The 288358-nt window shown below is 45.2% G+C and overlaps 1 protein-coding gene across 1 annotated transcript; it reads left to right on the top strand.

The window, feature by feature from the left end:
- The first annotated feature begins 70674 nt into the window (after nt 1-70674).
- LOC141088290 (inter-alpha-trypsin inhibitor heavy chain H3-like) lies at nt 70675-279023 on the top strand. Its single transcript, XM_073574304.1, has 22 exons — nt 70675-70773; nt 71768-71785; nt 73083-73249; nt 73810-73914; nt 87352-87514; nt 88278-88388; nt 88665-88790; nt 91507-91623; nt 105346-105514; nt 107191-107316; nt 178092-178273; nt 218743-218928; nt 219888-220027; nt 228222-228382; nt 228902-228940; nt 236034-236066; nt 250929-250961; nt 257069-257182; nt 258528-258732; nt 260263-260435; nt 275098-275209; nt 278744-279023. The coding sequence occupies exons 1-22, from the start codon at nt 70681-70683 to the stop codon at nt 278883-278885; spliced, it is 2715 nt and encodes a 904-aa protein (XP_073430405.1). The 5' UTR covers nt 70675-70680; the 3' UTR covers nt 278886-279023.
- Nucleotides 279024-288358: the final 9335 nt, after the last annotated feature.

Here is a 288358-nt window from a genome sequence, read left to right as displayed (position 1 = left end):
TAAAAACCACCATAAATAGTAAATCAAATCCCCCGTTATCACCCCCTTAGTAAGGGAAAATAATAAAATTAAAAGAAAATGTATTTATTTCCATTTTCCCATTACAGTTAGGGCTAGGGTTAGGGCTAGGGTTAGGCTAGGGTTAGGGCTGAGATCAGGGTTAGGGGTGTGTTGGGGTTAGGGTTGGAGTTAGAATTGGGGGTTTCCACTGTTTGGGCACATCAGGTGCTCTCCAAATGCAACATATGGCGTCTGATCTCAATTCCAGCCTATTCTGAGTTGAAAAAGTCAAATGGTGGTCCTTCCCTTTCAAGCTCTGCCATGCACCCAAACAGTGTTTTACCCCCACATATGGGGTATCAGCCTACTCAGGACAAATTGCAAAACAACTTTTGGGGTCCAACTTCTCCTGTTACCCTTAGGAAAATAAAAAATTGGCAAAAATATCATTTTTGTGGAAAAAAATTATCTTTTTATTTTCACGCCCGGGCGTTATAAACTTCTGTGAAGCACTTGGGGGTTCAAAGTGCTCACCACACATCTAGATAAGTTCCGTGGGGGGTCTAGTTTCCAAAATGGGGTCAATTGTGGGGAGTTTCAATAGTTTAGGTACATCAGGGGCTCTCCAAACGCACATGACACCCGCAGACCATTCCATCAAAGTCTGCATTCCAAAACGTCACTACTTCCCTTCCGAGACCCAACGTGTGCCCATACAGTAGTTTTCTCCCTTATATGGGGTATCAGCGTACTCAGGACAAATTGGACAACAACTTTGTCCAATTTCTCCTGTTACCCTTGGGAAAATAAAAAAATTGGGGACTAATTGATCATGTTTGTGGAAAAAATACGATTTTTTTATTTCCATGCCCGGGCATTATAAACTTCTGTGAAGCCCTTGGGGGTTCAAAGTGCTCACCACACATCTAGATAAGTTCCTTGGGGGGTCTAGTTTCCAAAATGGTGTCATTTGTGGGGGGTTTCCACTGTTTAGGTTCATTAGGGGCTCTCCAAATGCAACATGACACCCGCAGACCATTCCATCAAAGTCTGCATTCCAAGACGTCACTACTTCCCTTTCGAGCCCCGACGTGTGCCCATACAGTAGTTTTCTCCCACATGTGGGGTATCAGCATACTCAGGACAAATTGGACAACAACTTTTGGGGTCCAATTTCTCCTGGTACCCTTGGGAAAATAAAAAAATTGGTGACTAAAAGATCATGTTTGTGGAAAAAATACGATTTTTTTATTGTCATGCCCGGGCGTTATAAACTTCTGTGAAGCACTGGAGGGGTCAAAGTGCTCACCACACATCTAGAGAAGTTCCTTTGAGGGTCTAGTTTCCAAAATGGTGTCATTTTTGGAGGGTTTCCACTGTTTTGGTACATCAGGGGCTCTCCAGACGCGGCATGGTGTCCGATCTCAATTCCAGCCAAAGACGTCAAATGGCGCTGCTTCCCTTCCGAGCTCTGCCATGCGCCCAAATAGTGGTTTACCCCCACATATGGGGTATCAGCGTACTCAGGACAAATTGCACAATAACCTTTAGGGACCTGTTACCCTTGGAAAAATAAGAATTGAGGGTGAAAAGATCATTTTTGTGGAAAAAATATGATTTTTTAATTGTACGACTGTATGTTATAAACTTCTGTGAAGCCCTTGGGGGTTCAAAGTTCTCACCACACATCTAGATAAGTTCCTTGGGGGGGTCTAGTTTCCAAAATGGTGTCATTTGTGGGGGGTTTCCACTGTTTTGTTACATCAGGGGTTTTCCAATCGCGACATGGTGTCCGATCTCAATTCCAGCCAAAAACGTCAAATGGCGCTGCTTCCCTTCCGAGCTCTGCCATGCGCCCAAATAGTGGTTTACCCCCACATGTGGGGTATCAGCGTACTCAGGACAAATTGCACAATAACTCTTAGGGTCCTGTTACCCTTGGGAAAATAAAAATTGGGGGTGAAAAGATAATTTTTGTGGAAAAAATATGATTTTTTAATTGTACCGCTGTACGTTATAAACTTCTGTGAAGCCCTTGTGGGTTCAAAGTTCTCACCACATATCTAGATAAATTCCTTGGGGGGTCTAGTTTCCAAAATGGGGTCACTTGTGAGGGGTTTCCACTGTTTAGGTACATCAGGGGCTCTCCAAACATGACATGGCGTCCGATCAGAATTCCAGACAATTTTGCATTGAAAAAGTCAAACGGTGCTCCTTCCTTCTGAGCTCAGCCATGTGCCAAAACAGTAGTTCCCCCCACATATCAGGTATCAGCGTCCTCAGGACAAATTGCACAATAAATTTTGCAGTCCAATTTCTCCTGTTACCCTTGGTAAAATAAAAAAAATTGAACCTGAAGTATTTTTTTTTGGTGAAAAAAAGTTAAATGTTCATTTTTTTTAAATTCAAAAAATTCCTGTGATGCACCTAAAGGGTTAATAAACTTTTTGAATGTGGTTTTGAGCACCTTAAGGGGTGCAGTTTTTAGAATGGTGTCACTTTTGGGTATTTTCTATCATATAGACCCCTCAAAGTGGCTTCAAATGTGATGTGGTCCGTAAAAATAAAATGGTGTTGCAAAAATGAGAAATCGATGGTCAATTTTTAACCCTTATAACTTCCTAACAAAAAAAATTTTGGTTCCAAAATTGTGATGATGTAAAGTAAACATGTGGGAAATGTTACTTATCTAGTTTTTTGTGTGCTGTATCTCTGTGATTTAAGGTCATAAAAATTCAAAGTTGGAAAATTGCAAAATTTTCAAAATTTTTGCCAAATTTCCATTTTTTTCACAGATAAACGCAAGTTATATGAATGAAATTTTACCACTATCATGAAGTACAATATGTCACGAGAAAATAATGTCAGAATTACCAGGATCCATGGAAGCATTTCAGAGTTATTACCTCATAAAGGGACAGTGGTCAGAATTGTAAAAAATGGCCCGGTCATTAACGTGCAAACCACCCTTGGGGCTTAAGGGGTTAAGAGAATCGGCAAAGAAACTCCTAGAAAGGGCGTCTGCCTTAACATTCTTAGTGCCTGGAAGAAAAGAGACCACAAAATTAAAACGCGTGAAAAACAAGGCCCATGTAGCCTGTCTAGGATTCAAGCGTTTGGCCGAATCCAGATAAATCAAATTCTTGTGATCGGTGAGGACCACAACTTGATGTCTATCTCCCTCCAACCAATGTCTCCACTCCTCAAATGCCCATTTCATGGCCAACAATTCCCGATTCCCCACGTCATAGTTGCGTTCAGATGGGGAGAACTTTCGAGAAAAGAAGGCACAGGGATTCATCTTAGAAGTCACAGGGTCTTTTTGGGACAAAACAGCTCCTGCACCAAACTCAGAAGCATCTACCTCCACCTGAAATGGAAGTGAGACATCAGGTTGCCGTAAAACCGGAGCAGAAGTAAATCTCCGCTTAAGCTCCTGAAATGCTGAGACAGCCTCAGGAGACCAATTCAGCACATCAGCGCCCTTCTTGGTCAGATCAGTCAGTGGTTTGACAATACCAGAAAAATTACCTATAAATTTACGATAGAAATTAGCAAAACCCAAAAACTTCTGGAGAGCCTTCAAAGAAGTGGGCTGAACCCAAACATAAATGGCCTGTACCTTGGCCGGGTCCATTTCAATAGTCGACGGAGACAAAATAAATCCCAAAAATGAAATCCTCTGTACACCAAAAAGGCATTTTGATCCCTTAACAAACAGGGAATTCTCCCTCAAAATCCGGAACACAGTCCGAACATGTTCCACATGAGAATCCCAATCACTGGAAAAGATCAGAATATCATCCAAATAGATGATCAAAAACTTATCCACAAAGTCACGGAAAATATCATTCATAACGGACTGGAAGACAGAAGGGGCATTAGTGAGCCCAAAAGGCATCACCAGGTACTCAAAATGTCCCTCCGGAGTATTAAACGCCGTCTTCCATTCATCCCCGTGCTTGATGCGAATAAGATTATACGCCCCCCTGAGGCCAAGCTTAGGCTGGTTTCACATTTGCGTTTTTTTTCGCGGTAAATTAGCGCTAAATAGCGCATGCGTTTTTTTTCCCTATACTTTGCATGGGATGCGCTTATGTGCGCATACACATGCGTTTGTACGCGTTTTACCGCGCATGCGTTTTTTTGCGGTATGCGCTCAGGCGCACAAAATGCAACTTGTTGCATTTTTTGTGCGTCCGATTTGCCTCAAAAAAACGCATGCGCGCGCAATGCGTTTTTTTACAGCAAGACACCCATTATAAGTCTATGGTGAGCATATGTGCGCATTGGCATGCTTATGTATGCGTTTTTTTGCACATGCGTTTTTTTTTTTACCATTAGTTTAGACAATGGAATTTAGGGGTTTGGGTAAAGTTAGGGTTAGTTAAGGGGGTTTAGGGTTAGGGTTAGGGTCAGGGTTAGGGTTAGGGTTAGGTATGGTTTGGTTAAGGGTTAGGGTCAGGGTTAGGGTTAAGTATGGTTTGGTTAAGGGTTAGGGTCAGGGTTAGGGTTAGGGTCAGGGTTAGGGTCAGGGTTAGGGTTAAGTATGGTTTGGTTAAGGGTTAGGGTCAGGGTTAGGGTCAGGGTTAGGGTTAGGGTTAGGGTTAAGGTTAAGTATGGTTTGGTTAAGGGTTAGGGTCAGGGTTAGGGTTAGGGTCAGGGTTAGGGTTAAGTATGGTTTGGTTAAGGGTTAGGGTCAGGGTTAGGGTTAGGTTTAGGGTCAGGGTTAGGGTTAGGGTTAGGGTCAGGGTTAGGGTTAGGGTCAGGGTTAGGGTTAGGGTCAGGGTTGGGGTCAGGGTTAGGGTTAAGTATGGTTTGGTTAAGGGTTAGGGTTAGGGTCAGGGTTAGGGTTAAGTATGGTTTGGTTAAGGGTTAGGGTTAGGGTCAGGGTTAAGGTTAGGGTTAGGGTTAGGGTTAGGGTTAGTAAAGTCATGGTTTGGGTTAGTGTGAGTGGCCACCTAATGTTGGAAAAAACGCAAACGCGGTAAAAACGCACTAAAAACGCATACAAACGCTTAAAAACGCTGCGTTTTTTTCATGCATGCTCATAAAAATGCTTGAAAAAAACGCAGCAGTTGTATGCTTTTGTATGCGTTTTTCAATGCGTTTTTTTGCGGGAAAAACGCGCTGCAAAAAAAAGCAAGTGTGAAACAGGCCTTAGTAAACCAGCAGGCACCTTTAACTCTGGAAAATAAATCAGAAATCAGGGGTAACGGATACTGATATTTAACCGTAATCTTGTTAAGGGAACGATAGTCAATACAAGGCCTTAATTAACCATCTTTCTTAGCCACGAAAAAAAACCCAGCACCTAAGGGTGAAGAGGATGGTCTAATATGACCCTTCTCCAACGACTCCTTAATATAAGATCGCATAGCCTCGTGTTCAGGTACAGATAAGTTGAAAAGCCGACCCTTGGGAAATTTACACCCAGGCCTCAACTCAATTGCACAGTCATAACTCCTATGAGGAGGCAGGGACGCAGACTTACTCTCACTAAATACATCATAAAAATCAGCCAAATAGTCAGGAACATCATGTGACTGGGGAGAGGTGGAGAAAACAGGAGTGTCACCAAGAGCATACCGACAGCCCCAACTCACCACAGACACAGATTTCCAATCCAAAACTGGATTATGGATTTGCAACCAAGGAAAACCCAGAACAATAGTATCATGCAAATTATGTAGTACCAAAAATCTACAATTTTCTTTGTGGTCTGGGGCGACCCGCATTATCCCCTGGGTCCAAAACTGAGGATTATTCTCCGCCAAAGGAGTAGCATCAATACCCCTCAAAGGAATAGGCGTCCGCAGAGGTATCATGGGAAAACCACAACTTTTAGCAAAATCCAAATCCATCAAATTAAAAGCTGCTCCTGAATCCACAAAAGCCTTGGCGGAAAATGTGGATAAGGAGCAGATCAGAGTAATTGCCAAAAGAAACTTACGTTGTACGCCACCCACAGCAAATGTGTGTGCAAAACTTTTCTCTCGTTTAGGGCAGACAGAAATAATATGAGAGGCATCTCCACAGAAAAAACACAGCTTATTACGCCTTCTATACTCCTGACGTTGCACCCTAGACAAAACTCTATCACATTGCATAGGTTCAGACATTTGTTAAAAAGGTGGCAACACCTCTCGTGTAGTTTTATGTTCACGTAAACGCCAATCAACTTGAATGGCTAATGACATAGAATCGTCAAGACCAGAGGGAACAGGAAATCCCACCATAATATCTTTTACGGTTCCTGATAAACCCTTGCGAAAGAGAGCTGCCAAGGCACCATCATTCCATGTAGTAAGGGCCGCCCATTTTCGGAATTTTTGACAGTATAACTCTGCAGAATCCTGACCCTGGTTCAATGCCAATAGGGCTTTCTCAGCTTGATCAATAGTATTAGGTTCATCATACAACACCCCCAAGACTTGAAAAAATGCATCCACATTAGTCAGAATAGGATTTTCAGGTGTCAAAGAAAACGCCCAATCCTGGGGATCGCCGCACAGCAAGGAGATGACAATTTTAACCTGCTGTGCAGAGCTCCCCGATGAGTTAGACTTTAAGGCGGGGGGGGGAATGTCCGGCCCAAGGGCCGTAAACGGCCCGCCATATCCTTTGATCCGGCCCGCAGCCGCTCCAGAGCCGCGATCGGGTACTACCTTGATGCAGGAGCCAGAGGAGCAGAGGAGGACTCTTGCTCTGCTTCCTAGCCCCGCCCGCTGGATACCGCACACTGATACGTGCAGCCGCAGGCACTGACGGGGACTGAACACACCCCGCCGGACCCCAGCGGCCCCCGCGCACTGATACTAACCAGGACGAGTAACCGCGCGCCGCTACCCAGTGAGAGCTGCGCGGTCTGAGGCTTGCCTTCTTAGTCACCCCGGCCTGCCATCTTCATCATCCTGGTCACCGGTGCTGCTGTGTGTGCGGTGCGGACCACTCCAACACCAGGTCAGACATGTGCTGCCTATTGGGGACCTGTGCTGCCTAATGGAGACATGTGCTACCTAATGGGGACATGTGCTGCCTAATGGGACATGTGCTGCATATTGTGGACCTGTGCTGCCTATTGGGGACCTGTGCTGCCTAATGGGGACATGTGCTGCCTAATGGGGATCTGTGCTACTTAATGGGGACATGTGCTGCCTAATGGGGACATGTGCCACATATTGTTGACCTGTGCTGCCTATTGTGGACCTGTGCTGCCTATTGTGGACATGTGCTGCCTATTGAGGACCTGTGCTGCCTATTGGGGACCTGTGCTGCCTAATGAGGACATGTGCTGCCTATTGAGGACCTGTGCTGCCTATTGGGGACCTGTGCTGCCTAATGGGGACATGTGCTGCCTAATGGGGACCTGTGCTGCCTAATGGGGACATGTGCTGCCTAATGGGGACATGTGCTGCCTATTAGGGACCTGTGCTACCTATTGGGGACATGTGCTGCCTAATGGGGACATGTGCTGCATATTGTAGACCTGTGCTGCGTATTGGGGACCTGTGCTGCCTAATGGGGACATGTGCTGCCTATTGAGGACCTGTGCTGCCTATTGGGGACCTGTGCTGCCTAATGGGGACCTGTGCTGCCTAATGGGGACATGTGCTGCCTAGTGGGGACATGTGCTGCCTAATGGGGACATGTGCTGCCTATTGGGGACCTGTGCTACCTATTGGGGACATGTGCTGCCTAATGGGGACATGTGCTGCATATTGTGGACCTGTGCTGCCAATTGGGGACCTGTGCTGCCTAATGGGGACATGTGCTGCCTAATAGGGACATGTGCTGCCTATTGGGGACCTGTGCTGCCTATTGGGGACCTGTGCTGCCTAATGGGGACATGTGCTGCCTAATGCGGACCTGTGCTGCCCATTGGGGACCTGTGCTGCCTAATGGGGACATGTGCTGCCTAATGGGGACATGTGCTGCCTAATGGGGACATGTGCTGCCTAATGGGGACCTGTGCTGCCTATTGGGGACATGTGCTGCCTAATGGGGACCTGTGCTGCCTATTGGGGACATGTGCTGCCTAATGGGGACCTGTGCTGCCTAATGGGGACCTGTGCTGCCTAATGGGGACATCTGCTGCCTAATGGGGACCTGTGCTACCTAATGGGGACATGTGCTGCCTAATGGGGACATGTGCTGCATATTGTGGACCTGTGCTGCCTAATAGGGGCATGTGCTGCCTAATGGGGACCTGTGCTGCCTAATGGGGACCTGTGCTGCCTAAAGGGGACATGTGCTGCCTATTGGGGACCTGTGCTACCTAATGGGGACATGTGCTGCCTAATGGGGACATGTGCTGCCTAATGGGGACATGTGTTGCCTATTGGGGACCTGTGCTACCTAATGGGGACATGTACTGCCTAATGGGGACATGTGCTGCCTATTGGGGACTTGTGCTACCTAATGGGGACATGTGCTGCCTAATGGGGACATGTGCTGCATATTGTGGACCTGTGCTGCCTATTGGGGACCTGTGCTGCCTAATGGGGACATGTGCTGCCTAATAGGGACATGTGCTGCCTATTGGGGAACTGGGCTGCCTAATGGGGACATGTGCTGCCTAATGGGGACATGTGCTGCCTAATGGAGACATGTGCTGCCTATTAGGGACCTGTGCTACCTAATGGGGACATGTGCTGCCTAATGGGGACCTGTGCTGCCTAATGGGGACCTGTGCTGCCTAATGGGGACATGTGCTGCCTAATAGGGACATGTGCTGCCTATTGGGGACCTGTGCTGCCTATTGGGGACCTGTGCTGCCTAATGGGGACATGTGCTGCCTAATGCGGACCTGTGCTGCCCATTGGGGACCTGTGCTGCCTAATGGGGACATGTGCTGCCTAATGGGGACATGTGCTGCCTAATGGGGACATGTGCTGCCTAATGGGGACCTGTGCTGCCTATTGGGGACATGTGCTGCCTAATGGGGACCTGTGCTGCCTATTGGGGACATGTGCTGCCTAATGGGGACCTGTGCTGCCTAATGGGGACCTGTGCTGCCTAATGGGGACATCTGCTGCCTAATGGGGACCTGTGCTACCTAATGGGGACATGTGCTGCCTAATGGGGACATGTGCTGCATATTGTGGACCTGTGCTGCCTAATAGGGGCATGTGCTGCCTAATGGGGACCTGTGCTGCCTAATGGGGACCTGTGCTGCCTAAAGGGGACATGTGCTGCCTATTGGGGACCTGTGCTACCTAATGGGGACATGTGCTGCCTAATGGGGACATGTGCTGCCTAATGGGGACATGTGTTGCCTATTGGGGACCTGTGCTACCTAATGGGGACATGTACTGCCTAATGGGGACATGTGCTGCCTATTGGGGACTTGTGCTACCTAATGGGGACATGTGCTGCCTAATGGGGACATGTGCTGCATATTGTGGACCTGTGCTGCCTATTGGGGACCTGTGCTGCCTAATGGGGACATGTGCTGCCTAATAGGGACATGTGCTGCCTATTGGGGAACTGGGCTGCCTAATGGGGACATGTGCTGCCTAATGGGGACATGTGCTGCCTAATGGAGACATGTGCTGCCTATTAGGGACCTGTGCTACCTAATGGGGACATGTGCTGCCTAATGGGGACATGTGCTGCCTATTGGGGACATGTGCTACCTAATGGGGACATGTTCTGCCTAATGGGGACATGTGCTGCCTAATGGGGACCTGTGCTGCCTATTGGGGACCTGTGCTGCATATTGTGGACCTGTGCTGCCTAATGGGGACACGTGCTGCCTAATGGGGACCTGTGCTACCTAATGGGGACATGTGCTGCCTAATGGGGACATGTGCTGCATATTGTGGACCTGTGCTGCCTAATGGGGACATGTGCTGCCTAATGGGGACATGTGCTGCCTATTGGGGACCTGTGCTACCTAATGGGGACATGTGCTGCCTAATGGGGACATGTGCTGCCTATTGGGGACCTGTGCTACCTAATGGGGACATGTTCTGCCTAATGGGGACATGTGCTGCCTATTGGGGACCTGTGCTACCTAATGGGGACATGTGCTGCCTAATGGGGACATGTTCTGCATATTGTGGACCTGTGCTGCCTATTGGGGACCTGTGCTGCCTAATGGGGTCATGTGCTGCCTAATAGGAACATGTGCTGCCTATTAGGGACCTGTGCTGCCTATTGGGGACATGTGCTGCCTAATCGGGACCTGTGCTGCTTATTGGGGACCTGTGCTGCCTATTGGGGACCTGTGCTGCCTAATGGGGACATGTGCTGCCTATTGGGGACCTGTGCTACCTAATGGGGACCTGTGCTGCCTAATGGAGTCATGTGCTGCCTATTGGGGACCTGTGCTGCCTATTGGGGACATGTGCTGCCTAATGGGGACCTGTGCTGCCTAATGGGGACCTGTGCTGCCTAATGGGGACATGTGCTGCTTAATGGGGACCTGTGCTACCTAATGGGGACATGTGCTGCCTAATGGGGACATGTGCTGCATATTGTGGACCTGTGCTGCCTAATAGGGACATGTGCTGCCTAATGGGTACCTGTGCTGCCTAATGGGAACCTGTGCTGCCTAATGGGGACATGTGCTGCCTATTGGGGACCTGTGATACCTAATAGGGACATGTGCTGCCTAATGGGGACATGTGTTGCCTATTGGGGACCTGTGCTACCTAATGGGGACATGTGCTGCCTAATGGGGACATGTGCTGCCTATTGGGGACCTGTGCTACCTAATGGGGACATGTGCTGCCTAATGGGGACATGTGCTGCATATTGTGGACCTGTGCTGCCTATTGGGGACCTGTGCTGCCTAATGGGGACATGTGATGCCTAATAGGCACATGTGCTGCCTATTGGGGGCCTGTGCTGCCTAATGGGGACATGTGCTGCCTAATGGGGACCTGTGCTGCCTATTGGGGACCTGTGCTGCCTAATGGGGACATGTGCTGCCTAATGGGGACATGTGCTGCCTATTGGGGACCTGTGCTACCTAATGGGGATATGTGCTGCCTAATGGGGACATGTGCTGCCTATTGGGGATCTGTGCTACCTAATGGGGACATGTTCTGCCTAATGGGGACATGTGCTGCCTATTGGGGACCTGTGCTACCTAATGGGGACATGTGCTGCCTAATGGGGACATGTGCTGCCTATTGTGGACCTGTGCTGCCTATTGGGGACCTGTGCTGCCTAATGGGGACATGTGCTGCCTATTGGGGACCTGTGCTGCCTATTGGGGACCTGTGCTGCCTATTGGGGACCTGTGCTGCCTAATGGGGACCTGTGCTGCCTATTGGGGACCTGTGCTGCCTATTGTGGACCTGTGCTGCCTAATGGGGACATGTGCTGCCTAATGGGGACATGTGCTGCCTATTGGGGACCTGTGCTACCTAATGGGGACATGTGCTGCCTAATGGGGACATGTGCTACCTAATGGGGACATGTGCTGCCTAATGGGGACATGTGCTGCCTATTGGGGACCTGTGCTACCTAATGGGGACATGTTCTGCCTAATGGGGACATGTGCTGCCTAATGGGGACATGTGCTGCCTAATAGGGACATGTGCTGCCTATTGGGAACCTGTGCTGCCTAATGGGGACATGTGCTGCCTAATGGGGACCTGTGCTGCCTATTGGGGACCTGTGCTGCCTAATGGGAACATGTGCTGCCTAATGGGGACATGTGCTGCCTATTGGGGACCTGTGCTACCTAATGGGGACATGTTCTGCCTAATGGGGACATGTGCTGCCTATTGGGGACCTGTGCTACCTAATGGGGACATGTTCTGCCTAATGGGGACATGTGCTGCCTATTGGGGACCTGTGCTACCTAATGGGAACATGTGCTGCCTAATGGGGACATGTGCTGCATATTGTGGACCTGTGCTGCATATTAGGGACATGTGGTGCCTAATAGGGACATGTGCTGCCTATTGGGGACCTGTGCTGCCTAATGGGAACCTGTGCTGCCTAATGGGGACATGTGCTGCCTAATGGGGGCATGTGCTGCCTAATGGGGACATGTGCTGCCTATTGGGGACCTGTGCTACCTAATGGGGACATGTTCTGCCTAATGGGGACATGTGCTGCCTATTGGGGACCTGTGCTACCTAATGGGAACATGTGCTGCCTAATGGGGACATGTGCTGCATATTGTGGACCTGTGCTGCATATTGGGGACATGTGGTGCCTAATAGGGACATGTGCTGCCTATTGGGGACCTGTGCTGCCTATTGGGGACCTGTGCTGCCTATTGTGGACCTGTGCTGCCTAATGGGGACATGTGCTGCCTAATGGGGACATGTGCTGCCTATTGGGGACCTGTGCTACCTAATGGGGACATGTGCTGCCTAATGGGGACATGTGCTACCTAATGGGGACATGTGCTGCCTAATGGGGACATGTGCTGCCTATTGGGGACCTGTGCTGCCTAATAGGGACATGTGCTGCCTAATGGGGACCTGTGCTGCCTAATGGGGACCTGAGCTGCCTAATGGGGACATGTGCTGCCTATTGGGGACCTGTGCTACCTAATGGGGACATGTGCTGCCTAATGGGGACATGTGCTGCATATTGTGGACCTGTGATGCCTATTGGGGACCTGTGCTGCCTAATGGGGACATGTGCTGCCTAATAGGGACATGTGCTGCCTATTGGGAACCTGTGCTGCCTAATGGGGACATGTGCTGCCTAATGGGGACCTGTGCTGCCTATTGGGGACCTGTGCTGCCTAATGGGAACATGTGCTGCCTAATGGGGACATGTGCTGCCTATTGGGGACCTGTGCTACCTAATGGGGACATGTTCTGCCTAATGGGGACATGTGCTGCCTATTGGGGACCTGTGCTACCTAATGGGGACATGTTCTGCCTAATGGGGACATGTGCTGCCTATTGGGGACCTGTGCTACCTAATGGGAACATGTGCTGCCTAATGGGGACATGTGCTGCATATTGTGGACCTGTGCTGCATATTGGGGACATGTGGTGCCTAATAGGGACATGTGCTGCCTATTGGGGACCTGTGCTGCCTAATGGGAACCTGTGCTGCCTAATGGGGACATGTGCTGCCTAATGGGGGCATGTGCTGCCTAATGGGGACATGTGCTGCCTATTGGGGACCTGTGCTACCTAATGGGGACATGTTCTGCCTAATGGGGACATGTGCTGCCTATTGGGGACCTGTGCTACCTAATGGGAACATGTGCTGCCTAATGGGGACATGTGCTGCATATTGTGGACCTGTGCTGCATATTGGGGACATGTGGTGCCTAATAGGGACATGTGCTGCCTATTGGGGACCTGTGCTGCCTAATGGGAACCTGTGCTGCCTAATGGGGACATGTGCTGCCTAATGGGGGCATGTGCTGCCTAATGGGGACATGTGCTGCCTATTGGGGACCTGTGCTACCTAATGGGGACATGTGCTGCCTAATGCGGACATGTGCTGCCTAATGGGGACATGTGCTGCCTATTGGGGACCTGTGCTGCCTAATGGGGACATGTGCTGCCTAATGGGGACATGTGCTGCCTATTGGGGACCTGTGCTACCTAATGGGGACATGTGCTGCCTAATGCGGACATGTGCTGCCTAATGGGGACATGTGCTGCCTATTGGGGACCTGTGCTGCCTAATGGGGACATGTGCTGCCTAATGGGGACATGTGCTGCCTATTGGGGACCTGTGCTGCCTAATGGGGACATGTGCTGCCTAATGGGGACATGTGCTGCCTAATGGGGACATGTGCTGCCTATTGGGGACCTGTGCTGCCTAATGGGGACATGTGCTGCCTAATGGGGGCATGTGCTGCCTAATGGGGGCATGTGCTGCCTATTGGGGACCTGTGCTACCTAATGGGGACATGTGCTGCCTAATGCGGACATGTGCTGCCTAATGGGGACATTTGCTGCCTATTGGGGACCTGTGCTGCCTAATGGGGACATGTGCTGCCTATTGGGGACCTGTGCTGCCTAATGGGGACATGTGCTGCCTAATGGGGACATGTGCTGCCTAATGGCTTTCCCGAGCATGCTCGGGTGTCCTCCGAGTATTTTGGCGTGCTCAGAGATTTCGTTTTCGTCGCCTCAGCTGCATGATTTATGGCTGCTGGACAGCCTGAATGCATGTGAGGAATGCCTGTTTGTTAAGAAATCTCCACATGTATTCAGCCTGTCCAGCAGCTGCAAATCATGCAAATGCGTCCACAGAAACTAAATCTCCGAGCAAGCCAAAATACTCAGATGACACCTGAGCATGCTTGGGAAAACCCGAGCAACGAGTATACTCGCTCATCATTATTAATAATTTTATGCGGCCCCTGAACGCTATTATAAAATTCCAAATGGCCCTCGGCAGAAAAAAGGTTCCCCACCCCTGCTTTAAGGCAAGAAATAATTTACAATTATTCTTAAAATTCAAAAATTTAGACCGATCCCCAGAAAACACATCAGGAGTAGGGATTTTTGGTTCAACAGCATGTGATTGAGCGAGATAGGCGGAAATTCCCCACACTTCAGCAGCGAGCTGCTCCACACGATCAGACAATTGCTTAATCTCCATTAAGGAAAAAAATCCTCCTACGGCCCCAGAGAAAAAGAGGAAAAAATACATATAAAAAAAAAAATTCTGATACTTTTTATTTACTTTTTTTTTTTCCTGCTATTGAGTACCCTGGAATCTGCGATATGGCTGGTGATTCTGTTATGAATGAGTCACCGAGGAGGAAAAACAAAAACAAGCTAAGCCACAGAAAACCAGAGAGGTTGGTAGCTAAGCGGATTGCAGACCCCTGATCCTATCCACACAACTAGCAGTAGCCGTGGAGCGTGCCTATGATGATCCTAGACGCCTCGTCACAGCCGGAGAACTAAATAAGCCTAAAGCAAGAAAAGGGGAAATCTAAACTGCCCCAGAGCACACCCCAAAGCAATAGACCGCCCCCAAACATGTATTGTCGGTGAGACAAGATGAAAACACAAACACAAATAGAAAGATAGGCTGAGCAAAAGATGGGGCCCACACTAACTAGTGTAAAATAATGCGGACTCTTGTAAAATACTTAGGACTAGTTACCAGATAAAAATGTAGTGGTTTATTTGGTTTCTTCCATCAAAGAAAAGATCATTACAGAAAAACATAAAAATAGGTGCATGATTATAAAGAGATTGTCCATTTGTTCATAGCAAAACTTATATCCTTCTTTCTCTGGGATCTCACATGGCAAATGGCGTTTGTCTCTCTTAGGCTTCTTACGTAGTAAAGTTACATACCAGCTGTTCAGCTATGTCATGTCCGAGCAAGGGTGACTCCTCGAATGTGTTTCATGGTGATAGGGAAGGAGCGAGCGACCTCTACAGTTAGCCATGAATTATATGCGTCTCTTAAGGCACGTGATCTCTGTATATATGGAGTCGAACTTTTACCATGAGCTAATCTTACATATGTAGAGGAGTTGACATTTACCACTTGCTAAAAGAGCACATGCAGTGTCAGTGGAAGGCAATGTCCAGTACAGAACTGAGTGTAATAAGAATACAACTCCATAACTAATATATAAATCCATAACTAATAATATTTAACAATTCCCCCTTTTGAGGGAGACAGACATTAATTGGAACCCTCAAAATATAACAAGATCTTCTTTCTTCTTTTCTTCTTCTTTGACAAAATAATTTAATATCAATAATAATAATAATAATAGATTATTGTTATAAGTACTCAATGATGTAAATTAATGTTATGGTAAGCCGTGAACAATATTCATATAAAATATGTATAATTATACTTCCCTAAGTCTAAATTGAAGCATCTCAGGTCCAGTCATCATCATCTGATGTCATCTGGTCTTCATTTTGATGTCTTCTGTCTTCTTCTTGATTCTTTTAAAAACACAGTCTTTCTATAGCATATAGATGTTGTAGAAATCGTGTTGTGTATAAAATCAAAGTCCATAAATTCAAATGTTGATGAGAAAACAAAGTCTATAGATGAAATGCAGCTTTAATATCTGTGCAATGTCACCTTTAAAAACCTGGGCTTACATTGGCTCGCCTTGGATATTTCTGGAATCCTCCATCGGCACTGGTCTTTGAACAGGTGTGACGTCTTTGGTCAGCAAAGCAAGGGTTAAAATGACTCTTCCTTGCTAAACATAGCACCATAACCAGTCCTTAGTCCTAATGCACAGGACATATGTCAGGGTTGTAGCTTCCTGACAATTACCTTATCGTTCACCAGCTTTACAGGTGATTGGAAACCTCTGGAACTTGATAAGAACATGATAACACAGTTCATCTCAGCATCATAGGATCATCGTCCTCTGGTTGTCAGGTTAGACACTTTAATTGTGATCAGTGGTGGATACTGCACTTGTAATTGACAGTGGTGAATTCTGCATTTGTAAGTAACACAGTCTTACTCAGTAATCATAGCTTGGTTACCTTCTGGGACTTCTGGATAGCGGCATTCAGTGGCGTAGCAACTGTTTGTGGCGCCCGGGGCGGTCGAAAAATTTGCCGCCCCTTTGGTCGTTGATAATCCGGAAGCATCCGAAGAGCCCACACTACACTCAGAGATCTAATTTTTAGTCTGCTACTAACTCTGCTGTTATTATTTCTAAATTTCAAGACTTTCATCTTCTTGCAGTTCTCTCTCTCTCTCTCTCTCTCTCTCTATATATATATGTATTAGCTTGATGATGCTGGATGAAGACCTAGTGGCTTTTTTAATAATAATTTTTAATAATGTGACAGAAAAAAAACAGAAAGTACAAATTATTTTCGAAACTTGGGTAAAGTTGTTTTATTATCTTAGCTCAACCCAGGTCGATTACTGGTGTCCGCCAGAGCGGTGCTGCGCACACTTGCACGCTATATCTGTAGTGCATCTACTGCTGGCCTTGCAGTTGAGGCGCCGCTCGCTTTGCAGGTCTAGAGGGACTCTAAGCCCATGTCCTTGGGGCTGAGTTCTGTGACCATTTGCAGAGCGCTAATCATTGCCGAGCTCTGTGAGCTTGAACAGGCTTCAGCATTTATGTTTACCGGTAGTGTGGCTCTGTGAGGTAACAGAGCCCGCTTTTGTACACACCGGGTCAGCGGTTAACCCGCCGGTGTCTAGTTAGTACAACACCATATAGTTTCCGCCATTACTGAGCAACATTACTCTGCACGGTGGAACCCGGGCTGCGAACGCACCTTATACCATCTTTATTATTTGGTGTGTTCCGCCAGCCCCTAACACCATCAGCTGCTACCTGATCTCACTGTTATTAGCGGTAGATGTAGACTTATGGGAGGAGTAGTCCCGTCAGTCACACCTGCTCTCGCTATTATCAGTTCAAAGCAACTATCAGCATTCTCCCTTGCTAGTGCTGATCGGCAGCAGAGCAGGGGAGACTGATGAGAGCGGTCGTCAGCACCTGGCACCAGGGAACAGCGAAAACAGTACTGCTGCTTCCCAGGCACTGGTACGTGTAACACTGATGTAGCACACGGGTGGTGCATGTATTACACACACACACGTACACTGATATCTCTGGTACTGTTATTTCTGGTACCTGAACTGTGAGGATGTGTGGAAGATCCCTTAGACTGGTTCTGCAGCATTTCGATAAAGACTTGAGAGAATCAGAGTATCAAACGTCCTTTTATTGTCACCAGAAGCACTGAAATATTCTGTCTTATCCATGTGATGTACTTGTTGTACTTAAAAATATTCTTCATGACTGAATGAATTCAGAAATTTATAGTGAAGTTTGAACCATCACAAGTCAACAATGACACCTTATTTGCCTCAATATGCGGACACTAGCAGGTGCATGAAGGAAACACATTTTTCCCTAAAGCGTTTTCCAATACACATTTATGACCTTCCTACAGGATAAATTCTAATATGATTGCGGGGGGGGGGGGGGGTCTAACTTTAAGGATCCCCACTAATCTCAAGAATAAGAGTCCCAAAATCACCAGTGTGAATGTCAGGGCAGCTGAGACATAGATTTCTCTGATAATGATGCTGCAGTTAACCTTGAAGTGAAGAAAAAAAAATATTTCGGCATCGATTGACGACTGCCAGTGGATGTGAGATGTTCAGAGAAAGGATTAAAAGTTTTATTGAAGCAATGCCTTTTGGAGCTGATCCAACTCCTTCATCATGTACATTTAAACAGGATGACACCTCTGCCCTTTATCAATACATGTTATATAAATACTTATTTCTAAATCAGAGCTGACATTCTGTTTAATGTAACCTGATAAAGGAGTTAGATCAACTCCAAAACGTGTCGTTTCAATAAAATTAATTTTTTAACGAGTCTCTGGACACATTACACCCACTGACAGTGCAAGTCTATGCAGCAAGGCTGTCTTCTTCACTTAGCAGTATACCTTCAGCTCCAACACTTACGAGCCATGGAACTAGTGGTCGTAGTGGTTGGAGCTGCATTGTGGATCCAGTGTTGTGCCTGTACCACACAGACAAATTAGGTTAGCGGTGCACAATGATTCACCCCACGTGCACATTCATGGGCAACGCCGAGCCACGCACGGGGCACTTACCGTTTATTTTCATTAGATGACGCTGCAGTGGCACAAGCGGGAAAATGTACATTTGCAGAATGATGGAATCACACAACATGAATATATACAGGGAATGGTGTGAACATCATATCTACTAAGGTCCAAAGGAAAAGGCAGAGTAAGCCCCACTGGGTGAAACCCTTATATTATGCCACTCGCCCCCAGACTGAAGACCACTCAGCCAGCACACCAGCCCCCCTAATACCACACACACTGCTGCCCAGAATGCACATCTGCCAGTGCAATGTAAGTACATGGCAAAACTGCTAGCAAGACAGGGCACAAGCCTGGGGCATACGGGCACCCTGACTCTAAGTACCGGGAACAGGCCCAGCTACTACAACAAGAGCCCAAACTGCATCTTCAGCTTCCCACTGACGGCTGCAAACCTCCCTAATACATCACTTGCTGGGAATATACCCTAAACCAGGGAGCCCCGGACCCACTTACCGGAAAAAGCAGCTATCGGTGCTCTTGTTATTCCCTGTCCCATGCTGTACACAGATCCAGACGTGAGCAATCGAGCTGAATCAAGCAGGCGCGTGTAAACGAAGGCAGAGCAATCGATAAAGCAGCTCTCGCATTGTGATGAAGAGACAGGACGCTTAGTAGATCACAGCAGCTCTGTGCTGGAGCAACGGTACCGGCTGCTGGGGGTCAGTGCTATACATATTATACATGTGCTCCTGCCGCGCCGCCCCCACACACGTGCCGCCTGGGGCGGACCGCCCCCCCGCCCCTACGCCACTGGCGGCATTCTTCTTCTTGCAGCTGATAAGAATCAATAAAGTTTAGAAATATAAAAAGAAATATAAAAAGTCTTTATTAACGTAATTTCAGTATCTTGCTTGAAGTCTTCTTTCCCTATTCTATACCAAATCTGGTAATTTTCCTAACCTATAATATCACAGTGTACCATAGCAATCAGTAATATCCATATAATTATTATCAGAATTTGTACCATATATGGATTTCAATGATTGAAATAATAAACCAATAATAAGTGATAATACATTATTATCCATATTCTTCATGTGATAGAACATTTTTTTTATGTCATAGGTGTAATTACCTTTTTCAACCCATAGGTGTCAGTGTGTTTTATGTAACCAGTGTTTTCATCTTTATTAATAAGGAATATATTTATTATACTAATAATATGTAGGAATGTATAGCCATGAACCAAAATAAGAATATATGAGTGAGCGAATGAATGAATGGATGAATGAAAAAATTGTTGCATATAACTCAGAAGTGAAACATTTTCCTTTGTAATAGAACCATATCATCACTATATTTAATGAAGCAATATTCTATAGTTATAGTAGATATTACTTTATTAACCCCTTCCTGACATCAGACGTACTATCCCGTCCATGGGACCCGGGCCCCTATGCCCATGGACGGGATAGTACGTCTACCGCGATCAGCGGCGCCCACGTGGTGAGCGCCGCTGATCGTGGCCGAGTGTCAGCTGATTATCACAGCTGACACCCGGCACAATGTGTCAGGGGCGGTCACGGACCGCCCCGACACGTTAACCCCTTGCACACCGCGATCAAACACGATCGCGGTGTATCGGGGGTTAAAGGGAAGCATCGGCAGGGAGGGGGCTCCCTCCGTGCTTCCCTGAGCCCCCCACGGCAGCGCAATGTGCAGCGCTGCTGCGGGGGACTCCTTTCCTGCAGGCCCCCAAATCCAAGATGGTGACGGGGGCCTTCGGGGGCCTGCAGGAAGCTGGCTTCCTCAGTGCCTGCAAAGCGCAGGCATGAGGAAGCCTTCTGCACTGCCTGTGACAGATCGCTGTCTGTCACAGTGATCTGTGATGTGACAGATCAGCGATCTGTCACATGACAGTGAAGTCCCACCTGGGACTATTTAATAAAGTAAAAAAAAAATTAAAAAAAGTGTTAAAATAATTTTAAAAAAATCGCCAAATAAATTAGAAAAAAAAAAATATTCCCCCAAATAAATCCATTTATTGGAAATAAAAAACAAAAAACAAAAGTACACATATTAGGTATCGCCGCGTCCGTAACGACCCGCCCTATAAAACTGTCCCATTAGTTAACCCCTTTAGCGAACCCCTTAAAAAATAAAAATAAAAAACGAAGCAAAAAATAATGATTTATTATCAAACCGCCAAACAAAAAGTGTAATAACGCGCGATCAAAAAGACACATATAAATATCCATGGTACCGCTGAAAACGTCATCTTGTCCCGCAAAAAATGAGCTGCCACACAGCATCATCAGCAAAAAAATAAAAAGTTATAGCTCGCAGAATAAAGCGATGCAAAAATAATTATTATACTGACCCAAAGAATAAAACCGCTTTATCAATTTTACCGCACGCGGAACGGTGTAAACGCACCCCCCCAAAAGAAATTCATGAAACGCTGGTTTTTGTTCATTCTGCGTCCCAAAAATCGGAATAAAAAGCGATCAAAAAATGTCACGTGCCCGAAAATGGTACCAATAAAAACAGCAACTTGTCCCGCAAAAAATAAGACCTCACATGACTCGGTGGGTCAAAATACGGAAAAATTATAGCTCTCAATATGTGGTTATGCAAAAACTATTTTTACAATAAAAAGCGTCTTTTAGCGTGCGACAGCTGCCAAATATAAAAACCGCCATAAATAGTAAATCAAACCCCCCGTTATCACCCCCTTAGTTACGGAAAAATAATAAAATAAAAAAAGTATTTATTTCCATTTTTCCATTAGGGTTAGGGTTAGGGCTAGGGTTAGGGTAGGGTAGGGTTAGGGCTAGGGTTAGGGTTAGGCCAAGGGCTAGGGTTAGGGTTAGGGTTAGGGCTGAGATTAGGGTTATGGGTGTGTTGAGGTTCGGGTTGGAGTTAGAATTGGGGGTTTCCACTGTTTGGGCACATCAGGGGCTCTCCAAATGCAACATGGCGTCTGATCTCAATTCCAGCCAATTCTGAGTTGAAAAAGTCAAATGGTGCTCCTTCCCTTCCAAGCTCTGCCATGCGCCCAAACAGTGTTTTACCCTCACATGTAGGTTATCAGCCTACTCAGGACAAATTGCAAAACAATTTTTGGGGTCCAATTTCTCCTGTTACCCTTAGGAAAATAAAAAATTTGGGGCAAAAAAATAATTTTTGTGGACAAAAATGATTTTTTTATTTTCACGTCCGAGCGTTATAAACTTCTGTGAAGCACTTGGGGGTTCAAAGTGCTCACCACACATCTAGATAAGTTCCGTGGGGGGTCTAGTGTCCAAAATGGGGTCACTTGTGGGGAGTTTCAATAGTTTAGGTACATCAGGGGCTCTCCAAACGCACATGACACCCGCAGACCATTCCATCAAAGTCTGCATTCCAAAACGTCACTGCTTCCCTTCCAAGCCCCGATTTGTGTCCATACAGTAGTTTTCTCCCACATATGGGGTGTCAGCGTACTCAGGACAAATTGGACAACAACTTTTGGGGTCCAATTTCTCCTGTTACCCTTGGGAAAATGAAAAAATTGGGGACTAATTGATCATGTTTGTGGAAAAAATACGATTTTTTTATTTTCACGCCCGGGCGTTATAAACTTCTGTGAAGTACTGGGGGGTTCAAAGTGCTCACCACACATCTAGATAAGTTCCTTGGGGGGTCTAGTTTTCAAAATGGTGTCATTTGTGGGGGGTTTCCACTGTTTTGATACATCAGGGGTTTTCCAATCGCGACATGGTGTCCGATCTCAATTCCAGCCAAAAACGTCAAATGGCGCTGCTTCCCTTCCGAGCTCTGCCATGCGCCCAAATAGTGGTTTACCCCCACATGTGGGGTATCAGCGTACTCAGGACAAATTGCACAATAGCTTTTAGGGTCCTGGTACCCTTGGAAAAATAAGAATTGAGGGTGAAAAGATCATTTTTGTGGAAAAAATATGATTTTTTAATTGTACGGCTTTATTTTATAAACTTCTGTGAAGCCCTTGGGGGTTCAAAGTTCTCACCACACATCTAGATAAGTTCCTTAGGGTGTCTAGTTTCCAAAATGGTGTCATTTGTGGGGGGTTTCCACTGTTTTGGTACATCAGGGGTTTTCCAATCGCGACATGATGTCCGATCTCAATTCCAGCCAAAACCGTCAAATGGCGCTGCTTCCCTTCCGAGCTCTGCCATGCGCCCAAATAGTGGTTTACCCCCACATGTGGGGTATCAGCGTACTCAGGACAAATTACACAATAACTTTTAGGGTCCTGTTACCCTTGGGAAAATAAAAATTGGGGTGAAAAGATCATTTTTGTGGAAAAAATATGATTTTTTAATTGTACCGCTGTACGTTATAAACTTCTGTAAAGCCCTTGTGGGTTCAAAGTTCTCACCACATATCTAGATAAGTTCCTTGGGGGGTCTAGTTTCCAAAATGGGGTCACTTGTAGGGGGTTTCCACTGTTTAGGTACATCAGGGACTCTCCAAACGTGACATGGCGTCCGATCTGAATTCCAGCCAATTTTGCATTGAAAAAGTCAAACGGCGCTCCTTCCATTCTGAGCTCTGCCATGCGCCGAAACAGTCGTTCCCCCCCACATATCAGGTATCAGTGTACTCAGGACAAATTGCACAATAACTTTTGCAGTCCAATTTCTCCTGTTACCCTTGGTAAAATAAAAAAATTGAACCTGAAATTTTTTTTTTGTGAAAAAAAGTTAGATGTTCATTTTTTTTTAAATATTCAAAAAAATTCCTATGACGCACCTAAAGGGTTAATAAACTTTTTGAATGTGGTTTTGAGCACCTTAAGGGGTGCAGTTTTTAGAATGGTGTCACTTTTGGGTATTTTCTATCATATAGACCCCTCAAAGTGGCTTCAAATGTGATGTGGTCCTAAAAATAAAATGGTGTTGTAAAAATGAGAAATCGCTGGTCAACTTTTAACCCTTATAACTTCCTAACAAAAAAAAATTTTGGTTCCAAAATTGTGCTGATGTAAAGTAAACATGTGGGAAATGTTTGTTATCAAGTTTTTTGTGTGCCGTATCTCTGGGATTTAAGGGCATAAAAATTCAAAGTTGGAAAATTGCGAAATTTTCAAAATTTTCGCCAAATTTCCATTTTTCTCACAAATAAACGCAAGTTATAGGAATGAAATTTTACCACTAACATGAAGTACAATATGTCACGAGAAAACAATGTCAGAATCACCGGGATCCATGGAAGCGTTCCAGAGTTATGACCTCATAAAGGTACAGTTGTCAGAATTGTAAAAATTGGCCCGTCATGAACGTGCAAACCACCCTTGGGGGTGAAGGGGTTAAATATTGATTGACAGAAAAAATAAAAATTTAAGAATTAAAATAAAAATAGATTAAAAAATTGAAAATTAAAATTAAGAATAAAAATAAGGCCTTTATGTTGATGCAGAGTAGTTATGTCTTCAGTAACATATACCCTTAATATTTCCATGATCTGGATTATTTCATAATTGTCATAAACTTGTGTTACCAAAATATTCAAATTATGCAACTTTGCATATAATACTTCTCTGTTGTGAGTTCATTTTCCCCTTTGTCACTGAGGTCTGGGGAACTCCCTATTCTGGTAAAGGAAGGTAATGAGCCTGATTATCAGGCACCTGAGTCTAATGAGGATGACTGGTTGAGTGGAGTCACGGACTGGATATAAGGCTGCCGACGCCCTTCTGCCCTGTGGGTGATTTCTCTGTGGACTTCTAGGACACCAGTCTGATTCCTGCTTCCCTAAAGCTAAGTTTCTGCTTTGCCTGTTTGCATTTATGTTTTGTGTTTGTTTTCCTTGCTTTTCTGGATTCTGCCATTCCCTGCTGAGATGAGCTGAATCTCCTTTTGCCTGTTGCTCTGTCTTCAGAATATTCCTGAGTACTGACATAGCTTTTTTGAAGCCTAGCGTCTTCAGGGCCTTTTTCACTGTCAGTCTGTTGGCTCTTATTTTCTTAGGGTTTTTCACGGCTTGCAGACAGCAGCCTTCCTGTCCTTTCCTATCTAGGTAGTTTTGGGCCCCGTCTTTGCTCAGTCTATCTTTCTGTCTGTGTTAGTGTTTTCATCTTGCTTCACCGTCATTATATGTTGGGGGCTGCCTATTGCTTTGGGGTCTGCTCTGGGGCAGTTTAGATTTCCCCTTTCTTTCTTTAGGCCTATTTAATTCTCCGGCTGTGATTGAGGGGTCTAGGGCATCGTAGGAACCCCCCACGGCTACTGTTAGTTGTTGTGATAGGACCAGGGGTCTGCAATCCGATAGCTGCCAACCTCTCTGGTTTTCTGGACTTAGCTAGCATTTTTGCTTTTGCCTCCTATGGTGACTCAATCATAACACTATTCTTAGTGTAAAGAAATGACTCTTTATAATACTTAATGTTATTATACCCAATACTTATACCATTGTACCTTATTAATATTTGTTCTTTATTAAAATGTGTGAAGAAGAGGTATTAATCAAATGTGATGATGTAGTCAGAATCAAAAACACATTTTCCCCCTTAATACCGAAAAATATTGTTTCATGAAATAATTCATTTATCAAAACCAAAATTAAAAATAATTTATAAATTGTGTAAATATTATACTTGCTTATACCATTATTTGTCTGAAGATGTGTGACCATTAAAATTAATTTGAATGTCATAAAATTATCCTTTGTAAAATTAATTTAAATGTAGATTTTCTGCATAAACCATTTTGATGTGCGATTAAACTTTGCACTTATCACAATTAACTAAATCAAGAAATTACTAAAGAACTATAGACATATAGAAATATATGTTGTGTAGATATTTCATTATATCTTAATATTCTAATAATTTAACTGATCTGCATATTTCTCCTAAAAATAAAGGCTTTTGGTTTTTTTTTCCTCTCTTGCATTCAGAATCCTGAGACCTCACATACAACAAACGTATCACATTACTCGCTCAGCAGCTGCTCATACACGCATCTGTCACTGTCATTCAGACTGTGTCACATATAAGTTTAAACCAAATTACCCCACATACGAAGGTGTGATGAATACACGTATTTTAACCCAAATTATAGTATCCTAATTATCAATGCATTGTAAACTATTACATTTAGTGTCTTAATATTTCTTTGAATATTCCCCAAATACACATAGCATAAATATATATTGTATAGCTATACTTGAAACTTTAGGCCTGGAAAAAATTCCTTTGATTTGCAAAAATTGAGACACCTTGAAAATTATTTTCCTAAAGAACAGGGACATAGTATACTGGCATACTTATTATTAGAACAAGGTTCAAATTTTACAGCTGTAGTTGTCATTCATGCCATGCAGTAAAGGCACACACACAGATTTTAAATTGTTAGCTATATGCATATTATTTAAGTGTTAAATATATAAAATCATGCAATTATTGCAACTTCCTGTGTAAATAAAGGCATAAATCCTTGTAAGAGAATTTTTCCCGATTAAGTCCTGCTTTGAAATGAAAATTCTAAGGAAAAATAAAAGATAAGGTTAATATCATATTCATAATTCTAAATATTATTACTGATTTAGATTTTAATTTTCACTAAAAAATACACTTCTACAATCTCTACTTCTACAAACACTCTATATATACTGTATGAATATGTATATCTACAAAACTATAGAACTACAGAATTATACTCTATATAATAATTACATATAACTGACTAATTGTATAACACTGTTACACAACATATAATTACTTTTTTAGCCAATTCCTAAACCCAAACTTATTTCTCTGCAAAAAATATCCTGAAAAGTTCTTGCGACTTTGAATCTGATAGATTCTTGGAGCAGAGTATTCAGTTTACAGGCCATGATGTCACTCACCACCTGCTTCTGTCTGTCAAATTCAGCCATCTTTTTTACAGAAGGAAGATCAGAACTCTTAATTTTTCCTTAACTGTGTGTTTTTGGGGTGATCCTTTGCATCATTCCATAGAGCTTATAACAAGTATGTGATTTTCTTCGTTCTTCATAGATTTGATTTTGGGGAAAACTCATTTTAGAAGGCTTTGCTAATACAGGCTTCTGATAAGATTTTACTCTGCCTGTCTTCACAAAATTAGCACGATTTACTTTCCTTTCACGATTATCGTGTTTTCTGGCAAAATCAAGGGATTGCGCACATTCCAATAAAAAATCTTTTTGTGACGCAATAACACGAGATGCAGGATTTAGAAACCCAAATTTGCTTACAAAAGTCTTTATGAGGGACTGTGTTTTGACATTCTCCATGACCGTTCTATACAAGCGGTGAAATATGGACATGAATGTGTAGGTACATTCCTTCCGACCAATCCTTAATTTTTGAAGAATATCAATATCTGGATAAAATTTGATGCACAAAAAAATCAGAATTTTTAATCTGTCTTTATCATTTAAGTTCTCATGTGTTTCACCAGATAACTTTAAAGATAATCTCCTAGCAAAATTTACAGGGATCCACATTTTGAACAGCTGATTCTTCTCCTCGTTGTAATGATCAACGTGTGACTGGACACAGCGCCTCCAGCAGGGCGAATTTATGACACACGTGACCCTGGATACAGCGCCTCCAGCGGGGCGAATTTAAATAATACCGGAACGTGCAGCCGGATACACCGCCTCCAGCTGGCGAATTTAAAAAGTACACGTAAAACTGGATACCCCGCCTCCAGCTGGCGAATTTAAATAATAAGGTGAAACACAGGAACAATTACAGTGGTGGGCCCTGTAATAGGAAATAGGGAAGTGGAGACCTCCTAAGCTCCCCTGAGGAAGCGTCCCTGCACTCCTTACGTTCCCTATACAGGCTCCGCACCTGTCGCCGCACGCGAAACTTATGCCCTGACTCGCCCTGAACCTAGTCCCTTGCTAGGGCATTGGCCGGTGCGGAAACTAATCCCACCACTGCACTAGATCACACATAAGGAAAGTCACAAACAGGGGAAATAGAAAACTTAGCTCTCTCTGTGCAAATGCTCCAGCACAGAGTCCAGCAACCGACTGCAGCCTTCCTCCTGAATAGCTGCCACCAAGTTCAGTAAGCGCTGCAAAGAACTCCCTTCGGTGACTCCTTCCACATCAGGACTCAGATTGAGCTGAGCAATCTCCCCAGCTCCTTCCACCACCAAGGTTGTTGCAAATGAACAACTATCACCAACAATGATTGAATACCCTGAGACTCATTTATAGAGCCTCACACCTGATTTATAATTACAATTAAACCTACCACTAAGGTGCGATACCACTCCCCACCACCGGACAACTTAGAATGAAAGACACCACGTGTGATAATTCCAATGGCCACCGGGGGCAATCACGTCACACATTGCACTTGACAAAGTAAAAAAAATTCACTTTGTCCAATTTAAAACTGTCAGATCATGACACTCGTTAGATAAATCAAATTTGTCAACACAGCTTTCAAAAACCTCAGAGTTTCTACAAACATGGATTTTGTTATCATATGCAGGAATGATTTTGCATATTTGTAACAAATTTTTTCTTACTTTACTTCGGAGTTGGGCCTGTGAGTCGTCTATTTTTAGTGGTATGTCTTTCCCTTGTACGTCCTCTACGTCAGTTCTGAAGTCTCCTCCTATTTCTCCATCTTGTTCCACGTCTGCAAAGTCACCTTGAATGGCTGCTACAGACACTTGATTACAGTCAATCTCCCTAACTTTACAGCCAATCTCGAGAACATCACTACAATCATTTTTGGATTTCTCTGACACAGATCTATGGTATATATACACCTTCTGTAGAATAGTTTTTAATCTCTCTCCTTCTCTATTGAAAAGCTTAGAATCTAACTTCTGATTTTCCACTTCACATTCTGCATATAAGCTGAGCCATAGTACTTCTAAATTAGACTCGTCTACAGACTTAAATTTCAGTTTACTCTGCTTAGAAAAACAATTAATGACATCCATTTCTCTTACCTTGAAATGTCTCAGCTTGTTCCTTTGATGGACAACGCTGGGCTTTTGTCTTCACACGTCTGGCTTCAGCACGTCTGGCACTTGTAGTACTTCTCAATCCATCTGGCAATTCTTAGTCCTCACTTCTAGGTTCTGTCTGATTCTTGTGAGTAGTGGAGTTCCTGATAACTTGCACATATGACTGACGTTAGCAAAGTTCAACCCCCTTTTGGGCAAGTTGAGGGAAATCCGCAAAAAAGTACAAAAATTCAGATCTGGCTGGCTCTCCAATGTAAAATAATGCGTACTCTTGTAAAATACTTAGGACTAGTTACCAGATAAAAATGTAGTGGTTTATTTGGTTTCTTCCATCAAAGAAAAGATCATTACAGAAAAACATAAAAATAGGTGCATGATTATAAAGAGATTGTCCATTGTTCATAGCAAAACTTATATCCTTCTTTCTCTGGGATCTCACACAGCAAATGGCGTTTGTCTCTCTTAGGCTTCTTACGTAGTAAAGTTACATACCAGCTGTTCCGCTATGTCATGTCCGAGCAAGGGTGACTCCTCGAATGTGTTTCATGGTGATAGGGAAGAAGCGAGCGACCGCTACAGTTAGCCATGAATTATATACGTCTCTTAAGGCACGTGATCTCTGTATATATGGAGTCGAACTTTTACCATGAGCTAATCTTACATATGTAGAGGAGTTGACATTTACCACTTGCTAAAATAGCACATGCAGTGTCAGTGGAAGGCAATGTCCAGTACAGAACTGAGTGTAATAAGAATACAACTCCATAACTAATATATAAATCCATAACTAATAATATTTAACACTAGAAAGGACAGGAAAGGAAAGATGCTGTCTGCAATCACGCACAAAAACCCTGCCAAAAATGTCCTACACTTTCTGATAACAAAAACCCTGAAGTCGCTAGACTTCAATTCCCTATATCAGCGCTCTGGTATATTCTGAAGACAGAGCAAAAAGAGACCAATCTGATCAGGGACAAAAAACAAACTGGCAAAAACAGAGACAGAAGAATGGAAATTCAGCACAGCCCCAGTAGGGGCTGGCTGACCACAAAAACTGAGTAAACCAGACCAAATCTCATGAGAAAAATAGCAGAGCACACTTAGCTTGGCAAGGCAGGAACAGAGCTGGAAAACAGAACCTCAGGGCAGGAAAAAATCACCAGCACAAAATTAGGGAGTCGGCTGTCTTAAATCCAGTCAGAGACTCCTGATGTCCACTCACAGTCCTCCTCCTCAGGTGGCAGGTCTCTGCCATTTAGATCAGCTTCATTACCTACAGTTACCACCAGAGGGAGCCCGGATGGAGAACTCACAACTCCTTTGTCAACACAGCCAGCTCCAGCACCCTCACCAGAAGCCAGAGGTAAACCAGAAAATGAGTTCACAACAGTCAACACCTGGTTCGTCACCTGCATACTTTTACTAAATTTTCACATCTTTATTCGTGTATTATAAAACATTCTCTATATCTCTTTCTCAATTGGACCCTATAAAATCTGTCATTAATACTGTTACTATAACACTTTCTAGTTTCCTGTTCAAAAATACTAAGCATTATTCATAAGTGTAAAGAATAGACATTGGTGCGGCCATCATGTCTGGAAATGTCCTTATAACGAGGTAGTCCTTGTTCAAGGGAAGGTTCCTATGTAAAACCAAGAGAAAGCACCTAAAGAGGTGTAAACTATTTACAATGACAGTTCCGAATCACTCAGCGTCCATGATCTCCACAGTTCCAGTATGCAAAACGCTGCCAATAAAACTGGGCAAGAACGGGATCAACAAATAAACATCATAATCAAAAATAGAAAAAATGTTAGAAAAACTGAAAAACAGGCACAATGGTGCAAATACCCTCCTGGGCAACAAAGTTAGTTTACTTTAAGTTACTAGTGGTGGTCCCCTCCTGGGGTTCTGGAAGCTGATTGCTTGGGCTGCTTCCAGGGGAGATGCTCTGGGTGCTCTCATCTGGCATGGCTGCTGCCTGAGGTACAGCAGGGGTGGTGATATCAATGGTGGCTGAGTGCAGTAGAAGTAACAGCTGATACTAATGGATACTGTTCCTCCTGTGCGGGTGGTACTGCTGCTCTGGGGCGGGGCCTGACATCTTGGGATGCCGTGGCCTGTTGGCGTTGGTAGGCAGCCACACGGGGACTTTGTGGCCAAGGGATTTCGATATCCTCAAGCAGCCAGGATTCCTCCCAGCCCCGAAGGTGTCGAATCGTGCGCGCCTGCCACAGCCGGACCCTTCTCAGTAGGGACCTCTTCCACCTCCCCATTTCCGACAGCCTGCTGCCCCTGGATGGCTCGTACAACATCCCCATTTCAAGCTCCCGCAGGCCAGCCTCCAACAATGTAAATTCAAGGGGTAACCCGTTAGGAGGGCCCGGATCTATACCTGGTGCCTCCCGGCGGCGTTGTCTCGGGTCCGGTACAGGTGCGATGGGGTTCCCGGTGGCAGCGGCGATGGTCATGGCGGCCCGGGCAAATACCAGAGGCGGCGATGGGACAACTGGCGGCCCCCGGTCTGCGGGAGTCTCCAGTGGGGTCTGCGCAGCCGCGTCAGGTCCAGGCGGGAGCTCCTCTTCCTCCGCTTCAGCTCCCTTGGCAACATGGAGCGGCAGGGAGATGCCCACAGACGCTGCCGGGGTCATTGCAGCTGTCTCAGGTGCTACCGGGCCTTCCTGGGGGAGATCCGGTGCAGCGGTGACAGGTACCGGTGTTGTGGGTACCGCAGGTGCAGGCCCCTCCTGGGCGCGTTGCGGGTTCAATGTCCATAGCGCTTCCTGCCTCAGTCGCAGGCCGCACATCAGCTGGGTTATCTCGTCCTCCAGCTGTTGGCGGTTCATCCCGGAGACAGGGTTGGAGCCTTCAGCCATGGCGCCGGGGACATCCAACTCAACCTCCGTGCGCTCCGCAGGTCTCCTCCCTTCTCCTTCCAAAATGTCGTTCTGGCATTCTTCCTCCTTCCTTTGTTCTTTTCCCGCCACTGGCCCTCTCTCCTCCTTCTGAGGGCGGCGTCTTCTTCCAACTCCTCCATACCAAGCCAATATACGAACCCCTCGGGGGGTGGGCCATGTTGCTGTCGCATAGAAGTTCAGACAGGGGAGGCCCAGGACAGTCCGCGCTCTTTTCCTAGGACCACCCATATTATCACGCCCCTCTTCATCGCACCGACGGCCATCTCTAACATTCATTTCACAGTCTATTAAATTGGGTCTTCTGCACATTTTCAAAAGATTTGAGTCTTAGGCACACAGAACCCGATGGCATCGGGTCTCGTCATCCTGTTCGTGACGCCAAGATGGGACGCCCTCACACCCAGGGCTGTGGGGTACTCGGTACCGGGCCCGATAAGCTTCAATAGGAGAAGTCACGGCAGCTGTGACACGGCCCGTGGCCCTGAGCGCCCATTGTAAAAGGGGTTGTTTCAGTGTGTTTGTGGTGATGAAAGTTTATAAGTGATTCGTGACGCCACCTGTGGTGTTTGGCAATGAAGATATAAGCCGGCGCTGCAGACAGATCCTCTGGGACAGATGGTGTGGTGCAGCAGTGATGGTATAGCCCTCCACAGGCAGGGCTGTAGTCCCAGGGCAGAGTAAATGGAGTGACACGTAGATGGTGCAGTGTCAGATGCAAGGGATGTAGCTGTGCGGGGCAACTTGGAGCAGGAATAAGTGGAGGACACCAGGGCATATAGTTCCAAAGCTTTACTCACAGTGTGTTGTACAAACAGGTGCCTGCCTCCGTACCGTGTCCTCCGGGTCAGGGACTCAGTCAACCTCCAGGCTGGATGGAATACTCCTTTCCAACACTCCACCAACATGTACCTTTCTGAACATCTCCTCTTATAGCGCCTTTAGGTGAAGTACTCCTAGTACTGAGTTACACTGGAGTTCCACCTGTCCGATGTTCTTACGAACTTTACTTGTATGGCAGACAGCTGTAGCCTGCTTCGGGGACTCCTTGCTACTAAGTCCCGGCTCACTATTATGTTGCTGTTGTGCCCCCAAGTCTTGTGTGGGAATAAAGTGGTCACTACTTCTATTCCTCCGGTGTCTGCTGCAGGACCATTAGTATCCGTACAACCTCGGGGACCGGGCCCCGGCCTTGCGCTTAGAACTTCTAGGAAGGGTTCTCTGTTCTCTTTTTCTCCTCACGCTCCTCACTGATCTTCCTCTCTATGGGGAGTCAGGCTTCCAGTCTACGTTGCTCTCTCTTCCTTTCCTGTGCCAGCAGACCCAGGTCACTGGGATCTGCTGCAGCACTTCCATCCATCTATCCCTCTCTCCGGGGATCTTCTTCTCTCCAACTCTCGAACCAACTGACTCACTAAATCTAAACTCTTCTTGCTCTTTGTAATGTCATCTAACTCCACCCACCTCCCAGCACGTTTCGTGTTCCAAGCAGGGAGCCACCAATGGGTGCTTTGCTATACTCCAAGCAGGGAGCCGCCGAAGGTGCTTTGCTATACTACTTTGTGGTGTGGGGTGCAGTTGTTGGAGCGTGGTCAGGAGTCTCCACCTTACCTGGATGGTGGGATATCACACCTCAGGAGGAGGTGCAGTACCTCTGTGGCGACTGAGCCTCAGGGGCGCCACATATATCTATTGCTGGAATCACTTTGTGTCCTTAGGCGGATCAATACCGCTATTTTGGAATGTGTGAGTTCTAATGTTTGGAGTGTCCAGCACTCTCATATTGCACATTGGACATTTGTGTTGAATTACTTAGTAGAATATCCCAACCCCCTCACTAGCCAAATCTGACCAAACATCAACCCCGTGACCTATGCTCCCTGGCTCAACTACCTGACTCTCACCCAACCCCCGAGACATCAGAATCTGAGGAAACCGACAAGACATGGAGTCATACTCACCAGGCTGCAAGGAGCTGTGACCCCTCCAGCCGGAAATCTACAATTCGATCTCCGTCAGGTCAGGTGGACACACTACCTGGGGAAGTGACAGGGCTGATAACCCTGAACGTAGGGACATACTGCCCGCCGGCGAATCCTCCGTTCCCATACAACTGTCAATCACCGCTGATGGGGTAGGTTGCCCAACAGGAGCATCGCTGTGGCGACCCACCATGATGTGTTATGAATGAGTCACCGGAGGAGGAAAAAACAAAAATGCAAGCTAAGTCCAGAAAACAGGAGAGGTTGGTAGCTAGCAGATTGCAGACCCCTGATCCTATTCACAACAACTAACAGTAGCCGTGGAGCGTTCCTACGGTGGTCCTAGACGCCGCTTCACAGCCGGAGAACTAAATAAGCCTAAAGAAAGAAAGGGGAAATCTAAACTGCCCCAGAGCAGACCCCAACGCAATATACAGCCCCCAACATGTATTGTCGGTGAAAACAGATGAAAACACAAACACAGACAGAAAGACAGGCAGAGCAAACAATGGGGCCCAACTAACTAGATAGGAAAGGACAGAAAAGATGCTGGCTGCAATCCGCAAAAACCCTACCAAAAAAGTCCCAACACGTCTGATAGGAAAAACGGCCCTGAAGTCACTAGACTTCAAAATCCCTATATCAGCACTCCGATATATTCTGAAGACAGAGCAAAAGAGATTTAACCGATCAGGGACAAAAATGGAAATTCAGCAGAGCCCCAGCCGGGGCTGGCAGAACACAAAACTAAGCAAATCAGACAAAATCTCATGGAACAATAACAGAGCAAAACTTAGCTTTAGAAGACAGGAACTGTACTGGAGGCCAGAGCTCAGAGCAGAGAAATCACCAGCAACCCTAAAGGGCGTCGGCTGCCTTATATCCACTCAGAGATTCCGGATGTCCAATCGCAATCAACCTGTTCAGGTGACAGGTTTCTTCCATCCAAATCAGTTTCACCACCTCCTTTCACCAGCAGAGGGAGTTCATCGGACATCAAAGGTGAACGAGAAAATGAGCTCACAACAGTGATGTCACTCCTCCCATGATGCCCATGATGTCACTCCTCCCATGATGCAGGCCCCGCCCCAACACAGGCTTAGGCTGGGGCCTGCTGACCGCCGCTGAACCCGGCCTGGCAGGTGGGTTCCTCCTAGACTGGGGCCTGCTGACAAGCTTTCTTCCCAGCACCCGGCCTGGAAGGCCCCCGGAAGGGCTCCTGCGCCTGCGCTGGGTCCATGGAGCCGCATCTGGCGATAGCCGCTCCGGAGGCCTCACCCGACAGGGACGCCGCTCACGTGGGGGCTTCCCCTCCACCATCCCTGCTCCCCAACCGATAATGCTTGCCACTTGCCTCTCCAACCAGCCAGGAGGCTGCGACAGCGCCGCAACCCTGAGGCTCTCCAGGATCTGCTCCACAGCTGCCATGATAAGGTGTAATATGGGGAGACTATTCTTGACCCCTTGTGAGCAGGAACTGAGGGGGCCCCACCCCTGACCTGGCCATATAACTGACCCCTCACAATAGCCTCCCCTAATATGATGCCCCCACCCCTTCCAACTCATTTCCATGCTGGCCTACGCCCACGCCATGGGGGGCAGCTCTGCTCCAGCCTTTACTTTCAGGGGACAGCCGTAACCGCATATCTGTTAGATCACAACCAGCAGCACTGAGGACATGTTCTGATAGAACGCTGACTGCCGGGCATGACAAAACCGCCAAGGCCTGACAGGTAAACTCAGGCCACTCTTCCAAAAAGGTCCAAAATCCCCCCTGATGGCACTGAAATTGAGATTGAGATACTCCTGCATCATCCTCTCCAGTCATTCACTTTGTGTCAGACTTGTACTCTGTTCTGCTGTGATGGTCTAAAAAATGTATGAAACGACTCATAGAAATTGCTTCTGCCACTTACACTGCTGCTGCTATTGTTTTTGCGTTGACGACTTGATGTTCCCACGGTTGGAAGTTTATATCTGCAATGCAGGTTTTGTGCCTGACTGCTGTCTTGGGTTAAACCACTCTTAAGACTGTGTACAAATGTGTTCAGATACTCTATCATGCCCGTGTCCATTGTCAGGAGGGGTGAAGCATCTGGCAAAATTTACTCTTCTACTGTGGATCTAACTGTGACGTGTGCTGTGATAACAAATAGGTCACGTCCGAGAGTGGACCCTCTGGATCGCGGCACTGGAGCTCCCAGGGGTGAGCGCACCAGGTGGTGCCGACCCCTATACAGGGGCCGTTAGGGGCAGACCCTAGGAAGACAGATGCCGCGACTGCTAGAACCAAGAGGGGCGGCTCGAAGGACTGAGAGGAGGGTGCCGGACTGAGAACTGGAGTATAGGACTGGGCACTGGAGTACAGGACGGAGACACGGAGTGCAGGACGGAGACACGAAGCACAGGACTGGGCAGTGGAGTGTAGGACTGGGCACTGGAGCACAGGACGGAGGCACGGAGTACAGGAGGGAGGCACGGAGTACAGGACTGGGCAGAGGAGTGTAGGACTGGGCACTGGAGCACAGGATGGAGGCACGGAGTACAGGAGGGAGGCACGGAGTACAGGAGGGAGGCACGGAGTACAGGACTGGGCAGAGGAGTGTAGGACTGGGCACTGGAGCACAGGACGGAGGCACGGAGTACAGGAGGGAGGCATGGAGTACAGGACTGGGCAGAGGAGTGTAGGACTGGCACTGGAGCACAGGACGGAGGCTCGGAGTACAGGACTGGGCAGAGGAGTGTAGGGAGTGAGAAGGGGAGAAACCCCTAAACACCCAGGCCAGGATACCGTACGGGAAGTCCACACGATAATCAGGCGTCTCCACCACGTTGGAGATGACTGATATATCCTGTGCTGCCGGCTGATTGGGCGCCTAGGCTTCTGGGCGGGCGCTCCAGGGTTAAGAGACCTGGAGAGCGTGCGCCCGCGGCCTAAGGCGCCCGCAGGAAGCAGGCACGCGCCGGACAGGGAAGAAGGAGGAGGAGGCGGGCACCGAGCGGGGAGGCGAGCGCCGGTAAGTATAGGCGGCGGCAGACCCCGCCGCTTCTGGGGCGGCGGCGGCTACCACCGCCGACGTGACAGTACCCCCCCTTTACATCTCCCTCTCCTGAGGTTAGACAAAAATCTCTTTAATAAAAGAGGAGCATTAATATTCTCCCTGGGTTCCCAGGACCTCTCCTCGGGACCAAAACCCTTCCAATCAATGAGGTAGAGGGTACGCCCCCGAACTTTTTTCACGGCAAAAATCTCTTTCACCTCAAAGACATCATCGGCCCCTACTGGCTGAGGAGAAGAAGGGGGAACTGAGCAGTACCGATTCAGCACAACAGGTTTAAGGAGCGAGACATGGAAGGCGTTAGGGACCCGAAGCGAAGCCGGCAACTTCAATTTATAAGCCACGTTATTAATGCGTCCCAAGACCTGGAACGGGCCGATGTACCGAGGACCCAGTTTGTAAGAAGGCAACTTCAAACGGATATACTTAGTTGACAGCCAAACTTTGTCGCCAGGTTGGTAAGGTGGAAGGTCCCTGCGCCTCTTGTCTGCATGTCTTTTAATTCGGATACTGGATTTTTCAAGAGCTTCTCTGGTCTCCTTCCAGACTTGAGAAAATTCGGTGGCGAGGGCATCTGCTGCGGGAACACCAGAAGGCGTAGAGAGAGGTAGTGGAACACCAGGGTTCTGGCCGGAAACCACGAAGAACGGCGTTTTGGTGGTGGACTCACTGGGATGGTTGTTGTGGGCAAACTCTGCCCACGGCAGAAGAGACACCCAGTTGTCTTGATGGGCGTTAGAGAAGTGACGCAGGTAGGTTGTTAATACCTGATTGATTCGCTCAACTTGCCCATTGGACTGAGGGTGATAAGCAGAGGAGAAGTCCAGAGATATACCCATGAGCTTGCTGAGTGCTCTCCAGAAACGGGAGGTAAATTGGACTCCGCGATCGGAGACAATTCGTTGAGGGAGTCCGTGAAGCCTAAAGATCTGGTGTATGAAGACCTTGGCCAGCTCAGATGCCGTGGGTAGTCCAGGCAGAGGGATGAAATGGGCCATTTTGGAGAACCGATCGACCACTACTAAGATGGTAGTACATCCGGAAGAACGTGGAAGATCGGTGATGAAATCCATACCAATTTGTCGCCAAGGGGCTTCAGGAGGAGGCAAAGGATGGAGCAAGCCGGACGGCAGACTTCTTGGTACCTTGTTCAGAGCACAAGCCGTACAGGAGGCTATAAAATCAGTCACATCTTGGCGAAGGGATGGCCACCAGTAGTAGCGCGAAAGAAGGCTGAGGGTTTTCTTGACCCCGACGTGACCCGCAACCTTGGAAGAATGCCCCCAATCCAGGACCTCAGCCCTCTTATTCTGAGGAACGAAGGTCTTGCCTGGCGGAATGGGAGAAAGCGTCACGGGCGCCACGGTGACAACCTTGGCAGGCTCAATGATGTGAGATGAACCTTCCTCAACCTCAGGTGACTGTAGGGACCTGGACAGAGCATCTGCCTTGATGTTTCGGTTCCCAGGTCGAAAATGGAGTTTGAAGTCAAACCGGGAGAAATATAGCGACCACCTGGCTTGCCTGGAGTTGAGCCTTTGCGCGGACTGAAGATATGCCAAATTCTTGTGATCCGTGAAGATTATGAATGGATGAACTGCCCCTTCCAAAAGATACCGCCACTCCTCCAGGGCCATCTTAATGGCCAGTAATTCCCGGTCCCCAATGGCATAATTGCATTCTGCGGGAGAGAACGACCTAGAGAAGAATCCACAAGGTACCACTTGACCAGAAGTCGTCCGCTGAGAAAGCACCGCTCCTGCACCAGTAGAAGAGGCATCCACTTCTAGGATGAAGGGCCTATTGACCAACGGTCGATGTAAAATCGGGGCGGTAGCAAAGGACTGCTTCAAAGCAAGAAAGGCCTCTTCAGCCTCTGGAGTCCAGGCATTTGGTTTGGTCCCCTTCCTGGTCAGAGCAGAGATGGGCTTGGTTACTGAGGATAAGAAGGGAACGAACTGTCTGTAATAGTTCGCAAAACCCAGGAACCGCTGGATGGCTTTTACCCCAACCGGACGTGGCCACTTGAGCACGGCAGCCAATTTTTCGGGATCCATCATTATTCCGGAGTCCGTGATGTTATACCCTAGGAAGGGCAATGAGGACTGCTCGAACAGACACTTTTCTTGTTTGGCGTAGAGTCTGTTCTCCCGTAGACGTTTCAGAACTAGCCGAACGCTTTTTCTGGGCGTGGATAAGTCGGGGGAAAAGAAGAGTATGTCATCTAAGTATACCACGACAGAAGAGTAGAGTTGGTCTCGAAAGATCTCATTAACGAATTCCTGGAAAACCGCCGGGGCATTACAGAGACCAAAGGGCATAACCAAATACTCGTAATGGCCGTCCCGAGTATTGAAGGCCGTCTTCCACTCATCCCCGGAGCGGATTCGGATCAAGTTATAGGCTCCCCGCAGATCCAATTTGGTGAAGATCCAGGCCCCTCTCAAACGGTCAAAGAGTTCTGGGATTAGCGGCAGGGGATACCTATTCTTGACTGTGATACTGTTCAGGCCCCGGTAGTCAATACATGGCCGAAGGGATCCGTCTTTTTTCCGGACGAAAAAGAATCCTGCTCCAGCAGGGGAAGATGACTTCCGAATAAAACCCCGAGCCAAGTTCTCCTGGACATATTCAGACATGGCCGCGGTTTCTGCTGGCCATAGGGGATAAATTCTTCCCCTGGGGGGTATTGCTCCTGGCAACAGCTCAATTGGGCAGTCATAGGCACGATGCGGCGGTAGTATCTCAGCCTCCTTTTTACTGAAGACGTCGGCAAACGAGTGGTAAGCCGTAGGAAGCCCAGGAATATCGATAGGAGCCTGCTGCGGACTGGGGCGAGATACCGGCAACAGACAGCGTTTATGGCAGAAGTGTCCCCAACGGAGGATCTCCCCGGAATGCCAGCCGAGAACGGGCTCGTGTAGACGAAGCCAGGGTAAGCCGAGGAGCACGGCATGAGACAAACTGGGTAAAACATAAAAGGCGATTTTTTCCCGGTGAAGAGCTCCCACTTGTATCTCCACCTCAAGGGTGACCATGGTGATAGTTTCAGGTAGCGGTTTGCCATCCACGGAAGTGATGGAGCGCGGACTCTCTAACGTCACAACCGGAATTCGCAGCTGGTCCACTTCCTTGAGCCGGATTAAGTTACCAGCCGCACCCGAGTCCACATACGCCTCCACAGATCTGCGCTCCCGACCTAAAACAATTAAAGCCGAAATAGTAAGGGGCAGAGAGGAATCAGTGTCACCTAGGGAGGCCTCACTTACCTGGCCTAGGCGGAGGCGTTTCCCGGCCGCACTGGGCACGTGCGCACAAAATGGTTAGCCCCGCCACAATAAAGGCAAAGGCCCTGTGTCCTTCTCTCCCTGCGTTCCTGCTCTGACAACCTTACACGGTCTACTTGCATGGGCTCAGGAGTGGAATTACTGGAAGACGCTGGGGAGCGGGGAATGGGCGCCTGGTATAGCCGAAAAGATCTCTTCTCCCTAACTGACTCTCGGGAGCGTTCCTGGAACCGTAAATCAATACGGGTAGCTAGGGATATGAGATCTTCCAGAGTGGTAGGGGTGTCCCGGCCAGCCAGCTCATCCTTTATTTTACCCGAGAATCCCCTCCAAAAGGCCCCAACCAAAGCCTCGTTATTCCACCCCAGTTCAGAGGCCAAGGTCCGGAAGCAGATGGCATATTGACCTACGGTGAGGGAGCCTTGGCGAAGATTGAAAAGAGCCTCCGTGGAGGAGGCCACACGGCCAGGCTCATCAAATACCCTGCGGAAAGTATCCAGGAAGTTGTGGATGCTAGATACCACCGGGTCATCTCTCTCCCAGAGGGGATTTACCCAAGCTAAGGCCTCTCCCTCTAAATGGGACACAATGAAAGCTACCTTGGCCCGATCTGAGGGGTATTGCTCGAGTGCAGGAGCTCGAAGTGCAAACGGCACTGGTTCAAAAACCCCCGACACAACTTGGGGTCACCGCTAAACCTGGGAGGTTTCCCCCAGCGTGGTGGAGGATGGGATAGGGAATCCCGAGGTAGGGCAGAAGCGGCAGCGGAGGACTGTAGCGATTGGAGTCGGTCGTCCACGGACGCCATGTAGCTAAGAATGTGGGATTGGGCGTCCCACTGCTGCGTGAGCTCCTGCTGGAGTCCTGCTAGCAACGGGGCGTTCCCCCGGGTCGGTGGTTTGTAAGGCGGAAAGGCGGGTGTCCATGGACTTCATAAAAGACATTATTCTGGTCTGATTTTCCCGCAAAAAGAGCAATTCTTTTTGGGTGGCCGCTGAGGCGCTAGCAGGGTCCATGGCCTGATTATGCTGTGACGTGTGCTGTGATAACAAATAGGTCACGTCCGAGAGTGGACCCTCTGGATCGCGGCACTGGAGCTCCCAGGGGTGAGCGCGCCAGGTGGTGCCGACCCCTATACAGGGGCCGTTAGGGGCAGACCCTAGGAAGACAGATGCCGCGACTGCTAGAACCAAGAGGGGCGGCTCGAAGGACTGAGAGGAGGGTGCCGGACTGAGAACTGGAGTATAGGACTGGGCACTGGAGTACAGGACGGAGACACGGAGTGCAGGATGGAGACACGAAGCACAGGACTGGGCAATGGAGTGTAGGACTGGGCACTGGAGCACAGGACGGAGGCATGGAGTACAGGAGGGAGGCACGGAGTACAGGACTGGGCAGAGGAGTGTAGGGAGTGAGAAGGGGAGAAACCCCTAAACACCCAGGCCAGGATACTGTACGGGAAGTCCACACAATAATCAGGCGTCTCCACCACGTTGGAGACGCCTGATATACCCTGTGCTGCCGGCTGATTGGGCGCCTAGGCTTCTGGGCGGGCGCTCCAGGGTTAAGAGACCTGGAGAGCGCGCGCCCGCGGCCTAAGGCGCCTGCAGGAAGCAGGCACGCGCCGGACAGGGAAGAAGGAGGAGGAGGCGGGCACCGAGCGGGGAGGCGAGCGCCGGTAAGTATAGGCGGCGGCAGGCCCCGCCGCTGCTGGGGCGGCGGCGGCTACCGCCGCCGACGTGACGCTAGCAAACTGGCAACACAGTAGTCAGCACTATTTCTAATCCTAACAATAAGGGCATCATGTTGCAGATAGTGCACCAAGAAGGCGCTCATGTGCTGGACGCTTTCGTATGGTACAAGTCCATTGTGTATTGGTGGCAGGGTAATGAAGCGCCCCAGGGGCCGTGGGTTACTCGGTACCGGGCCAGTGGTAAAGGGGAATTGTCGCGGCGGCAGTGACCCGATCCATGGCCCCAAGTGTTCATGTAATAATAAGGAATTGAATAGGAATAAAGTTTGGGTGTATAAGTTTGTGATGCCACCTGTGGTATCTGGTCAGAAGGGGACCAGTGCTGCCACTCCTAGTAACTGGAGCTGCTCTAGACACGTCTTGTCTCCTTCCCTCCCTCTGAGGGAACTCTCCTCACATCCTACAATTCTCCTGCTCTCAAGCTAAACTCCGCCCACCTCCCAACACACCCTTCGTGTACCAAGCAGGGGCCATAAAGGGTGCTCTGCTATTCTATGGGTGTGTGGGATGCAGGTATGGAATGTGTTCTGGTGTCTCCATCTTACCTGGTCGTGGGATACCACACCTCTGGGTGAGGTGCAGCACCTCTGTGGCGACTGAACCTTCAGGGGCGCCACAGTAACACAAAAGATTGCTTCCTACATCCCCTCCCGCCAACCATCGACAACAGAGAAGGGATCATAATCCTCCTCATCTCCTGACTGTGGCGTGCCCATAACCTCATCCTCCTCCTTTTGTTCCTCGGCTCCTGAAGCTTCACTAAAAGTTTGTTACCATGAACCTCTCCCCCAATTGCTGTAATCCACCTTCCCATGGCATCCACTTGTACGACAACAGTCCAGAACCTTGAGATTTTGTTATCCCTTCCACATCCTTCCCTGCTTCCTCCTCTTCCTCTGGGACCACCACCTCTTCCCACAGACTATTCAAAGTGTGCTCCAGCATGTAGATGTCTGGAATAGTGATGCTGATGATGGCATCTTCAGCACTAACAATCTTAGTAGCCATTTTAATACTGTGCAGAAGAGTGCAGAGGTCCATCATTTGTGCCCAGTTATTTGCACCACATCCATACTGCATTGTCCCAAGCTATGCAAAAGGACATACTGCATCAGGGATTGTCGCTGCTGCCATAGACTTCCAATGTGTTGACACATCGCATATCAACCTGTTTAACGGTAGGCCGAAAAACCTCTGTAGCGATGCAAGTCGATAACCCACGGGGTGCGAACGGTGGATATGAGCACACAGCAACCGTGCTTTCTGTAGCAGCTCAGCCAGGCCAGGACAGTGGCTGAGAAATTGTTATATCACTAGGTTGAGGATGTGAGCCATGCAAAGCAAGTTGTGAGGTTTCCCCAGCGTAGGGCCGCCACCAGGTTTGCACCAGTATCACACCGGCCCTTCCCTGCATCCAGGCTCTGTGGAGACAGTCATTTCTCAATCTTGAACCAAAAAGAAGTCACAGAATTTTTTTTATGTAATAACACTTTTATTAAAACATAATTACACAACAAAAAAGAATAAAAATAATTGCACCAGATATGAATTATACAAAAAATTGAAGAGGATAAATGTATCTTTGTGAGTACTAAATCAAAAAAGGGTAACTCCATACAATCTGTAAATTTATATTGAAAACCAAAGAAAAAGAAAAGTGCATAATGCAATGGGTACAATAACAGTTGCAGAAGCAGCAATCTCCACAAACAATTTCATTAAAAATAAATCATGATAGCAATTGAATACCAACCACAGTGACACACCGCTGCCTCCTCACAGCACTCCAATGCGCATATCGCTGTCGCTTTGTACCTGCTCAATTATGCTATTTATCAACAAATCCTTACAACAGAGTATATAGTACAGAAGTAAATCAGGCCCTATGCCTAGAAGTTGAAAGGACTAAGGTAATAAAGGACACTCCCATTTATACTAAACCCAGAAAAAAAGATGGAGAAATATTGTCCAAAATCAATTATAACAAAGTTTATTAAAGTATATACAGACTAAGCATAAAACATGAGGCTAACAATAATATTGATAAAGAGAATAGTAGGACACAGGCATAAAACACACTGTCCATAGCAAAATCATTTGTGGATGGGAAGGCTAATGGACAGCAGCAATTGAAATAAAGTGCCATTGCTTACAAGGTTAGTACCCCACTCATATCTTTCCAGCAAAGTGAAAAACTAATGCCTATTCATCCATTATTGGTAATCTACGGTAGTTATTAAGGCAAAGAATAAAGTGGCCAATCAAAAATAAAGAGGTATGTATCACTTTAAGGAAACGTGAATTTCAAGGAAAATAATACTCCATTAAGTCTTACCCATTCTTCCCACTCAGGACAGTGCATCAGCAGCCATACTGGTCCATTTTGTTGGAAACATATATTAGTGGGATATTAACCTTGTAAGTGCTGGCACTTTATTTCATTTGCTGATATCCATTAGCCTTCCCATCCACTAATGATTTTGCCGCGGACTGTGTTTTATCACAAAATCTATTATCACTATTATTGGGCCATATTAGATACTTACAGGTGCTTCTCACAAGATTAGAATATCATCAAAAAGTTAACTAATTTCAGTTTATCAATACAAAAAGTGAAGCTCATCTATTATATAGCGTCATTACAAACAGAGTGATCTATTTCAAGTGTTTATTTCTGTTAATGTTGATGATTATGGCTTCCAGACAATGAAAGACCAAAAGTCATTATCTCAATAAATTAGAATACTTTATAACACCAGCTTGAAAAATGATTTTAAAATCCGGAATGTTGACCTACTGAAATGTATGTTCAGTAAATGTGCTGTCACAGGAAGGGTTGCAAGTAAACTCACCGGTGCAATCGCCCAGAAGACAGGTTCAGAAGACATCCTCAGGCTCCAAGGAGTGCGGGGTGAGCAGGATAGAAGAGAAATTGCTTCAAGCCAGATAGGACCTGAAGCACCTGATTGTTGGGGGCCTGGCTTAAGCTCCAGAGACCTAGGAGCTGAAGAAAAACTCCTAGAAAGGTAACTGCGAGACAAAGTTACCCAGGGGCATAGACAGGGACGTAAACCAGATCAGACCAGGGTCAAAGCACGAGATAGCATGACAGTACCAAAGGATAAGACAGAACGGATAGTCGGGGCCAGGCAGAGGTCAATACCAAACGGACAGAGAAGGTACAGAAGCAGAATCCAACAAGCAGTATCCAGAGATCAGACCAAGTCAAAAACCAAAGTATCAGGCAAACCAGCACACGGCACAAAACACACTCAGGGGTCAACACACTCAGCCAAGGGCGAACATATCAGGACAAGGGAAATTCCCAAAAGGAGGCCAGAAAAAGTCCACCCAGGGTCAGAGTGAGGCTACAGGTATTAACCCTAGAGTATCCGTGGCAGAAAAACCATGACATGTGCTCAATACTTGGTCGGGGCTTCTTTTGCATCAATTATTGCAGAAATGTGGCATAGCATGGAGGCGATCAGCCTGTGGCACTCCTGAGGTGTTATGGAAGCCCAGGTTGTTTGATAGCATCCTTCAGCTCATCTGCATAATTGGGTCAGGTGTCTCTCATCTTCCTCTTGACAATACCCCATAGATTCTCTATGGGGTTAAGGTCAGACGAGTTTGCTGGCCAATCAAGCACAGTGGCCCTGTTATTTTTAAACCAGGTATGGTACTTTTAGCAGTGTAGACAGGTGCCAAGTCCTGCTGGAGAATGAAATTTCCATCTCCAAAAAGCTTGTTGGCAGAGGGAAGCATGAAGTGCTCTAAAATTTCCTGGTAGATGGCTGCGCTGACTTTGGTCTTGATAAAACAGAGTGGACCTACACCAGCAGATGACATGGCTCCCCAAACCATCACTGATTGTGGAAACTTCACACTAGACCTCCAGCAGCTTGGATTGTGGCCTCTCCACTCTTCCTCCAGACTCTGGGATCTTGATTTCCAAATGAAATGCAAAATTTACTTTCATCTAAAAACAACACCTTGGACCACTGAGCAACAGTCCAGTTCTTTTTCTCCTTGGCGCCCAGGTAAGACGCCAAGGAGAAAAGGGCTTGACAGAAGGAATGCGACACTTGTAGCCCATGTCCTGAATACAGTGGGGAAAAAAAGTATTTAGTCAGTCGCCAATTGTGCAAGTTCTCCCACTTAAAAAAGATGAGAGAGGCCTGTAATTGACATCATAGGTAGACCGCAACTATGAGAGTCAAAATGAGAAAACAAATCCAGAAAATCACCTTGTCTGATTTGACAAGATTTATTTTTCAAATTATGGTGGAAAATAAGTATTTGGTCATTACAAAAGTTCACCTCAATATTTTGTTATATATCCTTTCAATATTTTGTTATATATCCTTTGCTGGCAATGACACAGGTCAAACATTTTCTGCAAGTCTTCACAAGGCTGGCACATGTAATGAGGTGGTGGAGAGCGTCATTGTCTCCTCTCTCTCCTACGGGCTGGTCCCGTGCACTTTATGCGGTACTCGGATGGTGTACCTGTATGTTAACATATTAATGTTGTGTACCACTTATGCCATGTAACTGTTATGGATTAATGTGCTGTGCTTGCAATGTTTCCTATATGTGTTAATGCCATATGTGCTATCCCTTTTATTCTGCACTGTCTTAACCTGTATTGTATTACTGTGTGTTTAGTTTAAGGACAGCAAAAGGTTAACTTTGTGAGATGAGCCTGCTTCCTGGCAGGAGCCGAGCAAGTGTGCCCGTGGCATGATGTGCTCCCCTGTTGGGAGCTAGCCTGACCCCTGGAGGGAACAGAGAGTGCTGCCCCAGACCTACGGGCAGTGAAGTGGGCACAGGACTGTTTGGTGAACCCGCTGAGCACTATAAGCACTCAGAAGTTGGACTGGGAACTGTCACTATTGCTGCCGCCATTGCTATCGCTGATATGGTGGTGAAGAGTAATAGGGACAGAGCAGGAAGTTTTACCAGATTTGCTGCAACCACTTTTTCTACCTTGTTTATTACAAAATAAATAGTTTCCCTGTTGGATTATAACTGTGTTCCTGGATCCTGTTTGCCTGGACTGCAGTGACTGTGGAGAAGAGGTAACTCGCCTGGGGGCTGCATCTGTCCTGTCTGTGTTTTATGTGCAAGGAGCCGGGGTCTGGACTGACTCTGCCGCAGTAGACTCGCCCTCGACTACCACCCAGTGCCACCTTATTACACACACACTGTTGGTAGTATGTTGGCCCATTCCTCCATGCAGATCTCCTCTAGAGTATTGATCTTTTGGGCCTGTCGCTGGTCAACACTGATTTTCAACTCCCTCCACAGGTTTTCCATGGGGTTGAGATCTGGAGACTGGCTAGGCCACTCCAGGACCTTCATATGCTTCTTATGAAGCCACTCCTTTGTTGCCCTGGCAGTGTACTTGGGATTGTTATCATGCTGAAAGGCCCATCCACGTTTCATCTTCAGTGCCCTTGCTGATGGAAGGAGGTTTGCACTCAAAATGTCACGATACATGGCCCCATTCACTCTTTCATGTACATGGATCAGTCGTCCTGGTCCCTTTGCAGAGAAACAGCCCCAAAGCATGATGTTGCCACCTTCATGCTTCATAGTAGGAATGGTGTTCTTTGGATGTAACTCAGCATTTTGTCTCCTCCAAACACGACGAGTTTTGTTTCTCCCAAACAGTTCTACTTTGGTTTCATCAGACCATATGACTTCCTCCCAATACTCTTCTGGATAATCCAAATGCTCTATAGCCAACTTCAGACAGGCCTGGACATGTACTGGCTTAAGCAACAGGACACATCTGGCACTTCAGGATCTGAGTCCCTGGCGGCGTAGTGTGTTACTCATGGTAGCCTTTGTTACGGTTGTCCCAGCTCTATGCAGGTCATTCACTAGGTCCCCCCGTGTGGTTCTGGGATTTTTGCTCTCCGTTCTTGTGATCATTTTGACCCCACAGGGTGAGATCTTGCGTGGAGCCCCAGATCGAGGGAGATTATCAGTGGTCTTGTATGTCTTCCACTATGTTATTGCTCCCACAGTTGATTTCATTACACCAAGCTGCTTGCCTATTGCAGATTCAGTCTTCCCAGCGTGGTGCAGGGCTACAATTTTGTTTCTGGAGTCCTTCAACAGCTCTTTGGTCTTCACCATAGTGGAGTTTGGAGTGTGACTGTTTGAGGTTGTGGACCGGTGTCTTTTATACTGATAACAAGTTCAAACAGATGCCATTATTACAGGTAATGAGTGGAGGACAGAGGAGTCTCTTAAAGAAGAAGTTACAGGTCTGTGAGAGGCAGAATACTTGCATGTTTTTAGGTGACCAAATACTTATTTTCCACCATAATTTGAAAAATAAATCTTGCCAAATCAGACAAGGTGATTTTCTGGATTTGTTTTCTCATTTTGACTCTCATAGTTGTGGTCTACCTATGATGTCTATTTCAGACCCCTCTCATCTTTTTAAGTGGGAGAACTTGCACAATTGGTGGCTGACTAAATACTTTTTTTCCCCACTGCATGCCTATGTGTGGCAGCTCTTGAAGCAATGACTCCAGCAGCAGTCCACAACTTGTGAATCTCCCCCAAACTTTTGAATGGCGTTTTCTTAACAATCCTTTCAAGGCTGTAGTTATCCCAGTTTATTGTGCATGGGATACCTACAGCCTTGTAGTTAATTTATTTCAGTTCTTCAATACAAAAAAGTGAAACTCATATTATATAGAGTCATTAAAACAGAGATATCTATTTCAAGTTTTTATTTCTGTTAATGTTGATGATTATGGCTTACAGTCAATGAAAACCCAAAAGTCATTATCACATTAAATTAAAATAATTAACAAGAAACAACCGGCATAGGCTTCCTATGCGTTAAATTGAATGAGATAATGACTTTTGGGTTATCCCAGTTTATTGTGCATCTTTTTCTACCACACTTTTTCCTTCCACTCAACTTTCCATAAATATGCTTGGATACAGCACTCTGTGAACAGCCAGCTTAGCAATGACCTTTTGTGGCTTACCCTCAGGGGTGGGCTGGGCAGGCAGCTTTCTCTGAGCTGTGCATAGCTGTCTTAAGATGGTTTCACATTAGCGTTTCAGGGCGCAGCGACGGCCTGCGCACGGCCGCTGCTAAGCCCCGCCCCCTGCCACGCCTCCTCCGGTAGCTCCGCCTGCGGGCGCATGACACTGCATGCGTCCTGCGTCCCCTATCTTTATCACAGGGGACGCAGGCCGTGCGCAGTATGCGTTTGGCGGCGCATGCTTCCTTTTGACGGTGCGCCGAGCACAACCAAATTGCAACAGATTGCGTTTGGCACTGGTCGGCGCACCGTCAAAAGGACGCATGCGCCGCCAAACGCATACTGCGCACAGCCTGCGTCCCTAGTGATAAAGATAGGGGACGCAGGATGCATGCAGCGTCATGCGCCTGTAGGCGGAGCTACCGGAGGAGGTGTGGCAGGGGGCGGGGCTTATCGGCGGCCGTGCACAGGCCGTCACTGCGCCCTGAAACACTAATGTGAAACCACCAGCTCTGACTCTCCCTCCGCCCTCCCTGGACTTCTGGTCATGTGACATGGCTGTAGCTAGAATGTAGGGGCTCCTTGCAGGTCCTGACTACAGCCTATACAGTCTAGCTGTCTCAGTAGTGAATGTGCTAGGCTGTATGGGCTGCAGTCAGTTCCTCTCAGCAGCCCATACAGTCTGGCTGATTCACTGCTGAAAATGATACAATGTATGGCGGGCTCCTTCCAGGTACAGCGTCTACCATGACAAGAGGAGCTGCGCCTGCTGGGGATCACTTGTGACTTAAGTATGAAAAACGTTATTTTTTTCTTTATAAAATGAATTAAATGGGTGAGGGGGGCTGAAAATGATGAAAGGGGGGCTGGAAATGATGAAAGGGGGGCTGGAAATGATGGAAGGGGGGCTGCCAATGATGGAAGGGGGGCAGGAAATGATGGAAGGGGGGCTGCCAATGATGAAGGAGGCCTGCAAATGATGGAGGGTATGCTGGAAATGATGGAGGAGGTGCTGGAAATGATGGAGGGGGCTGGAAATGATGAAGGAGGTGCTGGAAATGATGGAGGGGGCTGCAAATGATGGAGGAGGTGCTGGAAATGATGGAGGGGGCTGGAGATGATGGAGGGGTGCTGGAAATGATGGAGGTGGCTGCAAATGATGGAGGAGGTGCTGGAAATGATGGAGGGGGCTGCAAATGATGGAGCGGGCTGCAAATGATGGAGGGGTGCTAGAAATGTTGAAAGGGGGGCTGGAAATTATGAAAGGGGGGCTGCTAATGATGAAGGGGGGATGCCAATGATGAAGGAGGCCTGCAAATGATGGAGGGGGCTGCAAATGATGGAGGGTGTGCTGGAAATGATGGAGGGTGTGCTGGAAATGATGGAGGGGGCTGGAAATGATGAAGGAGGTGCTGGAAATGATGGAGGGGGCTGCAAATGATGGAGGAGGTGCTGGAAATGATGGAGGGGGCTGGAAATGATGGATGGGCTGCAAATGATGGAGGAGGTGCTGGAAATGATGGAGGGGGCTGCAAATGATGGAGGGGGCTGCAAATGATGGAGAGGGCCTGCAAATGATGGAGGAGGTGCTGGAAATGGTGGAGAGGGTGCTGGAATTGATGGAGCGGGTGCTGGAAATGGTGGAGGGGGTGCTGGAAATGATGGAGGGTCCTGCAAATGATGGAGGGGGGCTGCAGTCTAAATGATGGAGGGGGCTGCCAATGATGGAGGGGGTGCTTCAGTGCAAATGATGGAGGGGGTACTGCAAATGATGGAGCTGGGCTACAAATGATGGAGCGGGCTGCAAATGATGGAGGGTGTGCTGGGAATGATGGAGGGTGTGCTGGAAATGATGGAGGGGGGCTGGAAATGATGGAGGGGAGCTGGAAATGATAAAGGGGGTGCTGGAAATGATGGAGGGGAGCTGGAAATGATAAAGTGGGGCTGCAAATGATGGAGGGGGTGCTGCCAATGATGACAGCTGGGCTGCCAATGATGAAGGGGGGCTACAAATGATGAAGAGGGTGCTGAAAATGATGAAAGGGGGGACGCAAATGATGGAGGGGGGTGCTGCAATTTGCAAATTATGGAATGGGGCCTGCAAATGTTGGAAGGGGCTGCAAATGATGGAGGGGGGCTGCATATGATGATGTGAGGGAGGGGATAGGGGACTGCACATGAACGAAAGGGGACTTTACATGATGAAGTGGGGGAGAATGGGGGACTGCAAATGATGAGGAGAGGGGGGAAGGGGGACAGCGAATGATGACGTGAGGGGGACTGCAAATGATGAAATGAGGGACGAGGACAGGAGCTGAATTGAAGGTGGGCGATGGGGAGAACAAATGAGGACCTGGGGGAGAGCAATTAATGAATTTTCAGGGTGATGGGTGTAAATGATGTATTGAATGTGGGGGGAGAGCAGTTGATAATGAATAGAGGGTGGGAGAGAAAGACATGACAATGAATTGGGGTGGAAGGGGCATATAAATATAATTAATTGGGGGAGCGGGAGGCACATAGTGGGGGACATTGAGGATGCAGTGACTGGTAGTGAATTGGAGGAAGAGTACAGGGGCTAATTAATGTATATATTTATTAGGTGGGGAAATTGTTATTTATTGTTGGTGGGGGCGCAGTGGTGAATTATAATTTATATTTGGAAGGGTGGATTATTATATATTAATGGTGGGTGCACGTCTGTATTTAGATGTGTTGTGTAGAAGAAAGGGGAAAAATGGGGAATGTGCTCTGGAAGCAGGGTTCTAGGTAACTTTGTGCTATTTTATGCAGAGACGAGTCCTGGCTGAAAGAAATGATGGCGGTCTGCGCTGCATAAAAAAGAAAAGCAAAGATGAGGGACTTCAGCGGGAGATGTCACTGGTGAGTCAGTGTGCTACCTGTACACTGACAATATACACTATAACCTGTTCAATATATACAGAGCTTCTGTGTATAATGTCACAGGTAATCACTGTATTACCTGGACACTGACACTATATACAGAGCTCCTGTGTATAATGTCACTGGTGATCACTGCATTACCTGTACACTATACACTATATGCAGAGCTCCTGTGTATAATGTCACTGGTGATCACTGTATTACCTGTACACTGACACTACATACGGAGCTCCTGTGTATAATGTCACTGGTGAGCTCTGTATTACCTGTACACTATATACAAAGCTCCAATGTATAATGGCATTAGTGTTGTGTTTTTTTATTAATAATCTGTATTGTAGTATTCGTCACTATATGGTGGTAGTATGTGATCTGGTTATGGTGTGGTGGTATTTCTCCCTGTATGTGGTATTATTTGGCACTATGTGATGGTAATATGTGGTCTGGTCATGGTATGGAGGTATTTGTTCCTTATATATGGTATTATTCGGTCGCTATGTGGTGGTAATATATGGTCTGGTCATGGTCTGACGGTTTTTGTCCCTTGTATGTGGTATTAATGGTCATTCTAAAAAAAATATGCAGCTCATTCCCTTAAAGAAAAATAAATAAAAATAAACCTAAAAAGAGTATTGGATATTTTAGGAAATGTTTAATAAGTAAGAGTAGAATATGGCCCGGCCAAAAGAGTCTACCTTGTTGTGGTGCTGGCTTAAAAATTATTTTGGCCAAAAGAAAAGCTGCTGGTTATGTATGTGATCTGGTGTTTGCTGGGAACTGTTAATAGATTGATGATGATGTGGTGTAGAAGATGAGTTTTTCCAAGAGCGGGCAGTGGGACTGTGGAAGGCTCGAGGTGTGGAGGCAGAACTGGGGTGGAGCCTGGGTGGAGTCTCAAGGGCTCCCGAAAATTTTGCCAGTATGGGGCCCAGAACTTCCTAGTGGCAGCCGTGACTGTAATCATGTGTGTGTTCTGCAGGACTGGTATCTACCAATATATGGTTCCTGTAAGGTGGGACTAGTGCTCTTTTTAGTAGCTTTTGTTTTTTTTATTTATTTAGTAACACCTTAATGTGTTTCGGTAATTATGTAGTAAAAGGTGTATGGTGGTGCCATTGGTCTGATTAGAGTGTTTTGTTATGTAGAGGTAATGGTCATATTATATTATGTATTCGCGGTGTGGTGGTGATGGTAGTGGGCATTGTTCAGACGTATTGTTTTGGCCTTTGATAGTAGTAATATTGATCATATTGGTCTTTGCATTGTGTGTTTTTGGGTAGCAACAGTGGTATACTGTAATTATATATACATGCTATTTTAAATGGCTAAAGTTTGGTCTTATGGGGAGACATGCACTTTGGGGCTTGGGCCCTTGAGCTTTAAGGACCCTGGCAATGCCCCTGCCATATTGTGTGTTTAAATGTCCATGTTTCTGGAGTTGTATGTTTGTAACTAAGCTCAGTTATGGTACCATATCTAAGCAGTAACCTTGGTTCTGATACTGTATTGATGTAGTAATCTAGATTCTGGTACAATATGTATGCCATAAGCTTGGTTCTGTATCTTGTAGTAGACATAGTAAGCTCTGTTCTGCTTCCTTATTTCTGTAGTAAGCTCAGTTCTGTTCCCATATACCTGTAGTAAGCTCTGTTCTGCTTCCTTATCTCTCTATTAAGCTCAGTTCTGTTCCCATATCTCTGGAGTAAGCTCGGTTCTGTTCCCATATCTCTGGAGTAAGCTCCATTCTGCTCCCATGTCTCTGAAGTAAGCTTGGTTAAGCTCCCATATCTCTGTAGTAAGCTCGGTTCTGCTCCCATATCTCTGGAGTAAACTCGGTTCTGCCCCCATATCTCTGTAGTAAGCTCGGTTCTGCTCCCTTATCTCTGTAGTAAGCTCGGTTCTGCCCCCATATCTCTGTAGTAAGCTCGGTTCTGCTCCCTTATCTCTGTTGTAAACTCGGTTCTGCTCCCTTATCTCTGTAGTAAGCTCTATTCTACTCCTTTATTTCTGTTGTAAGCTCTGTTCTGCTCCCATATCTCTGTAGTAAGCTCGGTTCTACTCCTTTATTTCTGTAGTAAGCTTGGTTCTGCTCCCTTATCTCTGTTGTAAACTCGGTTCTGTTCCCATATCTCTGTAGTAAGCTTGGTTCTACTCCTTTATTTCTGTAGTAAGCTCTGTTCTGCTCCCATATCTCTGTAGTAAGCTTGATTCTGCTCCCTTATCTCTGTTGTAAACTCGGTTCTGCTCCCTTATCTCTGTAGTAAGCTCGGTTCTACTCCTTTATATCTGTAGTAAGCTTGGTTCTGCTTCCATAGCTCTGTAGTAAGCTCCATTCTGTTCCCATATCTCTGTAGTAAGCTCGGTTCTGCTTCCATATCTCTGTAGTCAGCTTGCTTCTGCTGCAGTATCTATGTAGGCAGCAAGCTTGATTCTGCTCCCTTATCTCTGTAGTAAGCTCTCTTGTGCTCCCATATCTCTGTAATAAGCTTGGTTCTGTGCCCATATCTCTGTAGTAAGCTTGGTTCTGCTCCCATATCTCTGTAGTATGCTCAGTTCTGCTCCCAAATCTCTGTAGTAAGCTCCTTTCTGTTCCCATATCTCTGTAGTAAGCTCCGTTCTTTTCCCATATCTCAGTAGTAAGCTTGGTTCTGCTCCCATATCTCTGGAGTAAGCTCTGTTCTGCTCCCATATCTCTGTAGTAAGCTCGGTTCTGCTCCTATATCTCTGTAGTAAGCTCCGCTCTGTTCCCATATCTCTGTAGTAAGCTCCGTTCTTTTCCCATATCTCTGCAGTAAGCTCGGTTCTGCTCCCTTATCTCTGTAGTAAGCTTGGTTCTGCTCCCATATCTCTGTAGTAAGCTTGGTTCTGCTCCCATATCTCTGTAGTAAGCTCCTTTCTGTTCCCATATCTCTGTAGTAAGCTCCTTTCTGTTCCCATATCTCTGTAGTAAGCTCCGTTCTTTTCCCATATTGTTCTAGTAAGCTTGGTTCTACTCCCATATCTCTGTAGTAAGCTTGCTTCTGCTCCCATATCTCTGGAGTAAGCTCTGTTCTGCTCCCATATCTCTGTAGTAAGCTCGGTTCTGCTCCTATATCTCTGTAGTAAGCTCCGCTCTGTTCCCATATCTCTGTAGAAAGCTCCGTTCTTTTCCCATATCTCTGTAGTAAGCTCGGTTCTGCTCCCATATCTCTGTAGTAAGCTTAGCTCTGCTCCCATATCTCTGTAGTAAGCTCGATTCTGCTCCCATATCTCTGTAGTAAGCTCCTTTCTGTTCCCATATCTCTGTAGTAAGCTCCGTTGTTTTCCCATATCTCTGTAGTAAGCTTGGTTCTGCTCCCATATCTCTGTAGTAAGCTTGGTTCTGCTCCCATATCTCTGGAGTAAGCTCTGTTCAGCTCCAATATCTCTGTAGTAAGCTTGGTTCTGCTCCTACATCTCTGTAGTAAGCTCCGCTCTGTTCCCATATCTCTGCAGTAAGCTCCATTCTTTTCCCATATCTCTGTAGTAAGCTCGGTTCTGCTCCCATATCTCTGTAGTAAGCTTGGTTCTGCTCCCATATCTCTGCAGTAAGCTACAGTTAGTTTCCTTATCTACGTAGCAATCTTGATTCCGGTCTCGTGTCTATATAGTCAGCTTGCTTCTGTTACAGTATCTATGTAGGCAGCAAACTTGGTTCTGCTCCCATATATATGAAGCTAGCTCTGTTCTGTTCCCATATCTATGTACCAGCCTGTTATTAAAGCCTGTTATCTCTGCTGCTTTAATGCAGCGGCCAGAGATAAGCAGGGCAAAAGCACCGCAACTGGAGGGCCACTGCCTTGTGATTGCCCCCCAGGCTGAAAAGTGCCAGCCAGCCCCTGCTTACCCTCCTTGTGGAGTGTGTCAGTGACTGCCTTCTGGACGTCTGCCAAGTCAGCAGTTTTCCCCATGATTGTGGAGCCTACTAAAACAGACTGAGGGACCTTTTTAAATGCTTAGGAAGCCTTTGCAGGTGTTTTTTGTTAATTATTCTAATTTAATGAGATAATGACTTTTGGGTTTTCATTGACTGTAAGCCATAATTATCAAAATTAACAGAAATAAACACTTGAAATAGATATCTCTGTTTTAACCCCTTCCTGACATCTGACGTCCTATCCCGTCCATGGGACCCGGGCCCCAATGCCCATGGACGGGATAGTATGTCTACCGCGATCAGCGGCGCCCACGTGGTGAGCGCCGCTGATCGCGGCCGGGTGTCAGCTGATTATCACAGCTGACACCCGGCACAATGTGTCAGGGGCGGTCACGGACCGCCCCCGACACGTTAACCCCTTGCACACCGCGATCAAACATGATCGCGGTGTACCAGGGGTTAAAGGGAAGCATCGGCAGGGAGGGGGCTCCCTCCGTGCTTCCCTGAGCCCCCCACGGCAGCGCAATGTGCAGCGCTGCTGCCGGGGGCTCCTTTCCTGCAGGCCCCCGAATCCAAGATGGCGACGGGGGCCTTCGGGGGCCTGCAGGAAGCTGGCTTCCTCAGTGCCTGCAAAGCGCAGGCATGAGGAAGCCTTGTGCACTGCCTGTGACAGATCGCTGATCTGTCACAGTGATCTGTGATGTGACAGATCAGCGATCTGTCACAGAACAGTGATGTCCCACCTGGGACTATTTAATAAAGTAAAAAAAAATAAAAATAAAGTGTTAAAATAATTTAAAAAAAATCGCCAAATAAATTACAAAAAAAAAAAAATATTCCCCCAAATAAATCCATTTTTTGAAAATAAAAAAAAAACAATAAAAGTACACATATTAGGTATCACCGCATCCGTAATGACCCGCCCTATAAAACTGTCCCATTAGTTAACCCCTTTAGCGAACCCCTTAAAAAATAAAAATAAAAAACGAAGCAAAAAATAATGATTTATTATCATACCGCCAAACAAAAAGTGTAATAACGCGTGATCAAAAAGATGCATATAAATATCCATGGTACCGCTGAAAACGTCATCTTGTCCCGCAAAAAACGAGCTGCCACACAGCATCATCAGCAAAAATATAAAAAAGTTATAGCTCGCAGAATAAAGCGATGCAAAAATAATTATTTTTTATATAAAATAGTTTTCATTGCATAAAACCGACAAAACATAAAAAAAGACCTAAATGAGGTATCGCTGTAACCGTACTGACCCGAAGAATAAAACCTCTTTATCAATTTTACTGCATGCAGAACGGTGTAAACGCACCCCCCCAAAAGAAATTCATGAAACGCTGGTTTTTGTTCATTCTGCGTCCCAAAAATCGGAATAAAAAGCGATCAAAAAATGTCACGTGCCCGAAAATGGTACCAATAAAAATGTCAACTCGTCCCGCAAGAAATAAGACCTCACATGACTCGGTGGATCAAAATACGGAAAAATTATAGCTCTCAATATGTGGTGATGCAAAAACTATTTTTACAATAAAAAGCGTCTTTTAGCGTGCGACAGCTGCCAAATATAAAAACCGCCATAAATAGTATATCAAACCCCCCGATATCACCCCCTTAGTTAGGGAAAAATAATAAAATAAAAAAAATGTATTTATTTCCATTTTTCCATTACGGTTAGGGTTAGGGTTAGGGCTAGGGTTAGGGCTAGGGCTGAGATTAGGGTTAGGGGTGTGTTGGGGTTCGGGTTGGAGTTAGAATTGGGGGTTTCCACTGTTTGGGCACATCAGGGGCTCTCCAAATGCAACATGGCGTCTGATCTCAATTCCAGCCAATTCTGAGTTGAAAAAGTCAAATGGTGCTCCTTCCCTTCCAAGCTCTGACATGCGCCCAAACAGTGTTTTACCCCCACATGTAGGGTATCAGCCTACTCAGGACAAATTGCAAAACAATTTTTGGGGTCCAATTTCTCCTGTTACCCTTAGGAAAATAAAAAATTGGGGGCAAAAATATCATTTTTGTGGAAAAAAATGATTTTTTTATTTTCACGTCAGAGCGTTATAAAATTCTGTGAAGCACTTGGGGGTTCAAAGTGCTCACCACACATCTAGATAAGTTCCTTAGGGGGTCTAGTTTTCAAAATAGGGTCACTTGTAGGGGGTTTCCACTGTTTAGGTACATCAGGGACTCTCCAAACGTGACATGGCGTCCGATCTGAATTCCAGACAATTTTGCATTGAAAAAGTCAAACGGTGCTCCTTCCCTTCTGAGCTCTGCCATGCGCCGAAACAGTCGTTCCCCCCCACATATCAGGTATCAGCGTACTCAGGACAAATTGCAAAACAATTTTTGTGGTCCAATTTCTCCTGTTACCCTTAGGAAAATAAAAAATTGGGGGCAAAAATATCATTTTTGTGGAAAAAAATGATTTTTTTATTTTCACGTCAGAGCGTTATAAAATTCTGTGAAGCACTTGGGGGTTCAAAGTGCTCACCTCACATCTAGATAAGTTCCTTAGGGGGTCTAGTTTTCAAAATAGGGTCACTTGTAGGGGGTTTCCACTGTTTAGGTACATCAGGGACTCTCCAAACGTGACATGGCGTCCGATCTGAATTCCAGACAATTTTGCATTGAAAAAGTCAAACGGCGCTCCTTCCCTTCTGAGCTCTGCCATGCGCCGAAACAGTCGTTCCCCCCCACATATCAGGTATCAGCGTACTCAGGACAAATTGCACAATAACTTTTGCAGTCCAATTTCTCCTGTTACCCTTGGTAAAATAAAAAAAATTGAACCTGAAGTACTTTTTTTGTGAAAAAAAAGTTAGATGTTCATTTTTTTTTAAATATTCAAAAAAATTCCTGTGACGCACCTAAAGGGTTAATAAACTTCTTGAATGTGGTTTTGAGCACCTTGAGGGGTGCAGTTTTTAGAATGGTGTCACTTTTGGGTATTTTCTATCATATAGACCCCTCAAAGTGGCTTCAAATGTGATGTGGTCCGTAAAAATAAAATGGTGTTGTAAAAATGAGAAATCGCTGGTCAACTTTTAACCCTTATAACTTCCTAACAAAAAAAAATTTTGGTTCCAAAATTGTGCTGATGTAAAGTAAACATGTGGGAAATGTTAGTTATCAAGTTTTTTGGGTGCCATATCTCTGTGATTTAAGGGCATAAAAATTCAAAATTGGAAAATTGCGAAATTTTCAAAATTTTCGCCAAATTTCCGTTTTTCTCACAAATAAACGCAAGTTATTTGAATGAAATTTTACCACTAACATGAAGTACAATATGTCACGAGAAAACAATGTCAGAATCACCGGGATCCATGGAAGCGTTCCAGAGTTATGACCTCATAAAGGTACAGTGGTCAGAATTGTAAAAATTGGCCCGGTCATGAACGTGCAAACCACCCTTGGGGGTGAAGGGATTAATGACTTGTTGTGAACTATCTCGATTTGACTTCAGAGTCAGGGCTCCCTCTGGTGGTTACTGTGGGTAGTGGAGCTGGCCAAAGTCTGCGACCTGACAACGATGATTGGAGATCAGGGGTTACTGACTGGAGTATATAAGTGAGAAGGCTTCCTTCAGTGGCTGCTGGTGACTAGTTTCTTCCTGTGTATTCTGAGGTCTGCTCTCTCCTGCCTGATCCTGCATTTTTTAGTTAAGTTGTTCATTTGCTAATCCTTTGCATCTGATCTGATTTTGACTCTTTCTGCTTTGCTGTCAGTTTGTTCAGTCCCCTGTTATATTAGTCTCTTTTGCTTTGCTGCCAGTTCACACCAGAAGTTATAAACCTAGCACTCAACTTTAGGATATTCAGAGGAATATTTATTGTAGTACGTAAAAAAAAAGTTTCAGTCAAATTTTGACCTTCTTCAGTTACATACTGTACCAAATACGTGGTAATAGGTAATAAACCTATTGTGAAGATTCATGTGCTCTTAATTGGGGTGGTCTGTCCCACTGCCTGTTGTAGTATGCTTATAGAAGCCAGTAGATGGGGCAAAATATGCGCGTATGCTGTTCACTGGGGAGATCCATCCTACAGCCTTGTGTTAGCCAGTAAATGGGGCAGGACGTGCCTCCAGACACAGTATCCACAGTATCCACTACGTAACTGAAGAAGGTCAAAATTTGACAAAAAAGTTTTTTGCTTTTTTTTTTTTTTTTTTTATGTACTACAATAAATATTCTTCTGCATATATCCTAAAGCTGAGTGCTAGGTTTATAACTTATAACTATTTGGTTTGGGAACCTAACCTTTAGCACCAGTACTTAAGTTGTGCTCACGGTGTTTTTCCTTCTAGTTCACACCAGCAGGCTGATATAGTGGGGGAGAGGTCGTGAGACCTCAGTGTTTTTTGTACATCAGACGTGTTGGATTTTTCAGTGTTTTTGCGTGATTGCAGACAGTCTTTCCTTTCCTATCCTATCTAGTCAGTTTGGGCCCCATCATTTGCTCAGTCTGTTTTCTGCCTGCGTTTGTGTCTCATCTTGTCTCACCAACAATATATGTTTGGGGGCTATCTATTCCTTTGCGGGTTCTACTCCGGGGCAGTTTAGATTTCACCTTTCTTGCTTTAGGCTTAGTTAGTTCTCCAGCTGTGCCAAGTCGTCTAGAATCATCGTAGGTACGCTCCACGGCTACTGCTAGTTGTGTTGTTAGGATTAGGGGTCTGCAATCCGCTAAGTTACCAACCTTTCTGGTTTCCTGGTGGCCTAGCCTATTCCTGCCATCCTCCTCGGTGACCAGTTCATAACAGACTCTATATAATATATGAGTTTCACTTTTTGTATTGAAGAACTGAAATAAATTAACTTTTTGATGATATTCTAATTTTGTGAGAAGCTCCTGTATATATTCAGCACTAGAGAAGCATGAAAATCGCCCCCTCGAGAATTCTCACGTGGGGCTAGTGATAAAATGATGTAGGTATAAATAGCAGTTTATAGAGTATTTTGTGTATTTACGTAATAATAATAGTTAGATTAGTGATTGGTGGAAGTAAGTGCAATATTTGAAATAATGACATTGTAGCTCAGCACTGATTACTTGAATCTGGAGGCAATGCCAGACAAGATTTTTTTTTTTGTTATTTTTCATAGACCTTTTTTAACTTTTCGGGGTGAGACCCACGTATAGTAATCATCAGCAATTTTTCTGTGCAGTTATTGAAAGGAAAATGTTCATAATCTGTGTGTTAGAGACAGACTGCATATAGCATTTTGGGATCAATGATCTCGGTGACAGGTCATGAATGGGTTATCAGCAATGCAAACAGCAAAGGTTCTGTAGGATAACTTACTATTTACTTCTTGAGAACCAGCACTGCACGTGCTATTAGGAGCGGGACAACATTTAATACACAGCCTCAGCTCCACTTTAATGGTGGAGATGAGAGGAAATTCTTATATTTGCTGTTTAAATTTTTTAATGCCACAATCTACACTAACTGCAGCATTTAAAGGGAGAGAATGAGGCAGGGTCCGGCCCGTCTTGGCATGGGCAGACAGCCCGGGTTCCTTGAGAATGGCTATTACACAGTGTACAGAGCTGAAATATTACAGCTCACTACAGAGTGTACGTCCAGTAGCCATGAGACATGCTAATAGCTGATCAAGGGGTGCTGGGTGATGGACCCCCACCAATAGGATATTGATGACGCATCCTAAGGATATTTCATAAACAGTGTATAGAGCCAGGACAGCACAGTTCCGTACTCTGGGTAATGGCCATTTTTGGACACTGATGCTCAATTCTAATTGAAGTGAATGGGAGCTGAGTTGACGTACCCCAGTATGACCACTACACAGTGTACAGAGCAGTGGTTTTCTGGTTCTTTACACTATGTACTTTCAGTGGTTGTAGCTTATCCTTATTTCAGCACCCTGTAATAATATTAACTATTATCATCAATATAATCATGCGCGCACTCCTACAATCCCACTAAAGCTTCAGGATTTGGAGAAAACTCTGTGTCATGAACATTCATAATAAACCCTCCTCCCAAGACCCCCTTCCCGCTCATGACACTGTACTAGGGGTGGAGGGCATGATGGCTTTTATCAGTATATCAGAATGCACATACTTTGGGACCAGGAAAAGGTTCTCAGAACTGTCTTTTGTATAAGCCTTTTAAAGCATACCAATGAAGATGTTAACTTGAGCTTGAGCAGATTCCTATGCTCAGGCACAATATACAGATATGTGGGTCGCCCTCACACCCAGGGCTGTGGGATACTCGGTACCGGGCCGGTGTCAGGGGGGATGTGTCACAGCAGCGGTGACCCGGTCCGTGGCCCAGGGCGCCCAATCAATGGGGAGATGTAGTTAATGGAATAGTTTGTGACGCCACCCGTGGTGTTTGGCAAGTATGGTGTTAGGCCAACGCTGCATACAGATCCGCTGGGACTGATGGTAGGGCGCAGCAAAGATGTAAAAGCTCCCCACAGGTGGAGCTGTAGTCCCAGGGCAGTGTAGATGTAACCGGCATGGGGATGTAGCAGTGCTGGAAGCGTAGGGAACAGACAAGACACAGCGGTTGCAGTTTCTGTACCGTTACTTAGTATATGCAGTCCAGGGTCCTGATCACAGATGGTATTGGGGCAGGTTAGCCTGGAAGCAGATCAGGATTCTCTCTCAGCAGAAGGGCTGTGCAGTCTCCTTCCTAGCGCTTTGTAGTGTGAAGCATTCTAGTACTTAGTTACTCTGAAATGCCTCTCTTCAGATGTTCCTAGAACTATACTTGTATGACAGACAGCTGTAGCCTCTCTCGGGGACTCCTCTCTTCAGTCCTGGCTCTCTATTCAATTGCTGTTGTGTCCCAAGTCTTTGCTGGGAGCAGGGCATTTACAGCCTCCTACTCCTCTGGTATCTGTGGCAGGACCGTCAGTATCCATACCACCGTGGAGACCAGGCTCCAGTTCTGTGCGCTCTCAAGCTGAGGGAGCTCGCCTTCTGCAGCTCGACCTCCAGCTTTCCACCTCACGTCTGCACACTTCACCCTCCGCAGACTATCTGACCCTTCTTCCTCCTGGCCCTCAGAGGACACTCCTCTCAGAATCCTGGTTCAGAGTTCCCCCTGCTGGCCCGGAGTGGAACTGTGTTGCATGCATTAGGTTAACTGCTGGAGAGACCCATCACTGCTTCCAAGCCTGGCATTTACCCTCCCCTGGAGGAAGGCAAAGCCATTGTGGCGACCATACCCCTGGGGGCGCCACATATGCATAAATATTAGAGATGATCGGATTGATACACGGAGAATTGACTTTGAATCAAATGTCCTGAAATTTTCAGATCCCCAAGAAGTCAAACTGTTTGAGATTTAACTATCACTGCCAGTATAAAAGAAGAGGACGAGCCAAGCAGCACCATTTTATGATTTTAGAGTGTCGGGATAGGAGGTCAGAGTGCACCGCTCATTCCACATTTGGGGGGTAGAGGAAATTGGATGTATAATTATGTGCTTAATTGTAAAACACTGGGCAAAACTGTCACTGAAAAAGACCTGGGTGTATGGGTGGATGACAAATTCACATTTAGTGGCCATTGTCAGGCAGCTGCTGCAAAGGCAAATAAAATAATGGGATGCATTAAAAGAGGCATAGATGCTCATGAGGAGAACATAATTTTACCTCTATATAAGTCACTAGTGCGACCACACTTAGAATACTGTGTACAGTTCTGGTCTCTGGTGTATAAGAAAGACATAGCTGAACTGGAGCGGGTGCAGAGAAGAGCGACCAAGGTTATTAGGGAACTAGGGGGTCTGCAATACCAAGACAGGTTATTACACTTGGGGTTATTTAGTTTGAAAAATGTAGGCTTAGGGGTGATCTTATTACAATGTATAAATATATGTGGGGACAGTACAAAGACCTTTCTAATGATCTTTTTACGCTTAGACCTGTGACGGGGACAAGGGGGCATCCTCTACGTCTGGAGGAAAGAAGGTTTAAGCATACTCACAGACGCGGATTCTTTACTGTAAGAGCAGTGAGACTATGGAACGCTCTGCCATATGATGTTGTAATGAGTGATTCCCTACTAAAATTTAAGAAGGGACTGGATGCCTTTCTTGAAAAGTATAATATTACAGGTTATATACACTTGATAGGGCATTGATCCAGAGAACTAGTCTGATTCCTGTATGTGCAGTTGGGAAGGAATTTTTTTCCCCAATGTGAAGCTTACTGTTTGCCACATGGGTTTTTTTTTTCCTTCCTCTGGATCAACATGTTAGGGCAGGTTAGGATAGGATATGGGTTGAACTAGATGGACTTAAAGTCTTCCTTCGACCTTAATAACTATGTTACTGTGTTACATAGGAACGGAAAATGTCAAAATTGGGTTCTGTTGTACTAGTGCCATAGTGCTGAAGCAACATTGAAAATGGGAGTGGTTGTCAATATGTCAATAATGTGAGATAGGGAGGTGCTGCAGCTGCATTGTCAGTGGGACTGTAGGTTAATTGATCTGTGTGATCTTCTGCAGTAACAACAATGAATAACATATTTTTTAATCTTCATTCACAGCAATTGTAATCCAAGGAGGCAGTTTAATACCCTGTGTCCTAATTTTGCTACCAAAGAATCCTGAACCCTAGACTTGTGTGTCACAGGCAGGGAAGACTGTTTATTAAATAAGAATCACAAGTCTTCAGAATCAAAAAAATTACAGTCTACCTCACAAAGTATAGGTGTTATTAACATTTTCATTTTAATTATTTTTGCTTATTTTATGTTGTAATAGTCCAATATTAGATCTGTACACACCACCTGTATGCAGCTGCTGGTATCCTCTGTTTTCACTAAGCCAGACAGGTTAAGAAAGATCACTTTGAATTTGACATTAATAAAGCTGTGTGTGCATTAACCCCTTCCTGACATCCGACGTACTATCCCGTCCACGGTACCCGGGCCCGTATGACCGTGGACGGGATAGTACGTCTACCGCGTTCAGCGGCGCCCACGTGGTGAGCGCCGCTGATCGCGGCCGGGTGTCAGCTGATTATCACAGCTGACACCCGGCACAATGTGTCAGGGGCGGTCACGGACCGCCCCCGACACGTTAACCCCTTGCACACCGCGATCAAACATGATCGCGGTGTACCGGGAGTTAAAGGGAAGCATCGGCAGGGAGGGAGCTCCCTCCGTGCTTCCCTGAGCCCCCCACGGCAGCGCAATGTGCAGCGCTGCTGCGGGGGGCTCCTATCCTCCAGGCCGCAGAATCCAAGATGGCGACGGGGGCCTTCGGGGACCTGAGGAAGCTGGCTTCCTCAGTGCCTGCAAAGCGCAGGCATGAGGAAGCCTTCGGCACTGCCTGTGACAGATCGCTGATCTGTCACAGTGATCTGTGATGTGACAGATCAGCGATCTGTCACAGGACAGTGATGTCCCACCTGGGACTATGTAATAAAGTAAAAAAAAAATTAAAAAAAAATGTAAAAATAAATTTAAAAAAATCGCCAAATAAATTAGTAAAAAAAAAAAAAAATATTCCCCAATAAATTCATTTTTTGAAAATAATAAAAAAAAACAATAAAAGTACACATATTAGGTATCGCCGCGTCCGTAACGACCTGCCCTATAAAACTGTCCCATTAGTTAACCCCTTTAGCGAACCCCTTAAAAAATAAAAATAAAAAACGAAGCAGAAAATAATGATTTATTATCATACCGCCAAACAAAAAGTGTAATAATGCGCGATCAAAAAGACGCATATAAATATCCATGGAACCGCTGAAAACGTCATCTTGTCCCGCAAAAAACGAGCCACCACACAGCATCATCAGCGAAAAAATAAAAAAGTTATAGCTCGCAGAATAAAGCGATGCAAAAATAATTATTTTTTATATAAAATAGTTTTCATTGCATAAAACCGACAAAACATAAAAAAACTACCTAAATGAGGTATCGCTGTAACCGTACTGACCCAAAGAATAAAACCGCTTTATCAATTTTACCGCACGCGGAACGGTGTAAACGCACCCCCCCAAAAGAAATTCATGAAACGCTGGTTTTTGTTCATTCTGCGTCCCAAAAATCGGAATAAAAAGTGATCAAAAAATGTCACGTGCCCGAAAATGGTACCGATAAAAACGTCAACTCGTCTCGCAAAAAAGAAGACCTCACATGACTAGGTGGGTCAAAATACGGAAAAATTATAGCTCTCAATATGTGGTGATGCAAAAACTATTTTTACAATAAAAAGCGTCTTTTAGCGTGCGACAGCTGCCAAATATAAAAACCGCCATAAATAGTAAATCAAACCCCCCATTATCACCCCCTTAGTTAGGGAAAAATAATAAAATAAAAAAAGATGTATTTATTTCCATTTTTCCATTAGGGCTAGGGTTAGGGTTAGGGTTAGGGCTAGGGTTAGGGCTAGGGTTAGGGTTAGGGCTAGGGTTAGGGTTAGGGCTAGGGTTAGGGCTTGGGTTAGGGCTAAGGTTAGGGTTAGGCCTGAGATTAGGGTTAGGGGTGTGTTGGGGTTCGGGTTGGAGTTAGAATTGGGGGTTTCCACTGTTTGGGCACATCAGGGGCTCTCCAAATGCAACATTGCGTCTGATCTCAATTTCAGCCAATTCTGAGTTGAAAAAGTCATATGGTGCTCCTTCCCTTCCAAGCTCTGCCTTGCGCCCAAACAGTGTTTTACCCCCACATGTAGGGTATCAGCCTACTCAGTACAAATTGCAAAACAATTTTTGGGGTCCAATTTCTCCTGTTACCCTTAGGAAAATAAAATTTTGGGGGCAAAAATATCATTTTTGTGGAAAAAAATGATTTTTTTATTTTCACGTCCGAGCGTTATAAACTTCTATGAAGCACTTGGGGGTTCAAAGTGCTCACCACACATCTAGATAAGTTCCGTGAGGGGGTCTAGTGTCCAAAATGGGGTCACTTGTGGGGAGTTTCAATAGTTTAGGTACATCAGGGGCTCTCCAAACGCACATGACACCCGCAGACCATTCCATCAAAGTCTGCATTCCAAAACGTCACTGCTTCCCTTCCGAGCCCCGACGTGTGTCCATACAGTAGTTTTCTCCCACATATGGGGTGTCAGTGTACTCATGACAAATTGGACAACAACTTTTGGGGTCCAATTTCTCCTGTTACCCTTGGGAAAATGAAAAAATTGGGGACTAATTGATCATGTTTGTGGAAAAAATACGATTTTTTTATTTTCATGCCCGGGCATTATAAACTTCTGTGAAGCCCTTGGGGGTTCAAAGTGCTCACCTCACATCTAGATAAGTTCATTAGAGGGTCTAGTTTCCAAAATGGGGTCATTTGTGGGGGGTTTCCACTGTTTAGGTACATTAGGGGCTCTCCAAAGGCAACATGACACCTGCAGACCATTCCATCAATGTCTGCATTCCAAAACGTCACTACTTCCCTTCCGAGCCCTGACGTGTGTCCATACAGTAGTTTTCTCCCACATATGGGGTGTCAGCGTACTCAGGACAAATTGGACAACAACTTTTGGGGTCCAATTTCTCCTGTTACCCTTGGGAAAATAAAAAAATGGTGACTAAAAGATCATGTTTGTGGAAAAAATACAAATTTTTTATTTTCATGCCCCGGGCATTATAAACTTCTGTGAAGCACTGGGGGGTTCAAAGTACTCACCACACATCTAGATAAATTCCTTGGGGGGTCTAGTTTACAAAATGGTGTAATTTGTGGGGGGTTTCCACTGTTTAGGTACATCAGGGGTTTTCCAATCGCGACATGGTGTCCGATCTCAATTCCAGCCAAAAACGTCAAATGGCGCTGCTTCCCTTCCGAGCTCTGCCATGCGCCCAAATAGTGGTTTACCCCCACATGTGGGGTATCAGCGTACTCAGGACAAATTGCACAATAACTTTTAGGGTGCTGTTACCCTTGGAAAAATAAGAATTGAGGGTGAAAAGATCATTTTTGTGAAAAAAATATGATTTTTTAATTGTACGGCTTTATGTTATAAACTTCTGTGAAGCCCTTGGGGGTTCAAAGTTCTCACCACACATCTAGATAAGTTCCTTGGGGGGGGTCTAGTTTCCAAAATGGTGTAATTTGTGGGGGGTTTCCACTGTTTTGGTACATCAGGGGTTTTCCAATCGCGACATGATGTCCGATCTCAATTCCAGCCAAAAACGTCAAATGGCGCTGCTTCCCTTCCGAGCTCTGCCATGCGCCCAAATAGTGGTTTACCCCCACATGTGGGGTATCAGCATACTCAGGACAAATTGCACAATAACTTTTAGGGTCCTGTTACCCTTGGGAAAATAAAAATTGGGGTGAAAAGATCATTTTTGTGGAAAAAATATGATTTTTTAATTGTACAGCTGTACGTTATAAACTTCTGTAAAGCCCTTGTGGGTTCAAAGTTCTCACCACATATCTAGATAAGTTCCTTGGGGGGTCTAGTTTCCAAAATGGGGTCACTTGTAGGGGGTTTCCACTGTTTAGGTACATCAGGGACTCTCCAAACATGACATGGCGTCCGATCTGAATTCCAGCCAATTTTGCATTGAAAAAGTCAAACGGCGCTCCTTCCATTCTGAGCTCTGCCATGCGCCGAAACAGTCGTTCCCCCCCACAAATCAGGTATCAGCGTACTCAGGACAAATTGCACAATAACTTTTGCAGTCCAATTTCTCCTGTTACCCTTGGTAAAATAAAAAAAATTGAACCTGAAGTATTTTTTTTGTGAAAAAAAGTTAGATGTTCATTTCTTTTTAAATATTCAAAAAAATTCCTGTGACTCACCTAATGGGTTAATAAACTTCTTGAATGTGGTTTTGAGCACCTTGAGGGGTTCAGTTTTTAGAATGGTGTCACTTTTGGGTATTTTCTATCATATAGACCCCTCAAAGTGGCTTCAAATGTGATGTGGTCCTAAAAATAAAATGGGTTGTAAAAATGAGAAATCGCTGGTCAACTTTTAACCCTTATAACTTCCTAACAAAAAAAAATTTTGGTTCCAAAATTGTGCTGATGTAAAGTAAACATGTGGGAAATGTTACTTATCAAGTTTTTTGTGTGCCGTATCTCTGTGATTTAAGGGCATAAAAATTCAAATTTGGAAAATTGCGAAATTTTCAAAATTTTTGCCAAATTTCCATTTTTTTCACAAATAAACGCAAGTTATTTGAATGAAATTTTACCACTAACATGAAGTACAATATGTCACGAGAAAACAATGTCAGAATCACCGGGATCCATGGTAGCGTTCCAGTGTTATGACCTCATAAAGGTACAGTGGTCAGAATTGTAAAAATTGGCCCGGTCATGAACGTGCAAACCACCCTTGGGGGTGAAGGGGTTAAAGAGCTTAAAAGGGTTCAGTACCATCTTAGAAGATCTTAGGATATTATCCACCTATTTTCAGGGCAGTTGATCATCTCTAATAAAAATACCATTATATTGTGATAAGAAAAAGTGTTAATTCAGTGTCTCTTTATGTGATAAAAATGTAGGTATTGCTAAAAAAAAGTTTTATTAAAAAAAGCAAATCAATGTTTTAAATTAAAGCTGTGTCCATAAAAAATGCAGATGGCGTCATATGAGACGCAAAAGTTGTGAACAGGGACAGCATACCGAATGGTGCACAGGTACCCAAGACCGGAGGGTAACCCCCGACCTGCGTTTTGTGCTCAAACCGGGTGCTTTCTCAAGGTTATAGAGGCTGAATGAGAAAGAAGGACCTTTTGTATCTATGGTAACAGTCAAGTGCATAGTCACGTAATATGTATGAGCCAATCAGAGCGGCCGCAGCGGCACATGCGCCGCGTCACCGCCAGGTCCTCAGACATGAAAGCAGGCGTCAGGCATCAGAGTGCATGCGCGGGGTGAGACCCCCGCGCTTGTGTCCGATTGGCTCGTACACATCACGTGACTAAGCTGTCCCTGTTCACATCTTTTGCGTCTCATATGACGCCATCTGCATTTTTTATGGACACAGCTTACCGCCATTGCTATTAGTGCCTCTTTTCACACTGGCATATCTGTCCTTAGGTAATACTCTTAAGCCTATTATGGCCTCACTATGAATTTATATAGGCACTTAGGTCTGCCACTGTTGATGTTTGTGCATTTTATATGCTGTTCTGGCTTGGGCTATTGGTGCATTTGGCCCTTTTATTTCCCCTTCCCAGTCTCTCCTGATTTTGGTGTCAATTTTTCACTGCAATTTTGCTATTTTTATATACTTGTAATAATTTTTTATATACTGTCTGGATCCATTACCCCTATTTTTCTCCTTGCCTCATATGGTTTAACATAGAAGCACCATGGACTATGGAATCAACCCTGCTCTAAGGGTCTATAATACAGTCTTCCTACTGCAAAAGCAAATCGAACCCTAATTGCAGCTAGGAGGAGTATTAGATAATAGAATCAATTGGAATTAGCCCTAAAAAGGCCTGTTGGTGTAATCTTGCACCAGCAGCTAGATAAACGCTATAGAACACACTGTCCCTTCTACAGCAGCGACTCTCCCTGCACTACAGTATGCCTAGGTACAATGTGCCCAAGATGGCGTTTTCGGGACTTTTGTAGCTATGCGGCTGGATACAGCTATGTGGTCATCCAATCACAATAATTCCAGTAGCAAACATGGCTACGGCGTTATCTTGATTGGCAGGCAATCCCTGCATGCTTAGTGGCATAAGACCAGGCGCTGAACATGAGGGATGGCGAGAGAGTACCCGGATGCTCGATCGAGTGCCGAGCTCCTCGAGCACAAAGATGCCCGATTGAGCATGAGTAGTGATGAGCGAGTATACTTGTTGCTCGGGTTTTCCCAAGCATGCTTGGGTGTCCTCCGAGTATTTTGGTGTGCTCGGAGATTTACTGTTTGTCGACGCAGCTGCATGATTTGCAGCTGTTGGACAGCCTGAATACATGTGTGAAATTCCTAACAAACAGGCAACCCCCACATGTATTCAGTCTGTCTAGCAGCCGCAAATCATGCAGCTGCGTCAACAAACACTAAATCTCCGAGCACGCCAAAATACTCGGCGATCACCCGAGCAACGAGTATACTCGCTCATTACTAGCACTGAGCAGTGCCGAGCATGCTCGCCCATCACTACTTCTATGTATTTCACTTTTCCATTTACTAGAATGATTTTGTTCACACCCTTGTTTAGCATCTGGTAAACTCCTGTGTAAGCTGGCACCCTGATTTTCCAAATTCATGTTCCACTGCTATCATTTTTAATATTTTTCTAAACTTATACTGTTAGATAAAATCGATACCTCTGTGTATATTTGACAGGATGGTAATGTGCTGAATTTACCTTGCTGTTACTTATTAACATGGTTTCTCATTGAGTATGATAAAAGTTTGCTTTCTATAAGACAAAAATTCACTTGCAAAATGGGTCGCCTTCTGCTGAGCTTTACTTTGCTCTTTTACACCTTTTCCCCAATAAACAGTGACTTTGTGATTGAAGGCATAAGAAATATACAGGTTTGTATATATAATGTGTTTTATAATTGATTGGTATCTTACTTTCTGTTGATAAGGTAAATTTAAGAAAATACTATTATATATTGACCATTAGGTTAATTCCTTTCTGGTACATTGACTTGGAGGAATTTTAGCCTATTCCTCCCTACCAAACAGCTTCAACTGTGTTCTATTGGTGTTTTATTTTTCCATGAACTGCTCGTATCAGGTCCTTCCACAACATTTCTATAGGCATAATATCAGGAGTATGACTTGGCCATTCCAAAACTTTACTTTTCTTCTTATTTAACCATTCTTTTCTAGAACGATTTGTGTGCTTTGAGTCATTGTCTTGCTGTATGACCTACGTTCCCTTGAGATTCAGCTCATGGACAGATGTCCTGATATTATATTTTAGAATTTGTGGCAATAATTCAGAATTCATTGAATCACTGAGCCAACTCCTCCCAGATACAGGCAAACAGGCCCAAACCATTATATTACCACCACTGTGTTTCACAGATGGTATGAAGTTTTTATGTTGTATTCTAGTATTTGAAGTTTCAAATTTTTGTAGCATTTCTGCCCCTATTATATAAATTAGGATACTTGTTTTTTTTTTCATTGCCTTTTTTCAGGGATTTTTTTTTTACATTTCTATTGCTTTATTGATACCTAATTTTTGTGTCTTTTTTCTTGGTCATGTTTCTAAATTAAGCTGTTTTGTTTTTCATACTTCCTAGTGTTTGGCTTTAACAAAAGTTGATTGATACAGTCATATGTGGATTACACAGGTTTTTAGTGCATTTTCACAGTGACCATACAAATTTAAAATTTAACAGTAAGCATCTTTCTAATATGCATTGTGACAATGAAAAGTGTTCATATTTTAAATGCTTCAGTTTGGATTTTTTTAAATTATGATTGTCTGCAAATCTTTACGATTGATTCACACCCCTAAATGAAAAGTATTTTGCACAGTTTAATTTTTTGTTATTCTTTTTTTGCTTTACAGAAAAGAAGCACTGGAAAGGTAAGATGTTTCAACAAATCATACATGCAGAGTTTCCAATATTACTTTCTACATGTACAGCGTCCATAAAGAGGTCTGGAAACTGGTAATTCACTTTATGCAATCTGTACTAAAAATAATCATAGGTGTGTCGATCCCTTTATTTTTGGGGGGGTTTCAGCTGCAACCAAGAATTATTCTTTCCTGAGCATTCTATATGGTGCGCAGAAGGATACAATTTACCTTCTTAGGGCTCATTCAGATGTTTGTTTTTTAACGCATGCAAAAAATGGTACGAGTCTCATCAGTGTTATGGATCCAAGTTTCATCAGTGTTTGGCCCATGTGTCAGTTTTTTTGCCACCAGCGTTTCTGATCCTAGTTTCATCAGTGTTTGGCCCATGTGTCAGTTTTTTGCCACCAGCGTTTCTGATCCTAGTTTCATCAGTGTTTGGCCCATGTGTCAGTTTTTTGCCACCAGCGTTTCTGATCCTAGTTTCATCAGTGTTTGGCCCATGTGTCAGTTTTTTGCCATCAGTGTTTCTGATCCTAGTTTCATCAGTGTTTGGCCCATGTGTCAGTTTTTTGCCACCAGCATTTCTGATCCTAGTTTCATCAGTGTTTGGCCCATGTGTCAGTTTTTTGCCACCAGCCTTTCTGATCCTAGTTTCATCAGTGTTTGGCCCATGTGTCAGTTTTTTCCACCAGCCTTTCTGATCCTAGTTTCATCAGTGTTTGGCCCATGTGTCAGTTTTTTGTCACCAGCATTTCTGATCCTAGTTTCATCAGTGTTTGGCCCATGTGTCAGGTTTTTGCCACCAGCATTTCTGATCCTAGTTTCATCAGTGTTTGGCCCATGTGTCAGTTTTTTGCCACCAGATTTTTTGATCCTAGTTTCATCAGTGTTTGGCCCATGTGTCAGTTTTTTGCCACCAGCATTTCTGATCATAGTTTCATCAGTGTTTGGCCCATGTGTCAGTTTTTACCATCAGTGATCTTCACGTATGGAAAAAAAATGCAATGATTTTTGTAAACAGCACACAGACTGTATACTAAAGCGATCTGTGTGTTGTTCATGATTTTCACGTACCCATAGACTTCTATTGATACTTTTGATCTGTGATGCTTGAGAAAGCCAGACATGTGAACAGCCCCCTAGAATATAATGGGTATGTGCTCTATCCATGAAAATCATGAATAAAACACAAAAGTCTGAATGAGGCCTTTTAGCAGCAGATGAAATAACTCAGAAAGTTCTATACAATCATTTATGGATTCAATAATAACTTAGGCACATCCATACATTTTATGTCCTGCAGTCGGTGAACGATATAGAAGTCTACAGTGTAATTATCAGCAGTCAGGTGACATCTCGCTTTGCCCATAATGTCATCACAAGCAGAGCAGTCAATCGAGCTGACACATCAAAAGAGGCCATCTTTAATGTGGATCTGCCCAAAACAGCCTTTATTACAAATTTCAGCATGTAAGTGCAACATTTTTCATGTTTTTCTTTCCTCCAAATAAATACAATTGTACAATTTATTTAGGGTAGGCAAATGTCAATAATTAGGTGTCAAGCAAATGTCTTCTTTTTGTTGTCCTTCTTGTTCTCCTTTTTCTTCTTGTTCTCGTTCTTCTTGTTCTCACTCTTCTTCTTGTTGTTTTTCGTGTTCTTGTTTGTTCTTCTTGTTCTTCCTAATCTTGCCTGGAAATTGAGATTTCCAGAACACGTATGCTTTGCCACTTGGTAATGTTACCAATATGTTTCTGATAATTCACTTCTTTATTCTTGGGGTCTCTTTTTTTGGAAAAAATGGTTGTGTCTTTGCTGAAAATGGAAAGTAGGGATCTGCTTGCTTTGTGCTTGACAGTCATAGGTGTTGATCACAATCAGATCCCCAATGATTTGGCACGTCAAGTCAATTTTTTTATAAGATGCCCTTTAGGAGAAGGTGTTATTAGGAATTAATTTAAAAGTTGCAGACTTTATCTAATAATCAGCAACCCAATAATGTAGATACTAATTGGAATTGGGTATTTCAGGATAATTGATGGAGTAACCTATCCAGGAGAAATTAAAGAAAAGGAAGCTGCTAAAAAACAGTATGATAAAGCTGTATCCAGGGGCCAAACAGCCGGACTTGTCAGGTAAATGCTAATCATTGTGTCGAGTGGAAAGCAAAGGAAAATAAGGATTACATCCAACATGGTTGGACCATCAAAAAGTTTTGTGCTTAATATTTTAATAAGTTGTTTTCTTTAATGCAAATAACTGAAATGTATTTACAGTAAAGAGCAATTTTACACAAATTTCTATAAGTGCCTTAGGCTTAAGTTCGTTCTCAAAAGATGCCGTATTAGAGTTCTTAGTTCTGCTGTATTTCTGTATTTTTATTTTAATCCCTTATTTAGCACCGTCATATTCCACACGGCTTTACATACATCATTACTGTCCCCAATGGGGCTCACACTTTAAATTATCTATCAGTATGTCTTTGGAGTGTGGGAGGAAACCAGAGAACCTGGAATAAAACCATGCGAACACGGGGAGAACATACAAACTCCTTGCAGATGTTGTCCTTGCTGCACTACAAAGTAACAGTGCTAACCACCGACCTGCCCCTAGTCTACATATACAAATTGGCTATCAGAGTAAACAGTTAATTAGTAGTGATGAGCGAGTATACTCGTTGCTCGGGTTTTCCCGAGCATGCTCGGGTGTCCTCCGAGTAGTTTGGCGTGCTCAGAGATTTTGTTTGTGGAGGTTGCCTATTTGTTACGAAATCCCCACATGTATTCAGGCTGTCTAGCAGCCGCAAATCATTCAGCTACGGCGACAGAAACTAAATCTCCGAGCACGCCAAAATACTCAGAGGACACCCGAGCATGCTCGGGAAAACCCGAGGAACGAGCATATTCACTCATCACTATTAATTAGCTTGACATAGGGCTAAAATGTTATAATATACACAAGAAAGAATAATGTGAAAGTATGGAAAGTGACTAGCTATTAATTTTGCAGCTAAATGTTTAAGCTTAGTGCTACAAGTATGCAGTGACATGTTAAATGCAAAAACAGGCAAATACTTTTTCACAAGAATTTATATTATTGTACATTATTTTTTTTACAATCACTGGGATCCCCACAAATCCTGAGAATGGGAATGCATAAACCTTCATCTCAATGTAGTTGAGGTCCAGCATGCACATCTCCACTTCATTAATTCTCTAGATATCTAGATAAATAGATGCTACTGCTCAGGCACCAGCGCAGTTTTGCTAAAGAAAAAAAATTGGCTGCAGTAAAATGGCGGCGGTGCCTGTACAGTAGCATCTATTGCGTTCTGATAGATGCTACTGCGAAAGAGCTGCCAGTGCTGTTTTGCTAGAGAAAAAAAATTGGCTGCAGTAAAATAGCATCAGCTTGCATAAAAGAAGTCTGAGGGCACCACAAAATAATACTAGGGATCACTAGCCCCACACTTAAAACATGACTATGTTAATGCTCAAGGAAAAAGAAGTGTGTACAATTTTTTGTACACACTTCTTTTTTCTTGAGTATTAACAAAATAGCGTCAGTGGCGGAGCTTGTGCAGTAGCATCTATCATAATGTGAGAGATGTTACTGTGCATGCTTCCCCTCTGGCGCCAATTTGAGGAAAGCAATTGTTTTTTTACCTGGCAATATTACAGGCATAATGCTTTACATGCTTCTGCAAAGGTGCCACTGCTGCCATTTTGCTCAATGTAAATTTATTTTTTCAAAACCCACCATAGTATATGCAGTATGTAAAATAGGAGTCAGGTCACAGAAGCATCAGTGACCTGTCATAAGCCGATACAGATGAATATGCAGAACACCACATAAAGACCCGCTCACAGACCTACCCGAAGCACGAGAATCTTATTAACTAAAGACAACAAATCAGATTAAATAACAACCACAAGAGGGATTTCATCAACTCAGGTGTCGGTATAATCAGTACAGTGTCTGTAGTTTATTAAGTAAAGTCCTGCTGACGGGTTCTGTCATGACTCTGTTGTTGGGTGTCCTGGGACCAGGGGCCTCTTCCCTGTCCATAACGCTAGGGGCACCCTAGCTCGACCTGTTCCCTGGATTACCGTATATACTCCATATAAGCCGAGATTTTCAGCCCATTGTTTTGGGCTGAAAGTCCCCCTCGGCTTATACGTGAGTTTCATATGCCAGGGGGTCAGCGGGGGAGGGGGAGCAGGGGTGTCAAATCATACTTATCCCCCGGCGCGTCTCTGCAGTCCCCCCTGCTTCTCCCACGGTCTCAGGCGCCTTCCTTCAGCGGTCACGTGGTACCGCTCATTAAAGTAATGAATATGCGCATAGTCCTGACTTTACTGAGCAGTATCATGTGACCGCTGAAGGAAGGAATAGCTGCTGGACACCGTGGGAGAAGCGGGGCTGCAGGGACCGTGCCAGGAGGGGGTAAGTATATGCAATATTCACCTGTCCCCGTTCCATCTCTGTGCGCCGCTCTGTCCTTTGCGTCCTCTGGCTGTGATGTTCAGGTCAGAGGGCGCAATGACATGGTTAGTGCATGCCCTCTGCCTGAACAGTCACTGACAGAGGATCCGGGAGACAGAGCGGCGCGCAGCGATTGAGCGGGGATATTTAAATATCGCCAGTGCCGGGGTCCTGAGCCAGCGGTGATACCGGCACCTGTCCCCCATAGCGTGCCGGTGTCCCCGCCTGCTCAGGACACTGGCACCTGGCCCCCAGCGACGAGAGGTGAGTATGTCATTTTTTTTATTTGCAGCAGCAGCATATGGGGGCATAATCTAATGAGCATCTTATGGGGCAGCATATGGGGGCATAATCTATGGACCATCTTATGGAGCATCATATGGGGGCATAATCTATGGAGCATCTTATGGGGAATAATCTATGAAGCATCTTATGGGGCATAATCTATGGAGCATCTTATGGGGCATAATCTATGGAGCACCCCCTCTGGGGCATAATCTATGGAGCATTTTTATGGGGCATAATCTATAGAGCATTTTATGGGGCCATTATTATCCTTTGTGCAGCATTATATGGGGTGTATTTTGTATGGAGCATCTTATGGGGCCATCATGAACTGTATGGATAATTATATGGGGCTCCTGATTCAATATGGATATTGAAAAACATTTAACCTACTGATGTCTCAATTAATTTTACTTTTATTAGTATCTATTTTTATTTTTGAAATTTACCAGTAGCTGCTGCATTTTCCACCCTAGGCTTATATGCGAGTCAATAAGTTTTCCCAGTTTTTTGTGGCAATATTAGGGGGGTCAGCTAATACTCGGGTTGGCGTATACACGAGTATATACGGTACTTTTAATGGTGAAGATGCCGGAGCTACATACCTTGCCTTAGCTTCTGAATCCGCCCTAAGTCTGTACCCATCCCCACCCAAGGGATGAGGGGAGTAGTAGTTTACCGTAATACACCAGCCAGACTAACAAGGCAATACGAACAGGGACAATCAAAAATTCCAATCATACAAATATACTCACACAAACAACAGAGGAATGCGTCGGGGAGTAGAGGATGAAGTTATACCAAAGTAGGAGAAAAAGGGGAATTATCACACACACAAAACCTAGTAAGAGTCACAGATAAATCCACCAAATGCCTTCTCATATAACAACCACCAAGAACCATCAGCCATGCAGTAGAAGCACTCTGACAATGAGTGCTAGTCGGGGGCCCAGATTATACAGACGATAGTAGTGGCTAAAAGGGAACAGCTGAGAGCCTTACCCAGGAAAGCTTCCAGGAGCTATCAACTGAGCAGATTAACCCCTGCACTGTTAAAAGAAACGTGCCCCATTTAATATGAAGGTAAAGTGCTTCTAGTCAGTGCAGGAGTAGGAGAAATCTGAGTCGGCAGTCTTCTGGCTCCTCTCTGTTGCGGTAAATCCATGAATCAGATAGAGCAAGTGGTTTCCAAATAATTGTTAGACTTTGGAAACCTCAAACTAGCTAGAGACCTCACAAAGGAAAACTAACCCTTCTCCAAATGTGCAATCTGGCTCCAGACTGTGGTGATTGTGTTATTAATTGTAAAGTCACCTCATCAGGCTGTGACTGAACACCATGGCCAGGAGACCATATCATCAGTAAACCTCAACAAGAAATGAAGAAAATAGACAAGGAAAATATTTGCAGAGCTTCGTCAATAATGGAGCACAGTACCAATATAGGTGGTGTGTAGTGATGAAATTAGATAATTAGATTTCCTTTTTGTGCTAGAAAAATAAATAATTTTTTGTTGACTACCTCCACATCCTCATTGTCTACATTGTTGGATCTAAGTAACCTGTTCACACACTATACTGTAAGTGCACACTACTAGTGCTGAGTGAATGTGCTTGGATAAGGCATTATCAGAGCATGCCTGGGTACTAACTGAATGCCTTCGGCGTGCTTGAATAATATAATCGAATTCCGCTGCTGCATACCTCGTGGCTGTTAGACAGCTGCAAAACGTGCAGGGATTGCCTGTTTGTTATGCAATCTCTGCATGTGTTGCTGCTGTCTAACAGCCTTGAGGCATGCAGCCTCGGGGACTCGTACATATTTTTTAAGCATGCCAAAGACACTCGGTTAGCACACAATCATACTCGGATAACTCCTTATCCAAGCACATTCACTCAGCACTAGTAGTGTGCACTTACAGTGTAGGATGTGAACAGGTTACTTGGATCCAACAATGCAGACAATGAGGATGTGGAGGTAGTCAACAAAAAATATACAGTATATACAGCTCTGGCAAAAATTAAGAGGCCACTGCAAAATTTTCAGTTTGTCTGATTTTTCTCTTTATGGGTATATTTTTGAGTAAAATGTAAATTGCTCATTTATTTTATAAACTACTGACAACATGGCTCCGAATTTCCAAGCACTAAATTTTGTATTTATTTTCTACAAATGAGAAATGGTCAAAATTAAATAAAAGAACCAGTGCTTTCAGAGCTCAAATAATGCAAAGAAAACAAGCTCATAATCATTTATAAACAACAATACTAATGTTGTAACTCAGGGAGAGTTCAGAAATCATTACCGTATATACTCGTGTATAAGCCGAGATTTTCAGCCCCTTTTTTTGGGCTGAAAGTCCCTCTCTCGGCTTATACACAAGTCATATACCTGGGGGTCAGCGGGGGAGGGGGGGGTGTCACAGATCATACTCACCCATCCTGGCACTCTCTGCAGCCTTGCTTCTCCACTGTCTCCCTTCCTGTCTTCAGTGGTCATGTGGTACCGCTCATTACACTCATGAATATGCGCATATTCATGAGTGGTAATGAGCGGTATCACGTGACCGCTGAAGGCAGGAAGGGAGACAGTGGAGAAGCGAGGCTGCAGAGACGTTTCAGGACTGGTGAGTACAGCGATATTCACCTGTCCTCGTTCCCACGCTGCTCACCGCCGTCTGCTGCTTCCTGTGTCCGTGATGTTTAGCCAGCAGGGGGCACGGTGACGTGGTTAGTGCGCGCCATGCCCTCTGCTGGCTGAACAGTCACTGACAGAGGATGCGCAGACAGTGGTGAGCAGCAATGGAACCCGGACAGGTGAATATCTCTGGTGCCAGGGCCTGAGCAGGAGAGGTGTGTATGGCATTATTTTTTTGCAGCATATGGGGGCATAATCTATGGAGCAGCATATGGGGGCATATTCTATGGAGCAGCATATGGGGGCATATTATATGGGGCAGCATATGGGGGCATATTATATGGGGCAGCATATGGGGGCATATTCTATGGAGCAGCATATGGGGGCGTATTCTATGGGGCATTTTATGGGGGCATAATCTATGGAGCATTTTATGGGAGCATAATCTATGGAGCATCTTATGGGGGCATAATCTATGGAGCAGCATATGGGGGCATAATCTATGGAGCAGCATATGGGGGCATATTCTATGGAGCAGCATATGGGGGCATATTCTATGGGGCAGCATATGGGGGCATATTCTATGGAGCAGCATATGGGGGCATATTCTATGGAGCAGCATATGGGGGCATAGTCTATGGAGCAGCATATGGGGGCATATTCTATGGGGAAGCATATGGGAGCATATTACATGGAGCAGCATATGGGGGCATATTCAATGGAGCAGCATATGGGGGCATATTCTATGGGCAGCATATGGGGGCGTATTCTATGGGGCATTTTATGGGGGCATAATCTATGGAGCATTTTATGGGAGCATAATCTATGGAGCATCTTATGGGGGCTTAATCTATGGAGCATCTTATGGGGGCATAATCTATGGAGCATCTTATGGGGCCATAACCTTTATGGAGCATTATATGGGGCATATTATTCTATGGAGCATCTTATGGAGCCATTATTAACCTTTGTGCAGCATTATATGGGGTGTATTTTGTATGGAGCATTATATGGGGCTCCTGATTCAATATGGATATTCAAAAACATTTAACCTACTGATGTCTCAATTAATTTTACTTTTATTGGTATCTATTTTTATTTTTGAAATGTACCAGTAGCTGCTGCATTTTCCACCCTAGGCTTATACACGAGTCAATAAGTTTTCCCAGTTTTTTGTGGTAAAATTAGGGGGGTTGGCTTATACACGGATCAGCTTATACAGGAGTATATATGTTATTTTGTGGAATAACCATGATTTTTAATCACAGCTTTCATGCGTCTTGGCATGCTTTCCACCAGTCTTTGACACTGCTTTTGGGTGACCTTATGCCACTCCTGGTACAAAAATTTAAGCAGTTCTTCTTTGTTTGATGGCTTGTGACTATCCATCTTCCTCTTGATTACATTCCAGAGGTTTTCAATGGGGTTCAGGTCTGGAGGTTGGGCTGGCGATGACAGGGATTTGATCTGGTGGTTCTTCATCCACACATTGATTGACCTAGCTGTGTGGCATGGCGCATTGTATTGCTGGAAACACCAGTCCTCAGAGATGGGGAACATTGCCTGAGCAGAAGGAATCAACTGTGTTTCCAGAATAACCTTGTATGCGGCTTGAGTCATACGTCCTTCATTAAGATTAACCTGCCCAATTTCAGCCTTGCTTAAACATTCCCAGATCATCACCAATTGTCCATCAAATTTCACAGTGGATGCAAGACACTGTGGCTTGTACACCTCTCCAGGTCTCCGTCTAGCCATTAGACGACCAGGTGTTGGGCAAAGCTGAAAATTAGACTCATCAGAGAAGATTTCCTTACTCCAGTCCTCTAAGGTCCAATCCTTATGGTCTTTGGCAAACTTCAGCCTGGCTCTCCTTTGCTTCTCATTGATAAAAGGCTCTTTTCTAGCTTTACATGACTTGAACCCAGCCTCTAGGAGCCTGTTACAAACTGTTCTTACCATGCACTTCACCCGAGCTGCTATTTGCCATTCCTTTTGTAGGTCACTTGATGTCATCCTGCGGTTGCTGAGTGACATTCGTATAAGATGAGGGTCATCCCGGTCAGTGGAGAGTTGTTTTTGCCCTCTGCCGACCTGTAGCTTTGTTGTCCCCAATGTCTGCTGCTTGACCTTGTTGTAACGGACTGCTGTCTTAGAACTTTTAAGGATGGAGGCATCATGACACTCACTGTATCTATCTGCTAGTAAAGCCAGAATTGAGCCCTTCTTTTCCTCACTCAAGACTTTTCTTTTCAACTCCTTTAGCATGGCATGGCTAAAAGTTATTTTTTCATTCCTATTACTTTTGGGATATTACTAGCACTTGTTTTTCCATCCAGCTTGTCCTATAGCAAGAGGATTGTGAACACCACAGCAAGTTTTTTTTTATACTTTCCTTCATTAAATAACATTTGGTTCAGGTGATCACTTAATCAGAAGCACATTAAGTAGAATGAGTATTCTGGTTGGAATTCAACTGACATTGGCATGGAATTTTTATAAAACTCTGCAGTGGTCTCTTAATTTTTGCCAGAGCTGTATATGCATACAGTGGATACAGAAATTATTCAGACCCCTTTAAATTTTTCACTCTTTGCTTCATTGCAGCCATTTGGTAAATTCAAAAAAGTTCATTTTTTCTCATTAATGTACACTCTGCACACCATCTTGACTGAAAAAAACAGAAATGTAGACATTTTTGCAAATTTTTAAAAAAAGAAAAACTGAAATATCACATGGTCATAAGTATTCAGACCCTTTGCTCAATATTGAATAGAAGCACCATTTTGAGTTAGTACAGCCATGAGTCTTCATGGGAATGATGCTACAAGTTTTTAACACCTGGATTTGGGTATCCTCTGCCTTTCTTCCTTACAGATCCTCTCCAGTTCCGTCAGCTTGGATGGTGAACGTTGGTGGACAGCCATTTTCAGGTCTCTCTAGAGATGCTCATTTGGGTTTAGGTCATGGCTCTGGCTGGACTAGTCAAGAATGGTCGCAGAGTTGTTTCAAACCACTCCTTTGTTATTTTAGCTGTGTGCTTAGGGTCATTATCTTGTTGTAAGGTGAACCTTCGGCCAAGTCTGAGGTTCATAGCACTCTGGAAGAGGTTTTCATCCAGGATATCTCTGTACTTGGCCGCATTCATATTTCCTTCAATTGCAACTAGTGTCTTGTCCCTGCAGCTTAAAAACACCCCCATACCATGATGCTGCCACCACCAAATTTCACTGTTGGGATTTTATTGGGCAGGTGAGGAGTAGTGCCTGGTTTTCTCCACACATACCGCTTAGAATTATCACCAATATGGTCTATCTTATTTCTCATAGTCTTGGAGTCCTTCATGTGTTTTTTAGCAAACTCTATGCTGGTTTTCATAAGTCTTGCACTGAGGAAAGGCTTCCGTTGGGCCACTCTGCCATAAAGGCCTGACTGGTGGAGGGTTGCAGTGATGGTTGACTTTGTGGAACTTTCTCTCATCTCACTACTGCATCTGTGGAGCTCAGCCACAGTGATCATGGGGTTCTTCTTTACCTCTCACACCAAGGCTCTTCTCCCATGATGGCTTAGTTTGGCTGGACGGACAGGTCTAGGAAGACTTCTGGTGGTCCTAAATTTCTTCCATTTAAGGATTATGGAGGCCACTGTGCTCTTAGGAACCTTGCGTACTGCAGAAGTTCTTTTTTAACCTTGGCCAGATCTATGCCTTGCCACAATTGTGTCTCTGAGCTCCTTGGCCAATTCCTTTGACCTCATGATTTTCATTTGGTCTGACATGCACTGTGAGCTGTGAGGTCTGATAAAGACAGTTGTGTGCCTTTACAAATCAAGTCCTATCAGTTTAATTAATCACAGCAGGACTCCAATGAAGGACTAGAACCATCTCAAGGAGGATCACAATGAAATGGACAGCATGTGACTTAAATAAATGAGTGTCTGAGCAAAGGGTCTGAATACTTTTGACCATGTGATATTTCGGTTCTTCTTTTTTAATAAATTAGCAAAAATGTCTACATTTTTTTTCCCGTCAAGATGGGGTGCAGAGTGTACATTAATGAGAAAAAAAATGAACTATTTTGAATTTACCAAATGGCTGGAATGAAACAAAGAGTGAAAAATTTAAAGGGGTCTGAATACTTTCCGTACCCACAGCATCAGCCAGGATCATATTCCTCGCCAGTCGTTACACCGATGCCTCTACCTTTTGCCAGTCATTACACTGGCTACCCATCCACTCCAGAATCCAGTACAAATTTATTACCCTCACCCACAAAGCTCTTCATGGCTCAGCACCACCCTACATCTCCTCCCTTATTTCAGTATACCACCCTACCCGCACCCTCCATTCTGCTGATGACCTGAGGTTAGCATCCTCAATAATCAGAATCTCCCACTCCCATCTCCAAGACTTTACACGTGCTGCGCCAATTCTTTGGAATGCACTTCCCAGGTCATTACGATTAGTCCCCAATCCCCACAATTTTAAGCCTGCCCTGAAAACGCACTTATTCAGACTGGCCTACCACTTCAACTCATTAACCTAATCTATCACTGTGTGGCACAGCCAAAAGTTTTTAACATAACCAGGTTCCCCACATCATATTCCCACATGCTTTATGCATCCATTAGCCCTCTGAGTCTGTACCATTACACACTTAACATTATGGCTGGTCCATACAATCAGGGCAATTGTTACCACCTGGGTCGCCCTCCTAGGGCTGTGGGGTACTCAGTACCGGGCCGGTGTCAGGGCATGTGTCACAGCGGCGGTGACCCGGTCCGTGGCCCTGGGCACCCAATATACGTGGTGGTGATGTGATAGTTTATATGGATGGTTCGTGACGCCACCTGTTATGAATGGGTCACCGAGGAGAAAAAAGCGCAACAAGCTAAGTCACAGAAAACCAGAGAGGTTGGTAACTATGCAGATTGCAGATCCCTGATCTTACAACACAACTAGCAGTAGCCGTGGAGCGTGCCTACGATGTTCCTAGACGCCTCGTCACGGCCGGAGGACTAAATAAGCCTAAAGCAAGAAAAGGGAAAACTAACTGCCCCAGAGCAGACCCCAAAGGAATAGATAGCCCCCACACATGTATTGACGGTGAAACAAGATGAAGGCACAAACACAGGCAGGAAAATAGGCTGAGCAAATGATGGGGCCCAAACTAACTAGACAGGAAAGGAAAGGAAAGACACTGTGTGCAACCTGCAAAAAACCCTACAAAAATCATGGTCAACACTTCTGATAGCAAAATTAACCCTGAAGTCACTAGACTTCTCCCACTATATCAGCACTCTGAAATATTCTGAGACAGAGCAAAAAGAGACCGAACTAGTAAGGGACAACAAGCCAATTGGCAAAATACTAATAAATAAGAGTGGAAATTCAGCACAGCCCCCAGCAGGGGCTGGCTGACCACACCAAAAAACTGAATAGACCAACAAAATCAAGTGTGAACATTAGCAGAAAAACTTAGCTTTAGATGACTGGAACAGAGCTGAAAACCAAGAGCTGACAAACCAGAAGGAATCACAAGCAACTGAATAGGGCGTTGGCTGTCTTAAATCCAATCTGAGACTCCTGAGATCCAATCGTCATCCTCATTCTCAGGTGGCAGATTTCCACCGATCAAATCAGCCTCTCTACCTCCTGTTACCACCAGAGGGAGTCTGGAAGGAGAACTCATAACTGGTGAACCAGAGAATGAACTCACAACAGCCACCCGTGGTGTTTGTCAAGAAAGATGTTCAGCCAACGCTGCACGCAGATCCACTGAGACTGATGGTGTGGTGCAGGAAAGATGGTGTAGCTCCCCACAGGTGGAGCTGTAGTCCCAGGGCAGTGTAGGTGCAATGGATGAGGAGAGGCGCAGAATGGTATAGATGCTGGTACCCAGATGTAGCGGGGCTGAAGGTGTTAGCGGTGAATGAATGGAGGACACCAGGGCTTGCAGTTTCAAAGCTTTACTTACAGTTCGTGGTACCCACTGGTGCCTGCCTCCGTGCCGTGTCCTCCGGGGTAGAGACTCGATCAACCTCCCGGGCAAGTCAGGGTTCTCATCTCCAACACTCCGCCAACATGTGCCTTTCCTGAACGACTCCTCCAATGCGCCTTTTAGGGCGAAGCACTCCAGTACTTAGTTACCCTGGAATGCCCCTCTCTAGGTGTTCCTAGTCACTACTTGTATGACAGACAGCTGTAGCCTCTATCGGGGACTCCCTTCTCAGAAGTACTGGCTCTCTATCCAGTTGCTGTTGTGTCCCAAGTCTTTGATGGGAGTAGTGCATTTACAGCCAATTACTCCACCGGTGTCTGCTGCAGAACCATAAGTGTCCATACAACCTCGGGGACCGGGCCCTGGCCTTGCGCTGAGAACCTATAGATAGGGTTCCTCTTCCAACCCACAACTCCTCTCTGTTCTCCTACTCCTTCGTTCCGCGCTGTTCCTTCTCTCTCTTCTGGAAGCTTAGGTTGCAGTTCTACGTCTTTCTCCTTCTCTTCTCTTTCCCGTGCCAGCTGACTCAGATCACTGAGGCAGCTGCAGCACTCCTTCTAAACTGAACTCAAACTGAACTTAAAACTAACTTTAGAACTGAACTACTCTCGCCTGACCTCCTGTCAGACTGACCTTCTTCTCTGGGACTCCCCCAGACTGACCTGCAATTCTAAACCTTCCCCCTCTTTTTTATGGATCCCAACTCCACCCACCTCCCAGCACATCTCGTGTTACGAAGCAGGGTTCCACGAAAGGTGCTCTGCTACCCCCAGCCTGAAGCTGCTATGTGGACCTACTGAACTATCCTGTGTGTGGGATGCAGGTGTGGAATGCGGAAAGCAGTTCCCAACTTACCTAGGCGGTGGGGCACTACACCTTAGGAGAAGGTGCAGTACCTCTGTGGCGACTGAGCCTCAGGGGCGCCACACACCCATCTTTCGTGTCTACCTTTTTTCCTCATAGACTGTAAGCTTGCGAGCAGGGCCCTCATTCCTCTTGGTATCTGTTATGATCTATGTGATTATTGTTATGCTGTAATGTCTATTGTCTGTACAAGTCCCCTCTGAAATGCAAAGTGCTGCGGAATATGTCGGTGCTATAGAAATAAAATGTATTATTATTATTATTATTATTATTATAATATACAAGTATATGCAGGTAAACACATATTTGGAGTAATAACAATAAGAGCAGTACTGTACTTTACGACACTTACTAAACTAAATGCAATATCTTATTCAACGCTTTATTTTTATACACTGCCTTTATTATTCAACAGTTAAATGAATATTGACACCTTTCTGTCTTAGCTCAGCGGGCGTCACTTTCAACACTAGTCCTGTCGTTGTCTTGTTCTCTACAAATGCCTTTGTTTGTTACACTGGCACCAACGAAGGTCACCGGTACTTACCGCCAAGTCGCAAGTCCCCTCAGTGTGCTCATTGTACTAGACGTCTACGTTTCCTGAAGTATGGCCATGGCCCACACTCTGTACTGTATTCTGGAAGTAATGGCCCAGTTCACTCGGGACTTCTCATTAGAAGACCTCCTTTGATGCTTAACCTGCGGAGTCAGGAAGTCAGGTCTTGTCTGGCGAGGTCTGGGCTTCTGATCTTGACCATCGAAGTCTGGGACCTGAGTCTTGACCAACGAAGTCTAGGCTTCGGTGCTTGACCAACTACGTTTTGCCTGCTCAGGTATCAAGCCACTCTCGGACACAAGTTACAGTAGTTACACTGTTCACATGTTCCCTTCTTCTCACATGCTGGCGCTGACTCAGTTTCCACCTAGCCATCCTGAACTTTTATATTTAACAACTGTGCCACAGTTATAACCTGATCCAGCTTTTCTTTCAAGTTCTTCCCTCTGGAAATGCTTTTCCCATCTTACATGTGTGTCATATTCCTCAAGACAATGTATGGGGAGTGAAGAATATAATACAGTTCCAGAACTACACTAGTTTATATCTGTTGTTGTTCATCATCATCATCATCATCATCATCATCATCATCATCATCAACTCTTTTCTGCTCAGATTTGATAATTTTTTATGATATGCATGAGTTATGTTATTTTGAAAGAATGTATTGTAAATTATACTACATGTAAAGTTTCATATACTGTACTAGCTGTACTAATATAAAGTAATTATCACTGGTTTTACAGGGCCTCTGGCAGGAAGACTGAGAAATTTACTGTGTCAGTTAATGTGGCTCCAGAAAGTAAAGTAACATTTGAGTTAGTCTATGAAGAAATGCTGAAACGTCACCTAGGAAAATATGAAATGTTCATCAAAGTTCAACCAAAAACTCTTATCAGAAAATACCAGGTACACTTCCTGCAGTGACATTTTAATATTAAATATATATATATTTTTTAACTAGTTAACGACCGAGCACTGTAAATCAGTGGTGAACACTGATAGAAAAAGGTCCCTTATATATATATATAACAGTGTATGTGTATATATATATATATATATATATATATACTGTATATACTTTGCTTTACAATAGTTCCGACTATGAGAGAAGCTGCTTGCTTATTTGGAGGTGATTGGGGTCCCCTCACCTCTTGGGCCCCTGTGCACAAATGATATGTCCAACCCTGCTGCAAATATGTGGCATTTAAAAAAAATAAAGTTTAGTTACTCTTTAAATTAACTTTGTGAAAGTATAGTGTGGGTTTACAATTTCTACTTGTGCCAGCACGAACAGGTCTGGACAGCCACAAATCCTTAACAAACACAAAAATGCATTATTTTTGTTGTCTCGTTTAAAGCATACACAGTAGTTATTAAGTATTGGACCCCATGATCACATGATTTCTGATTGAATTCCCTGCATGGGAGGGCTACCGGTTCATCACAACAGAGAGCATTTTTTGTTTACTTCAAAGTCCAGTGCTTTACTGAACTTCAATGGAAGGTTCTCAAGTTTGTAAGTTGTCCTCTATCCATTGTATCGTTGTGGGTCCATCCACTGAGACTCCCATCGATCACGATAACAGGAGCGCTGAAGTGTGAAGTGTTTGTTGAACCAAGTTCAACAAATATATGTTAAACTGGTAATTTTTTATTCTTTGCGTTTCAGATTGAAGTAAACATACATGAACCTCAAGGTATCAGCTTTCTAGATACCCAAGCATCTTTTCTAACAAATAATCTGAAACCTGCGATTGAAAAATCTTTCTCTGGAGAAAAGGTAATCATTCATATACCTAACTGCAAAAGTTGTGAAATACATGTATGGATAGATGCAAATCTCACATGTACAGTACTGAGCCTGCTTGGATAATATATTGTGTAAGTATAGATGCTTGATTTTGTTAAAAAAGCTTAGAGAATAGCATGATCTGTAACTAGAGGTCTCTGTGTTGGGTAGCTACTGTATAAAGTGAGATCATCATTTAGCTAGTCATATGTGTTGTTATATAGTCACATAGAATCTTAATATAATTTATATCTTTGGTATCTTCAGGGTCATGTCTCTTTTAAACCCACCATAGACCAGCAGCGCTCATGTGCCAACTGTACAAGCACTTTACTGGATGGAGATTTTACGGTGACCTATGATGTTAATAGAGAAACTCCTGGAAACATACAGGTGACGTATAATAATTAGAATTCACACTGGAGCAAACTTGGGTTATTAAAAGTTGTCATACCAATTTCATATATTGTTGCCGATCTATCGGATAGGGGTTGACTTTTTAATTGCAGAGTCTGACGACAGGAACTCCCACAGATTCTTGGCTATCTCTGGAAGTCCACTGGAGAATGAATTTAGCAGAGGTGCCTGTTCTTGTGAGTCTGTGGGTATCCCAATGGTCAGACCCCCTTTAACAGTAAGTCAGGGGGAGACATACCATTGGTGCAGCCAGTGTAGCCAAACGGGCCAAAGAGATAATGGGGCTCATTTCCATCTTCAAAGCCGGGAACATTGTGCATTATGATGAACTATTGTACTACAAAGGGCCCATATATAGTTTTTACACAGGGGTATATTCTGACTCCATAACTGGGCTGCGAGTGTGTTGCTCTTGAGACAGCATTTCTATGGATGTCTGTATAGAACTAGTACTCACACAAAGGGACTTCATCAGATAGCTTAACTTGACTGCAGAGGCATGCATGAAGATTTCAGTAGAAGTTTTATTCTCAAGATGAATTCTTGGATTATGCAGAATAGCAACAGCAGAAACTGCAACAACTGCAATAGGCAAAAAGACAATTCTGAACCAGAGATGAACCTCAGACAAAGATAGATGATGAACACTGACACAGGAGGAAGAAAGGAGGGATTTACTTTCATCAGAGCTGGGCTACAGGGAGAGACACAGGACAAACTTCTAAAAGGGGCATAGCAGTGTAACAACAACAATACAGTGATACTACACTACAGTATTATTCCCAGGTCGTGGGACATGACAGGGTCCCTCTTATGTTTAGGTCTGCCCCTGCAATTAGTTAGCCCTTATTCTGTTGATAGGGAATAACCTATTAACTTAATTTAATGTGTATTTTAGTATGAACTGTTATTTTGAAAAGCTGAAAAACTTTAGGATTTAGGGTATGTTTAAACAGCTCTTTTTTGCAGCTTTTTTTCTGTATTAAAAATGCTGCATCCATTACACACATTTTTGATGGGTTTTGATCAAAGAATGCAAGGAAAAAGCAAAGAAAAAAAGCCCGTAGAGTGTGCAAAAAGAGTTGTATAATCCTCTGTGCAGCTAACTTTCCCTAATAGTGACTGCAAGCAAACAGCATTTTAGCAGGTAAGCTTTTTAAAGCTGGATAATCATTTTAAGGAAAATAACAAAAGACTAGCACTTCCAGATAGGTTCCCAGTGTAAGGGGTGAAGCACAGGAAGAGTCAGAATGGGGTTACCTCCTCTGCTTCGTGGCCGGAACCAGTTAGCTGTACAGCAGGTTTCCTGGGGGGAAGACTTTCGGACCGGGACAGGAAGCAAGACAGGCGGAGGGCGGGAAAGCCGGGTGCGCGGAGCTCAGAGCAGCATGTTCAGCAGACAGAGCATGTCGCAGCCGTGCCTAGGAGAAGAGAGAGAACTCCTGGTCAGAAGGCAAGGACAGGAGGATGTGACATAAAGATTGCTGTCTGTGAGTACGTGGTAGCGGAGTCCTCAGTGACTAGAGAGGTGTGCGGTACTGACCGTGCAGAGACATTGACCAGTGTAGAGACGGTGACCCACGTGCGCAGCCCCAGTACCCGCGGTGGTAGCACAGAGCCCCTGATTCCTGCTGTGAGACTTATAAAGAGACTGAACACCGTACCTGCAGAGAGACTGTTAGTGTTAAAGCAAAGACTCAGAGCAGGGGAGACCCAGTCTGCCTCACGTCCCCCCTGCCTTCCGCATTAACCCCCGAAACCCCTGCTGTGGGTTAATAGAGACTGCATAGCCTACAGAGAGACGACAAGTGCCGCTGCTGACTGCACCTACGTTGGAGAAGACGACCCTACAAGCAAGATTTCTTCAGAACTGATAAGTTACAGGAATACCCGTTCATTACCATTATGCTGCTTGACTGATTGATTACTTGTCTTAGTGCCTATATACTGTTAAAAACCAGTTTACCCCCTCACTACTTTCTCCCAGCGAGGAGAATCTTATCCCTGTAAATAAACCCTTCAACGTTTGATCTGTCTCTGTTCCGTGGTGACATACCCAGCACCTGCACGTTATTACACCAGCAAACCGGAGAGTGCCTTGCTATTGGTTGTTGAGCACGCATGAATTGGCCAAATTATGTGCTAAGTATCTCCATTTTTTCTTATTTTCTAAAGCAGTAATGCTATTCATGTTTCATGGTTACATGCTTTAGCATTACAGAGTGCAACTTCATTTGTCAGGTCACTTACCGTATTTTCATGGCTTTGCATCTTTGGAAACCTTATGCGATTAATAGACAATCAAAAGACTGAGCATATGATCAGCAAGTCGCTTTTAGGCCGGGGTCACACTTGCGAGAAACTCCCACGAGTCTCGCGTCTCAATACCCTGCACTCGGGACCAGAGTGTGTGGCTGCCTGTATTTCTATGCAGCTGAGCGCTCCGGTACGAGTGCCGGCGGCAGTGGCAGGTATTGAGGCACGAGACTCGTGCTAATTTCTCGCAAGTGTGACCCCGGTCTTACACTGCAAACCATAAATTCCTTCATTTTGGTGTTTATTTAGCATGTGCACATACCCTTATATGCCTTACCAATGTAAGACAATCTGTGGTTGCCTATTAGTGTAGATTCACTTTTGGTATAAAAAAAAAAAAAAAAAAAGAAATAATTTTTCTTTGTTTGCATTTCAGGTTGTGAATGGATATTTTGTTCACTTTTTTGCTCCCCCTAAATTGACTTGTGTTCCAAAAAATGTAATTTATGTCATAGACAGAAGTGGATCAATGTGGGGTAGAAAAATGGACCAGGTAAGATATTCTGTACATCATTTTGTAGTGCATGTGTTGCAATAGCTTTCTATTTTTTTGCTTTACATTTACTTACTCTGTACATCTGTTAGGAGTGACAATATCTATAACCAAATTAAAAAATTTAATATCCAGCTCCTAAAGGACACAAGTAATACTATATCTCCAAGCAAAATAACGTACCGCCAACAGTCCTTTTACTAAAAGCCTTTATTCACACTTACGTATTTATCTAATATGGATCACTTCTGATTTTGTCTCCACATTGTTTTAATATTTGATATATACTATGTTCTGAGTGGTCTGTTTTTTATCCATATTTGTTCAGATTTTCTGAATTTTCCATTTTTTCTTAATGTTTTTACAATGTTTCAGAAAAACCCAGCACAGAAAATGGAACAACACGAGCGTAAATTATGCAACTGTTTTTAATCTCAATTAATTGATTTATTTGGGCTAAGAACACCCATATTGGAAGTTGATCCATATAAAAAGCACAAAATATTTTAAAAAATGAAGCGTGGTATACCTTTTAAGTATATTGACAGTGAAAAAATGGAATTCATATGAATCCTTAATATGCAAGTGTGGATGACCCCTAAAGTTACAAAAAGAATATTTTAGATGGTAAAAGAAAATGTCCTATTTGTGCATAGATAGTTACTGAAAAGGCACGAATGACAAGTTATACCACTTTCTATATCAATTGCTAAAAGCTGTTTACTCCTATGGAATAAAAATCTTTCCAAGGTTACGTGTTGATCACACAGGCGCACAACTTGTTAGAGGTTGGAGCAAAGACCCCCATGCTGTGAGGGGCTGACATGATGGGTGGATTCTCTAAGCTTCAGGTCAGGGTGAGAAACAAACGGAAGGCGATGGCACATTGGGCAGGGCATCAGGCAAATAAGAGGAGTAGGAAACACCAGAAAACACAGAGCTGGGAGTGTAAATATACAAAGGATGTGTAGATGTTTATTCAGTCTAGGACTTGCAGCAAGCAAATGGTTAAAACCAGAGTTGTATGAAATCAGCAGACAGATGGTCTTTGGTAGGGACATAGACAGCACTGATGAACAACTGAATAGTTACTTTTAGAGAAGATATTTACTTTTGCAGCAATGTTTGCACTTTTGCAGCAATGTTTGCAGTGTGAAAAGCACCAAAGAAGAGTTCTTTATGCTTGCAGCAGATGAAGAGTCAACTGGAAGTCTAGGCCAGGAAGTAAATGCAGATAATAGCTAAATAAACAGTTTGCTGAAGAGAGAATAAGGGGTACTTCACACTAAGCGAGATCGTTAGCGAGATCGCTGAAACGTCAATGATTTTGTGTCGCGCCAGCGATCTCGCTATGTGTGACACATAGCGGCGACCGCCCCCCCTGCTGCAATCTCGCTGATCGTGCTCGAATGTCCCTGGCCATTTTTTGATCGTTGGTGTCCCACTGGCCAGCATGCATCTCTGTGTTTGACAGGGACAACGACGAGCGACCTCGTTCGATGCAGAACTCACGCTTATGGAGGTCTGAGTCGTCAGAATAACTGCTGTGTGACAAGGTCCCAACGACCACCGAGGTCGTTATATGGATCGCCATATCGTTGCTGCGTCGTTGAGGAGATCTGCCTGTTTGGCAGCTCACTAGCGACCATGTAGCGACGCACCAGCGATCCTTACCAGGTCGTATCGGTGTCGGGATCACTGGTGGGTCGCTATGTGTAACAGGACCCTTAGTCAGCTAAGAGAAATGGAAGGTGAAACAAACTGAAGAACACAGTAACTTAATAGCAAGCGCTTACTGAATACTCTGACATACATAGCTATCTGAGAGGGTAGTGATGTCACAAGAGTCTGCCTGGCTACATGAGAACCTTTTCTTGGACCATAGCAAAGGAAGGCAGCCATAGGAGGAGGGTTATATAGAGAACTGATAGATCTGCAGCCGATAAAACTGTGATTTTATCAATATGACATAGTGCAGACAAGTAAGTGACACATCGCTGGAAATAAGGTCTCTTTCCGTGCATTATGCTGCTCTCAGATTACATAACAGAGTCCTGGTGACATACTCCACTTCACTGTGTGATTGCCCCACAAAGTGTATGTTACAAAATATAGATTTTTTGCACACTGGTTTTATTATTGAAATCTGACATATCTACACGTCACACTTATGCTGTGGCCTGTTTCGCTGGTTTTTTTTGGCATGTAACAAACTTTTGGTTTATCCTTTTTGGAAAATGAGGAATTGTGTTAAAAAAATACAGAAAAAGAAAGAAATACAGACATTTGACTGTGTTACTGCCTCACAAGGAGCTTGCATCCCAAACTATTGAATTGTTTGCACTATGACTTATTTTGTGCACATCCAATATATTACTCCAATCTGTCGCACTTAATTACTGTTGCCATAGGAGGCTCTACAGCGGCTTAGGCCGGGGTCACACTAACCAACGCAAAATACGGTCAGTATTTTACATGCGTAATACAGATGAATGGCCCCGAAACAGTGATCCGTATGTCATCCGTAATCAAGGTGCGGTCGCGTATTTTGCGCATGTAAGCATCCGTATGTAATCCGTATGTAATCCGTATGGCATCCGTATGGCGAGATTTTCTCGCAGGCTTGCAAAATGGACATATAATGGAGCCCTATGGCAGGGTTTCTAACAGAAACCAAAGAATAGATATAGACACATAGAATGCATATATATATATATATATATATATTCTATGTGTATATATCTATTCTTTCGTTTCTTTATTAAACCTGTCAGTGTGAGATTACTGTATAGCGCACTGAATTTCCGGCTTTGCTAAAAGACACCTGGTGCGTATTTCTCACAAGTCACATGTGTGGTCCGTGTGTAATCCGTATTTTTTGCGCACCCATAGACTTGCATTGGCGTACTACGGCCGTAGTACACTGACAATCGCAGCATGCTGCGATTGGCACCGACCGTAGAATACGGATGAGAAATATACGGCTGGTACGAGTGACCCCATAGGCAATCATTGGTCCGTGTCTAATGCGTGCTTTTAGCGCCTCTCACTCGGCCGTATTCCTCGCCAGTGTGACCCCGGCCTAAAAGTCCTGATTGTGGTGTTGGTCATCTGAAGTGTAGGAATTAATTTCTCTGTTACCTTAGGAACAATCTATGACAGTGTGCAGTGTCTGCAGCCACAAACAAGCCAGGGGCATCATGGCACAAATCAACAAAGAACTATGGTTCCGATTGATTTATTCTGGTTTCGCACACAGAATGCATGTACTTCTGTGACTGCAACTTAAGCGCCATTTCCCCCACCTATTCAGGCCAATACTTTTTTGCGGTATAACTGAATTGAGACCCAATTTTAATTTTTTTCTATGCGGCCCCATGTTTTATTTGTATGGCCCTGGGGGTAATCCTAATTTAAAAATGCATCTGTTCATTATCTAGATACAGGTTTATTACTGGATGCATGTCACACACTAGAAGCAGGATACATACACACATCAGTCACACGCTAGACGCAGAACACATACACACATCAGTCACACGCTAGACGCAGGATACATACACACCAGTCACACACTAGACGCAGGATACATACACACCAGTCACACACTAAATGCAGGATACATACACACCAGTCACACACTAGACGCAGGATACATACACACCAGTCACACACTAGACGCAGGATACATACACACCAGTCACACACTAGACGCAGGATACATACACACCAGTCACACACTAGACGCAGGATACATACACACCAGTCACACACTAGACGCAGGATACATACACATCAGTCACACACTAGACTCAGGATACATACACATCAGTCACACACTAGTCACAGGATACATACACACCAGTCACACACTAGACGCAGGATACATACACATCAGTCACACACTAGACTCAGGATACATACACACCAGTCACACACTAGACGAAAAAAACATACATATCAGTCACACACTAGACTCAGGATACATACACACCAGACACACACTAGACACAGGATACATACACACCAGTCACACACTAGACACAGGATACATACACATCAGTCACACACTAGACGCAGGATACATGCACACCAGTCACACACTAGACACAGGATACATGCACACCAGTCACACACTAGACGCAGGATACATACACATCAGTCACACACTAGACTCAGGATACATGCACACCAGTCACACACTAGACGCAGGATACATACACATCAGTCACACACTAGACTCAGGATACATACACACCAGTCACACACTAGACACAGGATACATACACATCAGTCACACACTAGACTCAGGATACATACACACCAGTCACACACTATACGCAGAACACATACACACCAGTCACACACTAGACGCAGCATACACACCAGGATACATACACACCAGTCACACACTAGACTCAGGATACATACACACCAGTCACACACTAAACTCAGGATACATACACACCAGTCACACACTAGACACAGGATACATACACACCAGGCACACACTAGGCGCAGGATACATCCACACCAGTCACACACCAGTCACAGGATACAAACAATCCAGTCACACACTAGAGACAGGATACATACAAACCAGTCACATACTAGACACAGGATACATTTAAACCAGACACAGGATACATACAAACCAGTCACACACTGGACGCAGAGTACATCCACACCAGTCACAGGATACAAACAATCCAGTCACACACTTGAGAGAGGATACATACAAACCAGTCACAAACTAGACACAGTAGACAAACAAACCAGTAAAACACTAGACACAGGATACATACACACCAGCCATATACTAGACGCAGGATACATACACACCAATCACACACTGGACACATGACTATAGACACATGATACATACAAACCAGTCGCACACTAGACACATGATACTGTAGAGGTGCTGGGGCGAGCTGGGGGGTGGTCCCTCTCCTTAACGCGACGAGACGTACAGAGACAAGTAGAAGTCATTTTCGGGTACAACAGGTCCAAGTTTATTCGTGCTCTCGCCGTCCGACTGACGGCCCTCACATTACAGCACAGTACCTCACTCAGGCCCCTCCGTGTCCAGGGCCGCTTCACACACCGTGTTTTTCGCCTGGGACGTATATATATGTCCTGTCCCTTTTTCCTTGCTGACGCACTGACAGCTTCCGACACTGTGGCTGCCATAGGCCTAATCACCGACAGTCCTTTCACTGGTCAAACGTCGCTCTTAACACGGTATGCGTACTCTCTTTAACTCGTCTCTGTTGCGGTATTCCTGTCAGGACCACCCCCCTGATGTTCTCTCTCCTCAGTCCCCCTGGTTTGGATTCTCCTCACAGCGCACAGACTGTCACAGTCCTCCTGTCACTGGAGCTCCCCCTGGGGACTGGAACTTTCTGGAACCCTCCCTCAGTATTTATAGCACTCCCAATCCCCTGTCACTGTAACTCCTCCCCCCATGACCAACGGTTTCTAAAGCCCTAAGCTGATGTCAAGTCCTTTGCTCACACTCCTCCCTGCCATCTAATGGTCAACCCAAGGTACTGCACGTCCACTACACTTTCCTAGCTGTTTCCTCATTGTAGTAACTGACACCTGTCTAAACTGTGCAAACTTATCTTTCTCTATTCTGACACGACCGTCCATCCGTTAGGTCACCTTCCCTACACTCCCCCTTCCTTTGTCCATTGTCGTCCTCGACAATCGTCATCCCTGCCTTCGTCGTTCTGAAGCTTCACCTACACTCTGTTGTCTGACCAGCTGTTGGGCCAAACCCACTACCTGCGGGGGCCGAACCATACTGGGAGCACTATGCTCTGAGCAGCCTACTGCTACTCACCAGCGCGCACGCCACATGACAATGTCTTTCAAATTGGGCTAGGTACACCCATATTCTCTCTATGGCGTGTACCTTCCCCTACTCTCCCCTACTGTCACCTTCCACTATTCGGTACGCCATGATCGAGGTATCACACGTACCAGATCATTACCAGCGCCCGCCTTCCTCCTTCTGGGGTGTCCGTGGTGTTGGGGACCTGACCTAGGACGGCTGTCTCTCTCACGTCTTCCAACTCTTTTACCCTTCTTTCAGTTACATGTCATGGTCGGCGTCTCGGTCTCCCAGACCCTCTTCACACATAGACCCCTCTTCGGATCTCACACTTCCCATTGGTCCCACAGACCTTCCCTTACCCGGACCTGTTGCATTTTTCTTTGGCATATTATACATTAAACAACTTTATAATAGCACAAGTACCCATTTTTATATTTTTTTTTTTCATTTTCTTTTGCTTCTAAAACCAACATATAACACAAACATTGCATGTCTTCTTCCCCCCCCCTTCCTTGGACATGGACACTCCCTCTCTTCTACGTATCCCCGCTCTGTCAGGCTAACAAGTAAACATGGACTATCCTGTAAGAGGAGCATAGAAAAACAGAAATAAAAATCACAGATAAACATTTTTTTTTTTTTTTTTTAAATCTGACCGCGAACTGTCCTTTTGACCTGCACAACAGTGCAACGAACTCCTGACACTTCAATCCACCTTCTGGTGGTCAGTAGTAAGGGCCCCACAGCCGTGGAACCCCTGGGGAAAACAAGAGTGTCCATACAAGTCCTTTTCACGGGGGTTCGCTTTCCTCAGACTCTGCCAGTACTGCCACCGCGTAATATCCACGGGGGCAGTATTTTTTATAGTAGGAGACGGAGTCCCCTTCTTTCAGGGCCCGGCCATGACGTATAGAGGCTACATTCACATACACTTTTTGGCCAGACTGGTCACGAATAAAACCGTACCCCCTGTCCGTGTTGATGTACACCAGCCGTCCCCGGGATCTTTCCACCGCCATGCCAGCCTCCCCTTTTGAGTGAAGCAGGCTCCATACCTCCCGCTCCCGGATCTTCTTCTGTTTTATCACCTCCGCAACCCAAACGGAGGGTGTCGCGCCAGTCCCAGAGTCCGGTGGGCGGGACCTTGCCGAGAAAGGGCGTGGGACAGAAGCGGCCAATGGTTTCTGCGGCCCATCAGCCGCTGGGGCCGGGTGGCGGATGGGAGCAGCCATGTTTCCAGAGGACTGGTGCACAGGGCCTGTTCTAACGCTGGCATAACCGCGGCCGCAGGGTAGGCCGCATCCAAAACTTCCAGCAGAGCCGGAGTGACGGCCGGTTCTGGTGATGGAGCTTTTTCCGGCCGAGGGAGCACAGCCGTGTCTTCTGCAAACGAGCTCCGCCCTGGTGACTCCGGGTGGGATGGCTCAGGGACGGGGGCAGGGGCCTCGCTCAACTCCGCATATACCATAGGGTCCTCTGCAGCTAGACCTTCCGGTACGCTGGAGACTGCTTGCTGTGGCAGAATGATAGGGGCCGCTTGTGAAGCCGCCGGCAGAACTCTTACCTTCCCTGGCGCCGCGGTCTCCGTAACGTCACCACGCGGCTCCTCCCGCAGTCTCCGCTCTCCAACTCGGTGTTCAGTGGGCCTAGCCTCCAGGCTCAGGAGCTCCATGGGGAAGTTCTCCGCCAGTATCAATGGCGGCCGCTTCTTCTGGCTCCGCACGGGCTCCGCACCAGCTCCGCTTCTTGTCCAGGGACCCGAGGATGACGTGTTCTGGCGCAGTTCATTCTCTCGCCGCCATTGCCACTCCAGGCGGCCAATGCCCCAACACCCGCAGCGTCTCATACCGACCGGTGGGCAGCAATCAAATGGCACCAAGCAGCCGCACCCCAGCTTTTCCTTGGGGTCACTCCCTCTGTGGGGTGGGGCGTCGGCAGGCCTCTCCACCCACCTGTCGGGGTCCAATACATGGAAGCGTCGGTCTCTGGGCACAGTCTGCTTCCCTTTGGGCTATGTTGGAGGGGGTCCCAGTCCATTCTGAACAACTGCAAACACCCGGACCTCTCCTCTGTGCTGAAGCGACACCGCCATACTGCACAGTACCCGGTACCGCCCCAGATCCTCTGCTGACCATGCAGATCAGTCGCAGCGCTTCCAATCCATATTTCACAGGTCAGTTATTTGTAATCCACTGGTGTCTTTATTCCAAGCAGCACAGTCCAAATCTCTTTCCATTACTTGAGGCAGGCTTGCCGCAGAAGATGGGGTATTAGCGGCAGCGATCCTGCCGACTACGCCAAATGTAGAGGTGCTGGGGCGAGCTGGGGGGTGGTCCCTCTCCTTACCATGACGAGATGTACAGAGACAAGTAGAAGTCATTTTCGGGTACAACAGGTCTAAGTTTATTCGTGCTCTCGCCGTCCAACTGACGGCCCTCACATTACAGCACAGTACCTCACTCAGGCCCCTCCGTGTCCAGGGCCGCTTCACACACCGTGTTTTTCGCCTGGGACGTATATATACGTCCTGTCCCTTTTTCCTTGCTGACGCACTGACAGCTTCCGACACTGTGGCTGCCATAGGCCTAATCACCGACAGTCCTTTCACTGGTCAAACGTCGTCCTTAACACGGTATGCGTACTCTCTTTAACTCATCTCTGTTGCGGTATTCCTGTCAGCACCACCCCCCTGACGTTCTCTCTCCTCAGTCCCCCTGGTTTGGATTCTCCTCACAGCGCACAGACTGTCGCGGTCCTCCTGTCACTGGAGCTCCCCCTGGGGAATGGAACTTTCTGGAACCCTCCCTCAGTATTTATAGCACTCCCGGTCCCCTGTCACTGTAACTCCGCCCCCCATGACCAACGGTTTCTAAAGCCCTAAGCTGATGTCAAGTCCTTTGCTCACACTCCTCCCTGCCATCTAATGGTCAACCCAAGGTACTGCATGTCCACTACACTTTCCTAGTTGTTTCCCCACTGTAGTAACTGACACCTGTCTAAACTGTGCAAACCTATCTTTCTCTATTCTGACACGTCCGTCAGGTCACCTTCCCTACAATACATACAATCCAGTCACACACCAGTCTCAGCATACATACACACCAGTCACACACTAGACACATGATACACACACCAGTCACACACTAGACACAGGATTAGAGATGGGCGGACCCCCTGGATGTTCAGGTCTGGCCTAAAGGGGGTTTTGCACATAGCAATATCACTAGCAATATCGCTAAAGCATCACCGATTTGGTGACGCAGCGATATCGCTATGTGTGATACTTACCTCCAACTGGCTCCCCCGCTGTCCATCGCTGATCGCGCAGCTCCATTTCTTGTCGGGCGCTTCCTGCTGGGCTTCCTGTGGCGCCGACGAGCGACGCGTGGACGCAGACGGGAGGACGTCAGGATCGCCGCGTCTGAAAGGTAAGTAACGACCGCTCTATCGCTGCTATGTCGCTGTGAGATCTGCCTGTGTGGCAGCTCACTAGCGACTATTTAGCAATGCACCAGCGATACTGACCGCGTCATATCGCTGTTCGGGTTCGCTGGTGCATCGCTAAATGTAAAGGGGCCTTAACAGATAAAAAAAAGTTTGGGTGTGGGTACTAGAACAGTATCCAGACACCATTCACTTGAATGGGGGGCCCGAACATCCAGTATTTGCCACACTGTCATGTGCATCACATTATGGCAAATGCTGCTTCTGATCGGCGGTTAAATCATTACCGCCGGTCAGACAGCGTGAGCCCACAGCTGTGATCAGAGGTATGATGTTCACCTCCGGTCACTAGCGTGGGCAGATGTGACTACTGCTCCCATCAGCCTACGCCTGCTGCCACTAATAACAGCGATAGCAGGAGCAGCTGATGGAAGTATTCATCAGCTAGCCCCTGCGCTTTAAATAAATATATTTATTTTTGATAACCAGCCAGACAAAACTGACAGCTGGGGGCTGCAAACCTCAGCTGTCAGCGTTAGCAAGGCTGGTTTTCAGGAATACAGTTGTCCCCATGCTGGTTTTTAAATTATTATTATTATTATTATTTATTATTATAGCGCCATTTATTCCATGGCGCTTTACATGTGAGGAGGGGTATACATAATACGTACAAGTACAGTAATCTTAAACAATACAAGTCACGACTGGTACAGGATGAGAGAGGACCCTGCCCGCGAGGGCTCACAATCTACAACGGGATGGGTGAGGATACAGTAGGCGAGGGTAGAGCTGGTCGTGCAGCGGTTTGGTGGATCGGTGGTTACTGCAAGTTGTAGGCTTGTCGGAAGAGGTAGGTCTTCAAGTTCTTTTTGAAGGTTTCCATGGTAGGCGAGAGTCTGATATGTCGTGGTAGAGAGTTCCAGAGTAGGGGGGATGCGCGGGAGAAATCTTGTATGCGATTGTGGAAAGAGGAGATAAGAGGGGAGTACAGAAGGAGATCTTGTGAGGATCGGAGGTTTCGTGCAGGTAAGTACCGGGAGACTAGGTCACAGATATACGGAGGACTCAGGTTGTGGATGGCTTTGTATGTCATGGTTAGGGTTTTGAAAAACGACCTGGGTTCCCATCACATTTTTGACAACCAGCCTTGATAAAGCTGACAGCTGGGGTCTGGTATTCTCAGGCTGGTAAGGGGCCATTGATATTGACCCCCCAGCCTAAAAACAGCAGCCCACAGCCACACAGAAAATGTGGATCTATTAGATGTGCCAATTCTGGCGCTTTGCCCAGTTCTTCCCACTTGCCCTGTAGCGGTGGAAAGTGGAGTTCATGTATATGGGGTTGATGTCACTTTTGTATTTCCGGTGACATGAAGCCCACAGCTTAGTAATGGAGAGGTGTCTATTAAACGCCTATCCATTACTAATCCTATAGTTATATTGTAAATAAACATACAGCCAGTATAAAGTCCTTCAGTTGAAAAAACGACACAGACACCTTTAATGATTCTAATTTAAACCATATTTACGTCATCGCCCATTCCATTGAAGCCATAATCTCCTGTAATAAAACAAGAATAAAAAAACAACCATATCCCTCACCTGTCCATTGTTCTGTCCCACACCATAAACCACATTTGCGAATAAACAGTTTTCAACCTGGATGGTGCCAAAATGCGACTGTCCAGGCAGAGAACCATTGGGAGAAAGAGCTGCTACAATCACATCGTCAGTGAGCAGCGGTGACGTTACCAGGTTTACCACAGGTCACTGAGGCTGTGTTCCCAGCCAGGCCCCTGAACTGCGGTGACCTCGGTGCGATCCCTGCTAGCACAGTGAGAAAGTCTCATGGTGCAGCGCTAAGCTCAGAGAGTTAACCTCAGCTCAACTGAGAAATTTCTCCAGATGAACTGCGATGAACTCACCGCTGCACTGAGAGGCTTTTTCTCAGTCCCCCCTTCTCGACACAACCCCTCATCATCCCTCCCTTTTCCACACAGCAACTCATCACCCCCCTTTTTCACACATCTTATCATCCCCCCTTCTACCCACAGACCCTCCTCATACCCCCTTCTTCCCACAACCCCTCAACATCCCCCCTTCACCACACAGCCCCTCCTTTTCCACGCAGCCCCTAATCATCCCCCATTTTCCACACCGCCTCATCATCAACCCCCTTCTCCCCACAGCCCCTCATTATGTCCCTTCTCCATCCAGCCCCTCATCATGCCCCTTCTCCCCACAGCCCCTTATCATCATCCCCCTTCTTCCCACAGCCCCACATCATAATCTCCCCTTCTTCCTACAACCCCTCATCATCAACCCCCCTTCTCCTCACAGCCCCTCATTATGCCCCTTCTCCACCCAGCCCCTTATCATCATCCCCCTTCTTCCCACGGCCCCTCATCATCAACCCCCCTTCGTCCCACATCCCCTCATCATCATGCCCTCTTTTCCACACAGTCCCTCATCATTGTCCCTTCTCCACACAGCCTCTCATCATGAACCCCACTTCTCCACACAGCCCCTCATCATCACTTTCTCTATGCAGCACCTCTCAAGTAACATCAACTCTTTCCAAAATACATTTTCAGAGCACTCACACTGAGTCATGGCCCTGCTTCCTGTTATTGGGTCTACACTGGACTGAAGGAGACCCTGCCCCTTCTGGTGACACCATTCCCTGAAAAAAAGTGTGTGTATGTGTGTGTAGAACAAAAGGAAAGAGGAAGACTACAATTATAGATCAAGTGACTTGTGAGTCACTGTATTTGAAGGAAACCTGACAGCTGATACAAGCTGCTTGATCAATGGGCAGCATGTATCAGGCACTGGCTGCGTGATCTCAGCCAGGAATGTTTGACTGTGAAATGCTGTGTGGTTTCAGAGAAAAACACAATTTAAAATCTGCCAAAAACCAAGCCACATGGGAGATTAGTCAGACAGGTGGATCCCAAACAAATTCTTCCCACCCACTGCCAATGACTGACAGGTCTCTACCTTTACACCCATGCAAAGAGAGACCTATCAAACAAGTGGAACAGGTGGGGAGAAGCCACCAGGATCCAAACCACATGGAAGACTAGTTGGAAAGGCAGCTTTCAAAGTATGTTTTTCTCTGAAATGCCTCCAAGTTAAACACACATGGCTGATATCATACTGTCAGTGATTAATACATGCTGCTGTTTGGTGGAGGTGTCAGGTGTTGGACCTCTGCAGATTTGATATTTTTGACACGTCTTAAAGATAGGTCTTTGATATGTTGCGAGGTGCTTGGACATCTACTTTAATTTTCCCTACTTAGATATAGAATTGAATAAAGTTTTTTTCCCACACTTACCTTACCAATTATCACTTTGCTTCTAACATTGCTAGATCCTCCGCCAGTCATGTCACTGACATGTGACTGGGGCCAGTGATTGGCTGCAGTGCCCAAATATCCATATTATTTTGTTATAGACCCTATTGCATGTCTTTTTTAACAGGAGTGACAACATGAATCAGTCACTGTCTGCTCAATTGCAAGCAGGTATGTTTCACTATGAAATTCTTCAATGTTTTAGAGATTGCATATTTTGAAAAGTCAGCCAGAGACTACATGTTTGGTGTGTGCATAGGGAGAGTCCTGTCAGGTAACTGGAGTGTGGCAGGTAAAAGGCAACTGACAGGTCTCTTCCTATTTGTGGACATAGGGAAAGAGTTGTCAGTCTAGAGGAGTGAGGCAGGGAAAAGCTACTAGGGACCTGCCTCTTGAACTAAACATCTGCCAACAAAATTCCAGATTACTGACTTTTTGCAATTTTCCTCAGTGCTGTTCACATCTTAGTGTCAGTTATCAAGGTAATGCAAGCAAGTTACCAATTTGCCAGTACAGTTCTACTATTTACATGTGTCCCACATCTCTGTAAGCAAGTTACTAGTTTGCCAATACATTATCCTGTGGTTAACCATATCCTGATTTCATATGTTTCTTCTATTAATCATATCTCTGCTACAAGTTCCAGACTCCATGTACTAGTTCTCTCTTATCCGTGTGCTGAGCTTTTCCACTCCATCATGGCCTGCAGTCTATGCTAACTCACCCCGACCTATGGCTTAGAGAATCCACCTTACCGGGTGAGGACATAAAACCCAAGAGGCTTTTCAAAGTATGTAATGATTTTCATAATTTCAGTGTAAAACATACCTGGCTGCATAATTTCATAATATGACTATAAAACACACCTGGGTACTTTTGCGCAGTCAGGCTATAATTCATACTGCCCGTCGTTTGGACAGTATGAATCTATTTTCACATGTATCTATTGTCACTATATAAAATTATGTAATCACCAATAATTTTCCATGCAGAGTTGTTTTTAATTTCAGGCCAGAAAGTATGTATTTTTCTCTGAAAGTAATACATTGTACATCTACTTAAAAAATATATCTACACAGACAAAAGATGCCCTTTACCAGATTCTGAAAGACACTTCAGAGCATGATCACTTCAATTTCATAGTGTTTGACAATAATATTATTCAGTGGAAGGATTCTTTAGTCAAAGCAACTCCAGAAAATCTAGAAGACGCTAGAAAATTTGTCCGATCAATTTTCCCCAGAGGCTGTAAGTACATATTAAGTTACAAAAAAAATGTATTCACAAAGTTTTCACAAGGGTAGATGTCATTCTACTTCTGGAAATATTTGTATTTTTTTCCAGTGTTCATCATTCTAGTAATCATTTCCAGCAATCCTCTAAATTATTCCCAAAAACATGATTGCAAATTGCAACTTTGTGTTTTTTTTTTTTTTTTTTTAATCTTTGAAAATATAGTTTCTAAAGAGCATCTATCTTACATGGATATTTTACACAAGCAGGGAGGAGGCTTACATAAATATGGCTTGACTGGGTCATTAAGGTACATGCAGTCTTGTATTAAATTTGCCATTTATAAATAGTCCACCAAAGTACAAAGAGATCCTTGAGTGGACTCTGGTCCATAAGCTTCTGAAAAAGACAACCACATTTTTAACTTCAAGCAAAAAAAAGAGCTGATTATATTTATTCGTTTGGGTGATATATATAAATCCTTGATCCTCTAAATGAGTATCTTAGTGACATGAATTTATAATTTATCCACAGGATATTGTAGTATAGGCCTGACTGCTGAGACTCCTTATGATCTCCAGAAGTGAGCTCTTTTGCACTCCATATGAATTTAGTGGCATGCTCGTCTGCTGTTCTATTCATTCTCTATATTGGACTGCCAGAGATTGCTAGATGAAGTGCTTGACTACCTTTGGCAGTCACATGGAGAATGAATGGAGCAATGGTCCAGCATGTGTACTTCTGTTGAACACTGGGGTCTCAGTAGTCATCACCGCACAATCCAGAAGTTTTCACCTATCCCAGGAAAACTTGATATACTCAAGTTACTGGAATATTTTTTTTTAAAGGAAACCTGTCACTAGGTCAAAATTGGCTGTTTTTTGCTATTATTCTACTCCCATTGCTCCCATGAGTATGCAATTTTAAATCAATTTTTAAAGCAACCATATAGTTTCAAAGATATTGTCCTTTTTACTTAGCTCTTAATGTGCTATTTTTTATGGTCTTTTCAAGGGGACATTGATCACAGGATTCTCTAGTAGTGTGTTAGTAGGCTGCACTGTATAATTACCCTTTGAGCAACACCCCCTTGGTAAAGACCACTTTTTGTTTGTTTTATTTTGAACCATCGTACAGTTCCAGAGATAGAGGCCTTTTTATTTAGTGTTGCTTTTATGTTCTTTACCAAGAGAGCGTTGCTTTTATGGTCACAGGTAATATTGTAGAGCAGCCTAAAGATGAGTTCCCAGAGAATCCTGTGAGCCGCACCCCTTTGGTAAAAACCATAAAAATGATCACTAAATATAAAGGCCCATATCTCTGGAACTGCATGGCTGATTAAACAAAATTAAACAGCATATTTAGAGGAGTAGTGAGAATGAAATAATAGCAAAGTTGGCCGCTTTTTTATCTGGTGACAGAACCCAAATAAGTCAAATTATTTGACATGTGCAGTATTCTCTTACCGTATATTTACAATTTCGTTTCAGTAACTTTTGTGCTCTACTGTGAACAATTATTAAACACACTAAGCATAAAACAGATGCTGGACAGACATCTATCTGAGATGGTTTAGTGAATCCTTGAGCAGGGGGTAGGACACGAAAATCCTCAAGGTTCCTTCCAACTCTAACATTCTATAATTCTATGATTCTATGATGGAAGACTATTAAAATATTTTTTCTTCATAGGGACGAACATCAATGACCCTGTGCTGAAAGCTGTTGATTTATTGAATAAAGCACATGAGAATAAAACTGTTCCTGAGAGAAGTGTTTCCTTAATTGTCCTTCTCACAGATGGTGAAGCCAATTCAGGTAGGTAAAACAAGCAGTAAAACAGTTTGATTGTTTTGTATATTTTCTAAAAAAAAACCCTGCAAAACAAAATATTTTTTAGTTTATAATAGTTTTCTTGCATACTGTATTGTTACTCAACTATGAACAAAAATGGCGGCACAACGAGCTAGAAATGAGTAACATCATATATGAATAATCATAAATGAAAATAATACGGTAAAGTAATACCCCAGCTCATTGTAGCACAGTGCAGGACACACTGTAAACATGAAATTAAATCAGAAGGAAAAACCAGTGCAAAGACATCCAGGATAAGATGTGGTAAAAATCACAAATCTTTATTAAAGACCCAGGTAAAAATTACAATTTGTGGCTACAAAAGTGACAGAAGATAAAACCGCAGGGTGATGGTAAACAGTGCACCTCAATGGATAGCAAAATAATATAACATACAGCCCGGTTATGTAAATAGGTATAAATAACATATGGTCACAGGAAGAAGGGCGCCAGGGGTTAATAGTAAGTGGATGGCCAGCATAGAAAAGTAAAGGAAAAATCCAAAGCTGATCACCCAGGTAGAAAATGTAACTCCATGACAACTTTGTGGCCAAAAACATAATAAATCCAACACATACCAGGGAGAGGAGACACTGAGCACCACACACTGCCAGCCCCAACGCGCGTTTCGGAAAAAGTTCCTTCCTCAGGGGATGTGTTACCATATGTTATTTATACCTATTTACATAACCGGGCTGTATGTTATATTATTTTGTTATCTATTGAGGTGCACTGTTTACCATCACCCTGCGTTTTTTTCTTGTGTCACTTTTGTAGCCAAAAATTGTCATTTTTACCTGGGCCTTTAATAAAGATTTGTGATTTTTACCACATCTTATTCTGGGCGTCTTTGCACTGGTTTTTCCTTCTGATTTAATTGTTACTCAACTGTTGCTTCTCCAGTGTGGGGCTTGGCTTCTTCCTTCCTGTATGGCTGCTACTGCACATTGGGTTTCTATAATAATGCTGCATGTACCAATAATGTCATCATCCAAGACCTTTTAAGGTCAGCTCAGAAGGTTCTGCACAGGCTAAATATTCAGTTAGCAAGTGCAGACTGACACTATTATTTTCCAGGAGTCTAGTCACACTTCCCTCTTGGCTGTGCTACACCCAGGTGCCTGATATCTGTCTATTTTCATCTGCCACTCAGTGCTATCCACACATCCAGCTCTCCTACAACATTCCCTACAGCTGGTAATTATCTGTTCTAGTGCTTCTTAACTCGACACGCAACTCGAATGTCATCAAAGGCTTGTAAATGTCTGAAAGCTCATGGAGGTTGTGCATCCAGGTTGTGTGCACTTGTTAGCTGAATACCTAGGTGGTATGAGTCGCCCTCGCTTCACCCAGGGCTGTGGGGTACTCGGTACCGGGCCGGTGTCAGGGGGATGATGTGTCACAGCAGCGGTGACCCGGTCCGTGGCCCTGGGCCCCAATATCAATGGCGGTGGTGTTTGTTTGTAATTTAAAGTTCGTGACGCCACCCGCGTGCAGATCCGCTGGGGCTGATGGTGTGTCGCAGCTTACATGGTGTAGCTCCCCACAGGAGAAGCTGTAACCCCAGGGCAGTGTATAAGTGATGGGCACAGGGATGTAGCAGTGCCGACAGGTTAGGAAGCAGACACAACACAGCGGGGTGCAATTTCTGTACCTTTACTTGGTAACTGCAGTCCAGGGTCCTGATCACAGATGGTATTGGAGCAGGCTAGCCTGGAAGCAACTCAGGGATTCTCTCTCTCAGGCGGGCTGTGCAGTCTCCCTAATAGCGCTGTGTGTGTGAGACGCACTCCAGTCCTTAGTTACTCTGAAGTTCCTCCTGTCAAATGTTCCTAGACTTCCACTTGCACGGCAGACAGCTGTAGCCTCTCTCTCTGGGACTCCTCTCACTCTCCGAATCCCCGGCTCTCTATCCATTTTGCTGTTGTGCCTCAAGTCTTCTAGGGGAGCAGGGCATCTACAGCCTCCTACTCCTCGGGTATCTGTGGCAGGGCCGTTAGTACCCGTACCACCGTGGAGACCCGACTCCAGTTCTGTGCGCTCTCAAGCTGAGGGAGCTCGCCTGCTGCAGCTCAACCTCCAGCTTCGCATTCCCCCGTCTGCACACTTCACCCTCCGCAGACTAACTGCCCTCACTTCCTCCTGGCCCTCAGGGATCACTCCTCCCCTCAATCCTGGGTCAGAGCTCCCCCTACTGGTCAGGAGGGTAACTGTGTTGTATGCATAGATTGACTGTGAGAGAGTCCCATCATTGCCTCCAAGCCTGGCATTACCCTCCCCTGGAGGAAGGCAAAGCCAGTGTGGTGACCGTACTCCTGGGGGCGCCACAGGTACGTGGGACTAAGCAGCAGCTAATGAGTGCTAGTCACACAGCCAGCTCTCCTACAACTAGTTGCCAATGTAAGGGAGTGAAGTGCAGGAAGAGCCGGGGGAGGGCTGCCTCCGCTGCTCCATGCCCGGAACCATTGAGCAGGGCAGCAGGTTCCCCTGGGGACAGGGAAGGGGCTGAGCACAGAAAGCCAGCAGAGCAGAGAGCGGGAAAAGAGCGCGCACTTTCTTCAGTGCAGCATGGGCAGCAGACGGGGGAGGACGCTGACGCAGACTGGGAGAGAGACAGAGCTCCCGGTCACAGAGTAAAGACCGGGGTACCGCGCACAGAGACGGCAGACCGGAGCAGCCTGGGCAGCAGACGGGGGAGGACGCTGATGCAGACTGGGAGAGAGACAGAGCTCCCGGTCACAGAGTAAAGACCGGGGTACCGCGCACAGAGACGGCAGACTGTGAGTATGTGGCACTGTGTACTGCAGAGACAGCAAAGGTGCGCCCTGATCCCTGTGGAAAGACTGAGACCCGCAGAGAAGGGGAGGCCTGTTTAGAGACTGAGGCCAGAGCAGAGACCGTAGCCCGTGACTACGTGAAGCTGGAGTCTGCAGTGACAGATGAGATGTGTGCTGACCCCCTTGTGAAGTCTGTGTCCAGTGCAAAGACAGCAACTAATGCAAAGACAGCAGGTAGTGTGGAGACAGCAGCTATTGTGGAGACAGCAGCACGTGTAGTCAGTGATCCGTGCTGAGAGATCTAACAGGGGCGGAGTGTTGTTTCCCCTGGGAGAGGCTGTTGTGCTTAGACAAAAGACTCAGAGCAGAGGGGACCCCGTTTGCCCAGTACCCCCTCTGCTTCCAGCATTAACCCTTGAGACCCCAGTGGAATACAGACGGCAAGCGCTGCTGGTGATTCAGCGCCAACGTGGGAGAAGAGTGACCCTTCAATAAAGACCCCTTCAGACTAAGTTCCTCTATAGGAAAACTACACTTTATACTGTTTAATACTGTTGATTCTTTTTGTGTGCTTGCTTAACTCGTTCTCATAATATTCATATTTGCACTGTTAATTTTGTCAGTGTTATCCGCTGTAAATAAACCTCCCTTTAACTGTTGGTCCGTCTGTTCTGTGGTGACATACTCCTCTCCTGCACCTTATTACACCTGATTGTTTGCTCAGCACTGCTGTTGCTGAGTGCCTTACACACATCCAGCTCTAATATAACTCATTAGTGATGAGCGAGCACTAAAATGATTGGGTGCTCGTTGCTTGGGTTGAGCAAATTGGATACTCGGGTACTCGAACAGAACAACGAGCCCAATGTAAGTCTATGGGAGACCCGAGCATTTTTACCACGATGCCCCCCAGGGGTCCTTTTAAGGTCTAAAAACGTCTGAAAATGATGGAAACACTGCTCAAATGACACAGGGACATCATGGGGATCGCTCCTGGAAGCATTCCTGACTCCTAGTTCACAGCTTTCAGCAATGTTGTCAGAGTTTCATGCCATTTTTACCGGTGCACCTAAAAACACACCAAAACTAAACCAGAACGGATTTTGCTGGGAAATATGTTAAGGTTCATCCTTTCCAGGTAATGACTTGTATATAAAGCAAAATAATTAACCCCAGACCAAAATGTTCCTCCACCACTTGGGCTGTGTTCAGATGCAGCGTTTTTGAAGCATTTTTCAACTTTAACATTGCTTTCAACTAATACAAATGCATTCACTGGGAAATGTCATTGTAAGGGTATGTGCACACGTTGCGGATTCTGCTGCGGATCCATAGCAGATTGTCCTGCGGTGTACATTACCCTTAAAGTCAATGTAAAATGAAAAACGCTGTGCACATGCTGCGGATTTTTCCCGGCAGACTTTCTCCTGTTTTGAATCCGCAGCAAGGTCAATTTTGTGTGTGTATTCCTCAGCATTTTTACACTTCTTCCATTATAGGTATCCGCAGATGTAAAAACGCAGGTGAAATCTGCACAAAAACTGCAGAAAATCCGCAGTAAATCACAAGTAATTTTACCTGCGGATTTAGCAAAATCCACACAGAAAAATCCGCAGGGTAATCCGTAACGTGTGCACTTACCCTTACATTTAACAACCCTAGCTGGCCATGTGGTGTGTGACACATAAGCTGATACATCTTGTTTCATTTATGAAGGAGGGACTCTTAAGGTCACAGAGCCTATTTTTACTGGACTTTAGGCAGCATTAATCTTCTTAAAGGGCCAATATTAAACAGTGGGTCTCCTAAACGGTTATTGCCTATGCACTAAGTGCATGGGCTGCCAAGAATAACGACACACCCCAATACCCCTTTCACGAGAGGTCCAGGAGGGCTTCCAGAAAAAATGTTGCATTGAATGCAAGGCCTAGCTTGCCTCAAAGTTACATGCACCCCAATAATCTATTCAAGCCACGTACTGGATGGCCACTGGAAAATCCACTTCACATTATTCATTTCGGAATCCCAAACTCTTTTCTTATACATTTACTGCAAGGCCTGCCCTGCTACCAAGTCATATGCACCCAAATAACCCCAATGCCCCCTTGGAAGAAACATGGAGGAGGGCCTCTTAGCAAAAAATTTCCCATTAAAAAGGAGCTGGTTTCCTAGACTTGTAATGCCCATACACTAAGTGTATTGGGCTGGCAAACATTTTCCCCTGTGGGGTACATCTCAACCTTTTCCATAACAAGTATTTAACGCCCAGCCCACCCTAGTTCGGAATACGACACTTGCTGTAGCAGCACGGAACACGTTAACGCTGGTGATCTAGTGGTGGCGGATGATGAGACGTGGGGGAAAGCCTGATTAAAAACTGTGCCCAATTTAAAGGAGCGGGTCTCCTAGACTTGGAATGCCCATACACTGTGTGTTGGCTGTCAAACATATTCCCCTGTGGGGTACACCTCAACCTTTTCCATAACAAGTATTTAACGCCGGGCAAAAACCCCCACCCTTGTTAGGATTTCGACAATGGCTGTAACAGCACGGAACACGTTAACGCTGGTGATCTAGTGGCGGCGGATGATGAGACGTAGAGGAAAACCTGATTAAAAACTGTGCCCAATTTAAAGGAGCGAGTCTCATAGACTTGGAATGCCCATACACTAAGTGAATGGGCTGTCAAACATTTCCCCCTGAGGGTAGATATCCACATAATGTGGCCTTTTTTTTGGGGGGGGTTGTGAATTCCCTTGCTCAAACTTCTGAGCGGGAGCTCCCTCTGGTGGTTACTGGGAGTAGTGGAGCTGGCCAGTCTGATGGAAGTTTGCCACCTGACGAAGATGATTGGGAATTTGGGATTCTTGGCTGGGAGCATATAAGTGAGCAGGCTTCCCTGTTATGAATGGGTCACCAAGGAGGAGAGCAGGTCCAGGCTAAGCCACATAAAGCCAGAGAGGTTGGTACCTAAGTGGATTGCAGATCCCTGATCCTATCCACACGACTAGCAGTAGCCATGGAGCGTACCTACGATGATCCTAGACGCCTCGGCACAGCCGGATAGCTAACTTACCCTAAAGCAAGAAAGGGGAAATCTAAACTGCCCCAGAGCAGACCCCAAAGGAATAGATATCCCCCAAACATATATTGTCGGTGAGACAAGATGAAAACACAAACACAGGCAGGAAAATAGACTGAGCAAATGATGGGGCCCACACTGACTAGACAGGACAGGAAAGGAAAGACACTGTCTGCAATCACATAAAAAACCCTGCAAAAGGTCCAACACGTCTGATGCAAAAAACACTGAAGTCACACGATTTCGCCCCCCACTATATCAGCACTCTGGTATATTCTGAAAGCAGAGCAAAAAGAGACCAATCTAACAGGGGATAAAACAAACTGGCACAAGCAGTAACATATGGGCGGTGATTCAGCACAGCCCCAGCTGGAGCTGGCTGACCCGCGCCAAGAAGAGATAGACAAAACCAGATCAAATGCAAACAGAATAGCAAATAAACCACTTAGCTGAACATGCAGGGACAGGGCTGGAGAAATCAGACCTCAGGAGGAACAGGAAGCAAAACACCAGCAAGGATAGAGGGAGTCGGCTGTCTTAAATCCCAATCTGAAACCCCAGATCTCGAATCGTCATCATCATTATCAGGTGGCAAGCCTCTGTCAATCAGATCAGCTCCATTACCTCCAGTTACCACCAGAGGGAGCCCAGAAAGAGAACTCGCAACCCCTCTGTCGATCTGACCAGCTCCACTACCTTCAGTAATAACCAGAGGGAGGCCAGAAAGCGAATTCACAACATTTCCTTTAGTGGTTGCTGGTGATTTCCTCCTTGTGCATTTTGAGCTCTTCAGTCTCCTGCCTGATCTGCATGGTTCAGTTAAGTGATTCTTTTGCTAATCCTTTGCATCTTATCTGGTTGTGCTTTTTTTTTTGCTTTGTGCTTTGTTGCGAGAGTTCAGCGTACTCCCTGCTGGGGGCAGCGCTGGGCCCCGCTGTCATTATCTGCTGAGTTCATGGGATCAAGTAGTTTAGAGGTTAATCTGGACAGCCTCACGCTGAGATTCTGGGAGGCTTTTTATAGCCTCATTGTGGGTTCACTCCTTGTCACTTATACTCAGACCCTTGGCCGAGTGTGTGACCCTGGTGTGCTTTGTGACTGTGATACTTTATGCTTGCTTGGTTTTGATCCGGTTCTGTCCCTGTTACGAGTTCTGCCTGTTCCTTTTGTACTGCTCTGCTATTCCCATGTATGACTCTTTTGCCTTGGACCTGACTACTTTCTGACTGCCTCCCTTGTACTGCGTTGCTATCTCTGTGTGTGATTCATTGCTTACGTTTTGACTATTCTCTGCTTGTCCCTCTGGTACCGCGCTGTCCTCCCCGTGTATGACCCCCGCTTGTCTGACCTGAGTTTCCCTAGCCTTTGCTCCAGGATTCCTGTAATAGAACCCTATCCTGCAGCAGGACGCTAAGCCATGCCCCCTGTGGTCACATGATCATAGGTCTTTGCACTGCTAAACTACTTTCAGTGTCGCAGGTCCTGTGTCTGAACTTTCCCTGCAGTATCGGACCCCGGGTCCTCCTGTAGTCTGGGTGAGTTACCCTGTTCAGCCGCAGCAGCCTGCCGGTGCTGACAGGATCCTGATACCCGCTCCATATGTTACAGCTTGTGCTAGTTTGTTCAGTCCCCTGTTTTGTTAGTATCTTTTGCTTTGCTCCCAGTTCACACCAGAGTGCTGATCTAGCGGGGGTGAAGTCGTGTGGCCTCAGGTTTTTTGTGTATCAGATGTGTTGGATTTTTTAGGGTTTTTGTGTGATTGCAGACAGTATCTTTTCTGTCCTGTCCTATCTAGACAGTTTGGGCCCCATCACTTGCTCAGCCTATTTTCTGCCTGTGTTTGTGTTTCATCTTGTCTTACCGACAATATATGTTTGGGGGCTGTCTTTTCCTTTGGGGATCTGCTCCAGGGCAGTTTAGATTTCACCTTTCTGGCTTTAGGCTTAGTTAGTTCTCCGGCTGTGCCGAGGCATCTAGGACATCGTAGGAACGCTCCATGGCTACTGCTAGTTGTGTTGTTAGGATCAGGGGTCTGCAGTCCGCTGAGTTACCAACCTCTCTGGTTTCCAGGTGGCTTAGCCTGTTCCTGCCATCCTCCTCGGTGACCCATTCATAACAGGGGGGCATCATAAACACTTTGCAAAACTGTAACGTGGTTACATACACAGTTGCTGCTGGGAAGGTGCAGGTTTTAGTAAAAAAATGGCGGACGAATCGTTGCATGAAGTGATCTGGGAAAGGGTCATGGTGATGACAGGAATGGGAAAGTACATGATTAATAACAGCAGTGGCTATGGGAGGTATGAGATCCAGGATGCAGCTAACAATGATTCGTCGTTTATCCACCATCAATTACCATAATCGGTTTCACGCCCATCATAAGATTGATGTACCAGATGCGCGGGTGAGACTCGTCCTAAGAAATCCCCATCCAAAATATGTTGCTAAACACGCACGTGTCTGTATAAAGGGCAAAGTGCAACATGTTCGTGAGATGTTGAATTATACAAAGCAGATCAGTGTAGGAGGAAAACCAAACAAACTGATGGATGCTCGTGAAAAACTAAGTTTAAAGAGGAGTGCACCGTCCGTAACTATAAACACACCCGTGCAACAAGCTTCTTCATCTTCACCCATACATATTACCAATAATATACAAATGTCACAGTCTAAAAATAATTGTCCGAGTGTAACCAACACTGTTAAAGGAATGCCAGAAAACGTAAATAACCATGACCCATTGAAAAACCTGATTTCCTCTTTACAACATATGGACGATGATGGTATTGATGACGACTTAGAAAATTTCCACATCCACACCAAGAAGGTGAAGATCACAGCTGCAAAAAATGTTCGAAAAAGGCAGTGAATGTCTGGAAAATCATTTTCTCTAGGGCAAAGTTTACCTCTTATTAAAGTGGTACTGAATGAGACATACACACCTCTCTGGTGTACTCAGCGTGAGATGCTTGACAGATGATGTATTCCGATTTGTCCATGTCCACTTTTTGAAAGAGAGCTGAAAAGAAGTATGATTATGCGGGAAGACATGTGATTTTGGTCAGTAAGGAGGTGATGTCAGGTACAGATAGGTAGATCTGCGTGTCATCGACGTAGTGATGATATTGCAAACCCTGCCATTACATCAGTTGGACCAGGCTGAAGGTGTAGATGGTGAAAAGTAGGGGTCCTAGAACAGAGCCTTGTGGACCAACGAAAAACAGGTGTCAAGGTGAGGAGGTGGTGTGGTAGAGGGAGACAATGAATGTCCCCCTACCAGTCTTCTTTTTTTTTTTAAGGACTCTGCTGATAACACCAAAAAAGGACATTTGCACGACCGACCATGGCCGCATCTGCAGGGGTAGTAAAACTACCAGCCTTACCACCACCAGCATGGTCAGGCACATGGCAGCAAAGCAACAGACTTTGTAGGGTGAATGCCAGGCTCCATGAACAGTGTCTGCGGGTGATACCACTGCTTTTTCCGCCTGCTTTATTCGCTATTGTGTGTGCAAACCAATCCCCTGTCCACGGTGCATGTGAAGATGTCTCCTGCCCTGCACCTGTCGTTGACCACAGTCAAATTGCACCATCATCAAGCAGGTCCACGTCCTTGTCCCAGCGCAGCCTTCAGTTGTCCATACCCTAGTCATTGGACCGTAAGCGGAAAGACGCAGCCAACGCCCCACAGGCCACAGTACTAAATTCACTAATTTCTCCTCTGCTTGTGCTTGAAATGTTGCATTCTAGGCTCGTGGGAAATGGACGCTTTCCACAACCTGATGGCAGTGACTGTAACAAGGTACTTGGTCCCCACCCGGCATGTTTTCTCCTGGTCTGCCGTCACGACATTAGACAAGCAAGCACGTGTCCCACAACATTACCCGGGCCATCAGCAATGCTGGTACACGTAAAGTGCACCTAACCATGGACACGTGCACAAATGCTTGTGGGCAGGGATGGTACATTTTGCTGACGGCACACTGTGTTTGCGTAGAAAAAATCATGACCCAGTCGGACACTGGGAGACAATGTCACAGATATATGGAGGAGACAGTTTGGGGAAGGCTTTGTATGTCATATTTATGGTTTTCAAGTGTAGCCTATGGGCAATAGGAAGGCATTGAAGGGCACGGCAGAGAGGAGAGGCTGTGGAATAATGGAGGGACAGTTGGATTACTCTGGCAGCAGAGTTTTGGATAGATTTGAGTGGTGCAACAGTTCAAGAGGGGAGGCTACAGAGTATAAGCAGAAAAAGAGGAAAAAATATTCAGCCTACCGTACATCAGTGTCCATATAGTCCATAAGCGGTCTGATGCCAGGAGATGTCCAGTGCGGTTCAACTGGCGCTATAAATCCAAATCCAAAGGAAAAAAACATATTACAACTTACGTGTTTCAGACAGATCTGTCTGAAACGCGTAGGGTAGCCTTGCCTGTCATGGTGGCTTATTAATATGATTTTAAAACCTTTCTAATAAATGTGAGTTTTATCTTTTTTCACTAATTTTGGTGCTGGAGACCCCCTGTTTTTTTTCTGTGGATTACAGAGTATAAGGTTGCAATACTCACCCTCTGTTTTTTAACTGGTACGTCTGAACCCGCTTAATCCAGAATACCCACTGCACCCCTGAACCCCCATGCATTCCTCACCCTCTGTTTCTTAACTGGTACGTCTGTACTGTTTTTTTCCCCTTACTTTAATTCCATGTATCATACTTCAAACTTACTGTATGCATATTGATATGCCCATGCTCCACACACCTAGTATTATCCTTCCATCTTATTCTGCCTCTTTCTCCAGCTTTGATGCTAGTCAAATGTCCTATTAACTGCAATCTGTTAATTGCTCCCTGCTGTGAACTGTCCTCCACCCCCCTTCTCCTCCTCCCTTTCTCACTCACCTGGCTTCATTTCATGGACACTTGAATGGTATAAGTTGAACAGAGCAGGTCAGATATGACCTTGGTAAGATGCGACATCATTTGAAGTGTGACTAGGGATGGGCGGACCCTGAAATACTCAGAATCGCTAGACTCTAACGAGTCCGACTCGGAAACTCGCTACTCGTTGCGAGTCTAGCGAGTCCAATGTTAATGAATGGGGATGCGAGTATTGCAGCGATTCCTGTGCTGCCATTTTTTTGTTCCGCTTACTTCCCGCATGTGGCTGTGCACACCATGCGGAAAGTAAGCAGAACAATCGCGGATGGTACCCACGGTCCGGAGGAGAGGAGACTGTCCTCCGGGCTTTGGGTACCATATCCCTGTAAAAAATAGAATTTAAAAATAAAAAATATTGTTATTCTCACCTTCCGGCATCCCGTGCAGCCTTCCCGCCTCTCCACGCATCCGTTCCCAGTAGTCCTTTGCGAAAATGCCCGTGATGGCGTCCGTTCTCGCGGGATTGCGAAGTCTCGCGGTCATTCGCGCGACGTCATCGCGAATTACCGCGAGACATCGCGATCCCGCGAGAACGGACGTCATCGCGGGCATTTTCGCAAAGGATTACTGGGAACGGATGCGTGGAGAGGCGGGAAGGCTGCGCGGGACGTCGGAGGGTAAGAAAAAATGTAAAAAAAAAAAAATATATTGTTATTCTTACCCTCCGATGTCCCGCGCAGCCTTCCCGCCTCTCTCCACGCATCCGTTCCCAGTAATCCTTTGCGAAAATGCCCGCGATGATGTCCGTTCTCGCGGGATCGCGATGTCTCGCGGTAATTCGCGATGACGTCGCGCGAATGACCGCGAGACTTCGCGATCCCGCAAGAACGGACGCCATCGCGGGCATTTTCGCAAAGGACTACTGGGAACGGATGCGTGGAGAGAGGCGGGAAGGCTGCGCGGGACATCGGAGGGTAAGAATAACAATATTTTTTATTTTTTTTTACATTTTATCTTTTACTACTGATGCTGCATAGGCAGCCTCAGTAGTAAAAAGTTGGTCACACTTGTCAAACACTATGTTTGACGAGTGTGACCAACCTGTCAATCAGTTCTCCAAGCGATGCTACAGATCGCTTGGAAAACGCTAGCATTTGCATTGGACTCGTTACTGTGCGAGTAATCGCTTGGAAACTCGCAGAGTACCGACTCCTGCGAGTCCCCTACTACTCGCAGAGTAACGAGTCCTAACGAGTAGATTCGCCCATCCCTAAGTGTGACATCTTTTAAAGTGTTACATCAGAAATATACCAGAAATCGGTCAGAAGGTAAGAAGAACCACTGCTTTCTAATTTTAATTGCCTTTCTTTTCTTACCCTGCTCCTTAACCATACTCACATTTGCCATCACCATTTTTGCTTCACTAATCTTCACTCTCCTTCGCTATCCCCAAACCCCTGCACCCTTGAACTAAATAACTCCCTCACCCTCTCTCTTACCCCCCACCTCGCTTCATCTGCAGACATATTCCTTAACCTCAGACCTATCCTACTAAAATACAATACAAGACGATCACTCTCCCTCACCCACCTGCTTTCCCTTTCTCTGCTTATTCTCATTGCTGGTGACATATCCCCCAATCCTGGCCCCCCTGCCTCATACATCCCACTAATCCTCACCCCTATCTATCTCACACTAAGAGAAACTGCTGCAATTCCTCACACTTAAAACCTGTGCCACTATCCCCCACCCTCCCGCACCCTCTCTCTGGAGCACTTTGGAATGCTCACTCCATCTGCAACAAGCTCCACCTGATCCACGACCTCTTTACCTCCCGCAACCTTTCCTTCCTAGCCCTAACTGAGACCTGGCTGACACCCCCTGACACAGCCTCCCCGGCCGCACTGAGTTATGGTGGCCTCCACTTTACCTGCACTCCTCGCCCTGGCAACAGACATGGTGGAGGAGTGGGTTTCCTCCTTTCTAAAAACTGCTCCTTCAACCCTATCCAACCCCCACCCTCCCTTCTTTCGAGGTTCACTCTGTCCATATCTACGCTCCCTCTAATCTCCAAATGGCTGTCATATACCGACCACCGGGCTCAGTCACTGCCTTCATCGACCAATTCTCTACCTGGCTCCTCCACTTTCTCTCTGTTGACATCCCCACCATTATCATGGGGGACTTCAACATCCCCATTGACACCCACCAGCCAGCAGCCTCCAAACTCCTGTCACTTACCTCATCCTTTGGACTTACTCAGTGGTTCTCCACAGCCACCCACACAGACGGATATATATTAGACCTCATCTTCACCCGCCTCTGTTCCCTATCCAATCTCACAACCTCTCCCTTCCCCTTATCTGACCACCATCTACTCACCTTCTCATTCTTCTCCTTCTCACCTGCCCTCCATGTCCAGCCACTAGCACATCCTAGCAGAAACCTCGCACACCTACCTAGACATTCACAGACTCTCAGACTCTCTTCTACCTCTGTCCTCCATATCTTCACTCCACAACACGGACTGTGCCACCGCTTTCTACAATGCCACCCTCACATCAGCCATAGACTCAGTCATCCCTCTCATGCATGGCAAAGTGCGACAAATCAATAGGCAACCCTGGCACAACAACCTCACCAAAAAACTTCGACAAGCATCCAGGGTCGCAGAGCAGCGTTGGAAGAAAACACGCCTGCCAGACGACTTCACTGCTTTCAAACAAGCTACCCTTGCCTTCAAATCAGCCCTCACCTCTGCTAAAGAGACCTATTCACAAACCTTGTATCTTCATTATCCCATAACCCAAAACAACTGTTCAGCACATTTAACTCTCTCCTCCTCCTACAACTGCCACCTCCAACTCCCCTCATTTCTGCTGAGGACTTTGCCACCTACTTCAAAAACAAGATCGACCAAACAAGGCAAACCTTTACTGTTCCACCACCCCAACCACTCCACATACCAAACATCTGCCCTTCCCTAATAACCTCCCTCTCCAACATCACTGAAGGAGAACTTACTCGTCTCCTTTCCAAATCACACCTCACCTGTGCACTTGACCCCATCCCTTCCCACCTGCTCCCCAGTCTCACTTACATAATCATTCCTGCCCTAACCCATCTCTTCAACCTATCCCTATCTTCTGGTACTTTCCCCTCTGCCTTCAAACATGCCACCAAAACACCCATCCTCAAAAAATCAAACCTTGACCCAACTGCTATGCCCAGCTTTCACCCCATATCACTGCTCCTGTTTGCTTCCAAACTCCTTGAACAGCATGTCCATGCTCAACTTTCCTCCCACCTCTCATCTAATTCCCTCCTTGACATCCTCCAATCTGGCTTCCGCCCCCACCACTCCACTGAAACTGCCCTGACCAAAATTACTAATGACTTACTCACAGCCAAAGCTAACAGACAGTTCTCCATCCTAACATAGTAACATAGTAACATAGTAATTAAGGTTGAAGGGAGACTTTAAGTCCATCTAGTTCAACCCATATCCTATCCTAACTTGCCCTAACATGTTAATCCAGAGGAAGGCAAAAAAAACCCATGTGGCAAACAGTAAGCTTCACATTGGGGAAAAAAATTCCTTCCCGACTCCACATACGGCAATCAGACTAGCTCCCTGGATCAATGCAACACTAAGGAAACTAGTGTATATACCCTGTAATATTATTCACTTATACTTTTCAAGAAAGGCATCCAGTCCCTTCTTAAATTTTAGTAGGGAATCACTCATTACAACATCATATGGCAGAGAGTTCCATAGTCTCACTGCTCTCACAGTAAAGAATCCGCGTCTGTGATTATGCTTAAACCTTCTTTCCTCCAGACGTAGAGGATGCCCCCTTGTCCCTGTCACAGGTCTAAGAGTAAAAAGATCATTAGAAAGGTCTTTGTATTGTCCCCGCATATATTTATACATTGTAATAAGATCACCCCTAAGCCTTCGATTCTCCAAACTAAATAACCCCAAGTGTAGTAACCTGTCTTGGTATTGCAGACCCCCCAGTTCCCTAATAACCTTGGTCGCTCTTCTCTGCACCTGCTCCAGTTCAGCTATGTCTTTCTTATACACCGGAGACCAGAACTGTACGCAGTATTCTAAGTGTGGTCGCACTAGTGACTTATATAGAGGTAAAATTATATTCTCCTCATGAGCATCTATGCCTCTTTTAATGCATCCCATTATTTTATTTGCCTTTGCAGCAGCTGCCTGACACTGGACACTAAATGTGAGTTTGTCATCCACCCAAACACCCAGGTCTTTTTCAGTGACAGTTTTGCCCAGTGTTTTACAATTAAGCACATAATTATACATCTTGTTCGTTCTACCCAAGTGCATGACCTTACATTTATCCCCATTAAAGCTCATTTGCCATTTATCAGCCCAAGCTTCTAGTTTACATAAATCCTCCTGTAATATAAAATTGTCCTCCTCTGAATTGATTACCCTGCAGAATTTAGTGTCATCTGCAAATATTGAAATTCTACTCTCTATGCCCCTTACAAGGTCATTAATAAATATGTTAAAAAGAACCGGGCCCAAAACTGACCCCTGTGGTACCCCACTGCTAACCATGACCCAGTCCGAGTGTGCTAAATTAATAACCACCCTTTGTTTCCTATCCCTGAGCCAGTTCTTAAACCACCTACACATATTTTCCCCTATCCCCATTGTTCTCATTTTATGTATCAACCTTTTGTGTGGCACCGTATCAAAAGCTTTTGAAAAGTCCATGTACACCACGTCCACTGCATTCCCTTGGTCCAGTCCGGAACTTACCTCTTCATAAAAGCTTATCAGATTAGTCTGACAGGAACGGTCCCTTGTAAACCCATGTTGATATTGGGTCATAAGTTTATTCTTCTCCAGATACTCCAGTATAGTATCTCTTAGAAAACCCTCCAGGATTTTACCCACAGTTGAGGTTAAACTCACTGGCCTATAATTTCCAAGTTCAGATTTGTCCCCTTTTTGAATATTGGCACCACATTTGCTATATGCCAGTCCTGTGGTACAGGTCCTTCTTGACCTGTCCTCTGCCTTCGACACAGTCGACCACTGTCTATTGCTACAGATTCTTTCTTCCCTTGGCATCAAAGACCTTGCCCTGTCCTGGATTGCCTCATACCTTTCTGACCGCACATTCAGCATTTCCCACTCCCTCACTACCTCGTCATCCCGCCCTCTCTCTGTTGGAGTCCCCCAAGGCTCTGTCCTGGGGCCCCTACTTTTTTCCATCTATACCCTTGGCCTAGGACAACTCATTAAATCCCATGGCTTCCAGTACCACCTGTATGCGGACGACACTCAGATCTACCTCTCTAGCCCAGATGTCACCTCTCTGCTGTCCAGAATCCCGGAGTGTCTATCAGTCATATCCTCCTTTTTCACCTCTCGCTTTCTAAAACTCAATGTAGACAAAACTGAACTCATTATTTTTCCTCCATTTCACGTATCTTCCCTACGCGATCTATTATGGTAAATGGTATCACGCTCTCTCCCGCACCTGAAATCTGCTGCCTCGGAGTAACTCTCGACTCTGCCCTGTCCTTCAAACCACACGTCCAAACTCTTGCCACCTCCTGTCGCCTCCAACTCAAAAATATTTCCAGAATCCGTCCCTTCCTCAGCCCTCAATCTACTAAAACTCTTGTACATGCCCTCATTATCTCCCACCTTGACTACTGTAGCACTCTTCTCTGTGGCCTCCCTGCTGACTCTCTTGCACCACTCCAGTCTGTCCTCAACTCGGCTGCCCGACTAATCCACCTCTCTCCTCGCTACTCCCCTGTCTCTCCCCTCTGCAAATCCCTCCACTGGCTCCCAATTCACCAACAAATCCAGTTCAAACTACTAACACTGACCTACAAAGCCATCCACAACCTATCCCCTCCCTATATCTCTGAACTAATCTCCCAATATCTTCCCTCACGTAATCTTCGATCCTCCCAAGACCTCCTATTCTCCTCCACACTTATTCGTTCCTCACGCAACCGCCTCCAAGATTTCTCCCGAATATGCCCTGTCCTCTGGAATTCCATGCCTCAACACGTCCGATTATCCACCACTCTTGGATCCTTCAAACGGAACATGAAAACCCATCTTTTCAGGAAAGCTTACAGCCTGCAATAACCATTCTGCTGCCTCACCACTGCCCGAGCCGCCGCATCAAAACCACCAGAGCTGCTGCACCCCCGACCTTCTGTCTCTTCCCCACTATCCCATAGAATGTAAGTCCGCAAGGACAGGGTCCTCTCCACTCTGTACCCGTCTGTCACTGTAAATTTGTTTACTGTTAACGATATTTATAACTTTGTATGTAACCCCCTTCTCATGTACAGCACCATGGAATTAATGGTGCTGTATAAATAATAATAATAATACTCGAGGCGAGAGATCATGAGGGCATGCACAAACATTTTTTAAGTTTCTTGTAATGTACGGATCCAGGAAATGTTTTTGAGTTGTAATGGACAGGAGGAGGCAAGGGCTTTGATATGTAGCTTGAAAGAGAGGGCAGAGTCGAGGATCACCCTGAGACCATGAACTTGCGGGAATATTTGTCCCGGTGTGCCGTCCCAGCATTACACAGGCATGTGTCCCACAATATTACCCGTGCCCTCCACAATGCTGTTACTTGGAAAGTCCACCTAATCACAAACATGTGGACAAGTGCTTGTGGTCAGGGATGGTACATCTCACTGAGGGTACCCTGGGTTAACATAGTGAAAGCCGGGATCCACTCCGTCCTTGGTATGGTGCCCATCCTCCCAAACACTGAGTATTGCATGCCCTACGTCAATCTGGGTTGCCCCCACCGTGTACAGCTCCTGCACCTCCTCCTTCGCCTCCTCTTCAGCCTCCAGCTACAAAAGTAGCACATCAGTCTCAGGCTGGAAGCACTGCAGCACTGACTTATCAAAGCGGGAAGAGGCTGTGCTGAAGCTAATATGCTTAGGTGACAAACCCCACAATGTTGAGGAGTTGAGGACCACTATGAAAGAGCAGGCAGATTGGTGGCTGAGAACACTGAACCCACAGCCAGGCATGGTTGTGTGTGACAATGGCTGGAACCTGGTGACTCCTCTGTGGCGAGGCGAGCTCACACACATGCCATGCCTGGCTCATGCGCTTAACCTAATTGGTCAACATTTTTTGAAAAGCGACACGGAGCTGGCAGATCTGCTAGGAAAAGTACAATGCTCTGCATAATTTTGGAAAGTGAGCTACAGCTTCAACCACCCTTGCTGTTATTCAGCAGCGTTTGCATCTTCTGGCTCACCGACTGGTGTGTGTTGCCCCCAGGCGTTGGAACTCTACACTGCAGATGTTGGAAAGGATTTGTGAGCAGAAGAGGGCAGTTGGTCACTAGTCTACCAGCATCAACAAGGTTGTCATTATTCAGTTCTGTCTTCACACATAACATCTGAGGAGTGGACATGGATGTCTGACATAAGTAGCATCCTCCAAAACTTTGAGGAATCCACCAAGAGGGTGAGCGTCAATGACACCATAATTAACGTCTCCATCCTGCTTATCTGTGTTCTAATTTGAAGATTGATAGTTATTATAGAGAGAAAACATATTTACAGTTTAACAGTTTCAAACACAACAGTCATTAGTAACAACGATAACAATAATACAATAATTAAACCAAAATAAAACGACCCTGCTGGTGACAGCTTACAATCTACACTAAAGGCCCCGTTACATTTAGCGATGCACCAGCGATCCCGACCATGATAAGACCCGGTCAGGATCGCTGGTGCATCGCTAAATGGTCGCTAGTGAGCTGCGAAACAGGCAGATCTCACTAGCGATGCAGCAGCGGTCGGCGGTCGTTACTTACCTGTCAGACGCGGCGAGGGTGACCGTCTTCCGCCTGCGTCCATGGCTCGCTCGTCGGCGCCAGCAGGAAGCCGATGACGAGAAATGGACCAGGCCGATCTCGCGCAATCAGCGATAGCCAGCGGGGGAGCCGGTTGGAGGTGAGTATCACATGTAGTGATATCGCTAGTGATATCGCTGCTGCGTCACAAAATCGGTGATGCTTTAGTGATATCGCTAGCGATATCGCTATGTGTAAAGGGCCCTTAAGTAATAGCAATAACAATAACACTGGTCAACAGCATTTTTGGTGCCAAAGATATTTCATCGAATTTAGGGTATTTTTGGGGTGCTGATTCTGAATATGTCATCAGTTTTGCCAGATTGGCTCAAGTTTTTGAGATTTTTGGTATCTTATTTATAGCACTTGTTGGTAAATGCGACGCATCATCTCATTAATTTCTTTGGATTAGTACTTGAACTGAGCAGTTCTCAATATAGTTTTGTGTTAATTAGTGTTCTAAAAGTTTGTTCATAGCTTGATTTTTGCACTAACTTTATGTTGTTGTCTGTTTTCCAGTGAAAAGCATGAACTCATCATGAAGAAGTTGTCTTAACGATCCAGACTCATTCTGTTACATTTGTGGTGAATATACACTGCCAAAACATAGAAGAAACATAACACACTTCGTAAAAAAAGTGTATTTTGCCTATTTTGGGGTTATGCTTGGGGACCAAGACAAGTTTTGGGCACCACACATAGTGTGCAAAGCATGTATCGAATTATTACGAAAATGGAGCAAAGGACAAAGAAAAAGCTTCAAATTTGGTGTTCCAATGGTGTGGAGAGAGCCAAAAAATCATCATGATGACTGTTATTTATGGTAAACACAGGTACAGGCACATCTTCACAATGAGGGACAGGCCTTCTTGCAGATTCCATGTTACTCCCATTTTCGTTTCTTATGCTTATTGAATCCTTGCACTTGCACTGCACAGAAATAACAGTCATCATGATGATTTTTTGGCTCTCTCCACACCATTGGAACACCAAATTTGAAGCTTTTTCTTTGTCCTTTGCTCCATTTTCGTAATAATTCGATACATGCTTTGCACACTATGTGTGGTGCCCAAAACTTGTCTTGGTCCCCAAGCATAACCCCAAAATAGGCAAAATACACTTTTTTTACGAAGTGTGTTATGTTTCTTCTATGTTTTGGCAGTGTATATTCACCACAAATGTAACAGAATGAGTCTGGATCGTTAAGACAACTTCTTCATGATGAGTTCATGCTTTTCACTGGAAAACAGACAACAACATAAAGTTAGTGCAAAAATCAAGCTATGAACAAACTTTTAGAACACTAATTAACACAAAACTATATTGAGAACTGCTCAGTTCAAGTACTAATCCAAAGAAATTAATGAGATGATGCGTCGCATTTACCAACAAGTGCTATAAATAAGATACCAAAAATCTCAAAAACTTGAGCCAATCTGGCAAAACTGATGACATATTCAGAATCAGCACCCCAAAAATACCCCAAATTCATTAAAATATTTTGGACACCAGAAAAAAAATTTTTTTTCGTTGACCTGTGTAATTAAACCCAAACAAAACAATCCTGCTCGTGACAACTTACAATCTACAATGAGGTGGGTGAGATAAAAACTACAGGGGTGTATTTACAAAAATGTATTTACAATGATGTTTGTACAATGATATTACTGAGGTTAGTTCAAAGTCGTGGAGGCCTGAGGACAAGAAGGAGGAGGAGAGCATGATCAGTCGTCCTCTTGGTGAGGACACGGAAGTATTGACTGTTAGCAGTCTTGCACGCATGGCTGAGTTTATGTTATGCTGCTTTTCCCGTCACCCTCGTATTATCAAAATTTTGGGTGATGGGCAATACTTATTGGTGACACTTCTAGAAACCACTGGAGCCATAGGTGGAGGAGGACATGACTTGGGGATGGGTGGACCTTTACTCCTGCAGCTTTTTTTTGGTATAGTGGTGTAGATTTTAAGCACAAGTGATGTTGCTTTCAGAGTAAGAAGCACAGTATGTTTGTGCCTGGGCGGTTACTGAGGGTGGGGCTTATATAGAACAGGAAATCTGTGTCTCTCCCTCTTTCTTACACAGGATGAACGGGAGGAAGCATGTCTGCAGTTTCAGGGAGTATAATACTGGGGTTATCACCTCACATGACAGATGATAGGAGCACATTCACCTCAGACATCATGTGCTAGTGTAGTATCAGCTCCTACATTATGTATGGGATTAATATTACCTCAGCAATTCATGTAGCTGCCATGTCCCTCATGTGCATGCTACATTTTCCTCACAGACTGTGAGACAACTTCTGGGTGACCTCCCTGCAGACATGTTTGATATACTACTCTGCATTCACCTCAGACATTGTGTAGTGTGTACTAGGGTAGTTTCAGCTCCTACATCATATCTGCGATCAAGATTACCTCAGAAATTCATGTAGCTGCCATGTCCCCTCACTTATTGCAGAGGCAGCTTTTGTGTGACCTCCCTGCAGACATTTCTGATATACCACATTACTGCTGTATTATACAGAGTCTTCATGAGTTCTGGGTTTATGTATGATAGGACAGAGCAGGGACACATACAGTGTCTGCCATTACTATGGTGGAGCTGGGCAGTCACATGTATTAGAGACACTGGTGAGAGGAGCAGTCGGGGGATGGTATATGTATGATGATGAGAGGCTGCACTTCATGTTAGTGCACTGTATACTGACCCTGCTGTGTGCGGATTATCCCCCCTTCCCAGTTATGGAGTCTGATGATCTGTATGTGACCTCCTCTCTGTTACATACTGTGATGCTGGGTGTGCTGATCCTGTGTAACCAGGTTACTCACTATATGTGGTATCTGTGTAAAGGCTCTATTCCTGTGCTGTATACTTAGCCCGTACCACAGGTCTGTATACATGATATCACTCCTCACTCTGCTATATGCGGATCATGATGGGTATAGATATCCTGTGTCTCCAGGTCATTTTCCTGGCTGTACATATAATCTGGACATATGACTTCCAGCTTAGTGCTTAATTTCTGTAGCTATTGCTGCCTTTAGTCCTCCCCCTCGTATGTGGCATGATCAGAGTATACCCACCAAGAGCTTATTTTATATTACCTAAGATGGTGGAGAGCACAGGCCTGAATGGATTATGTTTTATCATGTGTAAAATAAATAATCGTGGAGTAACTCGGCACATTTGAGTGGGTACTAATAACTCAGCACATGGCGGGCAGTGAGTGGGCACTAATAACTCAGCACATGGCGGGCAGTGAGTGGGCACTAATAACTCAGCACATGGCGGGCAGTGAGGGGGCACTAATAACTCAGCACATGGCTGGCAGTGAGTGGGCACTAATAACTCAGCACATGGCTGGCAGTGAGGGGGCACTAATAACTCAGCACATGGCGGGCAGTGAGTGGGCACTCCTAGTGTGATGCTGCACATTGCTCTGGAAAACACATCATGGGCCCAGTTTTCAGCCCTGTCTCTCATCTATTGTAATTGTATGTAGTAGAGTGACTGGGATACAGAACTTGCAGTTTTCTGCTCACACACCTATGGCTGCAGGCAGCTTATGTTAGACCTACATATTTCTTACCATTTATGTGCAGCTGGTGATTAGAGTCTGTAACTGCTGTAGAGGAGCAGGTGGCTTCTCATTTATTGTTACAGCATATAACACAGCATTGCCCATCTCTGTCTATTTCTGGACCTTACGATGGGATATTTTCCATTATTAACCTGTTGTATACCTTGGTTGTAAACCTGCATGGTTTTCACCCTCACTTATCTCACATCTTGTGCGGTTGGAGGGGTCCTTGAAGTTGGTTAAATATGGTCTGGGGGATCCAATGGGATATGGTCTCCTCCTTTTGGAATTTAATATGGTTCTGGATCTGGTGAAAGGTGGGGGGGAGTTTCGGCAAGCCGGGTTTGTCGGATCCCTTGCAAATTCAAGTGAACATTGGAACCCTTGTGGTTATGGTGCTCCCGAACTAAAGGGGCAACGGCTGGGAGTAATTGTTGGTACATTTTATGTTCACTTTATGTTTGGTAATCACCGGATTTTGGGAGCTTCAAGGACTCCTACCAGTGTGTTAATATTATTTATGCTTTGATGTTTTATTGTGTGTTTGTTTTAATAAAGGCGTGAATAATAATAATAAAAAAAAAAAGAGGGATCGGTGTATACCCACCAAGTGCTTATTTTATATTACTTAAGATGGAGGATAGCACAGGCCTGAGTGGATTACCTGGAGCCTGGTGGTTGGAGGGTCCTTGAAGTTGGTTAGAAATTGGTCTGGGGGATCCATTGGAATATGGATTCCTATTTTTGGAAGTTAATTTGGTTCTGGACCTGGTGAAAGGTGGAGGGGAGTTTCGGCAAGAGTTTGTCGGATCCCCAGGAAATTCAAGTGAACATTGGAACCCTTGTGACTATGGTGCTCCCGAGCTAGTGGGGTAACGGCTGGGAGTAATTGTTGGTACATTTTATGTTTGGTAATCAACAGATTTGGGAGCTTCAAGGACTCCCCCCAGCGTGTTAAAGTTATTTATGCTTTGATGTTTATTTTATGTTTATTTTAATAAGAACATGAATTAAAAATTTAAAAAACGAAAAACAAAACAGTTATTTGTTTTCCTTTTAGTGGGTCCTTGAAGTTATTTATAAATTGGTCCGTAGGGGTAACCATATTAAGTATGGACCTCTAGGGTGGGGTTCTTGGAGTTGACGCTGAATCAGTGAAAAGGAATTGAAAGTTAAAATTCTGGACAGTTAAAAATTGTTTAGGATCTGGCTTTTGGTTGCGGCTCTGGACGGGATTTTACCCGGGAGCTTTTGGTGGTTGGACTTCCCGGAATGGGATGTTTGGTGCCCTCGGCTGAGGGTAACGTGGAGTTTTAAGTTCTTGTGCTTTTGCCAAATATTTAGCCAGAATTTTGGGGGCTCCAAGAACCCCCCCCTCATGTCGTATAAGATTGTGTATTTAATACTTATTGTAAATGTTTGTTATTTGTTAATAAACTGGCCGCTGACCCCCCTGGGTTTGGAAGGGTAACCATTTCAGGTATGGCACCCTGGTTTTGAGGGGTAATCATCTCAGGTGTGGCCCCCTGGTGTGGAGGGTAACCATCTCGTGTATGGCCACCTGGTGTGGAGGGGGTAACCATCTCGGGTATGGCCCCCTGGTATGGAGGGGTGACCATCACGGTATGGCCCCCTGGTCTCCAGAAGCATTTATATTTTATAGGACCCTGTTAGGGTAAAGTCCCTGGGGTCATGGCAATCATATTTTGCATGCCTACAGAATAAATTGGCTCCTCTGAGCCAGGAACAGCGGCTGGAGGGGAGAAGAGAACAAGGTTGTCGTCTGGACAATGCAGTTATCTAGTGCATGAAACTGAAGAGCAATGCACCTAATCTGTGTGCCCTTGAGCTGGTGGGAGCAGCTAAGGGTATAATCTAGTGCACTAACAGAAAGGGCAGTATGCCTATTCCTGATGCCCTTGAGCCAATGGGAGCGGCTAAGGGTATAATCAAGTGCATTAACACAAAGGGCAGTAAGCCTACTCCCGGTGCCCTTGAGCCAGTGGGAGCGGCTAAGGGTAAAGTAATCAAGTGCATTAACACGAAGGGCAATATGCCTATTCCCAATGCCTTTGACCCAGTTGGAGAGGTCAACAGTAAATGTTATCAAGTGCATGAAAAACAATTAACAATGGCGTGGCAGGTTTATTAATAATGCCTTTGTAGACTTTTTCTGCTTTAGGTTTATTTAAATTACTACTTCCAGATATTCTGAACTTTATTTTATGGTCGGTTATAATGTTGATGTTATATTGTGTATAGATTTTAATTACTCCCTATTTATAATATCTTTCTATTGATATGTTCATCACTTTTCGGGTAGTGATAGTAAGTGGGTTTAAGAAATTTTACTGCACAGCTACTGTAAATAATGGTGGTTTCTAGAACTAAAATCTGTGAATTGGTGAATTATTCGAGCTGGCTACAATACATGCGGTATAATAGTTTTTTGAGGCATGACAGATGTCATTATACAGGTATTCATATTGTGGCTGCGACCTTAATTATGGTTTACTTTCCACATTCCCCTTTATGGGATCCTCATTGCAGGATGTTTAGCAACTGTTATTTTGCTGTAGTTACCGTATTATCGATCATAACTTGGTAGCATGGCATTGATAAAATTAATCTGTCTGAGCTCTGGAATTTTAATTTTTATTACTTGTGTGCACAGTCTTTCCATAGCATGTAGAAATGGTTGATGGCTTTATTAGGCATGGTTGATGGGGGTCGAGTCCATTTAAGGTGTCAAATGGCCTCTCTGGTGGCAGTTTAGGAGTCAGGTGGAAGTTGCAGGCAAGTTAAGGTGGACTCATTTTAACTAATAGAGGATGTAAAACCTCATGGTGGTGAACAGGCTCGGCTTTGGTGGCCAGCCTCAAGGATGTTGTAATGGTAACTTCAATCAGGGGCGGGCACAGTGGTTAAGCACAGGAGTGAGGATAATAGGGTCATTGGTGCCCTGAAAGTTTACTGGCTCTGCTTGAATGGCAAGCCAGTGCGTGCCACCCCTTTATGGCTGTCTGTCCTGGTTCTGTATGTCAGACAGCTGGGGATATCACAGTACTTGTGAATTCCAATGTACTAGCACTTCACCTGACTCCTACTGTGATTGTTTTAATCCTGTGATTTAAATAAAGCTGTGGCCATTTTGACAACCAAAATAATGTGTTGTGTATTTATTCTAGTGCCTAGGTTTACTGTAGTTATGGTGGTTTTAAGATGGAGTGGGGGTCCGTCCCATATCCATAAGTCAAGACCCACGCTACAAGGCGAATGTTACATCTCTAATTTCAGAGGCAGACAGGCGTACTAAAATGTTGGAGGACCAGAGGGCCCTTCTTGCGGAATTAATAAAAAAATTCACATCTGAAAACGCTGGCAGCAGAGGTCACAGTTTGTTGGCCAAGTAATGATTTCTCTGAGAGAGACACAACTCCAAGCCAGCAAAGACAGTGGAACACTGGCAAAGTTTGGGGAGAGTTTTCTCATACCATCCCATCACCCTGGCCCTGAGGCGCGGGGGACAAGGAGTGCAAAGTTTGGGAAAATGCTGAGGGAGTACCTTGCTGACCGTACCAACGTCCTCTGTCATTCCTCTGTGCCTTTTAATTATTGGTTATCCATGCTGAACACGTGGCATGAACTGGCTCTCTCTACTGTGCACGTGTGCTGTACTCACGGTCAGGGAGCGCACGGCGCCTCGCTCTCTGGCGGTCACTGAGCACACAGCGCCTTGCTAAATGGCAGTACCGCTTTTAGTGGCAGGAGACAACGGGAACAGTCCTTTGCAGTGCCACTGCTTTAAGGACGGATCACGCTACTCAGCCTCCTATGCGCTGCTTGTCCACGCCAAAAATCTTTGCTGGCGTGGCCACTTTGTCATAAGCTGGCCCCTGCCTCTAGGTCACCGGGTCTGTCTGTCTGCTGTATTTCGCTGCAGCATCGGCACTTCAGGTGCATAGTGCATTGCCCCCCTTGCTGCTCACACGCTCACAGCTGAGGACTCACTTCTGTATTGCTTTTTTTTCCCTCAGCTTCCGGCCAGGTTCCCTGTCTAAACACGACCCCTTTTTCAGTGTATTGGGGCCTGTCCATTCCCCTATTCCTTCTGCCGGGAAACAGGGGACACAGCCTTGACAGTTCCTGACACGGCACAGCCTGGTCATCCTGACTCCGTACATATCTGGCCAATCAGTTCTTTAATGCAAGCAAAGACCTCAAAAAAGATATTCAGGGTTCGAGAATCAAAGATGAAGACCAGAGAGCACCAAAACAAAAAAAAACCTTTAAAATTTAGCTTTTAATAGAATCATTAAAACAGCCCATTTAATTGGACATATCCAGATACCAGGGGGTCAAAGATCAGTCACTAATATAGACAGTTAGGGTTATATATGTATAAAAGGGTAAAAAAATCTAAGATGCCCTAGTAGGCCCTAAAATGACCCTTCCTAACTGCGGAGGATGGCACCCTAATTGTAGACGATATGGCGCCCCCGCTCAACATCGGCGTCCCTAATTACGCCCTAGACCACCCTATGTATACAAAAAGGGACACAAAAAGAAAAACACACACTCACACCTATGGTGCCGAAAAACAAAAGTGAAGAGACAATAGGTCTCATATAAAAGTGCTATAGTGCTGTAAATCTTATCTCGTAGTTTAAATGCAGTCTTATCTCGAAGTTTAAACAAAAAATGAAAAAATGCAGCTTAAATATAACTTATCTCGTAGTCAAAAAAGACAAAAAGCTGCAATAGACAAACACTTGGGCTTAATACCCAATTCAAGAAGTAGGCCCTAAAATGACCCTTCCTAACTGCGGAGGATGGCACCCTAATTGTAGACGATATGGCGCCCCCGCTCAACATCGGCGTCCCTAATTACGCCCTAGACCACCCTATGTATACAAAAAGGGACACAAAAAGAAAAACACACTCACACCTATGGTACCGAAAAACAAAAGTGAAGAGACAATAGGTCTCATATAAAAGTGCTATAGTGCTGTAAATCTTATCTCGTAGTTTAAATGCAGTCTTATCTCGAAGTTTAAACAAAAAATGAAAAAATGCAGCTTAAATATAACTTATCTCGTAGTCAAAAAAGACAAAAAGCTGCAATAGACAAACACTTGGGCTTAATACCCAATTCAAGAAGTAGGCCCTAAAATGACCCTTCCTAACTGCGGAGGATGGCACCCTAATTGTAGACGATATGGCGCCCCCGCTCAACATCGGCGTCCCTAATTACGCCCTAGACCACCCTATGTATACAAAAAGGGACACAAAAAGAAAAACACACTCACACCTATGGTACCGAAAAACAAAAGTGCAGAGACAATAGGTCTCATATAAAAGTGCTATAGTGCTGTAAATCTTATCTCGTAGTTTAAATGCAGTCTTATCTCAAAGTTTAAACAAAAAATGAAAAAATGCAGCTTAAATATAACTTATCTCGCAGTCAAAAAAGACAAAAAGCTGCAATAGACAAACACTTGGGCTTAATACCCAATTCAAGAAGTAGGCCCTAAAATGACCCTTCCTAACTGCGGAGGATGGCACCCTAATTGTAGACGATATGGCGCCCCTGCTCAACATCGGCGTCCCTAATTACGCCCTAGACCACCCTATGTATACAAAAAGGGACACAAAAAGAAAAACACACTCACACCTATGGTACCGAAAAACAAAAGTGAAGAGACAATAGGTCTCATATAAAAGTGCTTTAGTGCTGTAAATCTTATCTCGTAGTTTAAATGCAGTCTTATCTCGAAGTTTAAACAAAAAATGAAAAAATGCAGCTTAAATATAACTTATCTCGTAGTCAAAAAAGACAAAAAGCTGCAATAGACAAACACTTGGGCTTAATACCCAATTCAAGAAGTAGGCCCTAAAATGACCCTTCCTAACTGCGGAGGATGGCACCCTAATTGTAGACGATATGGCGCTCCCGCTCAACATCGGCGTCCCTAATTACGCCCTAGACCACCCTATGTATACAAAAAGGGACACAAAAAGAAAAACACACTCACACCTATGGTACCGAAAAACAAAAGTGAAGAGACAATAGGTCTCATATAAAAGTGCTTTAGTGCTGTAAATCTTATCTCGTAGTTTAAATGCAGTCTTATCTCGAAGTTTAAACAAAAAATGAAAAAATGCAGCTTATATATAACTTATCTCGTAGTCAAAAAAGACAAAAAGCTGCAATAGACAAACACTTGGGCTTAATACCCAATTCAAGAAGTAGGCCCTAAAATGACCCTTCCTAACTGCGGAGGATGGCACCCTAATTGTAGACGATATGGCGCCCCCGCTCAACATCGGCGTCCCTAATTACGCCCTAGACCACCCTATGTATACAAAAAGGGACACAAAAAGAAAAACACACTCACACCTATGGTACCGAAAAACAAAAGTGAAGAGACAATAGGTCTCATATAAAAGTGCTTTAGTGCTGTAAATCTTATCTCGTAGTTTAAATGCAGTCTTATCTCGAAGTTTAAACAAAAAATGAAAAAATGCAGCTTAAATATAACTTATCTCGTAGTCAAAAAAGACAAAAAGCTGCAATAGACAAACACTTGGGCTTAATACCCAATTCAAGAATTTTGAAAAGAAAGTGTCTATATAGGGGTTATGTGTAACGGGGACATGACGATGTCCCAGCGATCCCACCAACGATCCGACATGATGGGATCGCTATGACATCGTTAGGCTGATCGCTGGTGAGCTGTCACATAGACAGCCCCTCCAGCGATCAGGAGCCGCGACTCCTGGATACCCGCTGTTAACATTAGCGATGCGCGCTGCCCAGCGGGAGACCAGCGATCGAAAAACGGCCCTGGCCGATGCTGCACGATCAGCGATAACCGGCAGGGGGGGGGCGGTCGCTGATCCCCGTCACACACAGCGATCTCGCTGGCGAGATCGCTGATGTGTCACAAAATCAGCGATCTCGCTAGCAAGATCGCTGTGTGTGACGGGGCCTTTAGGCTGAAATACTAAAGAATGCAGCTTCAATAGAACTTATCTCGTAGTAAAAGAATTGACATGCTGCAATAGCCAAATATCTGAATATAATCCCCCCATTCACAGATTTGAAAAAAAGACTGAGATACTCAGCGGCACATATAACACAAGCGTACCAATAACAGGACGCACGTTTGAGCCGGAATACACTGCACAATTCAAATGACAGAAATAGTCGCTGGGGTATTCACATAAATACGCTCTCTGCGCAATGTCAATTACAGAAAAAAGGCAGAGATATGAAATCACCCATGATTCTATGCAACAAAAAAGAGGGTAGCAATAAGCAATGGCCCCAAAAATACTATCCCCGACAAATATTGGCAAAAGCAGAGACAGACATAATATTGTGCATAAACTGTGCAGTAATTCTTGCAGCAAAAAACAGGGTTATCAATACACCTGTTTACCATGAGGCACACAAGTTCACCTCCACGTCCATTAACCCCTTAGCGACAGAGCCAGTTTGCAGCTTAATGACCAGGCCAATTTTTACAATTCTGACCACTGTCACTTTATGAGGTTATAACTCTGGAATGCTTTAATGGATCCCGCTGATTCTGAGATTGTTTTTTCGTGACATATTGTACTTCATGTTAGTGGTAAAATTTCTTTGATATGTCTTGTGTTTATTTATGAAAAAAACGGAAATATGGCGAAAATTTTGAAAATTTTGCAACTTTAAAACTTTAAATTTTTATGCCCTTTAATCAGAGAGATGTGTCACACAAATTTCTTAATAAATAACATTTCCCACATGCCTTCTTTACATCAGCACAATTTTGGAAGCAAATTTTTTTTTTTTGTTAGGAAGTTATAAGGGTTAAAAGTTGACCAGCGATTTCTCATTTTTACAACAAAATTTACAAAACCATTTTTTTAGGGACCACATCATATTTAAAGTCATTTTGAGGGGTGTACATGACAGAAAATACCCAAAAGTGGCACCATTCTAAAAACTAGACCCCTCAAGGTGCTCAAAACCACATTAAAGAAGTTTATTAACCCTTTACGTGCTTCACAGGAACTAAAGCAATGTGGATGGAAAAAATTAACATTTAACTTTTTTTTGCAAAAAATTTACTTCAGAGCCAATTTTTTTTATTTTCACAAGTTTTAAAAGAGAAAATCAACCACAAAATTTGTTGTACAATTTCTCCTTAATACGCCGATACCCCATATGTGGGGGCAAATCACTTTTTCAGCACACGGCAGAGCTCGCAAGGGATGGAGCGCCGTTTGACTTTTTCAACGCAGCATTGGCTGGAATTCAGATCGGATGCCATGTTGCGTTCGGAGAGCCCTTAATGTGCCTAAACAGTGGAAACCTCCAACAAGTGCCCCTATTTTGGAAACTAGACCCCTTAAGGAACGTATCTAGATATGTGGTGAGCACTTTGAACCTTCAAGTGCTTCACAGAAGTTTATAAAGTAGAGCCGTGAAAATAAAAAATCCATTTTTTTTCCACAAAAATGATCTTTTTGCCCCCTAATTTTTATTTTTACAAGGGTAACAGGAGAACTCATACCCCCACAGTTGTTGTGTGATTTGTCCTGAGTACGCTGATACCCCATATGTGGGGGGAACCACTGTTTGGCCGCATGGGAGAGCTTGGAAGGGAAGGAGTGCCATTTTGGGATGCAAACTTTGATGGAATGGTCTGGGGGCGTCATGTTGCGTTTGCGGAGCCCCTGATGGACCTAAACAGTGGAAACCCCCCACAAGTGACCCCATTTTGGAAATTAGACCCCCCAAGGAGCTTATCTAGATGTGTGGTGAGCACTTAGAACCACCAAGCGCTTCACAGAAGTTTATAAATGCAGAGCCGTGAAAATAAAAAGTCTTTTTTATTTCCACAAAAGTGATTTTTTAGACCACAATTTTTAGCCCCCCAAAGTTGGTAAATAGTGGAAACCCCTCAATTCTTGCTCCAACCCTAACCCCAACACACCCCTAACCCTAATCCCAACCCTAACCCTAATCCCAACCCTAATCCCTAATCCTAATTCTAACCCTAATCCTAGTTTGCCCTAACCCTAATTCTAGCCCTAGCCCTAACCATAGCCCTAGCCCTAACCCTAGCCCTAACCCTAGCCCTAGCCCTAACCCTAACTTTAGCCCTAACCCTAGCCCTAACCTTAGCCCTAACCCTAACCCTAGCCCTAACCCTAGCCTGTTGTGAGTTCATTCTCCCCTTCACCTCGATGTCTGATGAACTCCCTCTGCTGGTGAAGAGAGGTAGTGATAGTGATTGGGATGGGAGAACCTGTCATCTGAACAGGCGGTGTGTGATTGGACATCTGGAATTTCTGAGTGGATATAAGGCAGCCGACGCCCTGCAGGGCTATTTGTGATCCATTCTGCTCTGAACTCTTGCATCCAGCTTAGTTCCTGTCTACTAAAAGCTAAGTTTTTGCCCTGCTATTATTCCATGAGATTTTGTCTGGTTTCCTTAGTGTTTGTATTCAGCCAGTCCAGGTTGGGACTGGCTGAATGCCATTTTTGTCTCTGATCAGTTGATCTCTTTGCTCTGTTTTCAGAATATACCTGAGTGCTGATATAGTGATTTTGAAGTCTAGCGACTTCAGGGCCTTTTTCCCTATCAGACGGTTGGGACATTTTTGGTAGGGTTTTTTGCGGATTGCAGCCAGCATCTTTTCTGTCCTGTCCTATCTAGTTAGTTGGGCCCCATCATTTGCTCAGCCTGTCTTTCTGTCTGTGTTTGTGTTTTCATCTGTTTTTCACCAACAATACATGTTGGGGGCTGTCTATTGCTTTGGGGTCTGCTCTGGGGCAGTTTAGATTTCCCCTTTCCTTCTTTAGGCTTATGTAGTTCTCCGGCTGTGACGAGGGGTCTAGGGCACCGTAGGAACCCCCCACGGCTACTGTTAGTTGTGGTGTATAGGATCAGGGGTCTGCAATCCGATAGCTACCAACCTCTCTGGTTTTCTGGACTTAGCTTGTATTTTTGTTTTCTCCTCCTCCGGTGACTCATTCATAACAGAATCACCAGCCATACCGCAGATTCTAGGGTGCTCAATAGCAGGAAAGAATTGTAAAAAAAAAGTGTCAGAATTTTTTTTTTTTTGGTGTATATTTTTACCTCTATTTCTCTGAGGCCGTAGGGGGAATTTTTTCTCAATGGAGATTAAGCAATTGTCTGATCGTGTGGAGCAGCTTACTGCTGAAGTGTGGGGATTTTCCGCCTATCTTGCTCATTCACATGCTGCTGAACCAAAGATCCCTACTCCTGATGTGTTTTTTGGGGTTCGGTCTAAATTTCTGAATTTTAAGAATAATTGTAAATTATTTTTTGCCTTGAAGCCTAGCTCATCGGGGAGCTCCGCGCAGCAGGTTAAAATTGTCATCTCTTTGCTGCGCGGCGATCCCCAGGATTGGGCGTTTTCTTTGAAACCTGATGATCCTATTCTGACTGATGTGAACGCATTTTTTCAGGCCTTGGGGTTGTTGTATGATGAACCTAATGCTATTGATCAGGCTGAAAAGGCCCTGTTGGCATTGAGCCAGGGTCAGGATTCTGCAGAGTTGTACTGTCAAAAATTCCGAAAGTGGGCGGTCCTTACTACCTGGAATGATGGTGCCTTGGCAGCTCTCTTTCAGAAGGGTTTGTCAGAAACTGTAAAAGATACTATGGTGGGATTTCCTGTTCCCTCTGGTCTTGACGATTCTATGTCATTAGCCATTCAGGTTGATCGGCGTTTGCGTGAACGCAAAACTGCACGAGAGGTGTTGCCACCTGTTGAACAAATGTCTGAACCTATGCAATGTGATAGAGTTTTGTCTAGGGCGCAACATCAGGAGTTCAGAAGGCGTAATAAGCTGTATTTTTTCTGTGGAGATGCCTCTCATATTATTTCTGTCTGCCCTAAACGAGAGAAACGTTTTGCACACACATTTGCTGTGGGTGGTGTTCAAACTAAGTTTCTTCTGGCAATTACTCTGATCTGCTCCCTCTCCACATTTTCCGCTAAGGCTTTTGTGGATTCGCGAGCAGCTCTGAACCTGATGGACTTGGATTTTGCTAAACATTGTGGGTTTCATATGACACCTCTGCGGACGCCTATCCCTTTGAGGGGTATTGATGCTACTCCTTTGGCGAAGAATAAACCTCAGTTTTGGACCCAGGTGGTAATGCGGGTCGCCCCAGACCATCAAGAAAATTGCAGATTTTTGGTGTTGCATAATTTGCATGATACCATCGTTCTGGGTTTCCCTGGTTGCAAATCCATAATCCAGTTTTGGATTGGAAATCTGTGTCTGTGGTGAGTTGGGGTTGTCGGTGTGCCCTTAGTGACGCTCCTATTTTCTCCACCTCTCCCCAGTCGCATGATGTTCCTGACTATTTGGCTGATTTTTATGATGTATTTAGTGAGAGTGAGTCTGCGTCTTTGCCTCCTCATAGGAGTTATGACTGTGCAATTGAGCTGAGCCCTGGGTGTAAATTTCCCAAGGGTCGACTTTTCAATTTATCTGTACCCGAGCACGAGGCTATGCGATCCTATATTAAGGAGTCGTTGGAGAAGGGTCATATTAGACCATCCTCTTCACCCTTAGGTGCTGTTTTTTTTTTTTGTGGCCAAGAAACATGGTTCATTAAGGCCTTGTATTGACTATCATTCCCTCAACAAAATTACTGTTAAATATCAGTATCTGTTATCCCTGATTTCTGATCTATTCTCCAGAGTTAAAGGTGCTTGCTGGTTTACCAAGCTTGACCTCAGGGGGGCGTATAATCTTATTCGCATTAAGCAGGGGGATGAATGGAAGACGGCGTTTAATACTCCGGACGGACATTTTGAGTACCTGGTGATGCCTTTTGGGCTCACTAATGCCCCTTCTGTCTTCCAGTGCTTCATGAACGATATTTTCCGAGACTTTGTGGATAAATTTTTGATTATCTATCTGGATGATATTTTGATCTTTTCCAAGGATTGGGACTCTCATGTGGAACATGTTCGGATTGTGTTCCGGATTTTGAGGGAGAATTCCCTGTATGTCAAGGGATCAAAATGCCTTTTTGGTGTACAGAGGATTTCATTTTTGGGATTTATTTTGTCTCCGTCAACTATTGAAATGGACCCGGCCAAGGTACAGGCCATTTATGATTGGGTTCAGCCCACTTCTTTGAAGGCCCTCCAGAAGTTTTTGGGTTTTGCTAATTTTTATCGTAAATTTATAGCTAATTTTTCTGGTATTGCCAAACCATTGACTGATTTGACTAAGAAGGGGGCTGATGTGCTGAATTGGTCTCCGGAGGCTGTTTCTTCTTTTCAGGAGCTGAAGCGAAGGTTCACTTCTGCTCCGGTCTTGCGGCAACCTGATGTCTCACTCCCGTTTCAGGTAGAGGTGGACACTTCTGAGATTGGTGCAGGAGCTGTTTTGTCCCAAAAGATCCTGTAACATCTAAAATGAATCCCTGTGCTTTCTTTTCCCGAAAGTTCTCCCCATCCGAACGTAACTATGTGTCACGCTCGCGCCTTGGCTGACTGGCGCGAGTCGGGGGGTTGTGGCCCCACTGTGCCACAAACCAGACTACCCTGGAAGGGGCGTGACTACGACAGCTACCTCGGTCTTCACTGGAGCCTCTGATGGTGAGGTCAGGCTTGTGCGGCAGATAGCTGTCGGGTGCCACTCCAGGGTGGTGTCTGGCTGTGGCTGCTGATCCCACTCGGGGACAAGTCACTTGGACAGGTGTGACTAACAGGCAAGCTGAGACACTGGGCAAGCAGGCACGGCTTGGAGACACTGGGCAAGCGGGCACGGCTTGGAGACACTGGGCAAGCGGGCATGGCTTGGAGACACTGGGCAAGCGGGCACAGCTTGGAGACACTGGGCAAGCAGGCACGGCTTGGAGACTCTGGGCAAGCGGGCACGGCTTGGAGACACTGGGCAAGCGGGCACGGCTTGGAGACACTGGGCAAGCGGGCACGGCTTGGAGACACTGGGCAAGCGGGCACGGCTTGGAGACACAGAGCAGGTAGGTGACGGCTTGAGACACAGGATAGGCGGGCGTGGTATGAGAAGGGACAGGTAAGGACCTGTTCACACAGCAGGTGTAGGCAGGATAGAGTGGTGTATGTTGGAACAGGATTTGGACCTGTTCACACAGGAGGTGTAGGCAGGGATAAAGGCTGGAGTGTGGCGTAGGCAGAGCCGCAGAGCAGGCTGGGCTTCAAGGGGGCCGTGCAGGCAGAGCGACTAGGGAGCCGTGCAGGCAGAGCGGCTAGGGAGCCGTGCAGGCAGAGGGGCTAGGGAGCCAAACAGGCAGAGCGGCTAGGGAGCCAAACAGGCAGAGCGGCTAAGGAGCCAAACAGGCAGAGCGGCTAAGGAGCCAAGCAGGCAGAGCGGCTAGGGAGCTGAGCAGGCAGAGCGGCTAAGGGACCGAGCAGGCAGAGCGGCTAGGGAGCCGAACAGGCAGAGCGGCTAGGGAGCCGAACAGGCAGAGCTGCGAGGGTGCGGATGCACAGACAGAGAGGACACAAGGAAAGACACAGCAGGGAAGGAAGCCACGGACAAGGAGACTGACAGACAGAGGTAAGACTGAGTTCAGACAGAGACACAGGGACAAAGACACAAGGACCAGGATATTCTGCCTCCTGTCAGGCGGACAGAGAACAGACAAGGCACTGGGAATAAGACTCAAGGGCCAGGATATTCTGCCTCCTGGCAGGCGGACAAGGTGCAAAGCTAGACTAAGAGTATTCCTAAAGAGAAGGAGATACACAGAACAGGGCCTGGCTTCCTCAGCAGCAAGATACTAACTGAGTATAGACATTGCACAGGCCAAGGTCAGTGGGTGTGGCGAAACTAAATAGTCAAGGGCTCTAGGTGATTGGTAAGGGACACATTACACAGGTGCACCCTGACTGCATAAGAACCAGAGAGTTCAGGCGCCGCCCCCCTATACACACAGTCAGGAAACATGGAGAGCAAGCAGGAAAACAAGAGGCATAGCACCTGGAGCTCAGGGCTGGCAACAGACAGAGTTCACAGCATGGCTTGAAGCAGAAGGTAAGTTGGTGTGTGGGGAATGGAAGGCCATGCAGTGATGCCAGCAGGGTTGTTACAGTACCCCCCCTTTACGGCCCCTCTTCCTCAAGCCTGCCAGAATGACCAGAAGAAGGAGTATGGGACCACACACAGTCAAGGTTGACACGACATCCTTCAGGTAGGGTGGAGTATGTGTGCCATCAGGAATCCCAGATTGCCCAGTTTCTTGGTGCCCAAGGGAGTCAGTTTCCAACACAGAGGGTACAAAGACTTCTTCCTCCAAATTGGTAAAAGGCGGGGACCAGGCAGCTTCAGACTTCGCCCCTACATCCGCCGGCCAGCTAGAAACAGATGACACCTTCACTGAGTCCGACTTCAGCCCGACATGCCAGAAAAATTGGACCTCCTCCTCCCGGTTGGTGAGAAATGGAGATACGTGCGTCACTGTTCCAACCTCTTCACCCACCTGCCAGATGGAAGCTGGAGGCATACATACAGGGAGCCACTTCAGCCTGTTACCCTGAAAAAACTGGGCCTCCTCTACCCGGTTAGAGGGTGAGAAAATCTCTGTCTCAGTATCTTCACTCACTGGCCACACGGAGGTTGAAGGCATATATTTAGGACCCCTCTTCAGCCCGTAATCCAGGGGAGGACAATCAAGAGACAGGGATGCTCCTGGGAGCAGATCACTGGTATAGTCGCTGGAGACGTGTGAGGAGACTGACACCGCTTCCCTTCTTTGGAGACGTCATCACCCCTTGACTCGACGACTAGCAGACCAGATGAAGAAGGTGACCTTGCTGACCGACTCTGCTGCAAGGGAACCAGACACCTCTTTTCACTTGATTGTTTCATGTGCGGTGCCCTGCTAGGTTTCCAGACATAAATGGGTGTTATGAATGAGTCACCGTAGGAGGCAAAAACAGAAATACTAGCTATGTCCAGAAAACCAGAGAAGTTGGCAACTATCGGATTGCAGACCCCTGAACCTATCAACAACAACTAGCAGTAGCCGTGGGGGGTTCCTACGGTGCCCTAGACCCCTCAATCACAGCTGGAGAACTACATAGCCTAACGACAGAAAGAGAAATCTAAACTGCCCCAGAGCAGACCCCAAAGCAATAGGCAGCCCCCAACATATAATGACAGTGAAGCAAGACGAAAAAACACTCACACAGATAGAAAGATAGGCTGAGCAAACGATGGGGCCCAAGCTAACTAGATAGGACAGGATAGAAAAGCTGCTGTCTGTAATCCGCCAAAATCCTATCAAAACAAGAGCCAACAGCTGATAGGGAAAAAAGCCCTAAAGACGCTAGGCTTCAAAAAGACTATATCAGCACTCAGGTATCTTCTGAAGACAGAGCAAAAAGGAATTCAGCTCACCCCAGCAGGGAATAGCAGAAATCAAGGAAAACAATGCAAAACAAAAACCAAAACACAAATGCAAAAGCAGAGCAGAAAAAACTTAGCTTTTGAGGAGCATGAATCAGACTGGTCTCCTAGAATCCTTCAGAGAGATCACCAGCAAGGCAGAAGGGCGTCGGCTGTCTTATATCCAGTCAGCAATTCCCGTCACCCAGTCATCATCATCATACCCAGGTGTTTGGCAATCAGCCTCACTACCTTCCTTCACCAGAAGAGGGAATTCATCAGACCTCAATGGTGAAGGGGTAAATTAATTCACAACAGTACCCCCCCTTGAGGAGGGGTCACCGAACCCTCATCCACGCCACGAGGGCGATCAGGGTGAGCCCGATGAAAGGCACGCACCAATCTTTTGGCATGAATATCAGAGGCAGAGACCCAGGAATTATCCTCCTGACCATAACCCTTCCACTTAACCAAGTACTGGAGTCTCCGTCTAGCCAGACGGGAATCCAGTATCTTCTCTACCTCATATTCCATGTTACCTTCAACCAATACAGGGTCCGGAGGTGCCACCCCAGGAACAACGGGTTCAACAAACCTCTTCAACAAAGACTTATGAAACACATTATGGATTTTAAATGTGACAGGAAGAGCCAAACGAAAAGAGACCGGATTAATAATCTCCAAAATCTTGTAAGGTCCAATAAATCTAGGCTTAAACTTAGGAGAAGCCACCTTCATAGCGATATTTTTTGATGATAACCAAACCATATCACCAATCTTAAACTGGGGACCAATGGTCCTATGTCAGTTGGAAAACCGCTGGGCCTTTTCCTGGGAGAGAGATAACTTATCCACCACTTGGTCCCAGATCTGGTGCATTCTCTCCACCACAGTGTCAACACCTTGGCAGGCAGAAGGCTCCACCTGCCCTGAAGAAAATCGAGGATGAAACCCAAAGTTACAAAAAAAAGGTGACATCAAAGTGGCAGAACTAGCTCTATTATTTAAAGCAAATTGGGCCAAGGGCAAAAATGAAACCCAATCATCCTGATCAGCGGAAATAAAACATCTCAAATATGACTCCAAGGTCTGGTTTGTTCTCTCCGTCTGCCCATTGGTCTGAGGGTGAAAAGCAGAGGAGAAGGACAACTGAATTCCCAGCTTGGAACAGAAAGTCCTCCAAAATCTAGACACAAACTGAACTCCTCTGTCAGATACAATGTTCTCAGGAATCCCGTGCAAACGAACCACCTGTTGCAAAAACAGGGGCACCAACTCAGAGGAAGATGGCAACTTAGGGAGTGGTACAAGATGAACCATCTTAGAGAACCTATCACAAATCACCCAAATAACAGTCATTCTCTGAGAGACAGGCATATCAGAGATGAAATCCATTGAAATATGGGTCCATGGCCTCCTGGGGACCGGCAAAGGCATCAACAACCCACTAGAGCGAGAACAAGGTTTAGACCGGGAGCAAGTCCCACAGGACTGCACAAAATTCCTGACATCACGAGACAAGGCGGGCCACCAAAAAGACCGACTCACCAGATCTCTAGTACCAAAAATACCTGGATGACCAGCCAATGTAGAGCAATGAACTTCAGACATCACTCTCCTCTTCCACTGGTCAGGAACATACAACTTTCCACTGGGACAACGCTCAGGTTTGTCCTCCTGGAACTCTTCCAGAGCACGTCTCAAATCGGGCGAGATGGCAGAAAGAAGTACCCCTTCGCCTAAGATGGTAGCAGGCTTGGTCACCACAGGAGAATCAGCAAAGAAGCTCCTAGAGAGAGCGTCAGCCTTGACATTCTTAGTGCCAGGAAGAAAAGAGACCACAAAATCAAAACGTGTAAAAAACAAGGCCCACCTAGCCTGTCTAGGGTTCAAGCGTTTGGCCGACTCCAGGTAAATCAAATTCTTGTGGTCAGTGAGGACCACTACTTGATGTTTAGCTCCCTCCAACCAATGTCTCCACTCCTCAAATGCCCATTTCATGGCTAACAGTTCCCGATTCCCCACATCATAGTTACGTTCAGATGGAGAGAACTTACGGGAAAAGAAAGCACAGGGATTCATTTTAGATGTTACAGGATCCTTTTGGGACAAAACAGCTCCTGCACCAATCTCAGAAGCGTCCACCTCTACCTGGAACGGGAGTGAGACATCAGGTTGCTGCAAAACCAGGGCAGAAGTGAATCTTCACTTCAGCTCCTGAAAGGAAGAAACAGCCTCCGGAGACCAATTCAACACATCAGCACCCTTCTTAGTCAGATCAGTCAATGGCTTGGCAATACTAGAAAATTTTGCTATAAATTTCCGATAAAAATTAGCAAAACCCAAAAACTTCTGGAGGGCCTTCAAAGAAGTGGCCTGAACCCAATCATAAATGGCCTGTACCTTGGCCGGGTCCATCTCAATAGTTGACGGAGACAAAATAAATCCCAAAAAAGAAATCCTCTGTACCCCAAAAAGGCATTTCGATCCTTTGACATACAGGGAATTCTCCCTCAAGATCCGGAACACAGTCCGAACATGTTCCACATGAGAATCCCAATCCTTGGAGAAGATCAAAATATCATCCAGATAGATAATCAAAAATGTATCCACAAAGTCTCGGAAAATGTCGTTCATGAAGCACTGGAAGACAGAAGGGGCATTAGTGAGCCCAAAAGGCATCACCAGGTACTCAAAATGTCCCTCCGGAGTATTAAACGCCGTCTTCCATTCATCCCCATGCTTAATGCGGATAAGATTATATGCCCCCCTGAGGTCAAGCTTGGTAAACCAGCAAGCACCTTTAACTCTGGAGAATAGATCCGAAATCAGGGGTAACGGATACTGATATTTAATAGTAATTTTGTTGAGGGCACGATAATCAATACAAGGCCTTAATGAACCATCCTTTTTGGCCACGAAAAAAAAACTAGCACCTAAGGGTGACGAGGATAGTCTAATATGACCCTTCTCCAACACCTCCTTAATATAGGATCGCATAGCCTCGTGCTTGGGTACAGATAAATTGAAGAGCCGACCCTTGGGAAATTTACACCCGGGCTTAGTTCGATAGCACAGTCATAACTCCTATGAGGAGGCAAGGACGCAGACTCATTCTCACTAAATACATCATAAAAGTCCGCCAAATAGTCAGGAACATCATGCGACTGAGGAGAGGTGGAAAAAACCAGAGCCTCACTAAGGGCACACCGACAACCCCAACTCACCACAGACACAGATTTCCAATCCAAAACTGGATTATGAATTTGCAACCAGGGAAACCCCCCAAAAAATGGTATCATGCAAATTATGCAACACCAAAAATCTTGCCATTTTCTTGATGGTCTGGGGCGACCCGCATTACCACCTGGGTCCAAAACTGAGGTTTATTTTTCGCCAAAGGTGTGGCATCAATCCCTCTCAAAGGGATAGGCGTCCGCAGAGGTGTCATCGGAAATCCACAACGTTTAGCAAAATCCAAGTCCATTAGGTTCAGGGCTGCTCCCGAATCCACAAAAGCCTTGGCGGAAAATGTGGACAGGGAGCAGATCAGAGTAATTGCCAGAAGAAACTTAGGTTGAACACCACCCACAGAAAACGTGTGTGCAAAACGTTTCTCTCATTTAGGACAGACAGAAATAATATGCGAGGCATCTCCACAAAAAAAACACAGCTTATTACGCCTTCTGAACTCCTGACGTTGCTCCCTGGACAAAACTCTATCACATTGCATAGGTTCAGACACTTGTTCAACAGGTGGCAACACCTCTTGTGCAGTCCTGCGTTCACGTAAATGCCGATCAACCTGAATGGCTAATGACATAGAATCGTCAAGACCAGAGGGAACAGGAAATCCCACCATAGTATCTTTTACGGCTTCTGACAAACCCTTCCGAAAGAGAGCTGCCAAGGCATTATCATTCCAGGTAGTAAGGACCGCCCACTTTCGGAATTTTTTTTTTATCATAAAGGTTTTTATTGAGTTTTCAGAAAAAATACAAACTTCTCATACAAAAACATCAAGAACAGGAGCAATGAGTAGCAAGAGGTGGAATAACCTCGAGCCATTATTAGAATATCAATCTGGGACATTAAATACCCCTTCCAACAACAACTTGAACATAGAAGCGGGGAGAGGGGGGGGGGAGGGGGAAGGGGAAGCAGCTCTACATGCATGGCATTCTTAGGCACAATCAATTTATTTATGGTGTAGGTGTCTGTATCTGGGGGAGGGCCGTTGCATAAAGGGAAGTGGCCCACGGATGCCATTGTTTAAGTCTCACCGTTCTCTTCTCTAGATTGGGGGTCAAGTTGGTTTCGTATAGCCAGTGTAGGTTGGTCCTCTCAATTAGTTCTGTTTTTGTAGGGGGGCTCACCGACCTCCACTTGTTTGCCACACAGTACCTGCCGGCTATGAGAATGTGAGAAATGATATTTTTTAAAAGATCCGGGATCCCATCTAGGCCAATGTGTAGCACCGCTAAGGTTGGGTTTGGGGAAAGACGGAGACTAGTAACCTCATGGATTAGATTGAACACCTCCTGCCAGAAGTTAGATAACTTAGGGCAAAACCACCACATATGACACAAGGTGCCCCTGTGGTTGCATCCCCTCCAGCACAAAGGTGACATATGTGGGGAAAAAGAAGCCAGTTTAGTAGGGGAGTTGTACCACCGCAGATGAACCTTTTTTAATTGCTCTATGTGATTGAGACATGAAGAGAATTTGTGGATCCATTTTGAGGCCGCGAACCATTCTTGCGACGGAAGCTGAGAGGCTAGATCTTTTTCCCATTTGAGCATATACGGCAATTGGTTGTCCGGTTCCGGGGAGTTTAGCAGGTTATGGATGTATGAAAGGCCTTTGATTTTGCTATTTTGAAAGAATTTTTTAATTGCGGCGTGGTCGGCTGTTGTGGGAACCGGTAGGTGAGGAGCGGACTGAAGGAAGTGACGTCTTTGAAAAAACTGTAATAAACTGTGTCGGGGGAGGTTAAATTTAACACACATTTCTGAGTACGGGAGTAGGACGCCTTCTCTATAGAGATCTTCTAGGGTAATTGGACCTCCACGTGTCCAGGCGGCAAGATTCAAATTCGGAATGAAGGCTTCCAGCGATCTAAGGGGAAGGCTGGGACCTAGAGCCTGTGACACTGGCTTGCTCCATAAGGACCAAGCTTTCTTTAGAGCTGCTGTGGTGGGTAGAAGATCGCTGGGAGGCGAAGGGGTTAGGAGCAGGGAGTCTATGAATTGTTTAGGGGAGTGGGCCTGTGCCCAGGTGTACTCAATCTGTAACCATCTCAAGTCTGAATCATTCTTCCACCAATCTCGAGCCGGTTCCAGGATAGCAGCTCTGTGATATGTTAGAATATTAGGAATACCTATTCCTCCACCACTGAACGGGGCATGCATACATCTCAGGGCTATTCTAGGTTTTTTCCCAGCCCATATAAATTTACTCATTAGCGAATGAATTTTGGTGAGATACCGTTGCGGAATTGTTAGGGGCAGGCACCGAAGTAAGTAGATAATTTTTGGGAGGCAGATCATTTTAAAAGTCTGCATTCTCGCCACCCAAGAGAGCGGGAGAAGAGAAAGGCGAGTAAGTTCTTTATCCAATGAGGTGTGCAGGGTCAGCAGATTTTTCCGGATCACGGAGTGTAGCGGGGCCAGTATAATACCCAGGTAGGGGATTCCCTCGTCTTCCCATTTGAAAGGGTAAAGATGAGAAAGAGTGGCTCTGGTAGAGGCTGGCAAGAAGAGCGGAAAAATTAAGGACTTGGTAATATTAAGCTTGTAATACGAGACTTGAGCGAAGGAGGACAGGATCTCCATTACGTGTTGTAGGGACACCTCTACATTAGTGCAAGATAAAATCACGTCATCTGCATATAGACTGACCACATGATTTATACTCCCCACTCGAATCCCCAAGATCCGAGGGCATTCACGGATAGTCTGCGCCAGAGGCTCTATAGCAAAGGCATAGATGATAGGGGAGAGCGGACACCCTTGGCGTGTCCCATTGGTTAATTCAAAACTCCGAGATATAAATCCGGATGCCAGAACTTTGGCGTTAGGGTTAGAGTACAGCGCCATTATGGCATTAAGTATGAGGCCTTTGAAACCAAACTTGGCCAGAACAGATTTCAGATATCCCCAGTGCACCCTGTCGAACGCCTTCTCTGCGTCCAGGGACAGGAATACACTGGGGATTTTCCTCCCCTCAGCCACCGCAATCAGATCCAGCATACGTCTCGTCCCATCTTTCGCCTACCTCCCCGCCACAAACCCCACTTGATCCGGGGAAATCAGTGATGGAAGAACTTTATGTATTCTAGCTGAGATTATTTTGGCGTACAATTTTAAGTCGCAGTTTAGGAGGGATATTGGCCTGAAGTTTCCTGGTGAAATAGGGGGTTTTCCTGGTTTTGGCAGGGTAGTTATAATGGCCTCTAGATTATTTGGTGAAATATCTGCTGTGGCTCGCCAAGAGGAGAAAAGTCTCAGGAGGAAAGGAGACAGGGTTTCAGTGAATTGCCTATAATAGGAGTTAGTGAGGCCGTCTGGGCCTGGAGCTGAATTTCTTTTGGCTGTGGTCACCGCCTGGCGAACCTCTTCCAGAGAAAAAGGGGAATTTAGTTGCTCCAGCTGTACTGCAGATAACCGAGGAAGATTAATATTGTTTAAGAAGGAATTAATTGCCGTTTGGGTAGGCTTTGGGGCAGTGGGGTCATTTTTAAGGTTGTAGAGAGACTGGTAAAAGTCAGCGAATGCGTTGGCTATTTCCGTTGGGTTGCGTATTGTGGCATTAGAACCCGTCACGAGGTATTCAATTTTATTTTGCATTTCTCGTTTTTTAACCCTCCTGGCTAGTAAGGCACCCGCCCTGTCACCCATCACATAGTACCGCTGTTTGAGGGATCTTAAGTTTTTCTCATAGTCTGCCATCAACACCTGGCGGAGCTGTGTTCTTAGTTTCCTGAGTTCGTCAGATGTCGACAAGTTTGGGGCAGATTTATTGTGGGCTTCCAAAAGTACTATGTGGGACAGTAGAGCTTTGTAAGTTGCCTGACGCCTCCTTTTCTCCCTAGTGGCAATTTTGATGAATGACCCCCTAATATAGGCCTTCTGTGCAGACCAAAGCGTTTCCTCTGTCACCTCCTTGTTATCATTAAAGTTAAAAAACTCTGCGAGGTCGGCCTGCAACTCCTCAGAGATTTGTCTACAGGCTAGGAGGGAGTCATTCATGCGCCACCGGGCAAAAACAGGTGCGCGATTTTGCTCCTGAACTGTCAGGTATATGGGGGCGTGGTCCGATCAAGCTATAAGTCCAATTTTTGAATCTGAGCAATCCATAATAAGTGAGCTATCAACCAGAAAGTAGTCCAATCTGCTGTAAGAGGTGAACCGAGGCGAGAAGAATGTGTAGTCCCTCTCATTTGCATGTTGGTATCTCCATATATCATGGAGATGCCTTTCTGTAATTATTGTGCTCATCTCCTTCCTCTTTACAGCAGTATTGGAGCAATCCAGAGTGCTGGACATTACCATGTTAAAATCCCAGCAGATTATTTGCTTACCCTCTTTAACGGATGAAAGCTTGGAAAGAAACCTCCGCAAAAAGCTGATCTGACCAGAGTTGGGGGCGTAAACGGTTGCAATAGTATACTTAGATCGGTTCCATGACAATTGTGTACAAGATAATTGTGTACGGACAATTGTGTACAGAAAATTGTGTACAGGCCAATTGTGTCCAAGGACAATTGTGTACAAGGACTATTGTGTACAGGGCAATCGCCTTGTACACAATTGCCTTGTACACAATTGTCATTGTACACAATTGGCCTGTACACAATTGTCTGGAGCAATTAATAATGGCGTATCTACCGTCAGGGTCTAAATGTTGTGAATGTAGTGTGAACGCAACAGTATTTTTTACACAAATGAATACTCCAGCCTTTTTTTTTTTCCACAAGCCAGCAGTATGAAAGGAAATTTAGCATTATTTAACCTGTGCGAGTCCCCTTGGAGGAGATGAGACTCCTGACCACATATTACATCACATTTGGATTTAACCACTTCCCGCCAAAACATGGATCTCTTGGCTGGCGAGTTCAGACCCCTAACATTTATAGACATACAGTTCAGTACCATTGTACATGAAAAAAAAGTCTCTTGCCTAGAGCTGCAGGGGGAAAAGGAAGGTTAGGCAGGAAAGAGATAACACTAACAATATTGACATCACTAACATTACTGATGTAGGGAGCATCAGTCCACAAAGAAAAAAGCCCAAAAAAGGGGCCTGCGGTATGGTGGAAATTTACCGCCATGGGGGTTCAGGGTCCTGGTTGAACAGAACCAGCGGACCTTAAAAGTAGCAACTAAGTCTCAGCCGCGACTCAAACATATCACATAACTCACACGACGGACCAATCTTCATTCACTTTATCCTGTTGGGATGATCCTGTAGCTCTTGGAGATCTGGCCGGGAGATTTGCCAAGTTCCATGAGGATAGGAGCTTTGCCAACTGCTGTGGGGAATGGCAGGCGTGGGTATTTCCTGCTCGGAAAAGCAGGATCTTTACAGGGAAACCCCATCTATAGGATATAGCTTCATCCCTGAGAACTTTGGTATAAGGAGCAAATTCCCTCCTTTTTGCCAGGGTTTCTGCAGACAGATCTGGAAAAATGGACAGGTGCCGGAATTGCTCAGACAGAGGGGGTCTCTTTCTCAGGGCTTGCAGCAGGGCTTCTTTGGTCTTGTAAAAGTGCAGGCGAGCTAAAGTGTCCCGAGGGACATCAGCACTGAGGGATTTAGGCTTAGGGACTCTGTGTATTCTGTCCACCAGGAAATCAGTTGCAGTCAGGTCTGGGAGCAGCTCCTGCAGCAAGGAGCCCAGAAAACTCTGCAGCCCCTTGTCTGGTATGGCCTCTGGAATTCCTCTGATTCTTATATTATTTCGGCGGGACCTGTCCTCTAAATCCAAGACCTTGGTATGGAGCTTTTGCACTTGTTCCTCCAGTGCTGCATTGGCATCAATGAGGCTATTGTGTGACTTTGTCAGCTCCCCCATTTTAGATTCAATATGTGCTGTACGGCTGCCTATGGCAGTGATATCTCCCCTCAGCTCAGCCACCATATCTTTCCAATCCTGCTGCAGTGATGAGCGGAGGGCACTGAGCAGTTTCTGCATTGTACCTTTGGTAAGCGGTATATCTGCAGCGTCTGTGTCCAAGTCTGGGCCTGCTGTGGATCCCCTCCTGGATGAGTGTGAGGAAGCTGTGGAGGAGGATGCTGCCGCCATTTTCCCTCGCCCCGTGCTGGAGAAGAAGTCTGTAACTTTCGCCGGGGACGGCTTCTTCTGGGATTTTCCCCTTGGCATGCTACGATCCTGGATACCTCCGCAGCACTCCCCCCCCGTGTGCAGAGAGATTGGTGCAGCTGGCGAGCCGCAATGAGCCGATTAGGAGTCGAAGTGGCTGGAGCTCAGCAGCTAAGTGACCGGTGCCATTAGCAAGCAGGCCACGCCCCCCCACTTTCGGAATTTTTGACAGTACAATTCTGCAGAATCTCGACCCTGGTTCAATGCCAACAGGGTCTTTTCAGCCTGATCAATAGCATTAGGTTCGTCATACAACAATCCCAAGGCTTGAAAAAATGCGTTCACATTAGTCAGAATAGGATCATCTGGTTTCAAAGAAAACGCCCAATCCTGGGGATCGCCACACAGCAAAGAGATGACAATTTTAACCTGCTGCGCGGAGCTCCCTGACGAGTTAGGCTTCAAGGCAAAAAATAATTTACAAACATTTTTGAAATTCAAAAATTTAGACCGATCCCCAAAAAACACATCAGGAGTAGGGATCTTTGGTTCAGCAGCATGTGAATGAGCAAGGTATGTGGAAATTCCCCGCACTTCCGCAGCGAGCTGCTCCACACGATCAGACAATTGCTTTATCTCCATTGAGAGAAAAAAAAATTCCCCCTACGGCCTCAGAGATATAGAGGAAAAAATATACACACTTTTTTTTTTTTGACAATTCTTTCCTGCTATTGAGTACCCTAGGATCTGCGGTATGGCTGGTGATTCTGTTATGAATGAGTCACCGTAGGAGGCAAAAACAGAAATACCAGCTATGTCCAGAAAACCAGAGAAGTTGGCAGCTATCGGATTGCAGACCCCTGAACCTATCAACAACAACTAGCAGTAGCCGTGGGGGGTTCCTACGGTGCCCTAGACCCCTCGATCACAGCCGGAGAACTACATAGCCTAAAGACAGAAAGAGAAATCTAAACTGCCCCAGAGCAGACCCCAAAGCAATAGGCAGCCCCCAACATATAATGACGGTGAAGCAAGACGAAAAAACACTCACACAGATAGAAAGATAGGCTGAGCAAACGATGGGGCCCAAGCTAACTAGATAGGACAGGATAGAAAAGTTGCTGTCTGTAATCCGCCAAAATCCTATCAAAACAAGAGCCAACAGCTGATAGGAAAAAAAGCCCTGAAGACGCTAGGCTTCAAAAAGACTATATCAGCACTCAGGTATCTTCTGAAGACAGAGCAAAAAGGAATTCAGCTCACCCCAGCAGGGAATGGCAGAAATCAAGGAAAACAATGCAAAACAAAAACCAAAACACAAATGCAAAAGCAGAGCAGAAAAAACTTAGCTTTTGAGGAGCAGGAATCAGACTGGTCTCCTAGAATCCTTCAGAGAGATCACCAGCAAGGCAGAAGGGCGTCGGCTGTCTTATATCCAGTCAGCAATTCCCGTCACCCAGTCATCATCATCATACCCAGGTGTTTGGTAATCAGCCTCACTGCCTTCCTTCACCAGAAGAGGGAGTTCATCAGACCTCAATGGTGAAGGGGAAAATGAACTCACAACAAACGGGTATTAGAATCTCTGGATCAGAATGACCCATGGGCATACCAAACAGCAAGTGGAAGATGAACTTCTTCGTATACAAAGCTCCGACCTGGAGCTGTAGTTGTCCTTGCAGGACTAGACTGTTCTCAAGTAGGGCTCGGCCACCTCGAGACAACGCCCATGCCGGCTTCGGGAGCTGTATGACAGAGACCAGACACTGAGTCAGTCTGACTGGCGACTTAAACACATCAAAGCTCCCTGAAGGCAGAGAAACAGTCAAAGAGTTTAATGGAGAGGGAGTACTCTCACCAGGGACAGCCTCTCCTACTGGTCCAGGGTTCTGGAGTACAGGCTTCACAGGGCAGAGACCAGACTCCGGCTGCAACTTGGCCCGCTTCTTCTTTTTAGACCTCTTGGATCTTGCACGGGAGGTCGCATCGGCAGACTTGGGAACAGATGATGGCTGGACGGTCGTAGGTGGTTGAGATGTTTCACCCAGAGGTTCCTCTTGTCTGGTCTGTCTCTGGAAGCTTGGAGGGGAAGACTTTTCAGGAGCAGCTGGACGAGGCACATCAAAGACTTTACGGAAGGCCACCAGGAAGGCCCCTAGGTTCATGACGATAGGATCCCCTGCTTCCCAGAGGGGACAGATCCAGATCAAGGCATCACCAGCTAGGTAGGACATGATGTATCCCACCTTGACCCGGTCAGAGGGGAAACAAGCTGCATTCTGCAGGATGTAGTGCAGGCACTTTATCAGGAACCCTTGGCATTCTTTAGGGTCCCCATAGAACCTAGGCGGGTCGGCTGGGTCGTGCTCTTCATAGGCCAGGAGCTGATTGTACAGGGCATTGGAGACGATGATTGGTTCAGAGGTCTCCACAATCGGAACCACGCAGGGCGGAACAAATTCTTCTGATTGCTCATACTGGCAGGACAAAAGTTCATGACGCTCTGTGAGCGGAAGGACATGGGACTCAGCGGGGACCTTGGCCTGTGCAAACTGTCACGCTCACGCCTTGGCTGACTGGCGCGAGATGGGAGGTTGTGGCCCCACTGTGCCACAAACCAGACTACCCTGGAAGGGGCGTGACTACGACAGCTACCTCGTTCTTCACTGGAGCCTCTGATGGTGAGGTCAGGCTTGTGCGGCAGATAGCTGTCGAGAGCCACTCCAAGGTGCTGTCTGGCTGTGGCTGCTGATCCCACTCGGGGACAAGTCACTTGGACAGGTGTGACTAACAGGCAAGCTGAGACACTGGGCAAGCAGGCAAGGCTTGGAGACACTGGGCAAGCGGGCACGGCTTGGAGACACAGAGCAGGTAGGTGACGGCTTGAGACACAGGACAGGCGGGCGTGGTATGAGAAGGGACAGGTAAGGACCTGTTCACACAGCAGGTGTAGGCAGGATAGAGTGGTGTATGTTGGAACAGGATTTGGACCTGTTCACACAGGAGGTGTAGGCAGGGATATAGGCTGGAGTGTGGAGTAGGCAGAGCCACAGAGCAGGCTGGGCTGCAAGGGGGCCATGCAGGCAGAGCGGCTAGGGAGCCGTGCAGGCAGAACGGCTAGGGAGCCGTGCAGGCAGAGCGGCTAGGGAGCCAAACAGGCAGAGCAGCTAGGGAGCCAAACAGGCAGAGCGGCTATGGAGCCAAACAGGCAGAGCGGCTAAGGAGCCAAACAGGCAGAGCGGCTAAGGAGCCAAGCAGGCAGAGTGGCTAGGGAGCCGAACAGGCAGAGCGGCTAGGGAGCTGAGCAGGCAGAGCGGCTAAAGGGCCGAGCAGGCAGAGCGGCTAAGGGGCCGAGCAGGCAGAGCAGCTAGGGAGCCGAACAGGCAGAGCGGCTAGGGAGCTGAGCAGGCAGAGCGGCTAAGGGGCCGAGCAGGCAGAGCGGCTAAGGGGCCGAGCAGGCAGAGCTGCGAGGGTGCGGATGCACAGACAGAGAGGACACAAGGAAAGACATAGCAGGGAAGGAAGCCACGGACAAGGAGACTGTCAGACAGAGGTAAGACTGAGTTCAGACAGAGACACAGGGACAAAGACACAAGGACCAGGATATTCTGCCTCCTGTCAGGCGGACAGAGAACAGACAAGGCACTGGGAACAAGTCTCAAGGGCCAGGATATTCTGCCTCCTGGCAGGTGGACAAGGTACAAAGCAAGACTAAGAGTATTCCTAAAGAGAAGGAGATACACAGAACAGGGCCTGGCTTCCTCAGCAGCAAGATACTAACTGAGTATAGATATTGCACAGGCCAAGGTCAGTGGGTGTGGCGAAACTAAATAGTCAAGGGCTCTAGGTGATTGGTAAGGGACACATTACACAGGTGAAACCTGACTGCATAAGAACCAGAGAGTTCAGGCGCCGCCCCCCTATACACACAGTCAGGAAACATGGAGAGCAAGCAGGAAAACAAGAGGCATAGCACCTGGAGCTCAGGGCTGGCAACAGACAGAGTTCACAGCATGGCTTGAAGCAGAAGGTAAGTTGATGTGCGGGGAATGGAAGGCCATGCAGTGATGCCAGCAGGGCTGTTACACTATGATGTGGGGAATCGGGAACTGTTAGCCATGAAATGGGCATTTGAGGAGTGGAGACATTGGTTGGAGGGAGCTAAACATCAAGTCGTGGTCCTTACTGACCACAAGAATTTGATTTACCTGGAGTCGGCCAAACGCTTGAATCCTAGACAGGCTAGGTGGGCCTTGTTTTTCACACGTTTTGATTTTGTGGTCTCTTTTCTTCCGGGCACTAAGAATGTCAAGACAGACGCCCTCTCTAGGAGTTTCTTTGCTGATTCTCCTATTGTGACCAAGCCTGCTACCATCTTAGGTGAGGGGGTAGTTCTTTCTGCCATCTCGCCCGATTTGAGACGTGTTCTGGAAGAGTTTCAGGAGGACAAACTTGAGCGTTGTCCCATTGGAAAATTGCATGTTCCTGACCAGTGGAGGAAGAGAGTGATGTCTGAGGTTCATTGCTCCGCATTGGCTGGTCATCCAGGTATTTTTGGTACTAGAGATTTGGTGAGTCCGTCTTTTTGGTGGCCCGACTTGTCTCATGATGTCAGGAATTTTGTGCAGTCCTGTGGGACTTGCTCCCGGTCTAAACCTTGTTCTCACTCTAGTGGGTTGTTGCTGCCTTTGCCGGTGCCCAGGAGGCCATGGACCCATATTTCAATGGATTTTATCTCTGATATGCCTGTCTCTCAGAGAATGACTGTTATTTGGGTGATTTGTGATAGATTCTCTAAGATGGTCCATCTTGTACCACTCCCTAAGTTGCCATCTTCCTCAGAGTTGGTGCCCTTGTATTTGCAACAGGTGGTTCGCTTGCACGGGATTCCTGAGAACATTGTATCTGACAGAGGAGTTCAGTTTGTTTCTAGATTTTGGAGGACTTTCTGTTCCAAGCTGTGAATTCAGTTGTCTTTCTCCTCTGCGTTTCACCCTCAGACCAATGGGCAGACGGAGAGAACAAACCAGACTTTTGAGTCGTATTTGAGATGTTTTATTTCTGCTGATCAGGATGATTGGGTTTCATTTTTGCCCTTGGCCGAATTTGCTTTAAATAATAGAGCTAGTTCTGCCACTTTGATGTCACCTTTTTTTTGTAACTTTGGGTTTCATCCTCGATTTTCTTCAGGGCAGGTGGAGCCTTCTGCCTGCCCAGGTGTTGACACTGTGGTGGAGAGAATGCACCAGATCTGGGACCAAGTCAGGGGTGGATTAAGGGTAGCCAGGGCCCGGGGCAGTTCAGACTCTGTGGGCCCCCCTCGTCACGTGACGGGGGTCACGAATCGTAGAGCCACACAATACATAGAGAATAATGGGGCCTCCAGCACCGACCTCCACCCGCAGAGCCGCACTCCACATAGAGAATAATGGAGCCTCCAGCACCGACCTCCACCTGCAGAGCCCCACTCCACATAGGGAATAATGGAGCCTCCAGCACCGACCTCCACCCGCAGAGCCCCACTCCACATAGAGAATAATGGAGCCTCCAGCACCGACCTCCACCCGCAGAGCCACACTCCACATAGAGAATAATGGAGCCTCCAGCACCGACCTCCACCCGCAGAGCCGCACTCCACATAGAGAATAATGGGGCCTCCAGCACCGACCTCCACCCGCAGAGCCACACTCCACATAGAGAATAATGGGGCCTCCAGCACCGACCTCCACCAGCAGAGCCCCACTCCACATAGAGAATAATGGAGCCTCCAGCACCGACCTCCACCCGCAGAGCCCCACTCCACATAGAGAATAATGGGGCCTCCAGCACCGACCTCCACCCGCAGAGCCGCACTCCACATAGAGAATAATGGAGCCTCCAGCACCGACCTCCACCCGCAGAGCCCCACTCCACATAGAGAATAATGGGGCCTCCAGCACCGACCTCCACCCGCAGAGCCCCACTCCACATAGAGAATAATGGAGCCTCCAGCACCGACCTCCAACCGCAGAGCCCCACTCCACATAGAGAATAATGGAGCCTCCAGCACCGACCTCCACCCGCAGAGCCGCACTCCACATAGAGAATAATGGGGCCTCCAGCACCGACCTCCACCCGCAGAGCCGCACTCCACATAGAGAATAATGGAGCCTCCAGCACCGACCTCCACCCGCAGAGCCCCACTCCACATAGAGAATAATGGAGCCTCCAGCACCGACCTCCACCCGCAGAGCCACACTCCACATAGAGAATAATGGAGCCTCCAGCACCGACCTCCACCCGCAGAGCCACACTCCACATAGAGAATAATGGAGCCTCCAGCACCGACCTCCACCCGCAGAGCCGCACTCCACATAGAGAATAATGGAGCCTCCAGCACCGACCTCCACCCGCAGAGCCACACTCCACATAGAGAATAATGGAGCCTCCAGCACTGACCTCCACCCGCAGAGCCGCACTCCACATCGAGAATAATGGAGCCTCCAGCACCGACCTCCACCCGCAGAGCCACACTCCACATAGAGAATAATGGAGCCTCCAGCACCGACCTCCACCCGCAGAGCCGCACTCCACATAGAGAATAATGGGGCCTCCAGCACCGACCTCCACCCGCAGAGCCACACTCCACATAGAGAATAATGGAGCCTCCAGCACCGACCTCCACCCGCAGAGCCACACTCCACATAGAGAATAATGGAGCCTCCAGCACCGACCTCCACCCGCAGAGCCACACTCCACATAGAGAATAATGGAGCCTCCAGCACCGACCTCCACCCGCAGAGCCGCACTCCACATAGAGAATAATGGAGCCTCCAGCACCGACCTCCACCCGCAGAGCCGCACTCCACATAGAGAATAATGGAGCCTCCAGCACCGACCTCCACCCGCAGAGCCGCACTCCACATCGAGAATAATGGAGCCTCCAGCACCGACCTCCACCCGCAGAGCCGCACTCCACATAGAGAATAATGGAGCCTCCAGCACCGACCTCCACCCGCAGAGCCCCACTCCACATAGAGAATAATGGAGCCTCCGGCACCGACCTCCACCCGCACTCCACATAGAGAATAATGGATCCTCCAGCACCGACCTCCACCCGCAGAGCCGCACTCCACATACATGGCTGCTCTCAGTGCTCTGTGCTGTGCGCACAGGACCTGTGATGAGGTCACAGGAGGGGAGGAGACAGGGGTCACATGATCGCAGGCCCTGACACCTTACCTCCTGTGATCTCATCACAAGCCTTTGCACGCTACCAGCAGCATCAGCGTTCACGCTACTTGTAGATGCTGCTGGTAGCAGAGCACATAATGCCGCCCCCACGGTCACTCACTTTTAGGTGGGGAGAAGATGGAGTGCCATTGCAGCAGCCAGCAGGAATGTGGTGGGGGCCCCCTTAGAAGCTCTTGTGGTGGGGGCCCTGGGGCTGAAGCCCCGCCTGCCCTGCCTATAATCCGGCCCTGCGCGGTGGCGGATTGTAATGGGGCAATTTACTGGCCTGGGCTGTGGGCCCCTTAACCCCACTGGGCCCGGGGCAACTGCCCAAATTGACCTCATTATAATCCGCCACTGGACCAAGTGGTGGATAAGTTATCTCTCTCCCAGGAAAAGGCCCAGCGGTTTTCCAACCGACATAGGACCGTTGGTCCCCAGTTTAAGGTTGGTGATATGGTTTGGTTATCATCAAAAAATATCGCTATGAAGGTGGCTTCTCCTAAGTTTAAGCCTAGATTTATTGGACCTTACAAGATTTTGGAGATTATTAATCCGGTCTCTTTTCGATTGGCTCTTCCTGTTACATTCAAGATCCATAATGTGTTTCATAAGTCTCTGTTAAAGAGGTTTGTTGAGCCAGTAGTTCCTGTGGTGGCACCTCCTGACCCTGTATTGGTTGATGGTAATGTGGAATATGAGGTTGAGAAGATACTGGATTCTCGTCTGGCTAGACGGAGACTCCAGTATTTGGTTAAATGGAAGGGTTATGGCCAGGAGGATAATTCTTGGGTCCCTGCATCCGATATTCATGCCGAAAGATTGGTTTGTGCTTTTCATCGGGCCCATCCTGATCACCCTCGTGGCGTGGATGAGGGTTCGGTGACCCCTCCTCAAGGGGGAGATACTGTTGTGAGTTCATTCTCCCCTTCACCTTTGATGTCTGATGAACTCCCTCTGCTGGTGAAGAGAGGTAGTGAAATTGATTGGGATGGGAAGAACCTGTCATCTGAACAGGCGGAGTGTGATTGGACATCTGGAATTTCTGAGTGGACATAAGGCAGCCGACGCCCTGCAGGGCTGCTGGTGATCCTTTCTGCTCTGAGCTCTTGCATCCAGCTTAGTTCCTGTCTACTAAAAGCTAAGTTTTTGCCCTGCTATTATTCCATGAGATTTTGTCTGGTTTCCTTAGTGTTTGTATTCAGCCAGTCCAGGTTGGGACTGGCTGAATGCCATTTTTGTCTCTCATCAGTTGATCTCTTTGCTCTGTTTTCAGAATATACCTGAGTGCTGAAATAGTGATTTTGAAGTCTAGCGACTTCAGGGCCTTTTTCCCTATCAGACGGTTGGGACATTTTTGGTAGGGTTTTTTGCAGATTGCAGCCAGCATCTTTTCTGTCCTGTCCTATCTAGTTAGTTGGGCCCCATCGTTTGCTCAGCCTGTCTTTCTGTCTGTGTTTGTGTTTTCATCTGTTTTTCACCGACAATACATGTTGGGGGCTGTCTATTGCTTTGGGGTCTGCTCTGTGGCAGTTTAGATCTCCTCTTTCCTTCTTTAGGCTTATGTAGTTCTCCGGCTGTGACGAGGGGTCTAGGGCACCGTAGGAACCCCCCACGGCTACTGTTAGTTGTGGTGTATAGGATCAGGGGTCTGCAATCCGATAGCTACCTACCTCTCTGGTTTTCTTGACTTAGCTTGTATTTTTGTTTTCTCCTCCTCCGGTGACTCATTCATAACACTAGCCCTAGCCCTAACCCTAGCCCTAACCCTAGCCCTAATAGAAAACTGAAAAAAAAAAATATTTTCTTTATTTCGTTATGTTGGCCTAACTAAGGGCGTGATAAACGGGGGGGGGGGCTAATCACTATTTTTTTTATTTTGATCACTATGATAGTTTATCATAGTGATCAAAATGAATGAATGGAATCTGCCAGCCGGAGACGGCAGATTCCCGGCGGGCGCACTGCGCATTTGCCCGCCATTTTCTTCCAGATCCAAGATGGCGGCGCCCACTGGAGGACGCCGGCGGGACGCGGGACCACCGGAAGGGGACCCTGGACCACGAAGAGGTACCGGGGGGGATCGGGGACCCTAGTTCCCTCTCCTCTGATGTGCGATCACATCAGAGGAAAGAGAAATTTAATGCAAAATCGCGGTTTGTTTTTTTTGCTGTCGCCGTTATAGGGTTAATAACGGCGATCGCCCCCGGAGAAAATCCGACACTGGGGGGCGCTATTCACTTTCTCCACAGCGCTGTGGTTTTAGTACACTTAATTACCGCCGTTAAGGCATATCAGCGGTCGCTAAGGGGTTAATAGACAGTCTGCCAAAACAATGTGCAGTCAGCCATTGATGGAAACGGGACCCAACGCGTTTCCCCCTCAAGATGGGTGAGGGTTCATCAGGGGTCAGAAAAAAGGGGTCTCATCACCCCTGGCCATCCGGTCAGTCCGGTCGGCTTGCTCAATGCGCGTTCAGCGCTGTCATTTGAAAACTCAGAGTTGATTATAGAATGCCCACTTCCGGTTTTTTTGGATATCAAGATGGAGATCAAAATGAACGCAGTCTGCGTTCCACAGAACATAAAAAGTACCAGCACAAAGTCAAGAAAATTTAATGTATATAAACTCAGAGATACATATCCAAAAATACAGAGAAAAAATGATTTTACCATATACAATGAAAAATAAGTATTTATTAATACAAATGTTCATCAATTACATAAATAGTAAAATGTACAATAAAGGGTTGTACAATAAAGAGTTAGGGTGAGTGCACACGCTGCGGATTCTGCTGCGGGTTTTTTCCCGCGGAAACGCAGGTAAAACCGCAGGTAAAGTAACCTGCGGTTTTGCTGCGGTTTGGCCTGCGGTTTTGCCCTGCGGTTTCACACCTCTACTATGTTAAAGGTGTGAAACCGCAGCAGAATCTGCAGAAACAATTGACATGCTGCGGAAAATAAAACGCAGCTTTTCCGCAGGTAAAAAACCGCAGCGTGAGCACTGCGGTTTTGAAAACCCATAGGCTAACATGGTGAAGTACCATGTCTGCGGAACTGCTGCAGTTCTGCAGGGCCAAAACCGCAGCAAAACCGCAGCGTGTGCACATACCCTTAATATAAACATCATAGTGACTGCCCGTGCTGTGACCACGTTCCCCAACGCACGTTTCGCTTGATATTTCGTCGCTTCCTCAGCACGGGCAGTCACTATGGGTAATTAACCTCTTCATTCTTTACTTAGTCATGTAGCGGTATTTGCATATGTATACATATATATTCATTGTTGATACCATGGTGATATTTATGATTTAGGGGCACTTGTTCAGCATACCATTGCACTGCATGGTTGGCTATATGAGCCACCTGATACTGAGTGAATCAGCTGCCTGATGTTTACATTAACTCTTTAACATTGGTTTGTCCTGCTATTATGTTCTGCTCATAGTCTGTGGCCATCAGTCTTATGGAACATGTGTATCCATACATAATAATAATAATAATCTTTATTTTTATATAGCGCTAACATATTTCGCAGCGCTTTACAGTTTGCACACATTTTCATCACTGTCCCCGATGGGGCTCACATTCTAAATTCCCTATCAGTATGTCTTTGGAGTGTGGGAGGAAACCGGAGTGCCCGGAGGAAACCCACGCAAACACAGGGAGAACATACAAACTCCTTGCAGATGTTGTCCTTGGTGGGATTCGAACCCAGGACCCCAGCGCTGCAAGGCTGCAGCGCTAACCACTGAGCCACCGTGCTGCCCGACGTATACTAATTGATATGATATATTTTATTGAACATTTTACTATTTATGTAATTGATGAACTTTTGTATTAATAAATACTTATTTTTCATTGTATATGGTAAACTCATTTTTTCTCCGTATTTTTTACTGCGTTCCACAGAGCGGAAATTGTGTGCCTCATGGTAAACAGGTGTATTGATAACACAGTTTTTTGCTGCAAGAATTACTGCACAGTTTATGCACAATATTATGTCTGTCTCTGCTTTTGCCAATATTTGGCCGGGATAGTATTTTTGGGGCCACTGCTTATTGCTACCCTCTTTTTTGTTGCATAGAATCATGGGTGATTTCATATCTTTGCCTTTTTTCTGTAATTGACAGTGCGTAGAGAGCGTATTTATGTGAATACCCCAGCGATTATTTCTGTCATTTGGATTATGCAGTGTATTCTGGCTCAAACGTGCGTCCTGATATTGGTACGCTTGTGGGTCGCCCTCCACCCAGGGCTGTGGGGTACTCGGTACCGGGCCGGTGTCAGGGGGATGTGTCTCAGCAGCGGTGACCCGGTCCGTGGCCCTGGGCGCCCAAATCAATGGTGGATTGTAGTGTAGTTTATGTGAATAGTTCGTGACGCCACCTGTGGTGTTTGGCAAGTAAGATGTTAAGCCAATGCTGCATGCAGATCCACTGGGACTGATGAGATGGTGCATCAAAGATGGTGTAGCTCCCCACAGGGGGAGCTGTAGACCCAGGGCAGTGTGGATGTAAGATTAGAGGAGAGGCACAAGCGGTGAGAGGATTGGTACCCAGATGTAGCAGTGCTGAAGATGTTAGTGCACAAATGAATGGAGGACACCAGGGCTTGCAGTTTCAACGCTTTACTCACAGTTCTTGGTACACACTGGTGCCTGCTTCCATGCCATGTCCTCCGGGGTAGAGACTCAGTCAACCTCCTGGGCAAGTCAGGGCTCTCCTCTCCAACACTCCGCCAACATGTACCTTTCCTGAACGACTCCGCCAATGCACCTTAAGTGTGAAGTACTCCAGTAGCGTGATACTCTGGTGTTGTGAGTTCATTTTCCCCTTCGTCACTGAGGTCTGGTGAACTCCCTATTCTGGTAAAGGAAGGTAATGAGCCTGATTATCAGGCACCTGAGCCTAATGAGGATGACTGGCTGAGTGGAGTCACGGACTGGATATAAGGCTGCCGACGCCCTTCTGCCCTGCGGGTGATTTCTCTGTGGACTTCTAGGACACCAGTCTGATTCCTGCTCCTCTAAAGCTAAGTTTTCTGCTTTGCCTGTTAGCATTTGTGTTTTGTTATTGTTTTTCTTGCTTTTCTGGATTCTGCCATTCCCTGCTGGGGTGAGCTGAATCTCCTTTTGCCAGTTGCTCTGTCTTCAGAATATTCCTGAGTACTGACATAGCTTTTTTGAGGCCTAGCGTCTTCAGGGCCTTTTTCACTGTCAGTCTGTTGGCTCTTATTTTCATAGGGTTTTTCACGGATTGCAGACAGCAGCCTTCCTGTCCTTTCCTATCTAGTTAGCTTGGGCCCCGTCTTTGCTCAGTCTATCTTTCTGTCTGTGTTAGTGTTTTCATCTTGCTTCACCGTCATTATATGTTGGGGGCTGCCTATTGCTTTGGGGTCTGCTCTGGGGCAGTTTAGATTTCCCCTTTCTTTCTTTAGGCCTATTTAATTCTCCGGCTGTGATCGAGGGGTCTAGGGCATCGTAGGAACCCCCCACGGCTACTGCTAGTTGTGTTGATAGGTTCAGGGGGTCTGCAATCCGATAGCTGCCAACCTCTCTGGTTTTCTGGACTTAGCTAGCATTTCTGTTTTTTCCTCCTACGGTGACTCAATCATAACAGAATCACCCGCCATACCGCAGATCCTAGGGTACTCAATAGCAGGAAAGAATTGTGTTTAAAAAAAAAAAAAAAAAAGTGTGTATATATTCTTTCCTCTATATCTCTGAGGCCGTAGGGGGAATTTTTTTTTTCTCTCAATGGAGATGAAGCAATTGTCTGATCGTGTGGAGCAGCTCGCTGCGGAAGTGCGGGGAATTTCCGCCTACCTTGCTCGTTCGCATGCTGTTGAACCAAAGATCCCTACACCTGATGTATTTTTTGGGGATCGATCTAAATTTTTGAATTTCAAAAATAATTGTAAATTGTTTTTTGCCTTGAAGCCTAACTCGTCGGGGAGCTCCGCGCAGCAGGTTAAAATTGTCATCTCTTTGCTGCGTGGCGATCCCCAGGATTGGGCGTTTTCTTTGAAACCAGATGATCCTATTCTGACTAATGTGAACGCATTCTTTCAAGCTTTGGGGTTGTTGTATGACGAACCTAATGCTATTGATCAGGCTGAAAAGACCCTGTTGGCATTGAACCAGGGTCGAGATTCTGCAGAGTTGTACTGTCAAAAGTTCCGAAAGTGGGCGGTCCTTACTATCTGGAATGATAATGCCTTGGCTGCTCTCTTTCGGAAGGGTTTGTCAGAAGCCGTAAAAGATACTATGGTGGGATTTCCTGTTCCCTCTGGTCTGGACGATTCTATGTCATTAGCCATTCAGGTTGATCGGCGTTTACGTGAACGCAGGATTGCACGAGAGGTGTTGCCACCGGTTGAACAGACTTCTGAACCTATGCAGTGTGATAGAGTTTTGTCTAAGGCGCAACGTCAGGAGTTCAGAAGGCGTAATAAGCTGTGTTTTTTCTGTGGAGATGCCTCGCATATTATTTCTGTTTGTCCTAAACGAGAGAAACGCTTTGCACACACGTTTTCTGTTGGTGGTGTTCAACCTAAGTTTCTTCTGGCAATTACTCTGATCTGCTCCCTGTCCACATTTTCCGCCAAGGCTTTTGTGGATTCGGGAGCAGCGCTAAACCTAATGGACTTGGATTTTGCTAAACGTTGTGGATTTCCGATGACACCTCTGCTGACGCCTATCCCTTTGAGGGGATTGATGCTACTCCTTTGGCTAAAAATAAACCTCAGTTTTGGACCCAGGTGGTAATGCGGGTCGCCCCAGACCATCAAGAAAATTGCAGATTTTTGGTGTTGCATGGTCTGCATGATGCCGTTGTTCTGGGGTTTCCCTGGTTGCAAATTCATAATCCAGTTTTGGATTGGAAATCTGTGTCTGTGGTGAGATGGGGTTGTCGGTGTGCCTTTATTGAGGCTCCGTTTTTTTCCACCTCTCCTCAGTCGCATGATGTTCCTGACTATTTGGCGGACTTTTATGATGTATTTAGTGAGAATGAGTCTGCGTCCTTGCCTCCTCATAGGAGTTATGACTGTGCTATCGAACTAAGCCCGGGTGTAAATTTCCCAAGGGTCGGCTCTTCAATTTATCTGTACCCGAGCACGAGGCTATGCGGTCCTATATTAAGGAGGCGTTGGAGAAGGGTCATATTAGACCATCCTCTTCACCCTTAGGTGCCCGGTTTTTTTTTGTGGCCAAAAAGGATGGTTCTTTAAGGCCTTGTATTGATTATCGTGCCCTCAATAAAATTACTATTAAATATCAGTATCCCTTACCCCTGATTTCGGATCTATTCTCTAGAGTTAGAGGTGCTTGCTGGTTTACCAAGCTTGACCTCAGGGGGGCGTATAATCTTATCCGCATTAAGCAGGGGGATGAATGGAAGACGGCGTTTAATACTCCGGAGGGACATTTTGAGTACCTGGTGATGCCTTTTGGGCTCACTAATGCCCCTTCTGTCTTCCAGTGCTTCATGAACGATATTTTCCGAGACTTTGTCGATAAATTTTTGATTATCTATCTGGATGATATTTTGATCTTCTCCAAGGATTGGGATTCTCATGTGGAACATGTTCGGACTGTGTTCCGGATCTTGAGGGAGAATTCCCTGTATGTCAAAGGATCGAAATGCCTTTTTGGAGTACAGAGGATTTCATTTTTGGGATTTATTTTGTCTCCGTCAACTATTGAAATGGACCCGGCCAAGGTACAGGCCATTTATGATTGGGTTCAGCCCACTTCTTTGAAGGCCCTCCAGAAGTTTTTGGGTTTTGCTAATTTTTATCGGAAATTTATAGCAAAATTTTCTAGTATTGCCAAGCCATTGACTGATCTGACTAAGAAGGGTGCTGATGTGTTGAATTGGTCTCCGGAGGCTGTTGCTTCCTTTCAGGAGCTGAAGCGAAGATTTACCTCCGCCCCGGTTTTGCGGCAACCTGATGTCTCACTCCTGTTCCAGGTAGAGGTGGATGCTTCTGAGATTGGTGCAGGAGCTGTTCTGTCCCAAAAGGATCATGTAACATCTAAAATGAATCCCTGTGCTTTCTTTTCCCGAAAGTTCTCTCCATCTGAACGTAACTATGATGTGGGGAATCGGGAACTGTTGGCCATGAAATGGGCATTTGAGGAGTGGAGACATTGGTTGGTGGGAGCTAAACATCAAGTTGTGGTCCTCACTGACCACAAGAATTTGATTTACCTAGAGTCGGCTAAACGCTTGAACCCTAGGTGGGCCTTGTTTTTTACACGTTTTGATTTTGTGGTCTCTTTTCTTCCTGGAACTAAGAATGTCAAGGCAGACACCCTCTCTAGGAGTTTCTTTGCTGATTCTCCTGCGGTGACCAAGCCTGCTATCATCTTAGGCGAAAGGGTAGTTCTTTGCCATCTCGCCCGATTTGAGACTTGCTCTGCAAGAGTTCCAGGAGGACAAACCTGAGCATTGTCCCAGTGGAAAGTTGTATGTTCCTGACCTGTGGAAGAAGAGAGTGATGTCTGAAGTTCATTGCTCTGCATTGGCTGGTCATCCAGGTATTTTTGGTACTAGAGATCTGGTGAGTCGCTCTTTTTGGTGGCCCACCTTGTCTCATGATGTCAGGAATTTTGTGCAGTCCTGTGGGACTTGCTCCCGGTCTAAATCTTGTTCTCGCTCTAGTGGGTTGTTGATGCCTTTGCCGGTCCCCAGGAGGCCATGGACCCATATTTCAATGGATTTCATCTCTGATATGCCGGTCTCTCAAAGAATGACTGTTATTTGGGTGATTTGTGATAGGTTCTCTAAGATGGTTCATCTTGTACCACTCCCTAAGTTGCCATCTTCCTCTGAGTTGGTGCCCCTGTTTTTGCAACAGGTGTTTCGCTTACACGGGATTCCTGAGAACATTGTATCTGACAGAGGAGTTCAGTTTGTGTCTAGATTTTGGAGGACTTTCTGTTCCAAGCTGGGAATTCAGTTGTCCTTCTCCTCTGCTTTTCACCCTCAGACCAATGGGCAGACGGAGAGAACAAACCAGACCTTGGAGTCGTATTTGAGATGTTTTATTTCCGCTGATCAGGATGATTGGGTTTCATTTTTGCCCTTGGCCGAATTTGCTTTAAATAATAGAGCTAGTTCTGCCACTTTGATGTCACCTTTTTTTTGTAACTTTGGGTTTCATCCTCGATTTTCTTCAGGGCAGGTGGAGCCTTCTGCCTGCCCAGGTGTTGACACTGTGGTGGAGAGAATGCACCAGATCTGGGACCAAGTGGTGGATAAGTTATCTCTCTCCCAGGAAAAGGCCCAGCGGTTTTCCAATCGACATAGGACCATTGGTCCCCAGTTTAAGATTGGTGATATGGTGTGGTTATCATCAAAAAATATTGCTATGAAGGTGGCTTCTCCTAAGTTTAAGCCTAGATTTATTGGACCTTACAAGATTTTGGAGATTATTAATCCGGTCTCTTTTCGTTTGGCTCTTCCTGTCACATTTAAAATCCATAATGTGTTCCATAAGTCCTTGTTGAAGAGGTTTGTTGAACCCGTTGTTCCTGGGGTGGCACCTCCAGACCCTGTATTGGTTGAAGGTAACATGGAATATGAGGTAGAGAAAATACTGGATTCCCGACTGGCTAGACGGAGACTCCAGTATTTGGTTAAGTGGAAGGGTTATGGTCAGGAGGATAATTCCTGGGTCTCTGCCTCTGATATTCATGCCAAAAGATTGGTGCGTGCCTTTCATCGGGCTCACCCTGATCGCCCTGGTGGCGTGGTTGAGGGTTCGGTGACCCCTCCTCAAGGGGGTGGTACTGTTGTGAGTTCATTTTCCCCTTCGTCACTGGGGTCTGGTGGACTCCCTATTCTGGTGAAGGAAGGTAGTGAGCCTGATTATCAGGCACCTGAGCCTAATGAGGATGACTGGCTGAGTGGAGTCACGGACTGGATATAAGGCTGCCGACGCCCTTTTGCCCTGCGGGTGATTTCTCTGTGGACTTCTAGGACACCAGTCTGATTCCTGCTCCTCTAAAGCTAAGTTTTCTGCTTTGCCTGTTAGCATTTGTGTTTTGTTATTGTTTTTCTTGCTTTTCTGGATTCTGCCATTCCCTGCTGGGGTCAGCTGAATCTTCTTTTGCCAGTTGCTCTGTCTTCAGAATATTCCTGAGTACTGACATAGCTTTTTTGAAGCCTAGCGTCTTCAGGGCCTTTTTCACTGTCAGTCTGTTGGCTCTTATTTTCATAGGGTTTTTCACGGATTGCAGACAGCAGCCTTCCTGTCCTTTCCTATCTAGTTAGCTTGGGCCCCGTCTTTGCTCAGTCTATCTTTCTGTCTGTGTTAGTGTTTTCATCTTGCTTCACCGTCATTATATGTTGGGGGCTGCCTATTGCTTTGGGGTCTGCTCTGGGGCAGTTTAGATTTCCCCTTTCTTTCTTTAGGCCTATTTAATTCTCCGGCTGTGATCGAGGGGTCTAGGGCATCGTAGGAACCCCCCACGGCTACTGCTAGTTGTGTTGATAGGTTCAGGGGGTCTGCAATCCGATTGCTGCCAACCTCTCTGGTTTTCTGGACTTAGCTAGCATTTCTGTTTTTTCCTCCTACGGTGACTCAATCATAACAGAATCACCCGCCATACCGCAGATCCTAGGGTACTCAATAGCAGGAAAGAATTGTGTTTAAAAAAAAAAAAAAGTGTGTGTATATTCTTTCCTCTATATCTCTGAGGCCGTAGGGGGAATTTTTTTTTTCTCTCAATGGAGATGAAGCAATTGTCTGATCGTGTGGAGCAGCTCGCTGCGGAAGTGCGGGGAATTTCCGCCTACCTTGCTCGTTCGCATGCTGTTGAACCAAAGATCCCTACACCTGATGTATTTTTTGGGGATCGATCTAAATTTTTGAGTTTCAAAAATAATTGTAAATTGTTTTTTGCCTTGAAGCCTAACTCGTCGGGGAGCTCCGCGCAGCAGGTTAAAATTGTCATCTCTTTGCTGCGTGGCGATCCCCAGGATTGGCGTTTTCTTTGAAACCAGATGATCCTATTCTTACTAATGTGAACGCATTCTTTCAAGCTTTGGGGTTGTTGTATGACGAACCTAATGCTATTGATCAGGCTGAAAAGACCCTGTTGGCATTGAACCAGGGTCGAGATTCTGCAGAGTTGTACTGTCAAAAGTTCCGAAAGTGGGCGGTCCTTACTATCTGGAATGATAATGCCTTGGCTGCTCTCTTTCGGAAGGGTTTGTCAGAAGCCGTAAAAGATACTATGGTGGGATTTCCTGTTCCCTCTGGTCTGGACGATTCTATGTCATTAGCCATTCAGGTTGATCGGCGTTTACGTGAACGCAGGATTGCACGAGAGGTGTTGCCACCGGTTGAACAGACTTCTGAACCTATGCAGTGTGATAGAGTTTTGTCTAAGGCGCAACATCAGGAGTTCAGAAGGCGTAATAAGCTGTGTTTTTTCTGTGGAGATGCCTCGCATATTATTTCTGTTTGTCCTAAACGAGAGAAACGCTTTGCACACACGTTTTCTGTTGGTGGTGTTCAAGTTTCTTCTGGCAATTACTCTGATCTGCTCCCTGTCCACATTTTCCTCCTACGGTGACTCAATCATAACACTCTGGAATACCTCTTACTAGATGTTCCTAGAACTCTCCTTGTATGGCAGACAGCTGTAGCCTACTTCGGGGACTCCCTTTTCCTGAGTCCCGGTTCTCTATACTGATGCTGTTGTGCCCCAAGTCTTAGATGGGAGTAGTGCATTTACAGCCAACTACTCCACCGGTGTCTGCTGCAGAACCATAAGCGCCCATACGTCCTCGGGGACCGGGCCCCGGCCTTGCACTGAGAACCTATAGGCAGGGTTCCTCTTCCGACCCACAACTCCTCTCTGTTCTCCTCCTTCTTCGTTCCGTACTTGTCTTTCTCTCTCTATGGAAGCCTAGGTTGCAGTTCTACATCTTTCTCCATCTCTTCCCTTTCCCGTGCAAGCTGGCTCAGATCACTGAGGCAGCTGCAGCACTCCTTCTTCTCTCCCTCTTCTAGGGATCTCCTTCCTCTCGGACCCGTCCTCAGACTCTCCTGACTGACTGTCCTCCTGTCTCCCCTCAGACTGAACCTCTAATTCTAAACCTTCCCAACCTTTTATATGGATCTCATAGAATCATAGAATCATAGAATCGTAGAGTTGGAAGGGACCTCCTGGGCCATCTGGTCCAACCCCCTGCTCAAAGCAGGATTCGCTAAATCATCCCAGTCAGATGTCTGTCCAGCCTCTGTTTGAAGACTTCCATTGAAGGAGAACTCACCACTTCTCATGGCAGCCTGTTCCACTCATTGATCACTCTAACTGTCAAAAAGTTTTTTCTAATATCTAATCTGTGTCTCCTCCCATTCTCCTCAACTCCACCCACCTCCCAGCACATCCAGTGTTCCAAGCAGGGAACCACCAGAGGTACTCCTAATGTCTAGGAGGAGAAAGAGACCTCATTGTGGCTGTGCTGAACTACCCTGTCGTGTGGGATGCGAGTGTTGGAGCGTGGAAAGGAGTTTCCAACTTACCTAGGTGGTGGGGCACTACACCTTAGGAGAAGGTGCAGTACCTCTGTGACGACTGAGCCTCAGGGGCGCCACACTTGTGTTATATGTGCCGCTGAGTAGCTCAGTCTTTTTTTCTAATCTGTGAATGGGGGATTATATTCAAATATTTGTCTATTGCTGCATGTCAATTCTTTTACTACGAGATAAGTTCTATTGAAGCTGCATTCTTTAGTATTTCAACGTAACCCCTATATAGACATTTTTTTTCTTCAAAATTCTTGAATACGGTATTAAGCCCAAGTGTTTGTCTATTGCAGCTTTTTGTCTTTTTTGACTACAAAATAAGTTATATTTAAGCTGCATTTTTTCATTTTTTGTTTAAACTTCGAGATAAGACTGCATTTAAACTACGAGATAAGGTTTACAGCACTATAGCACTTTTATATGAGACCTATTGTCTCTTCACTTTTGTTTTTCGGTACCATAGGTGTGAGTGTGTGTTTTTTTTTGTGTCCCTTTTTGTATACGTAGGGTGGTCTAGGGCGTAATTATGGACGCCGACGTTGAGCGGGGGCGCCATATCGTCTACAATTAGGGTGCCAACCTCCGCAGTTAGGAAGGGTCATTTTAGGGCCTACGAGGGCATCATAGATTTTTTTGCCCTGTTATACATATATAACCCTAAGTGTCTATATTAGTGACTGATCTTTGACCCCCTGGTATCTGGATATGTCCAATTAAATGGGCTGTTTTAATGATTCTATTAAAAGCTAAATTTTAAAGGTTTTTTTTGTTTTGGTGCTCTCTAGTCTTCATCTTTAATGCAAGCAGCAATTTTTTTCTAGAGAAAATTGGACAGTACATCCAGAACAGTTACATTTTGAAGAATCCATGTGAAGGGCGAAAAGCTTAGGGAGTGTCCTACCGTAGCAATAGATTCCCTCGTGGTAATGGAGATGTAGGCTGGCGGTGAGCTCCAGCTGGAAGCGCCGCTGTGCATTCGCGAGGACAGTTAGGGGCGTACTTAGGGTGCTTTATAGGACCAAAAAGCTGACGCGTTTCAAAGGACGCTGTCCTACTGCATCAGGGTTATCTCTTTATTGTAACAGTCTTTGTCAGATCTTCAGTAGTATTTTGGTATTTTGCTGTCATGAGTTATGAGCGCAATAGTCAGTAGCATCTCCCTTCTTCGAAATATAAATAAACACTGATCTTGTCCAGTCCTTGGTCCATTTACCAGTTGTCCATATCTGTTTACACAGGTGTGTGATGACATCTTCTGTTGCTTCTGAAGACTTTATTACCCCTATTGGAATATTATCACAGCCAGGCGCTTTGTTGTTTGACAGAAGCATTATCGCAGCAATAACTTTGTGTTTCATGATGTTTGGCTCTCTATCATTTCCATTCTCAGTTACTTCCCTTGTTACTGAGTCATTCTTGTAGAGGTCCTCCTTGTACTCTTTCCATCTTTCCTTGGTCTGTTCTAGCTGTTAGTTTGTTCCCGTTGGTGTCTTTCAACATGCCCACTCATAGTTGAAACTTTTGTCGTACAGAATGTCTCTGATCTTTTGGTATGCTTTTCTGGTTTTGCCCCTTAGTTGTTTGATTTCTATCTCTGCACATATATTTTAGTAATAAAGTTATTTGTCTGCTTGAATGGCTTTCTTTAGAAACCTCTTATATCCATATTTTATTCACAACAGAACATAGAATACAGATCAGAAGGTAAATAGTAGGCATTTTTCCATATGATCTGAAAAAAATAACTCATTTAGAAATTGATAGCAACAACACATCTCAAATAAGTTGGGACAGATCCATGTCTACCATTGTGTAGCATCCCCTCTTTTTACAACAGCTGTAAATGTCTGGAAAGTGAGGAAACCAGTTGCTGGAGTTTTGGGAGAGGAATGTTGTCCCATTCTTGTCTGATGTAGGATTCCCTCTGCTCCAGTGTCCCGGATTTTTAATTTAAAAATCCTACATTCTGTTGGTGAAACGTTTAGACTTCAGGCAGCCAGTTCATCATCACCCAAACTCTTCTTCTGCGAAGCCATGCTGTTATGATGAATGCTGTATGTGGTGTAGCATGTCTTGCTGAAATATGCAAGGATTTCCCTTAAATAGGCATTGGATGGAGCATATGTTGTAAACCCTCTAACGGATGCTCAGCATTGATAGCACCTTTCTAGATGTGTAAGGTGTCCATGCCTTGGGCACTAATGCAACCCCATACCATTAGAGTTGCAGGAATTGTGCACTGATAACAAGTTGGACGGTTCCTCTCCTATGAGACCGCAAGACTTGTCATCCATGATTTCTATAAGGTATTTCAAATTTTGTTCATCTATCTGACCATAGAGCAGTTTTCCATTTTGCCTCAGTCCATTATAATTGAGAAGACAGCAGCGTTTGTGCATTGTGCTGATATATGGCTTCTTCTTTGTATTATAAATTTCTAATTTCCATTTGTGGATTGCAGACAATCATTATTCACAGACAATGATTTCTGGAAGTATTCCTGAGCCAATGCAGTGATTTTCACAACCCAGTCATGCTTGTATTTCATGCAGTGCCCCCTTGGGGTGAGTACATCATGAACATCCAATATTGACAGTCATCTTTGTCCCTTGTGCACGTGGATTTCTCCACAATATTTGAATCATTTGATGATGTTATGTACTGTATATGGCAGGATAGTCAAAGACTTTCCAATTATATGTTGAGAAACATTTCCCTGAATTTGTTATATAATTAAACATAGGTGTTCACAGATTAGGGAACCTCTGACCATCTTTGCTTCGGAGAGACTCTGTCTCTCTAACATGCTCTTTTTATACAAGGTCGTTTGACTTAGCTGAAAGTCAATCATCCAGCTGTTTTTCATTAGTACCACTTACTTTTCCAGCCTTTCTCTTTTAACCCTGTACAAATGTTTTTGTGTTGCTGCCATCAATTTCTGGATGCGTTAGTTTTTTCAGCTGAAATGAGAAAATATCTAACTCTCCACTTCTGATCTGTGTTCTATGTTTTGCTGTGAATAAAATATGGCTATAAGGCTACTTTCAGACTAGTGTTAGGAGGCGCAGCGCAGGGCCGCCGCTAAGCTCCGCTCCCGGCCGCTCCTCCTCTGGTCAGCTCCTCCTATGGGCGCATAATGCTGCATGCGACCTGCGTACCCTATAATTAGCATTGGGTACGCTGGCCGTGCGCTGGCATGATTTTGCCGGCGCTTGCACCCATTTGACGCTGCGCCGAGCGCACAAAAATGCAACATGGCGCACATCGGCGCACGCGCCGGCAAAATCATGCCAGCGCACGGCCAGCGTACCCAACGCTAAATATAGGGTATGCTGGTCGCATGCAGCGCCATGCGCCCATAGGAGGAGCTGACCGGAGGAGACGCGGCCGGGGGCGGAGCTTAGCGGCGGCCCTGCGCTGCACCTCCTAACGCTAGTCTGAAAGTAGCCTAAAAGATTTTCAAATCATTGCATTCTTGTTTACGTTACATTTTATACAACGTTCCAATTTTGTTGTAATTGAGGTTGCATAAATAAAATAACAAAATCCATAAAAGTTGCAATTATTACATATTCAATGTATAGATTCGAAAAATGACTATAAAACATGCTAAACAAAATATATAATATACATTATATCCTTGATATGTAATGAGGCTCATATTCAAATCTTCCGTTTTTACTATTTTGAAGAATTAAAATAAAGTATTATGGAGGAATATCTTTCTTACTGGATGCTCTGCTCCCTTTTTCCACTCTTTCATCCCTACTATCTACAGAGGAAATCTGTACACTTTGGGTTCCTGACACAATGATAACTAGAGTTTTTTTTCTTTTTGTGACCCTAAAAAATATTCATACTAGTGACAAAATTGATGTAATCAACTGCAAGAGTGACAGTTTTGACAGTTTATGTTTAATCTTTGTTTTCATTGAAAACATAATTTCATTTGAAATACAGATTAAAATGTTGAAACTTGTGATTTTTTTTTCTACTCTTAGGTGAATCGAACCCTTCAAAAATCCAAGAGAATGTAAGGAAAGCCATTCAAGCGAAATACACCTTGTACAGTCTTGGTTTTGGCCATGGTGTTGATTTTCCTTTTCTGGAAAAGTTAGCGTTAGAAAATTCAGGAATCGCTCGTCGCATTTATGAAGACTCAGATGCACATTTGCAGTTACAGGTAATGTTTCAAAGTGCTATTTAACTCTTATGTTTGTATAATACATAGCAATTGAGATTTATCTCTCAATTTCTTTATGATCACAACGTTTTGGTCCTGATGTCTTTTTAGCAATTTTGTGCATGTATTTCTTTAATGGGGCCATCTACAAATGATTGTTTTTTAAAAAAGGCCATAAAAAATAGATATATTGTATATTCATACCTTTCGAATCCCCAACACACTTTTCTGATCCTGTCCAGGTCTCCTATGTGCTGAAGGAGAGGTTATGGAGGCATTCTGGTGCTCAATTATCTGGTGGTCTGAGGGATACACACACTCACCTATGAAGCGGGGGGCAGCACTGATTTCTTACCTGTTCAGTGGTTGTACAGGTTAACTGTAAATTTATATCGCTAGAGATTGCTGCCCGGTGAAGGAAGCTGAGAACACAGCAAGTCTGAAGATATAAATCGCTTAATAATAACTTAATTGGACTTACCATATATAACAGTTTATATGGTCCTAATCTAAAATGTACAAAAATACAAACAAATAAAAATACAGAGACATAGCACATTAATTTAAAAACTGATGTATAGGTAGATAGCAGCAGTTAATTTCCATATGTATAAAGTAGTCCGACAACAGAAGAAAGTCTTCTAAAATAATGTAAGATTAGAGTTGTACATTGTAATTCAAGTCCCAGTCCAGAAACGAGAGGACTTGTAGGTGCTGTAAACAGTGCTTGAGCATTGCCCCGGCTGGTGGTGCGCGCTCAGCACAGATCCTCCCAGAGAAAAACAGCTGATAGAGGCTTCGAGTGGAGAAACAGTGTTCATGACGTCACGCTGTAAGAGCAAGTACAGATTGCTTGATGGATCAAAATTCATCCAATGCGTTTTGGAAAACTTTTCCATTTTTTCTCCGGGAGGATCTACACGGAGCGCATGCCATTGGCCGGGTCACCGCTCAAGCACTTTTTACAGCACACGCAATCCCTTTTATTTCTGGACTGGACTGGTATTATGAGGTTCACCTCTATTCTTACATTATTTTATATGTGAAGACTTTCTTCTGTCGTTGGACTATTTTATGTATATGGAAATTTACCGCTGCTATCTACCTATACCTCAGTTTTTAAATTAATGTGCAATATGCTATATCTCTGAAATAAGTTGTATTTTTATTTGTTTGCATTTTTGTACATTTTAGATAAGGACAATATAAACTGTTATTTATGATAAGTCTAATTATACTCACTCAGCTCTAGTGAATTCAATTCAAAATTGCACTAAAATGTTGTACCTTTTTATATTAAATCCTGGCTAATTCCTCTAAAGTGGGTGAAGCTGGGGTATGATAGGTTAAGGCAAACTCATCACAATTTTTTCACCTGAAAAGTACACCAGCTTCTAAGGTGCACCAATTTGGCGCATCTTATTCCAACTCTTTTTTCATTCGGAAACACCTGTCTAAGGCTAGTTTCACACTAGTGTATGAAGGAGCTGCGGAGGGATGCGGACTTCCTCCATGAAGCTCCATCCATTGCCGCACCGTCTCGTTGCCGCACGGCCTCCGTACCTATCTTTAACATTGGGTACGCAGGCCGTGCGGATGTATGCAGATGCCTCCGCAAGCGTTGTTTTGACAATAGAGAGAAAAAAACAAATTTCAACACGTTGCGCTCAACGCGGGTCGCCGTATCATCAAAACAACGCATGCAGAGGCATCCGCACATATTCACACGGCCTGCATACCCAATGTTAAAGATAGGTATGCAGGCCACATGCGGACGTAGGCGGAGCTGACCGGAGGAGGTGCGGCAGTGGGCGGAGCTTCACGGTGGAAGTCCGCATCCCTCCACAGCTCCTCCATCCGCAAATGTGAAACCAGCCTTAGTGAATTGGGGCCAAAGTTTTGAGACTGACACAAATTTTCATCTTCTTAACGTTTGCTGCTTCAGTTTTTAGAGTAGCAGTATGCATTAAAGCGGTTTTCCCTTTTCAGACAATATTCTGCCACAGATTCAGTTTGTTAAATAATAAACCACATTGTGCTCAAAATCCCCTGGTCCAAAACTGAATCTCTGGTGCTGGTTCCGGTGTCGAATATTGGCTTCATAGCTGATGTCATGTTTAAAGTACTACAGCCAATAAGTGTGCCCAGCGCATCTACCTGTGTCGATGTGACACATCCCTCCGAGCCGCTAAGCACACTGATTGGATGCCACGCTATTGAAGCAAGGTCAGTGCTGCTGCTAATGTCAGGTCAGACACAAGAAAGACTGCCGGAGACTCAGCGCTGGACTCGGAGACCGTGAGAACATTGTGGTTTGTTATTTTTTATCAAACTGCAGCGAGGGCAGAACATTGGTGGACAACCTCCTTAATTGTAGATTGTTATGAAGAGTAAGCAGATGAATTTTAAAAAATTGCATAGTCATACCTTGCCATGAAAGTTAACTTAATCACAAAACCCCATTTCCACTGAATTTCAACATTGCTACAAAATTACATTATCTTCTTGTTAGATCAGTAGAAAGTTTTAACATGGACAAGGCTGCTGGTATCACTCATGATTGAACTGAATGGCTGTTTAGTGGCATTGATTGGTGCAGCAGGCAGGTGAAGCACGTGGGAGACAGGTAGCTGAGATACTGGAAACCACAGTCAAGCAGGAGATGTCCTATAGACCTCAGTCAGGTAGCAGAGATACTGTAAACTGTAGGCAGGAGACATCCTGGAAACAACAGACAGTTTACAGAGGTACAGGGAGCCACAGGCAGTAAGGTAGCTGAAGAATTGGAAGCCACAGGCAACCAGGAGACATCCTAGAGACCGCTGACAGGTTGCAGATATACTGAAAGTCGCAGGCAGACAGATAGCTGAAGAACTGTAGATTGCAGGCAGCCAGGAGATGTCCTCGAGACTGCAGACAGGTTGCGTTGCAGAGGCACTGGAAGCTGCAGGCAGACAGGTAACTGAAAAAATTGAAGCAGCAGACAGCTAGGAGAAGCTCAGGAGACTACAGACAGGTTTAGGAGGTACTGAAAGCCACAGGCAGACAGGTACCTGAAGAAATGGAAGCCGCAGGCAGCCAGGAGACATCCAGAAGACCACAAACAGGTTGCATGCACTAAAAGTCTTAGGAACAGTGAAGTCTTAATACCAAGACACAGGTTTGTGTTTTAGTAGGCCTTAAATAGACCTAGGTAAAAAAAATCACATGGGAGCATGCCAGGCCATGTGCAAAGCCTGATGTGTAACACAAAAAAGTTCAGTGGACCAAGGCAAAGGGAGAAGAGCCCTGAACCGAGACAGGTGTATAATAACATGGATGGCATCCTTGTTGCACCCTTGTGCTGTTTTTCATGTTTGCTTGCTTGGAGAAGATTCAGAAACATTCCTTAGTTATTTTTACATGCAAGAAAACCGTTGGAACGCTAATGGTAAAAATGAACACACTGACCAAACACAGATGAAGATCTGGTCCAGTACATTGATGGAAATTAATCACTATTTTACATACACACAAAAAATGGACGTCTGAATGAGGCTTATAACTGCTAAAATCTTCCTCATCTGTATATATTAAATCAAACAAAGGGTGTCTAAGTAATGTGGTACCATAAATAACTTAATTCAAATCAAGATGTATTGCCTCTAATCAATCCACATAAGGGGGAAATGGCATACAAAGATAACCACTTAAGGGAAATTGTTTAAAAAAACAGTATATTTTATTTAATTAATATTAACATCAGCAAAATAGTTAGTAATAATAAAACAAAACTGAAGGTTCCTAAAGTGTGAATGGCTGTGCATCAGATGATCCCTAGATAAATTAGTAGTAATAAGTGTGGCGCCCCCAGGAGTATGGTCGCCAAAGCGGCATTACCTTCCTCCTAGGGAGGGTGATGTAATGCTCGGAAGCAATAAAGGGTCTCTTTGTCAGGTAAACACAACACACAGCACAGTTCCCACTCCAGACCAGCAGAGGGAGCTCTGAACCCAAACTGGGGGAAGAGCTGCTCTCTGGGGGCCAGAAAGGGGAAGTTTAGTTAGTTTGTGTGAAGAGGGAAACGTGTGTGGACGTGAGGAGAGGAGCTGGAAGATTGAGCAGAGTTCAGGCTCACTTCTAGCTGTAGCGCATGGTCTGGAGTCCGGTCTCCAAGGTTGTACGGATACTGATGTTCCTGCAGCAGAAACCAGAGGAATAGGAAGCTGTAAATGCTCTGTTCCCGCATAATACTCGGAGGCACAACAGCAACGTGTGAGCCAGAAGAAGAAGGCTACAGCTGTCTGCCATACGAGGGAGTTCTAAACGAGAACAAGCAAGTGGAACTTCAGTGTTACACAGAACTGCAAGTACCTCAGATAAGCGCTAGAAAGGAGACTACACAACCCATCTGCATAGAGAGATTCCTAAGTTGCTTCCAAGCTGGCCAGCCTCTGTTCCATCTGTAATCTGGACCCTGGACTGCACTTACAAAGCACAGTAAAGGTAACGGAAACTGCACCCTGTTGTGTCATTGCATTTTTCCTGCAAACCCTCCAGCACTGCTACATCTCTGTGCCAGACACTACACCCTCTTCCTCAACACCTATTCTGACTGCCCTGAGACTACAGCTCTACCTGTGGGGAGCTATTACATCTTGCTGCCTTGTACCATCTGTCCCAGAGGATCTGTCTGCAGCGTCGGCTTAACCCCTTCATTGCCGAGCACCACAGGTGGCGTCACGTATCATCCACTTATAAACTTTAACCAGCCACGCTTAACCCCTTTTACATGGATGCCCAGGGCCACGGACCGGGTCACTGCTACTGTGACACTTCCCTCTGAGATGCCGGCCCGGTACCGAGAACCCCACTGCCCTGGCAGGCGATTCATTCTGGCGTCACAACCAGGATTTACGGAGCCCGGTGTCCCTGGGTCCTGTGTGCCAGAGACTGTGTTGCGTGCCATAGACTGTGCAATTGCCGCCATTACCCCGCCGCTTGGTGAGCGTGGGAAGCCAAAGGGGCGGGCCGTCGTGGGCAGAGCCAGCCGAAAAGCGCGAAAAGTGAAGTGCCAGTGCGCGGGAAGTGAGAAGCCGAGACCTGCAGTCCCGGCGTCCCCCGATCATCCAGCCTGCAGAGCGGCAGACGGTAAGCCAGCGCAACCCAGGGCCTGGCCAACGTTAACTAGGGGGGGAGGAGAATGTCTGAGGCAAGAGCAGATGCAGCGGTGGATGCCACCGCACCCCCCACAGCTCCGCAAGATGCAGGGGCCAGTGCAGCTGCGGCTCCAATGGCACCGCAGAATCCAGCAGCCAGCACTGCCTCCAGAGCACCGCAAGAATCAGCGCCCACCGCAGCAGTCCCCATAATGCCGCTGTCCATGCCCTATATACCGGGAGCAGCCTGGTTACCGCAGTTCTCAGAGGAGTCACATGCCCTGAGTGAATTTAAAGAGAGACTGTGCAGTTTGTTTCGGGTGTATCCTTTGTCTGAAAACCAAAAAGTGAACATCCTTATTGGCCGCTAACTGGTGCAGCACAGAGGGAAGTAAAAGCCTGGCAGGACACTGATAAAGAGACTGTTAAAAAGATTCTGGCTAAGCTAAGAATCACCTTTGACACCCGCACTGCAGCTGAAATAAAAATGAGATTCTTTGGGTGTAAGCAGAGAGCGCAGGACAGTATACGGAACTATGCTCTTAACCTGCAGGAGGCGCTGCGAGTCATAAAGAAGATTGACCCAGACTGTTGTGAGTTCATTTTCCCTTCACCATTGAGGTCTGATGAACTCCCTCTTCTAGTGAAGGAGGGTAGTGAGGCTGATTGCCAGGCACCTGGGCAGGATGATGATGACTGGGTTACGGGAGTTACTGACTGGATATAAGGCAGCCGACGCCCTTCTGCCTTGCTGGTGATCTCTCTGAGGGATTCTAGGAGACCAGTCTGATTCCTGCTCCTCAAAAGCTAAGTTTTCTGCTCTACTTTTTGCATTTGTGTTTTGGTTTTGTTTTTCATTGTTTTCCTTGATTTCTGCCATTCCCTGCTGGGGTGAGCTGAATTCCTTTTTGCTCTGTCTTCAGAAAATACCTGAGTGCTGATATAGTCTTTTTGAGGCCTAGCGTCTTCAGGGCTTTTTTCCCTATCAGCTGTTGGCTCTCGTTTTGATAGGGTTTTTTGCGGATTACAGACAGCAGCTTTTCTATCCTGTCCTATCTAGTTAGCTTGGGCCCCATCATTTGCTCTGCCTATCTTTCTATCTGTGTGAGTGTTTTTTCATCTTGCTTCACCGTCATATGTTGGGGGCTGCCTATTGCTTTGGGGTCTGCTCTGGGGCAGTTTAGATTTCCCTTTCTGTCTTTAGGCTATGTAGTTCTCCGGCTGTGATCGAGGGGTCTAGGGCACCGTAGGAACCCCCCACGGCTACTGCTAGTTGTTGTCGATAGGTTCAGGGGTCTGCAATCCGATAGCTGCCAACTTCTCTGGTTTTCTGGACTTAGCTAGTATTTCTGTTTTTGCCTCCTACGGTGACTCATTCATAACAGAATCACCAGCCATACCGCAGATCCTAGGGTACTCAATAGCAGGAAAGAATTGTAAAAAAAAAAAAAGTGTGTATATTTTTTCCTCTATATCTCTGAGGCCGTAGGGGGAATTTTTTTTCTCTCAATGGAGATAAAGCAATTGTCTGATTGTGTGGAGCAGCTCGCTGCGGAAGTGCGGGGAATTTCCGCCTACCTTGCTCATTCACATGCTGCTGAACCAAAGATCCCTACTCCTGATGTGTTTTTTTGGGGATCGGTTTAAATTTTTGAATTTCAAAAATAATTGTAAATTATTTTTTGCCTTGAAGCCTAACTCGTCAGGGAGCTCCGCGCAGCAGGTTAAAATTGTCATCTCTTTGCTGCGTGGCGATCCCCAGGATTGGGCGTTTTCTTTGAAACCAGATGATCCTATTCTGACTAATGTGAACGCATTTTTTCAAGCCTTGGGGTTGTTGTATGACGAACCTAATGCTATTGATCAGGCTGAAAAGACCCTGTTGGCATTGAGCCAGGGTCGAGATTCTGCAGAATTGTACTGTCAAAAATTCCGAAAGTGGGCGGTCCTTACTACCTGGAATGATAATGCCTTGGCAGCTCTCTTTCGGAAGGGTTTGTCAGAAGCCGTAAAAGATACTATGGTGGGATTTCCTATTCCCTCTGGTCTTGACGATTCTTTGTCATTAGCCATTCAGGTTGATCGGCGTTTACGTGAACGCAGGACTGCACGAGAGGTGTTGCCACCTGTTGAACAAATGTCTGAACCTATGCAATGTGATAGAGTTTTGTCCAGGGAGCAACGTCAGGAGTTCAGAAGGCGTAATAAGCTGTTTTTTTTGTGGAGATGCCTCGCATATTATTTCTGTCTGTCCTAAACGAGAGAAACGTTTTGCACACACGTTTTCTGTGGGTGGTGTTCAACCTAAGTTTCTTCTGGCAATTACTCTGATCTGCTCCCTGTCCACATTTTCCACCAAGGCTTTTGTGGATTCGGGAGCATCCCTGAACCTAATGGACTTGGATTTTGCTAAACGTTGTGGATTTCCTATGACACCTCTGCGGACACCTATCCCTTTGAGGGGGATTGATACTACTCCTTTGGCGAAAAATAAACCTCAGTTTTGGACCCAGGTGGTAATGCGGGTCGCCCCAGACCATCAAGAAAACTGCAGATTTTTGGTGTTGCATAATTTGCATGATACCATTGTTCTGGGGTTTCCCTGGTTGCAAATTTATAATCCAGTTTTGGATTGGAAATCTGTGTCTGTGGTGAGTTGGGGTTGTCGGTGTGCCCTTAGTGAGGCTCCGGTTTTTTCCACCTCTCCTCAGTCGCATGATGTTCCTGACTATTTGGCGGATTTTTATGATGTATTTAGTGAGAATGAGTCTGTGTCTTTGCCTCCTCATAGGAGTTATGACTGTGCAATTGAACTGAGCCCGGGGTGTAAATTTCCCAAGGGTCGGCTCTTCAATTTATCTGTACCCGAGCACGAGGCTATGCGATCCTATATTAAGGAGGCATTGGAGAAGGGTCATATTAGACCATCCTCTTCACCCTTAGGTGCTGTTTTTTTTTCGTGGCCAAAAAGGATGGTTCATTAAGGCCTTGTATTGATTATCGTGCCCTCAACAAAATTACTATTAAATATCAGTATCCGTTACCCCTGATTTCGGATCTATTCTCTAGAGTTAAAGGTGCTTGCTGGTTTACCAAGCTTGACCTCAGGGGGGCGTATAATCTTATCCGCATTAAGAATGGGGATGAATGGAAGACGGCATTTAATACTCCGGAGGGACATTTTGAGTACCTGGTGATGCCTTTTGGGCTCACTAATGCCCCTTCTGTCTTCCAGTGCTTCATGAACGATATTTTCCGAGACTTTGTGGATAAATTTTTGATTATCTATCTGGATGATATTTTGATCTTCTCCAAGGATTGGGATTCTCATGTGGAACATGTTCGGACTGTGTTCCGGATCTTGAGGGAGATTTCCCTGTATGTCAAAGGATCGAAATGCCTTTTTGGGGTACAGAGGATTTCTTTTTTGGGATTTATTTTGTCTCTGTCAACTATTGAAATGGACCCGGCCAAGATACAGGCCATTTATGATTGGATTCAGCCCACTTCTTTGAAGGCCCTCCAGAAGTTTTTGGGTTTTGCTAATTTTTATCGGAAATTTATAGCAAAATTTTCTAGTATTGCTAAGCCATTGACTGATCTGACTAAGAAGGGTGCTGATGTGTTGAATTGGTCTCCGGAGGCTGTTTCTTCCTTTCAGGAGCTGAAGCGAAGATTCACTTCTGCCCCGGTTTTGCGGCAACTTGATGTCTCACTCCCGTTCCAGGTAGAGGTGGACGCTTATGAGATTGGTGCAGGAGCTGTTTTGTCCCAAAAGGATCCTGTAACATCTAAAATGAATCCCTGTGCTTTCTTTTCCCGAAAGTTCTCTCCATCTGAACGTAACTATGATGTGGGGAATCAGGAACTGTTAGCCATGAAATGGGCATTTGAGGAGTGGAGACATTGGTTGGTGGGAGCTAAACATCAAGTCGTGGTCCTCACTGACCACAAGAATTTGATTTACCTGGAGTCGGCCAAACGCTTGAACCCTAGACAGGCTAGGTGGGCCTTGTTTTTTATACGTTTTGATTTTGTGGTCTCTTTTCTTCCTGGCACTAAGAATGTCAAGGCTGACGCTCTCTCTAGGAGCTTCTTTGCTGATTCTCCTGTGGTGACCAAGCCTGCTACCATCTTAGGCGACGGGGTAGTTCTTTCTGCCATCTCGCCCGATTTGAGACGTGCTCTGGAAGAGATCCAGGAGGACAAACCTGAGCGTTGTCCCAGTGGAAAGTTGTATGTTCCTGACCAGTGGAAGAAGAGAGTGATGTCTGAAGTTCATTGCTCTGCATTGGCTGGTCATCCAGGTATTTTTGGTACTAGAGATCTGGTGAGTCGGTCTTTTTGTTGGCCCACCTTGTCTCGTGATGTCAGGAATTTTGTGCAGTCCTGTGGGACTTGCTCCCAGTCTAAACCTTGTTCTCACTCTAGTGGGTTGTTGATACCTTTACCGGTTCCCAGGAGGCCATGGACCCATATTTCAATGGATTTCATCTCTGATATGCCTGTCTCTCAGAGAATGACTGTTATTTGGGTGATTTGTGATAGGTTCTCTAAGATGGTTCATCTTGTACCTCTCCCTAAGTTGCCATCTTCCTCTGAGTTGGTGCCCCTGTGTTTGCAACAGGTGGTTCGCTTGCACGGGATTCCTGAGAACATTGTATCTAACAGAGGAGTTCAGTTTGTGTCTAGATTTTGGAGGACTTTCTGTTCCAAGCTGGGAATTCAGTTGTCCTTCTCCTCTGCTTTTAACCCTCAGACCAATGGGCAGAGGGAGAGAACAAACCAGACCTTGGAGTCGTATTTGAGATGTTTTATTTCCGCTGATCAGGATGATTGGGTTTCATTTTTGCCCTTGGCCGAATTTGCTTTAAATAATAGAGCTAGTTCTGCCACTTTGATGTCACCTTTTTTTTGTAACTTTGGGTTTCATCCTCGATTTTCTTCAGGGCAGGTGGAGCCTTCTGCCTGCCCAGGTGTTGACACTGTGGTGGAGAGAATGCACCAGATCTGGGACCAAGTGGTGGATAAGTTATCTCTCTCCCAGGAAAAGGCCCAGCGGTTTTCCAACCGACATAGGACCGTTGGTCCCCAGTTTAAGGTTGGTGATATGGTTTGGTTATCATCAAAAAATATCGCTATGAAGGTGGCTTCTCCTAAGTTTAAGCCTAGATTTATTGGACCTTACAAGATTTTGGAGATTATTAATCCGGTCTCTTTTCGTTTGGCTCTTCCTGTTACATTTAAAATCCATAATGTGTTTCATAAGTCCTTGTTGAAGAGGTTTGTTGAACCAGTAGTTCCTGGGGTGGCACCTCCGGACCCTGTATTGGTTGAAGGTAACATGGAATATGAGGTAGAGAAGATACTGGAATCCCGTCTGGCTAGACGGAGACTCCAGTATTTGGTTAAGTGGAAGGGTTATGGTCAGGAGGATAATTCCTCTGCCTTTGATATTCATGCCAAAAGATTGGTGCGTGCCTTTCATCGGGCTCACCCTGATCGCCGTGGTGGAGTGGATGAGGGTTCGGTGACCCCTCCTCAAGGGGAAGGTACTGTTGTGAGTTCATTTTCCCCTTCACCGTTGAGGTCTGATGAACTCCCTCTTCTGGTGAAGGAGGGTAGTGAGGCTGATTGCCAGGCACCTGGGCAGTATGATGACGACTGGGTTACGGGAGTTACTGACTGGATATAAGGCAGCCGACGCCCTTCTGCCTTGCTGGTGATCTCTCTGAGGGATTCTAGGAGACCAGTCTGATTCCTGCTCCTCAAAAGCTAAGTTTTCTGCTCTACATTTTGCATTTGTGGTTTGGTTTGGTTTTGCATTGTTTTCCGTGATTTCTGCCATTCCCTGCTGGGGTGAGCTGAATTCCTTTTTGCTCTGTCTTCAGAAAATACCTGAGTGCTGATATAGTCTTTTTGAGGCCTAGCGTCTTCAGGGCTTTTTTCCCTATCAGCTGTTGGCTCTCGTTTTGATAGGGTTTTGGCGGATTACAGACAGCAGCTTTTCTATCCTGTCCTATCTAGTTAGCTTGGGCCCCATCATTTGCTCAGCCTTTCTATCTGTGTGAGTGTTTTTTCATCTTGCTTCACCGTCATTATATGTTGGGGGCTGCCTATTGCTTTGGGGTCTGCTCTGGGGCAGTTTAGATTTCCCTTTCTGTCTTTAGGCTATGTAGTTCTCCGGCTGTGATCGAGGGGTCTAGGGCACCGTAGGAACCCCCCCACGGCTACTGCTAGTTGTTGTCGATAGGTTCAGGGGTCTGAAATCCGATAGCTGACAACTTCTCTGGTTTTCTGGACTTAGCTAGTATTTCTGTTTTTGCCTCCTACGGTGACTCATGCATAACACCAGACAGTGTGAAAGATGTAGACAGACTGCTAAAGGGTAATTTATTGAGGGACTCCAATCCAGTACCCACAGAGCACAGCTGCGCTTCATAGCCCTACAAAACCCTGACCTAGACTTTGCAGACTTCAAAGACAGGGCTATCCGGGTGCTGCATGAACCAAATGACAGCCGTCCAGCGCCCCTTAGGCGCCCAGCGATCACATACCACCAAGAAGCAGCAGCTTTCCCTCCCAGCCCTGTGGGGGCTGATGCACAGACTCTGGATAATGATCCATCTACAGAACTGAGCCTTCAGGTCCAGGAGCTGGCCAAAAGTATGGCTGCTCTTGGCAAAACTGTGCAGTCCATGCAGGTGTCCTCAAAGGAGAAGATCCAGCTGGCCTCCAGTCCAGAGGATGTCCCGTGGCTACGGAAGAAGAGGATCCCGCCATGCCGAGGTAGAGACAACGATCGCTATGACCAGGACGGACGTCCCATCTGTCGTCACTGCCGCAAGGTAGGCCACATCGCAAGATTCTGTTATTTAAACAACCCCTGGGGCAGAGGGCCAACCCCCAGGAGCAGGACTACAAGGCCCAAAGAACTGGCGAGCCAAGTATGTTGGGGGTGAACATGAAGAGAGAAGGAAGATCCGGCACTGGAGACTTAATAAAATCCACGATAAGTTTTATTCACATAATTCCATGATAAAACCATAAAGGGGAAAACAGACCCCCCACGCCTGACGCGTTTCGAACCTTACACCAGGTTCTTCCTCAGAGACATGAAACAAAACAGTTCACAAAATGATTATAAACATTCCTAATCAGCAGAGGGACTCCACACATGTGTATAATCAAAGAGGCAGACAACTAAGCCCTCAAATCACTGGTGGAGTCACTCCCTTGCAAGAAGAAAGAAAAAAAAAAAAAGGAAAAGACCAATACAACAATGGACAAGACATAGAATAAATAAAAACATGTGCAATACACACGTATAAATGCATAAATACATAGCAACTATCAAATGACAAACAACAACAACAAAAAAAAAAAAACAGCAAAAATCTCAGCACTCAATAGAAATACATAGGATCATTTCTATAATTTAGACCTTGCGGATATCGTGCATCAAGCGCAAGTATCCAGAAGGCTTCCCGACAGTGTAGTAAATGTTCCCAGTCACCCCCTCTGGGGGGTTTCAATACCCGTTCTATTCCCTTAACTTTAAGACTGCATAAATTACCCTTGTGTATTTCAAGGAAATGTTTGGACAAGCCAGACACATTCCTACGACTGGACATAGACTCTGGATTAGAAGCGGTGATGTGCTCACTTAGTCTCCTCTTCAGGCTGCGTGTGGTACAGCCAATGTAATATAAACTGCACAATTTGCACTCTGCCATATACACTAAGTGTGTGGTGTTGCAATTCATGTAGGTTTTAATTTTGTAGGTTTGTTGTGTACTAAAATTAACAAATCTATCTGTAATATCCATATAGCGGCACAAACCACACAATTTTTCACCACACTTATAATTGCCCAAGTAATTTAACCACGTAGGTTTAGTGCAATCAGACAAATACAATGAGGGGGACAAAAAATGACTCAAATTTTTAGCTCTCTTTGGAACACACCTATGTCAACCAGCCAATATCTGCGATAAGACTGGATCTTGATGCAGTAAGGGAAGATGTTTATTTATGATTTTAATAACACCCTTGTAATCTGAACTGAAAGCGGTAGAAAAAGTGGGAATATTTTTATTTTGATTAGTGTGTACCATGTCATTCTGCAATAAACTACTCCTAGTTTTGTTATCCACTTTCTTAATAGCCCTGTTTAACATCCAGTTCTTATAACCCCTTTTTGATAGCCTGGTGCAAATTTTACGACGCTCGGATTCATAAAGAGCGTCATTAGAGCATGATCTTTTGGCACGGATTAATTCACCCAACGGTAAATTTCGTATCACATGTGGCGGGTGACAACTATCCGCATGCAATATGGCATTACCACTGGTATCTTTTCTATATAGGGAAGTATTTATATTCCCCGTTTTGACATCTCCCATAATTTTAACATCCAGATATGTGGCACAAATGCCATGTATTTCGTGGGTGAATTTAATATTCAAAGAATTAGTCCCAATATACTCAAAAAACTTAAGCATGCCAGGAGAGGGAGATACATCACAACGATCAAACCACAATAGGATCACGTCATCAATGTATCTCCCCCACCACAATACATTGTCTAAATAGGGATTATCCATAGTATATATATATTTGTTCTCCCAAAAGGACATATATAAGTTGGCCAGAGTAGGAGAGAATTTTGACCCCATCGGGCAGCCACACACCTGAAGATAGTACTTAGTGTCAAATTTGAAAAAATTGGTGTTCAAAAGATGTTGTAACGCCATAATGATAAATTTTTTAAGATCAGAACTGAAATTACTTTCTTCAGTCAAAATGATGGAAACAGCAGATAATGCCAAATCATGAGGTATACATGAATATAGAGCAACAACATCACATGTTATCCATGTGTGGGGAGGCCCCCATGCAACCTCCTGAAGTGCCTGCAGAAGCTGTTTGGTGTCTCTAATGTGACCTGGTGTTTTCAAAACCAAAGGTTGTAATTTTCTGTCTATCCACTCGGAGAGTTTTTCATTAACCCCTCCAATACCGGCCACTATGGGCCTGAAAGGTGGAGGAAACACGCCTTTATGAATTTTGGGTAAGGCGTGAAATACAGGACACACTGGTTTATCCACATATAAAAAATCAGCCATGCGCTTGTCCAATACTCCCAAAGCAAGACCCTCCTGCAAAATCACAGATAAACCCTGCTGAATACAGCTTGTAGGATCATTGTTGAGAGGATAATATGTATTAATATCAGATAACATGGATAAAATTTCATTGCGATATAGTAGTGAGTCTAGAATCACCACTGACCCCCCTTTGTCTGATTGGCGGACTACTATATGTTGGTTCTTACTTAGTAAATGAAGCGCATGCTGCTCAATTGCAGATAAATTCATACAAGACTGCACATCTGAATCCAACAGAGATTTAACATCACGTTCTATTGCCCTCTGGAAAGTATCCATAATGGGCACTCTAGATATCAGGGGATAAAAAGTGGGGTTAGATATCTGTACATTTGTGTCACATTGTACTGCTGTATGTTGATTTGTGTTCTCCAAACTAGACAACATGTCAAACAAAATTTGATCTCTAACAGGAGCAGCAAGTGGCAACAAATCAACATTGTTTGAACTCAAGGATGATATATCAGAAAATTGATTACCAATACCAGAATCAGGAGTAAAGAAATGTCTCTTAACTGTTAATAATCGCACGAATCGATTGACATCACATAATGTTTGAAACAAATCCCCTCTACATGTAGGAACAAAGGAAAGTCCTCTCTTCAAAACGCTCAGCTGAGCTTCACTCAGTATGGTAGCTGAAATGTTTATAACTGTAAACTCATCAGACGCAGCAATGTTACCGTTTATTTCCTCCAATGATTCACATTCCGCAGACCATATTGATGCTTTCTTCTTACGTCGACGTCCACCTCGCCTTGTTTTCTTTGATCGTTTTTTGCATGTGATGTTAAAGGTAACACCCGATTAGAGTCCATTGAACCCTCAGAAGTAGTAGGTGAATTAAAAGACTGTTCACATGAGGAAAAACTGACGTTGTTACTACGGAATGATTGATTCCTCTTGAGAATAGATCTAGGCTTATACGGAGTGAATTGTTTCCAAGCATAAACCATATTAGAGTCATAGTCCCTGCGATCACGCAGGAACTTATTTTTCTTGGACTTGGTAATGCCGCTTTCCAAATTATCAATATTAGCATGTAATCGTTCATAGCTCTTAGAAAATGTCATATGATCAGAAAATACATCCAACTTAGACTCCAAATCTTTGATGGAAGCTTCAATGTTAGTCAATTTGACAGATTCTTCCTCCACAATAAGAGACATTAGTTTCAAAGAGCATTCACTCAAAATATCATTCCACTTCTGTAGAAAGGTATCATTATAAATCACAGTCGGTACCTTTTTTAATCTCAAACCTCGCGGTATCATCTTATGACTAACGTATTTCTCAAGAGTCACTGAGTCCCACCAGGTTTTAAGGTGAGAAGTCATCTTTCTCTCCATCTCAGAGAAAAGTGAATGCATGTCCATACTAATCTTATCCTCATTATCAGAGGAAATGCCAAATAATTCATCAGCTTTTTTTCTTCTTAACAAGCAAGTTGCTGTAATATTTTTAGTCCCGGCTTGCATGTTAACAAATGTGCGGCTTGATGGGAGCACAGTTAGTCAGTATATTTAGAAAATTAGGAAGGGGAAAGGGAAATTTGTGCTCACCAAAATAGTCCTGTAAGCCGGTCGTGCCTAGGGATCAAATGGCTGACCACCATGTGTTGCAAACATGAAGAGAGAAGGAAGATCCGGCACTGGAGACTTAATAAAATCCACGATAAGTTTTATTCACATAATTTCATGATAAAACCATAAAGGGGAAAACAGACCCCCCACGCCTGACGCGTTTCGAACCTTACACCAGGTTCTTCCTCAGAGACATGAAACAAAACAGTTCACAAAATGATTATAAACATTCCTAATCAGCAGAGGGACTCCACACGGTGTAAGGTTCGAAACGCGTCAGGCGTGGGGGGTCTGTTTTCCGCTTTATGGTTTTATCATGAAATTATGTGAATAAAACTTATCGTGGATTTTATTAAGTCTCCAGTGCCGGATCTTCCTTCTCTCTTCATGTTTGCAACACATGGTGGTCAGCCATTTGATCCCTAGGCACGACCGGCTTACAGGACTATTTTGGTGAGCACAAATTTCCCTTTCCCCTTCCTAATTTTCTAAATATACTGACTAACTGTGCTCCCATCAAGCCGCACATTTGTTAACATGCAAGCCGGGACTAAAAATATTACAGCAACTTGCTTGTTAAGAAGAAAAAAAGCTGATGAATTATTTGGCATTTCCTCTGATAATGAGGATAAGATTAGTATGGACATGCATTCACTTTTCTCTGAGTTGGAGAGAAAGATGACTTCTCACCTTAAAACCTGGTGGGACTCAGTGACTCTTGAGAAATACGTTAGTCATAAGATGATACCGCGAGGTTTGAGATTAAAAAAGGTACCGACTGTGATTTATAATGATACCTTTCTACAGAAGTGGAATGATATTTTGAGTGAATGCTCTTTGAAACTAATGTCTCTTATTGTGGAGGAAGAATCTGTCAAATTGACCAACATTGAAGCTTCCATCAAAGATTTGGAGTCTAAGTTGGATGTATTTTCTGATCATATGACATTTTCTAAGAGCTATGAACGATTACATGCTAATATTGATAATTTGGAAAGCGGCATTACCAAGTCCAAGAAAAATAAGTTCCTGCGTGATCGCAGGGACTATGACTCTAATATGGTTTATGCTTGGAAACAATTCACTCCGTATAAGCCTAGATCTATTCTCAAGAGGAATCAATCATTCCGTAGTAACAACGTCAGTTTTTCCTCATGTGAACAGTCTTTTAATTCACCTACTACTTCTGAGGGTTCAATGGACTCTAATCGGGTGTTACCTTTAACATCACATGCAAAAAACGATCAAAGAAAACAAGGCGAGGTGGACGTCGACGTAAGAAGAAAGCATCAATATGGTCTGCGGAATGTGAATCATTGGAGGAAATAAACGGTAACATTGCTGCGTCTGATGAGTTTACAGTTATAAACATTTCAGCTACCATACTGAGTGAAGCTCAGCTGAGCGTTTTGAAGAGAGGACTTTCCTTTGTTCCTACATGTAGAGGGGATTTGTTTCAAACATTATGTGATGTCAATCGATTCGTGCGATTATTAACAGTTAAGAGACATTTCTTTACTCCTGATTCTGGTATTGGTAATCAATTTTCTGATATATCATCCTTGAGTTCAAACAATGTTGATTTGTTGCCACTTGCTGCTCCTGTTAGAGATCAAATTTTGTTTGACATGTTGTCTAGTTTGGAGAACACAAATCAACATACAGCAGTACAATGTGACACAAATGTACAGATATCTAACCCCACTTTTTATCCCCTGATATCTAGAGTGCCCATTATGGATACTTTCCAGAGGGCAATAGAACGTGATGTTAAATCTCTGTTGGATTCAGATGTGCAGTCTTGTATGAATTTATCTGCAATTGAGCAGCATGCGCTTCATTTACTAAGTAAGAACCAACATATAGTAGTCCGCCAATCAGACAAAGGGGGGTCAGTGGTGATTCTAGACTCACTACTATATCGCAATGAAATTTTATCCATGTTATCTGATATTAATACATATCATCCTCTCAACAATGATCCTACAAGCTGTATTCAGCAGGGTTTATCTGTGATTTTGCAGGAGGGTCTTGCTTTGGGAGTATTGGACAAGCGCATGGCTGATTTTTTATATGTGGATAAACCAGTGTGTCCTGTATTTCACGCCTTACCCAAAATTCATAAAGGCGTGTTTCCTCCACCTTTCAGGCCCATAGTGGCCGGTATTGGAGGGGTTAATGAAAAACTCTCCGAGTGGATAGACAGAAAATTACAACCTTTGGTTTTGAAAACACCAGGTCACATTAGAGACACCAAACAGCTTCTGCAGGCACTTCAGGAGGTTGCATGGGGGCCTCCCCACACATGGATAACGTGATGTTGTTGCTCTATATTCATGTATACCTCATGATTTGGCATTATCTGCTGTTTCCATCATTTTGACTGAAGAAAGTAATTTCAGTTCTGACCTTAAAAAATTTATCATTATGGCGTTACAACATCTTTTGAACACCAATTTTTTCAAATTTGACACTAAGTACTATCTTCAGGTGTGTGACTGCCCGATGGGGTCAAAATTCTCTCCTACTCTGGACAACTTATATATGTCCTTTTGGGAGAACAAATATATATATACTATGGATAATCCCTATTTAGACAATGTATTGTGGTGGGGGAGATACATTGATGACGTGATCCTATTGTGGTTTGATCGTTGTGATGTATCTCCCTCTCCTGGCATGCTTAAGTTTTTTGAGTATATTGGGACTAATTCTTTGAATATTAAATTCACCCACGAAATACATGGCATTTGTGCCACATATCTGGATGTTAAAATTATGGGAGATGTCAAAACGGGGAATATAAATACTTCCCTATATAGAAAAGATACCAGTGGTAATGCCATATTGCATGCGGATAGTTGTCACCCGCCACATGTGATACGAAATTTACCGTTGGGTGAATTAATCCGTGCCAAAAGATCATGCTCTAATGACGCTCTTTATGAATCCGAGCGTCGTAAAATTTGCACCAGGCTATCAAAAAGGGGTTATAAGAACTGGATGTTAAACAGGGCTATTAAGAAAGTGGATAACAAAACTAGGAGTAGTTTATTGCAGAATGACATGGTACACACTAATCAAAATAAAAATATTCCCACTTTTTCTACCGCTTTCAGTTCAGATTACAAGGGTGTTATTAAAATCATAAATAAACATCTTCCCTTACTGCATCAAGATCCAGTCTTATCGCAGATATTGGCTGGTGGACATAGGTGTGTTCCAAAGAGAGCTAAAAATTTGAGTCATTTTTTGTCCCCCTCATTGTATTTGTCTGATTGCACTAAACCTATGTGGTTAAATTACTTGGGCAATTATAAGTGTGGTGAAAAATTGTGTGGTTTGTGCCGCTATATGGATATTACAGATAGATTTGTTAATTTTAGTACACAACAAACCTACAAAATTAAAACCTACATGAATTGCAACACCACACACTTAGTGTATATGGCAAAGTGCACATTGTGCAGTTTATATTACATTGGCTGTACCACACGCAGCCTGAAGAGGAGACTAAGTGAGCACATCACCGCTTCTAATCCAGAGTCTATGTCCAGTCGTAGGAATGTGTCTGGCTTGTCCAAACATTTCCTTGAAATACACAAGGGTAATTTATGCAGTCTTAAAGTTAAGGGAATAGAACGGGTATTGAAACCCCCCAGAGGGGGTGACTGGGAACATTTACTACACTGTCGGGAAGCCTTCTGGATACTTGCGCTTGATGCACGATATCCGCAAGGTCTAAATTATAGAAATGATCTTATGTATTTCTATTGAGTGCTGAGATTTTTGCTGTTTTTTATTTTATTTTTTTTTTTTGGGGGTTTTTTTTTTTTTTTGTTGTTTGTCATTTGATAGTTGCTATGTATTTATGCATTTATACGTGTGTATTGCACATGTTTTTATTTATTCTATGTCTTGTCCATTGTTGTATTGGTCTTTTCCTTTTTTTTTTTTTTCTTTCTTCTTGCAAGGGAGTGACTCCACCAGTGATTTGAGGGCTTAGTTGTCTGCCTCTTTGATTATACACATGTGTGGAGTCCCTCTGCTGATTAGGAATGTTTATAATCATTTTGTGAACTGTTTTGTTTCATGTCTCTGAGGAAGAACCTGGTGTAAGGTTCGAAACGCGTCAGGCGTGGGGGGTCTGTTTTCCCCTTTATGGTTTTATCATGAAATTATGTGAATAAAACTTATCGTGGATTTTATTAAGTCTCCAGTGCCGGATCTTCCTTCTCTCTTCGTGTTTGCAACACATGGTGGTCAGCCATTTGATCCCTAGGCACGACCGGCTTACAGGACTATTTTGGTGAGCACAAATTTCCCTTTCCCCTTCCTAATTTTCTAAATATGTTGGGGGTGACCGGTCCTCCCAGTGGTGATTGACGGCATCCCCATGAACGCTTTGCTGGACACTGGCTCTCAGGTGACAACTATGCCATACATCCTTTACAAGCGGTATTGGGCTGACTCTGAACTTACTCGCGGCCCAAGGGATGAACTGACAGTCGTTGCCAGCAATGGTCAGTCTTTGCCACAAATAGGATATAAAGAGATTACCATTAAAGTGGGGCGATTAGAGTTAAAATCTCAAGGTCTGATAGTTGTAGACATTGATCGACGAGAATGTAATCCAATGATGACCTTAGGTACTAATGTGATTGAAAATTGTCTTTCCGAGGTTGTTTTGTTGCAACAGGTAGCCGAGACTGCTGGTTCCAGTGAACAACGAGTCCTGCAGAAGGAGATCAAGGCCCTGATGCAAAGACAGCAGGTAGAACTGTCTGGCAGAGAAATTGGCAGCATCAGCGTGAGTTATTCTTTCCCCATTGCGATACCCCCCAGATGTGAAATGTTGATTTGGTGTCGGGCAGCCATAGGCCTCAGAGGAAAAGATTACCAAGCATTGGTAGAGCCAGTGTACTCTGATAGCAGACCCACTGTCCTGACAGCCAGAGGGGTAGTTGATGTCCGCAAAGGGAGAGTACCTGTACGCCTCTTGAATTGTGGGGAATAGGAGGCCACAATACCTCAGTATGCCACAGTTGCTAAGCTGCTTACTGTCAGTAACAATGCAATACGGCCAGCAGAGCCCTTGGTCTCGTCCGACCAGGCAGGGGACAATGGCTCTGTAAAGCAGCTGGAGGAGTGGTGTCAGCAGCTGCAGGTGGGAACTGACTCCACCCCATACCAAAAGAGTGGGGTTTACCGAGTGACTCAGGAGTATGAGCGGGTATTCAGTAAACACCCTCTAGACTTTGGGAAGGCAAAAGGGGTTCAACACCATATCCCCACGGGAGATCATCCACCCATTAAAGAAAGGTACCGGCCTATACCCCCAACACAATATCAATGTGCCAAAAGTATGTTGCAGGAAATGAAGGAGGCTGGGGTGATCAGAGACAGTTGTAGCCCCTGGGCACCTCCAATAGTCTTTGTGAAAAAGAAAGATGGTACCATGAGAATGTGTGTTGATTACCGAAAAATTAACAGCATTACACATAAGGATGCCTACCCATTACCCAGAATTGAGGAGTCATTAAAACTGCTAACTATTTTTCCATCTTAGATCTCACTAGTGGGTATTAGCAGGTTCCCGTGGCAGAGGCAGACAAGGAGAAAACAGTGTTTACTACACCAATGGGTCTCTGTGAGTTCAACTACATGCCGTTCGGGCTCTGCACCGCCCCTGGGACATTTCAACGGCTAATGGAGTGCTGTCTTGGACACAGGAACTTCGAGACAGTCCTGTTGTACCTTGATGATGTCATTGTTTTCTCCAAGACTTATGAAGACCATCTGAAGCACCTGGCTGAGGTGTTTGAAGCCTTGTCCAACTTTGGCCTGAAAGTGAAGCCATCCAAATGCCACCTCCTGAAGCCCAAGGTACAGTACCTCGGTCATGTAGTGAGTGCAGAAGGTGTAGCACCGGATCCTGACAAAGTCACTGTCATCCAGGACTGGCAGAAGCCCAGCAACCTCCATGAAGTACGTCAATTCCTCGGGTTGGTAGGCTACTACCGAAGGTTCATCAAAGGCTTCATGAAGATAGCCACGCCTATGCAAAATCTTCTGGTGGGCCAGCCCAAGAAAGCCAGGAAGAAGAGTCCTACATTTGAATGGAATGAGGAACTGGAGAGGTCCTTCACTTGACTGAAGATGGCTCTCATAGGAGATGAAGTTCTGGCCTACCCAGATTATGACCAACCATTTGTGTTGTATACTGATGCCAGCAACGTGGCACTGGGAGCAGTACAGTCACAGGTACAGAATGGCAAAGAAAGAGTGATTACCTATGCCAGCAGGAAGCTTCATCCCACTGAAAGGAACCCTGACAACTACAGTTCCTTCAAACTGGAGTTCCTCACCATAGTCTGGGCTGTGACTGAGTGATTCAAGCATTACCAAGCTTCAGCCAAGTTTATGGGTCCCAGGGCTGTGGGGTATTCGGTACCGGGCAGGTGTCAGGGGGATGTGTCACAGCAGCGGTGACCCGGTCCGTGGCCCTGGGCGCACAAGCAATGGGGAGATGTAGTTAATGGTAGAATAGTTTGTGACGCCACCCGTGGTGTTTGGCAAATGTGGTGTTAGGCCAATGCTGCATATAGATCCGCTGGGACTGATGGTATGTGCAGCTTAGATGGTAAAGCTCCCCACAGGTGGAGCTGTAGTCCCAGGGCAGTGTAGATGTAGCTGGCACGGGAATGTAGCAGTGCCGAAAGAGTAGGGAACAGACAAGACACAGCGGTTGTAGTTTCTGTACCTTTACTGAGTATATGCAGTCCAAGGTCCTGATTACAGATGGTATTGGAGCAGGTTAGCCTGGAAGAAGATCAGGATTCTCTCTCAGCAGAAGGGCTGTGCAATCTCTTTCCTAGCGCTTTGTAGTGTGAAGCACTCCAGTACTTAGTTACTCTGAAATGCCTCTCTTCAGATGTTCCTAGAACTTTACTTGTATGACAGACAGCTGTAGCCTCTCTCTGGGACTCCTCTCCTGAGTCCTGGCTCTCTATTCAATTGCTGTTGTGTCCCAAGTCTTTGGTGAGAGCAGGGCATTTACAGCCTCCTACTCCTCTGGTATCTGTGGCAGGACCGTTAGTATCCGTACCACCGTGGAGACCAGGCTCCAGTCTTTGCGCTCTAGCGGTGAGGGAGCTCTCCTCCCGGAGCTCAACCTCCACCCCGCTCCACATGTCTGCACACGTGGACCTCCTCACACAATCTGCCTACTCCTTTCTCCTGACCCTCAGAGAGTACTCTGCTCCTCAATCCTGGTTCAGAGTTCCCCCTGTTGGCCCAGAGTGGAACTGTGTTGCATGCATTAGGTTAACTGCTGGAGATACCCATCACTGCTTCCAAGCCTGGCATTACCCTCTCCTGGAGGAAGGCAAAGCCAGTGTGGCGACCATACTCCTGGGGGCGCCACATTCCTCCCTAGTGCAAGTCAGCACTCCTGGGCTGAACAAAAACATGAAATACAACATATAAACATTTTAACAATAATAGTTGTACAGGATTTAAAAATGAGAAAATGTACAAAAACCAAGTGCTCAAAAATGATCCTATGATGACAAGTCCAACATCAATGTCCATGGTCCATTCCTGGCAAATGGTGAACCATTTATAAATAAAGTTTTTGACCACACACAAGTCCTGTGGTTAAGTGTCCATAAAACAAACCAAAGATAACTCTAAGGAACTCTTACAGGTTACCTGTAGGTACAAAACTTAGAAAACAGTTACATATTTACATTCAATTTCAGTATTCACATTTTACTTTATATGCGGAACCTAACTGATAGTACACCCTGTGTGGTACGAGTGGATCTGCGTAACACTGGTGTTGTAGTGGTCCCTACCAACCGTCTGGTCCTAACTACCGGTGTAGTGTGTAATGCTCTAGTTCTACGTAGCACAGGGACACTAACTGGTCAGTGAACTCTTGGACTCACCACGGGCACTACAGGTTCACCACTGGCAGGGCGAAGGTTTTCTGACTCCACTGCTGGTGTGGCCTCTGTTGCCTGATTTTCTAGATCTTCCAGGTCTTCTTGAGTCCTATTCTCCTGTGCTTCTACGTGGGGAAATAACAACACCGGCACCACGATCGCATCATTAACTCTAGTCCAATTCGCAGGGAACTCTCCCAGCACGGTACTGACTGTCTTTTCTTCCTATGCAGGTGGGATGTTATCTGATCCTCCCGCTTTTTCTTTCAACTGGTCAGGGCATAACTTCAAGTGATCCCTGGATACCGCTGCTGAGGTCTCTCCTCCATCTTTGCTAACAAGGCATACTTTGGCATTATCAAAGTTCGAGGGCAGAATTGTATAGGGCTCCTCTTCCCATTGATCATCCAGCTTATGCAGTCTTCTTTTTCTCTTGAGAACTTGTTCTCCTGGCGAAAAAGGAACAGCAGGTGCATTTTGGTTATAAAGTCTCTCCTGCTTCTGCCTTGCCTAAGCCAGACTCTTCTCCACACACTCCTGTACCCTTCTGTACTGCTGCTGCCTCTCCTTGTCCCAGTCAGCATCTGGGGACGCTACTTCAGGCGTCAGGACTCCCATGTCCAAGTCAATAGGCAGCTTACCAGGCCTTGCTCTCATCAGGTACGCTGGAGTACAGTTGGTAGAGTTCACTGGGATATGGTTGTAGAGGTCCACCAGATCAGGCAACTTTTCTGGCCACAGATTTCTCTCCTCCAAGGGCAATGTCTTCAGTAAATCAATCACTACCTGGTTCATCTTCTCGCACATGCCGTTGGTCTGTGGGTGATAAGGTGTTGTCCGGATCTTCTTACACCCATATAAGTTGCAAAACTCATGGAACACTTCTGCCTCGAAAGCTGGACCTTGGTCTGTCAGCACCCTCTCAGGACAACCATGTGGTCTACAGAAGTGCTGTTGGAATGCTCTGGTCGCTGTCCTGGCTGTTAGATCTTTGACGGGCACAACCACCAGGAATCTTGAATAGTGGTCCACAATGGTAAGGGCATAGAGGTAGCCTGACCGGCTTGGAACCAGCTTCACATGGTCCAGGGCTACCAACTCCAGGCGCTGTTTGGTGATGATTGGCTGTAAGGGAGCTCTCTGGCTGTCACGATCCTTTCTGCGCAGGTTACACTGTCCACACTCCCAGCACCACCTCTCAATGGCCTTCCGCAAGCCAGTCCAGTAGAACCTCTCTCGGAGCAATGTTTCCAACTTCTTCCATCCAAAGTGTCCAGCTCCATTGTGGTATGCTCCTAGAACCGTTGATGCATCTCTCTTTGGGACCACCACCTGCCAGACCAGCTCATGTGTGCGGGCATTGATACTCCTCCGACACAGCTTCCCTTCATATATGAACAGCCGTCCTCTTTCCTCCCACAACAGATGAGTTTCTTCAGGAGCATTCAACTCCGGGCGTGAGTCACCTTGTGTCAGCAGCTCTTTCACCAGGCGGACTGCAGGGTCATTATCTTGCGCTTCTACCCAATCATGATGGGGCAACGGATTCAGAGTGACTTCCTTCAAGCCAGGCCACCTGTTTCTCACTCCTTGAGCACGTTGGGCCGCCAGTGGCCGGTGGAAGGGAGGCAATTCTACCTCTTCCAGAGCCTCAGGGTCTTCTCCTGCATCTGGCAAATTAGGCATCCTGGATAGCGCATCAGCATTGGCATTCTTGTGCCCTGCCCGGTACTTGATGGTAAACTCATAATTGGATAACCGAGCCATCCATCGCTGCTCCAGTGCTCCTAGCCTGGCAGTGTCCAAATGGGTCAACGGGTTGTTGTCCGTGAAGATTGTAAATTTGGCCGAAGCTAGGTAATGCTTGAACCTTTTGGTGACAGCCCAGACTATGGCAAGGAACTCCAGCTTGAAAGAACTATCATTATCAGGGTTCCTCTCAGTGGGACGCAGCTTCCTGCTGGCGTAGGAGATCACTCTCTCTTTTCCATTCTGTACCTGCGACAGTACTGCTCCTAATCCCACGTTGCTGGCATCCGTGTACAGCACAAAGGGTTTGTCATAATCTGGGTAGGCCAGAACTTCGTCACCGGTGATGGCCATCTTCAATCTGGTGAAGGACTTCTCCAATTCTTCAGTCCATTCAAACGTGGAATTTTTCTGCTTGCCTTTCTTGGACTGCCCCACCAGAAGGTTTTGCATAGGGGTGGCTATTTCAGTAAAGCCCTTGATGAATCTTCGGTAATAACCTACCAGTCCAAGGAATTGGCGTACCTCATGGAGGTTGCTGGGCTTCTTCCAGTCCTGGATGACCGTGACCTTGTCAGGATCTGGTGCCACACCTTCTGCACTGACCACGTGACCAAGGTACTGTACCTTAGGCTTCAGGAGGTGGCATTTGGAAGGCTTCACCTTCAGGCCAAAATTGGACAAAGCTTCAAATACTTCAGCCAGGTGTTCCAGATGCTCTTCATAGGTCTTGGAGAAAACAATGACATCATCCAGGTACAACAGGACTGTCTCAAAGTCCATGTGTCCCAGGCAACACTCCATCAGCCATTGAAATGTTCCTGGAGCAGTGCAGAGCCCGAATGGCATGTAATTGAACTCACAGAGACCCATTGGAGTAGTAAATGCTGTTTTCTCCTTATCTGCCTCTGCCACGGGAACCTGCCAATACCCACTAGTGAGATCCAAGGTGGAAAAGTAGTTAGCAGTTTTAAGTGCAGATAATGACTCTTCAATTCTAGGCAATGGGTAGGCATCTTTATGTGTGATACTGTTAATTTTCCTGTAATCAACACACATTCTCATAGTACCATACTTTTTCTTTACAAACACTATTGGAGCTGCCCATGGGCTACAACTGTCCCTAATGACCCCAGCTTCCTTCATCTCTTTCAACATACTCTTAGCACATTGGTACTGTGTTGGGGGTATAGGTCTGTACCTCTCCTTTATGGTTGGATGGTCTCCTGTGGGGATATGATGTTGCACCCCTTTTGCCTGCCCAAAATCTAGTCGGTGTTTGCTGAATACCCGCTCATACTATTGTGTCACTCGGTAAACCCCATTTCGCTGGTATGAAGGTGTAGAGTCAGTTCCCACCTGCAGTTGCTGGCACCACTCCTCTAGCTGCTTCACAGGGCCATTGTCCTCCACTGGATTGGCTGGATGAGACCAAAGGCTCTGCTGCCTGCAATGAGTTGTTATTAACCCCTTCATGACCCAGCCTATTTTGACCTTAATGACCTGGCCATGTTTTGCAATTCTGACCAGTGTCCCTTTATAAGGTAATAACTCAGGAACGCTTCAACGGATCCTAGCGATTCTGAGACTGTTTTTTCATGACATATTGGGCTTCATGTTAATGGTAAATTTAAATCGATAATTTTTGCGTTTATTTGTGAAAAAATCAGAAATTTGGTAAAAATGTAGAAAATTTTGCAATTTTCACATTTTGAATTTTTATTCTGTTAAACCAGAGAGTTATGTGACACAAAGTGGTTACTAAATAACATTTCCCACATGTCTACTTTACATCAGCACAATCTTGGAAACAAATTTTTTTTTTGTTAGGAAGTTATAAGGGTTAAAAGTTGACCAGCGATTTCTCATTTTTACAACAAAATTTACAAAACCATTTTTTTTAGGGACCACCTCACATTTGAAGTCACTTTGAGGGGTCTATATGGCAGAAAATACCCAAAAGTGACACAATTCTAAAAACTGCACCCCTCAAGCTACTCAAAACTACATTCTAGAAGATTATTAACCCTTCAGGTGTTTCGCAGGAACTAAAGCAACGTGGAAAGAAAAAATGGACATTTTAATTTGTACAACAAAAATTTTTCTTTTAGCATCAATTTTTTCATTTTCACATGGGCAACAGGATAAAATGGATCCTAAAATTTGTTGGGCAATTTCTCCTGAGTACACCGATACCTCATATGTGGTCATAAATCACTGTTTGGGCGCACGGCAGGGTTCAGAAGGGAAGGAGCGCCATTTGACTTTTGAATGGAAAACATGCTGGAATATTTAGCGGACACCATGTCGCGTTTGGAGAGTCCCTGTCTGCCTAAACTTTGGAGCTCCCCCACAAGTGACCCCATTTTGGAAACTAGACCGCCCAAGGAACTTATCTACATGCATAGTGATCACTTTGAACCCCCAGGTGTTTCACAAATTGATCGGTAAAAAAAAAAGTACTTTTTTTTCACAAAAATTTTCTTTTAGCCTCAGTTTTTTCATTTTCACATGGGCAACAGGATAAAATGGATCCTAAAATTTGCATGGCAATTTCTCCTGAGTACATCGATACCTCATATTTCATCATAAACCACTGTTTGGGCGCACGACAGGGTCCGTAAGTGAAGGAGCGCTATATGACTTTTTGAATGGAAAATTAGCTCCAATCGTTATCGGACACCATGTCGCGTTTGGAGAGCCCCTGTGTGCCTAAACAGTGAAAACCCCCACAAGTGACCCCATTTTGGAAACTAGACCCCTTATGGATCTTATCTAGATGTGTAGTGAGCACTTTGAACCTCCAGGTGCTTCACAGAAGTTTATAACGCAGAGCAGTGAAAATAAAAAATCATTTTTTTTCCTCAAAAATGAGTTTTTAGCACGCTATTTTTTATTTTCCCAAAGGTAACAGGAGAATTTGGACCACAAAAGTTGTTGTGCAATGTTTCTGAGTACACCGATACCCCATATGTGGGGGGGAACCACTGTTTGGGCGCACAGCAGGGCTCAGAAGGGAAGGAGCGCCATTTGACTTTTTGAAATTAAAATTACCTCTAATCGTTAGCGGACACCATGTCGTGTTTGGAGAGCTCCTGTGTGCCTAAACATTGGAGCTCCCCCACAAATAACCCCATTTTGGAAACTAGACCCCCTAAGGTACTTTTCTAGATGCATAGTGAGCACTTTGAACCCCCAACTGCTTCACAAAAGTTTATAACGCAGTGCCGTTAAAATAAAAAAAAATTTTTTTCCTCAAAAAATTATTTTTTAGTGCACAATTTTTTATTTTCACAAGGGTACCAGGAGAAACTGGACCCCAAAAGTTGTCCAGTTTGTCTAGAGTACGCTGGTACCCCATATGTGGGTGGGGGCCACTGTTTGGGCACACGTCGGGGCTCGGAAGGGAAGTAGTGACGTTTTGGAATGCAGACTTTGATGGAATGGTCTGCAGGCATCATGTTACATTTGCAGAGCCCCTGATGTACCTAAACTGTGGAAACTCCCCACAAATGACCTCATTTTGGAAACTAGACCCCCCCCCCAAGGAACTTATCTAGATGTATGGCGAGGACCTTGAACCCCCAAGTGCTTCACAGAAATTTATAACGCAGAGCCGTGAAAATAAAAAATCATTTTTTTCCTCAAAAAAAAAAAGATTTTTAGCTCACAATTTTTTTTTCACAAGGGTAACAGGATAAATTGGACCCCAAAAGTTCTTGTCCAGTTTGTCCTGAGTACGCTGATACCCCATATGTGGGTGGGGACCACTGTTTGGGCACACGTCGTGGCTCGGAAGGGAAGTAGTGGCATTATGAAATGCTGACTTTGATGGAATGGTCTGCGGGCGTCATGTAACATGTGCCTAAACTGTGGAACCCCCCCACAAGTGACCCCATTTTGGAAATTAGACCCCCCAAGGAACTTATCTAGATGTGTGGTGAGCACTTTGAACCCCCAAGTGCTTCACAGAAGTTTATAACGCAAAGCTGTGAAAATAAAAAATGATTTTTTTTCCTCAAAAAATGATTTTTTAGCTCAGAAATTTTTATTTTCCCAAGGGTAACAGGAGAAATTGGACCCCAAAAGTTGTTGTCCAGTTTGTCCTGAGTACGCCGATACCCCATATGTGGGGAGGAACCTTTGTTTGGGCGCACGTAAGGGCTGAGAATGGAAGTAGTGACATTTTGAAATGCAGACTTTGATGGAAAGGTCTGCGGTCGTCGATACGTTTGCAGAGCCCCTGATGTGCCTAAACAGTAGAAACCCCCACAAGTGACCCCATTTTGGAAACTAGACCTTCCAAGGAACTTATCTAGATGTCTGGTGAGCACTTGGAACCCCCAAGTGCTTCACAGACGTTTATAACGCTAAGACGTGAAAATAAAAAAATCATTTCTTTTCCAAAAAAATAATTTTTTAGCCCCCAATTTTTTATTTTCCCAAGGGTAACAGGAGAAATTAGGCCACCAAAGTTGTTGTGCAATTTTTCCTGAGTACGCTGATACCCCATATGTTGGGGTAAACCACTGTTTGGGCACACGTCGGGGCTTGGAAAGGAGGGAGCACCGTTTGACTTTTTGAATGCAAAATTGGCTGGAATCAATGGTTGCACCATGTCGCGTTTGGAGACCCCCTGATGTGCCTAAACAGTGGAAAGCCCTCAATTCTAACTCCAACCCTAACCCCAACACACCCCTAACCACAACCCTAACCCCTACACATCCCTAACCCTAATCCCAACCCTAACCATAACCCTAACCCCAACACACCCCTAACCCTATCCGTAACCCTAATTCAAACCCTAACCCTAATTCCAACCCTAACCCTAATTCCAACCCTAACCCTAGTTCTAACCCTAATTCCAACCCTAACCCTAATTCCACTCTAACCCTAATTCCAACCCTAACCCTAATTCAACCCTTACCCTAATTCCAACCCTAACCCTCTTTCCAACCCTAACACTAACCCTCTTTCCAACCCTAACCCTCTTTCCAACCCTAACCCTCTTTCCAACCCTAACCCTAACCCTCTTTCCAATCCTAACCCTAATGGAAAAATAAAAATAATTTCTTTATTTTATTAGTTGATCCTGCCTATGGGGGTGATAAACTAGGGGTTTATTTACTTTTCATTCTATTTTGATCACTGTGAGAGTTTATCACCGGGACACCGGGAGGCGGAGAGGGACATCGGAGGTACCGGGGGGGGTCGGAAGGTGGGGGGGAGCACAGAGAAGGGGGAGGGGAGCCGATGATGACGGCGGTGGCACATTGCCGCCGTCAGTCGGTATAGGGGGCCGATCGGCCCCATGAGCCGGTGGGGGGGGTCGGATCACGGTCTCCAGCCATGTCCGATGCTACTGCAGCATCGGCCATGGCTGGATTGTAATATTTAATCAATTTTCATTGATGAAATATTACTATTGCTCTGATTGGCTGTTTCACTTTTAACAGCCAATCAGAGCGACGTAGCCACGTGGGGGCGGATCCACGCCCCCTGTGGTGAAGAACAAAGCCCCCTGTATCTGCTGGTCGGGTGACCTTTCAGTGACCTAGGTCACCCGACCCGCAGGGGGCTTTAAAGTCATGATGCCACATAGGCGTCATGGGTCGTTCTGGCACGACTTTTCATGACGCCTACGTGGCGTCAAAGGTCGTGAAGGGGTTAACAGTGAGCAGTTTAGCAACTGTGGTGTACCGAGGTATTGTGGCTTCCTTCTCCCCACAATTCAGAAGGCGTACAGGTACTCTCCCCTTTCGTACATCAACCACCCCTCTGGCTGTCAGGACAGTGGGCCTGCTATCTGAATATACTGGCTCTACCAATGCCTGGTAATCCTGCCCTCTGAGCCCTATGGCTGCCCGACACCAAACCAACATTTCACATCTGGGGGTATTACAATGGGAAAAGCATCACTCACTCTGACGCTGCCAATCTCTCCACCAGAGAGTTCTACCTGTTACCTTTGCATCAGGGCTCGGATCTCCTTCTGCAGGACTCGTTCACCGGAACCAGCAGTCTCAGCCACCTGTTGTAACAAGACAATAACCTCAGACAGGTACCAAGAGTCATCATGGGATTACATTCACGTCGGTCAATATCAACAACTATCAGACCTTGTGATTTTAGCTCCACCCGCCCCACTTTAACAGAAATTTCCTTGCATCCAATCTGCGGCAAGGTATGACCATTACTAGCAACTACAGTTCATCAGTGGGGCCACAGGTGAGTTCAGAATCAGCCCAGTACCTCTTGTACAAAATATACGGTATAGAGGTCACCTGGGAGCCAATGTCCAGCAAAGCGTTCATGGGGATGCCGTCAATCACCACAGGAAGGATCGGTCTCCCTCCCACATACTTGGCTCTCCAGTTCCTTGGGCTTGGTGATCCTACTCCTGGGGGTTGGCCCTCTGCCCCAGGGGTTGCTCATTTAAAGGACAGTACCTTGCAAGATGACCTGTCTTGTAGCAGCGGCGACAGATGGGACGTCCGTCCTGGTCGTAGCGATCGTTGTTCCTTCCTCGAAGTGGCGGGGTTCTCCTCCTCCGGAGCCACGGGACATCCTCTGGACTGGAAGCAAGCTGGACCTTTTCTTTGGTGGAATCCTGCAGGGACTGCACGGTTCTGGTGAATGCAGCCATTCCTTTGGTCAGATCCTGGACCTGAAGACGCAGCTCCTCTGTTGGATCTTTATCCAGGGTCTGGGCATCAGCCTCCACAGGGATGGAAGGAAAGGATGTAGCTTCCTGATGGTAGGTGATCGCTGGGCGCCTAGGGGGTGCTGGGCGGCTGTCAGAGGATTCCTGCAGTACCCGGATAGCCCTGTCTTTAAACTCAGCGAAGTTCAAATCAGGGTTTTGCAGGGTAATGATGCGTAACTGTCCTCTGTGGGTACTGGACAGGAGTCCTTCGATGAACTGCACCTTTAGCAATTTGTCTTCTTCTTTCACACTATCAGAGTCAACTTGGTTATCTGCTCGCAGCGCCTCCTGCAGGTTGAGGGCATAGTCCCTGATACTGTGCTGCGCCCTCTGTTTACTGCCAAAGAACCTCATCTTGATTTCAGCTACAGTACGGGTGTCAAAGGTGCTCCTCAGCATGGCCAGGTTCTTTGCAACAGTGTCTTTATCAGTGTCCTGCCAGGCTTTCACTTCTCTCTGCGCTGCACCCGTTAGTTGTCCAATCAGGATATTTACTTTCTGGTCTTCAGACAGAGGGTAAACTTTAAACAAGCTGCACAGTCTTTCTTTAAATTCACTCAGGGTGTGGGACTCACCCGAGTACTGCGGTAGCCAGGCCGCTCCCGGTACGTAGGGCATGGATTGCGGCATTATGGGGACCGCTGCGGCGGGTGCTCCTCCTGGCGGTACCGCGGGGTTGGCAGCGGCGTCCGCCGCTACATTGGCTTGTGGCGCAGACATTCTCTCCCCCCCAGTTAACGTTAGCCAGGGCCGGGGGTTGCGGGAGCTCACCTGCGGCCGCTTCGCAGGCCCAACGCTCCGTGCTGTAGGCCTTAGCTCCTCCTCCTCTCGCGCGCTGTCCTCTCTTCCCGCGTGGCACTTCACTTCTTCGCGGCCTGCGTCAGGCTCCGCCCATGAAGGCCCGCCTCTTTCTTCCCGCGCGCGCTAAGCAGCGCGGCAATGGCGCCAAATTCACACAGTTCACAAACACAGTCTATGGCACACAGGACCCGGGGATACCGGGCTCCGTAATCCTGTTCGTGACGCCAAATTGGGTCGCCCTCCCAGGGCTGTGGGGTACTCGGTACCAAGCCGGTGTCAGGGGGATGTGTCACAGCAGCGGTGACCCGGTCCGTGGCCCTGGGCACCCAAGCAATGGGGAGATGTAGTTAATGGTAGAATAGTTCGTGACGCCACCCGTGGTGTTTGGCAAATGTGGTGTTAGGCCAACGCTGCATACAGATCCGCTGGGACTGATGGTATATGCAGCTTAGATGGTAAAGCTCCCCACAGGTGGAGCTGTAGTCCCAGGGCAGTGTAGATGTAGCTGGCACGGGAATGTAACAGTGCCGAAAGCGTAGGGAACAGACAAGACGTAGCGGTTGTAGTTTCTGTACCTTTACTGAGTATATGCAGTCCAAGGTCCTGATTACAGATGGTATTGGAGCAGGTTAGCCTGGAAGCAGATCAGGATTCTCTCTCAGCAGAAGGGCTGTGCAGTCTCCTTCCTAGCGCTTTGTAGTGTGAAGCACTCCAGTACTTAGTTACTCTGAAATGCCTCTCTTCAGATGTTCCTAGAACTTTACTTGTATGACAGACAGCTGTAGCCTCTCTCGGGGACTCCTCTCCTGAGTCCTGGCTCTCTATTCATTTGCTGTTGTGTCCCAAGTCTTTGGTGAGAGCAGGGCATTTACAGCCTCCTACTCCTCTGGTATCTGTGACAGGACCGTTAGTATCCATACCACCGTGGAGACCAGGCTCCAGTCTTTGCGCTCTAGCGGTGAGGGAGCTCTCCTCCCGGAGCTCAACCTCAACCCTGCTCCACACGTCTGCACACGTGGACCTCCTCACACAATCTGCCTACTCCTTTCTCCTGACCCTCAGAGAGTACTCTGCTCCTCAATCCTGGTTCAGAGTTCCCCCTGGTGGCCCGGAGTGTGTTGCATGCATTAGGTTAACTGCTGGAGAGACCCATCACTGCTTCCAAGCCTGGCATTACCCTCCCCTGGAGGAAGGCAAAGCCAGTGTGGCGACCATACTCCTGGGGGCGCCACATTTACCATCTTCACGGACAACAACCCGTTGACTCACTTGGAAACTGCAAAACTAGGTGCACTGGAGCAGCGATGGATGGCCCGGCTGTCTAATTATGAATTCACCATTAAGTACCGAGCGGGGCACAAGAATGCCAATGTTGATGCACTATCCAGAAAGACTTATCTGCCAGATGCAGGAGAAGACCCTGAGGCACTCAAAGAAATAGAGTTACCTGCCTTCCACCGGCCAATTGCGGCCCAACGTGCCCAAGGAGTGAGAAGCAGATGATCTATCGTGAAAGAGGCCACCCTAAATCCATTGCCTCATCATGACTGGGCAGAAATGCAGGATAGTGACCCCGCAGTCCGCCTGGTAAAGGAGCTACTGTCACAAGCTGACTCATGCCCAGGTCCAGATGCTCCTGAAGAAACCCAGCAGTTGTGGAAGGAAAGAGGCAGGCTGTTCCTCTATGAGGGAAAGCTGTGCCGGAGGAGTATCAATGCCCGGACTCATGAGTTGGTCTGGCAGATGGTAGTCCCAAAGAGGGAGGCATCAATGGTCTTGGAAGCATACCACAATGGAGCTGGACACTTCGGATGGAAGAAGTGGGAGGCCTTGCTCCTGGAGAGATTCTACTGGGCTGGTATGAGGAAGGCCACTGAAAATTGGTGCCGGGAGTGTGGACAATGTAACCTGCGCAAGAATGACCGTAACAGCCAGCGAGCTCCTTTGCAGCCAATAATAACCAAACAACGCCTTGAGTTGGTCGCCCTGGACTATGTGAAGCTGGTCCCAAGCCGTTCAGGCTACGTTTATGCTCTTACCATCGTTGACCACTACTCGAGATTCCTGGTAGTCGTGCCTGTCTAGGATCAAACAGCCAGTAAAGCAGCCAGAGCATTCCAACAGCACTTTTGTCGACCACAAGGATATCCCGAGCGAGTGCTTACAGATCAAGGTCCAGCTTTTGAGGCAGAAGTGTTCCAGAAATTCTGTAACTTGTACGGTTGCAAGAAGATCAGGACAACGCCGTACGATCCACAGACCAATGGCATGTGTGAAAAGATGAATCAGGTGGTGATCGTTCTACTGAAGACCTTGCCTTTGGAATAGAGGAATCTGTGGCCAGAGAAGTTGCCAGATCTGGTAGACCTCTACAATCACATTCCTGTGAATTCCACCAACTGCACTCCAGCCTACCTAATGAGAGCGAGGCCTGGCAAGCTGCCTATTGATTTGGATATAGGAGCCCTTACACCTGAGGTGACATCACCAGATGCTGACTGGGATACGGAGTGGCAGCAGCAATACCGAAGAGTACAAGAGTGCGTAGAAAAGAGTCTAGCTCAGGCGAGACAAAAACAAGAAAAGAACTACAATCAAGATGCACCTGCAATTCCCTTGTCACCAGGAGATCAAGTCCTAAAGAGGAAAAGGAGGATGCATAAATTGAATGACCAATGGGAAGCTGAACCCTACACCGTCTTACCATCAAACTTCGACAACACCAAGGTGTGCCTTATCAGTAAGGATGGAGGAGAAACCTCATCAGCAGTATCGAGGGGTCATCTGAAACTGTGCCCTGACCAGCTAAAGGAAAGGATGGGAGAACAAAACAACCTTCAACCCATAGAAGAGGAAGAAAAGGTCAGCACTGTACTCGGAGAATTTCCTGCAAACTGGACAAGAATGGATCAAGCCATCGTATTTCCTGGCCTAATCTTTCCCCAGCCTACTGCAACTGAAGTAGAAGAGACTCACGACAACTCTGGAAATAAGGAAGTCCAGGCAGCGGATGCCACACCACCAGTGTAGCCAGAGAATCCTCGCCCTGCCAGTGCTGAATCTGTCATGCCCACAGTGAGTCTAAGAGTTCATAGACGGCTACTTCCCAGTTTACCAATAGCAGTAAAAGGCCCACTAAACCTAAATAGGCCATTAGAAGTACCCATGCTACGCAGATCTACCCGTAGTACAAAAGGTGAGTGTCACGTGGACTCGTCCTGTGTGACGCGACCAGCAGGCCGGTAACTAGAACAACAGGACGCGGCACGTGATACTGTCCTGTGTGACACGGCTCACAGGCTGGTAACTAAAACAACAAGACAAAGGGAAGGGAAACAGTTACAACGGTGGGCCCTGCGAAAGGGAAAGGGGACGTGGAGACCTCCTGCACTCCCCTGAGTCAGTGTCCATAACGCTCCTAACATTACCTATGCCGGTTCCGCACTGGGCGCCAATCAGGAACCTGTCGCCCTAGCACACCCTACACCTATCCCTTGCTAGGGATCTGGGTGGCGCAGGCACTGGCCCCACCGCTGTACTAATACACACTAAGGAAAAACACAAACAGGGAGACACCACTTAGCTTTACTCTGTTGCACTTGCTCCAGGAAACAGATTCCACCACCAGCATGCAGCTCTCCTCCTGAATCGCTGCCACCAAGCTCTCTCAGAGCTACAAGGAAATCCTTTCACACCAGGCTAAGACAGTTCTGCAAGGAAAGATCTCCAGCTCCTTCCTCCACCAAGGATGGTTGAAATGAACACTATCACCAACACTGATTGCAACACCTGTCTTTTAAAAGCAGAGCCAGCAATCACCCCTGCATAATAATCATGTGCACGTAACTAAAGAAACTAGAGTGCAATGACGCTCACCACCACCGGGGGGTAAACTTAGAACAAACGACACCACAGTGCAATAATCCTAATGGCCACCGAGGGCAAAAACCAACCTTAAGCACAGCTTAGGAAAAAAAAAAGGTTACCTGTGCTTTTTATATGTCCTGATCCAGCATGGATCATGACAGTGACATCCCAGTTAGATATAGGGAGTAAAGTGCAAATAGAAAATGTAAACTGTACATGTAAATATGCAACTTTTCAAGTTTATGTGCCTACAGAGACTCTGTAAGAACTTTTGAACAATCTTATTTTGTTTTTGATGGACAATTGGACCACAGGACTATGTGTGGTCAAAACTCTACTTGAACATAGTTTACCAACTGCTCAGGAAATGGACCATGGACATTGACGCATGGACTAATCGTCAAAAGAACTATTTTTGAGCTTTGGTTTTTGTAATTTTTCATTTTTTAAATCCTGTTACATTTACAATTGTTCATGTGTTAATATGTTTGCATGTTTTCTTCAGTCCGGGAGTACTGAATTGCACTAGGAGGAATGTGGCGCCCCCGGGAGTATGGTTGCCACAGTGGCATTACCTTCCTCCTAGGGAGGGTGATGTCATGCTTGGAAGCAATAAAGGGTCTCTTTGTCAGGTAAACACAACACACAGCACAGTTCCCACTCCAGGCCAGCAGAGGGAGCTCTGAACCAAAACTGGGGGAAGAGCTGCTCTCTGGGGGCCAGGAAGTGGAAGTTTTGTTAGTTTGAGTGAAGAGGGAAACATGTGTGGACGTGAGGAGAGGAGCTGGAAGACTGAGCAGAGTTGAGGCTCACTTCTAGCTGTAGCGCATGGTCTGGAGTCCGATCTCCAAGGTTGTACAGATACTGATGTTCCTGCAGCAGAAACCAGAGGAATAGGAAGCTGTAAATGCTCTGTTCCCACATAAGACTCAGAGGCACAACAGCAACGTGTGAGCCAGAAGAAGAAGGCTACAGCTGTCTGCCATACGAGGGAGTTCTAAAAGAGAACAAGCAAGTGGAACTTCAGTGTAACACACAACTGCAAGTACCTCAGATAAGCGCTAGAAAGGAGACTACACAACCCATCTGCATAGAGAGATTCCTAAGTTGCTTCCAAGCTGGCCAGCCTCTGTTCCATCTGTAATCTGGACCCTGGACTGCACTTACAAAGCACAGTAAAGGTAACGGAAACTGCACCCTGTTGTGTCATTGCATTTTTCCTGCAAACCCTCCAGCACTGCTACATCTCTGTGCCAGACACTACACCCTCTTCCTCAACACCTATTCTGACTACCTGTGGGGAGCTATTACATATTGCTGCCTTGTACCATCTGTCCCAGAGGATCTGTCTGCAGCGTCGGCTTAACCCCTTCATTGCTTAGCACCACAGGTGGCGTCACGTATCATCCACTTATAAACTTTAACCAGCCACGCTTAACCCCTTTTACATGAATGCCCAGGGCCACGGACCGGGTCACTGCTACTGTGACACTTCCCTCTGAGATACCGGCCCGGTACCGAGTACCCCACTGCCCTGGCGGGTGATCCATAAGATGCATTGATCAGTAAATGGATCATGTCAGAGGTAGGCCAAGTGGCCGTTTCACTCTCTTCAGTTAGTCTGTGTAGTCCGGTTATATCTTTTTTTTTTTCGTATATGTACCTACCTACTGTCAATGTAATGCCTTTATGCATCTGTATCTGTACTTGTTCCTGCCTTGCTACTGTAATGCTCTGAATTTCCCCATGGTGGGACGATTAAAGGATTATCTTATGTTAGTCAGCACGTGTGCTGCCGAGAACAGATACTTTATGCGCTCAGTATGATCGTATTTCTAATCACTCTCTTCAGTCAGTCTGTGTATGGGGGGTTTACTGTATAGCTATCAAAGCTCTGTCTTGTGAGAAGCAGAATACTTTTGTGTCTATCTGATTGCCAGGAAAGGATAAAAATGAAGGTTTATCTCTGAAACTGAGATCTTTAAAACTAAAAGCTGATACAGAATTGGAAGTTTGTAAAACCTTTTATCATTCAGTGAATAGACCTTATTTGCTGAAACTTTAATACCCCTATTAATGGAATCTAATCTAGACACAGAGAATAGAAAAAAGCAGGCCAAAGAATATACCGTACACAAAAATCTGTGATCTTTAACTAAACCTTTTCGTTAATTTGATTAACAGGCAAAGTTATGAAATATGAATAGTTTTAAAATATTGTAATGTACTTTGATTACTTGATTGCAGTGTAGTACAGTAAAAAAAATTCCTGTCTGACTACTGACTACGTGGGTAGGGAGTAGAGAGGCTTAGAGAGAAGTCCTATACATTTATTACTGGAATGCAGTGTGTGATCTTCCTAAGCAGCAAGTAAAAGGAGCTTCTAAAGGAGCATGAACTGAGTGCGACAGTGGTGGCCCACCCTGGAGGGGTATGACTAAGTGACTACCTGTTTTTTGCTGGAGCCTCTGGTGGTGACGATAAGTTTGGCCACAGGTAGTCACCAGATGTCAATCCAGGGCAGTCCCCGGACCTGCAGCAACTGAACCTCAGATAAAGCAGGAAAGCAGAGCACAGAGGGGGGAAGACAGAACCAAAGTCAGAGTCTGAGGTTGGGGCAGGCAGCACAGGTTCACAAATCTAAGCCGAGGTCAGGAGTGGGGAGGTCAGACACTAGAGAGATGAGACAAAAACTGTAGACCGGATGCTGGAGACAGACAGGAACAGGAACCTAAGTTCTGGCAAGGAACAGGAGGGGGAGCCTAACATATCCCATGCTGGCAGGGGATAGGCTGTGGAAACCAAACCCTGTAGGTTCCCTATAGCCAGATGGATACAGCAGAGTTTGAAATGCTGTATTAGGTACTCAGCATGGTGGCATGACACAAGAAGGAGCAGAGTGGCGAATGCAATGCGTAGCACGGATCTGGGAACACATGTGAGTTACCGCTGTGGCACTGGGCAGCTGAAATAGCACTGCACCATGTGGTGTTTGGGAGAAAAGGAGGCAAAATAAGGTAGTGAAGTAAATTACAAGATTTCATAACTTTGCAATGCCTGGAGGACAATTAAATAAAAAAAAAGTTTTGTTTCTTGTTGGTTTCATAAATGTTAAATAAATATACAGTATATTTATTTAGTATATAACTCGAGCAAAAGACTATACAGGAGCTTCGTACAGCGACCACATCAGGAGCCCGTGCCACAAGACCAGAGCCCTGCAGATCTCTTCCTACATGCTGATTAGTAGGCTTAGTGCTGCATCATCATTGCGGTGTGATGCACACATTTCATCATGCTTAACCAACTAATCAAAAGAAGCGCCGGTTGCAGGAAGTTCACAGGGCTTTAGTCCAGCGACCACTGACTAATGACGTGGCTGCTGGACTGGGGTGCTGCAAATCTATTATATATATACATATATAGGCACATATCTATCTCTTTACACGCATATGCATGTTTATGCATATGCTGATTGTTTCCTTTCTCTTTTTTTTACACTTTAGGGCTTTTATAATGAAATTGCAAATCCTACACTGATTAACATAGAAATGCAGTATCCTGAGAACGCAATCGCTGACCTCACTGAGAACAACTTCAAGCACTACTTTGAAGGGAGTGAAATTGTCGTTGCCGGACGTGTAACAGATAACGACCTGAACTCATTTACTGTGGATATAAATGCAGAAGGTGTAAGTACAGCAGATTATGTGTGTAGTTGTGGGATTTTTTTTACCAGGTTTGGCTTTTCTATTAGACTCGAGAGACACAGGTCATGGAATGAGCTAGTGAGGCAGTGGGAGTTTCTGAAATGGTTTGCGCTCATTAGTTACAAAGATACAATATACTATACTGATAAAATACTGACTAAATACAGCATCAAGGGACCCTGACCATTCATGGAAAACAAGGTTTGATTTTGGCGCGCACGGCGCACCGTCAAAAGTGCGCAGCGCAGGTCAAAGCGCAACTAGCGCACGGCCTGCGCACGATCTGCGCACCCTATGCTAAAGATAGGGTGCGCCGATCGCAGGCGCCGCTGTCCGCTAGGAGGCGGCGCTACAAGGAAGGGGCGGGCACGCCGGGCAGAGAGCCGGCTCGGGGGCGGAGCTACCCCCGGCCGTGCGTGCGCTTAAAAAGCGCGAATGTGAAACCGGCCTCAGCTTTTCATTTGAATTCCCGACTTGTAATATTCCAATTTTTCTGTGGTTCCTGAAGTCGTCCTCAAAATAACAGGCAGATCATGAGAACCAACTTCAGTTTATAAAAGGGCTGTCTTCATGAAACCACATTCATGCTATATTATTTTGTACCTTGTTTAGATATACCATTATCATGCCATAAGAAACTACTCAAGGAACCTAACGCATTGCTCCAGGTTTTAATGTCATGGGCAATGGTTCTGTTCCCTACTTTGACCATGAATTTCATTGGTATACACTCTGGTTATAAAAAATTATTATTAATAATATAATCATCATCATCATTATCATCATCATCATCAATAAATGCGATCCCCGCCACCAGATAGTCTAGAGACATGAAAATTTAAAATGTCTAATATACAAAACGCCCTTTATTTTCTACTGCCTTCCATTAAAAAAAAAAACATCGTATATTGATGAGTGATTCATTACTGTATTTCTCATAGGCTGATGAACCCAAGAAATACACTGAAAATGTTCCGCTTCCAAGCATGGACGATGTGAGCAAGAAGCAGCAATACATCTTTGGAGACTTTACAGAGCGACTCTGGGCATATCTCACCATACAGCAGCTACTGGAAAAACGGTAGGTAAAAAGGGTCAATTTTACATTTCTGTATATAAAAAACATTGATAACCATTGTGGCCTTACCCTTTAAAGATTTTGGGACAACACCTTCAATTGTACAACAGGGGCCCATATGTGTGTATAAGTTTCTCGCCAAATTCCTTAAATCTCACAATGGCATAACACAATTCACACAATGCTTTAATGCTTCTTCATTGAATATTTTTTCTTTATTTTATCGGCATTGATATCTGCAACCTGGCAAAAAGCAATGCTTTTCAAACACTTCCAACAAATAACATTCACTTCGAGTGCATGAAAGGAAGAACTTTTTACAAATTTCATGATGCAGTATAGTTCCAGTTATCAGCAGATTTGTTATAGAACTGGTGTACAAGCACACACCATTATAACATTTCGAGGATACGCCTTTTCATCAGGGGTGATGCCTATTTGAAATACGTTTTTTTGCAATGTTGGAGATGTAATATGGCTTGAATATAGTTGGAACACCTGAATCAATTAGCTAACAAATGGGTATACTTAGTTGCTCCACCATAACAAAAACCCATGAAATTTTATTTTTTTGAAAATTCAACTACCTTAATAGACTGAATGTATGTATAACCAAATATTTTAACAAACACCACCTAAGATAGGTCGCTTCCAGTCCCATTAGCATCGTCCCTACGCGTTTCACCCCCTCCAGATATCAGGGCTCATCAGGGGACACAGATTAGGAGCAGTCCATAATGACATAACTGCTGGATATATGCGATGCTAATGGGACTGAATTCAGATAAGTAACCTACAGTATATACTCGAGTATAAGTCGACCCGAGTATAAGCCGACCCCCCTAATTTTGCCACAAAAAACTGGGAAAACTTATTGACTCGAGTATAAGCCTAGGGTGGGAAATGCTCCATAGATTATTCCCCCATATGGTGTCCCCAGAAGAAGCTCCTTAGATTGTTCCCCCATGTGCTGCCCCCATAAGAAGCTCCATAGATTGTTCCCCCATATGCTGCCCCCATAAGAAGCTCCATAGATTGTTTATCTGCCACGTCATCGGTCAGTGACGTTTAGACTGCAGGGGGCGTTGCGCACAAACCACGTCACCGCGCCCTCTGCTGTCTGAAGTCACTGACAGATGACAGACAACAGCAAGCAGCCATGGACGCAGGACAGGTGAGTATTGCTATACTTACCTGTCCTGACGCAGTGTCTTGAGCCCCCAGCTTCTCCACGCTCTCTCTTCCTGCCTTCAGCGGTCATGTGGTACCTCTCATTAAAACTCATGAATATGCGCATATTCATGAGTTTTAATGAGCGGCACCACGTGACCGCTGAAGGCAGGAAGAGAGAGCGTGGAGAAGCTGGGGGCTCAAGACACAGCGTCAGGACAGGTAAGTATGACCTGACACCTCCGCCCCCTCCGACCCCCTTTGTATATGACTCGAATATAAGACGAGAGGGGGACTTTCAGCCCAATTTTTTGGGCTGAAAATCTCGACTTATATTCGAGTATATACGGTATTGTTATGATTGAGTCACCGTAGGAGGCAAAAACAGAAATGCTAGCTAAGTCCAGAAAACCAGAGAGGTTGGCAGCTATCGGATTGCAGACCCCTGATCCTATCACAACAACTAACAGTAGCCGTGGGGGGTTCCTACGATGCCCTAGACCCCTCGATCACAGCCGGAGAATTAAATTAGCCTAAAGAAAGAAAGGGGAAATCTAAACTGCCCCAGAGCAGACTGCAAAGCAATAGGCAGCCCCCAACATATAATGATGGTGAAGCAAGATGAAAACAATAACACAGACAGAAAGACAGACTGAGCAAAGACGGGGCCCAAGCTAACTAGATAGGAAAGGACAGGAAGGCTGCTGTCTGCAATCCGTGAAAAACCCTATGAAAATAAGAGCCAACAGACTGACAGTGAAAAAGGCCCTGAAGACGCTAGGCCTCAAAAAAGCTATGTCAGTACTCAGGAATATTCTGAAGACAGAGCAACCGGCAAAAGGAGATTAAGCTCACCCCAGCAGGGAATGGCAGAATCCAGAAAAGCAAGGAAAACAAAAACAAAACATAAATGCTAACAGGCAAAGCAGAAAACTTAGCTTTAGAGGAGCAGGAATCAGACTGGTGTCCTAGAAGTCCACAGAGAAATCACCCGCAGGGCAGAAGGGCGTCGGCAGCCTTATATCCAGTCAGTGACTCCACTCAGCCATTCATCCTCATTAGGCTCCGGTGCCTGATAATCAGGCTCACTACCTTCCTTCACCAGAATAGGGAGTCCACCAGACCCCAGTGACGAAGGGGAAAATGAACTCACAACAGTACCTCCCCCTTGAGGAGAGGTCACCGAACCCTCAACCACGCCACCAGGGTGATCAGGGTGAGCCCGATGAAAGGCACGCACCAATCTTTTGGCATGAATATCAGAGGCAGAGACCCAGGAATTATCCTCCTGACCATAACCCTTCCACTTAACCAAATACTGGAGTCTCCGTCTAGCCAGACGGGAATCCAGTATTTTCTCTACCTCATATTCCATGTTACCTTCAACCAATACAGGGTCTGGAGGTGCCACCCCAGGAACAACTGGTTCAACAAACCTCTTCAACAAGGACTTATGGAACACATTATGGATTTTAAATGTGAGCCAAACGAAAAGAGACCGGATTAATAATCTCCAAAATCTTGTAAGGTCCAATAAATCTAGGCTTAAACTTAGGAGAAGCCACCTTCATAGCAATATTTTTTGATGATAACCACACCATATCACCAATCTTAAACTGGGGACCAATGGTCCTATGTCGATTGGAAAACCGCTGGGCCTTTTCCTGGGAGAGAGATAACTTATCCACCACTTGGTCCCAGATCTGGTGCATTCTCTCCACCACAGTGTCAACACCTGGGCAGGCAGAAGGCTCCACCTGCCCTGAAGAAAATCGAGGATGAAACCCAAAGTTACAAAAAAAAGGTGACATCAAAGTGGCAGAACTAGCTCTATTATTTAAAGCAAATTGGGCCAAGGGCAAAAATGAAACCCAATCATCCTGATCAGCGGAAATAAAACATCTCAAATACGACTCCAAGGTCTGGTTTGTTCTCTCTGTCTGCCCATTGGTCTGAGGGTGAAAAGCAGAGGAGAAGGACAACTGAATTCCCAGCTTGGAACAGAAAGTCCTCCAAAATCTAGACACAAACTGAACTCCTCTGTCAGATACAATGTTCTCAGGAATCCCGTGTAAGCGAACCACCTGTTGCAAAAACAGGGGCACCAACTCAGAGGAAGATGGCAACTTAGGGAGTGGTACAAGATGAACCATCTTAGAGAACCTATCACAAATCACCCAAATAACATTCATTCTTTGAAAGACCGGCATATCAGAGATGAAATCCATTGAAATATGGGTCCATGGCCTCCTGGGGACCGGCAAAGGCATCAACAACCCACTAGAGAGAGAACAAGATTTAGACCAGGAGCAAGTCCCACAGGACTGCACAAAATTCCTGACATCATGAGACAAGGTGGGCCACCAAAAAGAGCGACTCACCATATCTCTAGTACCAAAAATACCTGGATGACCAGCCAATGCAGAGCAATGAACTTCAGACATCACTCTCTTCTTCCACTGGTCAGGAACATACAACTTTCCACTGGGACAACACTCAGGTTTGTCCTCCTGGAACTCTTGCAGAGCAAGTCTCAAATCGGGCGAGATGGCAGAAAGAACTACCCCTTCGCCTAAGATGGTAGCAGGCTTGGTCACCACAGGATAATCAGCAAAGAAACTCCTAGAGAGGGCGTCTGCCTTGACATTCTTAGTTCCAGGAAGAAAAGAGACCACAAAATCAAAACGTGTAAAAAACAAGGCCCACCTAGCCTGTCTAGGGTTCAAGCGTTTAGCCGACTCTAGGTAAATCAAATTCTTGTGGTCAGTGAGGACCACAACTTGATGTTTAGCTCCCTCCAACCAATGTCTCCACTCCTCAAATGCCCATTTCATGGCCAACAGTTCCCGATTCCCCACATCATAGTTACGTTCAGATGGAGAGAACTTTCGGGAAAAGAAAGCACAGGGATTCATTTTAGATGTTACAGGATCCTTTTGGGACAGAACAGCTCCTGCACCAATCTCAGAAGCATCCACCTCTACCTGGAACGGGAGTGAGACATCAGGTTGCCGCAAAACCGGGGCGGAGGTAAATCTTCGCTTCAGCTCCTGAAAGGAAGCAACAGCCTCCGGAGACCAATTCAACACATCAGCACCCTTCTTAGTCAGATCAGTCAATGGCTTGGCAATACTAGAAAATTTTGCTATAAATTTCCGATAAAAATTAGCAAAACCCAAAAACTTCTGGAGGGCCTTCAAAGAAGTGGGCTGAACCCGATCATAAATGGCCTGTACCTTGGCCGGGTCCATTTCAGTAGTTGACGGAGACAAAATAAATCCCAAAAATGAAATCCTCTGTACTCCAAAAAGGCATTTCGATCCTTTGACATACAGGGAATTCTCCCTCAAGATCCGGAACACAGTCCGAACATGTTCCACATGAGAATCCCAATCCTTGGAGAAGATCAAAATATCATCCAGATAGATAATCAAAAATTTATCGACAAAGTCTCGGAAAATATCGTTCATGAAGCACTGGAAGACAGAAGGGGCATTAGTGAACCCAAAAGGCATCACCAGGTACTCAAAATGTCCCTCCGGAGTATTAAACGCCGTCTTCCATTCATCCCCCTGCTTAATGCGGATAAGATTATACGCCCCCCTGAGGTCAAGCTTGGTAAACCAGCAAGCACCTCTAACTCTAGAGAATAGATCCGAAATCAGGGGTAACGGATACTGATATTTAATAGTAATTTTATTGAGGGCACGATAATCAATACAAGGCCTTAAAGAACCATCCTTTTTGGCCACAAAAAAAAACCCGGCACCTAAGGGTGAAGAGGATGGTCTAATATGACCCTTCTCCAACGCCTCCTTAATATAGGACCGCATAGCCTCGTGCTCCCGTACAGATAAATTGAAGAGCTGACCCTTGGGAAATTTACAACCCGGGCTTAGTTCAATTGCACAGTCATAACTCCTATGAGGAGGCCAGGACGCAGACTCATTCTCACTAAATACATCATAAAAGTCCGCCAAATAGTCAGGAACATCATGCGACTGAGGAGAGGTGGAAAAAACCGGAGCCTCACTAAAGGCACACCGACAACCCCAACTCACCACAGACACAGATTTCCAATCCAAAACTGGATTATGAATTTGCAACCAGGGAAACCCCAGAACAACGGCATCATGCAGACCATGCAACACCAAAAATCTGCAATTTTCTTGATGGTCTGGGGCGACCCGCATGACCACCTGGGTCCAAAACTGAGGTTTATTTTTAGCCAAAGGAGTAGCATCAATCCCCCTCAAAGGGATAGGCGTCTGCAGAGGTGTCATCGGAAATCCACAACGTTTAGCAAAATCCAAGTCCATTAGGTTTAGCGCTGCTCCCGAATCCACAAAAGCCTTGGCGGAAAATGTGGACAGGGAGCAGATCAGAATAATTGCCAGAAGAAACTTAGGTTGAACACCACCAACAGAAAACGTGTGTGCAAAGCGTTTCTCTCGTTTAGGACAAACAGAAATAATATGCGAGGCATCTCCACAGAAAAAACACAGCTTATTATGCCTTCTGAACTTCTGACGTTGCGCCTTAGAAAAAACTCTATCACATTGCATAGGTTCAGACGTCTGTTCAACCGGTGGCAACACCTCTCGTGCAATCCTGCGTTCACGTAAACGCCGATCAACCAGAATGGCTAATGACATAGAATCGTCCAGACCAGAGGGAACAGGAAATCCCACCATAGTATCTTTTACGGCTTCTGACAAACCCTTCCGAAAGAGAGCAGCCAAGGCATTATCATTCCAGGTAGTAAGGACTGCCCACTTTCGGAACTTTTGACAGTACAACTCTGCAGAATCTCGACCCTGGTTCAATGCCAACAGGGTCTTTTCAGCCTGATCAATAGCATTAGGTTCGTCATACAACAACCCCAAAGCTTGAAAGAATGCGTGCACATCAGTCAGAATAGGATCATCTGGTTTCAAAGAAAACGCCCAATCCTGGGGATGGCCACGCAGCAAAGAGATGACAATTTTAACCTGCTGCGCGGAGCTCCCTGACGAGTTAGGCTTCAAGGCAAAAAATAATTTACAATTATTTTTGAAACTCAAAAATTTAGATCGATCCCCAAAAAATACATCAGGTGTAGGGATCTTTGGTTCAACAGCATGCGAACGAGCAAGGTAGGCGGAAATTCCCCGCACTTCCGCAGCGAGCTGCTCCACACGATCAGACAATTGCTTTATCTCCATTGAGAGAAAAAAAAATTCCCCCTACGGCCTCAGAGATATAGAGGAAAGAATATACACACATTTTTTTTTTTTTAAGCACAATTCTTTCCTGCTATTGAGTACCCTAGGATCTGCGGTATGGCGGGTGATTCTGTTATGATTGAGTCACCGTAGGAGGCAAAAACAGAAATGCTAGCTAAGTCCAGAAAACCAGAGAGGTTGGCAGCTATCGGATTGCAGACCCCTGATGCTATCACAACAACTAACAGTAGCCGTGGGGGGTTCCTATGATGCCCTAGACCCCTCGATCACAGCCGGAGAATTAAATAAGCCTAAAGAAAGAAAGGGGAACTCTAAACTTCCCCAGAGCAGACCCCAAAGTAATAGGCAGCCCCCAACATATAATGACGGTGAAGCAAGATGAAAACACTAACACAGACAGAAAGACAGACTGAGCAAAGACGGGGCCCAAGCTAACTAGATAGGAAAGGACAGGAAGGCTGCTGTCTGCAATCCGTGAAAAACCCTATGAAAATAAGAGCCAACAGACTGACAGTGAAAAAGGCCCTGAAGACGCTAGTCTTCAAAACAGCTATGTCAGTACTCAGGAATATTCTGAAGACAGAGCAACCGGCAAAAGGAGATTAAGCTCACCCCAGCAGGGAATGGCAGACTCCAGAAAAGCAAGGAAAACAAAAACAAAACATAAATGCTAACAGGCAAAGCAGAAAACTTAGCTTTAGATGAGCAGGAATCAGACTGGTGTCCTAGAAGTCCACAGAGAAATCACCCGCAGGGCAGAAGGGCGTCGGCAGCCTTATATCCAGTCAGTGACTCCACTCAGCCATTCATCCTCATTAGGCTCAGGTGCCTGATAATCAGGCTCACTACCTTCCTTCACCAGAATAGGGAGTCCACCAGACCCCAGTGACGAAGGGGAAAATGAACTCACAACACGGTATTATAGTCTGAGCTGGTCATGCGTTTTCTTTTATGCTAATTGTGGACTTTCAGATTATGATATAGTATCCCCACATCTAATGGGGACTATGAACCATTGAGCATGCTTAGATATTTATTGACTGAGTGGCTTTATACTTTGGGTTTATTTATTTCATGTGCAGTTTATTGCAAAAGCTCATTATTTTGAGGGAAAGCTTTAGACTAGTAATCTTTCCAGGTAGTGGAACTCTTGGCCAATTAGTATTTTATATGGCCCAGTTTACGGGATAACTACTTGGAGAAGAATACCTCTGTTTGAGGGTCAGTCTTTATGGGCATGTTTAAAATTGATATGTGCAATAAATAAGTGAGCCATTTTTTTAAAAAAAAAATCCTCATTGTCCACTTAGTCTTCCTCCTTTTTGTTTGGGTGGTGATAGGTTTTGTAAATTTTGTTTTGATCTCATTCCAACAGGATTTTTATATGATGAAATAAAATTACTGTTTTTATATAGTGGAGAGGGTACATTGTGCTAAACTTTCCAGTTGGGTTAGTGTATATTGCTTTTACGACCTATCTTATGTGGTGTTAGTTAAAATATTTGGTTATACATACATTCAGTCTATTAAGGTAGTTGAATTTTTAAAAATATAAAATTTCATGGGTTCTTGTTATGGTGGAGCATGGCTTGAATATAACAAGGAAGATTAGAAATATTAATTGAAGAAACATAAGTTTACGAGAATTTTGTTAGACTACAAACTTAGACTAGAGATCATTATAGGGGTCATTATATGGATTTAAATATGGTACGTGATTACAAGTGTCTACTGCAGAGCTCATTATTTGTTAAAATATTTAAACAACTTTTATTTTATTCCTTAAAATTATTTAATTTTAGGCTTTATGCGGACCCATCCGAAAAAGCAAACCTAACTGCGCAGGCGCTTCAGCTGTCACTGAAGTTTAAGTTTGTGACTCCATTAACATCAATGGTAGTTACAAAACCAGAGGAAAAAGAGAAGGAAGAAGAAATATTAATCGCTGATAAACTTGTGGACGGTAGGAACTTTTTCCTAAACTATAGAAAAAATAATCAGAATATTGCAAATAAATTTTGAGTTCTTTAGTATGGGGACCAGGAGAACCTTCACTTTGAAGAGTCCTCAACTTTATATTTTATATATACTCACGCATAGGATCTCTGTCTTTGACACAGATGCATTGCAGAGCGAGCTGTCAGTCAATGTTCTGGGGTGTGCTTACAACCGCTACTGGCTGTATAGCAAGTGGTGCTGTGAGCAGTGACTGTAACTGCTCCCTTCACCACCCTTATGACTGATAGCCAGCAGCTCCCAGGAGGAAAGAAGTTAATTTTCTCCTACTAGCCGCACTTTCAGTAAGGTGGCCAGGCAGCATTGTAAAGCTTTTCACTTGCAAATTAATCTTATATCTGCAGGTAAATAGTGTTTTCTGAGGTGACAGGTTCCATACCTGCTAAACAGGGATGGCAGCAAGATATATTTCAAGCATTTTTTCATTCTTTATAATCTGTGCTTTTTACTTTTATTTTTTTTACAGGACAGGACCGATTCTTTTCAAATCCAGCTTCACTTCAGTGTAAGTTATAATCTGATATTTATGAATAGTTTATACACAAATCCATGGAGAAATCCATGTTTTTCTTACATGTAAATGAGCTGCTAAGATCTATGGGACAGACATAGATCTCCCTAAGAATCTGCCTCTAGAGATTATTTTTAATAAAAGGGGTTGTTATAATTATACACAGCTCTGCAGTGAGATTAAGAGAGCAGCCTTTACATATCACACTGGTAACTCCCATTTTACTAAAAATAAGCACTGGAGGCAGATTCTCAAGGAGATCTGTGTCCAGTCCATAAATCTTAACAGCTCACTTACATATAAGAAAAATATGGATTTCTCTGGAATAAGACATTGGACCACAACTATCAAGGTGTAAGATGCCAACTCGCTTTGGCATTCTTCAGACATCTCGTGTCCCATTCCCGGTGTGCTACTATGTATGAGGGGCATCACACTTACTTTAGGGCTGTAGGCCTCTTCTTCTGAGTCCAGGAATCCCTCTTCTGGAAACAGGGCAGCAATTAATCCTGGAGACACGAAGTTCATAAAAGCGACCAAACTTTTCCTTAATAGCAGTATTTACAGGCAGATGTAGGGGATAAGGCCCAATGGGTTGTCATCTTTCCCTCAGATACCAGATACAACTTCATCCCTGGTTCTCAGTATAGGTAGAATGTCCCGCTCACTGGCTTCTCTAGCCCTAAGCAGTCATCTCCACAACTAGCAGTATAATCGGACTGCAATACCTTATGCCCCATGTAGTCTGAATCTATTTTTCCCTCTAGCTTCACAGGCTGAGTTTGCTCCAGGCCTCCGACATCCATCTCGAGGTTGCCCCAGGCCATTAGATGGAATCACACGGAAGGGTGTTTTCGACATTCCACTTCCCCGAGTATTAGGCCCGTACTGTCCCTAGCAGCCTCTGACTCCGGCCCGCTACTTCACACACTGCTATCCACACTCTAACTGGCCCTGCCACTTCCTGGACTTGCTACTAACTCTCAGTTCTCTCCTCCCAATCTGGCCCAGCTATTACAGTTAACTCTGTCTAAGCTAACTGCAGCCCCAGTGGGTATCATCCTTTTATAACATACATAAATATCGAATGCATTTAACCCTTGGAATGTCAGGGAGCAAACCACCAGCCTCCACCACCGCTACAAAGGTATCATTTTATTCAGCTTCCCATGACCTGTATGCTCATCTTAGGAGAGTTGATCCTAGTGACAGATTCCTTTTAACGGAGAACAATTTCTTATGTATGGAGGATGGAGGCTCACGCTTCAGTTTCTGTTGCAGAAATAGGAGAAAATTAGTTCTATTCATCTTAATGGGATACTTGCAGAAGTTTCAGTAAAAACATTTCTAGTATGTGAATCCACTAGAGATGAACAAATCTTTAGAAAATCAAATTTGTCTGATTTGCCAAAATTTTCCAAAGCCGTGAACCGAAAATACTGCATAGTCTCCAATTGCCCTGAGTGACATGAATTACTCTGCTCTCTTTTTCTCATATCCTAATCCTTTTTACTTCTGTGCTATCACGTACAATATCTGTATAGCTTCTTTACTCTTTTCTGGCCTTCACTCCCTATCTCTATGGCTTACCTGTGAGCTGTGACATACTTTGACTATTCAGATTCACAACAATTGACTGCTGCATTTCCTGCTCCTGCTTTCATTCAGGCTGATAATCTCTCCTGATTGGCTGTGTTGTCTGTCCAATGTCTTGTGATCTTTCTCTGGCTGATGCAATCTTCTGCAGTTTGTAGAATGGCACTGGCCAACTTATTTGATTTCACTGAGTTCAACAAATTTGATTTAAATCGAGTCTCTCATATCTAGAATCCACCCTATTTTATCATCAATCATCTTTTTATCAGGTAGGTAGTTATTGGTGTATGTAATGTGTTTGGGTGCAGAGAAGTGATTCAGGACAGCGCTCTAATTGACAAAAATCATATTTCATTATATGAAATGTTATCACAAATTCTCGAAAGTGCTCCCAAAAGTTAATTGTATATTTAGCAGAAAAGTAATGTTAGAAATGGCTATCGTTCTAATTCTTTTTCTGATAGGGAATAGAGTAGACATGAACAAATTGACTCAACACTAATTGAATATATATCTAATATATAAAGCTCAAGTGTGTGTATGTATGCATGTATGTATTTGTGTATGTCCGGGATTGGCATCCGCACCGTCGCATCTACAGCCACAACATTTGGCACAGTCACACGTCTGGACCCCAAGAGTGTCCTAGGCTATGTTGTGAGGCGAAATTTTAATCCCGCGCGTTCCAATTCACCAAACAATTTTGCCCCTATCTACATAATGGGGAAAAGTGTGTATCAAGCCCCGCCCCTCATTATGATGTCATAATGTTTGCCATGGCGACGCTGATGTCATCATAGGTTGCAAGCCCCGCCGCTCATTATGATGTCATAATGGTTGACTATGGGATGGAGGATGTGTGATGGGTATATGGGCACTGGACTATGGGATGGAGGATATGTATGACGGGTATATGGGCACGGGACTATGGGATGGAGGATGTGTAATGGGTATATGGGCACTGGACTATGGGATGGAGGATATGTATGACGGGTATATGGGCACGGGACTATGGGATGGCGGATATGTATGATGGGTATATGGGCACGGGACTATGGGATGGAGGATATGTATGATGGGTATATGGGAACTCGACTATGGGATGGCGAATATGTATGATGGGTATATGGGCATGGGACTATGGGATGGAGGATGTGTGATGGGTATATGGGCATGGGACTATGGGATGGAGGATGTGTGATGGGTATATGGGCACTCGACTATGGGACGGAGGATATGTATGATGGGTATATGGGCACGGGCCTATGGGATTGTGGATATGTATGATGGGTATATGGGCACTCGACTATGGGATGGCGGATAATTATAATTTGCTATAGCTAGCCACAGTTAGTTACTATGCCCGGGCAGTGCCGGGCTATTCAGCTAGTGTATATATATATATATATATATATATATATATATATATATAAATAAACACATACACAGGTCTAACCTTCCCCAGGGCCAAGTCCCTATCTGGCTGTCTTTGATCCAGTGTTGTCTCTTCCTGGCATCTTTGGGGGCTAGTACGAAGCCTAGTCTGCACTGATGCCTTTAAACCGGTGTGGGTACTCTGCACCCCTTGCCTGTAGAAGTACTGTTCCAAAAATCCTCTGTTTGTTTTCTAGGAGTGTTGCAAATAAATAATTGGCATCAGCCATTGCCATTAGTAGGCCAAATAAATAATTTTTCTGTATCGGTGTGTGTTTATTTGTAGTCTGGGGAAAATAATTGGCATCAGCTATGTAGTTGCCATTTCTAGGCCAAATAAATAGTTTTTCTGGACCAGTGTGTATTTTTTTTCTTAGTCTGGGATAAAATAATTAGCATCAGCCGTTTAGTTGTCATTTCTAAGCCAAAATTTTTTTTTCAGGAGCAGTGTGTTTTCTAGTAATGTTGCAAATAAATAAATAATTGATACAGCAAAAAAAGGGCAGCAGTATTTACCTGCACAGGTCTCAGAACTAATGCACTCTCAGGATGCAGCAAATCCATGTAGTAAAGATGGCGGTAACACAAGTGCAAAATACTCATGAGACAACCACTTACAAGTAGAGATGGGCCGACTCCTGGATGTTTTGATCCGGCGGGTTCGGCCGAACAGTTACAAAAAGTTTGGGTTCGGGTACGCGGACAGTGCCCGGACCCGAATCTGAACCCGGACCCCATTCACTTGAATGAGGGCCTGAACATCCAGTGTTTGCCACACTGTCATGTGCCTGACAGCGCGGCAAACACCACTTCTGATCGGCGGTGAAATCATCCCTGCAGGTCAGAGAGCCGCGGTTCCCATGCTGTGAAAAGACAGCGAGAGCACTCCGCTGTGATCTGAGGTATAAAGTCTACCTCCTGACACTGGTGTCAGCAGATGGGACTACTGATCCCATCATCTGACACCTGCTGCCGCTAATTACAGTGAGAGCAGAAGCGGCTGATAGGTGTATTCATTAGCCGCTCATGTGCTGTAAATAAATAATTGAAAAAAAAAACCGGCATGGGTTCCCCTGTATTTTTGCTAACCAGCCAGGCTAAACTCACAGCTGGTGGCTGCAACCCTCAGCTGTGAGCTTCAGCAAGGCTAGTTGCCAAGAACAGAGGGGTTCCCACGCGGTTTTTTTAAATGATTTAAATAAATAATTTTAAAAAATGGTGTGGGGTCCCCTCCATTTTTGACAACAAGCCTTGTTAAAGCAGACAGTGGGGGGCTGGTATTCTCAGGCTGGTAAAGTGCCATGGATATTGGCCCCCAGCCTAAAAATAGCAGCCCACAGAAAAGGCACATCTATTAAATGTGCCAATTCTGGTGCTTTGCCCAGCTCTTCCCACTTGCCCTGTAGGTGGCAAGTGGGGTGATAGTTGGGGAGGTTGATGTCACCTTTGTTTTGTCAGGTAACATCAAGCCCACGGCTTAGTAATGGAGAGGCGTCTATAAGACACCTATCCATTACTAATCCTATAGTTACATTGTAAGAAAACTCTGACACCCAGAAAAAAGTCCTTTAATTGAAAGAATGACACAGACTCCTTTAATAATCTTAATTAAACCATACTTACGATCTAGCCTAATTCCACCGAAGCCCTCGATCTCCTGTAATACAACTAAAATAAAAAACAAAAATATACCATACTTGTCCATTGTTCTGTCACACGCCGTAATCCATGTCTGGGGGATAAACAGTTTTCAGCCTTGACGGTACCAAGATGTGACTGTCTAGGCTGATAACCACTGGTGGCTGAGCGGCTGCGAGCACAGCCTTAGAGACCGGTGGTGCTGACATCGAGGTTACGTCGAGGCCCCGTTCCCAGCTGGGCTGAACTGCAGTGACCTCGGTAAGATCCCCGCTAGCACCATAAGAAAAACTTTCACGCTGCTAGCGGGGATCTCACCGAGGGGAATGCTTAGGATTATGTATTTTCTACTCTTTGTCTATCAAGTTAGACTGGGCAGGCTTAGGGCACTGGCTTATGTTATCTTCCCAGTATCTCCACCTCTTTCACTGGAAACATGGAATTTGCATATGGCATGAGCAGGTGTATAGTGGCTGCAGTTTTTTTGGAGGACGGAGATTTAAATGAATTGACGTTTCATTCTTGAGTAACACTGACATAATTATTCATTAAAAAATGTGCAAAAAACTGTTGCGATCTTAATACCATCATCAATCACCCTGCTATTGACAGTTCTTTACAATGTTTTCTGTATGTGTTGTATACCTCTTTACCAGAAAAATACCACCTCCAGACCTGTCATTATCCTTATAGGGGTTTTCGGATTAAAAGTTTTTCATAAATGATTTTATATACAGTAAGATTATTCACCAGTGTACTGACGATAGCTCGGATGCTTCTGTTTTTTCTTGCTTGCTTGTGGGATTACCTGTCCTAGTTATCACCCCTTCCCTATAACAGGCTGTAAAATGTGACCTACCTCTTATTTTTCTTATCTCCTCTATTCCAAGCTCTCCTCCTTTATGTCTGCCTATGTAGCAATCATGTTTCACATGCTAGGTAGCAGTTAATGCAGAGTCAGTGAGCAACAGAACAACATAGCTGCCAAAGTAATTAAGCTTACAAATTTCAAGGCTGTGTGCGCACGTTGCGTTTTTTATGCGTTTCCGCTGCGTTTTTGCGGCCTCGGAAACGCTTCAAGAACGCATCCCCATGCAATCCAATGAGATTCTGCAGTTGCTGTGTCAATGCTGCAGATTTTACCGCTGCGGAAACGCATAGCGGTAAAATCCGCAGCATGTCCATTATTTCTGCTGAATCACGGCGATTCCGCCGCCATAGGATTGCATTGAAACACTTTACGCATATGGCTATGCCCACCATGCGTGAAGTGAGCGCTTCATGTGCGGATAGTACCCAGGGTCTGGAGGAGAGGAGATTCTCCTACATGCCCTGGGTACCATATTCCTGTAAAAAATAGAATTAAAATAAAAAATAGGGATATACTCACCTTCTGGCGGCCCCTGGAGTTCTTCCCCCCCCCTCAGCGGTGCTGGCGGCATCTTCCGTTCCCAGGGATGCATTGCGCAAATGACCTCTGATGACGTAGCGGTCTCGCCACTGCTGAGGACGAGAAGGACTCCGGGAGCCACCAGAAGGTGAGTATATCTCTATTTTTTATTTTTTTAATTATTTTTAACGTCCTATTGATGCTGCATAAGCAGTATCAATAGTAAAAAGTTGGTCACACTTGTCAAGCACTATGCACCTGTCAATCATTTTTCCAAGCGATGCTTCAAATCGCTTGGAAAGTGCAAGCATTCTGCAAGCGAAAACGCTTGCAAAACGTTTGTGTTTTGCCGGAAAACGCATGCGAATTCAGCATGCGTTTTACCCGCGGCAGGGAGTTGCGAAATGCTGCGGACATTTCCTCAGCATTTCTGCAACGTGGGCACATAGCCTAACAGAGGGGCATGTAGGCTGCTGTAAAAGCAATGTCTATGAGAGGAGAGCAGAACAATGGAAACTGTAGTCCTTCACGCTGATAGTCCCACCCATAGCAGGTGCTTGCAGCATCAAAACAAAGGTGTTGTACAGAGCTGGGCAGGATAATGAAAGAGCCATAAATACTTATAAGCTATGGTGGCTTCATTATTTTTACATTACATAAGTAGGCACCTTGGTATATTTTAGCAACTCAGAAAATCCTTTAACAAGTTGATACCTTCTAATACCGTCATTAGATATTACACTTCTTTGGAAATTCCCAAAATAAGTTAGGCATCTCTCCACAGTTTTTGGAACGCCCATAGATATGAATAGAGAGCGCTCTTCATGCACATCCACCTTCCCATTCACAGCGACTGGGATAGGGTCGGCGCCCAGAGATGGGACCACCATCTATTTGACATATGTGTGCGTATGCAATAAATATCTAACAATGGAATAACACAATAATAGCATTGGCTCACGATAGGTTGAGCTTCATTAATGTTTAAGGAATAGGTTTATATTAATGTGTTTTTCTCTTTCTCCACAGCCTACCCAAGTTATCAATCCACTTCAAATTATGGTAAGTAATTATTGCAATTAGAAAAAGGACAACATTGTCATATTACAGCTTTATTAAAGGGGTTGTCCGGTCCAGGTCAATAAGTCTGCAGTCACTCTATACAGTATGTCTGCAGACATACAGTGCCATGAGAAAGTATTCGGCCCCCTGGAACTTTTCAACCTTTTCCCACATATCGTGCTTCAAACATAAAGATACCAAATGTAAATTTTTGGTGAAGAATCAACAACAAGTGGGACACAATTGTGAAGTTGAACGAAACTTATTGGCTATTTTAAATTTTTGTGGAAATTCAGAATCTGAAAAGTGGGGCGTGCAATATTATTTGGCCCCTTTAACTTAATACTTTGTTGCGCCACCTTTTGCTGCGATTACAGCTCCAAGTCGCTTGGGGTATGACTCTATCAGTTTTGTACATCGAGAGACTGAAATTCTTGCCCATTCTTCCTTGGCAAACAGCTCGAGCTCAGTGAGGTTTGATGGAGATCGTTTGTGAACAGCAGTTTTCAGCTCTTTCCACAGATTTTCTATTGGATTCATATCTGGACTTTGACTTGGCCATTCTAACACTTGGATACGTTTATTTGTGAACCATTCCATTGTAGATTTTGCTTTATGTTGGGGATCATTGTCTTGTTGGAAGACAAATCTCCGTCCCAGTCTCAGGTCTTTTGCAGACTCCAACAGGTTTTCTTCAAGAATGGTCCTGTATTTGGCTCCATCCATCTTCCCATCAATCTTAACCATCTTCCCTGTCCCTGCTGAAGAAAAGTAGGCCCAAACCATGATGCTGCCACCACCATGTTTGACTGTGGGGATGGTGTGTTCAGGGTGATGAGCTGTGTTGCCTTTATGCCAAACATATCGTTTGGCATTGTTGCCAAAAAGTTCGATTTTGGTTTCATCTGACCAGAGCACCTTCTTCCACATGTTTGGTGTGTCTCCCAGGTGGCTTGTTGCAAACTTTAAACTACACTTTTTATGGATATCTTTGAGAAAAGGCTTTCTTCTTGCCACTATTCCATAAAGGCCAGATTTGTGCAGTGTACGACTGATTGTTGTCCTATGGACAGACTTTCCCACCTCCGCTGTAGATCTCTGCAGTTCATCCAGAGTGATCATGGGCCTCTTGGCTGCATCTCTGATCAGTCTTCTCCTTTTTTGAGATGAAAGTTTAGAGGGACGGCCGGGTCTTGGTAGATTTGCAGTGGTATGATACTCCTTCCATTTAAATATGATTGCTTGCACAGTGCTCCTTTGGATGTTTAAAGTTTTGGAAATCATTTTGTATCCAAATCCGGCTTTAAACTTCTCCACAACAGTATCACGGACCTGCCTGTTGTGTTCCTTGGTCTTCATGATGCTCTCTGTGCATCAAACAGAATCCTGAGACTATCACAGAGCAGGTGCATTTATACGGAGACTTGATTACACACAGGTGGATTATATTTATTATCATTAGTCATTTAGGATGACATTGGATCATTCAGAGATCCACAATAAAGTTCTGGAGTGAGTTTGCTGCACTGAAAGTAAAGGGGCAGAATAATATTGCACGCCCCACTTTTCAGTTTTTGAATTTCCACAAAATTTAAAATAACCAATAAATTTCATTCAACTTCACAATTGTGTCCCACTTGTTGTCGATTCTTCACCAAAAATTTACATTTGGTATCTTTATGTTTGAAGCATGATATGTGGGAAAAGGTTGAAAAGTTCCAGGGGGCCGAATACTTTCGCAAGGCACTGTATGAATCTGCGCTGCGGGGATTCACCAGTTTCTGAGGTGGGACCGGAGGGTACATAGGCGATCTCCATACTCCTGGCCAGGGCTCGTTTAGTGGACGTGGCCTCACTCCATACACTTATATTGAGCTAGGGAGTGCCCCGTCTAGTGACACAACCGTCTATTGGGCGTGACCAACTAGAGGGTGTGGCTGACTAGAGGGTGTGGTTGACTAGAGGGCGTGGCCTCATTCCATACAGGTGTATGGATGCAGGGCTGCTTCCACTGGCCAGGAGTATGTATAGCACATGTATACCCTCTGGTCCTGGGTCAGAAACCGGCGAATTCCCGGAGAGCACAGTGCATGCACTAGGTGGGATTCATATGTCTGCAGTCACACACAGTGACTGCAGATTTGTCGATTTGGACCGGACAACCCCTTTAAATACAGGACACACTCCATATTACCATATTAAACAACATGCTTTCTTTGGCCTTTTCTCTTCCACGTCATTGATGTTGATCCAACCCAGACTAATAGAAAGGCAGGGTAGTTCAGATTATCTTATTCATAGAGCTTGCCCTGCAGCTACCAATTTGGAGAAGAGGAGAACAAGCTGCTGATCTGTCAGAGCGAAGCAGCAGCAGAATGGAGGGCACCAAATATACTTATTACTTGAGTGGATAGTCACAGTTAGGTTATCCAACACTCATTAAAGGCAGAAGCTTTACTGTAAGATGCAGTTTTAAAGTGTTTTTGTGTGTTCCTCTAGATCACTCATTTTTATATCATCCAACTTTTGGTATGTATTTTTTAAAGGTGTTGTCCATGACTAAGAAATTGATGACTTATCAGACCTTTGGCACTCCCACCTATCCGCTGTTTTTGTTTTTTTTGTCCACTGTTGTATGCACATTACAGTGCTCTACACCGTGTAGTGGACATTCTTGGGCACTGCAGCTCAGCTCCTATTCACTGGTGCACGGCCCTCTTCTTTATAACTTACTAGCTGAAGAGCCCGGCGTTGCCTGGGCATAGTAACCAACTGTAGTTAGTTATAACAAATTATAATGATTATATTGCACATAAAAACCGTGCATCTAATCCTATCCTGTGTGATACTGACTGCTGAGCCGTGTATCTAATACTATTCGGTGTGACACTGTGTGCTGAGCTGCGTATCTAATCCTATCCTGTGTGATACTGACTGCTGAGCCTTGTATCTAATACTATCCTGTGTGATACTGCCTGCTGAGCCATGTGTCTAATCTTCTCCTGTGTGATACTGACTGCTGAGCCGTGTATCTACTCCTATTCTGTGTGATACTGTCTGCTGAGCCGTGTATCTAATACTATTCTGTGTGATACTGTGTGCTGAGATGCGTATCTAATCCTCTCCTGTGTGATACTGTCTACGGAGCCGTGTATCTATTCCTATCCTGTGTGATACTGACTGCTGAGCTGTGTATCCAATCCTATCCTGTGTGATACTGACTGCTGAGCCGTGTATCTAATCCTATTCTGTGTGATACTGACTGCTGAGCCATGTATTTAATACTATTTGGTGTGATACTGTGTGCTGAGCTGCGTATCTAATCCTATCCTGTGTAATACTGACTGCTGAGCCTTGTATCTAATCCTCTCCCGTGTGATACTGCCTGCTGAGCCATGTGTCTAATCCTCTCCTGTGTGATACTGACTGCTGAGCCGTGTATCTAATCCTATTCTGTGTGATACTGTCTGCTGAGCCATGTATCTAATACTATTCTGTGTGATACTGTGTGCTGAGATGCGTATCTAATCCTATCCTGTGTGATACTGACTGCTGAGCCGTGTATCTAATTCTATTCTGTGTGATACTGACTGCTGAGCCATGTATTTAATACTATTCGGTGTGATACTGTGTGCTGAGCTGCGTATCTAATCCTATCCTGTGTAATACTGACTGCTGAGCCTTGTATCTAATACTATCCTGTGTGATACTGCCTGCTGAGCCATGTGTCTAATCCTCTCCTGTGTGATACTGACTGCTGAGCCGTGTATCTAATCCTATTCTGTGTGATACTGCCTGCTGAGCCATGTATCTAATACTATTCTGTGTGATACTGTGTGCTGAGATGCATATCTATCCTATCCTGTGTGATACTGACTACTTAGCCATGTATCTAATCCTATCCTGTGTGATACTGACTGCTGAGCTGTGTATCTAATCCTATCCTGTGTGATACTGGGCTTCCCCTGCAGTCTGTGTCAGAGGGTGGTCTGTGTTGGCACGGTAATAAATTGTGTTATTTCCAGCTTTTCAGAAGGACGATAACACCATAGAAATGATAAGAATAATAGGCCTCAGTTACCACAACTGTCTGCAAAGAAAACTGTTGCTGATAGCAACCAATCACAGCTCATTTTTCATCTTTTAAACAGCTCTGGGACAGCGTGGCGAGTTTTGAGTGGCGACTTTTGTGTTTCGACTTTTATGTGGCGAGATTGGTGTATGTGGTGAAATGTGTGCTGAGGGTGGTATATATGGTGAAGCAAGTGGTAGTGTGTGGTGCATTTTGTGTGTGTGTTCATATCCCCGTGTGTGGTGAGTATCCCATGTCAGGGCCCCACCTTAGCAACTGTACAGTATATACTCTTTGGCGCCATCACTGTCATTCTTTAAGTCCCCCTTGTTCACATCTGGCAGCTGTCAATTTGCCTCCAACACTTTTCCTTTCACTTTTTCCCCATTATGTAGATAGAGGCAAAATTGTTTGGTGAATTGGAATGCGCGGGGTTAAAATTTCACCTCACAACATAGCCTATGATGCTCTCGGGGTCCAGACGTGTGACTGTGCCAAATTTTGTGGCTGTAGCTGCGACGGTGCGGATGCCAATCCCGGACATACATACATACATACACACTCACATTGAGCTTTATATATTAGGTTTATTAATTACCTTGTATAGGGTATACAGAGTAGAATATCAATATTTGCAGATGATACTAAACTTTGCAGTGTAATCAACACAGAGGATGGTAATATTATATTTCAGAGGGATTTATGTAAATTGGAAGCTTGGGCTGAGAAATGGCAGTTGGAGATTAATGTAGATAAATGTAAGGTCATGAACTTGACCTGAGAAATGACGCACTTAGAATACTGTGTACTATTTTGGGTTCCAGTATATAAGAAGGACCAAAATTGAACTACAGTAGAGCGGGTGCAGAGAATAGTGACCAAGTTTACTAAGGGAATGGGTAAACTGCAGAACCAAGACAAGTTATCAAACTTCTGGTTACTCAGATTGGGATAACAAAAGCCTTGGGATCGATCCTATTGCATAATTATTACAATGTACACATGTGAGGAGACAGTACAGAGATCTGTATATTGAGCTTTTTACACCTAGACCTGCAACGGTGACAAGCGGAAATCCTCTATATCTAGAGCAGTGCTCTCCAACCTCAGTCCTTAAAGGTAACCTGCCAGTAGGATTGTGTGTGATATGGTTATATCTGAGGGCCTGGTTGTAGACAATGTACTTTTTATTGTGTTTAGGATGGAGGTCTACAGCCAGGCCCTCAGATATAACCATCTGTTCCAGTCCTAAGGACAGGGATGAACACCTAACCCAGCTTAAAAAGTCATTTTTATATCAAGGTTACCATCCCACCTCCATTGATGATCAGATCATTAGGGCCACAAGGATCCCTAGAAGTCAAGTACCTCAATACAGAAAAAAAGAGGAAAATCATTGTGTGTCTCTGGTAGTGACCTACAACCCACAGCTTGAAATACTGAGAAAAACGGCTAAGAAACTTCACCATATCCTACACTACGATGACTGGTTAAAAATATTACTCAAAGACCCCCCCTTGCTATGTTACAGGCAACCTCCTAATCTAAGAAACATCATTATCCGAAGTTCAAAGCCCTCAGATTCACCAAGAGGGATATATCCTTTCAATGGGAGAAGATGCAAAACCTGCATTCATATAGAGACCAAAGACAAAATCCAAATCCCTATCACACAGCAGGACTATAAGATCCCCGGGACATTCACATGTTCCTCTTCCAATGTGGTGTATTTAATTCTATGCAATATATGTCCTGTGGGCAGGGCCGGCATTAGGGGCAGGCAGACCAGGCAGCTGCCTAGGTCCCCCGCTCCTCCAGGGGCACACAGCCGCTATGGGGCCCCTGTGAGGCAGGGGGGCCCGCCTGCCCCCAGCACCGACTCCCGCCGCCGCATTGAAGGAGGCAGTGATGGAGGAAGGAGAGAGCGTCAGCTGACGCTCCCTCTCCCGTCATTCCCCGCTCTGCCTCTGACACAGTGGGAGCACGATGACGTCATCACGCTCTCACTGTGTGCCAGACAGAGCAGGAGGAGACAGGAGCAGCCAGCAGCGCAGGCACGAGGAGAAAGAAGGTGAGGAGTGTTTTTTTTGTTTTTTTTAAAATCAGTGTGAGTACTGGACTGTGGGGCCACTCGGGGGGGGGGGGGCTATATACCATGCTCGGCTGTATCATACCATGCTGGGGGGACTATATACCATGCTAGGCTATTCAACATGAAAAAATGGAGTACAAGTCCAATCTTGAAAATAGATATCAAGATTATTATATATAGTGCTAACATAACAAATTTACATTACAGGATCAGGTAATATAGGGTGCTTTCGTCCTGAAAAATAAATCACTATATATAGAAAGCTTAGTGCTTTTGTTAATAATGGGCCATAAAATAGGGACTCAAAAGTGAAGGAAGATCATAAACAGGTGCGCATCCTGAAAATATACCCCCATTTATCCCATGCAATAGTGCTTACCCATTATAAAACGCCGTCTGGACACTGCAGCGTCGCCACCGACGCACCTTGAAAAAGAGGCGAAACGCGTGTATATAATTAGGTTTCTTCAAATATTTTGTTATATCTGCCTGATGAAGAGACATAAGCAGTCTCGAAAGCTTGCTTTGTAACATCATTCACTATATTTTTTTAGCCATGAAAAGGTATCACACCCACAAGATTCTTATTTTGTTTCTCTCACTGAGAGCACTTTATATAATTTTTTTTCTACTGGCTAGCACGGTACCAAACCACTTTTTCGTGTAGTATAACTCTCACGTCAATTGCTGGAGTCCCCTTGTCGTCTGTCACTCCAGCTCCGTGTTCCCGAGCTTCACAAAACACCTCAGAGATACAATTATTTTCCAACAGTTTAACTTTACTAAACAGCAGGGCATCAATCTCACTTGCAGAACAGGTTTCACAAAGGGACACCTTCTGAGCTTTCCCTGCCTTCCAGGCAGCCTCTATACTTCCTGTCAGCTCTGTCTCCCTTCTTACGGCAATCCCCACCTTATCTCTAGACAATCTCTGTCTCATCCGTGCCTTCAGTGTCATCAGCTCCCTGCCCTCCCCTCGTCTGGTTCCAATAGGGAAAGGTGCCAGGAATGCCATCTCAGCTGCTCCTGCCCCGTTCGTAGACCCCGGATCCTTCTTGGGGACGGTTCTTCCTAAGCTGGTGCCTGCCTGCATGATCCTCAGCCTGGGCCCCTTCCTGCCGTAGCAGCTCTATCTCCACAGCCGGCTGACTGTCTCCTTCACTGCTCCTTACACCTTGGGCAAGGCTGCCCGGGCTCTGCTGCCTAAACAGGAAGTATCTCTCCTATATTCAATTGCTCTGCACTGAACGGCTCTAACTCCTCCCCACTGGGAAACCCTTATGCTGCCTGTATCTAACTAACACTCCTATTCCCTATCTCTATACTACCTTACATCATATTCTAGCCTTAATCCTGTGCACAACACATAGTACATTTACATCACAGTACATGACACACATTAAATACTTTCACATTAATGAACATTAGGAAACCACACTTGACAAGTAGACGAAAGAGGAGAAAAGCATAGGAGGTTCCCCGCCATCTTCTTACATGTTCACAGTAACTTACAGACAGTGACAGGTTGGTGCCGTTATGCTGATTAAAATGATACTTTGGTTGATGAAATCCGTCTTGTGGTTGTTATTTAATTTTTATTTTCAGTTTTGAGTTAATGATATGCTCGTGCTCCAAGCACATGGGGGGCTTCATGTGGTGCTCTGCTTAAGTATTCATCTCTATGGCTTGTCACTTATCACTGATCCATAAATTCATTAAAAAAAATCAGTTTGAAATTTGCGCAGTAGCAGCGGTGCCATCTTAGCGGAGACTTTTTTTTTCTCTAACAAGATGGCGCCACCGGCGCCTGTGCAGTAGCTGCTATCGGATCGCCGACACCTGCTACTGCGCAGGCGTGGCCGATGCCAATTTCAAACTGATTTTTTTTTAAAATAAATTTGTGGATACCATCAAGGCAAATAATTGCATACACATTATAGATACGATCATGCTGCAGCACAGCCAACACCGCCAGCGCCTGCCTTCAGAAAGGGATTTTTTTTTTCAAGATATATATATATAATATTCATTATGTAAAATAAGGGGCAGGTCAGTGAGGGATCAGTGACCTGTCAGAAGCTATACTGAGGAATACCTTATCAAAGCACCACATGAAGACCACTCGGAGCACGAGCATGTCATTAACTTAAAATTGCAAATAAAGATTAAATAACAACCACAAGATGGATTTCATCAACCAAGGTATTATTTTAATCAGTATAACGGCGCCGACCTGACACTGTCTGTAGGCTACTGTGCACAATTCTGGAGACAGATTCCCTTTAAGAGCCACCAACAGATCATGTTTTTAGGATTTCCTTATTACTGGCCTGAGTTTTGACATGGATGTCTGAACATTGCCTTATGCTACTTTCACACTTGCGTTATGAGGCACAGCGCAAGGCCGCCGCTAAGCTCCTCCTCCTGCCGCACCCCCTCCGGTCAGCTCCTCCTATGGGCGCATGACGCTGCATGCGACCTGCGTCCCCTATATTTAGCGTTGGGTACGCAGGTCATGCGCTGGTATGCTTTTGCAGGTGCATGCGCCATTTTGGCGCTGCGCCGAGTGCACCAAAATGCAACACGGTGCGTTTGGCGCATGTCGGCGCAGCGCCAAAAGGGTGCATGCGCCGGCAAAAGTATACCAGTGCACGGCCTGCGTACCCAACGCTAAATATAGGGGATTCAGATCGCATGCAGCATCATGCGCCCATAAAAGGAGCTGACCGGAGGGGGCGTGGTAGGGGGCGGAGCTTAGCGGCGGCCGTGCGCTGCGCCTCATAACGAAAGTAGCCTTAGTCCTCATTCAAATGTCTGACTTCCGTACATGTGCTCGATCTGTGCACACGTACCCATTATAGTCTATGGGGTTGTTCACATTTCTGTTTTATTTTGAAGAATGGGTGGCTTACTAAAGAAGCCTGAGACCATAAATCCATTTTTAATCTGAGTCGCTCAACAAATTTACCCATTTGAACCATTTATGAGTCTCTGAAAAGCTCAAACAGTACACTAATGGTTGTATACTGGTTCAAGGTCTATTGAGTGATTAGTGGGGGTCTCAGGAAACATATCTTTGCCTACCTGCAAGAAATTTAAGGGAATATGTCAGCAAGTTCTTTCTATGTAATATGACAGCAGCATGAGGTAGGGAAAGAGATCTTAATTCCAGTGATGTATCACTTGGTTTACTGGGTCCAGCAGTTATGACAGAATCACAGTTTTCTCTCCTGCAGATCTAGCAGAGCTCTAAATGCAGAGCCCTGTATAACCTTGCCCACACCACTGATTGGCAGATTTCTATGCCCACTGTGCATAAGCAGAAAGCTGCTAATCAATGGTGAAGGTGGGTTTGGACCAAGAGGCACAAGACGCCTAGTCCTCTAGCAATAATATCCTGCTGATAAAACACTGATCGTATTGAAACAGCAACACATAGCCTAGTAAGGGATATATCATTGTAATCAGGCTCTCTTCCCCTGCATCATGGTGCTTTCAGATTATGCAACAAAACCTGCTGACAGATTCCCTTTAAAATAACCTCAAAATAAGAAAAAACAAAATGAAACCTGACAGCATCCGCAGTTCTTCTTTTCATTAGCTGTCTTGGCATGACATCATCATTGACGCACAAGAAACATTGCACCAGGCCAAATACTAGGCAGTTTTATATTAATTTACTTTATTTCCCTAGATTACACTGATAGGTATCCATATCCAACTTTTGGTATGTATTTTTTAAAGAATTTGTCCACAACTAAGACATTGATGATCTATACTTAGGCTAGCGTCACAAGAGCGTAGATTCTCTCATCTAAGAATCGGGTTGATTATGCTAATCACTCTCTGATCAAGGTTTGATCAGAATGATCACAGTGTGCTCTGATTCCCTCAGATTAGGAGAAATTGGGAAAAAATGCCTCCTTCTTCTCCATTCTGACAGTCCTTGTAAACCGGACTTTCATCCACGTGCAGTCCTATGTTTTCCTTGGACTCATTGACTTGCATGGCCTGTCCAAGGAAAAAAATTTGGATATGTGCACAGCTCCATAGAATAACATTGGTCCTAGTACAATCCAATGATTTGTTGGATTGCACTCTGAATGAAAATATGGCTATGTGCACAAGCCCTAAGGATAGGTTATCAATAGGAGATTAATAATGGTTGATCATCCAGCGTCCCCTGGCCAATCAACTGTTTTCAGGTCCCACAGCCTCTGAAATAAAAGTGCACAGACAATGTACTGCAGCCCTGTAGTCTGTAATGGCCTTTCTTGGGCACTACAGCTCAGTTCCTATTCATATGAATGGCATGTAGGAGTACTGTGCCTTTAAGAGGAATCTGTCACCTCATTTTTGGTCTATGAGATGCGGCCACCGCCATCAGGGGCTTATCTACATGTAGATAAGCCCCCGATGTAACCTGAAAGATAAGAAAAGCGAGTTAGATTATACTCACTGGGGGCGGTGGTCCGGTGCGGTGGGTATCACGGTCCGGCGCCTCCCATCTTCTAGCAATGACGTCCTCCTCCTTACTTATGCCGCGGCTCCTGTGCAGGTGTACTTTATCTGCTCTGTTGAGGGCAGACTAAAGTACTGCAGTGGGCAGGCGCCGGACCTCTCTGACCTTTCCCGACGCCTGCGCACTGCAGTACTCTGCTCTGCCCTCAATAGGGCAGATAAAGTACGCCTGCGCAGGAGCCGCGGCAGAAGTAAGAAGGAGGACGTCATTGCCTGAAGATGGGAGTCGCCGGACCGCGACACCCATCGGACTGTACCGGAGCCCCGGGTGAGTATAATCTAACTCGTTTTTCTTCTCCTTCAGGTTACATTGGGGGCTTATCTACAGCATTACAGAATGCTGTAGATAAGCCCCTGATGTTTGTGGCCGCATCTCATAGGCCAAAAATGAGGTGACAGATTCCCTTTAAGCTGCTCCATGTACCCTGCAGCCCTCTCCTGTGGGAGGACTGTGCCTTTAAACCGCTGTGTGTACTCTGCACCCCTCACCTGTAGGAGTACTGTTCCAGGATTCACTAAAATATCTCAGATAGATGTCTGTCCAGCCTGCCTACTTTTTTGAAAATAAGGACATTTGCCCTTCTCCAATCTTCTGGGACTTCTGTTCTCCATGATTTTTCAAAGATTCTGGCTAGTGGTTCTACAATTTCCTCTTCTAACTCTTTCAGTATCATAGGATCTAATTAATCTGCATAAAGATATTTAAATTAATTTAACTTAGCTAAGTCTTCCCTCACCAGCTCTCTGTTTAAGATGGTGTGGATTATCATATTCCTTCGATATCACCGTCAAAATCAATTGATCTTACAATTGCTTTTCTTAGAGGTCACAGAACATCCAACATGGGGAAAATAACATTCCTTAAAATGAAGTGTGGATCCCACAGGACTTGTCCATACCTTTCGATGACTACACAATAACAGCTGCAGCCAGCCAGTATTCAACTCTGATTGCCATTAGTTTCATGTGGGTGTCTACTATCCAAATAAAAATTCAAAAAAACTTTTTTGGCTAAGTGTAGTTCCAAGTGAAAGAAGAGGTTGACTGGGCAGTATATGTGGAAGAGGAGGAGAAATGTGACCTACCTATTATTTTTCTTATCTACTCTATTCCAAGCTCTCCTTTAAGTCTGCCTACGAAGTCATATTGCAAGACTCGTTAAAGGGTCGATTGTGATGTGTAGAATGTAATGACACCAGGTTAGTGTCACTGAGGAAAGCCTAGGGGGCGCTTAGCAGGGGGCACAGGTCCGCACACAGGGAGTATAAGGACTACGGCACGCAGCGCGCACAGAACCTGAGACTAAGAAGTCACGTGATCGCAGGATAGATGGTGGGGGAGGAGCCACCATGCGAGAGGACGGGGGACAAGTCGAGAGCGTGGGAGTACCGGGCAAAAAACTTAACGTAGTCAGTAGTAAGCCGCGGATCAGAAGCCAGATGAGAGCGAGGTACCCAGGGGTAAGACAAAAGAGTAAACCGAGACAAGCCAAGGGGTCAGAGAACCAGGAAGGACAGAACAGTACCGAGCAGAAGTCAGGGGGCAAACCGAGTCATACACAGCAAATCTCACACGCATAGAGGCACAAAGAATACAGATGAGTAACCTGGGTCAGCTTCCTCAAACCGAGTACACGGAAGTATCACCGACACTGAACCCAGGAGCTACCAGCATTAAATAGCTGCCCCAAAACCAAAAAGAGGTGAACTCACTTAACCCTGACCTCACCTGGATGGAGCTAGAACAACCTTGTCCTGAGTCATGACAGGATCGCTACTACCAACAGGTGGCGCTAAAGTTCAAGTTCTCTTTCTCTCTGAAGAGGCAATTTGCATACGAAGCAATCATGTTTCACATGCTAGGTAGCAGTTAATGCAGAGTCAGTGAGCAACAGAACAACATAGCTGCCAAAGTAATTAATCAAGCTTACAAATTTCAACAGAGGGTCATGTAGGCTGCTGTAAAAAAGGCAATGTCTATGAGAGGAGAGCAGAATAATGGAAACTGTAGTCCTTCACGTTGATAGTCCCACCCATAGCAGGTGATCACAGCATCAAAACAAAGGTGTTGTTCAGAGCTGGGCAGGATAAGGAAAAGAGCCATAAATACTTATAAGCTATGGTGGCTTCATTATTTTTACATTACATACAGTCATATGTTAAAGTTTGGGCACCCCTATTAATGTTAACCTTTTTTCTTTATAACAATTTTGGTTTTTGCAACAGCTATTTCAGTTTCATATATCTAATAACTGATGGACTCAGTTATATTTCTGGATTCAAATGAGGTTTATTGTACTAACAGAAAATGTGCAATCTGCATTTAAACAAAACTTGACCGGTTCAAAAGTATGGGCACCCTTATCATTTTCTTGATTTGAACACTCCTAACTAATTTTTACTGACTTCCTGAAGCACTAAATTGGTTTTGTAACCTCATTGAGCTTTGAACTTCATAGCCAGGTGTATCAAATCATGAGAAAAGGTATTTAAGGTGGCCACTTGCAAGTAGCTCTCCTGTTTGATTCTCCTATGAAGAGTGGCATCATGGGCTCCTCAAAACAACTCTCAAATGATCTGAAAACAAAGATTATTCAACATAGCTTTTCAGGGGAAGGATACAAAAAGTTGTCTCAGAGATTTAACCTGTCAGTTTCCACTGTGAGGAACATAGTAAGGAAATGGAAGAACACAGGTACAGTTCTTGTTAAGCCCAGAAGTGGCAGGCCAAGAAAAATATCAGAAAGGCAGAGAAGAAGAATCGTGAGAACAGTCAAGGACAATCCACAGACCACCTCCAAAGACCTGCAGCATCATCTTGCTGCAGATGGTGTCACTGTGCATCGGTCAACAATGCAGCGCACTTTGCACAAGGAGAAGCTGTATGGGAGAGTGATGCGAAAGAAGCCGTTTCTGCAAGCACGCCACAAACAGAGTCGCCTGAGGTATGCAAAAGCACATTTGGACAAGCCAGTTACATTTTGGAAGAAGGTCCTGCGGACTGATGAAACAAAGATTGAGTTGTTTGGTCATACAAAAAGGCGTTATGCAAGGAGGCTAAAAAACACAGCATTCCAAGAAAAACACTTGCTGCCCACAGTAAAATTTGGTGGAGGTTCCATCATGCTTTGGGGCTGTGTGGCCAATGCCGGCACCGGGAATCTTGTTAAAGTTGAGGGTCGCATGGATTCAACTCAGTATCAGCAGATTCTTGACAATAATGTGCAAGAATCAGTGACGAAGTTGAAGTTACGCAGTGGATGGATATTACAGCAAGACAATGATCCAAAACACCGCTCCAAATCTACTCAGGCATTCATGCAGAGGAACAATTACAATGTTCTGGAATGGCCATCCCAGTCCCCAGACCTGAATATCATTGAACATCTGTGGGATGATTTGAAGCGGGCTGTCCATGCTCGGCGACCATCAAACTTAACTGAACTGGAATTGTTTTGTAAACAGGAATGGTCACAAATACCTTCATCCAGGATCCAGGAACACATTAATAGCTACAGGAAGCGACTAGAGGCTTCTATTTTTGCAAAAGGAGGATCTACAAAATATTAATGTCACTTTTATGTTGAGGTGCCAATACTTTTGCACCTGTCAAATTTTGTTTAAATGCAGATTGCATATTTTCTGTTAGTACAATAAACCTCATTTGAATCCAGAAATATAACTTAGTCCATCAGTTATTAGATATATGAAACTGAAATAGCTGTTGCAAAAACCAAAATTGTTATAAAGAAAAAAGGTTAACATTAATAGGGGTGCCCAAACTTTAACATATGACTGTAAGTAGGCAACTTTCTATATTTTTTATTTTATGAACTCAGAAAATCCTTTAACAAGTTGATACCTTTAATACCGTCACTAGATAATACACTTCTTTGGAAATTCCCAAAATAAGTTAGGCAAGCCTCTCCACAGTTTTTGGAACGCCCATAGATATGAATAGAGAGCGCTCTTCATGCACATCCGCCTTTCCATTCACAGCGACTGGGATAGGGTCGGGTCCCAGAGATGGGACCACCATCTGTTTGACATATGCGTGCGTATGCAATAAATATCTGACAATGGAATAACACAATAATAGCATTGGCTCATGATAGGTTGAGCTTCCCTACTGTTTAAGGAATAGGTTTATATTAATGTGTTTTTCTCTTTCTCCCCAGCCTACCCAAGTTATCAATCCACTACAAATTTTGGTAAGTAATTATTGCAATTAGAAAAAGAACACAACATAGTCATATTACAGCTTTATTAAAGGGGTTGTCCGGTCCAGGTCAATAAGTCTGCAGTCACTCTGTATGTCTGCAGACATATGAATCTGCGCTGCTGGGATTCACCAATTTCTAAGGTGGGACCAGAGGGTACATAGGCAATCTACATACTCCTGGCCAGGGCTTGTTTAGTGGACGTGGCTTCACTTGTATTGAGCTAGGCAGTGCCCTGTCTAGTGACACAACAGTCCAGTGGGCGTGACCAACTATAGGGTGTGGCTGACTCGAGGGCGTGGCATGACTCCATACAGGTGGATGGAAACAGGGCCAGTCCCACTGGCCAGGAGTATGTATAGCTAGCTCATGCATACCCTCTAGTCCTGGGTCAGAAACCGGCAAATCCCCAGAGCGCAAAGTGCATGCACTAAGTGGGATTCATAAGTCTGCAGATATACACAAAGTGACTACAGGTTTATCGATTTGGACTGGACAACCCTTTGTGAGACAGTGACCGGCGTTATTGTGAATGGCTGGTATGTTTAGCAGAGGCGGAGGTCCTCTGCACTGTAAGCCTGGAATGTTTCTCTGGGACCTGTAGTTCCACGAGCCATGCTTAGTTTATGAGGGCTGGGCTTGCAGGTTAGCCAGAGAGCTGGGTGGGTCTGGCTAACCACTTAACTCTAACTCCCATCAATGGGTGTGTCTCATGGGATATAATGAAACTGTTGATTGGTCACATGGTCTCTGTGTTGGAAGGTCCTGGAAGAGGACAGGTTTTCGAGGAAAGCACATGGAGGAGGTGATATGCCTGCAGAGACCGGGAGGCTATCTGAGTTGGGGGAAAGCTACCATCTTTCTGAAGGTCTCGAATTGACAGGTTTGAGCTTGTCGAGCAAGTCATAGTACAGGTCAGTGATCCCACTAAGGCAGCTTCCCTGGAAGTCAGAACTGACAAGAAATCAGCCTGTGGAGTTGAAGGTAACCTCGGACAACGGGGATGTAGGAAAGGCGGACAGGTGTATGTGCTATTGGAACATACTGGCGTATTATGATTAGGTCACCGAGGAGGATAGCTAAGGAATAAGCTAGGCAACCAGAGAACCAGAAAGGTTGGTAACTAAGCGGATTGCAGACCCCTAAACCAACAACACAACTAGAATTAGCCGTAGGACGTACCTACGATGCCCTAGACGCCTCGGCACAGCCAAAGAGTTAACTAAGCCTAAAGCAAGAAAGGGGAATGCTAAACTGCCCCGGCGTTGAACCCCAAAGGAATAGATAGCCCCCAAACATATATTGCCAGTGAGACAAGATGAGGCACAAACACAGGCAGAAAACAGAGTAAGCAAATGATGGGGCCCAAACTGTCTAGATAGAACAGGACAGGAAAGATACTGTTTGCAATCACGCAAAAAACCCTAAGAACAATCCAACACATCTGATATGCAAAAATACTGAGGTCACATGACCTCTCCCCCTCTAGATCAGCATTCTAGTGTGAACTGGAAGCAAAACAAAAGATACTGATAGGGGACTAGCAATACTGAACAGACTGACATAAGCTGTGACATATGGAACGGGGTCCAGCACTGGTCCCAGCAGGGAACAATGCTGAACCCACACAGCAAAGCAGAAAGCAGAGAAAGGCAAAAACTGGATCAAATTCCAGCAAACAAATAACTTATCTGAACGATGCAGGACCAAGCAGGGGGCAAACGGACTTCAAAATGCACAGGAAGAAAACCAAATCACCAGCAACAACTGAGGGAAGCTTGCTGACTTAAATCTTCCCAGTCTGTAACACCTGACCTCCAATCATCCTCTTCAGGTGATTGACTTCTGTCAACCCGACCAGCTCCATTACCCGCTGCAACCACCAGAGGGAGCCCAAACTCAGAAGTCAGGTCACAAATGTTTACAACACTGGCGGTCATAACATGTTTCGTTGAGGTAATGAAATGGACTGTGCATTATGTGGTTTATACTGTGTATAAGTAAACCGCATGGACAGTTTAAGTGGAAAATCGTTCCTTTGTGCCTTAATCCCACTGCCAAGTGAGTGTTCCTCAACACCCTTTAAACACAGGACGCACATTATATCATCACTGGTTATATTTTCTTCAATAAGTAAAGTAGAAATGGAATTATTCTCTTTCTGCCTTCCTGATCCCAGTATACACATGGCTTATATGAGCCATGTGGAGACAGTCTCCTTCAACGTTGGTTCTGGCGATCACGTGATCACCAGGATACTGGTCAAGTAGCTTTCTGATTGGGTGTAAATTTCCCTTATGTTACTTGTCTGTTTTCCTTGATAACAGGGGCTGTGAATGCAAATCAGACAGTGTGTTTTTTTTAATTAAAATCGATACCAGGACTTTTTTTTTTTTAAAAAGCATGTAGTTGCTAACATAGGTAACTACCTGCCTGTTGTACCTGGCGCTGGTCATTGACCGCTCCTGCTAGAGATTCAGCTGCTCACTGTCAACAGAGCAGCAATTTTTCTTCCTGTTGACAGGGCGGGACTATTGGCGTCATGCTGATTGACAGCTGGCTTTCCCCCAGTAAAGGGGGTTTTACACTAAGCGATATCGCTAGCAATATCGCTAAAACGTCACTGGTTTTGTGACGTTATAGCGATATTGCTAGCGATATCGCTATGTGTGATACTTACCAACGACCCACTCCCCCGCTGTCCATCGCTGATCTTGCGAGATTGGGCGGCTCCATTTCTCGTCGTCAGCTTCCTGCTGGGGCTTCCTGCTGTGACGACGAGCGACGCTGGACGCGGGCGGGAGGACGTCTGGATCGCTGTGTGTGAAAGGTGAGTATCGTGCGCTGCGTCGCTGCTGCATCGCTGTGAGGTCTTTCTGTGTGAAAGCTCACTAGCGATCATTTAGCGATGCACCAGCGATCCTGACCGGGTCATATCGCTGGTCGGTTCGCTGGTGCATCGCTAAATGTAAAAGGGCCTTTAGGCATCAAAAAAACAGCTATCGATCAGCATGACACCAGTAGTCCAGCCTTGTCAACAGGAAGACAGGCTACTGCTCTGTTGAAGTGATGTCAGTGAAATTCTGTGACTGCACTGTGCTCGTGTAATAAGGTGCAGGTGCTGCGTATGTCACCACGGAACAGATGGACCAACAGTTAAAGGGGAGGTTTATTTACAGGGATTAACACTGGCAAAATAACAGTGCAAGTATTGGTAATAGCAAACAATCAAAAAGGTATAACCAGAATTAAACCGTATTATACGGAGTTTTCTTATGAAGGAACTTATCAGTCTGAAGGGGTATTGACTGAAGAGTCGGACTTCTGCCACATTGGCACCAAATCACCAGCGGCGCTTGTCGTCTGAAGTCTCTCTGTACTCTGTGGTCTTTAAAATCCTCCGCTGGGGTCTCAAGGGTTACTGCAGGAGACAGAGGGGGTTCTGGACAAATGGGGTCCCCTCTGCCCTGAGTCTTTTGTCTAAGCACAACAGCCTCTCCCAGGGGAAACAACACTCCATCCCTTGTTAGATCTCTCAGCAGGAATCAGGGACTCTGCAATAGCACTGCAGGTACCGGGGCTACGTGCGGGGGTCACGGTCCCTGCACGGATCACTGTCTCTGCATGGATCACTGTCTCTGCACGAGCTGCTGTCTCCGCACTAGCTGCTGTCTCTGCACAGGCTACTATCTCTGCACGAGCTGTTGTCTCTGCACGAGCTGTTGTCTCTGCACTGGGCACAGTCTCTATGCGGGGGTCACGACACACCTCATAGAATCATAGAATCGTAGAGTTGGAAGGGACCTCCTGGGCCATCTGGTCCAACCCCCTGCTCAACGCAGGATTCGCTAAATCATCCCAGTCAGATGTCTGTCCAGCCTCTGTTTGAAGACTTCCATTGAAGGAGAACTCACCACTTCTCGTGGCAGCCTGTTCCACTCATTGATCACTCTAACTGTCAAAAAGTTTTTTCTAATATCTAATCTGTGTCTCCTCCCATTCCGTTTCATCCCATTGCTTCTAGTCTTTCTGTCACTGCAGACTCCAGCTTCATGTAGTCACGGGCTACGGTCTCTCTGTGCAGTCTCCCAGCCTTTGTCTTCGACCGGAAGCTCTCTCTCTCCCCCGGTCTGCAGCTGTGTCTTGTCCTGTCCGCTGCCCAGGCTGCTCTGAGGTCTGCGCGCGTGCAGCTTCACTTCCTCCTCCCCACTACTAATGACAGGCCCATGATGCAATCGGTCCAGGTCCAAAAGTCTTCCCCCTGACAACCCTACTGCGCAGCTATATGGTTCCGGGCATGGAAGAGAGGAGGTAAACCCTTTCTTGTCCTTCTTATGTTTCACCCCCTTATACTGGCGCAATGGCGGAAAATGATGCCCGGAACAACAGGCAGGTAAGTAGCAACTACCTGCTTATTAGTGCTGAGGCAGATTTTTTTTTTAAAGTCCAGGATATCCCCTTTAAAGGAAATCCATTGTCAGATTCATGCTGCGCAAACCTGGCAGAATGAATCAGACTTTGGATAAGCAATTGTGGCCAGATATGCTTTACTCTGAAATGCTGTGGCGTGATATTCAAAGGTGTGTAACAGACATGTGCCACTCCAACAGTTAGCTGATAGGCAAAGCCATGACCAGAGTCCTATGGGCCCCAGTGAAAATTGGGTCTTGTGACATGGCCTCCATTATGCTGTAAAAATCATTGTTAATCACCAAATTGTTCCTGGATTATTGGGAGAAGTAACTCTTGGAGGGTGTTTAGATCCCATTCCTTATTTGTCACTCACAGTGTGGACTAAGTGCAACACGAGGGGAAGAGGGGAAGGAAGCCCAGATCCTAGGGAAAGGGGGAGTCGAGACCCCCTAGGCAGATCTAATAGCATCCTTCCTCCCCTACCGTCCCCATATTGGTTCCACAACAATCGCCGAAAAGGAACCTAAGCGCTATATCCCTAGAGCTAGGACCTGAATAGGGAAGAGGGGATGTGCACTGGTCAGTCCCCACAAAACACTAAAGAGTAGAAGGGAGACAAATAAGGGGGAAGCAACATATTTTGAGCAGACTCAGATAGGTAACACCAAACATCCACAAACAGTACAAGAGAGGAAGAAAGCCAACTACTATAGCTCCAAGCTTTCAAAAGGGAAAATGTGAATATCATCGACGACTCTCTGAAGCAGACTGGGAGTCTATAAACACACAGGTCCAGGGGCGTCAATTAGAGCCGGAGGGAGGTTGCCACTGGGTCCAAAAGTCAGAAGGATTAAGAAGGCGTCTGCAATGCCAAACGCATAGAACTTCTGCTGCCAGATGCAGAGCAACTGTCTGTAGCATCTGACACACCCGTGACATTATTCATGGCAGTGATCTTAAGCAAACTGCTGGTTGAAACAATGTCAAAATAGCTGTTTTTTCAACCTCCCAATCAAACAATAAAAGTTTATTGTTATTTTAAATGTACTCCAAAGTGGTTATATGGAAATATATTACTAGTTTTGTAAAATGCAATCCCTTAAAAGGTAACATTGACAGAAAATCCCAAAAAGTTAGGGTATGTTTCCACGTGATGTATTAGCAGCGCTTTGGACGCAGCTCTACCCAAAGCGCTGCCAGCTTTTGTTCGCACGGTGATTCCGCATGTGTACATTGAACACATGCGGAATCACCGCATCCTATACATAGACTGTGTAATTTATCTTCTGGAGACTGAGCATCTGTGCAAGATAAATAGACATGCTGCGGTCTATAAAGAGTCTCCGCATGTGTGTATACGCAGGTCTGCCATCTGCGTCTTTGAACACATAGTGGAGATGGGATTTCATAAAATCCCCTCCACTATGCTGTAACATCTGGTCGCTGCAGATTGGACACTGCGGCTCTACGCAACGTCCAATCCGAAGTGTTTCCTGACCGTGGAAACATACCCTTATGGTTCTTTATATATCCATATGCATACAGTCATGTGATATAATCTCATGATCATATTGTCCCTGTGCTGTATTACTGTGAGTACATCTCTGCTTATAATACGGTCTATCTCCCAAAAATGAATTGTATACATGGATTTTCAATTCTTATGTAATTATTTATTTTTACAGTGGATTCTGACCCTCATTTTGTGATAAATGTTCCTGAGAAGAGTGATGCACTGTGCTTCAATATTCAAGAGAAGCCTGGTGTGATCCTGAATCTTATCGAGGATAGACAGCTAGGTAAGTGTTAAGCTTTACAAGTAATATTTATAGCATACTAGTGTAAATATGTCCTTACTTTTCTATGTCTCCTGTGGGCTCAAGATATCCAAAAAATGCGACACAAGGTGACCCCAGCTTTGGAAAAAAAAATATTTTGAGTCACTCTTGGGAGTGGTTATGCTTTACAATGGGGAAAATAAATATTTGATACATTGCCGATTTTGCAAGGTTTCCCACCTACAAATAATGGAGAGGTCTGTAATTTTATTGTAGATAGACTTCAACTGTGAGAGACAGAATCTAAAAATGAAAAAAACTGAAAATCACATTGTATGACATTTAAATAATGAAATGGCATTTTATTGCATGAAATAAGTATTTGATCACTGACCAACCAGCAAGAATTCTGTCTCTCACACACCTGTTAGCTTTTCTATAAGAAGCCTCCTACTCTGCACTCATTACCTGTATTAGTTGCACCTGTTTGAACTTGCTACCTGTATAAAAGACACCTGTCCACACACTCAATCACACTCCAACCTCTCCACCATGGAAACTACAAAGAACTTTCTAAGGACAAGGGGACAAAATTGTAGACCTGCACAAGGCTGGGACTGGCTACAGGACACTAGGCAAGCAGCAACAACTGCAGGTGCAATTATTAGAAAACGGAAGAAACACAAGATGATTGTTAAAATTCCTCGGTCTGGCGCTCCATGCAAGATCTCTCCTCTTGGGGTTAGGATGTTTTAGAGAAAGATAAGGAATCAACCCCAAACTACACAGGAGGACCTGGTCAATGACCTGAAGAGAGCTGGGACTTTAGTTTTAATCCTTACCGTTACAAAACAGTGGTCATTCCTGAAGAAGAAGTCACGTGTACTTCGAAACACGTTGAATAAATCACTGCTTTGTTTAACCTCACTGCGATATATGTCTCAAAAACTTATCAGCAAGTGTATAAACCATCCACTAATCCCTTTCATCCTTGAAATCATACAGATAGTGATGAAGTGGCCCTTGACATGCTCCTCGGTGGCATTTGGTTGTCATTAAAGGTATTTTCTTACTGCACTCACTGATTACTCATCAATAAGATCTGCCATAGATGTAAGAACAGACCTTCATGAATCCCAAAAATAGTTATGCCCTGTAGTGTAGGACGCAAAAAAGATCGCTTTATCCCTAATGAGAAAACCAATATTATTAAAGTTGGTGGACCTGCTAGAGATTTTGCATTGAGGCCCCAGAAGCTTGAAGATACAGCCACATCCGGGTTCCTCATAATGTGATGATTATACTATTATTAGTTTATCAGTGTTGTTAAAAACAAAAAATTAGAAAGTCGATAATTATTTTCTAGGTATTGCAGTCAATGGAGAACTTATCGGAAATAAGAAAACTGACAAGAATGTCATATCAAGAGAAACTTATTTTGGAAGAATTGGGATTGTAAACAGAGCATTGAAGATAATAATTGAGGTGACTACTGAGAAAGTCACAGTCCTGAACCATAAAAACAGAGAAACCTTCTTATGGCAGAAAACAGCTTCTCTAAGTGAGGAAGGGTAAGAAACTTCTAATTCTGTACTATTCCTATAACCTGTCCCTAAAATACAAAATAAAGTAAAAAAAGTCAGCCGACCCGTGCAGGTTCCTGACGTTTTAGGGGCACAACAAAAACAAGAAAAAAAGAGGATTTATACATTTAGTCATCGAGAACAATGTTTGCTGTGAAAGTGTCATATTTTAGTCATTCAAGAGGTTAACCCCTACTTTCCAACTTATACTTAATGGGACATGGGTGGTTTAAGAAAAAAACAGGTGTACTCACTTCTTGGACTAGCACCTCTCCTCTGCACTCACTATTGTGTCCCCTCTCTGTTGCCAATCTGCTAGCATCAACATATGTCATGGGGCATTGCATAACTGCTGCAGCCAACCAATGGCCACTGATCGACTGTAGTCTTCTCATTTCATATCTCACTCCCAACTCCTTTCCCCCTCTCTTTCCATTCCTTTCTACTTCCCTCTCCCCATCCCTTACCACTTCCCTCTCTCCTGTAAAGTGGTGCGGGGCGGCAGCAGTTGTCGAGGTTCTCATCTTGTACGCTCCATAATGTTACATGAAAGTGGAAGTCCTGGCTGGGTGTGTGGACTTGTGTTGTGAGGGCACATATAATCGATGATGATGGTTTGCCAGCACCATGTTTTACATTGAAAAATTAACTTTTTACTGAACAGGAAATTAGTAGGGAATATCTACAGAAGATAGCAGGTACACAAATTTATGGAGATTTCCTTCACAACTCGGAGCATTTTCCACACAGCTTCAAATCATTTCTCTTTACTTGTCCTCTGTATTCCCTATTCTCAGTACTTCATCACAACTCAACTCAACACTATAGTTCCAATTAGGAAGAGTCCTTTACCCAACCCGCGGATCAGCATATCCTTTCTCCTTAGAGGACCTATGGTGCCAGTATGACCAGTACTTATCTTCTCTCATGCTAATGCTCTGGAACTCCTGCCCTGGGCACTCTATTCCTCTTGTGTACTCTGTCTTGTCAATGCCTGTTACCTTTAGGAGTTATAAACTCTGGGCCATACTGCTAGGCATCATCCCCCAGGACCTGTCTCCAGTAAATAACTCTCTCTCTGTCACTCCTCTTCGTTTATGTCTCAGATCACTCTATCTCCTTCTCCCGGTCTCCTCACAAAAACACTCATCATGCCGCACCGCTAACATTAGACCTGTACCAACATAATTAATGCACTTCATAGTTCACATTGCACAACATAACATTATACGCGTTCTTTAAGAGGGAATGTGGGCAGTGTGTCCATCTCCTTACACACCTTACCTACCTCCTTCTCTTTTTCCTGTTCTCTCTACTTTTCTCCCACTCTTAGCCGTCCCGTCTCTCCCGCCTTTACTACTCTCTCCCATTTTTTGTACCAAAGAGCAGAAATTACGCCAGTCACACATTTCAGGTGATTGAAGAAGTATTGTACAAGTATGGTATAAGTAAATAGACCTGAAAATCAGTGCATATGCTACAGAAACTGTTATTATTTTTCTACTTGTTCTCTTCCAGGTTTAATCTGGAAGTCATAAAGAGAAGTAATGTGACATTTTCATTCGGAGAAGGAGCAACATTTGTTATTATTCTGCATGAAGTATGGAAAAATCATCCTGTACACAGGGATTTCTTAGGTTTTTACACACTGGATGAGCATAAATTTTCTGAAGGAGTCCATGGACTTCTAGGTAACCATTATTTCTGTTTTATACACATAGTAACGTTCAGTTATTATTTTGTTTATGTGCACTCTTTATTGACAGGACACAAATGTACTCTGCTTCCACTTAATTCTTGATTTCTGAACAATTTGAACTTCTCGTAGTCACAGCAATTTTCACAAACATGTACAAGTCATCCTTGAATTGTAAAAGGGAAAAAAGCATGTTGTACTCCCAAACTCATATATTGTCAGACACATTGGGGCAGTCCTATTAAAACTGTCTTCTTTTTAGACAATGTAAACTAAGAATAGACAGTCTTGAAATGCAGTAGGTTTATCACAGTAACTCATGATGGTTGATGGATGATAAATGTAATGCAAATTTAGATTGTCTTGTCTAAGTTTACATCACCTAAACAGGCTCGGACTGGCCCACCGGAGAACCGGAGGATTCTTCGGTGGGCCCAGGCACTGACACCTGCTGGCATACTGACCAGTAAGTGCCTAGGGCCCCCACTGCTTCAAGGGCCCCCACTGCTCGAGGGACCCCCAAGTCAGTGGGTATTGGGCCCCTGAGTAAAGGGGGCCCGCCCTGTGCCAGCTAGCAGCAGCGGGAAACAAATTCTTGTCCCCGCTGCTAAAGCGAAATGAATATTCACGTTTCTCCATGCCCCTATGGGCGTGGAGAGGCGTGAATACCATTCCTCTTTAATAGCAGGCAGCCCATCCCCAACACCGCGTCCGCACCACACACACCGCATCACTCTCTCACACTCACACACACAGCACCACATACACACGCAGACACACAGCACAACTCACCTCCCCGCAGCCGCAGCACATCCCGGCTTCCTGCTTTCTGGGTGTTTCCCATCTGTGACAGCCCAGCTGGATGACGTCATCATCCAGCGTACTGTATCAGAGGGAAAGCTGCCGGAGAGAAAGAGGCTTCCGGGATGTGCTGCGGCTGCGGGGAGGTGAGTTGTGCTGTGTGTCTGCGTGTGTATGCTGTACTGTGTGTGTGTGTGTGTGTGAGAGTGATGCGGTGCTGTGTGTGAGTGTGAGAGATGTGATGCGGTGCTGTGTGTGATGAGTTGCTATGTGAGTGAGTGATGCAGACCGGTGCTGTGTGTGTGTGAGTGTGAGATGGGTGGTGGGAGGCAATGATGGCAGTGGGGGAGGCAATGATGGAGGTGATGGGCAATGATATTGGTGGGGGAAGCAATGATGGAGGTGATGGGCAATTATGGTGGTGGGGGAGGCAATAATGGAGGTGATGGGCAATGATGGCCGTGGGGGAAGCAATGATGGAGGTGATAGACAATGATGGAGGTGATGGGTAATGATGGAGGTGATGGACAATGATGGAGGTAATGGACAATGATAGCGGTGGGGGAGGCAATGATGGAGATGATGGGCAATGATGGCGGTGGGGTAGGCAATGATGGAGTTGATGGGCAATGATGGAGGTGATGGGCAATGATTGGTGGGGAGGCAATGATGGAGGTGGGGGGAGGCAATAATGGATGTGATGGACAATGATGATGGTGGGGAGAGGCAATAATGAAGGTGATGGGCAATGATGGCAATGTGGAAGACAATCATGGAGGTGATGGGCAATGATGGTGGTGAGAGAGGCAATGATGGAGGAAATGAAATGGACAATGATGGTGGGGAGGAGGCAATGATTGAGGTGATGGAATGGGCAGTGATGGGGTGGTGGGGGAGAATAATAGGGGTGGTGGGGGAGAAGGCAATGATGGAGGTGGTGATGAGGACAATGATGGGGGTGGAGAGGGGCTGCATTATACTTTATGAGGGGGCTACATTATATTCTGATGGGGACTGCATTATTCTCAGGGGACTACATTATATTCTGGTGGGACTACTACATCATACTATATGAGGGGGCTACAGTATACTCTATGGGGAGACTGCATTATATTCTGTATTGGTGCTGCATTATACTATATGAGGGGGGCTGCATTATGCCCTATGAGGGTGCTACATTATATTCTCTGGTGGGGACTGTGTTATACCTTATGAGGGGGTTGCATTATATTTTGTGGGGTGCTGCATTATACCCTATGAGGTGGGCTGCATTATATTTTATGATGGAGGCTACATTATAATCTATGAGAGAGGCTACATTATATTCTATGAGGGGGCTACCCCTCTATGATTCTACCCCAACCGCTGCTACATAATTAAGCTGTGTACTACCTTATATTATACCCTGATATTAGTGTGTTTTACCACACAATTGGTTGTCTTGTATTTATTTCTATGTAGCTACATAGTGGGCCCCAAGAATGATTTTCTCTGGTGGGCCCAAGGTGCTCCAGTCCGACGCTGCCTAAATACTTACCATATATACTCGAGTACAAGCCGAGATTTTCAGCCCATTTTTTAAAGGGAATCTGTCACCTCATTTTTGGCCTATGAGATTGTGGCCACCGCCATCAAGAATTTATCTACCGCATTCTGTAATGCTTTAGATAAGCCCCCAATGTAACCTGAAAGATAAGAAAAACGAGTTATATTAAACTCAACTGGAGGTCCGTTCCGATGGTTGTAGCGGTCCGACGCCTCCCACCTTCTAGCAATGGCGTCCTCCTTTTTACTTCTGTTGCGGCTCCTTCGCAGGCATACTATATCTGCCCAGTTGAAGGCAGAGCAGAGTACTGCAGTGCGCAGGCGCCCAGAAATGTCAGAGAGGTCCCTTTATGGAGCAGCATATGGGGCCATAACCTTTATGGAGCATCTTACGGGGCCATAACCTTTATGGAGCATCTTATGGGGCCACACTCGAGTATATATGGTAACTAACTTTTGTGCAGTAAATTTTCACCGAAAATTTTAATGCATATCTTAATGCAAGGCATCACATGATAAGCAACACCTTTTTCCAATAAAGCCTCGACTCTATCTTTCTTTTTTTGATTCTTTATTTTTTTTTATATAGCGCTAACATATTTCGCAGCACTTTACAGTTTGCACACATCATCATCACTGTCCCCGATGGGGCTCACAATCTAAATTCCCTACCAGTAAATCTTTGGAGCGTGGGAGGAAACCGGAGTACCCGGAGGAAACCCACGCAAACACGGGGAGAACATACAAACTGCTTGCAGATGTTGTCCTTGGTGGATTTCGAACCCAGGACTCCAGCGCTGCAGTGCTATCCACTCATCCACCATGCTGTCCTTTCCCATATAGCCACAACTCCTGTTTAGAAGATGTGCTGAAAGTGTTAAAAAAAAATAAATCTGGTGCAAGAAATGTATGTCAGTTTGTCTTTGGAACAAATTGCCGGTAAATTTCTCCCACTGTGAAAATGACACCCGGTACTTCACACTAACCACATTATTATTTTATTAAAAAATGCAGAAAAATAAATTTCCTAAAAATTAATGGTCAAAATGTTTAGAGTTCATACTTTATCAATTAATGTTACTTTATGGATTTTTTTTTAAATTATTTTTAAAAATAGTTTCCATATTCTTATTTTATATATTTGTTTTATTGAGCCCTTTAACTTTGACTTTATAAGGTGCAGAAATACCCCTGTGTGGTCCAGCAGGGACCCTCAATCCTGGGGTTCTTTTTTAGGCACCAAGGTGACAACTGGTGCTCCCTTCCTCTGGTTACACCCTTAGGTGCTAAAGTGTGTATTTGCTAGGGTATTAAAGGAGTTAAGCAGATAGCATTACCAAATACAATATTTTAAGATACCATATTTTATGGATTATAAGACGCACTTTTACCCCCAAATTTGGGGGGGAAATGGGGGTGTGTCTTATAAAGCGTATATACCTTACTAGTACCGTTGCAGCAGGCTGGGATGAGGGGGTGTTCGGCAGTGCTGCTGGGGTGTTTGGCGGTGCTGCTGGGGTCCCTGGTAGTGCTGCTGGGGTCTCCGGTGCTGCAGGGGGCTCTGCCAATGTATTGTGAAAGGCCAGTGCCCTGGTATTTCCGTGTTTTCCTGTGCGATGGACTCTGGGAAAATGGCTGCTGGGGGGCGACGTATGCGCACATGGAGATCTCAGGGGATGAAAGTTCAGCACTGAAATCTGATCTCCCGAGATCTTGATGCTGAGATTTCCATCTGCACATGCGCCGCCCCCAGCGGCCAATTTCCTGGAATCCACCACACAGGAGGAAACCATGGAACTGCGGGGGCTTCGGCCTTTCACTAAATGCGAATGTCGGCAGAGCCCTCTGCAGCGCCGGACACACCTGCAGCAGTGCCAGAAACACCCACAGCAGCGCCGGACACCTGTAGCGGCGCACTGCACATCGGACACCCCCTCATTCCAACCTGTGGCCTGCAGCAGCACCCCACTCCTGCCTCCTCCAGCAGCGACACTAGGACCCCGCTTCACTGCAGCCACCACCCCCGGTAAGCAATATGACGCATGGATTCTAAGAAGCACCACCATTTTGTTAAAAAAAATTCCTATTTATTACTCTTCGCCACGACAGCACCCACTTTAGAGAGGGGACCCGCCCATAGGGGCAGGAAACCTACAGAGTAAAAGGGGCGGTCCCTCTCTCCTCCTCAGTTGGTTTCCTGTTCTTTTGGGAACCGGTGTTTGGGGAACCTATAGAAAGAAAGAATAATACCTGTCCCAATGCATGCCACCTTTGCAGTGTCCACAAGAACGGCAGGGGCTGTGGTGTCAGAAGCAGCGTCGGGGGAGCCCTGTCTGTCAGTCTCCCTCGTCTGGTGGTGGATCCGTGAGGACTGGGTCCGGGGGGGCGCCCGGTCTCATGTGGGATGCGCGGCTTGGTGGATCGTGGAGGTCCGGGTTGTGGCCGCGCATGCGCACAGGCACCAGCCAGCGTTCTTTGAACCGGTAGTGCTGGGAGCGCTTCCGGAGGTCTGGGGAGGTGGCTCATGGCGGGAGATATAAAAACCTGCGGGGTCAGTACGCCAGTGTGTGGACATGTCATCCTCAGGAGAACATGAGGTGCACCCACCAGCGGTGGAAACACAGGCACACAGTGTCAGGAGCAGCAGTGGGCGCTCCAGGGAGGAGGGCTCCACGGACAAGAGTCTGCAAAGTGGTAGATCAGATCCGCCCAGGACTCGGGCTGTGTCTCCGCCTCGGGAATCGGTACCTTTTTTGGCAAGCTTCATTGGGTGAGTGTGGAAATAACTTTACCTATTAAGCTGATTCCCCTTCTTTCGGCATACCTCCTTTTCAGGCTAAAAAAGCAAAGAAATCTAAGCATAAGGAATGTGCAGGCAGCCCCTTCCTGACTCTTACCCTAAAAGACTGTGCCAGGGTTGTATTAGCGAGACGTTGCAGGGGGAGGCTGTGATTGCATCCAAAAATATACAGATGCTAATAAGGGAAGTGCTCCAGGCTTTAAGTCAGGCTAGTGGACCGAAGAAGCATACTCATAGAAGAAGGAATGTAGCGCCTGTCTCTAGTTCAGAGTCTGATAGTGTCCAAATCAGGACTTCAGATCTCTGGGATGTGTCATCATCATCAATTTCCTCTGATGAGGAGGGACATTCATGTTTCCTATTGAAAGTATTGACAACCTAGTAAAGTCAGTCAGGAACACCATGGGGTGCACGGATGCGAAGGAGACACGATCCTCTCAGGACATAATGTTTGTGGGTCTGACAGAAGAAGAGAAAATCCTTCCCGGTTATCCCTGCAGTAAAGGAATTAGTTAAAAGGGAATGGGTCAAACAGGGCCAGCGAGGGGTCCTTCCTTCGGCCTCCAAGAGAAGGTATCCCTTTAGTGATGAGGAGTTGTCAACATGGTCCAAGGTCCCTAAGGTGGATGAGGTGGTGGCGTCCACATCTAAATAATCGGTCCTGCCGGTAGAGGATGCGGGCGTCCTAGCTGACCTGCTAGACCGCAAGGGGGAGACCTTGCTTAAAAGGTCTTGGGAAGCAGGTACCGGAGCCTTTAAACCAGCCATATCTATCACATGCACGGCAAGATTGATGCTTGTTTGGGTAGACCAGCTAGAGCAGCAGATCAAAGAAAAGGTTCCTAGGGAGAAGTTGTTATCCGCCATTCCATTGATCAGGGGAGCGGCAGCGTATCTAGCAGACGCATCGACAGATTCCCTGCGCCTAGCGGCTAGGTTGGCTGGTTTGGTAAATGCTGCTCGACGCGCTCTGTGGCTGAAGAGCTGGAAGGGAGATACGCAGTCGAAAACAAAGCTATGTGCAATCCCGTGCCAGGGTGAGTTCCTGTTCGGGAAAGTGCTTGATGAAATCCTGAAGTGGGTGAGAGAAAGAAGGGGTTTCCTAATCAGTCTCTTCCATTCTACAGGAGAGCGTTCAAAAAGCATACGTTTAATAAGAGAAAGCCGTTCAAGAGTCGAGATCGCTTGGACACAAAGGAGACCAAGCAGAGAGGTGCCTTATTTAGGGGACCTTCTGCCATGAAGGGTAATAGATTCCAATAGGCTAAACCCACCAGTAGGAGGCAGATTGAAGTTTTTCTCCCACAAATAGAAGGAGATAATGTCAAGCTCCTGGATCCTGAACTTGGTAACGTTTGGATTAAAGCTGGACTGGATGCTGCTCTTCTTTATTTTTTTGGTAAAGCTGGAATTCTGTCAAGTTCCTCAAGATTCGTTTATGTTAACATCCCTTAGGTCAACTGCGCAGCAAGAAGCACTGGAGTTAGAAATTTTGAGTTTATTATCCAAAAAGGTCCTGATAGAGGTGCCAGAAGGTCAGGAGGGTAGAGGATTTTATTCCCCTTTGTTCTTGATATCTAAACCAGATGGTTCATATAGAACTATTATTAATTTTAAAAAGTTAAATACGTTCCATTGTAATCATACGTTTAAAATGGAATCAATTAGAATCACTGCTTTTATTTCCCAGATGTGTGGTGGCTGGATTGGACCTAAAGGATGCATATTATCATCTCCCCATACATGCCGAATACCAACAGTATCTCAGGGTGGCAGTTATTTTGGCAGGGCGAATCCGCCATTTCCAGTTCACAGCGATGCCGTTTGGTCTTTCCATGGCTCCTCGAGTATTCACAAAAGTGATGTTAGAGGTAATGGGTTATATACGTCAGCGGGATACGCTGATTGTTCCGTATCTAGATGATTTCCTAGTGATAGGGAAGTCTGCCTATCAATGTAGAGATCGCCTTGCTGACACAATTTCATCCTTACAGGCGTTGGGATGGATTATCAACTTCAAAAAAATCCAGGCTGGTCCCGGAAACCCTTCTGTCTTTCCTAGGTCTATACCTAGATTCAGTAAGTCAGAGGTATCTTCTCCCAGAGTCAAAAAAGTTGGTCATTTGGTCGAAAGTCAGGACAGCAATGGAGAATCCTCGGATGTCCTTAAGAGAGGCTATGTCCCTCCTGGGATCCCTTACCTCCTGCATTCCGACGGTCTAATGGGCTCAGTATCACACCCGATGTTTACAACACGAGATCTGAGAGGAGGAATGCCTGCAGGGCCATCTGGGGGGTATAGAAACCTTGTCAAGTGAAGTATTAAATTCTCTGTCCTGGTGGTTGGAGGATGCTCATCTTTCCAGGAGAGTTCCATGGGTAGTAAAACCATCCAGAATAATCACCACTGATGCTAGTCCAGAGGGTTGGGGCGCCCACATGGGGGGGATAGCCTAGCTCAGGGACAGTGGTATATAGGGGAGATGGAGGACTCTTCAAATTTGAAGGAATTGAAAGCGGTCAGTCATGTGTTGCATTACTTTCTCCCACAGCTTCAAGGATCTCATGTGAGGATCTTGTCGGACAATACCATAACAGTTGCATATTTAAATCAACAAGGCGGAATGCGATCAGAAAGGCGGATGTCTACCGCAGTAGAGATTTTCGAGCTAGCCGAGATCCATCTACTATCTCTGTCAGCTCTTCATATCAGAGGAAGGGAGAATATAAAGGCCGATTTTCTCAGTCGTCACATGTTACGTCAGGGAGAATGGGGTCTCAATCGCCATATATTCAAGAAAGTAGTAGACTTAAGGGGGCTTCCGCAAATAGACCTGTTTGCTACCAGGGAGAACAGGCAGGTCTCGAGATTTGCCTCCCTGAATACAGCAGATCATCCAGAGATGGTGGACTCCATTCAATCCCCTTGGCAGTTCAGTCTGGCGAATGCTTTCTCACCAATGATGTTGCTTCCACTGGTCATAAGGAAAATCAGAGAAGAGAAAGCGATGGTGATCCTCATTATACCCTTCTGGCCCAAGAGACCTTGGTTCTCTTGGCTCCAAGCTATGTCTATATGTGACCCCTGAATCCTCCCGACAGTTCCAGACCTGCTCTCTCAGGGCCCATTCCTGCATCCTCAAGTGAAGGGCCTCCACTTGATGGCATGGAACTTTCAGAGGCAGCTGTTGAAATTAAGAGGGTTCTCTGATGACTAGTGTTGAGCATTCCGATACCGCAAGTATCGGGTATCGGCCGATACTTGCTGTATCGGAATTCCGATACCGACTTCCGATATTTTTTCAATATCGGAATTCGGCATCGGAATCGGAAGTTCAGTTGATTGACGGCCTGACGTCATCATGATGCGCGGTGTGTGCTCATCATGATGCGCCGTCATTTCGGGCCTTCCGGGGGTCTCTGCCGGCCTGCCGGGGGGCTGTGCCGGCCTGCCGGGGGGCTGTGTGGACTGCCCGGGGTCTGTACCGGCCTGCCGGGGGGCTGTGCCGGCCTGCCGGTGGTCTGTGCACCCTGTGGGGGTCTGTACCGGCCTGCCGGGGGGCTGTGCCGGCCTGCCGGGGGGCTGTGCTGATGTCCGGGGGTCTGTGCAAGCATCGTCCGATGGGACTACAAGTCCCATCGGGCGATGCCTGCTACCATGACAGTGATTGACACATTAGCCAATGATGGGACAGTAGTAGTCCCATCATCCGGCTAATGTGTTAAATGTTAAAAAAAAAAAAAAAAAAAATACTACATACATACTACATGCATGCTACATACATACTACATGCTACATACATACTACATATATACTACATACATACTACATACATGCTACATACATACTACATGCATGCTACATACATACTACATGCTACATACATACTACATGCATGCTACATACATACTACATATATACTACATACATGCTACATACATACTGCATGCTACATACATACTACATACATACTACATACATACTACATGCATGCTACATACATACTACATATATACTACATGCATGCTACATACATACTACATGCTACATACATACTACATATATACTACATACATACTACATACATGCTACATACATACTGCATGCTACATACATACTACATACATACTACATACATACTACATGCATGCTACATACATACTACATGCATGCTACATACATACTACATGCATGCTACATGCATGCTACATACATACTACATGCTACATACATACCACATACATACTACATACATACTACATACTACATATATACTACATGCATGCTACATACATACTACATGCTACATACATACCACATACATACTACATACATACTACATACATACTACATGCTACATACATACTACATATATACTACATGCATGCTACATACATACTACATGCTACATACATACCACATACATACTACATACATACTACATACATACTACATGCTACATACATACTACATATATACTACATACATGCTACATACATACTACATGCTACATACATACCACATACATACTACATACATGCTACATATATACTACATGCATGCTACATACATACTACATATATACTACATGCATGCTACATACATACTACATGCTACATGCATGCTACATACATACTACATGCTACATGCATGCTACATACATACTACATACATACTACATGCTACATACATACCACATATATACTACATACATACAATACATTCATACAATACATACATAGACATACAGTACATATAACATAGAGTAACATACTTACCAATACTTGTCACATTGTTCCCCGAAGCCATTGTCTTTTCCGGAATAAATATTAACATAACAAACCACAAAAATACTCACCCACGATCCGAAGCAGTCCACGAGTGTGTCCCACGACGATCTTGGGTAGAGAACTGCAGCATCAGATGATGCTGCCGTTCTCTACGGGCTGCAGGAATCCAATGACGGAAGGTAGGTATCCTTCCGCACTGTATTCCTCCGCCACTTAAAAAAAAAAAAGTCCCTAGTCTCACTTTATGCCATTGCTGCGTGGGAAATTCCCACACAGCAATGGCATAAAGTGAGACTAGGGACTTTTTTTTTTTTTAAGTGGCGGAGGAATACAGTGCGGAAGGATACCTACCTTCCGTCATTGGATTCCTGCAGCCCGTAGAGAACGGCAGCAACAGCTGATGCTGCAGTTCTCTACCCAAGATCGTCGTGGGACACACTCGTGGACTGCTTCGGATCGTGGGTGAGTATTTTTGTGGTTTGTTATGTTAATATTTATTCCGGAAAAGACAATGGCTTCGGGGAACAATGTGACAAGTATTGGTAAGTATGTTACTCTATGTTATATGTACTGTATGTCTATATATGTATTGTATGAATGTATTGTATGTATGTAGTATATATGTGGTATGTATGTAGCATGTAGTATGTATGTAGTATGTATGTAGCATGCATGTAGCATGTAGTATGTATGTAGCATGCATGTAGTATATATGTAGTATGTATGTAGCATGCATGTAGTATATATGTAGCATGTATGTAGTATGTATGTGGTATGTATGTAGCATGTATGTAGCATGTATGTAGTATATATGTAGTATGTATGTAGCATGTAGTATGTATGTAGTATGTATGTAGTATGTATGTGGTATGTATGTAGCATGTAGTATGTATGTAGCATGTATGTAGTATATATGTAGTATGTATGTAGCATGTAGTATGTATGTAGTATGTATGTAGTATGTATGTGGTATGTATGTAGCATGTAGTATGTATGTAGCATGCATGTAGTATATATGTAGCATGTAGTATGTATGTAGTATGTATGTGGTATGTATGTAGCATGTAGTATGTATGTAGCATGCATGTAGCATGCATGTAGTATGTATGTAGCATGCATGTAGTATGTATGTAGTATGTATGTAGTATGTATGTAGCATGCAGTATGTATGTAGCATGTATGTAGTATGTATGTAGTATATATGTAGTATGTATGTAGCATGTAGTATGTATGTAGCATGCATGTAGTATATATGTAGTATGTATGTAGCATGCATGTAGTATGTATGTAGTATGTATGTAGTATGTATGTAGCATGCAGTATGTATGTAGCATGTATGTAGTATATATGTAGTATGTATGTAGCATGTAGTATGTATGTAGCATGCATGTAGTATGTATGTAGTATTTTTTTTTTTTTTTAACATTTAACACATTAGCCGGATGATGGGACTACTACTGTCCCATCATTGGCTAATGTGTCAATCACTGTCATGGTAGCAGGCATCGCCCGATGGGACTTGTAGTCCCATCGGACGATGCCTGCACAGCCCCCCGGCAGGCCGGCACAGCCCCCCGGCAGGCCGGCACAGCCCCCCGGAGCCTGCACAGCCCCCCGGCGGGCCGGCACAGCCCCCCGGCAGGCCGGCACAGCCCCCCGGCAGGCCGGCACAGCCCCCCGGAGCCTGCACAGACCACCGGCAGGCCGGCACAGACCACCGGAGCCTGCACAGACCCCCTGGAAGGCCGGCACAGCCCCACGAAAGGCCCGTACAGACCCCAGAGAGGCTGTACAAGGGCAGGAAAGGGTTTTTCTTATTCCGATACCGGAAGTCCCATAGACTTGAATGGGACTTCCGGTATCGGAATCGGCGATACCGATACTTTTTTTAAAGATCGGCCGATACCATCCGATACGATACTTTGAAGTATCGGACGGTATCGCTCAACTCTACTGATGACCTAATTAGCACACTCCTGCAGAGTAGAAAAGAATCTACAACGAGGATATGTAGCAAAGTGTGGAAAAAATTTCTAGACTTCTGTACGGGCGTTTTCTCCAGAAAGATTCCAATTACAGCTATTCTAGAATTTCTGCAGGGAGGTCGGGAGCTGGGTCTGTCAGTTAATACTCTAACTGTCCAGGTGTCTGCCTTAGGAGCCCTGTATGGTTATAATGTGGCGGGGGATAGATAGGTCTCACGATTTATTACAGCGTGTGAGCATAGTAACCCTGTTCAAATTTCCCGGTTACCTCCCTGGGACCTGAATTTGGTCCTTGAGGCCTTAACAGGTCCTCCATTTGAACAATTAGAGTCTATTCCCTTGAAATACATATCACTGAAGACAGCTTTCTTGGTAGCAATAACTTCGGCTAGAAGGTTTTGTGACATCCAGGCCATTTCCATAGATCCTCCCTTCCTGTTAGTATTTCAGGATAGAAATTTTCTCCTCAAAATTTGGGGTGCGTCCTTTAATCCGGAACGTTTTATAATCTGAAAAATACGGTATGTGATGTTCACATATATTGTATTTGCATATATAGTGTAGTGCAGCGGTGTCCACGCTGTGCAGTGATGAGGCAGTGACCCAAGCAAGTTCAAACCAAAATGTGTTTAATGTCCAAAAACACACACAGTGCAAAGCATGCTGTATCCTGCGGATCGCAGCCGGGAAAACAAAAGACAGTCTGGGACCAGTTGCCGTGAGCGACCGCACAGCTGTGCACTCAGGGGTGCCAGACTCTTATGCTCCGCTTGGCCCTGGGTTGCCTCACACAGGGAGTACTCTGCAGACCGACTGCTCTGTCTGCTTGCAGGACCAAAACTGACACACCCAAACTCTTGCTGTAGGGTTTTTTTCCCTTCACTCCAATCTGGGGCCATAGGCCACTTATAAGATCTGGGCTGGAGGAAACGGATCGGACCCCACTACTTTCCTGCAGTCCGTTTCAAAAATTAAAGCCCATACCGGGTTTTCCTGAACAAGCTCCTTGGTCAAAATAACTTAACCAGGTTCAAACTTACTTTTATTCCGCCTTGTGAGTCACAGGCACGCTGCTGTGACCACATGGCACTCCAGAGGATCTAAAATGCTGCTGAGTGCATCCTGGGGGACACATAGCGACCCTCACATATGACTCCAGTCACTGCCTCACAATAGGTATAATGAAATGGTGCCAAGCATCTGCTTACTATGTCTGGTGATTCCAGCTCCCGGGCAGGCTTTCTCCTTCTCCCTGACATCATTTTTCAGTGGTTTCCTGTGTTAAAACTCCTTCTGGAGCTCAGTGCTCTATAGTACATGCTGAGACACTGATCTCCGGGAGGAGCTTCAACTCGGGAAACAGCAATGGTCAGCCTTTGAATTAGAAAACCTTTCTTTGAAGTCACATTTTAAATTTGAAATGCCTGAAAAAACAAGCCTCTTTCTGAGCACCAACAAGATTCACAATATTAAGTCCCTTTCTTACGTTAGGAGCAGTAGTAAGTATACCAGAGATTATTTGTTTGTGTATCCTAACTTTCTCTTATGATTTCACTTCTAAACCACTCCTAACACCTGATCTATTTTGGACCCAGATTTTGCACTGCCCATCCATAACTAGTAAACCTCAAGGAGGTATTTATAGGGCTGTGCCTTGTAGGTCTGAAACAGCTAATTCCATACTGCCTTTCAGTCATCTGTGGTGAATAATGTAAGGGGCCTGTTAGTGTCTCAACATTGTCAGACTTTCCCAAAAGCTTGTTAAAATTTGTTAAAATAAATCCAGTATGTCCTGCTACGTTCATTTTTTTTTAATTTAAAACTTGGAAACATTTTCCAATATATTGACAAGGCAAACTCCAAACTCTACTTTCCCCATGCTAAGAAAATTTCCCACAGTCAGAACCAATTACTTACTGGGCAGGGCTATGATTGGACAAGTAACACCTATAACAGAAAAAAAGCTGCATAATGCATTCAGGGAAAACCTCAATATGGGAAATAATAAATCTGTAGCAAGGCTGCAAATCTTATATTCCCTCTATTCCAAAATGCATAAGACATCTGGTAAGCCCCACAAGGGATGAAGAGGGTAGATATACCACCTTACACCTTCTTCCCCCAAATGGAAAGTCAACATGCTCCATTAACATTATCACTTATTTCTGCCCAACAGCTACAACAATTCAGGACAGAACCTAGTTAACTCTGGAAGTTGTAAATCCATAATGCTCACAACTTCTCTAATTTTGCAATGGCACTTCAATTTGCATACACTCCCTTCTCACAAAGTCACATTGCACATACCATACACTCCTCCACCAACCAAGGCTATTCACACAGCCAGTATTCTGTAGCTAGTAGAAACACGTAGAGATCAGCACTACTAGTAGTATTCCATTTAAAAATTAATTTTATTGTTCAGATTAAAACATGAGTGACAAAGAACATGGTGACTTTAATGTTTTTAATCTGAACAACAAAGTTAATTTTTCATGGAATACTATGAGTTCTGGCTTCTACACGGATCTACCGCTATTACTTCAGAAGGCGTTTTGCCGTACACCAGATAGGTGAGCAGATTACCCTTTTTTTGTTACTGTTCTGTTGCTAGGCGTTGGCTGGGGAAAGTTCATATTTACAAAATGTCTTCCATTTTAGGATTTTAATGTGATCCATTGTTGTGTGTTTTATTATTCGTAAATAAAATCTTTATCATTGTTTCAATTTTCAAGGGCAATTTTTTCATGGAATCGATTTTGAAATTTCCAATGTTCATAAAACTGATAATCCTGACAAACCGGATGCAACAATGAAAGTGAAGAACAAGCTGCTGACTGTGACAAGGTAAGGAACATTTACTTGTATATAATTACAACCAAATAGTAGGCCAAGATCTACAGGTAAATCTCTAACAGGACCTGAGTGTACCATGGATGCCTTAGGGTGCATTTACACTGGCCAATAATCGGGAACTTGAGCGTTCCTAGGAAAACTCCCTTTCGTTGAGTGTAGCCATCTAATAGCTTTCTTAAAAATCATTGTGGTCGTTGCGATCCTCTCTACACACTATACAGGATCTATCAACAACAATATTTTATGCATACCACAGTTTCATGAGCACAGAATGATCATTAATGATGTCATTCTGTGTTTATAGAATATCATTGTTCTCAGTAGCATGTGTCCTGTATGGACAGGATCATGAGATCATGAATTTTTAAGCAAGCTAAAAGGTAATTTCATCTAACGAATGGGCGTGAAAACTTCAAATAATGGGAATAACAATTTAACTGTAATCTGTCACTGACCCTAAGACTTCAAACGATGGTTTTAAAATTTTTCAGTTTTCTGGATAATTGTCATCCGATTTTCATCAGTGTTCCTGTTTTTTTATGCCCATGTGACACTCGTATGATGTCTGTGTGAAATCCATTTTCATACATCCATCTACATTAAATAATGTACATGATCAAATACAGTTTCCAAGATTCATCAAAGAAATGTCCAATAGATAAGGAAAACAGCCGACAGCACATCAATATTGGGATGCTCACTCCAAATCCAAAGACCCAATTTGGAAATAAACAGTCCTGCAAATGGAAAAAAGAACAGCAACCAATCCAGGTGATGAAGAAAAATTGTAGCAAACTTTATTCCGTCATGATGCAACGTTTCGACCAATAATGGCCTTTATCAAGCATGTTGATAAAGACCTTACTTGATAAAGACCATTATTGGTCAAAACGTCGTATCATGGCGGAGTAAAGTTTGCTACAATTTTTTTATATCACCTGGATTGGATACTATTCTTTTTTTTTTCATTATCAAAGAAATGTATCCTTAAAAATGAGAACGCATGAGTCTCATGCAAAACTTGGAAGAAACTAGTGCATGCTGTGATTTTTTTTCTCTTCATCAGTCAAACAAAGAGAAATATCGTTCATGTGAACAGCCCTATTGAATAAAATTGGTAAGTGTGCTGCCTGTGGCTATCCGACCAAAAATCAGACAGTACACGTCCATTTTCTGCTCTCTTCTGCAGGAGCCCTAAGGGCTAGTTATCCACTACTGTGTTTAGGCATGGGATTGTGCCTAATGGAGTCAGTCAGCCTAAACTGACAGTATAAACTAAGCACATAGCCTTGGAAACTTTACAAAAAATTGCAACTTTAGGCTGTTTTCACACGTAGCGTTATTTTTCACGGATTTGCCAAAAAATCTGCTCAAAAAACGCTTAAAATAAGCTTCCCATTCATTTCTATGCATTTTGCACTTTTTGTGCATATTGATGCGTTTTTTACCACGAAAAAAATGCTTCGCGGTAAAAAACGCAGCATGCTCATTAATTTTGAGGAAAATTCCGCGTTTCTAGCTATTTTCTATGGGTCTGGAAACGCGTGTAAAAAAACGCGCGTTTTTTTCCGCGCGTTTTCTGGAAAGGGAGTCTGGTTTTTATGCAGAAATGTCTGCATACGTGTGTGTGGCACCCCTGAGGCTCAGTCGCCACAGAGGTACTGCACCTTCTCCTAAGGTGTAGTGCCCCGCCGCCTAGGTAAGTTGGGAGCTCCTTTCCGCACTCCAACATCTGCATTCCACACACAGGATAGTTCAGCACTGATCACATTGCGGCTCATGCTTAGAGGGTAGCAGAGCACCTCTGGTGATTCCATGCTTCGTAACACGAGATGTGCTGGGAGGTGGGTGGAGTTGAGAGTCATATAAAAGAGTGGGAAAGCTGAGGTCAGTCAGTTTGAGGTTGAGATTGGGTTTGAGTTTCAGTTTGAGTTCAGAAGGAGTGCTGCAGCTGCCTCAGTGATCTGAGCTAGCTGGCACGGGAAAGAGAAGAGAAAGAGAAAGACTTAGAACTGCAACCTAAACTTCCATAAGAGAGAGAGAAACAGCGTGGAACGAAGGAGTAGGAGAACAGAGAGGAGTTGTGGGTTGGAAGAGGAACCCTGCTTATAGGTTCTCAGCGCAAGGCCGGGGCCCGGTCCCCGAGGTTGTATGGACACTTATGGTTCTGCAGCAGACACCGGTGGAGTAGTTGGCTGTAAATGCACTACTCCCATCTGAGACTTGGGACACAACAGCAACACAAATAGAGAGCCGGGATCCAGGAGATCCCTGATCAGGCTACAGCTGTCTGTCATACAAGTAGAGTTGTTAGGAACATCTGACAGGAGGAACTTCAGAGAACCACGGTACTGGAGCTCTTCACATTAAAAGGCGCAATAGAGGAGTCGTTCAGGAAAGGCACATGTTGGCGGAGTGTTGGAGAGGAGAATCCTGACTTGCTCGGGAGGTTGATTGAGTCTCTACCCCAGAGGACACGGCACAGAGGCAGGCACCAGTGGGTACCACGAACTGTGAGTAAAGCTTTGAAACTGCAAGCCCTGGTGTCCTCCATTCATTCATCGCTAACACCTTCAGCACTGCTACATCTGGGTAACAGCATCAATACCATTCTGAGCCTCTCCTCATCCATTGCACCTACAGTGCCCTGGGACTACAGCTCCACCTGTGGGGAGCTACACCATCTTGGCTGCACCATACCATCAGTCCCAGCGGATCGGCATGCAGTGTTGGCTTAACACCTTACTTGCCAAATACCACGGGTGGCGTCACGAACTAGCCATATAAACTATATTACAAACATAACCGCCATTGATATTGGGCACCCAGGGCCACGGACCGGGTCACCGCTACTGTGACACATCCCCCTGACACCGGCTCGGTACCGAGTACCCCGCTGCCCTGGGTGTGAGGGCGACCCATGTGCACATAGCCTTAGTGTTCTAATCATTGCCTCCATTTTTCATAAACTGAAGTTTAATCATGTACGCTAATTAGGGTGCTTGGTGCACCCTTGGTTTGGCAAAGAAGCTCAGTGTACAGTTCCATTGATTTTGCATGCCCCATTTCTCCCTCACTGGTGATTGATAGGACTGAATTGCCTGCAGTGTTCAATCCAGGCACGGCAATGCTGTCAGTTATCAGTGAGATATCGGGGACATGTTAAATCAGTGGGTGGAATAGTGCACTGAGTCTTCGGAGCGCGCTAATGGTGCACTGAGCTGCCATATTTGATTAATCTTCAATTTCTGCAGAACTAAAGCAGCTATTAAAATTACTACAGGTATGATATTTATAAGGGCTATATCTCCTAAAACGCGTAGTTTATACTGTCAGTTGCGGTTGACAGGCTCCCTTTAATAGTAGTTCAGTTCTGGGACAGGAAGGCATAAGGTATAAATGAATAGTGGTATATTTCATATCACACTTTAATTCTTTCATTATAAATGGTAAACATTATGGCTTACTGTATATATTCTATGTTTATTGATTTATTATATTTATTATTGTTGTGTTTTATTTTAGGGGCGTACAAAAAGACTACAGAAAAGATTATAAGAATGGTATTAAAGTTCCCTGCTGGTTTGTGCATTTCAATGGAGAAGGCCTGATTGATGGAACTCATGCCGATTACATCGTACCCGATATTTTCAGTATTGCTTATTAGAATTGATTTACTGGGAAATTTGGTATCTAATAGTATAGTTAGTGTTCCCTTTTTATTAATCAGTAGTTTTTAGCTGCTGTCATGAGAGCTCTATCCTTTTAATCTGTACCGCCTGGTGAATTAAACTTTTGAAGTCAAGTTGTCCTGTGAGTAAATCTGCAGTGGCATCTGATGATTATGATTCTAGAGTCCATCTGTCTTTCCATAATCCAGAACCGAATGCATTTGGCTTCAAATTTCATGCTAAATTGGAAAAACAACAACATACTGTTTTTTTACTTTTCTTTGCACCAAAGCCCTAATATCTTGCTAATTTGAACAGATAATATCACCTATATTATTTTTCAATGTTTAAAACAAGGTATTCAAAAAGTCTTTTTTTGGTTATTTTTTATTTTTCAATTGTAGAATTTGTTTCCTATTGTCAATGCATGAATACGGGGGCAGTCATTTTGCTTAAACACACAGCAGCTGCAGAGAGAATGTAACTTCATTTTCTCTCTGTAGCTGCACTTACAATTAGTCTGCCGAACATTTTTTAAGAGAACCTGTCATGTCATGATAATCAGTGTATATAATGAACAAATAAAGAGGATGTATATAAAGTTCCAGGTTTCAGCGGCCACATGGTACCGCTCATTAAAGTCATGAATATGCGCATATTCATGACTTAAATGAGCAGTACCTCGTGACCGCTGAAGAGCTGGGCCGCCAAGACCATGAAAGAAGCAGGGGGGCTGCAGAGACCGTGCCAAGAGGGGGTGAGTATGATCTCTGACACCCGCGCTCTCGCTCCCCCACTGACCCCTGGTATATGACTCGAGTATAAGCCGAAGCCGAGAGGGGCACTTTCAGCCTTAAAAATGGGCTGAAAATCTCAGCTTATACTCGAGTATATATGGTATATTATATTTTTATTTATATCCCTGTCTCTGAGCTGTTGCTAGGGACAAACATATCTCGATGAACACTTTCTGGCTTCATATCTATGAACATGTGTTCACCCCTCCCTTTTGTTATTTTCTTTCATAGGTGGATTCACATTTTTTATTTATTTGTTTGATTTCAGTATGATTTATCATTATGTTTCCTCATTCTCCAACACTAGATCTACAGGGTTAACATGTTCTGTGCTGCTACTGGCAGTCCAGTTTTTGGGCCTGCCCCTGACGCTCCCTGTATAGGGGGGTGGTCCTCACTAGGTCACCTCGCCGGGGGCGGGCTGGTATCATGGCCCAGAGAGTCCACTCCAGGAGTCGTCACACAAACAAGGGTGGGTGGTTTTGCTGGGCGTAAAAGACTTGTTATGAAAAAGGTTGAGGTGTACCCCACAGGGGAACATGTTTGCCAGCCAACACACTTAGTGTATGGGCATTACAAGTCTAGGAGACACGCTCCTTTTTAATGGGACATTTTTTGTTAAGAGGCCCTCCTACATGTTTCTTCCAAGGGGGAATGGGGTTATTGGGGTGCATATGACTTGGTAGCAGGGCAGGCCTTGCTGTCAATGCATAAGAAAAGAGTATGGAAGTACAAATGAATAATGTGAAATGGATTTTCCTGGGCCCATCCAGTATGTGGGTTCAAAGGCTTATTGGGGTGCATATGACTTGGTAGCAGAGCAGGCCTTGCATTCAATGCAACATTTTTTAGGGAAGCTCTCATGGACATCTCGTGAAAGGGGTATTGGGATGTGTCGTAATTCTTGGCAGCCCATCCACTCACTGCATTGGATATAACAGTTTAGGAGACCCACTTTTTAATAATGGCCCTTTAAGCAGATTATTGCTGCCTGATGCCCCAGTAAAAATAAGCTCTGTGACTTTAAGAGTCCCTCTTTCATAAATGAAACAAGATATGTCTGCTTATTTGTCACACACCACATGGCCAGCTAGGGTTGGTAAATGTTATAATGACATTTCCCAGTGAATGCATTTGTTTTGGTTGAAAGAAATGCTAAAGTTGAAAAACACTTCAAAAACGCTGCGTCTGAACATAGCCCAAGTGGGGGAGAAACATTTTGGTCTGGGGTTAATTATTTTGCCTTATATACAAGTCATTAACCTGGAAAGGATGAACATTAACATATTTCCCAGCAGAATCCGTTTTGGTTTTGTTTTTGGTATGTTTTTTGGTGCACCGGGAAAAATGACATGAAACTCTGACAACATTGTTTAAAGCTGTGAACTAGGTATCAGGAATGCTTCCAGGAGCGATCCCCATGATGTCCCTGTGTCATTTGAGCAGTGTTTCCATCATTTTCTGACGTTTTTAGACCTTAAAAGGACCCAAGGGGGGATTGCGGTAAAAATGCTCAGGTCTCCCATAGACTTACATTGGGCTCGTTGTTCTGTCCGAGTACCCGAGTATTCCAATTTGCTCGAATCGAGCAATGAGCACCCGAGCATATTGATTATCAGATTTCAACCAAAGTGCAGTGTACACAGAAGTCTGTCAATCAGTGGTTTAGGCAGAGCTCAGCATTCAGATAACTGTTAGAGCTCCATCAGATGAGACAGTGATTTTATCAAAATAACAGCAAGAAATCCAGTGAGTGGCATATTGCTGGAATAAGGGTCTCTGCTGCTTTCAGATGGGGTACAAAAAACCTGGTGACAGATTTCCTTAAAAAGGGGTTGTCCAGTAGTGGAAACAATCTTTAAAGCTATAGCCTTATTTGAAACTGCAAGGTAGCTAGAGCCCTCGTAAAGTAAAAACACTCGTCCATATATACTGTATATTTATTTTAGTTTTATTTTTGTGAGGGATATTGTGTACCTGATTATTTTTTTTACCAATATTCAATCTATATTTGTCATGATCCCAGTGCAGGTTTTTGAGCTGCACGTCAGGGGTTAATGTCTGGAGCTCAGTGCAGGTTTTGACCTGCTCACCTGGGGTTAATTATTGTGGCCTCTCTTTGGTTCTGGGAGAGCTTCTTAAACCCCTGGGAAGCTCCAATCCCTGCCAGTTATACTTTTGCCTTTGGCCGAGTGTGGTGACCTCTGTGTGCGTGGTCGTTGTTATAGCTTGTTTAGATGGTTCTGACCCGGTTCTGTTCCCCGTTGTGAGTTTGCCTGTTGATTCTGTACTGTGCTACCCTCTCTGTGTATGACTCATTGCCTGTGATCTGACTACTCTCTGCTCGCCCCTCTTGTACCTTGCAGCTATCTCTGTGTATGACTCATTGGCTACGTCCTGACTATCCTCCCTGTCTATGCCCCTTGGTAACTTTGTCTTGCAGTTACCCTGCTAGGAGTTATCTTGCAGCTTCTAGCTCTCTGGAGCTTAGGCCACTCCCCTAGTAGTCACGTGCTTCAGGTCCTGCTGTTCTGAAGTACGCATCTACTCGGCTGCTGCCCGTTCCGCAGGTATGTTTGAGCACAGTTCGCTTTACTTAGGACACGCGCACTGGCTCAGTGAGCAAGTTCAGTGCGGTGTTCCTGACAATATTCATGTGTATATGTAAAATTCTTATTTTGTAAAACTATAATTTTGAAGGGGTGTGGGGGAGAAGCTGACCGAGAGAATTTGTTTGCTGAGTGTACAAGTCTGATTACCCAAATAAGTCACCTTAAGTGTAAATTATATATCAACACCCAAAATTTCTCTTCTCATAGCGATATAAGATTTCTCAGTCTTTTGCATAGTGTAAGATTTTTATCCCTTTGAGAAAGAGTTTTAATCATTCAAAAGGGGATAATCAGAATCAGTCCTGACAATACTCAGACGTTTTGTTGGTGATTCTTTTTTCTGCTGTTTTCCTTGAGAAGATCTTCTCTGTCTTTAAGAAAGTCTGATGCTTGTTCTGCTGCTGAAAATGTTTGTGCTCTTCCTCCAGGTAAAAACACTTTAAGATTTGCTGAGAATTGTAATGAGAAGCGGGTTTTCTTCTATACTAGCTCAGTGCATATTCCACTAAAGACGCGTCTTTCTTTGTTACTTCCACCGAGTAGTCACTGAAAATTAACGTTCTACGTCCATCAAGCACCAGGGGTGGAGAGGATTTTCTGTACCGTTGTAAGATGTCCACTTTGTCTGCATAGCTCAGCTATTTCGCAGTACCAGGCCCGGGCTTATAAGCAGGAGATTCTTGTGGAGGTGGTGGTGGGCCGACTCTGTGAGCGCATTTCACCTTCAATGGTGTATTAAGGCCCAGAGCGTTTGGTAGGTCTAGTGTGCATATACTTGTAAGCTGGCTACGGGTAATAGATTCTGGTAAACCCATGATCACAAGATTGCTTCTATTCTCCAGATCATCAAATGCAGCAAGATCACATCTTTAATATGCATTTAATTCATTTATTTGCTGATATAAATTTATTCAGATGAAAGTAAAATTCTCTCTGATTGGCACCGGCCGCGCCTGCGCAGTAGCATCTATTGGATCACCAATCTTGGTGGAGACAATTTTTTTTTCTCTAGCAAACCACCGGCGCCTGCCTGCTGAATATGAATTTTTTTTTGCAAAACATATAGTCAGTGTGTAAAATAGGGGGCAGATCTGAGGGATCAGTGACCTGACAGAAGCCATCGGTATGAAAAGCTAAGAAGAGCACCACATGAAGACCTCCCCACAGGCCCGCCCCGGAGTGGAAAGAGATGAAAACATTCTCCACAAGAATTGGCCTGTACTAAAAACAGACCTAATTCTGGCAGCACAATTACCAAAAAATACCCTTATGATGGCCAGGAGGGGTAGGAGTCTGAAGGACATGTTACTGAGGAGCCACTATACTGCCAAGGTGTCCAATCCCTTCACCTCTTCTGAAAGTAAACCGAGACGGGCTGTTACCCCTGTGGTGACTGTCGGGCCTGTGAAAATATCAGGAGTACAGAATTTATGTCCTCTGATGGGTCGTTATCTTGACATTTTAAGGTTTTTCATGGATGTGATACGAAAAGTCTAAAGGTAAGGGATTGTGTTAATGGGGGAACTAGGGGTTGTGATTTAAAACAGATATTGGCACAATTAGAATACCAATGGATCAGTCATTTGGGATCCATGGCCCCCCAAAGGCTTAACTGAAAAATGAAGCTTTCTCCCATTTCTTTGAATAATCCATCAACATCAACAATGTCCATTGTATAGGGAATATTCAAGGTTCCTGATATCTCTGTGCTTTTATTTTAATTGTGTGTTTTTTGTCTGTAGCTGATACATTATTGAAGATTTATCTTTTCCTTATGGCTATTCATGAAATTTATGTGTGATATGGGATTCTTGTGTGACCATCATATGAGGACCCCTCTGGTGTCAGGATGAACACTTATGAACATTCATCTTGGACGCCATATTATTGGTTGACACAGTAATAATAGTGTTGTTCATGTACTCTTGTATATATAGCTATTTACATTTTTGCACATGTGCACTTTAATTATATGTTTTTTTTAAAATGCTGCACTTTATAATGCTATGGTATATTAGTGGATTCCAATGCAATAATGTTGTTTTCTCTATTTGAGTATATTAAGCACATGTGCACTTTATTATACCTAATGTTGCCCATTGTGTGACACACTTTCATTAATGTGACTAGTGGGTATGATTTTACACTGGCACTTGTAATATCTGTTGTTTCATTATCTAATATGGTGATTTATTTTACCTCACTAATAATGGTAGACTCCATGGGACTCCTTAAACATGGCCGCCGGTTGAGAGTGCACTCTGTGACCTGAACGCTGGTCCGTCCTTCCTGGAATCCAACTTGACAACGCACCTGTCTGTGACGCCATCGGGGGATTTCCCCGGACGTGCACTTTAGATAGATCCATATGAGCTACCATTACTCATTACCTCTCTTAGGATAAGTATATATAGAGAAGCTATGGATGTACTTGACTCATACTGATAACTTTTTGTCTGCTGTGATTATTTTCCTGTCTTTTGAGGTGATGTATGTTTATCTGCTGGATTTATAATATCCTTTATATACTTTCAATTGTTCCTCTGTTCTATGAGAGCCCAAGTACTGTGAGTGCTCCCCAGGTGACACTTGTTGTTTCTTTCTTGATGTACAGCCTGTATATATTTTCTTTATTATTCATTTTGATTAAATAAAAACCATATATTTGTTTATATTTATGAAGTCAGCATTCAATTTTTTCTTCACTTTCACTTATTATACCCTGGAGACCAGTGAACAAAAGCACAAGAGGGAGGACACAGACTGAGTCCGGGCCATCTCTCTTGTGCTTCTGCTCACTGGGTCCCTCACAAAAGTGAGGGCAGTAATGCTCTGATGGCGGTCCTGTCCACACATAAAAGTATAAAATAAAGACTCAGACACATCATGGAAAGTTTAAATAGTGGGAAGTTTATTATATGCTTTATTATATATTATTTATTATATTTATATATTATATATTTATATATTATATATTTAATAAATTATATTTATATTATATATTTATTATATTATATATCTATTATATTAAATTATATTATTATTTATTATATATTTATTATATTATATATATTAATCTATTATATTTAACATATTATATTTATATTATATATTTATTATATTATATTATATTTATATTATATATTTATTATATTATATTATATTAAATTATATTATTATTATTATGTATTATATTATATATATTTTAATATGCCTGTTATATTTATATTATATATTTATTATATTATATATTTATTATATTTTACTATATATTTATTATATTAAATTATATTATTATTATTTATTATATATTTATTATATATATTAATCTATTATATATGTAACATATTATATTTATATTCTATATTTATTATATTATATTAAATTATATTATTATTTATTATATTATATTATATATATTTAATAGATATATATTAATATATTATATATTTAACATGTTATATTTATAGTATTTGAGGTTGAAGGGAGACTTTAAGTCCATCTAGTTCAACCTATAGCCTAACATGTTGATCCAGAGGAAGGCAAAAAAAACCCCATGTGGCAAACAGCGCCACATTGGGGGAAAAAATTCCTTCCTGACTCCACATACGGCAATCAGACTAGCTCCCTGGATCAACGCCCTATCAAGGAATCTAGTCTATATCCCCTGTACACCATACCAGCATACTTCTCTACTTTCTCCAGTTCTTCATCCGTCACGTCTTCTATCTGTTCTTCTAGGACCGTCAGCCACGTTTCTCTTCCAGCCATGTTGTTCTCCTTGTAGGTCCTGCAGCTCTGTTTCCAGGCATCAGTGGATATTCCTCTCTCTCTTCCATGCCCAGTGGTCAGGGTCTTCTGCCATGATCTAGAATAAAATAAGTGATTATAATCTGAGTGTAAAGGGCATATGTCACCATTAATCATAATCCAATTTGCATATATTTTAGGCCTGATGATACTGGTGTGATGACTGAAAATCCATGGCAGAATGACTTTATAATCACTTATTAAAGTTTTCTTGCTTGACATTAAAACAAGCATGTCATGAGTCCAGCTATGGCTGCAGTCATAAAATGCTCTGCCTAATATCAGGATTACACGACCATTTTGACGTTGCTTTACAGAGTAAGTACAAGTGCCTCATCAGGTCTAAGGGATTTACTTAAGCATACTGTTTATATTGTGATCTCTATTTACAGATCAGCTTTATATTATTATTCTTTCTATTACTCACCAGATCACACGTGTCCCGATCCACCCAAGCCCGGAATCCCATCCTGGTGAGCAGAACATTGCGGCATTGTAGCAGTCGGTCCTTCTTCATCCTCCACTTCCGTCCAAGGGCCCAGCGGTAGATCTCCTGTCGATATCGCACCTCTTCTTGCTCAAACTGGTTGGCTAAAAACCTTGGAGGGAAGAGAAATGAAACCAGATAAATTACAATCCACTTCAGAAGAAAATACAGACAACAACAAATGCCATTATCATGTATTTAGCCGAGTGGCCGAAAAGAGATTTTGGTTTTACAATTAAATAAAACAATGTTATTTATAGACGTGAATGTGTAATAATAAAAGAGACTCACAGAGCTGGAAAGAAGAAGGTTCCATATTCTGAAGATGGCAGTCCTGCTCTCCTGAAGTAAGCGACGACCATGGCGAGGAGATACTGGAGGGAGGAGAAGCCGAGATAAGGTACTGTCACACTAAGCGATATCGCTAGCAATATCTCTATAACTTGTGACGTTATAGCGATATTGCTAGCGATATCGCTGTGTCTGATACTTACCTACGACCCGCTCCCCCGCTGGTTATCGCTGATCGCGCGAGAACATCCAGGACTGTTTCTCGTCGTCAGCTTCCTGCGGCGCTTCCTGTGGAGAGACGAGCGTGGAGCCGGGCGGGAGGACGCAGGATCGCCTAGTCTGACAGGTAAGACCCCCGTCCCCAGCGATGTCGCTGGTGAGATCTGCCTGTGTGGCAGCTCACTAGCGACCACTTAGCGATGTACCAGCGATCCTGACCGCGTCATATCGCTGGTCGGGATCACTGGTACATCGCTAAGTGTGACAGTACCTTTAGAGGGATATATAACACAGCACATATCTGTCAGTAGATTCCTAGGTTTGGTCATATCTGGCCACTATTACATAAGAATAAGCCCTTTATTTCCCTATGATGGATCTTCTCAGATCTGGAGGATTTCTTATCCTTCACTACAATAATACCTTGTCCGAAATCTTAAGACAGCTGTCCCTGGCTAGAAAACATCTGATGTGTTCTTCTTCTACAAAAATGAGAAAATAGAATTATTTCACTATGAACTTTGTAATGAAATCCTGTTTAATGCTATTAATTCTAAATTAATGGGGTTGTAGGGCTCCTCATCAATGATGGATTATCCTCCGGATCGCTCATCAGTGTCAGATTGGTGGAGATTTGGCGCCTGACACCCACTGATCAGATACTGAAGAATTGTCCTAAAGACATGCCATCAGTATTGAGGTGACACCAAAGCCCCGACACTGCTCACCACATAGTGTCTGCTGTATCATACTAGGTGTGACTATAAGAGGAGGAGGGAGAACACTTCCCTACATGTTTCTCCACCATAATACACATAAAATAGATTAATATAGAAATACATCTCATATAATCTAACACTTTGTATCTGGAAACCTTGGAAGGTGCAATGAGTCTTACCAAGGAGTGCGGTGAAAGCTGCCCGCTCTTCCGGCTGGGGGATGTCATCTTCTGTTTTCCTCCTCTTGGCCTCTTCCTGGGCGGCAGACCGTGAGCTGTAATAGAAGAGGTAGATATTATAGTATTAGGCCTCACGCTCATGGCCGTACTGTGGCTGCACATAACTCACATCCTGATGGGTGTTCTCCTCATGGGGATCTGACATTAGTTTGGAGCTGTACATGGGATAAATATGTGTAGTGGTAATGTGTAATGGTCACTATGGACTTTCCGGTGTAAGTGTATGGATTGTGATGACCGCAGTGATGGAACCTCATCTACTTACCACTCCTCTTCATACTGGGCGATCAGTTCT

Source organism: Dendrobates tinctorius, unplaced genomic scaffold (genome assembly GCF_039654945.1).
Source record: "Dendrobates tinctorius isolate UK_male_01 unplaced genomic scaffold, ASM3965494v1 ptg000038l, whole genome shotgun sequence".
Classification (NCBI taxonomy): Eukaryota; Metazoa; Chordata; class Amphibia; order Anura; family Dendrobatidae; genus Dendrobates; species Dendrobates tinctorius.
The sequence above is the reverse complement of the archived record's forward strand: the minus strand, read 5'-3'. Positions and strand labels throughout refer to the sequence as shown.

What these genes read in the sequence shown, in the direction of transcription:
- LOC141088290 (XM_073574304.1), top strand. Translation starts at nt 70,681, where the DNA reads ATGGGTCGCCTTCTGCTGAGCTTTACTTTGCTCTTTTACACCTTTTCC. An exon ending in TTTATTACAAATTTCAGCAT is followed by an intron (nt 73,250 to 73,809) that starts GTAAGTGCAACA and finishes TGGGTATTTCAG; the next exon opens with GATAATTGATGGAGTAACCT. An exon ending in ATGCACATTTGCAGTTACAG is followed by an intron (nt 178,274 to 218,742) that starts GTAATGTTTCAA and finishes TTTACACTTTAG; the next exon opens with GGCTTTTATAATGAAATTGC.